The 215,862-nt window shown below is 45.1% G+C and overlaps 2 protein-coding genes, 1 long non-coding RNA gene and 1 pseudogene across 5 annotated transcripts; 2 read left to right on the top strand and 2 right to left on the bottom strand.

Moving 5' to 3' along the window:
• Positions 1-14,510: 14,510 nt before the first annotated feature.
• Positions 14,511-105,500, bottom strand: GALNT16 (polypeptide N-acetylgalactosaminyltransferase 16). Its single transcript, XM_026008469.2, has 16 exons — positions 105,121-105,500; positions 104,450-104,739; positions 46,131-46,288; positions 42,517-42,615; positions 41,351-41,418; positions 40,538-40,603; positions 38,366-38,487; positions 36,064-36,151; positions 34,377-34,461; positions 33,993-34,096; positions 28,992-29,118; positions 27,647-27,739; positions 26,085-26,168; positions 20,964-21,105; positions 20,145-20,267; positions 14,511-16,669 (listed from the first exon to the last, which is right to left on the bottom strand). Exons 2-16 carry the CDS (start codon positions 104,624-104,626, stop codon positions 16,532-16,534), a joined length of 1,674 nt encoding a protein of 557 aa, XP_025864254.2. The 5' UTR covers positions 104,627-104,739; positions 105,121-105,500; the 3' UTR covers positions 14,511-16,531.
• Positions 105,501-107,547: 2,047 nt separating this feature from the next.
• Positions 107,548-116,939, top strand: LOC112927209 (GTP cyclohydrolase 1 feedback regulatory protein pseudogene; annotated as a pseudogene).
• Positions 116,940-117,047: 108 nt separating this feature from the next.
• On the bottom strand, positions 117,048-176,979 carry EXD2 (exonuclease 3'-5' domain containing 2). 3 transcript variants are annotated; one of them, XM_072761814.1, is made up of 10 exons: positions 176,856-176,950; positions 169,322-169,409; positions 161,568-161,956; positions 147,451-147,707; positions 143,134-143,260; positions 134,170-134,501; positions 133,044-133,150; positions 132,672-132,807; positions 127,073-127,429; positions 117,048-123,602 (listed from the first exon to the last, which is right to left on the bottom strand). In XM_072761814.1, exons 3-10 carry the CDS (start codon positions 161,913-161,915, stop codon positions 123,386-123,388), a joined length of 1,881 nt encoding a protein of 626 aa, XP_072617915.1. In that variant the 5' UTR covers positions 161,916-161,956; positions 169,322-169,409; positions 176,856-176,950; the 3' UTR covers positions 117,048-123,385. The 3 variants fall into 3 exon arrangements, with proteins under 3 accessions (XP_072617915.1, XP_025864251.1, XP_025864252.1); XM_026008466.2 differs by lacking the exon at positions 169,322-169,409 and having other exon boundaries at positions 176,856-176,979; XM_026008467.2 differs by lacking the exons at positions 117,048-123,602; positions 169,322-169,409 and adding an exon at positions 126,369-126,657 and having other exon boundaries at positions 176,856-176,974.
• On the top strand, positions 176,898-187,470 carry LOC112927210 (uncharacterized). Its single transcript, XR_003236477.2, has 3 exons — positions 176,898-177,008; positions 186,915-187,009; positions 187,372-187,470. It is a non-coding gene; the product is annotated as an uncharacterized lncRNA (long non-coding RNA).
• Positions 187,471-215,862: the final 28,392 nt, after the last annotated feature.

The following is a 215,862-nucleotide window of genomic DNA, read 5'->3' as shown; positions in this document are numbered from 1 at the left end:
ACATAGGTGATGATCCTAATGTGGGCATAATCTGGTCTTGCCTTGGTCCTTCACCTTTTTTTTTATTGTTTTGGATTTGGCACACTGTTCCTGTTAGAAATCAAGGATGAAAAAGAAGAGAGTGCAGGAGCTTCCTCCTCTCACCAGTATGGATTCCATCAGCGTTGAGGAATTATTGTGAAGCTTTTTAGGTTTGGTAATGGTATTGTTATTTTGTAAGGTATCTTTTAGAGTATGTACTGAAATGTTTTCAGATAAAATGACATAATACCTGTGATTTGTTTGAAAATAATCCAGTAGAAGTATGTAGATGGAACAAGATTAGTCATAAACTGATCTTTGTTGAATCTGGCTGTTATCATTAATCCCTTTGCTTTTTTACATGCTTGAACTTTACCACAATGAAAAGTTAAAAGGAAAACAAAAACCATGGAGACGGCAGTGACAATCCTGTCTTGACTACCATGCAGCTGTCATGCTGAAGGCACTCTGGTCTTTTCTGAGGCTGGCCATGAGCACTGGTCCCTCCTCTACCGCCACGCCTCGTGCTCACTACTCTATCTAGCCTGGAACTCTGCCCAGCTCCCTCCACACAACCGGAGCCCGGCAAGAGAAATGACACATTCTTCAAGCAGAACATATCTGGGTCACAAATGAAGCCTTTGCTCTACAATTTGGCCAGTCAGGCAGGAGGAACCTGCAAGGAGACCGAGTTAGTTGTACTGTGTCAGGCTGGCAGTTCTGCAAGCCCGGAGCAGCAGGGGATGTTTGGAGCCACTGAAGCCACATTTCTGACACATGCTAATGAGCTTCCTTCAGGGATGTAAACAGAGTCAGCACTTCAAACTAAATTCTGGTGGAATTTAACAACCTTTGCTTAACCATCTCTCTAGCCTGCTTCCGACTGGACAGGGAGTGCCAATATCAAAGGGGGCATTCGCACCTCTGACAGCTGTGTATGCCAGTTTGTAAGACGTTGCCAGCTCTGCCCAGCCTCAGTGTGGGTAACTGCATTTGACACACTGTTCCTGTTAGAGAAAAGCAAATGTGTTTTCTGAATACCCAATTTCAAGCATCTCGACCCATCTCCATTATCTCCCTCAGTCTGGTGGGGAAGTGAGCTGTCATTCGGAGGTCCAAGGAAACTGTGCCAGGAGTCGGAAGGACTCATTAGGCTGACACGTGACAGCTGATTTTGTCATGCCAACTTCAATCCCTTCCTAACCCAGGACCCACCAGTCCCCAAGGAGATTGTGATCATTGCCTGTTTGCAAAATGAGGTCTTACTCTACCGAGTCAATATGCTTTGGGTGCGGGTAGTTGTGGCACTCAACTGGTCACGTGGTAAGGGTCAAGGAGGCCAACAACATGAACATTGTAGGGAGGTTAACTTTTCTGTTCCCTAAGAGCAGGCATTCCTCTTGAAAACACATGCCAGGGAGATCCCTGGGTGGCTCAGCGGTTTGGCACCTGCCTTCGGCCCAGGGCGTGATCCTGGAGTCCCGGGACCAAGTCCCAAGTCGGGCTTCTTCCATGGACCCTGCTTCTCTCTCTCTCTGCCTCTCTCTCTGTGTGTGTCTCTCATGAATAAACGAATAAAATCCTTATTAAAAAAAAAAAAGAAAAGGAAACAGGCCAGTTAAGACGGACCTCATCAGCCCTCCTCCCTGGCCCCATCCAAAACAACTCTTCTGTCTTGAATAGAGCTGCGGGCCTACCAGGGCTGAGGCAGCAATAGAGGGGATGTAGTTTATACTGGGTCATATTCCAAATTACAGGGACAGCCAGAACACAGATGAATCTCAGGATCAAATAAAACCAGAAACTTGGGTAGTCAGGAATGCCTACCATTTCCGGTCTCTCTCCCCACTTTAGGTGTCAGCTCCATGTGTCCCAAAGACCAGCTTCTTCCACTTACTAGGCAATGCCTATTTGCAATCTCATGAACGTCCCTGAACCAGAACCATCCAACTAAACCACTTCTGGACCCCTGCCCCACAGAACCTGTGAGACAATGAATCCAGTTGTTTACAGTCCCTACATCGGGAAGTAATTTGTTACACAGCAATAAATTAAGTAATACAGTCTGTAACAAAACAGAAGCTTCTGGTTCACAGCACTGGGGAAGGCACGTATTCCAGGAAAGGAAGAGTGGGCCTGCTAACAAGAGCAGGTGTACCCTACAACTCTCTCCTACTCTGTCCTCTATCCTGCTATGGAAGAGGCATGCTATTTTTATGCTATTTTTCTATAATGAAAAATCTGATCATGTCATTTTTCCAGTTTAAAATGCTGAAAGCAGGATCCCTGGGTGGCGCAGTGGTTTGGCGCCTGCCTTTGGCCCAGGGCGCGATCCTGGAGACCCAGGATCGAATCCCACATCAGGCTCCCGGTGCATGGAGCCTGCTTCTCCTTCTGCCTATGTCTCTGCCTCTCTCTCTCTCTCTCTCTCTCTCTCTCTCTGTGACTATCATAAATAAATAAAAATTAAAAAAAATAAAAAATAAAATGCTGAAAGCTCTTTGTCACTCTTAAAATCCAAATATTTAGCTTGATACCCAGGGTTTCTCATGATTAGCACCTGCCCACCTATCACACTTGGTTCCCACCAGTCCCCCATCCCTGCTCCTGCCACACTTTGTTCACTTCCAAGACTGTGTCACACAATCGCTTGCATGCTTTTGCACACTCCCTTCCTTTAATGGGCATGTCTGCTTTCTCAAGGCCCACACTCTCTAACCCCTAATCATAATGATGGAGGAATAGAGGACTAGCTGAGGACAAAGCACAAGCCTGGGGCAGCATGTTGGACAAGTCCTTGAAACATGCAGAGGAACATTCCACTACGGACTCAACTGCCTCAATGCTCATACTTTGCTAAGGGCAAAAGGCAATCTTAGCCCAACCCCCAGGATCCTGTAAGTCTACTTTAATGTATAAAAATTCCTTTAGAAGTTTTCTTTATCTCTAAACCCCCAAGATATGTGTTGGCAATCATCCTCCAAGCACATGGGCCACCGATACACATCTGAAGGGTCTCATGACTAATGTTTTATTAGTAATAAATGACCTTTTCCCAACAATAGCTAGCCCCCTCAAGCTCCTGGAAACCTTGCTTCTAAAATTCCTTAGAGTAAACTATCCTCAAATCCCTCCCAATCAGCTACCCATCACAGGCCTGGGGCAACAGCTCTTCCTGCCCACGGGTCCTGTCCCTGTGCTTTAATAAAACCACCATTATTCACCACATATGTCTCAAGAATTCTTTCTTGGCTGTCGGCTCCGGACTTCAGCTATATTCCAAAATTTCATCAGTGGGTTAAGGCTCAATTCAGGCATCACCACCTCCAGGAAGTGATCACCAAATCCTCTACTTACCTAGTTTCCAGGCTCTAGTAGCGTCCTCTGTCATGGCTGTTATCTCACTGTGTGGAATTGCTGGTGTGATTTATCCACCTCCCTCAATATTCTCTGTTCTTTGTTTTTTTGTTTTTTTTTTTAAGATTTTATTTATTGGGGGATCCCTGGGTGGCTCAGCGGTTTAGCGCCTGCCTTTGGCCCAGGGCCTGATCCTGGAGACCTGGGATCAAGTCCCACATCGGGCTCCCTGCATGGAGCCTGCTTCTCCCTCTGCCTGTGTGTCTGCCTCTGTGTGTGTGTGTGTGTGTCTCATGAATGAATAAATAAAATCTTTAAAAAAAAAGATTTTATTTATTTATTCATGAGAAACAGAGAGAGAGGCAGAGACACGGGCAGAGGGAGAAGCAAACTCCATGCAGGGAGCCTGATGTGGACTCGATCCCAGGTCTCCAGGATCACACCCTGGGGTGAAGGCAGATGCTCAATCACTGAGCCACCCGGGTGTCCCACTTTGAAGGAGAAATTAAATCTTTCATATTGGAATCCTTAGTCCTTCCAAATAATAGGTTCTCAGTATGTGTTTATTAATTGGCAAATCATTTAGCAGGCATCAAGGAGCTACTCCCACTTGCACTTGCCTGTTAACACTGCTTCCAGTATAAAGGAGTAAGGGGCATGGGGATCAACTTGTCAGGTTCATAGTGAATGAAACTGGCCCACAATACCCTCACAGTCCTTACAGGCTAAACTAGACACTGACATGGCTACCATTGTGAAGGAAATCATGAGAGTTTCACAAAACAGAATGATATTTGAGTTACTTGAGCTTGGATGGGCAGAGGCCCCTGTACGGCTTGGCATTTACACTGAGATCTGAAAGATGAGAAAGAGCCAGACAGAGTGGGGGACACGTGTTGTAGGCAGAGGATCCGTGGTGCAAAAGCTCTAAGCAGTAAAGAAGTTGGTGCTTTTACAGAATTCCAGGGACACTGGCACAGACACTGAGAGAGTGAGTAGCACACACAGGATAGACCGGTAGGCAGGGGACTATCACAAATGGAGGGACACAGCTCAGGACCCTAGCTTCCCACAGAGGGTCTCTGATGGGGATGGAGCCACTCCACCTACAGTGCCCATGCAGTCAGGCCAAGGGCCACACCTGCAAAGCCTTGCACTCCCTGCTCCCTCCGCCTGAACGCTCTTCCCCAGAGAATCCTCCAGCTGGCTCCCATCATGCAGGTCTTGCATCACATGCCAACTCTTACCCCATCTAAACTTAGCCCTTACCTTCCTAGCAACACAATCACATCGGCCCCATTTACTTTCTGCGTTACACCCATTAGTATCTTGAAATGATCTTGTTCGTCTTTTGGTTCACTTGTTTTTCCGTCTCTAGAATATGTGCTCCATGGGATGAGGGAATTTAACACATATTGCTTACTGCTATATCCCCTGTGCCTAGCATGCAACTTGGTATATAACAGTCGATGGATATTTGTTGAATTGATCCATTCAGTTAGCCAACATGTTTAATGTTTATCGTGTGCCCAACCTAAAGGCAGGTCCCACCCAGAACCCTGACTCAGGGCCAGCTTCACAGGTATACAACCTCTGCACCCGGAAGTTGTATGACACGCAGGGCTTTCAGGGACCAACGCTGCTGTCATCATTTTTGAAATTCTTAATAATTTATGAATGAGGTGAACCACATTTTCATTTTACACTGAACCCTGCAAATTATGTAGCCAGCTCTACTCCAGTGGTAACTCCAGAAAATTCCCCAGCACACTCAGAGTGGAAAATAGTTCAGGGACAAACTAATAGCCCCTGCCCACTATCACAGACTGTACAGGACCATCTTACATATTTAAAGAAATGTACAGAGTGGGTGATTTACAGGGATGGTTAGTTTAAGAACGTAATTCTAGGAGCCGGACATCCTTGGAGTCCAGGCCCTGCCATTTCCTGGCTGTGTGACCTTGAGCGACTCATAGAACATTTATTGACCTTGACTTCCTTGGAGATGGTAATAGTGTCCACCCCCCAGAGTTGGCTTGAAGATGAAACAAAATAATACTTAAAACCTGTAGGTCAAGTTCTGGGCATCCTGAAAAGCGGGTTTGATTACTCAGCCACCTGCTCCCTTCCTTTGGCTTCTTCCACTCTTCTGGACACTCCTGGGCTGGAAGATCTGGGTCAATGTGAGTGGCTAAGTGAGAAGAATGTTGAGGAGAAAAACCAAGGAATTATAGCCTTCGGGGAAGCAATAACATTTTACTTAAAAATTGCTTGAGCAAAGACTTTGTTGATGTTAGCAATTTGTATGCAAATAAACTAAAGACTCCCATATCGTGAACCAGAGACCTGGCCCTGGACCAAAACTTCAGGAAGACCACAGCTTATTGCGCAGAGAAGCCTCCGTCCTTTCTCTCTGCTGCCGGTTTAAACTAAAACCTGAGATAATCTCAAAGCTGCAGTTCTCACTGCCCTAGCCTTTGACACGTTCATTAGTATGTAAGGCACTTTTCTCACCAGGTCCCTGCATCCCCATCTGAATTTGCTGCATCATCTCTGCTGTCTCCCCTTGCTCTCACATGCATTGTTTAATCAGACACTGATTTGGCATTAACTTGCAAATGCTGGGTCTCCTGTGCCTGATGAAAAGGAATTTTCACTGGTTAGACCTCATCTGATTCCTTAAAAACCCAAATCAACAGCCAGATTAGAAGAGAAAGCTGAGAACAAACTGACATGCGTCCCAAACCTTGTGTTCCAAGACCAGAGCTTCTCAGCCCCCAGGGAGAATAGCCATTTTATTATACTCATTTCTTCATTCGATACACATTTATCGAGCACGTAGCATGTGCTAAGCACTGTACAAGGTGCTGTGGACATGTCTCTATGCAGTTTGCATCCTAGGAAAGTACAAACAACTCTGATTCAACCCTGATTCACGGTGAAAGGGGGAAGCATGGACACTCAGGGAACCTCTAGGAAGGCCCCTTGCCCAGTGGCTAGGGATGGAGGTGGAGAATCTCAGGCATTCTCGCCCATAAATTCCATCCATTTGTCTGTCTCTCAGTTCCACCCCTGCCAGGACCCCTCCATCTGTGAAGTGAACAAGCCTAACCTGTCTATCTTGAATACATGCCCCTTTTGGAGTCCTGGGAACCCCAGGTGAGGGCTTGGGCTTAGGTTGCAGTCAAGGCCTTCCCAGGGAGACTCATTTGCCTCCCATAGAGCTTCATTCATTCATTCATTCATTCATTTATTCATTCACTCATTCATTCACAAACACTTAGTGACCATATTCTCTGTGTGAGGGTCTGGTGGTCCAGCTGTGAGAAGACAAATACCCTGTCAAAGAGTTTGGGCACTCTTCTGTCCTCCATGCCCCCTTTTCTTTCTTTATTCCAACCCATCCTCAGCTGTCAGCTCATTCAAATTTCGTGATATCCCTAAGAAGCGGGTTGTATTATCCCTGTTTTACCAGTGAGAGGACTGAGGTTTAGAAAGGTAAAGTAACTTGCCACATGTTGCCCAGCTACTAAGAGAAAGAGCCAGGCTTCAGCTCTAGGTTTGGCTCCACAGCCCCTGCTCTTCCTGCCTCGCCAGGAAGGATGAACCCTGGGCTGAGGACGAGCCTCCCAACCATGGCTTTCTCTGTGTCACTGATTAGTATCTGTGAGGCCTTCTTAACCGTGTGGCCTCCCTGAGGCCTTCAGAGAGTGGCCAGGCCTCATCCTGCGTGTCCTCCACAGACAGAGCCCCCTGGGTTAGGACAGTCACCACAGTCCCCATCTCCTCTGCTCCAGGGGGCAGGCCCAGTGAGCCCTGCTCCATGGCAGGTGGGGATGCAGAAGAGAGAGAGAGAGGCAGCTCTGCTCTGGAGATCCCAGACAGAGCCACTCTTCCTGCCTCAATCTCCCTCCTGGCTCCCATCCTGGCTTACTCCACTGGTCTGAAGATTTTCAAAGCCTTCTTGTAACATCAAGTCCCCTGCTGGATCTACTTTTCTTGCTTCTCAAAGATAAAAGCAAGTGCCACTCAAAATATGCTCCTGGGCAAATCAGCAGTCTCCCGCTCAGGAACAAGGTAGACCCCTGGACTCCTCATCTCTACTTTCTGAGTCAGCTTTCCACCCCCACCCCCACCCCGGCCCCTGAGCCCCATGACTGAGCTCTGATGGCTGGAGCACATCCTTGTCCTTAGCATTTGGAAAATCCATAGCCGTGGGGTCTGGTAGCTCTGGCCTGCCCCAGGGTCAGAGAAACACTCCCTTGTGGTTCCCAGACTGCTGTACATGCTTCCCAGTTTATGAGACCTGGGCACAGACCTATTTTCTCATCTGACCTTCCCCCACGACACCCCCATTTTTCAGCTGAGGACACTAAGGCTCAGGAAGCCTAAGTGGCTTGCCAGAGTTCACCGGGCTCATAAATAAGTGGTTGGGCCAGAAGTGGAACAAATGTTGTCTTACTACAAGGCTTTGGTACAAGGCTGGAGCTCTCATCTCCACCCCTGTGGACACACAGTAAATCAGCCAAGACCTAATCAGGACGGACACATTTGGTTATAATAAATTTCATCAGCCCAGCTGCTTAATGAGCACAGGAAGACCCAGATTCCTGTGCAAACTGTGGGTGAACCCCTGGGCCACACAAAGCACCCTCAAATCCCCCACTGTAAGTGGATAGAGCCAAAGTGACAGAGATCTGCAGAAGGCAACTCTACCTGAACAAGCACAAGGCTTTTGTCCGAAGAGAAATAATGCATCTGGAAAATAAAAGCCCTGGCCATCATGCAGGGAGAAGGCAAAGCAGCCCTGAGCCTGAGGGGTCAGGTCATGCTAAGGGTCTCACCCTCCTGAGCTCCAGAGAAGACACGTGGAGCCAGACACCTAGAGTCGTCAGCAATTGCTTCTGTCCCTGTCACAAGCACCATCACACTCTCTGGTCCATCAAGTCCTGGTGCTCCCGATGCCTTGCCCTGTGACTTAGGGCTCATCGGCTGTTCAGTCTTTTCTACATCTGTAGGTGATGAGTCAGCCCTGGGCACCCTCCCAGGCTTCTACAAACCAGCTGTGGAAGGATGTGGGGTGGCAGAGGACAAGTCTTGGGCTCCAGACTGAGACTAAGAGCTTTGGACGGGACCTCAGTTTCCTGAAGTGCAAGATGGGGACAGAACAATACAGAAGTGTGAGTGTTGGTATGAGGCTATGAACTCATCTGTGAAAGGCAATAAAGGACAGCGTAGAGCACGGAGCCTGGATCAGACTTCATGGTCTCAAATCCTGGCTCTGCCCCTACTGGCTGGGTAATCTTGGGGAAGGGTGTTAACCTCTTTGCGCTTCAGTTTCCCAACTTGTAAACGGGGTGTTAATGAGAACACTTAGCTGGCAGAGCTGCTGTGAGAATTAAAGAAGTTAAAACGTGGGAGGCTCAGTGCCTGGTGAGTACGTTATGGGATTGGCCAAGAATGTCATCGGTCAGATGGTCCATGGAGAGAACTTAACCACATACATAACTCATGATAAAATGTCTGCCCATCCTTCAGGCTGGGGCCAGGGGGAGAGTGCACCACTGATTCCTTGATTAATGAATCTTCTGGGGTGGGAGCTCTACTATAACCATGTCAGCCATCTGTGGCTGCTATTGGGGCAGAAACTCATAAATCACACAAAGCAAGGTTGGCATGTGGCATGTGGCTCCTCAGCAAGCCTCAGCCCCGTCTCATATCTCCTCACCCTCTGCCCCAGAGAGACCCATCACAGCCCAGGGCTCTGTGGGAGGCAGCCCTCCTGGCAGAACAGGGCCAGCTGTGCCAGGTGGTGACCCATGCCCTCCACTCAGGGGACCAGCACCCATCCCAGTCACCAAACCAGTGACTGTCAAACTTGAATGAGCATTGCAAGCCTCCGAGGTCCACCACCAGAGCTTCTGATTCAGTAGGTTTGAGTGGGGCCCATGAGTTTGCATTGCTAGTAGGTTCCCAGATGCTCCTGACCTGTGGGACCACACGACACATACTTTTCTGGGACCAAGTTTAAACCTTGCTATTTGTTCTTGGGCAAGTTTCTTCTCCTGACTGAGCCCCGGCCCCCTCATCCATGGAGTGGGCGTACTGGAACCTACCTCACTGAGGGTGTCGGGTATACAGGAAATTGTTACTCACATTGTACAGGAAATGCTCAATCTGCATCAGCCCTCGGCCTCACCAGCATATTGCTGTCGGGGGTTTGGAGACAACTAATGAGTAGGGAGGGTGGAGGAGATATGGAGCTTGTAAGGAGGAACAACAGGGAAAATGAGCAAATATGGATTGAGGGCTTTCTCTATGCATGGTCCTAATTCCTAAATGTAAAAATGCCTCGTCACTAAAACAAAACAGAACCGAACCAAACCAAACGGCCCAGCGGGACTCTGTGAGTTGGTTCTCTGGGCAAGCCAGCGTTTACTGTGGTCCTGAGAGCCGGGCTCCGTGCGGCGGGGGAGGAGCGGGGGTGGGGGGGAGCGGGCCTCGGTCATGTTCTCCAAGGGCTGCAGCCTGGCCGCCAGGAGAGGACGGATAGGGCCTAGAGAGGACACGTCCTCGTCACAGCACAGGGAGGGAGGTGACCACTGTGGCTGGAGAGGAAACCTCAAGGCATTGAAGAAACAAGCAGGCGGGATGGCCTCAGACGAGCAGGAGACCTGGGAACGTTGCTTGGTGGCAGCAGGGTGGCCCGAGCCACGGAGACGGCCAGGCGGAGAGCGAAGGAGCAGCAAGCACCGGCAGAGAAGGCCTCAAGGAATGACCCAGGTGAGTGTGGCCGGAGGGCAGGTGAGGGACCCGGGTGGGAGCTGCGCTTGGCCGGGCTGTCTGGTGTCTGACAACCCATGGCCCTGGACTCTTTGGGCCCCACATCCTCTGGGGTAGCTGCTCAGCGCGTGGTTGTGGGCACGGTGGGGTCATGACGAATGTGCCACAGGTGTACGAGATGGCGTGATCCATGAGAGGCGCCCTGAGGGGCTCCAACCGCCGCCAGAGCCCCCTCACCCGCCCGGCACCCACTGCGATGGATGCGAGGCGATGAGGCTCCACCTGACGGCTGCGGGATGTGAGCACTGGGCTGGGGGCGCACCGGACGCCCAGGAGAAAGCCCCCGCTGCCACCCCGCTGCCCCCGCTGCTCACCGTGACCTGACTTGACCCTAACAAGTCCCCGCGGAGAACAAGGCTCTAGAGAGCAGTCACCCCGGGGCAAGGGCAGCCCTCGCGACGTGGGTGGCCGGGTCTGAGGGTGCTGTGGGGCCTCGGGGGCACGGGCACTTCAGCGAGCTGCCCTACCTCAGCCAGGGGCAGGGGGCTGCCTCTAACTCAGATGGTGGCGAGAGGCCCAGCGGAGGCCTCAGCAGCTACGTCTGGAGACGCTCCCTCCTAGCCCTGGATCCAGAAACCCAGGCTCTCCTGCCAGCCCTGGTTTCTTGTTCAAATGAGGGCTTCCTCCTAGCTGCTCTCCTCAGGAGCCAGTTCTGGCTCAGACATTGGCTCCTATATCCGCTGCTGGGAAGGAGCGCGAGGGTGGCCTTCTTTCCTCTTGGCTTCTGCTTCTTGGCGTGAGGTCACATACTGGAGCACTAGGTGCAAAGCCAGGGCTCATCCCGAGTATCCCCTGCATGGCTTCTCCTCTCGGGGCCTCCAATCCTCCCTCCTGCTTCACAGGGTTGCTGACTCGCTGTGCCTCCTGCCTCCGTTATCACCTAGGCCACTGGGCACACATGGGAATTCGGAGTCAGCAGGTCTGGGTGGGAGCCCAGGGACAAACATGCCTACAAGCACCTCAGGTGATTGCTGCAGGTTATCTGGGCTGAACCTGGAGAGATGCTTATTTGAAAGACAAATTGTTGAAAGACAGGCTCGGTTTCCAGATGGTTTGAGTGAATCAGAGATAACCTGAACCAAGGAGGAAGGAGAAAACAAGTCTTTCTGGAACACCACCTGGTCATTGGTATTCATTCTCTCCAGATAAGAATCATCAAATTCTCTAAGCCATCTATTATCCTCCCTTCCTCTGCTCTCAACAAAGAAGACTGAGCCCTGGAGGAACTGTCACTAGCTCAAGAAGCATAGAGTTGGGGTGCTTCGGTGGCTCAGTGAGTTAAGTGTCTGCTTTCAGCTCAGGCCCTGATCCCAAGGCCCTGGGATGGAGCCCTGTATTGGGCTCCCTGCTCAGCAGGGAGTCTGTTTCTCCCTCTCCGGGTCCTGCCTGTAGCTCCCCCTGCTTATACACACTCTCTCTCAAATAAATAAATAAAATCTAAAAAAGAAAAAAAAAAAGAAGCAAAGGGTTTGTCCATTTTTTAAAAGATTTTATTTATTCATGAGAGACACTCAGAGAGAGAGAGGTGCAGAGACACAGGCAGAGGGAGAAGCAGGCTCCATGCAGGGAGCCTGATGTGGGACTGGATCCGGGGTCTCCAGGATCACACCCTGGGCTGAAGACGGTGCTAAACCACTGAGCCACCCGGGCTGCCCAAGAGTTTGTCTATTTTTAAAAAAGATTCTTATTTATTTATGAGAAACAGAGACTCAGGCAGAGGGAGAAGCAGGCTCCCTGCAGGGAACCACAGGCAACACTCGATCCCCAGATTCTGGGATAATGACCTGAGTCAAAGCAGATGCTCAACCACTGAGCCACCCAGGCACCCTTTTGTCTATTTGTTGTTGTTTTTTTTTTTTTTTTTTTTTTGTCTATTTGGTTTTAAACGGCTGCCATAACTTCCTTCTAGAATCCTTCTATGATTTACAGGCTGGTCTACATCGCCACAATGCTGTGTGCATGAACCTGCTGAGCCACCAGCCTGGCTAGCATGGCTAGCTTCCACCAAGCCTCATCCAGCCTGCCCTTGGCCCAGCCTGAGGCAGGCATTGTCCTGAGGGTCCCGTCCAGCTGTCCTGGAAGCATCAGGACTCCTGGCCCCCACACCACAGTGAGAGGTGCTCCCCCTGGCTGCCCCCATAGTTCCCGCATTCCCTGTGGCTTTTATCATGGGGTATCACGGTGGCCTGCTGCTTTGTCCATGTCTCCTGCTAGAATGTTAGTCCTTAAGGGCAGAGACGGTTTCTGTTCTGTTTCTGTTTGTGTCACCACTCCTGGTGAAGTGCTTAGTATGTAGCGGGCACTCCCAAGATGTTTATTAATAGGAGCACTAATGCATGTTTACTAGGCTTTTAGAAAGATGCTCTGCACTCCTGAAATAAATCATTCCTCCCAAAACCCCTCCAGGGCTAGGAGTACCTGCCTTCTTCCAGGAGAGGAACCCAAGGCTGAGAGATGACGTAAGGGACTCAAGACCACATGGCCAGTAAGTGGCAGAGTGGGGGACAGACTGACTGACAGGGGCCCTGAGGTCCACACTCCATTTACAGGCTTCCTCACACTTCGTGGGGTCCAGGCCCACGGCAGAGGGCTGTCCTCGGATGGCTCTGGAGCCTCCATCCTCCTGGCGACCCACCCAGCCCAGCTGTGGGCCCAGGAGAGGGTGGTCCCCACCTGCCTCACCTGAGGTCTCTGCTGAGTGCCCAGCAGTGAAGACATGTTAAGGTGAGAAGCTGCCTGGGCCCCTCTCTCTGGAGGAAACAGGTTCAAACATGGCAGGGACGCCCAGCAATAGCAGGGACAGTGGGAGCACTGTCGGGAACGAAGCGGTGTGTGTCACAACTGTAGCTTCTCCTTTCCTGGTTTCTTCTCCTGTTCCCTCGGTGGGAGGGGACCACACCTTGCTCGGTGATGGAAGGTCCTCTGCAAGCCTGGGGGTGCCGGACCCCCTGGAAGACTGGTGTCACCCATGTTATTTCTCCCAACTGCAGACGGAAGACCCCTCTCCTGAAAGGCATGGGGCAGAGCCTCTGGGAAAACTGAGGCCAAGTCACAGGGGTCCAGGGATGGAGGGAACCCTCCCTGCTGGATAAATGGGAGGCTGGCCTCCTGCTGATGCCCCTCCTGCCCTCCCCACCTGCGTGCTCTTCGAGACTCTTCTGCTGTGCTCTGCAAGGCGCGTTGTTGCTAAGGGCCACCTGAGAGTTTGGGCAGACCCCTCCAGGAGCTGGCTAAAGTCTTGCTTTCCAGGAAAAAAAAAAAAAAAAGTGGCGGTGGTGGAAGAGAAACTAGGCCTCCAGGGAGGTAGGTTTGGAGGAGGGCGAGAGAGCATGAGAAGCAGCACCAGAGCCCTTGGAGGCTGGGAAGGAAAACAGATGGAACTGGAGAGCCCAGCTTGGCCCAGCTTGGCCAGGATAAGGCCCTGTGAAGGAGGTTGGCAGTGGATGTGCTCCGCCAGGGGATGGCCTCCCTCCACGAGGGAGACAGACTACTGCCAGAGGCTTCTGGGGCAAACTGCTGCCTGTGTCCAGTTAGCCCATGCCTGGCTCTGCTGCCACTCTGTGTGCTCAAAACTGTCACCAGCCAGGGGCATGGTGGCCAGAAGTTCTGGGAACCCCGAGTGAGCGACCCTGAGATGAAGTGGGGGGCTGGGGGCAGAAATGGCTGCGTGCAGGAGAGGTTCACTTGCACATGGGCCTGCCCACCACAGTTTGGATGTGCACTGAAGCAGCATTTATTTTTACCTGGGTAGGTTCAGTTTCTGATCACAGGAGTGGTGGGGGCCTTCCATTGGTTTCCATGGAAACATTAGGCAGAGCATCTGCTACCCAATCAGCAAGGCTACGCTGATAGGATTCTTTCTGGAATTATTTTGTTATTTCTACCCAAGAAGATGTCCCACTTGCATTTTACCACTGCCTTCTTGTGTGGGAGAGGTGGGGCAGGGCAGTTCAGGGGGGGTCAGGGCTGTCACTCAGGGAAGGAGAGAGGGTTGGCAAAAGGCCAGCGTTGGGAAAAGCCCTGTGGTTTCCACTTCAAAGCCCCAAGTACAGTCCCGCGATGAGGTCACAGGAGCCTGGGCTCTGGTCCCACCCTGCCCAGCAGCAGGGCCACCTGCTGGCTCCCTGGGGTACCATGGGGCATATGGGCTGAAGAGCAAGCTGTCAGGTACAAGAGGGGCTTAGACCTGAGTGTGTTCCGTTTCATTTTTATAGAATCGAGGCCCTAACTTCTCCATGAGGCAGGGAACAGTGGCTTTGGAGTCAGAAAGGAAGGCACTGGTGCACATGTACATGTGAGAAGTGGTTTTATTCCAAGTGTGTGTTTCATAAAGACAAGGCCCTCAGGGACAGCTAGTGGCACATGCTTTGCTCAAGGAGAGGAAAAGCAAGAACAGACCAGGGCTGAGTCCCACAAGGGGTGGCTGACAAGCACAGTCTGACCAGGGGGAAGCAAGGAGTTCTCAGAGGCTTCTCTGAGCAGTAGCCCCCTTACATTCAGTGAGGGAAGCTGTGCTCCCCCATCCTCAAGGGTCCACACTGCCTGTGGGAGGGGGAGAGACACATACAACAGAGATGGGGGTGGAAGAAACATGGTGACAGAGGATGCAAGGTGGTGGCCCTGGGGGCCAAGGGCCCCGTGCTGGGGCACAAGAGCACTGCTTGTGAGGGCCTAGTGAGAGCCAGGGGGTGACAAGAAGCCACTGAGACCCCCCCAGGTGGGGCTGCTGGCCTGAGGGCACGTGGAGGAGCAGGACCCTACCAGTCTAGGCACGCCAGGGAGGGAGAAGGGGCATGGCAGCTTGGCTGGATGGTTGCTCCAATCTAGAGCAGAGGTTCAGATCTTCTGGGGATTAGGGACCTCTGTAAGAAGCTGGGGGAAATCCATGGACCCTCTCTCTCCAGGAAAATGCGCATATGCACACACATGCACTATCTGGGGGACAATTTCAGGAGATTCCCAGGCCCTCTGGAATCCATGAACTCCCTAGAGGTCTCAGGCTGATTTGCTTTGGGAGGGGGATGCCCAGGGGTCCTCATATCCCTGGTCTTTTGCCAAAGATCACACTGCCTGAGCCAGTAGGGTTGGGGAAGAGAATATGAGAATAGCAGAAACGTTTCCAAGACCAGGCCCTGAGCCCAGTGGCCGTGAGAAGAAACCGGGGATTCTCCACACAGAGGAGAGACGCCAGTCAGCTCCTGCCCCCACCCTCACTGTGGGAACTGACCCTCTCAGAACTCCCTCCTGCAGTGGGGAGGGGTGAGGATGAGGCTTAGGCCACAGGACTTACTCCCTAATGTCTTCGGGAGTGTTTAGCTCCAGAAGGGAGGTCCTGTTCTTCCCAGCCGCCTCGACCCCATAATGCTGCATTTACAGAGGCAAAGGCTGTTGAGAAGGCAGGAGTCAGAAAGTCTGGATGACGATGGGGGCTGCTCAGTGGTGCACTGGTGGCTGCCTGCCCTTACATGGTCATCACCATGGGCCCAGGCAGAGGGAACAGGGCACCAGCAGGTCTTAAGGCCCAAGAGAAAGGTTTTGGCCTGACACATGGCCAAACAGAAGTGGGATCTGTTTAATAAACTGTGTCCCAAGGCTGCCCGTGCAGACCCCCTTGGCAGCCTCTTGCTGGGAATGTGGAGACCAGAGTGCAGGGCACAATGCCCAGGGTTGACATGGCATGGGACGAACTGTGGGTTGTTGGGAAGAAACTAACTCTTTTGGTGCTCTGCTGCTTTTCCATCCACATCCTTCTTCAAATTATCCATCCTTTGCTCCAGATCCATCCCTCCCACACTCAGCCCAGCACCTGCCTGGGACAGGCCATGGAGCTTCTGGCCTCCTTCCTGTTCTCCAGCTGCCTCTCCCTGCTCCCGCCCACAGCCTCCCCAGCCATGCTGCCCACATGCCGATCCCACAGGTGGGCCCTGTGACCCCATGGGGGCCCTCTGTGGGCTTCTGTCCTTCTCTCCCCAGCCAACAGGGGAGGGCCCGCAAAACACTGTCCGGGACCCCAGGAGGGTGAAAGGAGGGGACAAAGGGCCACGGGGCCTGCCCAGTTTCTCCCAGCAGCAGTCCAGCATCCTGACCTCTTCTGGGGCAAGGCAGGGACGGCAGCCAGGGCATCAGGGCCTGCTCCCCTGTGCCCTCCCCGAACAAGCTTTGGAGAAACGTGTGTCGTGGCAGGGGTGTTTGCTGATGATTCCGGCAGAAATGTGAGGAGATGGGAACGGCCTGCTTTACACTCCCCCACCCTAACCCGCTTCCAGTCCCAAAGTCTCATGCAAAAGGTACAGGAGGCCCCGGGCTACCGTCATGTGTGCGGCAACAGCTGCCACTGCTGGGCTGGGGTGTCGGCCTGGCACTTGCTGGTCACCAGCTGGGCGGGCTTGGCTTCCAGGCAGAGGCCGCTGATTGAGTGCTGGATGAAAGAGGCTTTTCTCCTCCACCTCTGGGGGGAAGAACCGGGAAGAAAACACAGTGATTAAAAATAATAATGTCCAGAGCTTCATTTGACATGTATGTAAATGGCCTGAATATCCCTAGGACACCCCCCTCTCATTTAGAGCAGACTGTGTCCCTTTCACAAGAGCTCCCGACCCCACACATGGCCTCAAACCCCTTCCCTTCCGATGCACACTGCTTCCGTAGTGCAGCATGGAGTCTAGATCAGAGGCCCGTGGGCTGAATGAATCTGACCCAGGGATGTATTTTGTTTGGCCAGTACAGTGTTTGTTTAAAATCTGGCTTAGTTGTCACATAGAAATCTGTATTTCTAGGTTCTCTTTAGACACGGGCCCAGTGTCTTTGGCAGCACGGGGGCAACAGGGACTGAGCTCCTGCTCTTGCTCTCCGTTTACCAAGGTCCTGCCCCAGACAGTGCACCCAGCCCTGCAGCACACCCCACCCCTCCCTGTTGGCTGTACCTGTGTGTCAGGTGACCGATAGCTCTAAATGGGAACTGGCCCCCATGTCTGTAGTGATGAGGGGTAAGACCAGCAGGATGGTGGGAGGCCTGGGGTCCCTGTTACAGTCCCCTCCTGGGTCTCCCCTTCTCCAGGCTTGACAAAGGGGAAAAGACGTGTTCCTGCAGAACATCTGGAGGTGCTGGGGGAAGGACACGGTGTCCTTTGGAACACTCCAGAGAAAGGGTGAGAGGCCGACCCAGGCTTCAAGGCTCAGGAAAGAATAAACAGTGAGAGAGATCTGTTTGTCCATCTTTCCTCTCCTTGTGTCTCTGCTGTTCCCCACAGGAAGTGGGGAGTGCTCAGACTGATGCATGGAGCCCCCTCGACCCCCCACTTGGAGAAGGTGGGGCCATGTGCTTGTTGGAATGCCTGCAAAGGGGCTGAGCTGCACCCAGCTGTGGGGCCAGGTCTAGGTCTGCAGGGGTTGGGCCGGCAGAGGAGGGAACTGACCTGGGAGGTGCACCCAGGAGGGATGTGGGGGGCTGCAGATTCCTCTTGGGAATGTGGGCCTGTGGGGTGCCCATGTGGCCCCAGCAGAGAGAGGCCCTTGGCCTAAAAGTTAGAGCAGTGGGTAGGAGGGCCTTGGTCCCTCTGGAACTCACAGCATCCTGTTGCTTTGTGCTCTTCTAGTCCATGACCTCCTGGGAGGGGCTGGCCATGTTCTCCCCTCCTGGGCATTGCTGGGGCATGTCCTCCGTTTTGCTTTGGGGCCAACATGAGCTGCACGCTCCCTAGCACAGGCGGGTACCCAGCCCGGTGTTATTTATGAAGGGTGAATGCGCAGATGAATGAAGGGCCCGATCCCTGGAGGTACTCTCCAAACTGTAGGATTCCCACTTACTACCCATGCCATCGGGCACTCTCCTGGCCCTCTGTCCTGGGCCTGGTCAAACAGTGTCCCTCATGGCACTCTCCCGTCTCATCAGCCTCCCTTCCTGCAGGGACCTTGCAAGGTGGGTCGGGAGGAGCCCAAGGCTCCGAGAGGTGAGGGGTGGCTGGGCTGGGGTCTGCTGACTCCATCGCACTGGCTCAAGGACACAGAGCCTCTTGGATACATGATGCCCAGTGGCCTTGGAAGCCAAAGGGGGACCAAGAAAGGAGGCCTAGCTTCGAGAAGACACTGGCAGTGGGAGACCTGCTCATCCTATCCTCTTGGAGGAGAGGCCCTAGGACCCAGGGTGCTGCTTGGGGCCTGGAGGACTTGCAGGAGCAGAGTAGGTGGAGGTAGGTCAGTATAGAGGGGGATGGATGCTCCAGCTCCAGAGAATTATTTGAGTGGTGGCTGCCCCAGGAGCTACTTCCTAGCTTGGCCTCGGCAAGCAGGGATGGGAGGGGTCTCAAAGCCTGACCCTCAGAGAGGTCTGCTGCCCCCAGTGAAAGAGAGCCTGAGGCCATCCCTACAGGCACAGCAGGCAGCCCGAGGGGGCAGGACAGACTTCCTCTGCCCATCAGAAGCCCCTCAGAAGTGTCCAGCAGGCCCAGTGAGCAGATCATGGCACACAATTCACACACACACACACACACACACACACACACACAGGCTGGAGGGAGAGGATCTGGCTGCTTTTCCAGAGGGCATAACAAATTGCCAGGCATCTCTACAGAAAGGGCTGCCCCAGGCAAACAGGAAAAGGGTGGGAGGAAACCCTGCAGGCCAAGTCTGAGAGCCAGGCGCCCTCCTGGCCCCTGCACGTCCCGCTGGCTGGCCAGGCTCAGGCACAGGGAGGGCTACCGGGGTGGGCAGTGGAAGGCTGGAGCAGACCTCTGGCCTTTGTGTCCCCATTCCTCAGGCAGAGGGGCTCTTTCCCAGCCAGGGAGGGAGCTGGGCTGACTCCCAGGGCTGCTGTGTATCCTGAGCAAGTGATGTCATTTCTTGGAACATCAGTTTATTTCTTGACAGGTGGGCCTGGCCTCTCTCCCAGGATTCATGGAGACAGGATGGCTGAGTGTTTGACAAATGGAAAAGGCAGCGCTCACGTGAGGCTGTCATGTCAGCTTGGAAATCGGTGTATTTGGGTCTCAGTTTCCCAGCAGCCACAATCAAGAAATACTTATCGAGCACCTACTGTGTTCCTGGTTAATACTCTGGGCTTAGGGGTCACACTGACCTGGGTTTGAATCTCATCTTCACCACTTCCCAACTATGTTTCATCTGACACCTGCTTCTTAAATTCAGCAAGCCTCAGTTTACTCACCTCTAAGATGGGGATGGTACTAGGGCCCAAATCCCTGGGTGGCACAAGGATAAGATGAGACAATCTATGTAAAATTCCTAGCATGGGCTCTTGGTGAAAGCCAACACAAGTTTGGCTGTGGCGGTTGTCAGGGGATAGGGATGCAGTATTGTAGGGACACAAGACTGACGGTCCTTGCCCTAGTGGAACTCACAGGCTGGCAGGATGGACGTTTAACAAATATTTACTTAAAGAAGTGTTTCTTGGGGATCCCTGAGTGGCTCAGCGGTTTAGCACCTGCCTTTGGCCCAGGGTGTGATCCTGGAATCCCGGATCAAGTCTCACATCAGGCTCCCTGCATGGAGGGAGCCTCCCTGCCTCTTGCTCTGTGTCTCTCATGAATAAATAAATAAAATCTTAAAAAAAAAAAAAAAAAAGGGAAGCCTAGGTGGCTCAGCGGTTTAGCGCCGCCTTCAGCCCAGGGCGTGATCCTAGAGACCCGGGATCGGGTCCCACGTCGGGTTCCCTGGATGGAGCCTGCTTCTCCCTCTGCCTGTGTCTTTGCCTCTCTCTCTCTCTTCTCTGTGTATTTTCATGAATAAATAAATAAAATCTTAAAAAAAAAAGAAGTGTTTCTTCATGAATACAATAGACTTGATCTGGATGCTCACTTGGAGTGACCCTCACTCTGGAGGGCTTATTTGAGTCCATCTGTTTCAATCCAGGGCTCCCTTGCCAGAAGCTGCCACCTACCCTGCACATCCCTGGGGGTGAGGAGGCTTACCTGCCTGCCTTCTCTTGGGTTGCACACCTGCAGTATGACCAGGGATCCTGGGGTGATGGAGGTGGAGGTGGTGGTCAGGCACTTCCCCTGCTGCTGGATGAGATGGTCACTGAACAGCCATGCCTATAAAACAGGGACATGAAAGGCCGAGTCAAAGTGTACAGTGATGGAAGGGCAGGTAGGTAATAGGGGATAAAACAAACACTGTGTGTTTCGGTAGAATTTTCTACAAATAATAAGAGTATATGGGTATTCGCCATATAGTCCTTTCAACTTTTCTACATGTTTGAAAGTTTTCGTGATAAAAAGTATTGGCAGGGAGCTTAGCTGGAGTTGGCCAGAAGGCAATCAGGGGTGTACCAAGGGATGCTCTGCTGGGGGGATAGGGAGAGAGACAGGCTGTGGGACCAGGGCAGCAGTTTGACATCGGCACACCAACACTTGTGTGTGGCACACGCATGTGCACACAGCAGTCCTGGCTGCCCTGCTGCCCATGGTACACGCTGACCATAGCTGCATCTCAGGAGAGAACTGGGTGCTGTGTGGGTAGCATTTCTTCCTTGGTAAGGAGGAAGTGGGTGGTGCACAGAGGGCAACTGTGTGACAAGTGGGTAAAAGGGATGGGAATGTGGCAGAAGCAGACCTAAGGAGCCATGTGAGGGGAGAGCATGCCGGGTCCCTGGGAAAGTAGGTTTGTGGACGGTGTAGGCAGAGAGAAAATGAGAATGAGCAGAGGGAAGCTCCCCACCCCACTCCTGGACAATGACTCTGGCTCCTTTCCCCTTCCTGGTCCTGACCTTGAGGCAGTAAGCAGCTTACCTGGGGTGCTGGGGGGTTCTTGGCAGACCCTCTGCAGATCCCCATTCCAAGCAGAAAGTTCCCAGCTGAGTCCTGGCCCTGGGATTCTAAGCAATTAACCCCCTGCTTAATGATGCCAGGGAGCACTTCCTTCACCGGGACTCTGAGAGAAAAGGGAGCAGTCAGGCTTGTCCTCTGTCCTCTCCAGGCTTGCTCACCCCTCAGCCAGAGGTGGTGCTCCAGCTCCCCAGGCACCATGCTCTTGGTCTCGGTCTCAGGGGAAGGGGCCTTGCCCTAGCCAGCAGGGGCAGGAGGGCAGAGGACGGGAAGGAGCAGGATGCCTCTGGGAAGACTAAGCCTTGTCCCACTGGGTCTGAGCAGCTGTGAGAGCCTCCTACCCTGGAAGCCATGACTGGGAGGACCCTGGGAAGAGAGCTCACACCAGAAACCCAGGGTTCCCTAGTCCAGAAAGAAGAAAACTTGAGGAGACACTGGGGCCCAAATACGAACTCAATATGTGATTTAAAAATGACAGGGAAGAGCTCACTTCGGAGAGGCAATTTAAAACCCACAAACGTGAAAATGTGTTAAAAAAAAAATGTGTTCAATCGCACTAATGATTAAAGAAATACATGTTAGAGCATCACCACTGTTTGTTTACCATATACATGTACATAAATATAATATGTAATAAATGTGTATTATTTCTACATATTTATTTATATAAAATCTATCATATATACACAATTATATCAACACCAATCAATACCGATTCCCAGTGTTGGCAATAGCTATGGGATCGGATCTTCTCATACCCTATGGGTAAGAGCATAAACTGGCCCAAAAGTTCTGGAGGGCATTCATTGTGTTTCAAAAGCCTTAAAAATGTGCACACATAGATAAAGGGGCTTAAGAGGTACAAACTTCCAGTTATAAAATAAGCCACAGAGATGAAAAGTCCAGCATAGGGAATATAGTCAATAATACTGTAATAATGTCATATGGTGACAGGTGGTGACTATACTCATTGTGGGGAGCATTGCAGAATGAATAGGATTGTTGAATCACTGTGTTATACACCTGAAATGAATACAACAGTGATGTCAGTTGTATTCCAATAATAAAAAACACACAAAAAATTATGTGCATACCTTTGGCCTAACAACCTCAATCCTACTTCTGGAAAGTTATTATCATGCAGCAATAATTCTGGATGTTTGCAGAGATTTAATTTAAAAGACATGCATCTCAGAGTGATTGGTTATACTGAAAACGTAGATATCAACAATAGAGGACAGGCTAAATAAATTCTGATTTATCTGTAAGATGGAAAACTGCATAGCCATTAAAAAATGACTCCAAATGAGTATCTGATAGCATGGAAAAGGTTTGTAACATACTGTCAAATAAAACAGATGTGTTTCAAAATATTATATTATTTAAAAATTTATACGTGCAGGAAAATATGCTTAAACACACATCTTTCTCTCTCTCTCTCTCTCTCTCTCTCACACACACACACACACACACAACACATTGTCTTACTCTGGATAATGAACTTAAGGAAGCTGCTGGCCCCAACTGGTCATATATGCTCTTGGATTATGGCCTCCGGAGGTGATAGGGAACCAGGAGGGCTTAGAGTCTGGCCATGTGCCTAATCTTAACCACCTCTTGTTACCTCTATCCAAAGAGAACCCAGGTGGGCTGGGGAGGTGGGCATCATGAGACTTTTGGCATTCTTTGCTGTCGACACTTGCAAGATCTCAACCAAACCAGGTCTTCCTTCCTCAGGGCTGGATGGAAGCTCCTGAAAGCCCCAAACCATGACACCCTCCCACAAAGCCTCAGGAAGATACTTTGACTTTCCTCTCGCACACTCCTGGCAGGAGTGTGCATTCTCCAGGCCCCTCTTGAGAGTTTGCATAATTCTAGACCACAGGTTGAAAAACTGGTCCCCAAGCTGAATATGGCCCCCCAAAATTTTGTCCGACCTGCAGAGTGTGGTGGTTGTTGCTTTTAATTAATTGGTAATATTAAAAATCTGATGGTTACACAAAGAAATCTGAACCCAGCTTCTCTTGAGAAAACAGAAAGATCAGGCCACACTGAGCTTGCATTCCAGCGAGGCACTTGACGTACTAACACATGGTTGGTCCATCGTGAGTAGTAGCTGCCCCTGGGGGATGGGCTTTTGCATCCCAGTTTGCCATGGTCCCCACAACTCCCTAGTGTCTCACTGCTGCCCACCGGATTGATTTGCATTGCCCATCCGATCAGGGTTTGAATTCGCAACCTCTACCAGGGCAAAGGTGCTGGGGTGCAAAGATATCCCACCCTCTGCTTCATCCAGGGACATGTTCTACTGCCCTCTCTATGGAGATGAGATGCCTGCTGAGACCACCCCCCCCCAGACCCGCTCAGAGCCCAAGCTGTTCCAGATCCTTCTGTGTTCTTCTCCTTGCCCCTGTCCTCAGGGACATGTGTAGGGGGATCAGCTTTCAGAGCTGAGGTGGGTGCTGTCCATGGAGGCCTGCCCACCAAAGCTTATGGAGGAAACCTGGGGTATGGGCAACAATCTCCAAACCCGATGTAGCTCCAGGGGTGTCCATGTGGCAGCAACCCTGGGGCCACTGTGATGGTCATCTCCACTACCCTTCCTCGGCTTCCTGGCTACATCCGCAGCTGCTTCCCTCCCTGTGGGCCTCCTCCCAGCTGGGCTGCCATGAGCCCTTATGATGCCTTTGTAGAAATAGCAAAAGCATCCCCTCCTCGAGACATTTCACTTCCATCTGTTAGAAAACTGTCAGATTATACTGGTTTTGCCGAAGACTTTTACCACCATCTGCCAGGAACTGTTATAATAAATGTGCAATATCCACTGTCCGGCTAGCGCCCTTGCAAATGTGGCATGCACAGCTTGCACTACCGTTCCCGACCATCCTAATAAAATAATAAAGGAGCAGCGGCTGAGGGCAGCCGCTGGACTCCGGTCTGATGGGGGCAGAGCTGTGGTGGGATTGTAAGCAGGCCTAGGAAAGCAGAGGCCTTTCCCTTCGCCTCCTTTGTCTCTCTACCGACCATCTGCAAGTGTGGGCCAACTGTTAGGATGCCCTGTTTGGAGGAAAGTTGGTATCAGTTTGGCATCCAGATGTCCTTCCTAACCAACAACTAGAGGCACTCCTCGCCGGGCACCCTGAGAACTGAGGCCGACCTTGAAGAGCATACCAGGGACGAGTAACCTGGACAGGAATGAGGTCTGCAGTTTCTATCTTACCGACAAAAAAAAAAAAAAAAATCATATTTTAAAACTTCCCACAGTGCCAGAACAAACAGAAGATGACTCATCCTCTTCATTTAACAGAGCTGGTTTCATCCACTCTCCTGTCTTGTGATAGATCCAAGTTTCTGAAAGTTACAAAGCACTTTTTCCTCTTGGTTCTCAGGGGAGGACATGGGACACCATGTGTGGGGACTGGGTGTGGAATGGAAAGGTAACGTTCCCAGTCCTCCCTGATGAGTCCCACAGGCTTCCCAGCTCCGGCCTGAGGTCTAGAGCCCATGGCTCCTTCCCAATGTTGTCTAAACTCTGACAGATATAAAGGAATGACTGTTTTTTTTCCTCAGAAATGACATGTCTGAATGAAACCATCCCCTTAAAAGTGGCCACTGGAGAAAGTGGTTCATTTATTATACTTTTCTAAATCAACATTCTCCCCTCCACAGCCATTGTGTGGGGAGCTGGCTTAGCCAGGCTGCCAACTCTTTTCAAGGATGCTGCTGTTGCTCACATTGTCTTGAAATTCCTTGAAACTTGCTCCCAGAATCAGTTTATTCTCGATACCTGTTCCATTCCTTGTCATACTCTAGATGGGACCCAGGATCACCTTATCTGGGGGTAATCGCCTGGTTCACTGGATTTGGTGACAACCTAACTATGGCTCTTTTCCAAAAATCAAATCTGCTTTCAAAAAACAAAGATCTGCCTTCTTCGAGGACATGCAGGCTCTGAGGGGTGAGTGTTCTGGAAAGCTGCAGCACCATCCTTGGGAGAAAGCTGGCAGTTATGAAATAATCCGTTCCCCGAGGTGACAGCTATAGAAAGGAGAATGCTAATTTCCAAGTTATTACTATTGAGGCTTATTGACTATGCAATTTATTCACTCAAAAATATTTATCAAGTGCCCGTTTTGTGACAGGCTCTGTCCCAGGGGCTGGAGATCAAGCAGCAAACAAAGCAGGTCCACACCTCTACCCTCACACGTGTACTGTCACGTGCAGGGAGGCAAGAACAAAATTACCTGGCCACATAGGCCCTGATGGTGGTAATGGTGGAATGAGCGGGTGATGCTGGGGGAGGGAGGTGCTCTGCAAACAGAGACTTCGTGGGGGAAGGCCCGCCTCAGAAGGGGACATCTGAGTCAAGACCTGAAGGAGGTGAGGAAATGAGCCATGTGGACGTAGTTAAGAGGCTGAAAAGGATTTTAAAAGGAGAAAAACGGAATCCTCACTGCCCTGCCCCAGCCTTACAACTTCACCCCCAGTCCAGGAGCTGACACACACACACACACACACACACACACTCAGATACAGCTTCTCAGCTCCAGTGCACACACCATTTGCATCCTCCTTAGAGTTTGTCAAAGCAAACGTTTCCCCATGGCTTTTCCGTCTCTATCATTGCAATCTTAATGGACAGATAATATTTGTTCGGATCCATGCGTTGGGATTCACTATGCCCACCTCCTATTATTAGTTATCTCCAGATTTATCACAGCAGCAGAGAAGCCTATGCTGAATGAACATCTTGTCGATAGTCTTTTGCTTTGCTTGCTTTCTTTCCTTAGGATAAACTCCCAGAAGGGAGAGAACAGAGTCAAAAGCAATGAATCTTTACTTTTGTGGTTTTTGCTCCATAATGCAGTGTTGTTTCCCTATGGGGACAATGCCCACTTCTGGCTCTACAACCCAGTCCATTAAAAGTTTGGTTCCTACCACCTCTCACTTTTAACTCCTTCCCATTCCCCCCAGAGCCTTCACGTGAAGATGAACAGTGACAACTAGAAAGAGCCTGACTGCCCAAGCTGGGGAGATCTCAGGGGGCGGGTCCCCCAAGACACACAAGCTGAGGGCTATACTCACGTGAGCTCTGGGTAGACATTATCCAGGTACCAGCGGAAGGATTTGCAGTTCATTTTCTTCCTCTGCTCAATCCGCGTGGCCACACTGAAAGAGAAGGAACGCTCAGGCTTTGACAAGTGGGTGCAGGGAGGAAGCCCCAGGAGGCGGGCCTTCTCTTTCTGCCCACCCCAGGTTGGGCAGAACCAGAAGCTGTCCCCAGCCTGCCCTCTAGCCATAGCCGTGGCCACCTGCCATAAATCTTTCTCTGACCTGCAAGGTCACCCTGGGTCTCCTGGCCATTCCTGATTTCTTTCCTTAAATTCCTGCTCACTTTCCTGGATCAGGGGAGCTGGCTGGGGCCCTGCTTTGCTCTGGCTTCTCACTTCTTGAGATCTCAGCACATCACTAGCTGGTCCTTACTTTCTCAGAGAGCAGAGTCTTACTGAGCTCTAAGTTTTCCTTTCCGGTATTCCAATTTTAGCAGAAAAGGTTTAACAAGAAAACCATGCTTTAAACATCTTTCAGGAATTTTGGCAAACAAGACCGCTCTGATGTAGCCATGGATGCCACAGTTTCACTTCCCCAGCATCCTCTGCTACACTGATGGAAATGGCCACTGGCTGATGACCTTTCTCCACCAGTAAATATGACCACCTATCTCAGAAGGTTTTTGGAGAATCAAATGAATTAAGAGTGCCTAAGAGCCTTGCACAGGGGAGGTCTTCAGTAAAGGTTAATTTTCCACGAAAAGAAGTAGGGTGCCTGGGTGGCTCAGTGGTTGAGCATCTGCCTTTGACTCAGATTATGATCCCAGAGTCCTGGGATCAAGTCTCACATCGAGCCCTGCACGGAGCCTGCTTCTCCCTCTGCCTGTGTCTCTGCCTCTCTCTCTGTGTCTCTCATGAATAAATTTATAAAATCTTTAAAAAAAAAGAAATATATCTTATATTGTGATCGAGTATTCCCATGTGCATATATAGCTACACATATATACATGTATAACTGAAATAAATTTCAGCAAACAATACTTAGGCTTAACTACAATCAACTGTTCCTTTATATTCTGCTTGTACCAATCTAGAGTGTTCTCTATCGTTTTTTTTTTTTTTTAATGCCGGTCACGACCCATGAAATTGATTTCATAACCAATCTACATTTTGAAAATGTTTAACTAGACTGTAGTCATGCCAGTCCAGGACAGGAAAACAGGCTAACCGATCACAAACGTATTTTGAACAGCAGGGGGTGGCAGCAAAACCCCAAGTGTTTTCTGCAGAGAGCCCAGCCCTGAGTACTCCCACCCATACCCTTTTTCCTGCAGGCAGCTTGTGAATGGGTGGCTCTTTCTCATCACCGAGCCCTCTCTGGCTATTTCTCCCCACGAGGCTACATGCGCCTCAAGGACCCAGTCTTGTCTCATGCCGCGTATCCTACCAGAACCCCCCCTCCCAAGAGCCCAGCAGGGAGGGCCTCAGTCACCAAGGAGACTGTGAGTGTTTCCCTGGCGTCCAGACCATTTTATGTTTTGCTATGGTTGTGCTAACGTGGGTGGAGGGAAGCAAACAGCTGGTGGAGGGGCGCACCTGCCAAAGGCCTTCCCGATGGCTGAGGGCCGGGCCTCGTAGTAATACTGCTTGTATTCATCCATCCACACCTCTGCAGTGCGCTTGGTATTCCTAAAAGGGGAGGAAGGAACAAAATAAAGTCACCAGTGTGATGACAGAGTTAGGATCAAGATCAGCTCTGTGCAATACAGGGTGATGAGCATCTTGGGAATGTATGCAAAATAACACTATTTGGGGTGGTATCAAGGAGTATGATTTGCTAACATCCAACAATTCATGTCCATATACTCTTCACACTCCACTGGAGGAATCTATTCCTGCCAACATGCCTGCGTGTGGGCAAAAAGGACAGGTACCAAATATTTGTTTAGTAAAACACAGGTGACAGCCTAAATGTGCATCGATAGGAAAATAATGGCCCCTACTTTTACATGACAGGGTACATGCCGTGGTCAGGATGTACTGATACGGAAGGTTGGCTATAATTTAGTGTGGGCAGAAAGCACGCTGCAGAAAGAACACAGAGCATGACCCCATTTATACAAAAATGCAAAGTTATGGTGTATGTGCTTCTCTCTACATGAACTACATATACGAAAATGAGTTAAAAGGCCTGACATGATAGACCAGAAATCTAGTAACTGTAGTTAACTTTTGAAGAGACAGGTCGGATAGGAGTCAGACTGGGTAAAAAGAACTTGTGTTTTTTCCTCTGTATACAATATAAAGAGTAAAAACACATATATGTACAGGTAGGTCCATATAATATATACTGGCACAGCTTGTAGTTAACAGCGAACATGTACTACTTTTATAATAATAAAAATTAAAAACTGGGGTGTGTATCGGGGAGAAGAAAACCAAAATAATAAGCCATTCGGTTAGCTGGACCAGGGAGCCCCTGCTGCAAACAAGGAAGCATGGGCCTGATAGAGCCAAAGAACTGTCCTCAAAGGGGGTGCTCAGGGCACTCTTCCCCTTCCATCCCCACCAGGAGAGCTGGTCTGGGGACATGGATGTGCAGATGCTGAGCAAGTCAGGCTCAGGACATGGCATTCATGACCAGAACCCAGGACCAGTGAGTGGTGAGTGGCCCCCAGTTAATGATTGGGCCAGTTTTCCAAGACACTTATGGACAAAGATGGTCAAGACAAGGGAGGCCTGGCGACAACACTCTCAATTTCATCCTTTCACCCCTTAAAGCACCTGGCATCCCAGAATTGGAGGGAACAAATGGGGAAACTGAAGCCCAGAAAGGGGGGGGGGTACCTGCCCAAAGCCACATGAGTAACTAACAGGGCTGATGGGGTCTAGGACCTAAGTGTCCTGGTTCCTAGCCTGGTGCTCTTTGCATGTGACCTACCTGATGTAGGTGAGGGCATTGCCCTCAGGGAAGTTGTAGGGGTGCCGTTTCCTGAAGACGTGGCCCACCCGGCTGCAGGGCACGATCTCCAAGCTCCCACCGCACATCCACACCCTGAAGGAGAGCTCTGCAGGAGATGGCAGCCGTCAGGAGGGATGAGTCCCCGGCAAGTCCCCGCTGAGTGAAGGTGTCCCTTGTTTCTGGTGTCTCCTTGGAGGCACATGGCGGGCTCAGGGCTCCTGGGCCCTTTTACACAGGATGTACCCATCCTTGTACATGTTCCTGACATGCATGTGCACACCCCGCTCCCATCACACACACACCCCTACATATACCCCCCACATCCCATCCCACACATACCCTGTCCCCCACACACCCCTCCATACACACCACGTACACACATACACTCTTCATATATACCCCGTCACACAGACCACACACACCCCTTCCACACATACCACATATACATATCACAAACACACATATACCACACACACCCCACCCCAGACACCACACACACATATATATACACACAGACCCTTCACACACCCCACCCCACATATGCCACACATACACCCCCTCCACACACACTCCTTCCACACACCCCACAGATACTGCACACACACTCTTCACACACATCTTATACACACATACCACACATACACCTCTTCCACACACACACCCCTTCCACTACCCCACCCCACAGACACCACAACACACACACACACACACACACACCCCTTCCACATACCCCACCCCACAGACACCACAACACACACACACACACACACACATACACGCCAACCCCCCTATACACTGCCCGCCTCTGAGCCCTGGAAGAGCAGTGGGGAAAGCTCTGAAGCAACACCAAGACCATGAGGAGAAGGAAAACTGAATCAAATATGGCATCATTTCCAGCCTCTGACTAGAAAGCCCCATCCAGACATTGTTAAGAAAGAATGCATTTGCTTGTCAGTCAGCTCTGGGCATCCACGAGGCTGGAAAACAGACCATCAGCCTGGCCACAGACTGCTCCAGCAGGTCTTTCTGGCCCCAGACCTCCCTCTTGGCGCAGGGGGTCTCCATGTACAGGCTACCACTGGTTTCCTTTTGATAGCGGTGGGGATGCTGAATGAGCTTCTGCGGGCAACTGTGGTCCCTCAGTGCTGAGAGGTGCAAGGCGCTGTTCTGCTTCCTGGAAGGGGGACACCACAAACTGCCTACTCTTTTCTTGACTCAACATTATCACTTCTGGCAAGGACTCGCCCTAGCAGCTGTCTGAACCTAATCTCTTCTGATTACTGTTTCATATTAACCCTACAGTGGGACAGACACTCTGTGACATTAAAACATCTCCTTCCTGTCCCAGAAAATACACAACCTTTGTTTTTTGTTTTGTTTTGAATTTTCTTTAAAAAAAAAGGCCATTTTCTCATGAGTTCCAGCCTTGGTCCCCTTCCCACTCCCCAGTTGGCTGTATGGACACTCATGGTCCCTGGCCAGGCCTGGGGGTTCTTACCTGGTGCAGTTCATCAGGGCCGACTCCCACCCCCGCAGTGACTAATGCCCACCTCTGGCCAGCCTATGTACAGCAGACAACTTCCAGACGTGGGCCAGGGGCCAGGGCTGGGTATGTGGCATATCAGGGTTGGCCAATCAACCAGATTGATGGGTTTCCCTAGGTTGGCCAACAGACAGAGAGCTGCATTCTGGTTCCATTTCTGCTGGACCAACTTGGTGATGCTAGGAAAGTTACTTCATCTCACCAGCGCATTATGTCCATACTGTTACGGTCATTACCCACAACACAGTAAGAAGCAGTAAACATTGCCCTTTTACTGAGCACTGAGCACTTACTATGTGCCATCCTCTATAACCCAAGTCTAATTCTCACAGCAAGCATGTGAAGCTGGTATTATCATCCCCATATGGTTTTGCTTGCTTTTATATTTATTAAATATTAAAATTTATTTATTCTTTTTTAAGTAGGCTCCCTGCCTAGTGTGGAGCTCAAACTCACAACCCTGAGATTAAGAGTCATATGCTCTACAGACTGAGCCAGCCAGGCATCCCTGTCCCTATGTTTTTAATCAGGTCTGGGAAGCCCAAACATGTTAACCTCTCCAGGATCACACAAACTCTCTGTTGCAGAATTACAATGTCAAGTTCACATTTTGTCCAACAAGCTGTACTGTTTAAACCAGACTCCTTAGTTCATTCAGCAAAATTGTATTGGGTACCCGATTTTATGTGTCATACACTGTTCTAGAATCCTTCCACACTCATGGGTGGGAGACAGGAACTCACTAAGATAAGAAACAAAAATGCAAGTAGACAAGAAAATGAGTAAAATGTGTAGTCTGTCTGACGGCATTAAGTCCGGTGGAGACAGATGAAGCAGGTAGGGGCTGAAGAACACCAGTGGAGCAGGGAGGGCTATAGTTTTAGTCAGACTGAGTGTGAAGTCCTCACTTGTAAGGAGGTGAAGAAGCAAGTCACACAGCTCTTTGGGGAGAAACATTCCAGGCAGAAGGACCAGCAGGGCAGAGGTACAGGCTGGAGTGGTGGCAAGTTCCAGGGGCCACAGGGAGGCCTGGCAGGGCTGGTGGCCGGGGGGTGGCTGGGTGGGGGGCCGAGTGAGGCCGAGTGGGAGAGGCAGGAGAATGTGGACAGAGCTGCTGGTATGCTGTGGGGGCAGGGCAGATGGTGTGAGGACTGTGGGCTTTGATGGCAGTGATGTGACAGTCCTTGCAGGGTCATGAGCAGAGGATTGCCACAATCTGACTACCTTTTAAAAGGACCTCTAGTGGGAATCCCAAGGTTCTCATGTTTGCCACCTCCATATACGGTGGCCTCTGGGGTGCCGGAGTTCCGCTCTCTGAGAGGACACGGGAATGAGTCTCAGTCTGGGCACCTCCCTTCCTTCAACAAAAGAATAAAAATGAAAGGCCTAAACCCACTAGCAGCAGGGCTCTCTTGGCTCAAAACTGCTCCCAGCAGCTAAACATCTGAGCACCATGGCTAGCCTAGAAATTTCTTTGAATTTCTTCTAAGAAACAAAACCCTTCCCAGAACCAACCACTCTGTGGTTCACCTTTCAAGTTCCCCAACCATGGAGCCCTTGCCTCAGGCAGAATTTGAAGTTAGCCATTTGATCATTTACTTGTTTCTCTGTCAATCATCAGCCTTAAAAAAAAAAAAAAAAAAGAAGACTAAAAAGCCAAAAGAAAAAGGCTCCTGGATGTAGGAGAGACTATTAGTTTCCCAGTCCTCTGAGTCTTTACGGGAAACCTGCTTTGCCAAAGCTCCTTTGAGGCCGAGACTGAGGACAAACAAGGGCCCAAGACATGTGAAAAGAGGTCAGAATGGAAGAGTCAGTGCACCCCAATTCCCAGAATTTATTTCTCCAAATGCCTGTCTGCAAATGGTTTCCAAGAGTAAGTTACAAAGGGGAGAACATTCCACGCCTGATTCCACTCCAGTTGGTTTTGAATTAGGATCAGACCAATTTTTTTTTTTAAAGATTTTATCCATCTATTTGAGAGAGAGAGAGAGAGAGCATGAGAGTAGGGTGAAGGGCAGAGGGAGAAGCAGGCTCCCCTCTGAGCAGGGAGTGCGATGTGGGGCTCGATCCTAGGACCCAGGATCATGACCTGAGCCAAAGGCAGGCGCTTAACTGACTAAGCCACCCAGGTGCCTCTGGATGACCTATTAGAAGCCTCACTGCTTCTCTGTGTCCCGATCGGGGAGAGAGAAGGAAGAGTTGCTCCTCACCTTCCAGAAACACAGAATTCGCTTTGATCACACCTCACAACACTTCAGCGGCTCTCATAGGAGCAGCACATGAACCTGTCAGATATGGACCTTCCCGATTGAAATCTGGAAGGCAGCGTTGACCTCAGTTTTCCCACCTGTCAAATGGGTGGGATACCACCAGCCCTATTTACTTCACAAGAAAACTGGTGAGGATGAAGAAGGAAACAAAAGGCTCTGCAAAGAACAGGAGAGCCCCGGATTGTTCCCCATCCTTCACCCCGCTCCTTGCCACTGTGGGCTTCCCTCCTGCCGGCTGGCAGGGTCAGTCAGAGTCGGAGGAGGGGAATATGAGGGTGGGTGTTTATCCTCCAACACCCACCGCCTGGGCTCTGTGGGCTGCCTACAGGTGCCCCAAGACCGCAGCTCCTGTCAGAGGGCACTCCCTCCCTATCCTTCAGAACTAGGAGTGGCTGCACCTCGCAGCAGTCACCAGCCCAGCCCAGGACTAAGCTGTCCCTGTGGCTCCCTATAGCTTGCCTACATTGTGGGCATAGGGTCTTCAGTAGACCCCCTTATGTTATCCATGTCCCATGTTCCTTCTGTATCGGGCCTTTAACTAACTGAACCTCGCTGGCCACCCTGGGGGCTCACTGGGCTCTTGCCTTTCCTGCTGGAGCCAGAGGGCTCCTCTAGCGCCATAGGTAATGACAACGGCCACCAGCAGTGCGCCACGCATTTTAACTCCTCTCTTATCTGGTACTCATGCCAGCCTCTTGAGGACATGAGGCTGAGGGAGGCTTTAACTTGTCCAGGGCCTAACAGCTAGTGGGCGGTAGGGCCAGGATTTGCACCGAGGCCCGTCTGCCCCCATTGCTGACATTTAGCCAAACTTTGCTGCACCCCCCACCCCATCCCTGGCTTTTTCTGGAAGAGAAGCAGCTGTGTGTTTAAGCTGCAGCCCTGGTTACAATTTATTTTTCCACATACATGTCTAGCCATGTGACCACACACTCCCCCTGGCCACCTAAATCTCTGTTTACTAGCTGTGTGGCTCTGGACTAATTACTTAACCTCTCTGTACCTCAGTTTCTTTATCAGTAAAATGGAGATATAATAGTATTTACCTCAGGACTTGTGAGGATTAAATGAATTAATTACACATATAGAACAGGGCCTTATGTACAGAAGGTGCTCAAGCAGGGTTACCCATTATTGTTGTAATTGCTATTGCTATTTCCAACTTACCAAAATTCTCACCCCCCCAGATGTCCATCTGGGCATCATACTTTCCCAAGTGGTTAAACCAGGACTTGTCAATCACGAAGATTCCTCCAGCTATGACAGGGGTCCTGGGAGCAAGGAGAGGAATGAAGCCATGCGTAAGCTGGTTAAGCTGGGAGCCCTTCCAGATGGGCCACTTGCCCCCAGAATCCCTGGCTTGCAGAGTTGCAGGGGCAGGATGTTTGGCAGCTCCCTGGCCTCTGTCTTCCCTGTCCCTGGGGCCCAGAACCAAGTCAGCACTTAGTGCAATCTCAGGAGCACCAGCAACTGAGATGGCCCCCCAGTGGCCTCCCAGGACCCCAACCCAGGGAAGGAAGGGGTGTCCACAGAGCCCGCAGCAGCACTGACCTTATGGGTTTGGTGGGATCGGTCCGGGCAATCTTCTGTTCCAGAGGAATCTGCTCCCACTTGAAATGTAGGCTCCAGTCAAATCCTAAGGGATAGAGTGGGGTGAGGACAGAGCTTGGGGGCAGAGCTACTGCCCTCGGTCTCTCTTGATCAGAGCCCAGCTCACAGAGGGCACTGGGCAATTCATGCAGTCGTTCCTTCACTCAGAATGAGACAGGTCCCTGCCCTCACAGTTTCAATCTACTGGGTAGGACAGAGACTACAAAGGTAAATCAGTAAGAGGATAATCTGCCAGTCAAAGGTGAAAAGTGCTAAAAGAAAAATAAAGAAGAGAGGTGCCCATTCTAGTAAGAGTAGTCAGGAAAGTCTCTGTAATGGGATCACATTTGACCTGAATGATGGACTGATCTATGGAGTGCGGAAAGGGAAGTCCAGGTGGGGGGAGGGGGGAGACAGCAAGTGCAAAGGCCCTGAGGTGATTCCTCACAGGAGAAATGCCTGGCTCCCTTCAGAATCCCATTCAACTCTAAGACCTAAGTAATAGCTGTTTCAATTTTTTGGAAGGCTGGGCCCCAAATAGGAAAACCACTCTGCCTACTAGCTCCTAGCAACAGATTCTCTAGTGCAGCCTGTCCAATAGAGCTTTCTGCAATGATGGAAATGTTCTCTATCTGCACTATTCAATATGGTAGGCACTAGCCACGTGGGGTTATTGAGCACTTGAAATGTGGCTAGTGCAACTTAAGGAACTGAATTTGAATTTTATTTAGTTGTAATTAATTTAAATTTAAATAGCCAGGGGCACCTGGGTGGCTCAGTAGTTGAGCAACTGCCTTCGGCTCAGGGCGTGATTCCAGGGTCCTGGGATCAAGTCCTGCATCAGGCTCCTCATAGGGAGTCTGCTTCTCCCTCTGCCTGTGTCTCTGCCTCTCTCTCTGTGTCTCTCATGAATAAATAAATAAAATCTTTAAAAAATTTAAATAGCCAAATATGGCTATTATATTGGACAACACAGTGTAAAGTCTGGACCAGAGCTGTCCAAAAGAAGTCTGATGCAAGCCAGAAATTCAAGCCATATGTGTAATTTAAATTTTTCTAGTAGCCATATCAGAAAGTAAGAACATACAACATTAATTTGAACACTATATTTTAATGCAATTTAACCAAAATGTTATCATTTCAACATGAATCAATATAAAAAACAATGAGGTATTTTACAGTCTTTCATACTAAGACTTTGAAACCTGGTGTGTAGTTGACCCTTCCAGCACATCTCAATTCAGACTGGTCACATGTTAAGAGTTCAATAGCCATATGTGGCTGCCAGCCTGGGGCCAGAACCACCTCCAGGCATACACACCAGGGGTTCATTCAAGACATTGTCGTATCATGTCCTCCTGCCAGGACTTGTGGGCATGCTCCCTGGGCTGACAGCATTTGGGAAGGATGTGTCAGGGTTTGTGCGGAGAGGAAGACAAAAGACTAGCTTGGCTCTGTCCCTGATTGTGCCAGAGGGCTTTGTCCTGAACCTGACGGCTTGACGCTATCCCTTTTCATTTTCTGGAGGTAAGGGGGTGGTGTGAGACACTCTGGCATAGCGGGGAAGAAGAGCACCCCATCAAGGCTTTAGACTGCCCACCCCGGCCCCTTTCAAGTCTACAGCCCCTCCCCCAGGAGATGGACGCACCTCCACGAAGGTCAGCAGAGGCAGCGAGGTAGGCAAAATTATCCAGACTGATGACATCAATGATGGGGCTCACCACACGGGTGTGGTCCTAGGCGAGGAACGAGAGATGGTGTGAGGCCAGGGACTCTGTGAAGAAAGGCCTAGCTGCCTGCTCTGGGAAGACGTTCTCTCCGAGGCCTGGGGCACCTGGCCCTTCTTGTAGGACACCACGGGTTCGCACGAGCTGTCCTGCAGCATCACATCCAGGCTCCTGGAAGGTTCTACCTGGGTCCCACGGGCGCAGTGCTCTCCCAGCCTCTTCCTCTCACATCATGCTGAGCCCTGCTGGGATCTCACCTCCTCAGTGAAACCCTGCCTGATTGAGGCAGGCTGAGGATTTCTTCCTCTGAAGCTGCTCTCCCAAGTACAGGCCAGACAATTCCTGGGGCACCGAATCATATGCTGCCTGAGGTGACTCTTCTGTTGCTGGCTTGAATTGTTGTTTTATTAATTGTCAACCACCTTTGTACATGTCTGAGTCGAGTCTTCCTGGCAGCTTGAGGGCCGGGACTCCTTTCCCTATACAACCTGGGTGTCACTCTCTCATGCCACATCTGCTTCTAGGTCAGATTCACTACTTCCTTCATCCTCCTAGTCACAAAGCCACCTCCAAAACATTGGTGGGTAATGTCCATTTTACTAAAGATTTAGGTTTACTAGTTTTTTTCTTTTTTGGAGGGGTGGGTAGTGATGTTGTTGGTAGCTTATGTTGTAAAAAAAAACTATCAAAACTATCAACTGCCTCGCTCTTGGCTCTCCCTCTACGGAGGGACCCAGGACAGAGCCTCTTCTCTCCCCACATTCTGTGCTGACCCTCAGAATCCTCTTGTCTGCCACTTGGAGCCTCACTCTGCCCTCAGTTCACAACTCATCTCAGGACCGCGAAAGCCTGGGAGGAGGTGGAGCAGGGGAGACCACCCATGGTTTCTCACAGAGCTCTGTGGGGGCCTCGCCTTCACCTTTTTATAGACTTTTTTATTCTGAGATATAATTCATTTTTATAGCAATTTCATTAGCCATAATTGACATATGATAAAATTCACCACTATGAATGGTAAAGTATACAAATTTGATGGCTTACAGCATATTCACAAGATTATGCACCCATCACCCCTATCTAATTCCGGAATATTTTCTTCATCCCAACAAGAAATCCAGCCCCTGACAACCACTAATCTCTTTTCTATTTCTATGGCTTTGTTTTATTCTGGACATCTCTATCAATGGAATCATATAATACGTGGCCTTTTTTGATCGGCTTCTTTCACTTACAGAAATGTTTCCATCCACATTAAATCAGTACTTTATTCCTTTTTATGGCTGAATAATAGTCTATGGTATGGCTATATCGACAGACCTTTGGGCTGTTTCCACATTTTGGCTATTCTGAATAATATTGCCCTGAACACTGCTGTACAAGTTTTTGTGTGGAGTATCTTTCCATGTCTCTTGGGTATGTACCCAGTCGTGGAAGGGTCATGTGGTAACTCCATGTTTAAACTTTTGAGGAACCGCCAGCCTGTTTTCCAAAGTGGCTGCACCATTTTACATTCTCACCAGCGATGAGTGAAAAGGCTCCTACTTCTCCATATCCTTGCCCGCACTGGATATTGTCCATCCTTTGGTTACAGCCATCCTGTAGGTATCGAATGGTATCTGACTGGGATTTTGACTTGCATTTCCCTGAAGTCTGAATCTTTTGAGCATCTTTTCATGTGCTTGTTGGCCATTTGTGTATCTGCCTTGAAGAAATGTCCATTCAAATCCTTTGCCCATTTTTAAGTTGGGTTATTTGTCTTTTTACGGTTGATCTGTAATCACCTCATCCTTCCCTCCACCTGTCCTACCCTTCCCCTTTTTAGCAAACACTAGCGCGTGGTGGGGACCCCCTGTCCTCATATCTCCTTGAGAACACCATTCCCCATCCCCTCCCTCCTTCTCAGGCTTCCCAGCCTTGACCCAAAGCTGCCCCTGCCCCAGCACAGAACCCGCCTCCCCCAGGAGGAAAACACCACCACTCTTCATGGGAGGAGCTTTTAGCTCACCCAAGCTCTCATCCACATAACCCCAAGAGACAAATATTACAATTGCCCCCATTTTCAGAGGAGAAAGCTCACAAACGTGAAGTCACTCTGGGGGAAGCAGACCACTTAGCCCCCTACTCTGCCTATCCAACTTCAAAGACCATTCACACACCCTTATGGCAAGTATATCGTGGGCCCATCCCAAGGGACAGAGCTCCCCCAGGGACACAGGGACTCACCTCCTTCACCCGCTGCAGCATGGGCTGCAGCCACTCAGTGTTCACTTCGCAGTGGCTGTCCAGAAAGGTGAGGACGGCAGCTGTGGCCACATCTGCCCCACGAACTCGGGACCGGATCAGCCCTACCGTGGGAGTGGACAGGGGTTGGTGCTGAGGCGGGGTCAATTTGCCTCCCCATCATCCCTCAAAGTCTCAGGGCTCTGCACCCGTCAGGGGCCAAGGCTTTTTCTGAGTTACCATGATTGAGTTTTACTTTGTATTTGATTATTTCCTCCCTCTCTCTCTTTTGTCTCATCCACTCATCAACTATCACTGTTCCAAGGTCATTCTCTGAATGCCCTCTGCATGCCGGTCACTGTTCTGGGCTCTGGGAACACACTGATGAACAGTCAGGGGTGAGTGGACAGTGCAATAAAGTGTGCTTTGGTACCAAAAGAAAACCAGAAACCACAACTCTTTCCCTTCTACCCCCATCCCCCTGCCCACCACAGGGACTTCCAGGCCATCCCCTTCAGCTGCATCATCATGTGTGACCTGGTGAGAATCTTCTAGACTAAGTCAGGCTGGAGTTAGTATGCCAGCGCCTTCACTTACCTTAAGCATGTTATTTAACCTCTCTGAGCCTGGATTTTCTTATCTAAACAACTCCGAGAGAAAATAATCCCCACCTGTGCGGGAGAGTGCCTGTGTCTAGGAGCCCTACACATGCTAGATTCTGGTCTGCTTCCACCCTCATCCCAAACAGTCTTGCTGATGGCTCACTTTTGGCAGCCAGTCAAAGAACGGCCTCACTTTTGGCATCTCCCCAGGCAGGGCTAGGCACTTGCCTGGTGAGGAGAGAGGAGGCCCATCTGGTGCTGACAGAGCAGCCACTGGTGCCCTAAGAGCTCAGAATACAGTTGCTTCTTGGAGAGATTTCCCTAGCCATACCTCTGCCCTGTACTCTGCCTCTATCCATCGGAGTATTCATCCATCCATCTGTCCCATCCTTGCACTCCACTGGTGGCTAGAAAGCACTTAATAAAAGTTTACACCTGTGTTGGGCAAGCCCCAGGAAACACTATATTCCTAGGCCTAAAGGCACTTACAACCCAGTGCCTAGGAGAAATTTCTCTCTGGCCTCTTCCATGCCAGTTAGAAGGTCTCCTTGGCCTGACTGGTCTTTCTTAATTATGCCCCTCACATCTCTCTCTCTCAAACCTTCAGTGGCTCCCTACTAGTTGCCTTATCAGGTCTAAATTGCCTTTCTCTGGCTTCCAAGGTGCTCTGCTCTCTGCCCTCACTGTGCCATTTCCCCTGCTGACCAGATCCAGATTTCCCAGGCAGGGAGGAGGAGAGGGAGGTTAAGGGTGGCCTCCCTCCTCCATGTTGGAATTCTGGCTCCTCTATTCACCACCCTGGGCAAATTATTGAGCCTTCTTAAGCCCCAATTTCCTTATGTTCAAAACAGGGACAATGAGCTGTTATGAGGAATGAATGTGAGGACACAGGCAAAGGGAATGGCTCCTGTGGGTGAGCACTCAGGAAGAGGGCTTGTTAGTATTACAGGTGTACCCAGGCCTGAACAGTGCTTGTGGCTGCAGAGTCCTAAAACCTGGACTGCCCTGCCTTGTTTCTTTCACCTGTTTCACAGTGCCCCATCTATGCCCCCTCCTGGGGTCTCCATTCGACCCCCATATCATCACGACCAGCATATCCCTGTGGTGGATCCTGACTCCTTAGCTCTCCGAGGGCAGGGACCATGTTTTATACTTCTTTTGTGCCTCCTAGAGTGCCATGTACAATCCTATGCCATGGCTAATGCTCCAAAACACCTCTCAATTGGATTTGAGGTTGCATCTGCTTGATAATGTCCTCTGGTTTTCTCAAAGCATTTCCACAGAGCTTATCTCATTTAACCCTTACAACAGCCATGCAAGGCAGAAAGGGTACTATTATTAACTCAAGAGACAACCCAGGCAGCCAGATGTAGAGCAACTTGCCTACCATCATGCCATGACAGGGGCTGACCTGGGATAGCAGAAGGGTCTTTCCACAGACCTTGGTCCTGGCCCCCAGGAATGCAGCAGGAGCATGCTGGCTTCGTGTGACACGGTGTCAAAAGGGAGAAAGGAGGTGCAGTGGTCTAGACCAAAATGGGTCTGTGATGGCACCCAGGGTCTAGGAACATACCTTCCCGCCGATCATTGCGCAGGCACTTGACCTTGGGGATCCTGGTCAGAAGCAGACAGTCTTCAGCTGAAGATGAAGAGAAGGAAGCAAGCTCATTCAGATATGGGCATCAGACCAAAAGGGGTTTGATCACCCTTGGAACTGACCAGGAGGTGTCTCATAGTAGGTCCAGGGAAAGAGCTGGGGCTGGGGAGGTGCACAGGAGCATGGTCATCTCCAATGGCCAAAGGATTGCCCTGTGCTCCACTCCCAGGCCAGACTGGGGACCGCCTGTACTTAGGGCATTGCCCCCCAGGGGGCGCCAGAGAGCACCAGCAGGTCCGCACAGAGCCAGGTCAACACCAGCGCAGCCACACTTAAGGGACAATCTTCAGTATACGGCCTTTTTTTAAAAAAAAAAAAATGTCATTTCGGGACGCCTGAGTGGCTTAGCAATTGAGCGTCTGCCTTTGGCTCAAGGAGTGATCCTTGAGTCCTGGGACTGAGTCCCACATCGGGCTCCCTGCATGGAGCCTGCTTCTCTCTCTGCCTCTGTCTCTGTCTCTCTCTCTCTATGTATTTCATGAATTAAATAAATAAAATATTTATTTTTAAAAAATGTCATCTCACTGGTGTCCCATGAAAACAACAGCTCTCTTTCCCTTTTTTTGGCACCTGAGAGTAGAGTCAGGGAGGGCACCTACAAAGGAATAAAGATCCCAGTGGGGGTGGAAGGCGGAGGGGCAGAGGTTGCCCATGATATCCAGGGCGGCCTCCACATTCTGGGAAAATGAGGGTTCAGAAGGGTGCAAATAATAGGAGGTGGAAACTTACGGTCTGAACTGAAGTCATCCACTAAAATGATCTCCTGGATCAGGCTGGCTGGAGTTCGGTTCAGGACACTGGAGTGACGGGGACAGAGGAGCCTGGATTTAGGGGTCACCGTCCGTTTACCTCTCCCTGCCACAGGGATCCCCCGTACCCAGCTCAGGGGCCAGCAACTCTCCAAGAGCAGCTTCTCGAAAAACTCCCTGGCCCTGATCAATGGCTGAGGAGCGGCGTGGTCCTCAGGCTCTTCCGAGGACCTGGCTGACCCCACTGCCTGGACTTGCAGGCACCTGCAGGGACCCGTGCCAGATTGTGGGATTGCCTCAGTTTGGTTGTGGGGACTGCCTCAGTTTAGAGGTCAAGACAGGACGACTTGTAGCTGCTCCTATGGCTTAGGCTTAACAAACCCTGCCCTGGTGTAGGGGTGGGGAGGGCAGCACTCAGCTGGCCCTGGAACTACCTGCCAGAAAAGGAATCTCCTTAACTTTCCTTCCCACCATCCTTCCTCTTCCTCTACTCCTTGGGAAGAAAGGAGATCTTTAATCCCTGGAATAATCCAAATCCTATTCTCATTAACGAAATGGGGTGAGGGGTGCCCGGGTGGCTCAGTGGTTGAGCATCTGCCTTTGGTTCAGATCATGATCCCGGGATCCTGGGATCAAGTCCTGCATCGGGCTCCCTACAAGGAGCCTGCTTCTCCCTCTGCCTATGTCTCTACCTCTCTCTGTGTGTCTCTCATGAATAAGTAAATAAAATCTTAAAAAACAAAAAAGAAAGAAAAAAGAAATGGTGTGAGTAGGAGTTAAACTTGACCACAGGGCCAAGTTGAGGAGGACAGAGGGACACCTCCCTCTGAATCGCTGACCGGCACCTACTGGTGGACATCCCATCAACCTGAGGCTTCATGTCCCTCCCTCATGGCTTCATGGCTCCCGACCCTTGAATATCTGCCCTTGTCCTGGGGGACCTGACCTTGTGTTTGTGTGTCCCAATGACAACTGGATTTCCTGCTGATTGATCAGCTCCAGCTTCTTGGAAGGACAAGGACTCCCCTCCCACTGGGTGAGATCTTCATGCCGTCTGGCCCAGCACCCTGTCTCAATGCGCCCACCCAGCCAGGCAGATCTTCCTGAGAACTCCTCGGGGAGCAGCACTGGTGAGATGGGGCTTACCTCTTCACCGTGCGCAGGAGGGTGGAGCGGGCCTCGTTGTGGAAGGTGATGATGACGCTGGTGGCTGGCAGGTCCGCAGAGTAGGACACAGATGGGCAACTGAGAATGGAGCACAGAGGTCAGAGGGCACGGTAAGAGTATCCACAGGGCAGGCTCGAGGCCTTTCTCTGTCCAGCTTGCTGCCCCAGGTAGGACAGGGAAGGCAAGCCTGCAGCCAGGGGTGCACCCTGCCCCTCTCCGCCCACAGTCCACCTCACTCAGCCCACCCGGCCTGGAGTCCTTGGAGAGATGCCACAGGTTGGGGCACCTTCCCAGGCCCGGTCATCTTTACCAAAGACCTACAGACCTTGGAGCCCCCATCACTGAAGTGTTTAGGGGGGCTCTGACCACCATGTGGGGGCAGGCACCCCTCTAGGCTGGGGAACCCAGCCTTGGGCCAGAAGACAGAACTCCGGGCCTGCTGGAGAGAGACAAAATGGGGGACAGGGGCGAACAGCCCCTGTTCCATGTCTGGCACCCTGTAGCTTATTTCTCTTCTCCTGGCTCACGGCACTTGTAGGATCTGGCGAGGAATCACCCCTCTCTTATCCTGCTGTGACTCCCTCCCTCTCACTGCCCAGCGTCAACAGTAGGCTGGTGACCCAGGCAGGGGAGCAGCCTCACTCCTCCTGGAGCACACAGAAGCCCCGAGAAGCCCCGAGAAGCCCGCAGAGCAGTTCCTGCCACCCTGCTCCCTCCCTCAGCAGCTCTGGGATCCTCTTCTCCATCTCACACCACATTTTTAGCCATTGGCTTCCCCCTCCTCAGGAAAAGGAATTAAAACAATCCATTCCTGCCAGCCTTCAGCCCTGTCTCTTCATGCTCCTGGGGCCGGCGGGAAGGCAGCTGGTTTTCACGGCAATCTTCTTTATTACAATTGCTCTCTGACTATTCCAGCAGTAATGGTTTTTTCATTCCAGCATTCACTCCACTGACAGCAGCTTACAGCTGAATTCCCAGGCCCATTTCCTGCTCCGCAGAGCAGACTGGGTCAGAAAGGCAGGAGTTGCACCAGCCTGGGACCCTCATGGGAGGAATCCTGGGAGGCTTTAAAATAATTCTCCATGTATAGGGAAATGCACGTCTGCCCCCTGAGAAGCCAGGCTTCCTGAAGTGGGAGTGGGCTTGGCCTACTGAGATGGGGGGTGCTGGGAGAAACAGCCACTTCCTGGGTTCCCAGCTCCCAGCATTGACCTCTAGGGACCAGGTCCTGACTGTGAACCCCAACCATCTGGTGCCCGGATAGGAGAGAATCTGGATAGTGATGTCCATCTTCCACCCGAAAGTGGCCAACCTACCTATACCCCATCTGGAGGGTGGACCTGACCTCCTCCCAGTCTGCCCCTTCCAACTCTCTCCACTCTGCATTTCTCTAGGATTTACAACTATGATGATGGGGATTTATCCCAGGAGTCAAGAGCCTCTGAAGAGGTCTGTCCTATGTCTGTGTTTCAAGTCTGGGGCTGGTGGGGTTTTATTTGTGATGCTGGTAGGTCTGTCTTGCCTGGTCTCTCTGTTCCTCTTGAGGGAACAGATTGAGATTGAGAGCTGGACTAGGAACTAGCCTGACAGTTTGGAGTCCAGCAGAAGCTGCAGTCTGGAGGGCCAAGGGGAAGAGGATGGCTCACCCCACCAAGTGAAAGCCAGCACCTTGGTTGCTCCACCTCCACACACATGCACTGGCATGCACACACACCCGGATCCACCTCGGGCTTCCAGAAGGGCTGACGGCAATACTGGGGCAGGAAGGGAGGCCAGCCTCACCACCCTTGCCTTGGATTTGAATTGGATTGAACACATTTTAAAACATGCGTTGCCCCAAGAGGAACTCCTCCTTTGATTTCTTCAGTGAACACCTGAGGGGAACTCAGTGGGAGGGAGGGCAAAGGTGATTCAGGCTAACCCTGGATCAGTTCAGAGATGTGGGTCCACAGAAGCAGGCCTTGGGGTCTAGGCTAGCCACGGTCAGGGTTGCCAGGAAAGGTCTCCAAGTAGAGCTGTGTGAACATAGCCTTGTAGGCCCCAGAGCACAGGCGAACTCTGCACCAGGACTGACTGAGAAAGAACTGAGATCTGAGCTGGCCATTGGACCCGGGTGGAGGCCTTTCCAAGTAGCAGGATTATTGTCCTATTTGGTAGCATGAGTTTCTGGAGGCTGGCAGTGCTAGGGTTCCGATACAGTGGGGACAGTCTGGGGCACCCCCAACTCCATGTTCATCTCACCTTGACAGGCTGCCAAGCCCACTGGATTTCAGGCACACCTCCATGAGCAACATGAAAGGTGCTAGAAGCATGTCCCCTCCTGCACCCTTATCTCACATATACCTTCTTTTTTTTAAAAATTTATTTATTTATGATAGTCACACACACACAGAGAGAGAGAGAGAGAGAGAGGCAGAGACATAGGCAGAGGGAGAAGCAGGCTCCATGCCCCGGGAGCCCGATGTGGGATTCGATCCCGGGTCTCCAGGATCGCGCCCTGGGCCAAAGGCAGGCACCAAACCGCTGCGCCACCCAGGGATCCCTCACATATACCTTCTGTGCTGTAGAGTAGCTGCTTCAGAAGGAAAAGCAATCTTGACCTGCATCATCCCCACCTACACTTAGACCAGGACCAGGCAGGTGATAGGTACATAGGCGGGTCCAAGAGCCCATGCTGGTGACTCAAAACTGCAGACACATGGGTGAGTCTGCTCCAATAGGCCCTCACTGCCCCATCTGCACAGAGCACAGAGGAAGCCCCCAAACCAGCCTGGGCTGGCAAGGAGCTTTCTCTGGAGGACAGGACACTGAGGGGAGTCGTGCAGGTGCAAGTGAGGGGGTGGGGTGTAGGCAGAGGAAACGTGTGTGCATAGACAAGAGAGGACAGCGGGGTATTGGACTAAGGGAGCATTGAGTGCTGGCTGAAAAGGAGCAGAGGCTCAGGGCAAGGAGGGGTGGCTTGCACTTCAAGGTAAAGACCTCAGATTGTTCCCATAGGTGAGGGCCAGAAGAGGGGACTGGAAATGGCGACTATAACCTAGATGTGACACATCGAGGGCCTGAACCAAGGATGGGGCATTGATGGCTTGCCCAAGGTTGGTCACTCACATGGAGGAGAGTCAGAGCAGGGATCATCATGGAAGGTTTCCTTGGTCCTGCTCTGGGGCCTCTCCCACCTCCCACACTGAGAGGCCCAAGAGGGAGGCTGGGAAACATTTCTGGGAACTGCTGAGGAAGTGGGGCAGCGGGGCTGGAAGGAGAGAAGAAAAGGGCTTCTGATGGGGCAGTGCACAGCACTCCACTGTTTGCACGGTGCGGGCAGGGCTGGTGGCCCCCTTCACCTCAGGCAGCACCAGCAGGCTCCCCCACCCCCTCCGACTCCCCTGCGGCCCCCCTGGCAGCCTGCTCTCAGTGGGTTCCAGTGAGTGGAGTCAGGAGAACTGAAGCTGAGGGTTTGATTGTCTCAGTAACCAGATTGAGTCTGAGGAAATCTTTCTCATTTCTTAGGCCCACGTTGACTGCAAGGATGTAAGCCAATGGGGGTCGGCCCTTCCCTCCACTTTGCTTCCTCTGCAGCTCCATGGAGGCTGTACCTGTAATGGCGGGTGTCCCGGATGGCTCGGTCCGGGCTCAGCTTGTCACTCTCCAGCTGGTTGAAGGCATGCTGCCTGTAAGGGTCCTCTCCGGCCTTCAGCTGCTTGGCTGCCAGGTACGCCTTCTCATCGAAGCCTCTGGAGGGTGTTCCTGTCACCTGAGACAAAGGTCAGCATCAGAGGGGTCACAGGCAGGAGGATAAAGTAGCCACTGTGTGTTCAGGTCTCACCATACAGGCAGGAGCCAGCTGCTGTTACCTCGCTTGTACCTTATCCCAACTCTGTGAGCAAGAGATCATTATCTCCCCCATTGTACAGATAGGGAAACCGAGGCTCAAGAAGGTTAAAAACAGTAACCCCATGTATACAGGGAGCATATAGGAACCCTCTGTACTTTCTGCTCAACTTATGTACCTAAAACTGCTCTAAAAACATGAAATCTATTTTTTTAAAGATTTATTTATTTTTTCATGATAGACCTAGAGAGAGAGAGAGGCAGAGACACAGGAGGAGGGAGAAGCAGGCTCCATGCTAGGAGCCTGATGTGGGACTCGATCCCAGGTCTCCAGGATTGCGCCCTGGGCCAAAGGCAGGCGCCAAACTGCTGAGCCACCCAGGATCCGAAGTCTATTTTTTTTTTTAAGATTTTACTTATTTATCTGACAGAGAGTCACCCCCTATTTATTTTTTTTAAAGTCCAAGGTGAGGGGCACCTGGGTGGCTCAATTGGTTAAGCATTTGCCTTCGGCTCAGGTCATGATCCCAGGGTCCTGGGAGCTCCACATCAGGCTTCCTGCTCAGTGGGGACTCTGCTTCTCCTTTTCCGTCTGCTGCTTCCCCTGCTTGTACATGCTCTCTCTGTGTGTCAAATTAATAAATAAAATCTTAAAAAAAAAAAAGCCCAAGGTCAGAGATAATAAGTCACAGGTTCTGGATTCAAACTGGTTGTTCTTTTTTTTTTTTTTTTTAATTTTTATTTATTTATGATAGTCACAGAGATAGAGAGAGGCAGAGACACATGCAGAGGGAGAGAAGCAGGCTCCATGCACCGGGAGCCCGACGTGGGATTCGATCCTGGCAAACCGCTGCGCCACCCAGGGATCCCCAAACTGGTTGTTCTGACCCTGAAGGTCATTCTCTTTACCAGTGCTCTTTGCTGGATTTGGAGAAGGTGACCCCCGAGATGAGGTGTCCTGAGGGGAACCACCAACCAAGCTGGAGGTAGCCAAGCAATCTAGAGTCTCCTAGGGATGAACTTGGGCCTGACCGTGGCCTAGGCCTGCAGGAGGTGACCCAGAGCTTGGACAAGCTGCACAGAGAGCTACCTGGGAGGACAAGGAGGCCCTTCCCGGCTTGTGCCAGAGTTGCCAGACCGCAAATGCAGACAATGATGCATCTTCTCAGGGACAGGTGCTTGCTGCTGAAATAGCCTCATGTCGGAGCCGCTGGCTCCCCGGTGCTAAGTGCTGGGGAGTGATGGATGACACACCCCACTCGGTGCTCCCAAAGTCCCCCCACGAAAGACCCTGGGAAGGGACACATCTGAGATGAATGGATAGATGGATGGATCCTGACATCTCATTATTTGAACCAAACTGCTGGCCGGATGTTCCCCAGAGTGCCTTGAAACATCATCAACACTGAGCATATCCTGACTGCAACCCTTCCACCTGCCCAGCAGCCTGTGCTGGAGCTACAGGCCCCCAGAGGCAGGGTTGGCGAGGATGGTCTGTACACAGAACCTCTGCGTGAGGACTCCATCACAGGCCTAGCCCTAGAGGGATGGTCCCTGCAAGGCAGCTGGATCTGGGGGAGAGGAGACCAAGGTGTTCGGTAATGTTGGGGAACAGCCACAGTGGCCCAGGGTGTCCATGTTCCCCTGAAAGCCTGGCCCCAGGCCTCACCATACAGGAAGGCAGAAGGCTCCAGGGATCAAGTATCTCCTTCAGGGCTGCCACTCAGTTCTGTTCCAGCCTCTATGTGCACCCCATCCTGGGAGCCAGCCCCTGAGCACCCTTACACCAGAGCCAGTGAGGGAAGTTTCCTTGTGTTCACCGGACCCAACCCCATGAAACACACAGATGCTCAGGATGGTGACCATGGCTTCGACTGCTACATTGTGATTGGTATTCAGAGTTGGTGCCATGCCAGAGATTGGACAGATGTGGGCTGGAAATCCATTTCAGGAAACACAGAAGGAAGGAAGGAGAGAGGTAGAGGGAGAATGTTTTGACTCAAACCCTGGATTGCTAGAAGGACCCAAGCTGTCCAACTCTGAGAGTGAGCATGAGAGGACCTCTGTGTCCTTCCCACCTGGGAGAAGGATGGCGCTAACTCTACTCCCCCGCCCCGCCGTCCCCACAGTTCTTCCCAGACCAGATCGGAGAAATGGAAAGCAGTCTTCAGTTGATGTCTGAGGTAAAATAAAAGAAAAACTGCAGAGGCTCCCAAAGGGAGAGTATGCCACTTAATTATCCTGCAAGTCAACTGTGGGAAATAACCGTGTTTATTTATTTAGGACTTCTGGCCACTCTGTGGGCTGAAGAAACCTCTGAGTCCTCATCCCACACTCACCCCATCACACAATAAACATTGATTGAGAGTGGCTCATCTACCAGACGTTGGGGCTCTCCTCCACAAGTTTTAAGGCCTATCTGATCATTCATTCATTCGTTTAAGAATGTTTGAATTCATTCATCCTTCATTCAGCCACCCATTCATTCAGCAGAGCTCCGCTGAGCACTCCCTTGTGCCAAGGGCAAGAAGGCTTCTAGACTATTCCCCCATCCCCAGCCTGCTGCCTTTCCCTCATGTGAAGCTTCCTCAGGGCTGTAGAGAATACTGTGGAAGAGCAGGGCTCAGGCCAAGGTTCATTAGAGTTCCTTTCAGGGCTTCAGAACTGAGCTAGTCATCCTCAAAGATGCTGTTCAGAAGTGTCTGCTGCTCCCTCCTACAGACCCACAGCCTGTGACACTCCAAGTGTCCTCCAAGGTTAAAGCCTTCACCTGTGAGCCACCTTGTTAGGAAGGGTGTCCTGCTCCCTCCCAGAGGGCTTAGCTCTGCTTTTGTGTTGACCCAGCATCTGTGGGGCCTGAGTTGAAATATCTGTTGGCCCCGAGTCGGCCAAGTGGAGGGGACACTGAGGAAGGTTAGGATGTGACCTCTGCAGGGCTTTAATTTCCTCTCTATCCAGCGCCTCCCCGGCCTCACCCCATCCCAACCCAGAGCTCTTCTACCTGGTATCTAACCAGTTCACACACCCCATCACAGCTCATACGAAGCTCACACTGCAGCTGGTTTCCTCCCAGCTCTTGAAACTCTCCTCCTTTGGCCTGGTTCTTTGCTCTTGAGACTTTCAGGCCTTTGAACTTAACACCTCAAAAAGAGTTCGTCACTGAAGACCAAAGTTGCTCTTCTCTCGCATTGCCTGTTGCAGAGGTGGGCAGTCTTGACCTCCTGGTCCTCCAAGTAACACATGCAGGGGTCATCCATGATATCCTCCTCAATGTGCCACAGCCTGACCAAGACCACTGCCCTGAGCATCCACAGCGGTGTCCTATGGGCTCCCCACTAATGCTAAATCAATAAATATTTCCTGCAAGTCTAGTATGTGCAGACACTATGTAAGAGGCTGGGAAGATGGAAATAACCTAAAGCAGTATGGACCCAGAAGAGAAATCTAGGAACCTAGATCACCCCTCTCTGCTCCGCCATCCCATGGCCATCGAAAATCATGAAGAAGTCCTCACTCTCAACCTCCGATCATGGGTAGCTGGAGAACTGGCCATGGAAGCCCATTCCACCCCAACCCTAGCTGGAACGGGAGTCCAGAGACGGTGTGTGCACCACAGACTGGTGGCCAGTGAATGCTATCCCCTTCTCCCCTCTTCTAAAGGGGAAGTGAGTAGCTATTCTCCTGTTTTCCCACCCACACTGCTTACTAAGCACGTTGGCGACGGGTAAATGCATCCTTTGGCTCTAGGCTGCAGGACCATGAGGAGCTATATCTGGTTCAGCCTGAGAGACCTGAGATCCTGGGCTTGGAGCCAGTTGGAGCCACTATATGGGACTCGTACTGCTGCCCTTTCTGGAGGGGATGAGGGTGCTTGGAGCTGCTTGTGGATTTCACGTATCACGTGGCACTGACATCTATGTTTTACTTCTCTTTCTTTTCCACTAGATTGCGAGCTCTCCACCTTTGGGCTCCCAGCACTCAGCACATAGTGGGTACTAAGTGGATGTTTGCTGAGTAAAGGAATGAATGAGTGAATGAACAAATGAATGAATACTTAAATATTGTCACAGCTCTCAGTTTCCCTATAATCAACAGGGGAGAAAACGATAGCGAACAAAAGGGATCCTCTGACACATCACATGACCTTCCATGGCTTCTGCTCTTCCTCAGGGCACAGGCCCCGGAGCTCACAGGGGCCCAGGACACTCTATGAGTGGGGGCCCAGTTACCTCCTGGGCTCAGGTTCTGTAGTTGCCCCTCTCTGCTCTGTGCTGGCCACACTAGCCTCCTTATGTTCCTTGAGCCGGCTGGTATCCTTCCCCTCAACCCTTCTGTTCCTTCTCCTTTATAGAAGGCTCTTCCAGATGTCTGGGTAGCTCCCTCTTTCACCTCTCTGCAAGGCTCTGCTCAAACCTCACTTCTGTGAGCCTTCTCTAACCCCTACCTGTAACACCATGATCCCAGCCCCACATTCCCGAACCTCTTGCCTTGTTCTGAATAGCCTTACAGCGCCTAGGGCCATCTGATGTTCTATGAACATTTTGTTTAGTTATTTTATCTTTCTGACGGCTTCTCCCCACAAGAATATAGGATTCACCAGGGCAGAGATCATCTGTTTTGTTTAATCCTGGATTCTAAAACCCGGAACCATGCCTCTTGGTAGGATTCAAAATCAGTGGCTAATGAATACATGAGCGATGAGCTGTCATGACCCCATTAGTCCCCTTTCCCTCCCACACACACGCACTTGGCTAACACACATTACTTGGAACTGAGGTGGACCAACTTGGTGGCAGGGTAGTTTCTGCTTGCCTTGGGGACCTCCTTCCCACTCATATCTCCTGACAGGACTGTTAATCACTATCCTCCTGTCCCACCAACACCTCAATCACCACCATGGGGGGAGTGGGGGCGGGCCACCGGGATAGGCTGATCTATCACCACACTCCAAGACACAGAGATTGGTGAAGCAATTATCGTTTGACTCAATCTGGGCCAATCAGAGTCCACCCTGAGACCTTTCTAGAAGATGAGCTCTTTTTGTCATCACTGCTAAGCCTGGGAGGCAAGTCCTCTTGCTTATTACATGGAGAAATTTTGTCTGGAGAATGAAGCCAAGAAAAAACAATCATAGCCAAGAGACAGAAAGAAAGAGCTATAATGATATTATTTGGGGGCCCCTGGAGCTAGTCATATCTGATACAAATTCATCTTGGGTCTTTTGGTATCCATCTGTACCTATCTGCCTATCTACCTTCCTACCTACCTACCTATCTACTACCTCTCTGTCTTTTTTAAAAAGAGATTTTATGAGAGACACAGAGAGGCAGAGACATAGGTAGAGGGAGAAGCAGGCTCCCCGCAGGGAGCCCGATGCGGGACTCGATCTCCAGACCCGGGATCATGCCCTGAGCAGAAGGCAGATTCTCAACCACTGAGTCACCTAGGACTACCCACCCCCCTTTTTTTGTTTAAACTAGTTTGAGTTGACTATCCTCTCTAATAACAAAAAATTCAGAGATGTCAGTCCCTCAGTCATTCCAAAGAATAGAAAACCACTCTCCTAAAGTAAGAAATAAAAACCAAAAGATGAGCCACTGATGACAATGACACAGTTTGGTGGCAGCTATTCTAAGATACCAGGCTGGTCCCTGGCCTCTGGCCCAGTGACTTGAGCCTTCTCCGGCAGCCATGACTGTGGTCAGGCTTTGGGGTAGGGGGGTTCCATCTGGATCACAACTTAGTCCCTTGAGTTGCCCTGGCAAGGAAGGAGGGTTGGGAGATGGTGAGTGACAGCCTGCTGGGCCTCCCAGAGCCCACCATCCTCCTCCAAGAGCTCTTGGCTGATGTTTAGACCCCCTAGTCTGTCCTTTTGGAAAGTGCCCGACCCAGTACTTCCACGTCCAACAAGGTCAGTCACACATGAAATCGTTTAAGCTGAAATAATGACTCTGCTCTATAAAATGGGGAGAATTATTTCTCATCTTGGAGAGTTTTATTTTCAGTCCGTCACTTCAATTAAACTTTGAATCTTGCCTGGCTGGCTTCAGTTTTTTTTCCACCTAGATTTGCTTACTTCTTCTTGACTGCTAAATTTAGGAAACAAACAGCAAAGGGAAAGGTTTCAAATGAGAAAGGAAAATATTTTCCACATCATTTTTATCAAAAAGGGTTCAGCCCAAATCCCTCAGCCCTGTAAACTTTCTTTTAAAACATACATGCACCTCTAAACTGGAGATTTAAACAACTCAAACTCCTTTTAAATAATTGCTGCCTAATTTCCTTTTACTGCCAGTAAAACAGGTACCTGCTGGGCTGGCCTTTCACTCAAGTTCAATGAAACTACAAATAAAAAGGCCCTGGTTCTATTTTATGGATGGCTCCTGACTTTTTTCCTGAGTCTGCTCTAAACCCCAAACACCTGGTGAACAAAATGTGATTCCCAACCACTCCTCACTCCCCTGGGAACAAAATCTCATCTGATGCTGTGTCCAAAGTTGAAAGACTGCCATTCATCAGGAGGGCTGGGAAACAGAGCACATGATTCACCAGCTCTGAGCGCAAGGTGTCAGGTTCCACCTCTCCCAAATTAAAAGGTGGGTCCCATAGGGCCTCCCCACAAGCCACTGGGTTCTGGGGAAGCAGCCAACCCCGCCTGGCCTGCCAGCACTCCTATCCAACCAGACAAGATGCTGGGGGTGGCATAGGGCTGGGGACCTTGGCTTGGGTACAGGAAACCTCACCTAGGGTATTGAGGGTCCCTCAGGGGCCTGACCCAGACATGTCCCCATTTCCCCTTTCACATGGCTTCCAAAGCAGTTATGTAAGGGTTACCAGCCTGATGGCTCTGGGATAGAACACTGGTGTTTACTGCTCTCTGGCCTTGGGAAGTCACTTACCCTTTCTGAGCATGTTTCTTCATCTGGAAAATGGAGCTTATTGAGGGGATTAAAAGAGATGATGTAGATAATGCACTTAGCACAGTGTCTGGCACATAAATTATAATTATTTTTTTTGCAACATAAATTATAATTATTAATCATTATTAGCTCGCCTGCCTTTTGACCACTCGTTTTCAGCCTTGGCGGCATGTTAGAATCCAAAGAATCGGAAGATTTTAAAAATCCCGATATCCAAGCCCTACCCAAGACCAACTCAGAATCTCTGGAGGTGGGAGGCTAGTATCCGGAGCTCTTAAAGCCCTCCTGGTGTCCCAATGCACTAACAGGCTGAGCTGCTGCTTTATATAGATGCAGGATGGTGAGCAAGCACTAGTTATGGGCTGGTGAAATCACAGGACCAAGGACTAGAAGGGACCTTGGAGGCTATCTCCCCTGACCCCCTTCCCAAGGAACCTCACCTTGAGTCTGGGTTTTGGCCTTTGTTTATACTGCTTCACCAACAGCAGAGCCAACTGGAACTCAGCTGGAGCCTTCCTTGTTACTATAGAAACTACAACCTTGCAACACAGGCCCACAGGCCCTAGAGGCTCTAGCTTGCTTACATACCAAGGAACACAGGGTAAGGGCTGCCTGGAAAGCCCACCTTGGGCTTCCAGTTAGATTTGCCACCACCACCTGATTTCTCCAGGGATGCTGATAACCTCACAGCTATATGACACCAGTGGTCTCAAGAAAGAGGGGAAGTGCATTCCCCAGATGGTCTCTGTTTAGGTTCAGGGAGATTCCAAGTCCATTCAAGCTTTCCACATCCCATTTTCCACACTCTGCTGGGCCCAGAGCTCATCTAGGGATGGAGCAAGTCTGAAGGTGGGCAAGGCTAGGGACGGGCAGTGGGATAGCCCGGTTTATCCAGTGTGAGAAGCGCATTCCCGGGTCTGTGAAGGGTACGGGAACCCTGCAGTACCCCACACCCCACCCCCGTCACCGCTGCTGTCGAGTATAAGGAGCAATGAGGCCTCTCCTGCAGTAATGAGCTGATGCCCCCTGCTCCCTGAGGGCCTACTATGAACTGGGTGCTAGGCTAGATGCCTATTTCCAGCTTAAGCAGTCCTGCCAAATGGGTGCTCCTCTGATTCTGCTTTTACAGAAGTGGAAACTGAGGGACAGGGAGATGAAATAACATGCTGGGTCACACAGCTGTTGAATGGCTGGGCCAGGCCTGGAATTGAGGCTGTCTGGCCGCAGGACCTCAGCACAAAGCTTTCTCTGTATGTCTTCAGACTACTCCTAGGCACAGATGTGCTTGGCACCCCCTTCTGATTCTGAGTCCCTCAGCTCCAAAACAAGCTGGCCTCTGGTGCCCGGAACACAAGCAAGCCCTGACAAGTGCAGGCTGGAGGCTGCCTCCCCACTGGGCTCAGGGTGCAGAGCATCAGCTCATGGCTCAGATGCAGACTTGCCCAGTGCTGTCATCTCTTGGCTTGACATGGGCATGGAAACACTTCTCTGCTCTGGCTAGAAAGGACATGGAAAAAATGAAAAGTATAAGCATTTGTATTAGTCAGACCAAAACAGCACATAACCAAATTTCCTTGGGTCAGTCCCGGCCCTCCTGGGTCTTCTCCGCCAGGCACTTCCTCAGGGTCCTGATGATCGTTTTTTTTTTTTTTTTTTTTTTAAGATTTCATTTATTTATTCATGAGAGACACAGAGAGAGGCACAGAGACACAGGCAGAGGGAGAAGCAGGCTCCATGTGGGACTCGATCCCGGAACCCCGGGATCACGCCCTGAGCCAAAGGCAGACGTTCAACCGCTGAACCACCCGGGCGTCCCAGTCCTGATGATCTGTAGCTGCAGTCACAGAAAAGGAGGACAAGGCCAATTCCTGTTCAGGTTCTCATCCGCTGGATGGTACCACCTCCCCTCCAACCCCACCCCAACATTGCTACGTTCTGCAGCCTGCAGCCAAGAGAAAGGAAAGGAGCAGAAAGAACTGCCCAAGACGGGGTCACCTCAGGGCTCCCCAGACCCCCCAAACACCTTCCAGCCAACACACGGTGCAGATCACACCGGTGTAATGTGTCAGTGTTCGTAGGTTATCGTTGCACTTCCAGTGCTTCATATTCAGTCTACTGAACTTGAACCTATCAGATATATATTTTTAAAGATTTTATTTACTTATTCAGGAGAGACACAGAGAAAGGGAGTGAGGGGGAGAGAAGAGGATTTAGCCGGAAGAATTTAAACACGAGTGAATAATCAGGAAAAATCTGAAAAAAAAATTGAAGATAGGGAATATATCTACCAGATATTAAGACATATGAAAGACTGCAGATTTATATAGCAAGATACTACTGGTATAAAGCCAAACAAATCAATAAAAGAAAACAGAGGGGTTAGAAATAGAACCAAGTACATATGGAGGATTGGCACAAGATATAGTTGCATTTCAAATGGCAGGGGAAAGGAAGAGATGTGCTATTCAGTAAATGATGTTAGGGAAAGTGACCAGACAATATGGAAACAAATAAAGCTGAATTCATTTCTTAAATCAAAATAAATTCTAGGTGGCTCAAAATTTAAATTAAAAAAAAGAACCTAGGGGTGTCTGACTGGCTCAGTTGGTGAAACATGTGACTCTTGATCTCAGGGTTGTGAGTCCCACGTTGAGTGTAGAAATTACTTAAAAATAAAAATCTAAAAAAAATAAAAATAAAAATAAAAATAAATAAATAAAAATAAAAATCTTGGGACACCTGGGTGGCTCAGTGGTTGAGCATCTATCTTTGGCTCAGGGCGTGATCCTGGGGTCCTGGGATTGAGTCTCACATCGGGCTTCCTGCGTGGAGCCTGCTTCTCCCTCTGCCTGTGTCTCTGCTTCTCTCTGTGTGTCTCTCATGAATAAATAAATAAATTTTTTAAAAAGAAGGAATAATGGGGATCCCTGGGTGGCTCAGCAGTTTGGCACCTGCCTTTGGCCCAGGGCGCGATCCTGGAGTCCCAGGATCGAGTCCCACATTGGGCTCCCGGCATGGAGCCTGCTTCTCCCTCCTCCAGTGTCTCTGCCCCTCTCTCTCTCCCTATGTCTATCATAAATAAATAAATCTTTTAAAAAAAAGAAGGAATAAGTTATGTATATACATTGTGATTCATTTTGTATAAATAGTTCATAAATACATGCATATGTAAATGCATAAATATATCTGGAAAAATATATGGCAAACTGGTAAACAGTGGTCACCTCCAGAAGGTGGCACAGGAGTGGGTGGGCTGGGAGACTGAAGAATTTTACCTTTTCCTTTATACAAGCCTTTTTTTTTTATAAATAAGTATTCTTTTATAATAAGATTCTTTTTTAAAAATTTTATTTGAGGAGAGAAAGAGCACGAGTAGTGGGGGTGGAGTGCAGATGGAGAGGGAGAAGCAGACCTCCCCTGTCCTGAGCATGGAGCCTGACTCACTAGATCCCAGGACCATGGGATCATGACCTGAGCCCAAGGCAGATGCTTAACTGAATCAGCCACCCAGGTGCCCCTACAATAAAAATCTCGAAAAAAAAAAAAAACCCACGAACCTTAATTTTTCTCTACCTAAGATAAAAGAATTGAGCTAAATTGTCATCATCAACATCATCATCTTCAGAATGAATCTCAGATATAAACAAGTAGATGAAAAGTAAGCCCTTCCTCATATGAAACACCTGGAGGCAGAAGTATCAGCCAGGTACAGTCACTCCCGATGCAGAGGAGGGGAAGGGAAGTTGCAGGGGAAGAAAAATAATTTTCCCTCTATCTTTCTGAGTTCTTAGCTGAGACTCCTGTGACAAAAGACAGATAAAGAATTCTGGGACCCAATTCCAACATGGCAGGGTTTTCCCCATGCCATTAACAAGCAATTCTCAGACAGCAACCTGGCTGTCATTACAGTTCAACCCAATTCTGACCCTGTCTACCTAGAGACGGCCTCAGATCCCACAGGTGGAGGGCTCTGTCCCACAGGACGGTCCACCACTTCACATGCCAGTCACAAGCCCAGGTTGTTACTTGTACTTCAGATGAACTGGCTGCAAACCCACCACCCCCTCCTGGGGTTCAATTACTTTGGGAGAGCCACTCAGAGCTTACTACATCATGAATTTATTACAAAGCCTACTGAAGGATACGAATCAACAACCAGATGAAGAGATACATAGGGCAAAATCTGAAACAAAAGAGCTTCTGTTCTGGTGGAGCTTGGGTGAAAGCGTTCTGGTTCCCCAGCCAGGCAGCTGTCCAGACCCCCTCCTTTTTTTGTTTTTATGAAGGCCTCGGATTACATAGGTATGATTGATTAAATCATTGGCCATTGGCAATTGATTCAACCTTCAGCCTCTTCACCCCTCCCCAGAAGTGAGGGGTAGGGCTGAAGGGTCCACTCTTCCAGTCACAGTTCAAGGTATTCGTTCCCCTGGCAACCAGCCCCCATCCCAAAGTCACCTCATTAACATGACTGAGGACAGGAGACCCGTTAAAATAAAACATGCTCCCATTGCTCTTATCTCTCAGGAAATTCCAAGGGTTTGGGAGCTGTGAGCCAGGCACCATGGACCAAGACCAAAGATACATTTCTTACAAATTACAACAGATTAACAAGAGAAAAACAAACAGAAGTCCATTAACATGTATACATGGGAGATACCCAGAGAAAAATGAATAACTCCCCGAGGCACTCAGAATTCAGGATTACACATCATCTTTTTTTTTTCAGATTTTATTTATTTATTCATGACAGAGAGAGAGAGAGAGAGAGGCAGAGACACAGGCAGAGGAAGAAGCAAGCTCCATGCAGGGAGCCCTACGTGGGACTCAATCCCGCGTCTCCAGGATCAGGCCCTGGGCTGCAGGCGGCGCCAAACCACTGGGCCATCGGGGCTGCCCAGGATTACACGTCATCTTAACAGGGAAAGGGGCAGAGGATGTAGACCTCTTAGGGGAGAGGAGATAGTTTTTAGGAAGATGAATGGGCCCTTAGAAGACTAGGTAGGAGGAATGATGATTTATGACAGTCTGTCCATGTGCGGTGTTGACTTCTAGTCTTCTCTCCAATGATAAGAGTCAATCTTCCTTGGTTGCTGAAACTCATGGGAAGGGGATTTACAACCAGTGAGTTCCTTTTGGAGGATAACTGTTTAGATAGTTTAGATAATTCAGAGAAAGCATCTCCCTGCATTTGCTTGTTTTCAAATATCTACAGCTCAAAATAATCAATATACCAGAGTAACATATTTTGGGGGGTGTTTTCTGTTACCCTTCAAAGTGGAGGCGAGAGGGAACAATATCTGGTAGCTGAGCCCTAGAGTGTGTGAGTGGGTGTTGTAGCAGGTGAATTCAACTGTTCAGGTAAAGCCTGGAGGCCCAGCTTGATTTCTCCCCAAAGCACAAGCCTAACAACTGAAGATAGGGTATGGGGGGAGGGCTAAGAAGGCAAGCCCTGGTCATAGGCCAGTAACCTCACCTATAATCTAGGCACGGACCACAGAACACTCTGAAGGGGTTGGTACTCAGGCATTTCCTTTATCTTTTGTCTATTTTTAGCTTTTTTAAAACAAAAACCAAAACAAAAAACCTTCTGTAAAGTGCCTTGTATGGAGTGCTTAGCTTAGTAACTTGGTTGAAAGGGGCAGGCAGGCCAAGGAGAGCTGAAAAGGGCTGCCAGTCAAGTCCCTCAGGCTAGTCCACAAGCCATTCTGCAGGCCTGAGGTACCCTCTGCATTTCCACAGCTGCAGAAAGGAGGTAATGATGCTTACTGCCCAGGGGTTTTGAGCACATTAAATAAAATCATTGTACCCTGTCCACATCCAAGGAAGGCCCTCTCTTGATGACTGCATAAAAGGAGGAGGTTTGAAACAGATGAGCAAAGGAGAAAAAAAGAGAGAGGCAAACTATGAAACAGACTCTTAACTATAGAGAACAGACGGATGGTGACCAGAGAGGAGGGGGGTGGGGGGATTGGTGAAGTAGAGGGCACTTTTGTCGTGATGACCATTGGTGTTGAATGGAAGTATTGGATCACTATGTTGTACACCTGAAACTAATATAACCCTGTATGTTAACTAACTGGAGTTTAAAGAAAAACTTAAAAACAGAGATTCAACAATTAAAAAACAAAAGGAGGGGGTTTGAGCAAGATGCTCTCTGACGCCTCTTCCATCTTAAACATTAAATGATCTGTAACAACACCCATTCACCCCATCGTTCTTTAATTAGTATTTATTTCAGATTCTGGAACCCCTCTGAAGAGCCAAGAGCTTCTCTGTATATGACCAATTGCTGTTCTTGACACACAGTGTGCTCAGGGGATGTTTGTCACGTCAAGAAAGTATATACATGGTGCCCCAGAGATCCCAGCTCCATAGCAGCTGCAAGAGCGATCAGCAGCTCTGAATAGGTGTCACCAGAAGAGTACCTGCTTCCTCCTTAAGCTTTGGACAAGAGGTACAAATACATAGGATCTCTAGAGTGAAAAAGCTGCAGGATGTGTGTTAGCCTGGGAGTCCCACCAGTGGCTCCTGCCAAGTGCATGAGCTGGGCAGATGCACATGCTAGCTTTGAGTCTGGGAGGGACAGAGATGTGTGTTTCATTGCAGTTGAAGAGTCTTTTGTGGAGAATGACATTGTTGTGGGTTAATGGTGGGTAGTGCTTTTCTTCCTTGAGTAATATCTTTGAATATTACATTAAATTGTTTTTAAGCCACCAGAATGGTTATTAAATTAGTACCCTTTTGGAAAACAATCTGGCAGTACATTTCTAGTGCTATATCCTTTGGCACATGGCCTTTTCTATTTTATTCTATCCATTATCTTCCCCAGCCATGGCAGGATGCCAGTTGGGCCCCAAATCTCCCATATATCCAGAAGATTTAAATTTAACCTTCAGAAGGAGGGAGTAACTTAAGTAAATGTGCCCTCTCATCTAAGATTCTTGTTTTGTTTTTTTGAAGATCTTTTATTTATTTGACACAGAGAGAGAGAGAGAGAGAGAGAGAGCATGTGTGCAGGAGAAAGCTAAGCAGGGGGAGAGACAAAGGAGAGGGAGAAGCAAGCTCCCCACTGAGCAAGGAGCCAAGTCAGGGCTCTATCACAGGACTGAGATCATGACCTGAGTGAAAGGCAGATTCTTAATGTACTGAGCCCCCCAGGGACCCCCTAGGATTCCTGTTTTATTTATTTTTATTTATTTATTTATTTATTTATTTATTTATTTATTTATTGGATTCCTGTTTTAATCACACAATGAATCATAGACAAATATTAGGCACAAAGATGTTCACAATGGTCTTATTTATAAGAATGAAAATTTGAAAACAATCTAAATGTCAACATTGGGGGAAAAATAGGTAAATTGTGTTCCATCAATTGAAAAGAATATTTAGTAGCCATTTATAATGATTGTTATAGGCTGTGGGGAAATAAGCATGCTCTCATTCTTTATCAGAGGGAGTATAAACTGGTACAGATATTCTAGAGGTAAATTTACCAGTACATATCAAGGGTCTGAAAATGATATATACATAGGATTCAATTTTAGAAATCCCTCCTAAGGAAATTATTAAAGTGGGTTCCATTTATAACAGCAAAAGATTGTGGAGGAAAAAAAAGACCCTAGATTTTCAGTAATAGGGAATTGATTCAATAAATTATGGTACAGCCTTCAATAGAATACACTGCAATTACTTAAAAAGATGTAGAGCTTTATTTTTTTTAACATGGAAAGCTGTTCACCACTCAAAGTTAAGTGAAGAAAAGCAGGCTAGAAATTAATATGGGCATTGTGACTCCATTTTTGTTTATCTGGATGTTCTAATCTGTCTTAATGAATAATTATTACCTGTGAAATCAAGAAAAAAATAGCATTAACAGTATTAGCTCTGAAAGCTCTGGAGCAGCCCAGAAAAATGCTAGTAATGGGAGGAGAGGGAAAGGATATAAATCGTAGACGCTTGGTGACTGCAGCCTTCTGAAAATGATGGAGCTTGACCAGAAAGGCGTACTGAAAAATAGAAATAGTGGTTTGTTAGAAGGGGGAGATTATGGATGATTTTCTATCCTTTTGGTTATTACTATGTTTATGTAATGTTTATTTTTAAGTGGAAAAAAACCTCCTTTGAGACTTTTTCCTCTGTGGCCTCTCCCCTCCTTGGAATGGTTGTCTTTATGGAATGCAACCCTGCTTACTAAAAATAATGCCTTCAGTGGGGCTAGTTCTGTACAGCTTACTTTTCCTTCTCCGGGGTCAAGTGTGTCACGGTAACCCCTTCTCTTTTTAGGCCAGCACATCTCTACCCTGTCTCTTTACAGCTCTAACTCCTGACCCCAAGCACCCAGATGCCGTTGGACTAACCAGCCCCTTCTAGCTATCCTAGACCAAAAGACCAAAGGATCAAACTTGCCAGCCTTGAAGCTTACTGTCTCGGGGTCTTGCTGGAGCAGAGTGAACCCATAACACTAATCACTAATAATGGATTGATGCATATTTAACTCGTCTAGAAACAGGCACTTGCATGCACAGCTCTTGACAGTACCTTTTCCTTGGTGGGAAACAAGATGGCACATGTATCAAAAGCCTCTCAAGTGTTTACCACCTTTTGGTCTAGCAATTCTGATTCTAGGGCATTATAATATAATGAGTCTACGAAGATGTGGGTACAAAGATATACCACTCAGGTTTTTTTGTACTATTAAAACATTGGAAATAACCTAAATGCCCAACAATAGGAGCTTGGTTAGATAAACTATGGCACATCATAATGTTGCCATGTAAATTACAGGATGCCCAGGTAAATGAGAATTTCAGATAAACAATGAATAATTATTTTTCATGTAAGTATGTTCCAAATATTGCATGGGATATACTTATTCTAAAAAAAAAACCCTCACTGTTGCTCTGAAATTCAAATTGGAACATGGTTATACTAAAAAACTATTCAATGTTTATCTGAAATTCTCTTTTACCTGGATGTTCTTATATTAAATTTGCTAAATCTGGCAGCACTACACACCCATATGATAGAATACTATGTAGCCATTAAAATTCATTTTTAAAGTTTTCAAATCGTTTCTTCTCTCCCTGTGCTTTAGTGAGAACTTCACATCTTTTATTTCATATTTTAGACTTCTGCATAAGATTTGGTTTGAAAATAAGGGCTCCAGGGACACCTGGATGGCTCAGCGGTTTAGCATCTGGCTTCAGCTCAAGGAGTGATCCTGGGGTTCCAGGATCGAGTCCCACATCGGGCTCCCTGCACGGAGCCTGCTTCTCCCTCTGCCTGTGACTCTGCCTCTCTCCCTCTGTGTCTCTCTTGAATAAATAAATAAAATATTAAAAAAGAAAAGTAGGGTTCCATCCCTAGGAGAAATTTGAGAAATACTGTTTTAGAAAACTAACAGGTGGGCAGCCCAGCTGGCTCAGCGGTTTAGCACTGACTTCAGCCCAGGGCCTGGTCCTGGAGACCTGGGATCGAGTCCCACGTCAGGCTCCCTGCATGGAGCCTGCTTCTCCCTCTGCCTGTGTCTCTGCATCTCTGTCTCTGTCTCTCATGAATAAATAAATAAAATCTTAAAAAAAAAACACTTAAAAAAAGAAAACTAACAGGTGACAGTGCTCATAAAATAATAAGTAGAAAAAATCATGTTGAAAACAGTATGATTCAAAGTTTTCATATACACATGCACATACATGGAGAGGGAGAGGGAGAGAAAATGAGAGACAGACAGCAGACATTCTGGAAGAATCCTTAAAAAAAAAGTGGGAGTTGGGATTATAAGTGAGTTCTAGAAGATTTCTAGAAAACTTTTTTCAGCTTTTCTACAATGATTAAGTGTATTTACATTTTGAAATAAAATTTCTATTAGCCATATCTATTCTCTCAGATGACATTAATCCTTTAATTTCGTTGAGCTTCTTTATCTGTGATTCTTAAATTTGGGTGTTATGAACCCTATGGGGAGCTACTGAAAGCTCTATATTCTATTATCAGAAGGGGTATTCACACAAAATTTTGCATACAGTTTCCCCTCCCATCCCTTCTTATTAAGACCCTATCCTAGATTTCTAGAATACCATTCCTTTACTCTGCTTGCTTATAAAGCTACTTACCCTGTCCTCATGGCAGTGGTTATTTTTTTGGGGGGGGGGGGGGGGGGATGGGGAGTGGTCACATCTGTTCTGAGACCCTGTTAAAAGCTAAGGACACTCCTCAAGAAAAAAATCACACAGATACCAACATGCTGCTGCAGGGATGTTCTTATGTTCACAGACTCCCTGAGGTCCATATCTGAACTCTGAGTTCAGAACTCCTTGGTGTAATCCCAAGCCTTTGACACTCACTGGAGCCCTGACTTGGCTAATTCCCTTTAGGGCCAAACTGGTTAAATATAGATTTTGAAAAAAGAGACAAAGCCAGGGATAGAATCTGGCTCAGCACTCCCAGGGCTCTGTCACACAGCAAATACTTCTAAAGCAGAGGGGCAGGAGGGGCTGGGGTGGGGGGTCAGTGGGTGGGCTGTGATGCAGAGGAAGAATTAGTGCTGGAAAGCATTAGAGCTGGCAGGGGTTCCACAGACAGGAAGCAGAACCAGAAAGGAAATGCAAAGTTGGTGCCTCCGACTTGGTGATCTGTGCCTTCGGGAGATGGCTGAAGGGGCAGGGAGGAGGTGGGGTCGATAAAGGAGTATTGTGTCAGCACCAGGTCTGCCGCCCACTCTCTTGAGTAGCTCTCCTAAGCAGCTCTACAGTGAGCCAACCCAGATTACACCCTGAGAACCAAGCAGGAGCCAAGGAAAAGATGGGGTGACTGCTGGGAGCCTAGGAGGGCAGCTATTGAAATGTTAAACGTGCACGCCCTCCCATCTAGCAACTCTCTCTTGGCATCTCTTAAAAATGAACAAACAAAATTTCCCTACATGCCCAAGAAGACATGTACAGGGCGTTTTTGGCAGTACGTCAAGCAGCACAAGGTTATCTCTGATCCATTATTGGTTTTAAACCAAAACATAACCATCAAACCCAATGAACATAATAGGAATTTGCGTCTCTTTTCCAAAGGAAAACACAACAATACTCTGCAGAGGGGAAGTTCCAAGCTCAGGCTAATGCTGCCTTTATCTTTTTCCCTGCACTCCTATGTGATCCAGGGATTGCAAGGCCAGCCAAGGCCGGCGACAGCCCTGTACAGGGGTGGGAGCATGGGCTTCCAAACCCATGCAAGACCCACACGGACACCCTTCCAGTGGGAGGACCAACCGTCTTCTCTTTTTTTTTTTTCGTCTTCTCTCTCTTTAGTTTCATCTTGATAAAAAGATTTGAAAGTTCCTCTGGAAGAACAAATCTCTGAAAAGAGCCTAACATCTCCATCCCACCCTCTCCACCCTAAAAAAAAGCAAAACCAATGAAGAGACTTGCCTTGCCAGTTATTAAACCTAACCTAAAGCCTCTATAATCAAAATGATATGGTGCTGGCTGAGGAAAAGACAAACAGGTCAGTGGAACAGAATATAATCTAGAAATAATATATACAAGAACTCAGTATATGACAAATTGGCATTCTAATTCAGTGAGGAAAAGATAGTCTGGCATAAATAGTGTTGGCATAACTGGCTATTCATATGGAAGAAAACAAAATTAGGCCCTCACGTCATAACAGATACTGAAACAAATTCCAGATGAATTTAAAATATACATATGATAAGAGACTCTTAAATATAGAGGGTTGATGAAGGGGAGGTGGGCGGAGGACCGTCTAGATGGGGGATGGGCATTAAGGAGGGCACTTGTGATGACAACTGGGTGTTGTATGTAAATGACGAGTCACTCGTTCTACTCCTGAGGGTACCTGGTGGCTCAGTAGTTGAGCGTCTGCCTTTGGCTCAGGTCCTGATCCCGGAGTCCTGGGATCAAGTCCTGCATTAGGTTCTTCCCACAGGGCCTGCTTCTCCCTCTGCCTATATCTCTGTCTCTCTCTCTCTCTGGGTTTCTCATAAATAAATAAATAAACAAATAAATAAATAAATCTTTAAAAAAAATCTACTCCTGAATCCAATTTTACCATATATGTTAACTAACTAGACATTAAATAAAAACTTGAAGAAAAATACAATAAAGTAAAATATACATATGAAAAAGAATATATTGTGGGCAGCCCGGTGGCTCAGCGGTTTAGTGCCGCCTTCAGCCCAGGGCGTGATCTTGGAAACCCGGGATGGAGTCCAATATTGGGCTCCCTGCATGGAGCCTGCTTCTCCCTCTGCCTGTGTCTCTGCCTCTCTCTCTGTGTCTCTCATGAATAAATAAATAAAATCTTAAAAAAAAAAAAGAAAAAGAATATATTGTAATAAAATATAGTTGAATAACCAAACAATGAGGAAGATCCTTAAGGAGGACAGGAAGCCCATAAACAATTAAGGAAAAGGTAACTAGACTGGGTAATACAAAAATCAAGAATTTTCCCACAACAGAAGTACTATTAACAAATTCAAAATAATAATATCCTATTATTTAATAAGTCAATATTTATACATTTGACAGAGAAAAGGTTAATGCCTGAAATATGTTAAGAGCTCTGCCAAACTGATAGGAAAAAGTCAAACAGGGGCGCCTGGCTGGCTCAGTCCATAAAGCATGTGGTTCTCACTCTCCGAGTCTTGAGTTTGATGTCTGTTTTGGGTCTATGAGCTTACTTAAAAAAAAAAAATTGGGACACCTAGGTGGCTCAGTGGTTAAGCATCTGCCTTCAGCTCAGGACATGATCCTGGGGTCCTGGGATCGAGTCCCACATCGGGCTCCCTACGGGGAGCCTGCTTCTCCCTCTGCCTATGTCTCTGCCTCTGTGGCTTTCATGAAAAAATAAATAAAACCTTTAAAATAAATAAATAAATAAATAAATAAATAAATAAATAAATAAATAAAGGAAAACAAGCCAAATAATAAATGGGCAAAGGACATGGACAATTCCTCAAGGAAGAAATGCAAATGAACACATGAAACAACTGAGAGAGAATCAGAATAAAAGAAGAGGCCGTCTTCATCTATCGGATGGGCAGGCATGAAAAAAGAAGAGCACGGTCCGCGGCTGGTCAGGCTTTGAACAACACAGCTAGCAGAGGTATTCCTTTCTAACACTCTGGGGAAAATAAATTGGCAAGGTGTGTTTAAATGGAAAACATACGGAGCTTAAAAAAAGCGTCTTTAATTAAAAAAATAAAACATACAGAGCTTTGAGTGGTAACCCTTGTTTGGGAACTCTGCACAACAGAAAGAAAAGCACGAGTGTGTAAAGTCCCCTGTATGAGTGTTTCCTCTAGCATCATGTATATTGGCAAAGGCTTGAAATACCCTGAATGTCCGTTAGTGGGGACCCATTATACAAACTGTGGTAAGGCTGTTTTACAGAATGAGGCAGATCCAAGCCAGCACCCTGTTTTGGAAAGATGTCCCCAGTTTTTAAGAGGAAAAGCACATTGGATAGATCATGTATAAGGGTAAGATTCCATCTTCTGTGTAAAGAGAGAGCAGGGGAGAGGAGGCTAGCTATGTATGTGTGTGTGTATTTCTGTGATCATGGGGCAAATAAAATTACATGGCAGGCTGTGACTGTTTAGCTCAGGTAGATGGTGTTGGAGCGGGGTGGCAAGAAGGGGCAGGAGGCGAGTTTTAACTTCTCCTTTAGATAACTCTGTATTATATTGCCTTTGCTAAAACAGGCATGTGTAGCTTTTGTGATTGATTGATTGATTTTTAAAGATCTTATTTATTTATTCATGAGAGACACAGAGAGAGAGGCAGAGACACAGGCAGAGGGAGAAGTAGGCTCCATGCAGGGAGCCCGACGTGGGACTCGATCCGGGGACCAGGATCACGCCCTGGGCCAAAGGCAGGCGCTAGACCGCTGAGCCACCTGGGCTGCCCTATTTTTTTAAATATTATATTTTATTTATTTATTTGAGAGAGAGCAAGGTAGCACATGAGAGAGCTCGGGGTGAGAGCAGAGGGAGGGGCAATGGGAGCCTGCTGCCGCCCGGCTTGATCCCAGGTCCCCAGGACCCCAGGATCATGACCTGAGCAGAAGGCAGACGCTTAACCGACTGAGTCACCCAGGCTGCCCACACTTTTGTGATTTTTTAAAAAATCTAATCATCTTTTTTAAAGAAAGAACATGGGCTTTCATTCTTGATTCTGCTATTCATGAGCTGTCTGACCCGATGTCCTCTCTGTGAAATGGGGACAATGCCTGCCATGTGGCTCTTGCTCCTCTGGAGGGATCTGCCAAGCTCCAGTCCTTCCTGTGCTGTCTGGCTGGGCGAAGGGTAGGGGCACAGTCTGCAGCCCTAAAACTGACCACAGGTAGCTGGCCTTCTCAGGTACTGGCCAATTGTAGTCCTTGGCCTCTGCCATGGGGCAGTCATTCCTTTCTTCCCCGGTCTGGGCAGGACCCCACCCTACAGACTCCACAGTGGACCAGTGCCCTTCCTCCACCTCCAACTCCTACCACCCCACTAAGAGCCTGGTACTCAGCCCTCCTCCTGGGGGCCCCCATCTGATGCCCCCAGCACCTCAAAAGTCAGAGGAACCCAGAACATCACATCTAAAGCCAGTCTACTCTACTCTCCCTCCAGCCTCAGGGTGGATGCTGTGAAGATTCTGCAGATGCTTCCTTGGCCATCCCCCAAATCTACATGCAAAGCCTCTTCTGCACACTTCAAACATCAGCCCAGCTCTGAGTAGGCAAAAGCAAGAATGGTTTTCTGAGAGATCAGAGACGGTCGCCCAGCCCCTGGGGAACAGCAACTCTTGGAGGTGGCCTTGGCAGCAACCACAGCACCAACAGCAATGGGGAGAATGGCTTCATTCCAGTCCTGACTCACTCAGGTCAGGGTCTCCAGTTCTGGGTCTGCGTGCTTGTATGAGTACATGGGCACACTTGCGTGTATGCACGGGCCTACTTGCGGGCAGCACAGGTGTACTTACGCATATATATAGGTACAAGCTTTTGTGTGGATACGGGCACATTTGTGAGTGTGGGGCATATATGTGTGGCACATACACATATACTTTAAAGATTTTTTTTTTTTTATTTGAGAGAGAAGGAGAGCAAGAGTGGGAGGGAAGGGCAGAGGGAGAGGGAGAAGCAGACTCCCTGCTGAGAAGGGACCCAGATGTGGGGCTCCATCCCAGGACCCCAGGATCATGACTTGAGCCGAAGGCAGACACTTAACCCACTGAGCCACCCAGGTGCCCCGTGTCCTTTAAATATAAAAGCTCTTCAGAGAGGCAGAGGGGTTCATCCCCAAAGGTTAGCATTGCTTATTTTGGCATTGAACTTTTTTTTTCATCCTATTTCTGAACCATTTGTGACATATGGCAGTAAGATATGAAATGTGCCTCCCTGAAATCTGCACGCTGTCTGCTGAAAGCAGCCACTAGGGGCCTTGGGAAAAGAGGGGTCTGGCTCTCCGGGTGCTCATCCCTTCATCTTGCCTCTGGGGCTGCTCAAATTCTTTCATCAGCAGAGAATAGCACTGTCAGATCTGAAACACAGCAGCCTTGATATATTAGGAGCAGATAGGGACAGAATCCGAGGGAGGCTCCTCTAGCAGCACCTTCCACCACCCCACCCCCAGCCTGACGGCAGCCAGCCCAGGGGGCTGTGAGTCATAAGCACCTGGAGAAAAGGCAGGAAGGGAAGGATGGGGAGGTGGCGCACAGACTCTGCTCTCCTGCCCTCATTATGAGTCCCCACATCTACTAGATAAAGGGGTCAAGAATATGAGGTAATCCATCCAGGGAAGCACAAAGACATGAGATAATCACACTGCTTCTTCCTTTTGCTCAGGTATTTTGGAGAGCGGACATTGCTTTTCTATTAAACAAGCAGCAGGTACAAACTTCTCATGCATCTTTGAATGAAACAAGAGTCTCGCACAGCTTTGTGGGGCCTGAGGCCCTGGCTCAGACCTCTGGAGAACGGCAGGAGGCGAGGGTTCTGGGAGGCAGCCAGACTGGGTCCGAGTCCCAGCAACTTGCAGTGAGCAGGCTGGATAACCTCATCCAGCCTCAACCTCTATACCTGCAGATGGAGACAATGACAAAACACCCTTCACGAGGGCTTTAGGCAAATTTAGCAAGCGAATTCTTTTTTTTTTTTTTAAGATTATTTATTTATTTATTTTTATTTGAGGGAGAGAAACAGATAGCAAGAAAGAAGAGGGAGGAGAGGGAGAAGCAGACTCACTGCTGAGCAGGGAGCCCGATGCTGGGCTTGGTCCCGGGACTCTGGGACCGTGACCTGAGCCAAAGGTAGATGCTTAACCACCTGAGCCCCCCAGGTACCCTACTAAGTGAATTCCTGCACAGCACAGTACCGGGCACTCCCCAGATCCTGGTGCTGTGGGTTAATGCCTTTGCTGCGACAGACACTATCACAGATCAACTTGTCCCTCTGTGCACCAGAGTCCCTTGCTCTCTTATAGGTATTCATCCGGAGGTGCTCCCAGTGAAGCCCGCAAGCAAGTCTCTGGCTCAGAGCCTGTTTCCTGGGAACCTGAGTGTCATGAGATCTCTCAGGGAACAAGTGGAGACTGAACAAACCCGAGGACCAAGCTCTGAGCCTGGGGCCCTCCAAAGCTAAGGGTCAGGGAGGAGGAAGCCCCAGTGCAGAGATGGGGAAGGAACAGCTGGTGAGTGTGGTTTCCCTGAAGCCAAGAGGGACAGGAGAAGAGAGGGTGACTAGCAGTGGCAAAATAAGCTGCTAGAAAAGAAAGATGTGAACCAAGAATTAAGGATGGGATCTGTCCGGAGGTCATCGATGACCTTGACAAGAGCATTTTAGAGGAAAGGTAGGGACAAAAGCCTGGCTGGAGTGGATCAGAAGGGAATGGAAGAGACGCCGTGCAGCAAGCCTGGACAACTTTTTGCAGGAGTTTTGCTCTTTTAACAGCAGCACAGACACAGAAACAGCGCACCGCTTCCCCCGGGGCCACTGTGCCTGCCCCAAAATGGGCTCCTAGGGATGGACATCTATCCTATCTGCCTCATTCTCAAACTCACACAGGCTTTTTAATGCTTTGTCCAGATTTTCCAGCGGTTCTCAGTGGGAGGGCTGCTCCAATACATGACGTGCAAGGCTTCGGCCTTGGGTGATGTTACAGCCGATTCTCAGGATCTCTGAGGACATAGTATGCACCCCTGGGCTGGTACCTCCTCAGTCACACCCCTGCATGCAGCCCAGCGCCACAGAAAACACCCAATAAAGCCTCTAGTAGATGCCCACTGGGTTCCCAAATTTATTTTTTTTTTCCAAATTTGGTTTATTAAATTGTCTTCTGCCACAAGGACCACTTACTCACAACAGCTGTTGCCACGGCAACCAAGCAGCCAGCCTGCTGTTCTACTTAACAGCCAGAAGCCTCCCGCTGGCTATTTGGCTTAGCAAACTCAGGGCAAGATACCCCCAAAGTGGCTGTGAGGCTGGAACATGGTTGGGGGGATGTGGGAAATAAGAGCAGGGAACAGAAGGGTGTCCATGAAGTACAGAGTTCAGTGCTTTTACAATTGCTCCATGAGTCTCCACCAATGGGTTGGTGACTGGTACTGGAAGAGGTCTCCACATCTTCTTGCGATGGGAGCCACTTCCCCAGCCACTCATCTCCCGACCCTCCACTCCCTTTCTGCAAGCTAAAGGAGCAGAGATGTCCACATGCAGCAGAGATGGTCCACAGAGTCCATGCGAGGCCAGGAGAAAATCCTGCAAATGTAGATGTAAGGCATTGTGCCTGAGGCAGCCCCATCTCCAGAGCAGGCCCTCTGGAGGTGGTGTTGGTGGGCCCCAGGCTGCTCTCCAGGGGCTGTAACCCCTGTGCCTTCTGACTTCCCAAGGGAAAAGCTGGTTTCTTTAAACCAAGCCTGAATGTCTTTAGTTTGAAGTACAGATTAGTCACCAGGGCTTCTGAAGTCACACAGAGTTCAAGCCATAGCTCCTTCACTTGCTACCTATTTAACATTTGGCAGTTTACTTAACTACTCTGAGCCTCAGTTTCTGTAGCTATAAAATGGAATGAGCAGGGGCACCTGGGTGGCTCAGTGGTTGAGCATCTATCTGCCTTTGGCTCAGGTCATGGTCCCAGGGTCCTAGGATGGAGTCCTGCATCTGGCTTCCCAAAGGGTGACTGCTTCTCCCTCTGCCTATGTCTCTGCCTCTCTCTTTCTGTGTCTCATGAATAAATAAAATTCTTAAAAAAAATGGGATGAACATAGTATGAATGTTACCAAATTATCTTCAGGGTTCGTTGAGACTGAGTACATAAAGTGTGCAACAGCCAGCCCCTGGCACACAGCAAACTCACTGTGAGTGAGGAGGATTAGCACTGGGATTGTCATCATGATTGTAATGATGGTGCCAAGGTGGATTAGCAGTCCTAGAGGTTGAAGACCTGAGTGACAGAATTAAGGGCCTAAGAGTGACAAAAGCAAACCTCAGCATAGTAGATACATCAGGTACCATTTTTGCTTAAAAAGAAATGTTAGCAATGGATATGTTTAGGTGATGGCACTATTATTTTTCTTGGTGGCTTTTGTTTTTTCCAAGTTTTCTGAACTGAACAGGTATTACTTCTGTAATTAGAAAAAAAAAACCACTTTTTTTTTAAAGGTTAGAGATGAGCATTAAAAATGGGCTACAGAGTAAAAACCATCGAGAGGTGTACTTTAAGTGAGTAAATTGTGTGGTATGTGAATTATACCACAACAGAGCTGTTAACAAAAATGCCTTAAAAAATGACTCAAGGGGGACGCCTGGGTGGCTCAGTGGTTGTCTGCCTTCGACTCAAGGCATGATGCTGGGGTTCTGGGATGGAGTCCCACATGGGCTCCTGCAGAGAGCCTGCTTCTCCCTCTGCCTGTGTCTCTGTCTCTCTGTGTCTCTCATGAATAAATAAATAAATAAATAAATAAATATTTTTAAAAATGACTCAAGGAGTGCCGGTAATAACCCATTCAAAACTTCTGAACATAAAAATGTATAAAGTGAAACAAGTGAAAGAAAGGAAGAAAGGAAAGAAAGAAAAGAAAGAAAAGAAAGAAAATGCGGCAAGAATTGAACTATTATGTAAAAGTTAAAATATGGGGAATCAAGTACTTGCGTATATTGCATGGGGGTAGGGGGTGTTAGTTGGTACAACTGCCAAGAAGGGCAAATCAATGAAAATCACAAATGCTACAAATGCATATACTCTGACCCGGCAATTCCTTTTAAAGAAATTTACATACAGATATTCTTTTATAAGTGAGAAACGATGTATATGCAAGTTTATGAACCATGGCATTGCCTATTGAAGACTGGAAACAGCCCAATTGTCCATCAGTAGGTGGCTGACTGAATACGTTAAGGCACCTTCACACAGTGGAATGATGTGAAGCTATAAAAATAAAAATAAAAGAATAAAGACATTATCTTCTGATTTGAAAGGTTTTCTAAACTATATTATTAAGTGAAAAAATCAAGGTGCAAAATAGTATGATAATATTTGCTACCTTTTGTGTAAAAAGTGGCTAAAGATGGTATACTCATATTTTCCTAGATATGCATTTTAGAAGAATCCACGAAAATAACGGTCTTTGAAAGGCACTGAGTGAAAACTGAGCAGATGGGGGATAGAAGTTTCCAGAGCGAAACTTTTCACTGTACATCTTTTATACTCTTCGATCTTAGAATCTTATGAATATATTCCCTATTCTAAATTAAATGAAAATTCATATGTTTGAAGGAAGAAGTTAAAGAGTGAGATGATAGGATATCTGAGGGGATCTACATGAAACCACATGGTAGGTGTTAATGTTCATGATGAAGCTTATTGATGGGTCTATGGGGATCGTTTGAAAAATTTTATTATGAAAAATAATAAATTATTTAATAATATTATTTAATAATAAATTATTAAAATTTAAAAGGTTTTCATCCTAGTTAAAAGGTACAAATAATCTAAATGACCATCAACTGGAATGAATGGAATGAATAAACAAAATGTGGTCTATCCATACAATGAAATACTATTCATCAGTAAAAAGGAACAAACTACCAATAAAAACTGCAAAAGCATCACAGGAAGCGAAAGAAACCAAACACATGACCCCCAGTGGAATGATTCCATTTATATGCAATGGACCAAAAAGGCAAATCTGTAGACACAAAGAGTAGATTAGTGGTTGCCTAGGTCTTCAGGTGGGCCTGAGAAGTGACTACAAATAGGCAGAAGGATCCTTGGGTGGCTCAGTGCCTGCCATTGGCTCAGGGCGTGATCCTGGAGCCTGGAGATGGAGCCCCACATCGGGCTCCCTGCATGGAGCCTGCTTCTCCCTCTGCCTGTGTCTCTGCCTCTCTCTCTCTCTCTCTCTCTCTCTCATGAATAAATAAATAAATAAAATCTTTAAAAAAATACAATCTTGAAAAGAAAAGCAATAGTCTGTCTGAAAAGAAAGTGCTAACTCTACAGAGTAGCCATAAAGAAATCATTTTCCTATCTGGTTTAGACATTAAAGGGTGGAGACAGTAGTGAGGAGTCAATGCAATCTCTAATGTGTACTTCAGTGCCTGTGTTTCTTTGCAAGGTGGTGGGACAGTGTGCTGAGGAATTTAGAACCAAGACTTTGGGGCAAGACAGAATGAGGTTTGGTCCTGGCTCCTCCACCAATTTTGGCCATCTGACCAATGATGATATACTTAAGTTCTGCTAAGTCCCAGCTTCCTCATCTGTAGAATGAGTAAGAAAAGAGAAGTACCAGCTTGGGGGGCGTGCGTGAGGGCTACAGTATGTGTAGAGGGAGCAGCACAGGTTCCCAGCAGGCACATAGGCCTTCCCGAATAGAGGTGATGTCTTCTATCTAAATTTCTTGTCACCTACAGATGCATTTCACATTGCAGATCATTAAAAAAAGCACTGCTCTTCATGGAGGAAGATGAGCCAAATGCTTAAACAAACATTGCTCCCAGCACTGTGATCTGACTGTCCACAATGGGTCCAGGCTGCCCAGCGGGCCAACCCGGTCTTCATACTGGAGGAACGTTGGGCACCGCAGCCACTGTTCCCCAGGAGGCATCTGCCAACTTCCCCACAGGATGCCTGCCAACTGAATGGGTGAGGGGAAGCCAGCATCACTGAGGAGCAAAGGGTGAGGGACTTGAAGATTTGTGAGTCTGGAAAAAGATATAGATGGAATAATCCTCCCCAGGGAGCAGAGAGAGTGTGGCTGGCTGGAGGCTGGGGCAGGAGGCCAGAGGTGAGGCACAAAGGACATCCTGCGGCCCAGGAGACCAGCGCAAGGTGTGGAGGGAGCCCTGTCTTGGTGTCTTCAGGGGAATACAGTCAGATATGCTCCTCTGGAGCTCTAGGATGGTGCTCCCGCTCCCTACCCTGCCTCCCTTGGCTTCTGTCACAACTCCCAGGAGGAGCAGGGCCCAGCACAGGCAATGCCATTAAAGCAGCTGATCCACCTTCCTCCTCTGCCCCAGCACAGAGGTCATAAGGGAAAACAAAGAGGTGATCTGGCATACAGGCTAAGAGCATTAACTTAAGAAGGAGACAACCTGGTGGGGAGTCCCAGCTCTGTCACTTACCAGCCATGTAGCCTTGGGCAATTTACTCAACCCCTCTGTGCCCCAGTGCCTATCCTACAGGGATGCAGGGAAACGAAAATGACATTGTGTGTGTAAATGCTTAGTGCGGGTGCTGAGCACTGAGTTAGTGCTCCACAAACAGCAGCCTCTAGTGTTGAGGCTGAGACCAGGCCATCCATAGGTCCCCTTTCCCATCCCAGGTTCCCATCTGGGAGAGGGAGCCACCAGGATGCCTCGTGGTCTGAGCCTTGGAGGGACATCCACTTGGCTCCCTAGATAGCAGTGCCTGTGGCATCACACCCATTAGAGGACTTGGGGTACCCACTACAGAAACGACTGTAGGTTCCTTACAACACTGGACAGTGTGTAAAGCAACTTCCCACGCACGATCTCATTTGATGAGCCTCTGTGTCTTACCATGATAGCCATTTTACAGATTAAAAAATGGAGATTAAAGAGGAGCTCCACAGCTATGAAAGAGGGCCTGAAACCCAACGCATCACGCTCCTGTTCCACATCATTCTGGGTCTTACTGGCAGAGACAAGGGTTTGACCTGGCCCGTCACCCTCACTCTCCTGTCTGAGCTTCTGGGCCCAGCAGTCAGCAAACACAGGCCTGGCAGGCCAAGGTCAAGTCCGGGCCTGGTGTGTGTCTGTGGAAGGCGTGGACCTTCCCACTGCCCTGGCGAGAAAGAACAGGGCAGGTGCAGCAGGCTCATAGTCCCACGAGGCTTTGTCTGCACCAACCAAGATGCTGTCGCCGCTGCCTGGTTTACCTGGAGTCAGCCAGTGAAGTGATGTCAGAAGGTCAGACAGAGTTGAGTCTCCCCAAGAGACCTGGGACAAACCTCAACCCTTTCTATGAAAAATTTAAAGATATTAAGTATCACCAAAGACTGGTCCTTCCAAAAAGAATCTCCCTGGGATCCCTGGGTGGCTCAGCGGTTTGGCGTCGCCTTCAGCCCAGGGCGTGATCCTGGAGACCGGGGATCGAGTCCCACATCGGGCTCCCTTCATGGAGCCTGCTTCTCCCTCTGCCTGTGTCTCTGTCATACTCTCTCTCTCATGAGTAAATACATAAAAAATTTTAAAACAAAAACAAAAAGAATCTCCCTTATCCCGTACCCTTAAGGTAAAAACCACTGAAGCTGAGAATTTAAACATGAAAAGAGGGTCAGGGAGCCCCATTGGGTGGAAGACCTCCAACAGCCTCTCCTGCCCTGTGGGCCAGAGTTGCCACTTCCTCCGAGAATCACAGGTGTCCAGGGAGCTCCATGTGTCCTGAAAGCCCTGGGAGCCTTCCCAGGGGACGTCCGCTTCCTCTGACACCACTGAACTATCACCAGGAGTGGAGCTGGGATGGAGGGTTTGGGCATTTAATTCTTTCCAGAGAGGGCTGAAATAACATTTTCTTCCTCCACCCTCATTTTCAAGCCCTGGTGATTTTCTGAGACCATTACCATTTGGGCTGTGATTTTGTTCCCAGCCCAGAGGTAGAGCATACAGAGAATTTTCCCCAGCAGCTCCGAGTGCCAGTTGGTGCTCTTGGGAGTCACATTCTTAATGTGAATCTTTCAATCACTTTCCACTGTAGCATCTTGGGGTCAATGAGAACCTTACTCTTTTTATAACCTTCTTGTTTGCTTCTGTCAGTTTAAAATCATCAACAGTGAAAGCAAAGGGCAAAGCCCACGCCGACGCTTTGTCTTAGCTCCTCCAGGGCACCAAAGACAGATGATGGTGGAGTCTGTCCCAGAGAGTGGTTCCCAGCACAGGCAGCCTGGGTTCCATGCTGAGGTCCTGGGACAGCTTTCTCTTCCCCCGCCTTCCTGTTTGCATGTAAGGCCATCCCAGATGTTGTTTTCCAGAGGCAAAGTGTCCTTCTCCTAGGAAGACTGAATGCAGTCCAGTAACTGCCTCCCAGGAACCTTGCAAAGATGGAGCAAGACGGTGTGGGCCAAAGTGCAAACTCAAGAGTTCCGACGCATAGGAGTTCTGACAATAAAAATGCACATAGGGGTGTGCACCAGTAATTAGCACTGTGGCGCTGTCTTCCACTTCTAAGAATCTTACATGTTAGATCACTGACACTGACCAACAAAGCATATGGTCATATTAAGTTAATTAACAAAAATAGCCCAGAACAATTTCTACACTGGCCATGGAACACAGTCTTTGTTTTGGGAAGCCAGCATCCATTTCTCCTTTGTTTTTGTTTTGTTTTGTTTTTTCATTTCTCCTTGGAAGAGCACCGTGGTTTCCTTTTTTTAAAAAAGATTTTTAAATTTATTCATTTGAGAGAGACAGAGAGAGTGAGCAAGAGCAAGAGCATCAGGGAGAGTTAGAGGGAGAGGGAGAAAGTAGACTCCCTGCTGAGCAGGGTGCCTGACACAGGGCTCGATCCCAGGACCCTGGGATCATGACCTGAGCCAAAGGCAGACACTTAATCAATTGAGCTAACTCTTGGAGAGCACCCTGGTTTCCTTTAATGGAATTCCCTCTGGTCTCTGAGGGCAACCTCACTGGGAGGGTAACTCTAAGGGTTTTCTCCCTCACCTCCTCCAACATGACCCAGGAAGCCAAAGGGGTCCTTGCAGGCTCCTTTGGAGGCATCTCGCTTCTTCCTACCAAAGGGTAACCACAGGACAGAAGCCGGGCAGCAAGAGTATTGTAGTCTAAGCCTTCCAGCAAAGTGAAGTCTTCAGAGGTTTGGATCACCTAATGTGGCTGGTTCCCAGCCTTCCAGGTATCCTAGCAATACATGGCCCATGACTTGTTTGTCATGCTAACTTACCACCAGAGACTCCAAATTGGCACTCCCATCAAAGTGATGACTTGCATACAAGCCCACCTACTTTCAGCCTCTCCAAAGCCTCCACCCCTCAGCATCCCTCAGGGGCCCCAAAGGAAAAGCAACTAACCACCTCTGTCCACTGGCCAGGAAAAAAGTCCCTGTCAAAATCAGATCCAAACATGAGCCTGGGCCAGGCATATATTCTCTCATTCTCTAGGTGCTGACTTTTCTAGACTCTGGGTTGAGTTTGTAAGTTTCTGAGGCTGTAGAGACTATTTTCCAATCCACAGATTTCTGGGTTGATGGAAACCTAATGGATGCTTTGGCCCTCCAGGATGTACCCTCTGAAAGGCCCATGAATCTCATCATGTCCGAATGATTCCTACTAAGGTCTGGAAACACAAGGCCCTGGGCCAGCGTAGGAGCTCACTCAATGCAGAAGTAACAGAGGCAGTGCCACTGGACCTGCAGGGCCTTGGGGACACTCTGGTGCTGGGGTCTCTGGCAGGGGTCCTGTGGTCCCGAGGGCCTGACATGTTGGTGCAGGTCAGGTTTGGTAGCATCTCTGCTGAATTCATTCACCACCAATTGCATCAGAGGTCTCTTCACAGCTGGCTGTCAACCGTTCCAACTGCCTTCTGGTTTGCCCTAATGCAGAACAACTGTCCTGTGGCTTTGTAAAGAGGCAGCATGGTGTAGTGGGAAGACTTGTGGCTGGAGACCGGAGGCCTGGATCTCAGCCCTGTCTACTGGAGCCAGCTGGGACCTTCCCGCCATCCCGTAAATCAGATCACTAGGTGGCCCTCCAGGTCACTTCCTCAGACCCTACTGGCCCTTCTCTGAGGCCCTGCTGGGAAGCAGGGTGCTGGGGCTTGAGAGAGGTGTGGCAGATACTTTGGCTAGTTTGCTTTCTTTGGACCTGCAAGGTCACTGAACCCAAGGAACATTTTGGTTTCTTAGCACCACAGTCTTTCAGGACTCAGGAGACCAGGGACAATTCAGAGCTCCAGGTGCCATGGAGGGCTCTCTCTGAGTCCTCAGAATTATTCACTCAGATGAGGATCAAATGGAGAATTTTCTACTGGATTTGGGCCCCACAGTGAGGATTTTTGGTTAACACATCTCACTCAGAGGCAGTTGCATCGTTTCCAGGCTGTGGCTTTGCCTCAGATCAGAGCACGAGAGGCGGTGTGGTCCAGGAGAAAGAACTCTGGAGGCTAGAGAGGCGGGATCTGGGTTGGCTCTGCTGCCCAGCCGACTGCTGTTTGCCTTTGGGCAAGTCACTAAACCTCTCTGCATCATTTTCCTCAACGGCAAAATAAAGGAACTGGACTTGACATTATTCATGTATTTATTATGCATCCCCTGTAGCTTTAGACATAAAGAGGCAAAAACTCCAGAGTCGCTAAAGGGAGGGAGTGGGTAGTCTTCCCACTGCCAGTGAGGGACCTCAGGCCACCAGAGCAGCTGTAATTGCTATATTGAATTTCTAGCCACACCAAAAGGGAAGTGCTATGTGCTGCTTTGTCCTCACTGTTTGCTAAGAGAAAGCTTACCCATCAGTCAGGAGAGAGAGGCTTCTTTCCTGCACTGAATTCTACAATTCACTCATCCCTGCATGTAGCCAGTAAACATTTACTGAGCATGTGGGAGAGGCCCTACCATGCTGGCCTACAAAAGCAATCAGACCCGAGGCCCTGGTGACAGGGGTTTTATCTTGGAGACTCTCACGCTGTGGAAATACAACAATGATGCCACTAGCGGTGGCACAAGAGATGCTCACTATAGAAGTGAGGGTGTGGTACAGAGCTGCAATTCAAGGAAGACCATCCAACAGGGAGCAAGATCCCAAATCACCACCAAATGTATGCCCCTTTCCAATGACCTGGCTTGATGTGGGCCTGGTCTGGAAAAACAGGAGTGGTGGGTGACTCACACATATCCTAGAGACTCTCTTAATTATTCATCAACTCATCTCAGCTTCTGATGGGAGTGAGATACTGGTCAAGCACTGCTGAGCCTTCTGTGGCCAGGATGGGGCACCAGTATTCTGGGAGGAGCACACTGTGTTGAGACATACAGTGCCTGTCTGCTCACCCTCCTTTTCTTTTTCTTTTTAAAAAAGATTTTATTTATTTATTCATGAGACACAGAGAGAGAGAGAGAGGCAGAGACATAGGCAGAGGGAGAAGCAGGATCCCAGTGAGGAGTCCAATGCAGGACTGGATCCCAGGATCCTGGAATTGTGCCCTGAGCCAAAGGCAGACACTGCTGAGCCACCCAGGTGGCCCTCTTTGTCTTTTTTTTTTTAAAGATTTTTTATTTATTCATTTGAGAGAGAGCGAGAGCATACAAGACATGACACAGGGAAAAGCAGACTCCCTGCTGAGCAGGGAGCCTGTCGTGGGGCTCGATCCCAGGACCCTGAGATCATGACGTGAGCCAAAGGCAGATACTTAACCATCTGAGCCACCCAAGTGCCCCTTCTTTTTCTACTAAAGCTTTCACATTTTATCATAAAAATTTTTGAATGTACCAAAAGGTTGAAAGAATTATATGGGAACCCAACATACCCCCCCCCCCCATTTGGATTTCACTATCAGCATTTTGCTCTGTTTGCTGTATCATAGATCCATCCTTCTGTCCAGCCTTTCGTCTGCCCATCAGTCCATCTTCACGGTTTGGTGTATTCAAAGGAAGTTGTGGACCTCAGTGTATTTCACCCCTAAATACTTCTGGCACACACATCATTAACTAGAGTTCAAAATCTGTTTAAGGTTGTGTGTGCAAGTGGATGTAAAATGCACACATCTTAAGAATACCTTCAAATGAATTTTGATAAATGCATACACCTGTGTAATCCACATCTCTACCAAGAAATAGAACATCCATATTACTTCGGAGAGTTTCCCCATCCACTCCTTCTTAAGGACTCCACTCTGCCCCTTCTCTCCACCCCATCCCCATGCCCCTTGCTGCTTTAGTCTCTGTGTTCTGTGTCCTGTGCCTGAACGCTTTGATGCAGTGATTTGCCCAGGGTGGGCACCTGACCCAAAGGAGCCCCTCTAGGTGTTCGCTAGAGACCTTTCACCTCTGTGGCCTGGACAAGCTGGGCCAATCAGGGTCTCTCTCAGGAGGTCGGAGAGTGGGGCTGCCCTGGTTGGGCAAAGACACTGAGCAGATCTGGGGCTAGAGTCACAATGGTCACAAGCCACATGCCAGCAGAGGTACAGAGAAGCCAGGGCCAGTGAGGAACGCGGGGTTGTGTGCCCAGGAGACACAGCACCTCTGTGTGAGGGACAACAGGGTCCCTAAGAGAGGGACAGGAGAGAGAACCTCAGTTTCCCTTAGGTGCCCGGAGTCTGAGGCAACCTGGATGCATCTCTCCATGCAACTCCCACAGCACCCCCTGAAAGAGAAATACACACAATGGTATATAGGACAGTTTGTTTTGGAAAAGAAAGATCTTTCTTACATGACAGCCATCCTATGTCTGTGTGGGATGAGCTCTAGGTATGACCAACATGTCCCTGGAAAATGAAAACCATAATAAATGGTGTCAGCATAATAAATGGTAATAAAGCCAAGTTCAATACTGCACGTTTTAATGCATAATCTCAGCTGATCCTCCCAGTAATCTTTTCCAAATAGAGGCACTTTGCTCCCATTGTCCCCGCTCTGCAGTTGAAGAAGCAGACACAGGACGGAGACATCATTTGCTCAAGCTCACTGAAAGCTGTGGAAGCAGAGCTCGCTGCATTCAGGAATCATCCATCCTCACGTGTGTCTGAACAGGTGCTCAGGGAGGCCCCAGCATCAGGTGCAGGATGGGTGGTGAGCTTTCTACCCTGGAACATTTGTCATAAGTGAGCCCACATGCAAAGAGCCTCCTTGCCCTGGCTCCTAACCATCACCTTTCTTGGAACACACCAGGCAGGTGAATTACCTAAAGTGGCATGCCCAGGAGCTGACCTGGGCCTTCCTCAGGTCTACCCATCTGTGTCACTGTGTCTCCCAGAACAACACTGCTGCTCCACCCCCATTCCCGAGACAGCCATGTTGATCTGTCCTTGCTGAGGGTGACAGGCCCCGGGGCTCTTGAGGCTGCATGGTGGCAGGACACTACACTGTCAACATCAAGGAGGCACCTCCACCCCCTGTTCCCTGTAGCTGAAGAACAGGCATCCCTTCCTGGAGGAATTGCAGCAGGTATTCGGGTGGAAGAGGAGAACGAGGTGCAGGCTCTCCATGGCCCCTGCCAGCTCTGAGAAGTTAGGATTCTAGTCCCAGAAGAGGGCCAGAGAGATCGTTCAGCAGGCAGGTGTGAATACCCAAAGCAGAAATCCATTTTCCCAAAGCAGGAGGGCATGGCTGAGCTGAACATTTTCATTTTATTTTATTATTTTATTTTTTAAAAAGATTTTATTTATTTATTCATAGAGACACACACACAGAGAGAGAGAGAGAGGCAGAGACACAGGCAGAGGAAGAAGCAGGCTCCATGCAGGGAGCCTGACATGGGACTCGATACCAGGTCTCCAGGATTACGTCCTGGGTTGAAGGCGGTGCTAAATCTCTGAGCCACCTGGGCTGCCCTGAGCTGAACATTTTTAGAGATGTCCTCCCCTAGCATTTATCCATGCCCCTGTCATCTATTCCCCCACCTGGAGGACAGGGGCCAGGATGTCTCATTCATCTTTGATTCCCTGGCACCCTGCACAGCTCGAGACACAGAGTGGATTCCTAATGAACAGATCTTAAATGCATGAAGACATGACACAGGGAAGCCGAGAAAACAGAGGGATACTGATAACAAAAGCCAGGTAGCATTACAAAGTGCCAGGCACGATTCTAAGAGACTATGTATAGGAAGGAATCAAACCCTTGTATTACCATGTGATGCAAGTACCGAGGCCCAGACAGGTGAAGTAACTTGCCCAAGACCACACAGCCAGTAAGTAGTGGAGCTAGATTTGAACCCCGGCAGAGTCCATGGTCTTAGCTCCTGTGATTCCCATCACCCTAGCTTTCCTCTCCTGGAAAAGCTTCCTGGCATATTATACCAAGCTTCTCACCTGCCCGAGCCCAAGAATCAGGACCTGTAAGAGGCCAGGTGTGAACCTGGCAAACACATCGTCTTGACAACCCAGACACGGGTGAGGCAGCCCACAAAGGGCCATGTGGTGAGCAAAGAAACAGCAGCCATACCCCAAATGGTCAGCCTCCCTCCAAATCTGTGAACATTTACTGCATGCCCATTAGGTGCCAGGCACTGTCTGGCACAGCAAGATGGACAGTCCTTGGCGGATGTGTCTACTCTGTGCTCCCCCCCAGGTGCAAGGTAGAGCTCTTTTAATGCGGCCCTCATGAGCCTTTACACCCACTGCACAGATGCAGAAACAGAGGCAAGTCATGTGTCCCGTGGTGAACCACACATGTTTACAGGTGTCTGCTCGGCAGGCCCTGCCCCAGCGGTACGGAAGGGCACAGCACACCGTCTCTCCTCTCGCCCCGCGGGCTGCCTGTGCCAGTGGAGCAGGTGAGACGGAGCACAGTAAAGAGCACCCGAGCAAGAGCATTTCCAGGAGCCATGAGTCTGTGGAAGGCAGTAAAACAAGGTGAAGAGCTTGGAGGGTTGGAGAGGGTTGGAGAAAGGAGCCAGTGTGGGGGGCTGGGGAGCCAGGGGTAGAGGAAAGGAGGCACTGGGCAGAGGGGAGGACCTGCCAGCTGGCTGGAGGCAGGACAACTTGGGGTGCCCGTGGGAAGACGGGAGGGCCGTGTGGCTGGGGTGCAGCAAACAGGGGGAACGAAAGGGCTCAGCAAAGTGGAGGTCTCGAACCAGGCCTGGCTGACCGTGTGCTCCGACACGCAGTGCAGCAGGCAGTGTGCAGGAACTACACAGAATTCGGGTCTGGACGACAGGGGCAGTCTTGGGCTCTAAGCCCCTCTGAAGGTTATAAAACCTCATCGTGCAGCTTGAGTTGTCTACAGGTAAAGAAAAAAAAAATCAGTGAGTGTGGACATAAACTTTGTCAATTCTGACATCTCCTAGAGGTCCTTTGGGGCAAATCCCAACACCTAACTTAAAAAAGTAATAGTCCAAGCACTTGGCCTCTGAAGTGCTCTGTGTATGCAAGCACTTGCCAGCAGGAAGTAATCTGAGAATGAATATTGTTTTTCTAACGACTATCATAGCGGCCTGGGGTTTAGACAGACTCGGCTCCTACCCAGCACTCCTATGTCTGGGCAGAGGGCTACGCCCGGAGTGAAAGGGGACTGTATCAGGCCTGAGAAACATCAGGTCTCAGAAATGCTGCAGGCCAATGTCCTGGGAGGAGAGAAAGTGAGGTTATCGTTCTCAAGCAGGCCTGGGCTCCCCCAGGGTCACATGAGAGCATAAGGAGCCCAGGAGGACGGAGGGCTGGTGGCATGACCACACAGCCCTGTCGCCAGCAGCAGAGGGGAGGAGGCATTTGCAACCCTGGAGCTCACAAAACACTGAAGGGCTGCGAGGGCAGACAAGCAGAGCACTGGGGTCCACTTGCTTGGGAACCGCCTGTTTCCTCCCATCCTTTTCCTCCCTCTCATCCCAGGGGTCCAAGGGATGCCTCCGTGCAGCCTCCCAAACGGGACAAGGTCTGGAGCTGAAGTGGGTTTCCCTCTCCTTAGATGAGAGTGTGCTGAGGAGCCCAGATGCCTGCTTCCTGCCCCAGCACCGGGACTGACCGGCTGCAAACATCAAGCAAGTCGCTCCCTCTCAGGGCCTCAGTTTCTCTATCTGTTCAGTGGATATGGGGATGGTCCCTTGCTCATAAAGTTAAATCCAGGAGCGTGTGGCAAGGACTTCCGGGCCTGGCATACAGTAGGCACCCGGGAGGCTCAGTCATCACAGAGTCCCTGAGCGCTCACCATGTACCCAGCCCTGCAGAGGTCACACACAAATGCCGCCTCTGGCCACTGGTGTGCACGGAACAGCTAAAGGAAAGCAATCATAGTGTGGCTGGGCTGAGACAGAGACAGGCATGACCCTGGTGCTCCTCAGGGAGTGGTGTGGGCCTGTGGTGAGTGCTCCTGGTTTCTATTTGTCAAGAGCTGCTCAAGCTGAGATTTTCTCCTGAACTTGGGGTGACTGAAATTGGACCCGTCTGCCCCTTTCTTTTCCTAAGAGTAGTCATGGTCACTGGCAACTTTTGCAACCATTGCTCTGAAGCTTGGGGGCTCCCTAAGGACTGTATCCTCAGCTTCTGCCCCAAGAGGAGGGAAGCGGGGAGTGGGGAGCGTGAGGCTTCTCCCAGGGCTGATGAGAGCCTGGAGCTCTCACACAGCAGGTGCAGCCTGGAAATAAAGAGCCTTTGGCTCCTGGGGCTGGCCCCTGGGTTCCAATGTGCTCTGTGCCCTCTCCTCACCTCCAGCTGTGGGGCCTGGGGCGAGTTACTCAACCTCCAGGAGCCTCACCCAGGCAACCAGTGTTCACTGCACACTCTAGGGGCAGGCACCGTGTTGGGTGCCTCAGCTGACTTATCTGGTAAAAATAATAAGAATAGGCAAACAGTACAGTAGTTCCTCAAAATGTTAAAAATGGAATTACCATGTGACCCAGCAATTCCATTTCAGGGACTACACAACCAAAATTGAAAGCCGGGTCTCAAACAGATATTTATACACTCATGTTGACAGCTTCATCATTCCCAACAGCCCAAAGGTAGAAACAACCCAAGTGTACCCTCCTTGAATGAACGGATAAGCAGAATGTGGTATATGCATACAATGGACTATTATTCAGCCTCTAAAGGGCAGGAAATTCTGACATGTGCTACAACACGGCTGAACCGTGAGGACATTATGCTAATGAGATAAGCCAGTCACAAGAAGACAAGTACCTATGATTCCACTTATATGAGGCACCTAAAATAGGCACATTCATAGAAAAGGAGGTAGAATGGTGGGGAAGGAGAGGTTGGGGCATTAGTGGTTCACAGGGACAGCATTTGGGTTTGGGATGATGAAAAAGTTCTGCAGATGGACAGTGGTGATGGATGTACAACCATGTGAGTGTTAATGCTACTTAATGACACCGTGTACCCTTAAACATAGTAAACATGGTACAGTGCATGCTGTGTATATCACACCACGATTAAAAAATAAAAAAATAAGAAGAAATCAATGTTGGGCATCCATGTCACCCTTTTCTGTTACACAGGAAAAGTGGCCCTCCAGACTGCGAGCAGACCGTTGGAGGCTGGCCTCCCTGTAGTCAGTGTGACTTGGGAACAGATATGGGGCTCTGGGCACAATCCCAGGAGCCCAGGGTCTCCCCACCGTCACCCAGGCTCATTCTTGGCCTGGCCCTCCTCCCATTCCAGGCTATGACTTTCCTAGCATAATGGCTTGGAACTGGGCTTCCCATGCTGCCTGTTGGCTCGGGGCGCACCTCCTGCAGGATGCACCTTTTGCTTCATGTGCAACTAGCATGCGCCCACATTATCACCCCTCAGTGTATGGGGCAAAGACTTCGCTGTACCCAACACACGCCCTGCAATGGCACCCACCACCTTCCTCACCCCGGCCGGCCCCCTTACACTCCCAAGCAGCTTGAGGGCAGGAACTGGGTCTTACTCACCCTGGCATGCCAGCTTCTAGCTTAGAGCTTGTCATATGCTGGATGACAAATGTTTTCTGAGAGGAGATAAACCTAACACTTACTGAGTGCACTTACTCTGGACGCTGTTCTGAGTAAAGCCTCACTCACCATGACAACTCCACGAGGGAAACACAATATATTGCTATCTGGGGCCAGAGCAGGGGGAGGTAGTGAGGCCCTTATGTTGAGTGCAAAATGCAAGGGGGCACCACACAAACTCCAGAACCAAGATAGATATTTTAATTTATTTTTTTTAATGATTTTATTTTGGGAGGTGCCTGGGTCGCTCTGTCAGTTAAACATCCGGCTCTTGATCTCAGGGTCATGAGTTCAAGTAACGCACTGGGCTCCATGCTGGGTACGGAGCCTACTTAAAAAAAATTGTAGACTTTTTGCGTGTGTGTGTGGGGGGAGGGGGTGCCTGGGTGGCTCAGTTGGTTAAGGGTCTGCCTCCGACTCAGGTTGGAGTCCCAGGATCAAGTCCTAAGTCTGGATCCCTGCTTAGCAGGGAGTCTGTTTCTCCCTCTGACCCACCCCTGTTCATGCTATTTCACACACACACACACACACACACACACACACACACACACACTTCTCTCTTATAAATAAATAAATAAATAAATAAATAAATAAATAAATAAATAAATAAAATCCTTTTTTAAAAAAATAAAAGACTTTTTAAAAGGAAGCTCTACACCCAAAGTGGAGCTTGAACTAACCACTAAGACTCACATGCTCTACCAACTGAGCCAGCCAGGCACCCCGAGATAGATACTCTATTAAGATTTTTATCTATTTATTTGAGAAAGAGGGAGGGAGAGAAAGTGAACAAGTGCAGGAGGTGCAGAGGGAGAAGCAGACTCCCTGCATGGCAGGGAGCCCAACCACGAGACTTGATCCCAGGACCCTGGGATCATGACCTGAGCTGAAGGCAGACGGTTAACCAACTGCGCTACCCAGGCGCCCCCAAGATAGATATTTTATTTTATTTTTTTAAAAGATTTATTTATTTATTTATGATAGACACACACACACACACACACACACACACACACACAGAGGCAGAGACACAGGCAGAGGGAGAAGCAGGCTCCATGCCAGGAGCCCGGCGCGGGACTCAATCCTGGGACTCCAGGATCGTGCCCTGGGCCAAAGGCAGGCGCCAAACCGCTGAGCCACCCAGGGATCCCCAAGATAGATATTTTAAAGTAATATTTTTAAAAATCAAAATTACTGCAAAATATCCAGAATGAACAAAAACTAACATTTGAGATATGGACAAATCTGGCCCTGACTTACACCACTCACCCCACTCACTGCTTCCTAATCCCAGCCCTATCTGATTCTGTCTTTATTAGAATTTTTGATATTTTGTTCAACAATCCATTGCCAGGATTTTATCTAAGGAATTAATTGAGCCTATGTGTATGTGTAAAGGTGCACCTACAGAGATGTTCACTGTTGTATTGTTTATAAAAATGAAAAACTGGAAAACATATTTGGTTGAACCATTTGAAACTGCCAAGAGTTGACCATGTTTTACCTAAAAACAACAATTTTGTATTATCCAAACTAACTTAATCTCCAGTGTCCATGAACTGTGATAATATAATCTATGGAATATTCATGCAATGAAAATCTAGGCAAGCCATTTAAAAATATTTGGAAGAAGACTATGACAGAGAAAGGTGTTCATGATACAGTCCTTTTTTTTAATTTTTTTTAAATTTTTTTATTTATTTATGATAGTCACAGAGAGATAGAGAGAGGCAGAGACACAGGCAGAGGGAGAAGCAGGCTCCATGCACCGGGAGCCCGACGTGGGATTCGATCCCGGGTCTCCAGGATCGCGCCCTGGGCCAAAGGCAGGCGCCAAACCGCTGCGCCACCCAGGGATCCCCATGATACAGTCTTAAATGGAAAAAGAAACTGAGTTACAAAACAGTATAAAATGTATGATTTCATTTTTTAAAACCCACCAAAAAGGATCTGAATTGATTATTCACCAAAATGTTAATAATAGTAAGCCCGATGGTAGGATTTGGGGTGATTTTCACCTCCTTTTCTATTTTCCGTCTTTTGTATATTAAACATGTATTATGTCTAAAGGGAAAGAAAAGAACAATAAAGAAAACTCTCATGACTTTGATCTATCAAAAGACTGTCATCCCCTCCACCCTTGACAGAGGTGAAGACGCATTCATTTTTACTCTTCATGTCCTTTCATAGATGGAACTCCCAGGCCCTAGCTCTCAATCTGTCTTGCCTGGGCTCCCGGTATCCCCTCCCTGACCCTTTTTTGCCTCCAGCTCCTGCACCCCCAACACTTGGGATTTTGTTGGAGAGAGTGCTGTCTCTACCACCACTACCCTCAATGCCAGCCCCTCCTGGGTCGATCTTCAGGTACAGAAGACACGCCTGGGCCCGGAGAATTGAGGATCGAGAATTGCTTTGCTGCCCTCCAGGCAAGTGAAAACAGTGTTGCGTGGGTGACAGGCCTTCTGGGGGCCTGGGGTGCAGGTATCTTGCTTTCAGTCCTCTACTACCCTCTTTCTCCATCTTCACGCAGCTGAGACCCAGCAACCTCGGGGCACTAGCTCTTTCTTTCCTTTCCTTTTAAAATGTTTTTAGGGATCCCTGGGTGGCGCAGCGGTTTGGCGCCTGCCTTTGGCCCAGGGCGCGATCCTGGAGACCCGGGATCGAATCCCATATCAGGCTCCCGGTGCATGAAGCCTGCTTCTCCCTCTGCCTGTGTCTCTGCCTCTCTCTCTCTCTCTGTGACTATCATTAAAAAAATAAATAAATAAAAAAAATGTTTTTAGATTTAAGGTCTTTTTTTTTTTTTAATTCCAAAATGTACAAAGACTAGGAATCACCTGCACAGCTACCAGAATTAACAACTTGTTAACTTTTTGTCAGATTGGCTTCAAGCCTCTCTTTTCAAAAAACAACCAAAATATGCAAATAAAGTCAAACTCCCTGTTGGTCCCCTCCTCCGTCTCTCTCCAGGAACATTCACTTCTCTGAGTGTGCTGTGCATCCTCTTTGTTACACTTTGAGCTACATATGCCCACATACACAAATTACAGTCAGGAACAATAGACACAACTGTACTATTCAAATTTGTATAAAAGTATCATAAAAAATCATCTCCAATCCCCCCTCTGACATCAGGTGGGATTTTTTTGTTTTGTTTTTTAGAGGGAGAGAGAGTCCATGCAGGGGGTGAGGGGTGGAGGGAGAGGGAGAGAGAGAATCTTAAGCAGACTCCATGCCCAGCAGGGAGCCTGACTCAGGGCTCGATCCCACAACCCCCTGGCTCACGACCTGAGCCAAAATCAAGAGTCTGACACTTAACCAACCGAGCCACCCTGGTGCCCTTAATATCATGTTTTTAAGCTCCATTTGTACAGATATATCCTGGTCTAGCTCATTGATTTTACTACTGCCAGGTGGGAGAGCCTGATCTCTCTACATGGAAATCCCTAGGGCTCAGGTAACACCAAGGCTTCCCTGACTCAGAAGTTCTGCTAATTTGGAGAGCCAAGCCAAGTGTGGGGACTCTCCCCAACGCATATCTTTTGGCCCATATAATTCTCCAAACCTTGCCCCAGCCCCTTGATCATCCCCCCCAGCTCTGGCCATTGCCAAGATCACTGGGGCCCCACTCCCCTCCCTTGTCTGACCTGTGAGTGTCTCTTGGCCTTCTCAGGTTCCTCATCCTGACTTCAAGAAATACAGGAATTAAGACCCTTGTCAAGTCTGTTTTCCCTTGTAAGCCATACCATCATGAGGTGGGCATCCTGAGAGGTTGTGCATCTCCCCTTGCTTTGGTGCCAGGCCAGCCCAGGTGAATCCTGGCTCTGTTGGCAGGTAACCTGCCCTCTCTGTGTCAGGTTCCTTATCTGTAAAATGAGGGTAGTAATACTCAGGCCACAAGCCTTCTACGATGGATAGTAGGGAAAGGGAAAGTATATGAAACCCAACTGGTAGGCTTCTGGTACATACCAGGCAGTCAGAAAGTGCTTGTGACCTTGCCCTTCCCCTGTCTTTTCTCAAACTAGCAGCCACAGACATCCCTCAAAATGTGAGTTGGATCACATCACTACTTTGCTTGTGTGACTTCCCAGGTTACGTCAAGAAGTCTTTGCAATATCCATCTTGGTCTCCTGGATTGCTTGCTTCAGGGGGAGCCAGCCAGTGCACCATGAAAACACTCAAGCAGACACATGGAGAGATCCTACAGAGAAGGACCAAGGCCTCTGGCCACCAGCCAGCACCAGTCAGCCGCCATGTGACAGAGCCACCCTCACTCCTGCTCCTTCGGATGCCTGCAGCCCCAGCTGACATCTGGCTACAACCTCACTGAGAAATCTGGAGCCAAGCCATTCCCAGAAACAATGACAGAGAATAAATGCTTAGCATTGTTTTCAGCCATTCAAGTTTTAGGGTGATTTGTTACACGGCATTAAATATGTAATACACAAGCTAACAAATGATGACAATTTACATTGTAGTTACTAACTTGTACACTAACACTAGTGTAGCACTTAACTATGTGGGAGGCATGATTCCAAACACCCTATGGGCATTAACTCATCTAATGTTCATAGCAACTGTCGGAAATGGGAAATGCTAGTATCTCTATTGCACATATAGGAAAACTGAGGCATAGCATGTTTACATAAGTTGCAGGAAGCAGCAGAGCTGGGACATGAACACTGACATGGTGTGACTCCAGGGGCTGTGCTCCTGACCACTCTCATGCTGCATCCTGAACAAAGCTATAACCAGAAATGTGGCATCAAGAAGCAGAAAATGGGGATGTCTGGGTGGCTCAATGGTTGAGCATCTGCCTTCAGCTCAGGGTGTGATCCTTGAGTCCTGGGATCGAGTCCCCTATCGGGCTCCCTGCATGGAGCCTGCTTCTCCCTCTGCCTGTGTCTCTGCCTCTCTCTCTGTGTCTCATGAATAAATAAATAAAATCTTAAAAAAAGAAGCAGAAAACATTCTAAAGTTCACAGAGCCCACTTTTAAGGGAGGGAAGATCGGGAGAAAAAGGAAAAGAATTGAGCCTCTTCTTTTCTCCCCAATCCTCCAGGTTTACAGCCTCCTCCTTGGATTTACAGCTCTGCATCCATGCTGCCAGTAGACTGGTTCCAGACCAGAGCCAACTCACCTCTCCTGAGTCAGTGAAAACGTGTTGCTAAAAGTCTGCACAGTGTTTTAAAGCTCTTGTCACATCTCCTTGGTTAGGATTCTGATCCATTGAGATGACCAACTTCCCCTCTTCACATCTCTTGACTCCGTGCAAACCTCATCCCTGCTTCTTCAAGGTGGCCAACTTCTTTTTTTTTTTTTTTTAAGATTTTATTTATTTATTCATGAGAGACACAGAGGCAGAGACACAGGCAGAGGGAGAAGCAGACTCTCTTTGGAGAACCCTATGCAGGACTTGATCCCAGGACCCCAGGATCATGAGCCAAAGGCAGACGCCCAACCACTGAGCCACCCAGGTACCTCAAATTGGCCATCTTCTTAAAACATGTCAGATCTTTAAAGTGGAGGAAAAATTCTCAAAGAAGGCGACTTCATCAGGGCAGGACCGGGATATACAAAGCACAAGTTCTACAGTCCTAGTCCATGCCCTTTACAGACATGGCTAATCAATCGCTTCTTTCCCACTCTCCTTGCAAGGCTGCAGGCTGCCACTTCCACAGGTTCTGGGCTGGCAGTGGAGCTGAGACCTATTTATCATTCTGGCTCTAACAGGATAAAGACGAAACACTAAAAGCAACAGACTGGAACTAATCCCTCTACTTTCCAAGGGAGTAAAAGGCTCCCCACCTCCACTGCTCCTACCCCTCCTACCCAAAACCCATTTTCATCACAGCGAGAGCTTAGAAGGGATTTTGAAAAGAGAAGAGGCTGCAAGAAAACATTGACCTTGGTTTTAATGAAGGTATGAGGACGAAGGCCCATGCTGGGAGGTGTCCTGTGCCCATAGACAACGGTGCATTGGGAACCAAGGACTCTGCAGCAGTTCGACCAGAAAAGACTTAGCCTGAAGTCAAGGTAAACAAGGAATGTGTCACATTCTTTACATAAAATCTTCTGCCAACAACCTCTTAGCATTTTAGAGAGGATGACTGCAGCCCCAGCTGACATCTGGCTACAACCTCACTGAGAAATCCGGAGCCAAGCCACTCCCAGAAACAATGAGAGAGAATAAATGCTTAGGGTTGTTTTCAGCTACTCAAGTTTTAGGGTGATTTGTTACACAGCATTAAATAAGTAATACACAAGTTACGTGTCATGAACATGTGTAAGGACCCGCACAGCCCAAAGAAATAGAATGCTAGCCACATAGAGAATTTACAATATCTAGTAGCCACATTAAAAGAGTAAAAAAAAAAAGGTAAAATTAATTTTAATAATATATATTATTTAGCCTAATATCTCCAAGTATTATCATTTCAAAACATAGTCTAGTCAATATTTTAAAATATTAATGAGGTTTTTTTTTTTTAAAGATTTTATTTATTTGAGATAGAGTAAACACAAGCTGGGCGGGGGGAGCAGAGAGAGAAGAAGCAGGCTCTCGGCAGAGCAGGGAGCCCTACACGGGGCTCTATACTAGGACCCTGGGATCACAACCTGAGCCAAAGGCAGCCACTCAACAATTGAGCCACCCAGCACCCCTGGTGAGATATTTTCATCTTTTCTTTTATTAAATCTTTGAAATCCAGTGTATTTTACATTGACAGCACATTTCAACTTAGACACTAAATTTTCAGCAGAAATACTTGATCCATATTGAGATTTCATAAAATTTACAGTTGAAAATGTAGATTCCACATATTTCAGTTCTTCTAAACACTCTTAAAAGTTTATCAATAATGGAAATGAGCGTCTGCTTTTCAATTTAAATCAACTAAAATTAAATAAAATTAAACCTCAGTTCCTCCTGTCACACTGGCCACACATCAAGTGCTCAGTAGCCACATGTGGCTGGTGGCCACGTATTGGTCAGTGCACATCTGGACGGTGCAAGGTTCTCACTGCCTGAGGGCAGGTGCTGTCCTCCACCAGAGCCCCTGTGACTCTGCTCAGGGTCCCTGTGGCCTGACTCTTCAGAACACTCTCATTCAGGGATCCCAGGGATCCATTCAGCGGTTTAGTGCCTGCCTTCGGCCCCGGCCATGATCCTGGAGTCCCAGGATGGAGTCCCACATTGGGCTCCCTGCATGGAGCCTGCTTCTCCCTCTGCCTGTGTGTCTGCCTCTCTCTCTCTCTCTCTCTGTTCTGTGTGTGTCTCTCATGAATAAATAAATAAAATCTTAAAAAAAAACAAAAACACTCTCATTCAGGTGTGTCACCTCATAACCACTTTCACTGTCTGACCGGGCCCAGGCCCTTTCCAACTCTCTCTGCATGGCTTGACCTCAGCGGTGCTCCATCTCAGCCTTTTGGATCTCCCAGGCTCCGTGCTCTGCAGTTCTTGGGCTGGCCCACCCCCACCTGGCTCCCAGCCCCCGCACAGGCATGGTTCAGGGACCCTGCTTACCTGGGAGGCCTGAGTAGGTGATGTGGTGTTCTCTGCTATGCAAAAAAACAGGGGTTGGCAATCTTGGGGTACACTCAGGGGCAAGCCACTTTCTTTTTTAAGATTTTATTTATTTATTCATGAGAGATACCAAGAGAGAGGCAGAGACACAGACAGAGGGAGAAGCAGGCTCCCTGCAGGGAGCCTGATGTGGGACTTGATCCCAGGACCCTGGAATCATGACCTGAGCCAAAAGCAGACATTCAACCATTGAGCCACCCAGGCGTCCCAAGCCATTTTCTTTCCATTTATTGGAGACAGCCCCTGCCATTTCATGCCCCTACAAGGTGGCACCAAGGCTGTAATAAAACATTACCATGGACAGCCTCTGATCTCTACTTGGCAAACTCCTTTTGGTTTATGCCTCCAAAAGACTCCCATCACCTTCCCTGGCCCCTGCAGTGTGTTGCTCTGTCCCTTGGCTTCCTCTCTCCCTCTGGCCTCAGGTTGGTGAACTGTTTAGGGGATGGGGCTCAATCCTACCACTTGGCTCCTTCAAGGTACCACTACCGGGGATCCCTGGATGGCTCAGCGGTTTGGCGCCTGTCTTTGGCCCAGGGCGTGATCCTGGAGCCCCGGGATCGAGTCCCGTGTCGGGCTCCCGGCATGGAGCCTGCTTCTCCCTCTGCCTGTGTCTCTGCCTCCCCCTCTCTCTGTGTCTATCATGAATAAATAAATAAAATCTTTAAAAAAAAAAAAAAAGGCACCACTACCACCGCAGACGTCACTAATGGATCACATGCCCCTTCTCCCTGAGCCTCGGGCAGGGCTCCATCCCAACCCCTGAGATAACGCCCCCAACCTGTCATGCTGCTCCCCTCAACCTTGCCCTGTCCCACTCCCTAGTGAGGAATTTCACAGGGAGGGGAAAAGATGGCTTCGAAGCAAGGAATCCGGTCACAGACTGAGGCACCAGAAGCGACCCCCCACCCCCAAATGGATGCAGACTTGGCAACGCGGCCACACGGGTCCCCTCTGGCCACGACCTCCCAGGGCCAGAGCTCCCTGAAATGAAAGCCCCGGGAACGTCAGAAATACTCCCCAACAGTTGGTTGAAAGAAGCTAAAAGCCAGCACCGCTGGGAAAAGATAAAGGGATGAAAATCTGAACCCTGAGAAGCAGCATCTGAAGGGGCATGACTGACTGTCTGGAGTGGAGCGCGTGTGACCTGGACCACGGCGAGGGAGCGCCGGCAGCTTTCCGGGGACACAGGGGAAGCCACCTGAGCGGCAGCGGACACAGTGGCAGACAGGCCGGGGCGGGGCCACGTCGCTCCTGAAGGCACTGCCTCCTGACAGCAGGCTGCGTGGGGGTCCTTGATCCTGCCAGGCCCTGGGTGCCCACCCGGTGTCGGAGGGAAGGCCCGGATGCTCCCGCCTTCGGGGTTCTGCTGCCACCGAAGGGGAATCGGTTTATACACGGAGGACAAGACTTCCAAGTTCTTGCACGGCCAGAAAACGTCCTTTCCGGAGTCCCAAATGCACAAGGAGGACACGAGGAGTGGGACGGGGCAACGGAGGGCCGGGGTCCATCAGGTACTCCGCAGAGGGTCCTCCCTCCTAGGAACTCTTCCCTCGAGACGGAGCCCTCCCCCAGCCTGCTTCACTCCAGCATTTCAACAAGGGCCCTATTATCTTTTGTCTTTTAAATCTCTTCAGACACCAGCACCCTCCATTCCCCCTCACCAGCCAGAGAGAGAGAGAGAGAGAGAGAGAGAGAGAGAACACACAAGTACCTCATTGATCTCACATTATAAGGAAATGAAGTGTTCCAGCCATAGAAGATTTTTCAAAGAACTTAGGTTTACCGCTTTAAGAATCAACACTTCCTATTATATTTGATCATATTTCTGGAAAATTTTCTGAACTGAATGACAGTCTGCTGACGTACCAAACCGGTACACTGAGTGTAATTTATCACTTCCTGATGACTCAGGGACATGTTTCTGAGCCCTCTTTACCACAGCCTACAGGCCTAATGATCTGGACTTCCACCTTGGGCCACTTTTACCCTGGCTGAGCCTACCCTCTGGCCAAGCGAAAGGAGCGCACACCCTGCAGAGATTGTGCCCTGGGCCCTGGTCATCTGGAACACTCTCCCGCTAGATGCCTGTGTGATTCTCTCTTTTCCATTCATGCCACAGCTCAAACACCATCTTACCCGAGAGGCCTTTCCTGGCCATCCTTCTCAGCTCTCTGTCCCCTTTTGTGGCTTGATTTTATTTTCGTGCTCTTCCCCCGCTCTCCTGCCCATGCAATGCATTGTATATTTATCTGTTTATGGTCTGTCTCTCCCCCAAGGATGTGAGCCCCTCAAGAGCAGGGCTTTTACCCATATTGTTATCCCAGAGCCTGGAACAGTCCTGACACATAGTGCTCAGTAAATAACGGCTAAGTGAAGGACTAAATGATGCCACCGGCACTTCTGACCAGCGTGTGCTTGTTGGGGAAGGGGGGGTGGTGCTCCAACCTCCTATGGCACGTTCTGGTTGGTCTTTTGCTGTCAACTGTCCCTTCTCAGAATAGCAGAAGCTCCTAGCAATTCTCTCATCTTGCTTCTTCTCATCTGCTGTATTCGTAATGCAGGAAAACCTAAAGGTTGCCAGGAGATGGCCAACCCTCTGATGTACTTAAGCTGATTTTTACAATGTTTGTTTCCAGGCTGTGGCCTAAGGGCAATTCCACACCTGTCTTCTGGGTTAAGTCCAAGGGTGCAGGACTATTAGTTCTCTGCTCAGGGATCTTTGTAGCTTCCTTCTAGTCTGATGTCTGGAGTCCACCCATAAACTCTTCTACATGTGTGTCTTGAGCATCTCCAGACACATCCACAGCATTTTAGGCTTCTAGTTTAGCAGAAGGGAAGCTGCATAGCTCCATTAGACAGTGTTTCAAGGGAAGAGAGTGGGGAAGGAGTAGGTCCAGTTTATTCTTTGTGAGAATTTTAAGGTTTCCCACTCTACTGAACACCAGTGGTCTGGGTCTTTGTACACTTCACCCTCTGGCCTTATTCTCCTTCATCTAAACACTTTCAGCCCTTCAGCTATGCTTGGGGCCACCTTACTTCTACAGAAGCAGGTCAACAAAATCAAAGATGGTTTGAGTTGGGAGGCACCTCGGAGATCCTAAGTTCAAGCCTCATCTAACAGATGAGGAGACTACGGCTCAGAGAAAGGAAGTGCCTCACCTAAGAAAACATAGCCCCTTGAGGGCAAGGCTGAGCCCTAGAAGTGGGTCAGTTGGTTTTCATTCCACACCATCTCTCCATCCCCCCATACCTTCATCCCCGGTGGCCAACATCTGTTCCATCTGGGGCCACTCTGTTCTGCTGGTCCTGGCCTTGCAAGTGCCAGAAGGGCAGATCTCACGCTCTGAGCATGCCAAGAGATGTCCCCCACCTCTGAGCTCTGAGACAATGTTGCTCGTGTTGTACACGCAGCCACACCTCGGTCGTGGGATGGCAGGAAGGAGGCACTGCTGCCCTTGAGCTACACTTGGAGCTCTTCCTGATGGGTCCAGAGGAGCAGAAAGGGTATACCTGGGGCAGACTTGCCTCCGTGTCTCTGAAATGTGGCCCGAGCCTTATCTTGCCTAGGGAGTATAATCAAAAAGGGTTCTTCCATTTGCCCCCACTGTTCCAAAATACTCCAGCCTGCCACTCCTACCTATTCTGATGTGTTCACAAAAGTCCTCCGGGTGGTCACTCTGTCTCTGGCCAGATACTCTTACAGGGTATAGCTGAAATTCAGGGTGTGGGGGAGATAGGCAGGACTGGGCTTCAGTCGGGCAGCAAAGCTTTGTGCGCCTCGTTCTGAAGAGCAGGAAAGACGCTAAAGATGTTTGCTATTTGCAGCTTTGCCTCTGACCAGCCTTGGCCCCGTCTGCTTCCCTGTTTGGCGGCTCCAAAGGAACAGGGAGGGGACAGCACAGCAGCAGTTATGGGTCCTTTAGTCATCCTCCTCCCTGGCCTGCGTCCGTGTGCTCAGCCAGCCCTGCTTCCCAGGGCGCCAGGTCTCTCGGGGTGCAAAAATTGGACCCTATTTCAAACCCTGTTACAGAGCTGCCTGATGTCTTAGGGGATGGGTGGGACAGCAAGCCTCTTCTCACCCCCTTGCAACTGCTGCTGGAAGGAAGCACTGACCTGTTGACGGGGGCGAGAAAAGAAACCCTGGCCAGCTTTGGACTATCCCAGTGATGGATGGTTCAGGGACAAAGTTTTCCTTCTCACTCTCTGCAACTTCTACTCACTGGCCCCAGTTCTACTCCTTCACACCCTACAGAATAAGTCCCATAAGTCTGCTGCTTCTTCTGTTGGCTCAATGCTAAGCACTGATGGGAGATTCAGAAGTGTGAGACATGGTTAAGAAGTCTACTTTCATTGAGGAATCAAGAGTGATTCTATTCAGTCACTGAATACTTTTAAAAATAATTATCCTGATGGGCTTTATCATTGTAATGTTAAGAGATGTTTATTATAAAAATGTTGAGGGGTGCCTGGATGGTGCAGTTGGTTAAAGCACCGGACTCTTGGTTTCGGGTCAGGTCTGATCTCAGGGTCATAGGTTCGAGCCCCGCATCTGGCCCTGCGCTCAGCTCAGAGTCTGCTTGAGTTTCTTTCTCCCTCTCCCTCTGCCCCCTATCATGCTTGCTCTCTCTTTCTCTAAAATAAATAAATAAATCTTTAAAAAAAAAAAAAAAGGTGAGGGGCACCTGGGTGGCTCCATCAGTTAAGCATCTGACTCTTGACCTCGGCTCAGATCTTGATCTCACAGTCATGAGTTCAAGCCCCACCCTGGGCATGGAGCCTACTTAACAAAAAAAAAAAAAAAAAAAAAAAAAAATGCTGAAAAAGCCAAAAGACAGAAGGGGAGATTACCCATAACTCTACTTTCCTACTGCTAACATTTTGGTCTATATGGTTTTTGCATTTCTTCCCCCAACAAATGTTGATGGAGTAAACCCAAAGCAAGATGCTGATCTAGGATCCAGGAAGGACACGCAGGTACGTCAGACTTGGATCTTGCCCTAACAATGCTTCAGGGGAAAGAAGACATAACATGGGCCGCAGAAACAGAAACACTGGGCAGTCCCAGTGGCTCAGCGGTTTAGGGCCGCCTTCAGTCCAGGGCGGAATCCTGGAGACCCGGGATCGAGTCCCATGTTAGGCTCCCTGCATGGAGCCTGCTTCTCCCTCTGCCTCTCTCTCTCTCTCTCTCTGTCTCTCATGAATAAATAAATAAATCTTAAAAAAAAAAGAAACAGAAACACCTCGTTTTAAAGGCACTTCCTAGTTGCCTGATCATGGATGAGTAAGCCTCAGTTTACTCATATGTTCACTGGACCTGGTAATGGCACCTACCTTGTTAGGTTGTTGGAGGGAATCAGAGAGGTTAAAGTTTGCGAGACATCTAAGTATCCAATGAATGTGGCCTCCATAAAAATACAGAGGCAACGGCTATCACAGAGGCCCCACAGGTACAGATCAAAGAGCACAAGTATCTGTTTTGCGGAGAGACACCAAGCCCCGGCAGACCGTTTCCAGAGCCAGTTGCACACCGCCTGTGAGTGTACTGCGCAAACTGTCTGATTCAGAGAACACAACTGCTGCCCAGGCCTGATCATCAGTGACTCCAGTCATTGCTCCCTGCTCCTCTCAGAAGCCCTGGGTTTCCCATCTAGTTAGCCTCCTTATGTCTTTGCCCCCAAGGCACAGGGAAGGTGTTTCAGGTCTTCTCCAGAAGCAGACAGGGGCTAAATCTTCAATCTTCTAACTGTAATGAACTGCTCCGATACAGGCTCACCTCTGACCCCCCGGGTGGTTTCCTCTGCTACAGCAAGACAGCTCCCTGGGTGGTTCTACCCGGCGTTGCCTGCCAGTGCCCTCCACATCTCTTGAAATGACATTTCCAGACCTGAGGGCTTCTTCTGCTTGCAGAGCTGATAAACTCTCCGAGCCAGAGAAGAAAGACAGGCCCAATGCCTGGAGCAGCCAGTGGCGAAACTGCTGCTACTACACAGAAATATAGGGCCCATCAGAAGAGTGAGCATCACCCTAAAACGAATCCTAGAACCTTGGGCCTCAGGCCTCTCAGGGAGGGGACTCTTGGCCTGTCAGGCCTTTACCAGTCCTGGAGCCTCTGTGCTGTCCCTATTGGCAGGTCCTATTGGCAGGCTTCAACATGACCCGGGATGGGGCCCCAGTGACAGTGACGGGAGACCAGGCCCTGCCCATCTGAGCATTTTGGCAAGGGGGAGCTGTGGGTGTTCACACATCTCTCTCCCCACCCTCTTTCTGGTGTGTGGCACCTAGACAAATGAAATATAAAATCATTTTCTGTCATTTAGGCAAAGCATATTCCCACAGTTCCGAAATGCACACATTATAAATAAAATATAAACCTATCCAGATCTGACTGAAGTCTCTGCTCTCAGAGAATAGTACCAAAAAAGCACCAAATCTGTGTCCTCTCTTGAGAGGTGAGCAGGGATCCCTGCAGGGCCGGGGGCGGTGGGGGGTGTCATTGCAGGACCTTCTCCTGACAGAGGACTGTCCCTCCGCAAGCAATAAACCTAACACCTTTCAGGAAAATTCCCTTAAAGCCATTGATTTGCGGGGTGCCTAGGTGGCTCAGTGGTTGAGCCTCTGCCTTTGGCTTGGGTCATGATCCCGGGGCCCTGAGATCGAGTTCCTCATCAGGCTCCCTTAGAGGAGCCTGCTTCTCCTTCTTCCTCTGCCTCTGTCTCTACTTCTCTCTGTGTGTCTCTCATGAATTAAAAAAAAAAAAAAAGCCACTATTTGCTTCTAGAAATGAAGTTCTCATTAGCTTGTCTAAGGATCAACAAACCTGACAAATCATTTAACCCCAATTTGACATAAAATAACCAAGGTCCAGACATACACATATTTTGTCCACGGTCATCAGCAGTATTGCAATTGTAGGTTAAGAAAACCCTAGTCTAAGAAAACTCATGCCTAAGACTTTAACGGTTCCAAACAGGAAGTGTTGCAAATGAGTACCTCTATCCGAAAACATTCATAATGGACAGTCTTTTAAAAATATGTCTGCAAAGTGAAATTCCGTGTGGCACCTTAGCATCCCACCCATGCCTCTTAGAGAACTAGCATATGGAAAACCTGAGTGCCAAACCAATCACAAATGTTCTTCCCAACTGTGAGGTCTGAAGACTGAAGGCCGGCCGTGTCTGCTCCGCCGCCCGCATTAGCTGCTGTCCAGGGCCAGCGTGCATCCATGTGGACTCAAGTGGATTTCCCCACATGCATGCCTTGCCCAGAAAATACAGCATGGAAAAATCACAAACGCTGCCACATTGTAAGCAGCCATTTAGGGATGGAGTCAGTATCTCCCTGTAGTTTTTACATGTTCCGTAACCAGTTTTTCACATCAAAATTTGTGACACACGGGCTGACAGCAGGACAGAGTATTAAAAATCAGGACCTCCCTGAGAAATCCGGGCCATACGGTTGCTATGCCGACACCCCACAATGCCAAACGGCGCCTCCAAGGTCTAGAAGCAACTTGGCTGGCTTCGAATAGCCCAGACATTGTGAAGGCAGAGCTGCCCCCCTGGCCCAGGCTGTTATGCAGACCCCCCCTTCCCAGCCCTGCTCTCTGATTCCCCAGGGGAGTGATGATGACGCTTGTCTGAATTTTCTCAACCTCTGTCAGCAGGGCTGGCCACATCATTCCCTAAGAATTTGAAAACCCACATGCAGCGTCCTGGCCCAACTAGACAGGGACGTGTTTTGGAATGGCAAGAAGACCAGGGAGAGGTTCACCACAGCGTTCCGGGAGCAAGCAAAGCTCAGCTGCACCTGCCTCTTTTAGGCTGGACACAGAGTTCAAATTCTGGAGAAGATGAACATGTATTCCCCTATAGTCAGGTTGAAGCCAGGAACAAAATAGTCGAGGGCGGGGGAGGCAGGTATGAAGCTTGGCTACTCCCAGAGATGGGCAGAAATCCGACTTCTTTCGCCTAACAAGTACTTATTAAGTCTTGCTGTGTGCATCAGTATGGAGATGTAAGAAGCTTCCAGCACAGTCGCTGTGTGACAGCGTATATGACTAAGAATCGTCAAGAAGTCAAATACCTCAGGAGGTAGGAAGACAATGCAAGGCTGTATCCAGGGAGGTGTGGGGACCGGTGCTCATGAATCAGACACCCAGGGCTCAAACTTAACAGAGAGGGAGCTGGCCATGCCCCCCGGGGGCCAGAGGACTGTCTGCGGCTCACTCCCCTCACTCCCGGGGAATCCCACTCTCCCTCTCTTCCTGCACAGGTCCTCCCTGGCTCCCTGGGATCTTCCACATAATCCTTCACACTTTAAACTTAGCTTCCAGTTCACAGCCCTGTTCCAATCTGCAGCAAGTCAAACCCCACGGGAACAAGGAGCGGGCCAGAGGATGCTCACTGGAGCGCCCCCAGGACCTCCAATTTCCACCCCTCCAAACAAGTGCCACATGCCTCCAGCAGGGCCCACCCAGCCACGCCAGGGTTCTCAGTCTGAGTGGCCTTTCCGGCAGATGTCGCAGGCTAAGGAGGAGTGAAGAGAGGCCCAAGAGCAAGGTCAGGATTCTGAAGAAGAGACACACGTGAGAAGACCCGGGCTCCGGCGCTGCTCCGAGGAGCGGTCACCCTGCGCTCGTTCCTTGGCATTCCCCTTTCATTCTCCCCTGGAAGCTCCCCTCCTCCTCCCCCTCGGGCTCAGACCCTCCTCCCAACACATCACCGACACCGTCACCGAAGGACAGACCGCCTGGCCAGCCCGCCTCTGCCAAGACCTGGCCGGCCCTGTGGGGTGTAGGAGCTGTAGGAGCCGGCAGCCGGTAGGGGCCCCGCCTGTGGAAGCTCCCTGCGGCCTGGGGCCACTACTGGTTTGGCCAGATCCCACTCCAAGCTGTCAGCCTGCCAAGATCCCAATACCCTGGGGTCTTCACACGGGAGGCTTTATCCTCATCGGCCTTTGGGGCCAAATACCCTCAAGTGCTCTGGAAACTGTTCCTGGTGACAGGGACCCTCAGCTCAAAAGGGAACACTCCATCTGATCAGGCTCATCCCCGGAGTTCAACAGGCCAGGGATCTGGGAATGGGGGGGGGGGGGGGGGCTGGGGAAAACCCATAAACCCCAAGGTCGCCGCAGGCAAAGCTAGGAAATGCGGTTCCTTTGCAGAGGCTTTTTTACTTCTTCCCGGGGGAGGAAGGGGGGTAAGAAGACACGGCATCTGGGGCAGGTTGGGAATATAAGAACGCTTCCACACCGACACCCGCCTCCACCATATTCCCGGGGCTCAGCTGCCTTTGCAGAAATATCCCAGATCCTACTCCACACGAGCCTTCGCCCTCCTGGACCTGCACCTCCCGGGGGAGCTCCACGCTCCTCCCTCCCGGGGCCCAGCTCTTTCCCATCAGAATGGCCCCCCAGCTCCACTCTCCCACCCTGGGCCCCGCACTTTGCTCCCCCTCCTCCTTCCCAGGCCGCTTCTGGCCCAGCCGCCCCAGCCTGGCAGCGTGTCCCAGGGTCGCCCGAGGCTCTCGGCCGCCACCCGCCCGGGTCGGGAGAGCGCGGCCCGCCCGCCCCTCCAGCCTCAACAGGTGCCCCTGCCCCACGGGGCTGTCACCCGGGCCCGGGCGGAGGCGGGGGCAGGGACGCCCCCTGCAGGGCGGAGGGGGCTCCGCACGCCCAGCCTGGTCCCCGGAGCGCCTAGGGCCCGGGCAGAGGCGCGGAGGCCCCCGCCGCGCTCCGCCACCTTTGTTTCCCTGCTCGCGCGTCGCGGGGCTGACCTCGAGAGAGGAAATCTCCCGGCCCGAGCGCACACGCCGCCGGCTCGCCGCCGCCGCGGACCCTCGTGTTGGGGTGAAGGGCGCGCACAGGACCCAGAGCATGCCGAATGCCGCGCGTGCGAGTGGGGGAGTCGGTCCTCCGCGCCAAAGAAGCAAGTTCAAGTTGATCCGGGCTCAGCCCCTAGCGACCCTCCCTTGCCCAGCGCCCCCACCCCACGTCCTCTGCCCCCGGAGACTAGAGAGGGGTGCGCGCGGCCACCTACGCGCTCCGCCGCGCGAGGTTCCCACTGCCGGGTCGCCGTGCGCGCGGTCCCGCCGCCTTCCTGGGGCAGGCGAGGTGCGGCCGGCCCGGCCCCGACCCCGGCCCCCGCCCCGGCCCCCGCCCCGGCCCCCGGCCCGGCCCCCGCGGCGCGGCGCAGCGCTCCGGGAGCCACGTTCCCAGTCGCGCGCGCACGCCGGGCCCACCAAACTTGCAGCACTTTCTCCCAGCCCCCACCCGCTGTCACCCTCCCTCCGTCCGTGCGCCCCGGCCCGGCCGGCCCGGCAGGGGTTGCCATAACAACGGGCAGGAATGCTCCAACAAATACAAAGCCGGCAGCGCGCGGCGGGCACGCAGCCCCCGGCCCCGGCCCTCCGCAGCCGCGCGGGGCCCCGGACGCGCGCGCCTCCCCGCCGGCCGCCCTGCGCGCGGGGCGTACTCACAATGAGCGGGATGGTGCGGTCCTCGCGGAGCTGCTCCGGCCTCCCGCCGGCCCTCTGCGCGCCCCGGCCGCCGGAGGATGCTGCGTGGGCTCGGTTGTCCTGCCATAAGTAGTAGAAAGTGCCCAGGATCCAGGCTACGGTCAGGATGGCGATGGCATTGGCGCGGATCTTCCTCATGGTGGGCGGGCGGGCGCCCCGAGTGGGGGCGCGGGCCGGCTTGCTCTGGGGGCCGGAGTGGGGGCGCTCGCAGCCCCAGCGGTTTGTTTTCGCTCGCGCCTGGCTGCTCAGTCCTGCAGAGCAGAAAAGGGAGAGAGGTGGGGGGTGGGGGGTGATAGGGAGAGACAGGAGCGCGGAGCGATCCTCACGGTCCTAATGCCCTTCAGCCTGAGCGCGCGTCCCCCGGGCGCCCATTCATTCGCGCGCAGAGCCCGCCCCGCGCTCCAGCCCCCGCCGGGCCGCGGGGCCGCCGCGCGCGGGGAGAGGAGCACGGCGGGTGCCCAGCGGCGCGGGAGCAAGGCCCCGAGAGCCGCCCGCCCGCGGTGGGATGGCGACGGGCCAAGCCGGCCTCTGCTCCCACCGCTCCGCGACCGAGCGCCCGGCGGCTGCCCCCGCGCGGCCCTGGCCGGCCCCGCCTCCCTCCACCCGCGCCGGCCCGAGCGGCCCTGAGTCACCGGCTGAGACGCGCGACCCCGGCCCGGCCCGGCCCTGCCCGCGCCGCGAAGCTGCAGCCGCGGGCTGCGCTCGCAAGTGCGTTCCGGCGCGGGGTTCAAGGTGTGTGCGGCGAGGCCTCGGGAAGGGACGGCTGGGCGGAGGAGAGTCTGGAGTTTGCACGGGGACCCTCCGCAGCCTCGGATGCCGAGCCGGCCCGGGCCCGCGCGGAGGAAGGACTGGCCGCCGGTGCACTTGACGATCGCAGAGAGCGGAAGGGATGGGGCTCTGCTTCACAGCCAGGGAAAGAAAGATGGGGGTACAGCTGCCCCACAGCTTCCTTTGGCCCGGGGCCCCCAGCTTTCCTGAGGCTTCCCTCCAGACCTTTCATTGTCCTCTGAACAACCGCGGGGTATCATCACCGCTATTTGTCTAGGGAGGAAGGAGGCCAGAGGAGGCTGGAAGACTGGCCCGAGGCCACACACTACTAATTAGTGGGCAGAGCCCAGCCGAGAAGCCACCTCTCCGTTTGCACTTTCCACAAAGTGCAAAACACGGTGGTGAGAGACGGACACAGAAATCACGGAGATTTTGCCCCAGCCCTGGAGGCATTGTTCAGAGCAGAAGGCAAGGTGGGCTGAATTAGTTCTAGGAGAGCAGCACAGTGTCGGGCACAGAGGAATAAATACCGTATGGCGAGGTAGTCTTAGAGAAGGCTTCTCACAGAAGGTGGACAAACCTTTGAATAAATTCTTAAGAGGCGGGGCAGGGGGAGGGCAGGGTAAGCATTAGATGCATGGAATAGCCAGAGCAAAGGTCTAGAGGATGGCAGTACTTGATGTGCTCCAGAAAAGAGAGCTGCCTGGCATTGCTGGGGCCCAGAATGCTGGAAAGGGCTTGGTGGGGCTTGACTTGGGCAGGCTGAGCCCTGGAATGCCAGGGGCAGAGCTGGCAGGGAGCTTACTTCTTGCTGTTGCTGTTGGACACTGGCTCTCACAGAGGGTCCTGGCCCACATAAGGTCCCTGACTCTAAATATGAAGCTGCCTCAGGTATCAGGCAAAGGTGAGGTCACCGCACATGCCTTCCCCAACCACCTCCATCTGCACCACTTGTTTTTTCCCTGTTTCTCCAGCATGAAGGACTGACCCATGCATGTAATAGACCCTCATTATGTTGCTATTGGAAAGAAATAAAATGAAGGAAGGAAAAGCCTAATGAGTTTTTGCTGCAGAAAGATCATCATTGGCACTGCAGTACCCTCCTCCTCACTCAGAACATGAACCTCCAGGACACATAGACACGTCCAAAAATAACCCCACCAAGAATACGACCCTGGAAAAGGAGTGTACAAAGAGGGTCTCACAAAGAGTAGCAGAGAATCCGAGGCCTGAGTGTGGAGATGCCACTGGCCCTGGAGCTGTGGGCCAGCCTTGCCCTCCTGGGTGTCTCTTGCCTGGGGAGTTTAATTAGACTGCAGTAGGGGCAGGATTCACTCCCATAGATGGAGAAAACCACTGTTAAGCCATAGCCTGGTTTCCACTGGAATCATGGAGCTGATCCGGTGGCCATGTCCTCCAAGAGAAGTGAGAAAAACCTTGCTGCTTAAGAGTTGGGCCCCACAGGCATTTCCAAACATCAAGAAAAGGTACGGGAACTGCCTTCTTGGAGTCCCCACTTCCACACAGGCTCTCAGGCCAGTGAAGTGGAAAGACTTGGGGAATGGCCCTCTGTTGCCACTGGCTGCTTCCCTCAGCCAGGCCTGGCCTACGCATATGTAGTTGCCTCTGGTCTTGGGAAAACCAGGTGAGAGGATGTGGGATCCAAAGACATTACATCAACTCCTAGTGAGAAGCTCCAAACTCACCCCTAGGCATTGGGGGTGGTGGGGGTGGGGGTGGAGCTGGAAACCAAAATCAGACTGATGGGTTTTCTGATGGTTCTAGAAGGAGGAGGACTGTGTAAAGAGAGGGAGGGAAGCAGAAGCTGGAATTTGGCAGGATTTCTACATGGCTCTTCTCTTCCTCCTCAGGGGTCAGTGGTGAGGATGCTATAGCGCTGTACCAACTGTCACTTCCTGGGAGCTCTGTCCCAAAGAGAAGGCTGTCCCCCAACACACACACCCATGCCACCACCACCAGAAAAACCCCATAACTTCTCTGTGATGTTAGACTTCACAGCCAGTCTTCCCTTAGGGTAGACGCAGTAAACTTTCCCCAGGGCAGGGCCAGGGTGGGGGCAGGGGTCGGGAGGCAGGTCATTACCATGCTCATTTGGCCAACAGAAATTTGACCTAGGCAGGAGTTAGGTGATGGGGTCTCCAGCCACAGGTACATCGCAAGAGCCTGGGAATACGGGCTGTCACCTTACCTACAGCCCATGGGCTTTCTTCCAGATTTGAATCCTAAATAGGTGCATGGCTGAGGCTCAGCCCTCCCCGAGATGGCATTTAGTGTTCAGATATGACAGTGAGCATTGTTTTCTCTCTGGTCCTAGGAATGGAACCGTAGAATCATAGAATCAAAGCGACACCTAAGAAACTTGGTGTTGCCCAGCATCCATTGAACAAGAGTGGTGATAGTCGCTGTAGTTCACTGGGCACCCAGCAGGTGCCAGCTGCTGAGCTGGCTCCTCACATATGTGATCTCTGAAGCGCCACAGCCTGCAGACCCGGGCTTGGGGAAACTCTTATACAGCAGGTAAGAGGTGGGCTGGATTTGAGTCCATTCCCTATGCCAGTGTCTGGGCGCCTGTGCAGGGCTTCTGAGCACCCTAGGTGGTCTACAGGGTGGTCAGAAGTTCTGTAGGCTGGGACCTCACCTCCAGGTTGGGGCCTCCATTTTGTCCTCTGGAGAAGGAGGGATGCGCGGAGATGACCTCCAAGGTCCCTCCAAGTGTGCCTTTTTGGACTGCTGGTTCCTTGGGCACTTTCTTTCAAAATGTGGCATTGTTCTCCGTCACCTCCCTTTCTCTTTTGAAGCCGTTGAAGCCAGCAGTTGGGCAAAGCCACGTGCCCTTGGCACTCCCAGAGGCCCCAGGGAACACTCTGCCCCTGTGCATTTGATGTGGGGATGGATAACAGGGGGAAAAGGGCATATAGTCTGGGTGGGATCCTAGCTCTGGAGCTAGGTAACCTGCATTCAAAAGCTGTTAGGAGAGTCACCTATTAGGAGAGTGGCTTGGGCATATTCCTATCCTGTTTCCTCAAGGGGCATTGACAGCGCTTAACTTGCTGCACTGTTGGGAGAGATAGGAAATAAAGTACGGAAAGTCCAGTGCTGGTCACCACTCCAGGCACCCACCTCACCCCGCCCCTCTCACAGGCACTGCTGCTGGCTGCTGGCACCAGGGGCTCTCGAAAGGCCTGGCCAGGGTGTACGCAGGGGACAGCTCACCAGGGCTGTGAAGGAGAAAAGACCCCAGACAGGCCCAACAAGGATGACCGTCCTGCCCCAGAAGTGTGTGGCTGCCTCCCTCTTTAGAGCCTGTGCTGAGCAGCCCCGAGGGGGCAGGGGAGACGCAGAGTACGGGCCCTGGCTGCTGCTGGGTGTCCATTCTTGTCAGCATACCCATTACCCTTGAGACTCCATCAACTCGGAAGCCTCTTGCCCTGTTTGCAGCTGCAGCAGGGACCCGGATAGTGAGGGAGGGGGATTCGTTAGACCACCGTGTCTGCCCTCAGCAGAAAAGGAGGCAGACATGGTGAATAGAATGTGTGTTACCATGCAACAGGCACTGTGCCAAAGCAAGATCTCAGAATAATCACGATGACCCGGTGACGAAGGTGGGACCCTCTCCATTTCACAGACGAAGAGACTGGTGCCTGTAAGAGGTCACCCAGCCATCATAGGATCACCACTGTCAGCTGGCCACACTTAAGGCACCATTGTACTTAAGGGAATGTTATTTCTAAGTTTCTATAAACCATCAAGGAGAGCACCTGGCTCTTTGAAAGAAACTCCAAGAATCTTCTGATCAGTCATCGTCCCCCCCCCCTTTTTTAAAGATTTTATTTATTCATGAGAGACACAGAGAGAGGGGCAGAGGGAGAAGCAGGCTCCCTGTGGTGAGCCTGATGCAGAACTTGATCCCAGGACTCCAGGATCACAATCTGAGCTGAAGGCAGAAGCTCAACCACTCAGCCACCCAGGCGTCCCAGTCATCGTTCTCCCATTTGGCTTTTCATATCGACTTCTGCCACTGGAATGTAAGCTCCATGAGGGCAGGAGTTCTTGTGTGTTTTCTTCACCACTGTCTCCCCAGCACTTAGAACAGCACTTGGCATATAGCCGCACACAGTACATGCTTGTTAAGTACTTATGGATGCAAGGAAGGGAGGGAAGAGAAGGAATGGGCGGCTGTGAGCGCCATCAGTGCAGGACTAGAGCCCAGAGAAAGGGAGTGACTCATCTGGGGGTCAGTCAGCGTGGGCCAGTGGGGGGAGTAACTCGGTTCCCCAACAGTGCCTCCCCAGGAGCACTGTTCCCCTTCCTGCAACCATGGGACCAGGGGCCAAATGTTGCTGCCCCACAATGGTGGGGCAGGGGGTATGGGGTATGGAAAGGTCCCCTGTGGTCCCATCAGAATTTGAGAGGAGTGACCCTGGTTCTGGTGGATAACTGCAGGAACTACATATTATTACTGATCATAAAATGAGCCAGCTGTTGCATTTGGGGATAATAAGATTGCAGTGGTTGAGGGTTAATTAGAAACGTGTCAAATGCTTTTTTTCTTAACAGTAAGGAATTTCTACAAAGGAGAAATGCAAAAATAAAGCCAGCTGGTCAGCAGAATTGGTCCCAGAGGCAGAGCCCTCTGCAAGGCCTCCCTGCCCTCCTCATCTCTGCGGTGCTCTCCTTCATCCCTTCCCCCTCTCCACAGCCTCTATGGAGATGAGTGGCAAAGGTCCTCAGAGCCAAACAGATGGCCCGAAATACCAGGGCAGTGCTTGTCATATGTCCGTCTCTCACCCTTGAATGAGAGTTCCTCTGAGCAGGGCCTGGCAGCCTTCTTTTGTCACCAGTTTCTAGCACAGTTTTTGAGCATCATGGCAGCACTCCTTGAGTATTTGTGCAATGAGTGGATGAGTAAATACCTAGGGTGGAGGGCTGCTGTGACTCCCCCTTCTGTCCCATGAAAATTCCACAAGCCTGCTCAGAATGCAAAGGCTGCTTACCCACAGGGTGCTGTTCCTGGTCCTTTTCTTTCCTTTCCTTCTTGAAGCCTACAGGCAATTTTACATTCCAGGGATTCAAAAATGAGCAAAACCTGATCACAGCTTCAGAGGAGCCCAGTAGCTGATCATGGGGAAGTACACATCAATTGCCACAGAGGATATAATAATAGAATTCTATTGAAGCACAAAGGGGGCTTCTTAGAGTAAGAACTCATCTGGGAACGGAATCTCTAAGGGTAGGCAGGTAGGCAAAAGGTGGAAGGGTGTTCTGGGAAGAAGAGGCAAACAGAGGACACTAGGATGTGGAAGTGCACGGGAGCCCAGGAAACGGGGTAGGGGGCAGTGACAAGGTTAGAGGTGTAGGCATCAACCGGTTAGCAGATATCTTTCATGTCTTTATAGGACATTTGGACTGACTCTGGTAAGCCATGGAGAACCATCTAAGATTTTGAAACAGGGAGTGACATGATCAGTTATAAATTTTAGTGAGGAGGCTGGAGACTAGCAGAAGATCACAATGATATAATAGTCCAAGCAAGTCGTTGTTGTGGGCCTGGGTGAGGACAGAAACAAACTCTGGAGGAGAGGGAGAGGGCAGACTCAAAGGATGTGGCGATCAGTAGGAAGTGGGGTTAGAGAAGGGAGTTAAGAATAGCATGCAGATTTCTTGTGTTAAAGACAAGTGCTTTGGTGTAAGGTCAGGAACCATTCATTGAAATGGGAAATACAGGAGGAGGAACAATTTGAGAGACATGTTCAACTGAACCTGAGGTCTCTGTGGTCTGCCCAGAAAGGTTGCTGGAAGTCCAGGTCTGGTGCTTAGGAAGAGGAGTGGAAGAAGCTGGTCAGGTGGTCAGGTAGAGAAGAGAAAACCAGAGGCACAATTGGGGCAAATGCACTCCTGGGTGGCTGCCCATTGTGCCCAGCATCTAGGCCATAGGAGAGAACCATGTGCATCAGAGATTAGGACTTCTGGATCCCTCGAGTGAAAACGAAGCCACAGAGAACTGGCAGTTTTTTCCCCACTCCATCAGATACCCTGTTTCAAGGCCCCAGACCTAAGCTCTTGGGAATACTTGTTTCTTTATCAAGGACCTCATCACCTGGCACATATTAGGATGGACCCCTAGACTTAGGGCTGGAGCAAACTTTGGCTGAGAAAGAGATTATGCAATAAGACCAGATAAAATTGAAATGCAAAGGGACACCCCCCTCCCTCTGTCCCGGCCCTGCTCCTGCATCTCCTTTGGTCTAATTGGGCCTGCCATTGATACCTCCATTTTCCCTGAGAAACTGGAAGTTGGAAAGAAAGGGAATGTTCCTGGGATTGGTACATATTTTGAAGCTCTCAGCAAGGCTGAAAATATCCATCGATATATTTTGAAGTGTAATTTCCACTCCCTTACCAGCCAAAATAATTGAACAGGAAGAAAAAGCTGTTAATGCAGGAGGCGTGTAACATCAGATCCACATTGCCTGGAAATTTACCATTTCAAAGCAATTGAGGGTTTTTACTGCCAGTGTTTACAGTCATACATGTCCCCTCTCGCTGAAGCCATCAAAAGGCCCATCAATCTAGTTTGGACACTGAAGTCATTCACAGTGTCTGGAGCAAATGTCTAAGCAGAGAGAATTTTAAAAAATTATCCTGCCGTTTTGTCAGCATATAAATTGTGGGGTGTCTCCTCCCAGGAGGTGCTGTACACAGTTGGGGCTGTCAGTGCTCATGGATCCAGTGGTGCCAGAGCTCCACAGTGGCATAGCCAGGCACACCCTCCTCACACCTTAGGCATCTCCAACCTGGGGTCCATGCACAGACTCTTACTCAAGTCTGGGTGGGCATTTCTCCCTCCTGCCCAACAAAAGACACCTGCCTCTGCCTCCAGCCTAGTGCCATGAGCCCGAGGGGTGCGGATTCCTCAGCAGAGTGACATCGTGCTGCCTCTAACAGCCTCTGCCCAGCTCAGCAGGACAGTAGACTCAGTTGACTTTCATCTTCTGTCCACTGCCAATGCTTGAGTGTGTGCGTGCGTGTGCATGTGTACACAGGTGCACATGTATGCTGTTTTTAACTAGCTGTAACTTCAGGTTTTTCCTGGAAATTACCAATTTCTTTCCCTATATTTGTATCCAGTTAAGGAAGCTTCTAAACCCATGCCCAATCATTTGTCTTTCATTTGGGGATCCGTATCTTTCCAAAGGCCACCACCTAAAAAGTGCCATTACCTCACTTGGTGACTCTGGAAAAGTCACTTTCTAGGACTCTTTCTTGTGTTTGAAATGAAGGCTTTGGTACAAGGTACTCAGAAGGTCCTATCCAGTGCTAGCATTTTAAGACTCCATTTAGTTATTTTAATATTTTAAACCATTCCTGCCCCAGCAAGAATTATTGGCAATAAACCGAGATACAGTTTTCTTTATTAATCATTTAGTCCCTCCACACACATTACATAAATACATATACATCCAAACAATTTAAAATATTCCATTGGGTCAAGAATCTAAAAACTTCTGGATTACAGCAGACCTAAAAAAGGAGAAGTAAGAAGAATGTACAAGAAATTGGTACATCCAGGATGCCTGAGGAGGGGAACTTGAGAACAGAAGTGGGAGGCTTTTCATCATTTATTCTTTTGTATCTTTTGAATTTTTTTGCCACATGCATTTATTACCTCTGAAGTTTAAACATTTTTTTAAGCAAGAGAAGAGTTTTCCTTTCTTTTTCTTCTACCAAAGCCTCTCTGCGGCTCATTTCCTGGGGGTAGAGGAGACTGTGCTAGGACTGGCATCATGCACTGGAAGCCACCCCTCAGCCCAGGCCCTGCCCAAGACCAGTCCTAGCCCTCCAGCTGGGTTGGCCAACAGCCCTGCTCCCCTGCCTGCCCCATGTGCATGGAGGGGTTCTGTGGGTGGGCACCACTGCTGGCTGCCCTTGCCACTGGCACTCCGGCTGTCAAACTGGTATAGAGACTCCATTCAAGGCATTCCAGGAAGGGGCTAGCCCTCCTGGCTCCAGCTGCCTGGTGGGCAAAGGGGCCCGAGAGTCCAGCAAATGGGGAAGTATGTACATCCAGCTTCAAATTCTCCAGATTTTGCCATTCACTTTCAAAGACAGACTGCTTTTTGTCTTGTTTTGTTTTCTGTTGCTAATATAACATGAGGGCAGGAACAGGAAAGGAAAATAACAAAAGGACCAGAGATGCACAGGGAGTAAAGGTCTTTAAAGCTCCCCTTTCTCCTGGCCCTGTCTCCATGCCACTGGCCTCTGCTGGGCAGAGCTGGGCTGCAGCATCTCTGGCAGGTCCCACTCCCCTGGTTTTCTCCCCTCATGGAGCTCCTGCTCAGCTTTCCCTGGTGACATCTAGCTGCTGCCCGGCCTTCTTTCACCTCCTTCTCTGATTATCCCCTTCGATGAGTGCTGGCTGTCACTTCTGTGTCCCCTACTTCCCTCCACCCCTCCTCTGACTTACCTATTTCACTGCCACACTGCCCAGAGACAGCCGCCATCTTTGAGGTCATTGCCCAGACTGGTGCTGTCACCTGCCCCACAACTGGGATTGCTCAAGGTAGGGCTCTTCCACCAACTGTTCAAAATCCCCGTACCGACTTCTTTCCAGGATCAGCAAAGCCCAGGTGAGGGCAGGTTGTCCCCCAGCAGGCTATACGAAGGTGCAGGCAAGAGGACATTCTGAGAAGCCATGACAGAGTCAGACAAGGAGCAGCAGATGGAGACACACACTTGATAGAGTGGACACAAGAGATGAACAGATACAGAGTTATGAGGAAAAACAGCTTCAGGGAAAGAAAAAGCAGAGAGTGAGAACCAATAAAAGTGTAATGAGTACTAAAACCAGAAAGGCCTGAAGAGAAACCATCCGGGGAGCAGCAAGAGGACAGCTGACATGAGTGGAGTCAGGTCAGAGAGAAGGAGCAGGAGGGCTAGGGCAGGCAGTGTGTGAGGGGCCGGAGGCCGGATGAGTGGCGCAACAGAAATCTCTTGGGAAGGGTCATTCACCTCCCAGGCTATTGGGCTTATTGGCTGCAGCGAGCAGAATCTTTTTCAAACACAGCAAGCATTTTACCTTGGTCTGCTTCCCTGTCTAGAAAAGGCTGGAGCCAAAGGCTGAGGGAACCATTCCAGGATTAGGACCCTTAACGGACAACAGAGCCAGGACCATGAGATCCTGGCCCCCTCTGGGAATCAGCCTGCCTTCCCCTGACACAAGCTTCCAGACCACTAAACTCACAGTGTATTGATCCAAGTCCCAAAGGCTGTTTGTGTTCTCCACTTCCACTGGGAAAGGCTCAACGACTTCCTTAATTCTGTCTTCAAGCTTGTCAGAAAGCAGATGCTGTTCAAATGTGACAGCTGCTCTAAAGGGATGCTCCCTGGGAGCTCCCTGACCAGTGGGAATATTTGCAATGATGACTGAAGAGGCCTTGGGTGACCCGGTAACAGCAAGACAAAGAAGAGAGCACCAAAGGACATCAAAAATAAAATGGCCCCAGGCAAACCATATGGGACTTGAATTGGAAAACACCAACAGCCTCGCTCCTTTCCCTAGACTGTGTATCTTTGGGGAAGACCTGACTCCTTAACCACCTGCCACGGAGGAGTACAAAATTAGGCTGGGAGGTAAAAGTGGCTGAGTGAAGCCATCCATCCATCATGCTTTGGTTTCTGTCTGACTGAGAGGGTTGGGCACGAGAGGTCTTCCTTCCCTGGCTCTTGAGCCTGTAAATTGTGTAAAATATGGTTCCAGGCTGAGTATAAGTCCTCTGCTCTGCATGACATTTATACTCTTGAAAAACTTAGTGTATCAATCAAATCAAATTTTGCCTGCCAGAGAAGCTGGCTTTTCAAAATAAATTTGAGGTCAATCCTATGTTTAAAGAGAAGAACGGCTTGTGAAGGTGAATAATCATCCCAGTTCATGTCTGTAACTTTGGAATTTTGAATGTCTGATTTGAGTGGCTATGGGGGTAGGGATGAGACTGTCCAGAGATCCACCTACAGTTTACTTGTAGGTTACAATTAAGTATTACTTTAAAACAAATAAAAAACTTAATCAGATAGGTGTGTTGCAAGAGCCCCTACTAAAGAAATATGAATTTTTAAAAATTGATCATGGAAAATTTCAAATATGTATTTTAAAATTAGCAAGCCTAATAAAAAAAAAAAAAAAAACTCCAGATATCATCAACTCCTGGCCAATCCTGTGAGAAACATGGACTTATGCGCCAGGTGACAGATATGGAGAATGAACTTGATGGGACAGGACAAATAGGATTAGTCATACAAAGCTACAGGTCCAAGTCTCTGCATAAATGCCCTAGACTAGAGCCTAGAGTGTAAAGAGAAGAGAAGAGAAACATATTCCTGGTTAATAACCAAAGAAGAAAGTTGAGACTTAAAAAAAAAAAAGAAAACAAACTCAGCCCCAGCCCCAGGCTGAACAACACCTAAGTAACAGTAAAGTCTAAAGTCATTACCTTCAAGGAAGGAAAGGACTAGGGGTGGAGGGAGGAGACTCCCTTTCCATTACACAATAAAAAAATTTTTTTTTGTATTATGTGCATACATTACCTGTTTTCAACAGTAACTTGTCAAAAAACAAATATGAAGCTTTGAAGTAACCACATCTACTAGATATGACAAAAGAGCAAACAGCCCACATTCAGACCACCAAACCTTCATCCTGTTTTGACCTGGATTCTTTGTCTTATTACAGCAATTTGCTCCAGTAGATGAATGCACAACCTTCCAATCCAAGGCTGTACATAATCAGATGTTTTATTTATTTATTTATTTACTTACTTACTTATTTATTTATTTATTTATTTATTTTTAGATGTTTCATGTAATATAAGAAACCCCAGCCCTGAGAGCTGGAGTAACTGGACTCAGGCCATGGGTTGCAGCAGTCCTGGAACCTGAGGGATTGGCATCCATGCTGAGCCCAAAGCCCTGAGTGGGAGCCTGGCCAGAACCCATGCACCATGCCCTATCTCCTCATCAGCACCCACATCCACACAGAAGTGCGCCCCACCCTGGTGGGCAAGTAAGTACTCAGATCTAGAGCAGGTTCAGTATCTGGGGGCCTCAAAGAGAAGTGTCTTGGGAAACAACTTTTGTTAGCACTTTATTAATAACCCTCCTCACATAGTCCTAGATGAGCTGAAATGCAAAGGCTTCCTTGTGCTGAGCATGACAGAGATGGGCCAGACACTGGTGTTGTGGCTGTACAAGGGTGACTCTCTCACACTGAGGAGCAGACAGGGCACCTCTTTTTTGCATGGTTCCCAATCCTCAGTGTCCATTTACTCACTGCCCAGCCTCTTTCTTCCCAAATCGTTGTTTTCCTTAGCCCAGCACCCCTGCATTTTTCTGAAACCTATTGCAGCCAGTGGGAGACAGCAGGGCCCTTGCCCTGCTGTTTCCAGTTGCCTCTCCAACTTCAGGCCTGGCCAAGGGCCCTAGAGGAGGTCATGTTCTGTGGGTAGGCTGGGAGGCCCCCAAGAACCAGGCCATCCTTGCCCAGGAACTGGGAGCTCCCAAGCAGCATGGCCCCAGGACTGGGTGGCAGGGTCTGGCATAGTTAGTCTAAGCCAGTAAAGGGCTATGATGAGTGGCTGCTCCAAAAAGAAAAAGAAAAAGAAAAAGAAGAGAAGAGAAGAGAAGAGAAGAGAAGAGAAGAGAAGAGAAGAGAAGAGAAGAGACCACCAGCCCTGAATGGTAACATGGATGCATACAATTTGTCAAAATTCACAAGCAGTGCTCTCAAGATTTGTACTTTATTGTATGTTCATTATACTGTGCTTCAATAAAGTATTATTAACAACAAAAATCCTAGCTTTTGTGAATGAAAGAGTCAAAAATCGTCATTTCAAGGTTTACTGGGTTGGTGGTTCAGAGAAAACTTGTTTTGAGAGGACAACATGATGTAGACGTTTTGTAAAAACTTGCTTTTTGGAAACCATCACTACAGCATGTGCTTTTGGTTAAGCATTCCATGGCTGAAACGCAACTCTATGCTGAAATGCCGAGAGGATGAGGCAAAATCTTGGCCAAGGTCAAGCTCTGCTGATGGTTTGAGAGGGGGACGGCAGCCAACTGCTCTGCACTTGTATAACATTTAAGAAAGAAAAACTAACCACAAGCCATCTTCTGTCCCTTTTTGGAGCCAACATTAGTCCTGTTCATTGTATCCAAGAACACAGAGGAAGCCATATGTATGTGGCTATAGCTCAGACCTACCAAACCTTCAAGGCCAAATATACATACTTTAATTTGAAAAAACTAAGCTAGCTGACTGGAGCTCTAGTTAGCTCTATGGGATATAACAAAAGATGTCAGAATTTTAGATGAAGTTAGGGTTCATCAGAGGGCAGAGAAATACACCTTAGCCTTCCTTTTGGCTATCTTTTGGAACTACAGCAACAAAATGACCCTAATTTGGTAGAAAATGGGGGCTCATGTCTATATCTGAACGATTGTTATAAAAAGAGCTTCAAGTTTAGCATATTTGGTCCAAATCTGTGCTACACAAAGAAAAGCCAATATACCAACACCCTCTTTGGGACTGAAACTAAGCACAAGGATGAACTGGGAAATGTACTCTCTGTCTAGTCATAGGGACATATATATAGAGAGAAATGTCTTTTGATAGCTTATAAGATATAAACTTTATGTTTTACAAATGTCTGTCTTGCTGGTGGCCAGATAAAGGTAAGAGGGACAAAGTCCAAGGCCAGTCAGGGTTATACAAGATGCAGGCCCCCAAAACTTCCCGGTCTCCCTGTGAGTTGATCATGTCTTAGGACTTACGGGTGGATAACAATGTGTTAACACTGTGGATCCCTCAATTTTCTTAGGCAGTCATGACAACATAAAGAGAATATTTTTAGCTTATTGATTTAATGTTTTCTTTTTGAAGTACCTAATTCTATTCAGTCCTCTATAGTATAGTCTTAATTTCTCCTATCCTTAAAATGAGAAACACTTACTCCTTCTTTCTCAATATCTTCCCATCTATAATACTTGGCAAACTTGCCTCATTTCCATTCTGTGCTTATCTCTTATTAAACCTTACAGCACTAGCAATGCAGTTGAAGATAAATATTTCTCTTCTTTTTTTATTGTTAAATAGTGAACTAAGTAGAAATGTGAGTTCCCTAAGGCCATGCACAGCATATCTCTGGTGAGAAGTATATTCCGACCCCAGGTGGAACACCAGATGGAGGAAGCAGGCTTCTCTCTAGTCAATGAGGCCAGGAGGACATGGTGTGGCATCCTGCTTTCCTCATTCCCCCTCTTTCCATGCACAGTCTCCATTCCCAGAGCTGGAGGCGGGATGAGGGTGTGCAACGAAGCAGAAGGTACACAGCTCCAAAGGGAAAGTGCCACATAAGAAACAGTGGGATGTATTACAGAACACTATAGCTAGGAGGGTCCTTACAGCACATCTAATTTCAACTTCTAACTTTATTGGTAAAGGAGCCCAGAGAAGTTAAGTGATTAGTCCAAAGATACACAGTTAATGGCCAGAACCAAAACCTAAATCACCAGCCCATTCCTCTGATCCAACACACAACAGAACTGAGTATAGAAAAAAGCAAAATAGAAAGTTAAATCCATGGGCTACACCCCCATCAATCCACTAACTAAATAAACACACTTCTTTTAAAACTACCCAGGTCTCAGTCTCCCATTTCTTTTCAGCTGTTAGCTTACTAAGCTCAAATGCTTGGTTCTTATCCAAGACTTAATGGATACCCTGGTGACCTGAATAGTCAGAATCCAAACTCTGCCCCAGCATGTTGAAGTCTGGAAAGAGAGATTTTTGGGAAGCAGGAGTAGAATATAAGCCTCCCCAACTCAAGAATATTTTGGACCACACATCATGCTTATAATAATGCTGACTACAAACTCAGCAGCTTTTAGAGCTTATGAAGGCAGAAAGGCAACAGACTACTCACTTAGCAAGAGGAAAATGCAAGAATTGATAACAAGGAAGCTAGAAGGAGGGAAAATGCTCTGAGTTCAGTCTGGAGGGTAGGAAATTAACTACCTCCATTCAGAGTAGAAAATGACCTTTCCTACATTAGAAGAGGATACAACCTAGGATGTCTGAACTAGTTGATATTCCCCATTCTTATGCAAAGAAAGTTCCAGATTATCCCCCAAATGATTACCCATTTGGTCCAGTTACCCACAGTGTCTAGGGATCTCCAACAAGACTGAACGATAGACAGACCTGGTTAGATGGAAATAATAGTCTAATGGACTTCCCATCTTCCCGAATAACATGCTGGCATTAGCAAGCAAGCGTTGGAGCCTTGAGCAAAGGGGAGTGACTAATGCATCTCCTAGCAGGTTGGTGGGATGGGTAATTTGAACCAGCAGGCTCCCTGGCTGCATGTAAGCCCTGTGGCATCACCTGAAGTGAAACTGCTCCAGGACTGGGGACAGGCAGAAGGTATAAGGCTGCAGCATGAGGAGGTAACTTGGTGAATACCTAAATAGACTGCTGAGTTCCAAAGCAAAAGTATTCTGAGGACTATGTATTATATTTTTGTTATTCAGATCAAGAGTTCATCAAGATCATTCTTACACCCTCATTCAGCTTATCTCATCCATGAAAAACTGATACCCACTGTGTTCCTAAAGGATGAGGCATTCCAAAAATGGCCACTAAGCAACAGAAAAGATGAAAGATTAGAAAGAAGGACCCTTTTAACATATGTAATAATTAATAGACTAGCAAGCCAGGAAACTATCTTCTTTAAAAGTAAAAACTGATACCTTCTATGACAATGAGACATAATGAAGGAAAAAGAAAAGGAGGAAAGGATAAACGAATGAAAAACTCAGAGAAATACGGTAAACTCAGAATTTAGATTATAGTCAAATGTTAGGGCCCCCTGGTAATAGGTAGAAAAGGAAGCTGCACAAGAGCTCTTTCTGCCTACTGAGTTCCTAAGAGTCTAAAGTGAGGGATTAACATGGCTTTATTTCAACAGAACACATTTTGTCATCTGACCTCCATCCGTGACATGGATAAGAATAAGTAACTTATGGCTGCACTCTTAAAAAGCAACAAATCCCTGAATATTGTGCCTTGTTCACTTTAGAATAACAAATCACTGATTGCTTGTGTATTGTACACACAAAAATATTTATCTGTAACTTTTATTTTACGTTTTTAAAAGTGTTTCCAAAAAACATTGGCTACAAGAGGAAATAAGCCAATAAAGGGTAAGAGACAAGGGGAAGCAGAGAAAAGACTCTGAACCTCAAAACACAACAATCAGGGCACAGAAAGGCCCTTGCCATGACACTGACCTCTCACTACTGTTCACATGGAGGCTCAGCAAATGCACTGGGACATGAGCTAGAGGGTCAGAGAGAAGCATTTCCCTGATATATACTCCTAAAAGGTGATATCAATTGGTACTCCTCATGCCAATGTGAAAGTTCCCCTCTGCCTCATCTAATTTCTAGGATCCTATCCTAAGTTATCAAAGATATAGTCAGTCAAAGATTTATACAAAAGATAGTTCATCACAGCATTACTGATATTAACAAAAGATTTGAAACAACCAAAATTTTCAACAGTATGGGAATGAACTTTAAAGTATTATAGAGCCACTAGAAATATACTTTTAAAGATTAGGGGCACAGGAAATTACTTGTGGTACCATGTTAAGTGAAGGGGGAGGAAATAAGATGCCAAGCTGTATATATGTAGGACTCTGAATTTTGTTTGTATTATATGCATTTTTAAATACTGAAAAAGAGATTCATGGACATACCAGCAAAGGTTAGCTCTTTTCTAGATAGAGGGAAGATAGATGGTTTTTATTCCTTTTTTAGACTAATCCTCTTTAATGAACATATACTACGTTTCTATCAGCAAAAAACAATAAGCATTTCTTTTAAAATATGCCTGTCCTAAAATATCTCATTTGAGATCACAATTGTCAGTCTTCCGGAAAGGGTGCTAAAGGCTGACTCAGAGAACAAAGAGTCAAATCTACACAGGAACTTCTGGGAAGGGTGAGAAATCTCATGTGCCAGTCTAGCTTCTTTCTCTACAGTAGCTGCTGGCTCTGTAACTGGGCTCTGCAGGAAGCTCTGTTGGAAACTCCATTTCTTCTTCCCACAGCAACCATTACACCTAAATGACCTTGTGTTTCTTCCCTCTTAGCATGAGGATCACAGGGAAAGAGAATGCAGGCACTCTACTCCCTGTTTCAGAGGAAGAAGTTTTTCTTTTAAGCCTATCCAAATGATCCCAAATCAGCTACACAAATTTGGAAATATAAGTCATCAGTTATGTTCAGGAACCATGTATAAAAGCCCTATTTCTCAAGAATGAATATAAAACAAAATCTGTGAGTGCCACCTTGTGGCAAGCCTGCCTACTTTAAGGACCACCCATCAATCTCCATTGTTTCTGGACTCTCAAGCCTGGGGTTGTCACTGAGGCACATGCCCCACAGTTACCTACCACACTGAACATACTGTCCCCAAGGTGGCTGGTACTATTCATTTTCAAGGATTTCTAGTTCAGATCCCAGAAATACCTGGTTGAGGACAAGAGGAAATGAAGGAGCAGAGGAATAAAGTGCAAGATGTGCACATCCATCTGCTGACCATGTGTTGATGGGCTATAGTCACAATGCACATGGTATGTCTGTGCGCACGTTGTGTGTGGCACATCTGTGCATGGTATGTCTATGTGCATGCTCTGTGCAGTACACCTGTGTGCATACCATACCACTGCCACATGGCACAGACCTGAAGGATAAATATTTCCTCCTCCAAGAAGATTTACCGATTTTATAAAGCTGTGAAGAAAAAAAGTTTTTACATTTACAGTGAGCTTTGTGCTTAGAAGAAGTTTTATTTATCAGTGTTAGAATAACTATCACCAACCTGGGCACAATTTCAAAACTGTTAGATTCTGGTCATAAAATTATTTTTTAAAGTTTGCTACGATCTTGTAAAGTAAAAAAGTTCTCATAGTTTAGAAAAAATACTAATCGCTAATAACTTGATATCATGCTCAAAGTGGTGGCTTTACTATAAAGAGATGAAACACCACCATTCTGAACATGTAAATATATGAGTTAATCTAGGAGTCCCAGGCATGAGAGCAGGTGAAGAAACCAAAGGACTCCAAGAGAGAATTAAGTGTTTAAAAAAGGTCAGTATTACAAATCTGATGGAACATAGACACAGAAAGGACCTGACATTGATTCTGAAAGAAGATAATCTTTGTCTCAGAAAGGGATTAAGCTAAAAACCTTGTACTTCTGGACAGGAGGATTGCAACAGACAGACAAAAAACAGCATGAAAGGGAAAGCTGAGCAAATATCAAAGTTCTCTTGAGAGACGGTGCTTATACTTCTCTCTGCCCCACCCAGTTAGAAGGCCTATTTCCAGAAAAGGATTTCCTCCAGTGTTAGGGTGGAAGCATATGGCAGGAAGTTGCTGCTTTGGTCCTGGACGTGGAAAGGGGAGCATTCTCAAGTATGGAAATAAACTGAAGTGACCTAGATGGGATGGATCTCAACCAGGTGAACTGTGGGAGAGCCAAAGAGTTTGTAATTATGAGCTGGAACTGGGAAAATGAATCCGACTCCTTGTTCACCTCTCCAACCTCTAGAAGCATGTTTTCTCCCATCCTAACCCAATGGGATTAAAATACTTGACTTCCCCCTATTCGAGAAAAACCAACATACTAGACAGGGAAGAAATGTATTAAAAACCTGAGCGTCTTAACAAGTCACTTCAGGGAGACTCCTTCATTTGCTGTCTGCACAGGGAAAGCAAAAGAAGGAAAGTAAAATGGAGGCCAAGGCCCTTTTGTCCATAAAAATAAAATAAGGAGGCAAAAAAGAATTCTTACCCTGCCCAACTAAAATCCAAAACCATAAGCTCCCCTTGAAGCAACAGCCTCGCTCCACCAGAAGCATCCTGGGATCAGCGTGGGTTAGCATTCCAAGTTGTGACACTAGGCTCTGACAATTAATGATACCGGAAGAGGTGACTTTCCCACCTTGGCTCAGCTTCCCAGCTGTCCTAACCTGGGAGGAAAGCCGCTATCACGACAGCTTGATGGGAAGGTCTTCCCCATATTTCCGGAGCAGCTTCTGATGGTTGTGGTCCACCGACCACTGCTGGGGCAGGTACCTGGGCTGCATGGAGTCCAGGAAGTGCTGGCGCCAGCGGCTCTCCAGCTGCATGAGGGAGCGCAGCCCGCCCTGGCTATGGCATTGCACCACCTTCAGCCCATGAGGAACGTAGTTTTCATTGGAAATCCTGGCAAGACACAAAGGAAAAGGGTCTGAGGGAAGACTAGCACAGGATGGTCCCACAGATGGCTCTGGGTGCTGCAGGCCAATACATATACAAGGATATATGAGGAAGTTGCGAGACTTCTAAAGGGTTGGTTGCTTTAATGTTTGTTTGTTTGTTTGTTTTTTAAGATTTTATTTATTTATTCATGAGAGACTCAGAGAGAGAGCAGCAGAGATACAGGCAGAGGGAGAAGCAGGCTTCCTGCAAGGAGCCCAATGTGGGACTTGATCTCGGATCCTGGGATCATGCCTTGAGCCAAAGGCAGATGCCCAACTGCTGAGCCACCCAGGTGTTCCTTTAATGGGTTTTTAAAAAAGATTTTATTTATCTATTTGAAAGAAAGAGAGCATGAGTGGGAGGAGGGGCAGAGGGAGAAGGAGAAGCAGACTCCCCACTGAGCAGGGAGCACAATCCCAGGACTCCAGGATCATGACCTGAGCTGAGGGCAGACACTTAACTGACTGAACCACCCATGTGCCCCTACTTTGTTTTTAAATTTTTTTTTAATTTTTATTTATGATAGTCACACAGAGAGAGAGAGAGAGAGAGGCAGAGACATAGGCAGAGGGAGAAGCAGACTCCATGTACCGGGAGCCCGATGTGGGACTCGATCCCGGGTCTCCAGGATCGCAGCCTGGGCCAAAGGCAGGCGCCAAACCGCTGTGCCACCCAGGGATCCCCCCCTACTTTTTTTTTTTCCTACTTTGTTTTTAAAGCCTCTTTCCTACACCTGCCTTTTAAAAGAAGTAGTTTGGACATATTGCACACAATGCAACAGAAAGTATTTGGGGATTCTGAGCTATATTTGTGGGAAGGCCACTGCACAATGCTCAGCCCCCACTATAGGGGCTGTACTGTCTGGCTGACAATGAGTGAAGAATGTTGGTCTTTTATTTATTCCAGGGTTACTTAGGTACCAGCTCGCCCTTATTTTAAGTTATTCAATCTGAACCATACTCAGTATTTATATGGGGCTGTTAAATCACCCTACATGTTCCAATGTTTCAAACACTGAAATACCTACATTTGAAATGCAAGGTGGTACATTTCTTTAGTGCCTTCTTTCTCACAGAAAGAATGCCAAACCGTATGGCTTAGGCTGTACAGTTAATGGTATTGTGATAGCACTCTGTGGTGACAGATGGGAGCTACACTGGTGCTAAGCATAGCACAACACATAAACTTACTGAATTCCTGTTGTACACCTGAAACAAATGTAACATTGTGTGACTACATGTCAACTACACTACAATTAAAAAAATAATAAAAAAATATGGGGCACCTGGCTGGTTCAGTCAGTAGAATATGTGATTCTTGATCACAGGGTCATGAGTTTGAGCCCCACGTTGGACCTAGAGATTACTTAATAAATAAAAAAATTTAAAAAAAATTTAAAAAAAAATATCTCAGGGCACCTGGCTTGCTTAGTTAGCAGAGCATACAGCTCTTGATTTTGGGGTTGTAAGCTCAAGCCTCATGTTGGCTGTAGAAATTACTTTTTTTAAAATAAATTTATTTTTTATTGGTGTTCAATCTGCCAACATTTGGAATAACACCCAGTGCTCATCCCGTCAAGTGCCCACCTCAGTGCCCGTCACCTAGTAGAAATTACTTTTAAAAAAAGAATACAACCACATCCACGAAAGTCATGTTTTGGTCCTGTGAAATACTCCATTGTGCAGCTAGGGCTGTTTAATGTGAAGATGAATCCCTGCCTTCTTCCTAACCAAGCAGAGAGGCCTTAAAAACTGCTCTGATGCCAGCCAAACAATGCTTTCACCTCCTGTGAGTAACAGTTTCTCTTTTCTAGGAAGTCCTTCCCCATTGATCAGTTCTCCTCCTTCCATCCACACCCACACTCAGCCCTCCCTCCCAAGAACCCCTCCCCCATTCTAGCAGGGCTAGTGCCCTCTGGGTATCCACAGCCACTCTCCTGCTTAGCTCACTAACTTGCCTATCTTCCCCCAAACAGTTGTTCTCCTCGGCCCCAGACATCCAAGTCCAGCATCCTTCTGTACCAGTCAGCAAGGTGATTTGTTAGAAAAGTCTGTGGCTGAAAGGGCAAGTTCAGTGGTTTTAGCAAAAACATAGAGAAACTAATTAAAGGAACCAGTCTCATTAATTTCTCATGGGACCTTGGCAAGTCACTTAACTTTAGCCTTGGCGTAGCTAACATAAAACTTAGAAAATAACATCTATTCTACAACCTCATAAAATAGTTATAAAACTCACTAGTAATATTTTTTTAACTTTGAAAGATTTAAAAAATGCAAGATATAATGCTAGCAGTTACCAGTAAAAAATCAAAATCCCATTTCATAGGGTTGTTATAAGAACCAATTAAGGCAATTGATAGAAAGTTGATTCGTTTGGTTAAATAGATAAGAATATCAATAAATATTTGATAAATGTTTGCTGCTATCTTTAAGATTTTTTTGGTGACAAAACTATATAGGCAACCAGCATCGCTCTCACAGTTTTATGAGCTTATCAGTGCAATTATTTCAGTCCTGTATTGGAAAAGTGACAATGGGAAGTAAAACTGTAGCAGGTGGCCCAGAGTCCCTTTCACCTCCGTCATTTCTCAGGACCATAGGCTTCTCATTTAGAAACACTGAACTGAGTCATGAGTTCAACTCTGTACTGATGGGGAAGGAGAAAAAGCAAGAATGAGGGAAAAAGGAGAAAAGTTATTTGAATGGTAAGAGCAATTCTAGCCAGTATTCCTTTTTTTTCCTAAGATTTTATTTATTTATGAGACAGAGAGAGAGAACAAGAGAGAGAGAGAGAGAGAGAGAGGCAGAGACACAGGCAGAGGGAGAAGCAGGCTCCATGCAGGGAGCCCGACGTGGGACTCAATCCTGGGCATCTGGGATCACGCCCTAAGCCAAAGGCAGATGCTCAACTGCTGAGCCACCCAGGTGTCCCCTGTAGCCCGTATTCCATTCAGTGGGCCAGGACCCTGAGTACAGGTTAGACAGTGAACATGAGTCCACTGGTCTCGGGTCCCACATACCTGGAAAAGGTAAGAGACACAAAACCACATACATCATACTACTGGGCAACTTCAGAGATTTGAGGGTATTTTTTGAGTATTATTTTTATTTCCCGTGTTGTCTTTAGGATTTACTTCTGTATAAAATCTGTAAGGCACGACTACACTGCATTTGAACTCACCTGCTAACCATGAAAATGACTAGGCATATATGACCCTAAAGGTCTAGGATAGAAGGCAAGTCTCCTATGGAAAGGCAATTCCCAAACAGATTCTTCTATCCCAGCCCCATGGTACTGTAAGCCTTTAGACTCTCCATGGGATAGCAGGAGGCTAGGCACCACACCTGCCCGGCAAGCACTTTCACTAAGTAGTCAGGGTTAACATCACCAGGTTATTCCTCAATCCCTTCTCAGACCAGAACTGAACACTGTACCTTGTCTCCAGGCTGGCAGCCTCTTGAAGCATCTCATCTGTGACTGTATCTGTGTTGTAAAATTCTCTGAGTGCTTGTAGCAGCTCCTCCTTCCGATTAGCAGGCAGGCTCTCTGCGTTGAGCAGGGCCCTGGCCCCAGACCGTACCTGCCGGCGCTCAGGATCTTCCAGCAGGCGCAGACCCTCCTCAGAGCCGATGGGGGCCTGGAACTCCCTGGCCAGCTGCTGCTTCAGGTGGTTGTCATAGTAGTTAGAGATGGCGTGGCAGGAGGTACAGAGCAGCAGCACATCATGGGAGTTGTGGTCCTTCATCTCAATGGGGAAGTGCTTCCGGTACTCATGTGGAATCACATTCTTCCTGCCAAGCCCAACCAGAAGGCAGTGCTCATTAGCATGTGACACAGAACACAGGTGGAACTAGCAGGCAGGCTACTGGGATTCTCGTCTCGGCCTAGACAGGATTGAGAAGTCTTGGACACCACAACCCAACAAAGATTCCATAAAGGCAATACTGCCTCTTCTGCTCTCAGCTTACCTACCTAGCTGTGCCTTAGTTTCCTCTCTCCTAGGAGCAAGTTCATATGACCTGCTAGCAAGAGTCAGCAGAAGGCCAAGGGCAGGGGGAGGCTATCAACCTTTGCAAACACTATACTCCCAGAAGGAAAAGTATCAGAGAAATGAAAAAAAAAATTCTAAGAACTTTTAATGTCTGGAAAATAACTCTCTCAAAGCATGTAGCAGGTAACCTCTACTCCTGAAATTTTGGAAGCCTGGTGAGTTAAAAAAAGCCGACTTCCTTCATCTGAGGAACCCCTTACTCAGACTATTTCTGTGGCTCACCAAGACCCATCGTTATTTATTTATTTATTTTTTAAGATTTATTTACTCATGAGAGACACAGAAAGAGAGGCAGAGACACAGGCAAAGGGAGAAGCAGGCTCCTCACAGACAGCCTGATGCAGAACTCGATCCCGGATCCTGGGATCACACCCTGAGCCTAAGGCAGATGCTCAACCGCTGAGCCAGCCAGGCATCCCATCATCAAGACCCATCATTATTTTCTAAGGAGAACCGAGCTCTCAGGGAAAATCTCTTGGCAGCAACGATTATTTGTCTAGCTTTGTAAGAGGAGAGTAGGAAAGTGAGTTACTCCACTGAAGCCGGGGAGTACAGTGCCTTCAGGTCATCCAAATACAGGCATACCTCATTTTACTGTATTTTGTAGATATTGCATTTTTTACAAATTGAAAGTTTGTGGCAACCCTGCAGCAAGCATGGCTAGTGGCCCCATTTTTTTTCCAACAGCATTTGTTCACTTTGCATCTTGGTGTCACACTTTGGTACTTCTCACAACATTCCAAACTTTTATTATTATATTTGTTATGCTGATTTGTGATCACTATCATAGGTGTCACTATAGTAATTGTTTTGGGAGGCCATAAACCACATCCACTAAGAAAGTGAACTCAGTAGAGAAATGTGTGTTTTCTGACTGCCTTATCATTCCCCTCTCCTGGGGCCTGCCTCCCTATTCCTAGAGATGCAACGATATTGACATCAGGCCAGTTAATAACCATATAGTGACCTCTATTTGTTCAAGTGAAAGGAAGAGTGGCATGTCTCCCCCTTTAAATCAAAAGCTAAAAATGATTACTCTTAGTGAGGAAGGCATGTGGAATGCCACGACAGGCCAAAAGCTAGGCCTTCTGCTCCATTAGCCAAGTTGTAAATGCACAGAAGTTCTTGAAAGAAATTAAAAGTGCTGCTCCAGTGAACACATAAATGCTATGTAAATAAAACAGCCTCACTGCTGATCTGGAGAAAGATTAGTGGTATGGACAGAAGATCAAAACAGCCATAGGGTTATAAGCCAAAGCCTAACCCAGAGCAAGGTCCTAACTCTCTTCAATTCTGTAAGGCTGAGACAGGTGAGGAAGGTGCAGAAAAGTCTGAAGGTAGCAAGGGGTTGATTCATGAGGTTTAAGGAAAGAAGCTGTCGGGCAGCCCTGGTGGCGCAGCGGTTTAGCGCCGCCTGCAGCCTGGGGTGTGATCCTGGAGACCCGGGATCAAGTTCCGCATTGGGCTCCCTGCGTGGAGCCTGCTTCTCCCTCTCCCTGTGTCTCTGCCTTTCTCCCTCTGTGTCTATGAATAAATAAATAAAATCTTAAAAAAAAAAAAAGGAAAGAAGCTATCTACATAACATAACATCAAAGTGCAAGATGAAGCCCCAAGTGCTGAATTAGAAGTTGCAGTGAGTTATCCTGAAGATCTAGCTAAGATCATTAATGAAGGTGGCTACACTTAACAGATTTTCACTGTGAATGAAACAGCCTTCTATCTGAAAAAGATGCCATCTAGGATTTTCATAGCTAAAGAGGAGAAGTCAATGCTTGGCTTCAAACTTTAAAATCCAAGCTGACTCTCTTTGTTTGGGACTAACGCAGTTGCTGACTTTAAGCTGAAGCCAAAGCTCATGGACCATTCCAAAAATCCCACAGCCCTTCAGAATTAGGCTACATCTACTCTGCCTGGGCTCTATAAATGAAAATGACAAAGCCTGGATGACAGCATATCTGTTTACAACAGGATTTACTAAATATTGTAAGCCCACTGTTGAAACTACTGCTCAGGAAAAAAATGAATCCTTTTAAAATATTACTGCTCAGGGCACCTGGGAGGCTTGGTTGGTTAACTGTCTGCCTTCAGCTCAGTTCATGAACTCGGGGTCCTGGGATTGAGCCCCACATCGGGCTCCTTACTCAGTGGGGAGTCTGCTTCCCCCTCTTCCTCTGCCTGTCCCCTCACTTCATGCTCCGTGCTCTCTCTCTCTAATATATAAATAAAATCTTTTAAAAATAAAATAAAGGGGCACCTGGGTGGCTCAGTGGTTGAGTATCTGCCTTCAGTTCAGGTCGTGATTCCAGGGTTCTGGGATCGAGTCCTGTATCGGGCTCCCTGCAGGGAGCCTGCTTCTCCCTCTGCCTATGTCTCTGCCTCTCTCTGTGCCTCTCATGAATAAATAAATAAAATCTTTAAATAAACAAACAAATAAAAAAATATTACTGCTCATTGATAGTGTATCTGGTCACCCAAGGCCTCTGACCAAGATACACAAAGAGATTTTGTTGCTTTCAGGGCAGCTAACATGACATCCATTCTGCAGCCCGTGGGTCAAGGAGTAATTTTGAATTTTAAGTCATATTATTCAAGCTATATTTCATAAGGCTCTAGCTACCATAGACAGAGATTCCTCTAAACAGATCTGGGCAAAGTTAATTGGAAACCTTCTGGAGGGCAGCCCGGGTGGGTCAGTGGTTTAGCACTGCCTTCAGTCCAGGGTGTGATCCTGGAGACCCGGGATTGAGTCCCACATCAGGCTCTCTGTATGGAGCCTGCTTCTCCCTCTGCCTGTGTCTGTGCCTCTCTCTGTGTGTCTCATCAATAAATAAATAAATCTTTAAAAAAAAAAAAAAAGAAAAGAAAACCTTCTAGAAAGGATTCACCATTCTACATGCCATTAAGAACATTCATGATTCATGGGAAGAGGTCAAAATACCAACATTAATTAACAAGAGTCTGGAAAAAGGTGATTCCACCCTCATGGATGACTTTGAGGGGTTTGAGACTTCAGTGGAGGATGTAACTGCAGATGTGGTGGAAACGGCAAAAGAACTGGAATTAGAAGTGGAGCATGAAGATGGGACTGAGTTACTGCAATTGTCTGATCTCATGATAAAACTTAGAAGGATGAGGAGTTGCTTCTTGTGAATGAGCAAAGAGGTTTCTTGAGATGGGATCTACTCCTGGGTGAGGATGCTGGGAAGATTGCTGAAATGACAACAAAGGATTTAAAATATTACATAAAAAACTTAGTTGACGAGGCAGTGGTAAAATCTGAGAGGACTAATTCCATTTTGGAAGAATTTCTGCTGTGGGTAAAATGCTATCAATCAGCATCATGTGCTATAGAGAAATTCTTCATGAAGGAAGAGTTAATTGATGCAGCAAACTTCGTTGTTTGTTCTATTTTAAGAAACTGCCACAGCCACCACCCTGATCAGTCAGCAGCCATCAACATCATGGAAATACCCTCCCCAGCAAAAGATTATGACTCACTGAAAGCTCGGATGATGGTTAGTATTTTTTAGCAATAGAGTATTTTTATTTATTTATTCATTTATTTTTAAAGTAATCTCTACACCCAGCATGGAGCTCGAACTCAGGACCCCAAGATCAAGAGTCACATGGGATCCCTGGGTGGTGCAGCGGTTTGGCACCTGCCTTTGGCCCGGGGTGCGATCCTGGAGACCCGGGATCGAGTCCCACATTGGGCTCCCAGTACATGGAGCCTGCTTCTCCCTCTGCCTGTGTCTCTGCCTCTCTTTCTCTCTCTGTGTGACTATCATAAAAAAAAAAAAAAAAAAAAGAGTCACATGTTCTACTGACTGAGCCAGCCAAGTGCCTTAGCAATAAAGGTTTGTTTTTGTTTTTGCTTTTTGTTTTTAAGAGAGAGTGAGCAGGGGGTAAGGGGCAGAGGGAGAGGGAGAGAGAGAGAAGCTCAAGCTGGATCTCACAACCCTGAGATCATGACCTGAACCAAAATCAAGAGTCAGTCACTTAACTGAGCCACCCAGGTACCCCAGTAATATTTTTAAATTAAAGTATATACATTGTTTTTTAGACATAACATTATAGCATAACAGTGTACAGTATAGCATAAGCATTATTATATTCACTGGGAAACACAAATAATTCATTTGAATCACCTTTTTAAAAAGATTTTATGTATTTATTTATTTACAAAGAAAGAGATAGAGCGTGTGTGGGGGTGGGTAGAGGGAGAAGGAAAAAGAGAATCTTAAAAAGGCTCCATGCTAAAAAAAAAAAAAAAAAAAAAAAAAAAAAAAAAAAAGGCTCCATGCCTAGCATGAAGCCCAATCCAGCTTAATCTCACAATGCCTAGATCATGTCCTGAGCTGAAATCAAGAGTCGGCCATTGAACAAACTGAGCCACCCAGGCATCCCTAAAGATTTTATACTTAAGCAATCTCTACATCTAACAAGGGCTTCGAGCTTACAACTCCAAGATCAAGAGTCCCATGCTCCACTAAGTCAGCCAGGTGCCCCGACACACTCACTTTATTGCGGTATTTGCTTTATTATGGTAGTCTGGAATCAGACCTGCAGTCTCTTTGAGGTATGCCTAGGTATGCATGTACTCCACAAACAGTATCAAGGCTCAGAAAGCTGTGAGCCACTCCGGGGAGGATTATAAGGATGTACAGAGAAAGGCAGCTTCTGAAGGGAATAGGTCACCAGTCATTCATGAGCAAAGGGGAACCGCTCTCCTTATAGCAAACTGTTACTGAGAAGGGTGTTGCCTTCTTGAAACCAAGAATGGGGCTCAGGATAGGTGGGGGACACTATAGCAGGACCACACAGAGGGCAGAAGTTCTCAGGAAAACTGGGATGACCCGTGGGGACAAGTCTCTCAGCCAAAGTGGGCAAATTCAACCAAGGCCCCTGAGGGCTCCACATGTGGCTACTAAGGCAGTTTCCATCAGAGGCAGAGAATCTGTGTGGCCCAACCCCACACTCACCGAATGTATGAGTCCTTTTTGCCACAGACTACACACAGGTTCTCCTTAACCATCAAGTAATAGTCTCCTGGAGATTCGGGTCTTCCTGCAGGTTCAAACTGTAGCTTGACCACAAAAGGCTCCTCACTCACCAGCTCTTAGAGAAAAGATTAAAGATCAGTGTTTACCCACCGCTCCCTCAGGAAAGAAGCCCCACCTGAAATGTTCCCTGGGTGTCCTGGCAGAGATCCAGATTTCTGGGTTTTGAATATCCATGTCCCACTAGTCTCAGGGTCTATCTGCCTTCTATCCCTCTCTACCCCTTGGCTCTCTCCCCTGCCTGTGCCCACATGCAGCTAAATGTAGATAGAACAGGACAGGGGAGTCTCACACCTCCAATGCCTTTGTCCAGGTACCACTGAGCTTTCCTTCGGTCACAAGTGCAGAGGGGCTGTCCATCAGGAGCATGGAGGAAGCAGTTGTCATAGAGGGGTGATTTTCTGCAGGGAAAGGAGAGATTAATCTAAAACTAGAAGCTAACTATGGGTCAAGGTATCAGTTGCTTTCCCACGTTGTCTGAGTGACTCCAGCTATTCCCAACCCTCGGCTCAAACATTACATTGATGGAAAAAGAAAAAAAAAAACAAATAAAGCAAAAAAAAGATGTTTGTTCCTCCATCTGTATGAGGCTAGGAACTAAAAATGAATTCATTTGGGTAGTTTATAAATATGTAACAAGGAGTGAGTTGGGTAGTATATACACAGCTCTGTTGTGAAAGTAAATAGAAGCACAGCACCAAGAAAACTGCTCTAGAGTAATCATCGGGTTAAACAAAGTAAATTAAAATTAAAGAACTTCAAGCTAAAGTAATGAGGGCCACATGGGTTTATTTCTGGCTCATACGCAATACTTGCTTCAATTTAATCATCTAATTCCTAAAGGCACCCTGCTACAGGGACCAAACTTCCACTCCAAACTACTTATTAGTCATCTTTCTGCAACAGAGGCATAAGTTGTGTGGAAAAACTCTCACTGGTTAGAGAATGATACTGGCTTAGAGCTGGATGCCTTTATAAATAATCAAATACCAAATGAACAGGAAATCAGATGATGCATTTCTCCTAAAATGTATGAGGCAATTCATGTTATTAATTTTCACAGCTATCCTGAGCAAACAAGGGGTAATAATTGTACCCTCATTTATAACTGGAGAAGTTACAGGGCCCGGGTCGTATCAGGATCAGTGACAAAACTAGGTTAAGCTCTCCTTATTTCCACTCAATTCTAAAGATTAAAAAGTAAAAGAAGGAGGAAAGGAGGAAAATACACAAATAGATCAAAGGATAGCACTAAATGTTCTTGAAGGAAAGGAAAAATAAAATTAACCCCTGGAAAAAAATATTAACTCCTGGAGCACCTCTGCTACCCTATCACACAACTTTCTCCCCAGATTCAAGATGAGCACCCTTTTGCTGGAGGCTGGGCCCTGAGTCTCTCTCTGCCAGAGAACTCAGTTACCTGGCTGAATAGCCCACCCCCAGGGGCTTTCTTTTATGCCTTCTGGGGTCTCTCCCTTGGTGGTTGCCTAGCATCGTTCCATCCATCTTAGACTTCTTATTTCTTGGTTTCTGCTGAGCTTCTGCAGCTTCCCCATTAAACTCTTCCCCCAGTCGGCTGATTCCTTTGCTTCGGAATGGGATGTCTACCATATCTTGGCATTTCTCCAAGACTTTTCTCCAGCCAATATGGTCATCGTATCCATCTAGAGTTGAATTCCTAGAGAAAGGGTATCCAAGAAGATGGAGAAAGAGAGCCACTGAAATCTGGGCATCCCTGGCAGCATAAATCACCTGAAGAGAAAAGTCAGAGATCAGTGGAATCTGGAAGGCAAACCAGAGAGAGCAATTTCCAAGTCAATCACAAAGATGCAGACAACCATTAGGATTCTAATTCAAGATGTACAGTACCCTAAGCACCATGTACTTCTCAAAAAACCTTTTATGATGAGATAGTTCACATTATACGAAAGTAAACTGAATATTATAATGAATCTTCATGTTTCTTCTCTATTTTTTTTAAATTTTATTTTTATTTATTTATTCATGAGAGACACAGAGAGAGAGAGAGAGAGAGAGGCAGAGACACAGGCAGAGGGAGAAGAAGTCTCCATGCAGGGAGCCTGGGTCTCCAGGATCACGCCCTGGGCTGAAAGTGGCGCTAAACCACTGACCCACCTGGGCTGCCCCATTTCTTTTCTATTTTTAATGAAAGTAGCTAAAATAATGACTTATTCTGAATGCTAAAAAATCCTAAACTTTAGAAATAAGTGAATTTGGGACGCCTGGGTGGCTCAGCAGTTTAGTGCTGCCTTCAGCCCAGGGCCTGATCCTGGAGACCTGGGATCAAGTCCTACGTCAGACTCCCTGCATGGAGCTTGCTTCTCCCTCTGCCTGTGTCTCTGCCTCTCTCTCTCCATGTCTCTCATGAATAAATAAATAAGATCTTTAAAAAAAAATCAGTATATTTTCTTCTATCTGTTACCAAACCTGACGGACAGATTTTTCTCAAATTTGGGTGAGTCACAAGTCTGACACCTAGTACATGAACTTCAACTAGGTCATCATTTAGAACACCTGAAAGCAAGATTTATTGAGAAGACTGCATGACTGTCAATCAGAAACAACCTGTCATACTTATTAATAAGATATGGAAAACAAATAGGTTTCAAAAAACAAAACAAAACAAATAGGTTTCAAGCATGGGCCTCAAATCAAAAGTCACAAGAGCTCATCTCTGGAATTTATTTATTTAATAATGATAAGTCATTCTCCCAAACAACTGGTGACAGGAAAGCTGGTCATAAATAAAAGTAGCCAAAACTATCATTAATAGATTTTCCCAATAAAGTGAGTAAAGACTTTAAAATTCTCTTAATTCACGTTTAATAACCCAGCCTGGTAAATAAACTATTAGGAAGGATTTTTTATGCTTTTAGAATAAAACAGGTTTGGATAAAATTTTCCACCTAAACTCAACAATCTACACATCTATCAGCAGGTTGTCTCCCACAGGAAGAATGTGCTTGAATATGAAGAGTTTAAAGTATTTTTTAACAAACTATTTACAAATGATAAGGAAACCAAGGCACTTTCAACAAATGGTGTTGAGACAACTGGATGACCACATGTAAAGAATAAAGTTGGATCCCTACCTTGCATCATATACAAAAATTAACTCAGAATGGATCATAAACCTAAATTTAAGAGCTAAAACCTAAGACCTGTAGAAGAAAACAGGAGTAAATGTTCATTACCTTGGGTAGGCAATGATTTCTTGAATACAACACCAAAATGATAAGTGACAAGACAAAAAAAGATAATTGGATCTCTTCAATATAAAACCTTTTTTGTTTCAAATGATGGCCTCCTCCAGTAAGTGAAAAGACTACCCCAAGAATGGGAAGAACTATTTATATATACAGTATATATCTTTTTTTTTTTTACACATTATATATCTAATAAGATACTAGTCTCCAAAATATATAAAGAACTCTTAAAATTGAATATAAAGACAAACAGTTTAAATATGAGCAAAGGATTTGTTTTTTTTTTATTTTAATTTTATTTTTTTTATTTTTTTTATTTATGATAATCACACAGAGAGAGGCAGAGACACAGGAGGAGGGAGAAGCAGGCTCCATGCACCAGGAGCCTGACTTGGGAGTCAATCCTGGATCTCCAGGATTGCGTCCTGGGCCAAAGGCAGGCGCTAAACCGCTGCGCCACCCAGGGATCCCGAGCAAAGGATTTGAATAGATATTTCTCCAAAAAAAAAAATATACAAGTAGGAAACAAGCACTTGACAAGATGTTCAGCATCATAATGAAATACAACTTCATACCTACTAGGATGGCTCTAATCAAGAAGACAGACAATAAACAAGCACTGGTGAGGATGTAGAAAATTGGAACCTTCATACATTGTTGGTGAGCATATAAAATGGTGCAGCTACTTAGCAAAAAACAATGTGGCAGTTCTTCAAATAGTTAAACATAAAGTTTATGACCCAGTCCTAGGTATATATCCAAGCTAAATAAAAACATATGACATATGTCCACACAATATTTTATAAACAAATATTCACAGTGGCATTTTTCATAACAATGAAAAAATGAAGACCATCCAAATCGCCACCAATTGATAAAGGCAGTATATCCATACAATGGAGTATTGCATTGCAATACAAAGAAATGAAGTACCAATAAATGTTGCCACATGAATGAACCATAAAAATATGTGAAGCAACCAATCACAAAAGATCATATATTGTATGATTCCATTTATATGAAATGTCCAAAATAGACAAATCTATAAAGACAAAAGGTAGATTAGTGGTTGCCTACTGTTAGGGTGCTGTGGGCAGGAGCTGGATGGGAAGTGACTGCTAATCAGTATGGAGTTTCTTTTTGGGGTGATAAAAATGTTCTAATATTAGTTGTGGTTATGGTTGCACAACTCTATAAAAATACTAAAATCCATGGATTTGTACATTTTTTAATTTTATTTTTTAAAGATTTTATTTATTTATTTATTCATGAGAGACAAAGAGAGAGAGGCAGAGAGGTAGACAGAGGGAGAAGCAGACTCCTCGTAGGGAGCCTGATGCAGGACTCAATCCCTGGACCAGGATCATGCCCTGAATTGAAGGCAGACACTCACCTGCTGAGCCACCCAGGTGTCCCTATTTATTATTTTTTAAGTAGGCTCCATGCCCAACATGGGGCTTGAACTCATGACCCTGAGATCAAGAGATTCTTATGCTCTACCTACTAGACCACTGAGGCACCCCAATTTGTATACTTCAAATATCTGAAATTTATTGTATGTGAGTAATATCTCAATAAAACTGTTTTAAAAAAGAAAAAGAAAAAAGAAAGGAACCAAGGCACAAAGAAGTGACTTACTCAGAGTCACAGAAAGTCAGAAATAGCTGCAGAAAACAAATTCAGATAATCTGACTCCCAAAACTCTCTCATAGGATAATGTTAACCTGAAGATAGCAGCTAAATCTTTCCGATAACAACATTTTGGAAGGATGAACAAGTGATAGCCAACTCAGCAAACAAGAGAAGGCTAAAATCTAGGCCTATGGGGGTGGTAAATCAAAAATCCAAGAACCAAGTTACTTTGAGCCACAGAGAATAGCAAAGCATAAGGAAAGTTAGAGTACAAGTAGGCGTGAAAACAAGAAAATAAGGTGAAAGCCTCCCTAAGGAATACTTAGAGCTCTAGATCTCCTCCTTTATACCACAGGGCGGGCAATAACTCCTCCAACCCCCCAAAGAGTAAAGTTTAAGTGATATAATGGATAACCGAGGATATGGGTCTAGTAATACCAAGCCTGGTGGAGGGTGGGGGCAAAGTGTCATCTGAGAAAGGGATTATGGGAAAGTCTACATAATGGATTGGTGAAACTACCAATACCTTTCCCTACTCAACAACTGGAATATAAGCAGAGGGGCTTATACCTCTTGGGCAGAAGACTAGATGATTCATCTCTGAGAAACTGAGTAGCCTGAGAAAAAAGAGTTTCAGTTACTGACATGTGACTATAATCTATAGGAACTGATAATAAAGCTCACTGGTCCAAAAGCCCTGGCTATTTCTCCTAAGATCAGGAACACGACAAGGATGTCCACTCTCACCACTGTTATTCAACATAATACTAGAAGTCCTATCCTCAGCAATCAGGCAACAAAAAGAAATAAAAGGCATTCTAATTGGCAAAGAAGAAGTCAAACTCTCCCTCTTTGCAGATGACATGACACTGTACATAGAAAACCCAAAAGACTCCACCCCAAGATTGCCAGAACTCATACAGCAATTCGGCAGGGTGGCAGGATACAAAATCAATGCCCAGAAATCAGTGGCATTTTTATACACTAACAATGAAACTGAAGAAAGAGAAATTAAGGAGTTAATCCCATTTACAATTGCGCCCAAAAGCATAAGATACCTAGGAATAAACCTAACCAAAGAGGTAAAGGATCTATACCCTAAAAACTACAGAGCACTTCTGAAAGAAATTGAGGAAGACACAAAGAGATGGAAAAATATTCCATGCTCATGGATTGGAAGAATTAATATTGTGAAGATGTCAATGTTACCCAGGGCAATTTACACATTTAATGCAATCCCTATCAAAATGCCATGGACTTTCTTCAGAGAGTTGGAACAAATCATCTTAAGATTTGTGTGGAATCAGAAAAGACCCTGAATAGCCAGGGGAATATTGAAAAAGAAAACCAGAGCCGGGGGCATCACAATGCCGGATTTCAAGTTGTACTACAAAGCTGTGGTCATCAAGACAGTATGGTACTGGCACTAAAACAGACACATAGATCAATGGAACAGAATAGAGAACCCAGAAATGGGCCCTCAACTCTATGGTCAACTAATATTTGACAAAGCAGGAAAGACTATCCACTGGAAAAAGGACAGTCTCTTCAATAAGTGGTATGGGGAAAATTGGACAGCCACGTGCAGAAGAATGAAACTAGACCATTCTCTTACACCATACACAAAGATAAATGGATGGAAGATCTAAATGTAAGACAAGAATCCATTAAAATCCTAGAGGAGAACACAGGCCTTTTTGAACTTGGCCACAGCAACTTCTTGCAAGACACATTCATGAAGGCAAGGGAAACAAAAGCAAAAATGAATTGTTGGGACTTAATCAAGATAAAAAGCTTCTGCACAGCAAAAGAAACAGTCAACAAAACTAAAAGACAACATACAGAATGGGAGAAGATATTTGCAAATGATGTATCAGATAAAGGGCTAGTAATCAAGATCTATAAAGAACTTCATAAACTCAACAGCAAAGAAACAAACAATCCAATCCTGAAATTGGCAAAAGACACAAACAGAAATTTCACAGGGGAAGACATAGACATGGCCCATAAGCATACAACCCTTGATCTAGGGGTCATGAGTTTGACCCCCATGTTGGCTATAAAAGTTATGAAAGAAAATAAATAATCTCTTAAAACAATTTTTAGGGCAGCCCTGGTGGCAGAGCGGTTTAGTGCCGCCTGCAGCTCAGGGCATGATCCTGGAGACCCTGGATCAAGTCCCACGTCAGACTCTCTGCATGGAGCCTGCTCCTCCCTCTGCCTGTGTCTCTGCCTCTCATTCTCTCTCTGTGTCTCTATGAATAAATAAATTAAAAATCTTTAAAAAAAAATTTTTTTAAAAGAATGAACAAAATGATTACAAGTTTGGTTTCAAATTTGGTAGCAATTAATTTCTCCTCCCCAACTTTTTATTTTAAAAGTTTTCAAACCCACAGAAAAGTTAAAAGAATAATAATGCCAACTCACATCCATAATTGTTAATATTTGCTTTATCTCTTTATAATATGGATACCACATACTTTTTCTTTCTGCCTGAACATATTTCAAAATTAAGTTCTAGCTATTATGATACTTCATCTCTAAATGCGTCAGCATGTGCTTCTAAAGAACAAGGACATTCTTCTACATGACCTCACCATTACCACAGCCAAGAACTTTAATGGTGACAAAATACAGTAATATACGGTTCTATTTTTTAAGGCTCCAATCATTCCAAACATGTCTTTTACAGATAGTGCAAGATTCAGGATTTTTAGTAAACTTATAGAATTATGCAATCCATCAGCACAATGTTAAAACACTTCTATCACCTCAAAAAGAAACCTTATAGCTTTAACAGTCATCTTACACTTCTCCTGCCCCTAAGAAACCATTAATTTATGTTGTCTCTATATATTGGTATATTCTGAACATTTCACAAAAATAGAATCTGATGTGTTCTTTTGCAACTGGCTTCTTTCACTAAGCATAATGTTTTCCAGACTCATCCATGTTGTATCATGTGTCCTTTTTTATTGCTGAATAATATTCCATTGTAAGGCTATGCCATATTTTTTCATTCATCAGTTGATAGACCTAATCAACTTTTTTTTTCCTAATCAACTTTTTAATGTGTCTTTAAATATGAACGGACAGCCAAGGATCTAAACCTTGAAGAAAAATCTTTAATGTGAAAGACAAAGACCAAATCAAACATTTCAAATAAGGAACTCAGAAAAATGAGACAATATAGGGAGAAGAAAACCTCAGAAATCTTTAATACACTAAGACAACAGAAGATATTGTATCTGTTACACAAGAACAAAGTTATTTTAAAAGTGAATAGTCAGTGGAGACAAAGAATCTCTTGTCACTTAAAATTATGATAGGAATAATTAGGAATTCAATAGCAATGTTAGAAGATAAACTTGAGGAAATTTCCCAGAAGATAAAACAAAAAATACAGAAGGATGCCTGGGTTGCTATTTGGTGGCTCCCTGCAATAAGCCTTCTTCTCTCCCTCTGCCTATGTCTCTGCCCCTCTCTGTCTCTCATGAATAAATAAAACCTTTAAAAAACAAAAACAAAAAATACAGAGACAGAGAAATCAGAAATAAAACACTTTTCCTAGGAAATCAGAGGATCAATCCAAGGGTGTCCAATATCTAAATAACATGAGTTCTAAAAACAAAAGGGAAATTTTCAAGTAAATATTATGAGAAGTTTCTAAACTGAAAGGCATGAGCTTCTAGATTGAAAGAGTACACTGGCTTCTAATACTACAATGAAAAATAGCCCACACTAATGTATATCATCATGAATTTTTTTAAAGATTTTATTTATTTATTCATGAGAGACAGAGAGAGAGAGAGCATGAGAGGTAGAGACACAGGCAGAGGGAGAAGCAGGCTCCATGCAGGGAGCCCGACATGGCACTCGATCCGGGGTCTCCAGGATCACACCCCGTGCTGAAGGCGGCACTAAACCACTGAGCCACCTGGGCTGCCCTATCATCATGAATTTTAAGAACTAAGAATAAAGTGAAGATTCTTCAGAAAGAAAAACAAGTGACATGCTCAGTATCAATACTGGAAGCTCTAAGATAGGGAAAATTACCACCTTCAAAGTTCTGAAGGAAAATGATCTTCACCCTAAAATGCTATACTCAGCCAAAATATCAGTTCATAGAAAGGGAAGCCAGTATCTTTTCAGACATGCAGGGTATCATAAATTAACTTCCTATGCTCCCTTTCTTAATGTACTCTAAGACAAGAAAGGGAAAAGACATGGAATTTGAAAGACAGAGGATCTACTCCAGAAGAAAGGTGAAGGGACTCGCTAGGCTTATGATAAATCCAAATTCCAGGGTCAGAGCTGAGCAGCAGGGCTCCTGAAAGGAACAAGATGACAAAGGGCTCTGTCTAGAAGGGACAGCTCCAAGGGAAAACAAAAGGAATATGTCACCTCATGTGACATGAACCAGCATGAAAAGATATAGGGTTCCATTAAAGAGTCTAGGGTTGAAACAGTTAATAGGTAGACAGAAAACAAAGCAACAAAAGTACAAATTATTACTCCTAGGAAAACAAAAAGTTATATAAGAAAAAAACCTAATTGCAGCTTACTATGTGGCTCAGCTATAAATAATATCAATATAAGTAGATATTAATCTGATAAAAATGAGGATTTACCTATATTGAGGAGATAGGGAAGGGAATAAGTATTTGGGGACAGAGGAACTGCAAAAGTACTAAATCATGTCTTCCACTGTAAGAAGTCAAAAGATAATATGAAAAATAACAAAGAGTAATATATGCATGTAATTTAAAAATATAATGGTAATTACCAGGAAGAAATGAAATTGGTTGCCACTGAGTGGGAGGAAGACAGGGAACTATTAACTGTTTCTTATTTTTTTTTAAGATTTTATTTATTTATTCATGATAGTCACAGAGAGAGAAACAGAGAGGCAGAGACACAGACAGAGGGAGAAGCAGGCTCCATGCAGAGAGCCCGACGTGGGATTCGATCCCAGGTCTCCAGGATCGCGCCCCGGGCCAAAGGCAGGTGCCAAACCGCTGCGCCACCCAGGGATCCCTTAACTGTTTCTTATAATAAGTTTTGTAACACTTTGGTTTTCCAATTATCCATTTATATTTGTAATAAGAAAATTCTGTTTTCTGAAAAGTCTCGCATATAGTAAATGCTCAAAAAAATAAAACACAATAGGAACTCTTACTCTGTTATTTAAATACTATTTACAGGGGCACCCGGGTGGCTCAGTGGTTGAGTGTCTGCCTTTGCCTTAGGTTGTGATCCTAGGGTCCTGGGATTGAATCCTCCCGCGTCAGGCTCCCTGCAGGGAGCCTGCTTCTTCCTCTGCCTCTGTCTCTGCCTCTTTGTGTCTCTCATGAATAAATAAATAAAAATTTAAAAAAATACTATTTACAAAATATAGACCAGTTAACTTCAGTGAGTCTATTTTAAGGTATTTCCACCCAGTAATTTTATTTGAAGATTACAATTACAACTATATTTCATGAGCAATGCCTCTTCCATTCTTCAGCTACACTGGTAAGAAGTACCTGGTCCTCAGTAAGATTCTCAGCATCCCAGTTGCTGCAGCGAAGCAGAAGGGACTTGTCAAGTGGAAAGTTCAAAACTGTCTCGGCAAGGGATTTCAGGCTGAGCCCATTACAGAGCAAATTGTTTCTGTAAGAAATAAGTAAGCCATGTATCAAAAATGGGCAAAAAAAGAACAGGCAAATCAAAAAAGACATAAATGGCCAATACACAGATGGCAGACACTCAAACCCACTAGACATGAAACAAAATAAAAATTATAAATAATTTATCAGATTGCAAAGATTAAAAAAATATCTATATCTACTACTGGTGGAGCATACAGAATCAGACCTCTAACCTAAAATTTGTGAACTGTTGGGCACCTGGGTAGCTCTCTGGCTGAGTGTCTGCCTTTGGCTCAGGTCATGACCTCAGGATCCTGGGACTGAGTCCTATATCAGGCTCCTCATAGGGAGCCTGCCTCTCTCTGTGTGTCTCTCATGAATAAATAAATAAAATCTTAAAAAAATAAAATAAAATAAAATTTATGACCTGTCTATTTTTACAAGCTTTACAGAAACTAGTTTTAACAATAAAGTGCTATCAAAACTTTGAATATGAAAATTCTCTGACTCAAGAATTCCACTTCTAGGAATTTATCCTAAGGACAAATGTACATAAAATGGTCTTCACTGCAGCACCATTTACAGTAGTAAAGAATTGGAAACAACCTAAATGCCCATCAACAAAAGGCTGGTTAAGCATCTATGCAATTAAATTCCACACAGCTATTCAAAATGAGGATATGAAAAAAAAAAAAAATGAGGATATGGATGGGGAGCCTGTGTGGCTCAGCTGGTTAAGCATCTGACTCTTGGTTTTGGCTCAGATCATGATCTCAGGGTCCTGGGATTGAGCCTCACATCATTGCCCTGCTGGGCTCCATGTTCAGTGAGGAGTCCACTTGACAATTCTCTCCCTCTGCCCCCCACTCGCATGGGTGCTCTTTCTCTTTCTAAAATATATAAATATTTAAAGAAAACAAGGATGTGGATCTATATTGATATGAAAAGATGTCCATGACATATTAGTTAAGTAAAAAGAGATTGTGAGAGAAAACATTTATGTTAATATATATACCACATTCCAGAGGTATGTGTGTGATTCTAGGTATGAGAGAGACAAAACACAGAGATAACTAGAAAGATATCAAACATATGTTAATGATACTATTTCTGGTTATGGGGTTTGTGGTGATTATCTATCTTTATATATTTCTATATTTGCATTGGCCAGTATTCATGTAATTACTTTTCAAATTTGTAAAAATGATAATGGTATTTTCATTGAGCAAGTGAAGGTACAAAAAACCCCAAACAACCTTTTTGTCCTTTAAACGCTTTCTGATGAAAAGAGCTGCAGAGTGGTGGAAAAAATTAATTTTGTCCAAGGTTTGGAGATTCCAAACAAGAAATAAATGTGAAAATTAGGAACACATTGGTGTACACAAGTGGAGCTAACTTCCTGGCTACCAAGTGAGAGACTGGAAGTTTTAAAGCAGGAAGCTGGAAGGTGAGGGTTCACATCAGGGTTACTGCATGCAGGACTCCCTCAGGTACTGTAGGAAATGAAATCACTATAATGATGAAGAAAAGGAAGTCTTTCCCTACAAAACCCAGCAGTAATTGATGGATTTCATTACCCCCAAAAGCACTGACTAAAAAGTAAAAACAGGTCCAGACATACTTAGGGAAAAATGCATAATGTCTTGGTTCAATTAGTGAAAGTTAAAGCTTTGGGAGACATGAAACTCTCTTTTGTTTTGTTGGAAATTATAAAAGTAATGAATGATTATTAAAAATTTAAACAACAGGAAAGTATCACAGGTGAAAAGTAACAGCCTATCGCCCTGTACTTCCACTCCTCAGGAATGACTCCTAACAATACGCTGTGATCCCTCCAGACCTTTTCTATGCACTAACAGACAAAGAGATGGCTGAGTGGAGAAGGAGATATCAATTTTGGGTACTTGTTTTGTATCTTGCTCTGCAACTTGCTTTATTACTTAATATAGCAGAGACTTCCATCCATGATAATAAGTATAAATGTACTTCTTTCATTCTTTTTAATAGCTGTGTAATTTTTCAAGCATGGATAGTCCATAATTCTTGAAATCATTACCCTTGTTGAAGGACAGTACTTAATTTTTAAGCTATTTAATTCCATTTAGGTCGTTAGTCTTTTCTTAAATGTCATATTTGGAAAGGTTGCACATTTCTTGAGGATTAATTAAAAATAAGATGCCATCTTTGCCATTTCAAAATTTCACTAGGAAAGATTCCAAAGTCATGTACAACAATCTCTATAATAAATCATCTTTGGTTAACATATAACACAAAATATAAAGAGTAAGAGGAAAAGAAGAGAGCATTACCCCAAAAAATGTGCTCTTCCCAACGTCAATTGAAAGTAACTTACGGCAAACGTCAGGAGCAACCTATAGCTAATAGTACAAAGTATAATCCTTGTACTCTAATGTCAAATTTCTTAAACTATGTCAAAAATGTTAAATTTTACTACTTAAGTGTTCAACAATAAAATAATTAAAGAAAAAATTTAAATCTCGTTAAAAACTGAAAGGCCTGATAAATACTTCTTATTTCTAAAGAAGTTCATGGTAATATTCAGCTTTGGCCAAATCCTTATTTTGATGCATGGCCATTCTGCACTTAGTGAAACAGAATCTGCGCACCTCTAATTTCTATCTATTAATGGAGAGGACTGTAATTGCACAAAGAGATCTGGAAGGACACACTGATCAGATGATGGCTCTGAAGGAGGCAGTGACAATGAGGACAATGATGATGACAGTATTAGCTGAACACAGCAGTAACCACAATGTCTCTGTGTGAAATACTATTTCTAACTTTTTCACACAGTTTAACTCTTGCAATTCTCACTAATTCTGGGAGGCAGGAACCTAATTATTGCTGCAGATGAGGAAAGTAAGGAATAGGGAGGCTCAGTAACCTGACAGAGGTCACACAGCTGGTAAGTGGCAGCACTGAGCCACCACACAGCCCACTCCAGGGTCAACTCTTACCAGCAGAGAGTAATAGCAGACACCTCTGGGGAGGTAGTGCCCAGGGAGGGAAGCCTGGTGAAAGGTGGCTGTTGCTGTGACACTCCAAATACTTTAACAGATTTAAAGTTTTTACAGTAAATATGCCAATGTATTTCTTGATAACACTGGATACAAGGGTTTTATTTACATAAGCCAAACTACTAAGCTAAAATAAAATTTCATTTCATACTGAGAAATGAGGGTGCTGGGTGGCTCAGTTGGTTGAGTGTCTATCTTTGGCTCAGGTCATGATCCCAGGGTCCTGGGACTGAGTACCACACTTGGCTCCCTGCTCAGCAATGAGCCTGTTTTTCCCTTTCCCTCTGCCTTTCCCCCTGCTTGTGCTCTGTCTCTCCGTCAAATAAATACATAAAATCTTTTTTTTAATGATAATAAATTTTAATCAGGCTTTCTCTTATTAGTTTATCAAATCCTCTGAACTTTCAATGTCACTGTCATTTGAGGCAGGGGAGAGGTTACTTCACTCCATATTATTAAAAGGAGTGTGTGTACACACACACACACACACACACAAACACACACAAAGGTCATTGCCACTCCCTGAAAAACAAGTTAGAATAGAATTTCCATAAGAATAGAATTCTGAGGAAAAGGGAAATCTCTCTTTCTTCTAGTAACACATTAGTCTACCACTATTTTTGGCCTAAAGCAGGATTTGTAAACTCAAATGTTTATAAGGATGAGTTGGGGTTACAATGGGAGAGGCAGGGATTATGGCAAATTAAACACAGCATATGCATCTAAGGAGGCCAACCTCTCTCCAGCAATTGTTACCATCTGCATACCACTGACCTTGCTTAGTCAAATCGTCTGATTTTTCAAAAGCCCCAAATACAGATTTTTACATTAAATCTTCTGGATTTAAACTAAAAATTCCCCAAAATATTATACAGGAGAAAAAAAATGAAAGCAAGACCAAAACATAAAGCCCTAATTTAGCCAATGGTGCCATCAGTTTGCAACCTGTAGCTTATGGAGACACCTCAGCAATGTTTCATCTTAAGAGACCAATCCTAGGTAACTAAGGTTTTCTCAGAAGTTGAAATATTTTCTCACATATTCATATGCATCTCAGAACCTCTAGGCTTCTAAAAAATTTTAGATGCTTTATCACTGTCCTTGGTAATCGACAAATCTTGCTAAAATGTTTGGCCTGCAGCTACAGGAATCCCAGCATTCAGGCAAATCATACCTCTGCCTCACAGCTAGGTACCGGAGGTCCAGGCAGCCCTTAACCACAAGACCATAGTCCTGCAGAAGCTTGCTGGCATCTTCTGAACATCCTACTCCAACTTTCAAAATAGTGCCATCTGCCAAAATGTCCAATAACGTTTTTGGTAGTGTTTTTCCTCCACAGATCAGCTTTGGCAAGCGAACCAAGACACAGAAGCCACTTGGGGAGGCCATTTGAAGGAGTGACAGAGGACTGGCTCTGCCTTCCGAATTCACCTGCAACAGAGGAAAACAGGATCACGGTTCAGGCACCAACTACAACATGAAACTGGCAAAAAAAAAAAAAAAAAAAAAAAAAAAAAGTCTAAGAGGTACATCTTTAATTTCCCAAAGGAAGCATCTGACCAAATTTTGGTTCAAATTGAAGGATGAGCCTATGGCAAACAAATGCAATGGGGCCTAAACAAAGGGCCCAAATATGGGCCTGAAATGTGAATAGCCGTAAATAGTGACACAGAGGAGAGCTAGCTGAGTCACATGAGACGCGTTGGTTTTAAAAGCCTAAGTGAAAAAAGGCTAAGGAATAGAGTGCCAAATGATAAACACATACTTTTCATTATCCAGACTCTCCAACACACACACACTAGGAATGTGACTCATTTACCTTATCATTACTGTCTCAAGATCCAATTTTTGAAAAAAGGTAGAAAATACAGTACTATAAGTAAGTGGTATCTGCCAATATAATATATTCTGGTAGCACAAAGTGCTTTCTCAGCATTTTATGATCACAAATGGTGTTCACTGAGGAAAAAAAAACGTATATTGAACATAAGCTAAGATCCTTGTATCTTAAGAGATGAAATTAACCTTATATATTAATTGACCTGGTTTTAATCTTTTTAAGGTAACATATACATTGGAGAAAAAATGCTGAAAGCTAAAAAATTATTCTCAGAAAAATTTACATGTAAAATTCACATTAATGAAAGGTCCCCTAAAGCTATCCACAGAACCCAGGTTAAACATCCAATAAATCCCAATCTACTCATTTTTTGGGAGAAGAAATTTAGGACCTACAGGTGAAGCTGTTTGCCTACACATGGAGGGATAATGACAAAGTTAGGACTAGAACCCAAATTCCCTGATCTAGAACGGCAGTTCTCAACCAAGATTCATTTGCACTCCTTCCTCCACCCCAGGGGCATCTGGCAATGTCTGGAGAAATTTTTGGTTGTCACAAGTTGGGGGATGGGGTACTCAAGTATCTAACAGGCAGAGGCCAGACTGCTGCTAAACATTCTACAATGCACAGGAGAGCTGCTCACAACAACGAATCATCTGCCTGAAATATTCACAGTGGGGAACCCTGCTCTGGGCAATGCGGTTCTCTCACTACCATTCTATCATTGTTCCAGCCATTGCACCGCGTGCCACTGTGGATATAAAGTTATGCAAGAGATGGAACGTGGTTTAGGGATTATAGCCTTATTGGTAGAGTACAATACACACAAGCTCACATCCTCAGAAATGACATGGTAAATACCAAAGGATTGGCTGAAACAAAGAGTTACAAGTAATCAGAGGTAGGCTATTTCATCGTTGAGGTGACCAAAACCACAGAGGAAATAGTCAAGATCACAGAGCTGCTGTTAGAAACAAAACTGATTAAAAAAAATTTTTGAAAAAAAAAAGAAAGAAAGAAACAAAACTGAGAGGGCTCTCATCTTTGACTTCTGTATCACTAAGTAAAACCACAGTTTGACTCATGAGAGGCTTAGGATTTCCCTTCTCAGGTAATGTTTTATCAATGAGGGCTATTTCCAGATTCTCAAATAAAAGCATGCCAGTTTCATTTCTAATATGTCTTGTTTCTTAGCACTCAACCAAGGTCAAAAAAGACCTACAAGAGGGGCAGCCCTGGTGGCGCAGCGGTTTGGCGCCGCCTGCAGCTGGGGGTGTGATCCTGGAGACATGGAATTGAGTCCGTCGGGCTCCCTGCATGGAGCCTGCTTCTCCCTCTGCCTGTGTTTCTGCCTCTCTCTCTCTGTCTATGAATAAATAAATAAAATCTTAAAAAAAAAAGAGAGAGAGATTCTCAGTTTGAAAAAAAAAAAGACCTACAAGAAACTTGACTTACTGGTTCCTGTTCTTTTTTTTTTTAAAGATGTATTTAAAAAAATAAATAAAGATGTACTTTTTTATTTGAGGGAGGGGCAGGAGACAAGGGGCAAAGGGAAAGGGAGAAAGAGAAGCAGATTCCTTCCCTGCATGGAGCCCAACAGGAGGCTGGATTTCACCACCCTGAGATCATGACCTGAGCCACAATCAAGAGTTGAACACTTAATCAACTGAGCTACCCAGGTGCCCCATGATTTTTTTTTTTTTAAATCAAATTATTTTTTTTTCCAAATTATTTTTAAAAAATAATTAGTCAACTCATAAAAATGTTTGGAAAACACGTGACATATATAAATATGTATCTATACATTATAAACATGTGGTATTATACTAACATGTTAGAGACATTATTTTTTTTAAGATTTTATTTATTTAACCATGAAAGACAGAGAGAGAGAGGCAGAGGCACAGGCAGAGGGAGAAGCAGGCTCGATGCAGGGAGCCCGACGTGGGACTCGATCCTGGGTCTCCAGGATCACGCCCTGGGCTGAAGGCGGCGCTAAACCACTGAGCCACCGGGGCTGCCCTGCTAGAGACGTTATTAAATATACATAAAACTAAAAACTTTTAATGAATGTGCCAGCAAGAATTACAGACAAAGCCCTGCGTCAGGCTCCCTGCTCCCTCCTCTCCCTCTGCCTGCCGCTCCCCTTGCTTGTACTCTCTCTCTGTGTGTCAAGTAAATAAATAAAAATATTTTTTAAAAAAAGAATTATACACAAAATTTCCAACACTTTTTCTATATTCAGTAATTCACTTAGAGAGCAGTGGTTTAGGGAGTCTCCTTTCTGAGGGCCACTGGATAATCCATTTTGGCTTCATGATTTTTAGAAAAGTCTAGAGCTGATAAAACTTTCTGGAAAAGCCCACAATTCTTTAAATGACCCCATGATGGCAGCAGAGAGTAAAGAATGATTTGGGACAATCTTCTGGGCTTAAACAGATTAACTAATGAGCGTCCTTAGTCTGTAGAGTTTATGTATCAGTTAAATTTAGACTATGGCTTTGAGACAAGAATGAGCTTGTCCTTTTCAAGTGACAGAATAAAGGCTTAATGAGGCTGGCAAGTAATAATAAGAGGATGAAAAAAAATAAGATGGGAAGAGAACAGGAGACAAATCAGAGATGCTGAGAAGCCAGAGCATGTAAATCCTTAAGTACAGATAAGTAATTAAGCCATCTCCGTTTTATTCAAAGCAGAAGACTGAAATGATCTGACTTTCACTTTTAAAAGTTCACTTTGGTTACTATTGAGGGAGGGACTGTAGGTGCACAGGAATCCAAGCAGGGAGGCTAGTCAGGAGGATACTACAAAGGTCCAGATGAGAGTCACTTGAGGCTTGGGTAGGGGAAGCAGAGATGTAGAGAAGTAGATGGATACAGCATTAGGTAGTATTACTAGAAAAGGGTTAATAATAAGGAAAAGGGAGTAGACCTCCAGTAGGCCTGAGGTCTGGGCCTGCAGAACAATGGTCTTCCAGAAAATGACCTTCACTTTATTCAGTCTTTGTTGCACCAATTATTTGCCCCTGTTAAGCAAGGACATCTGTAGCCAGAGACTCTAGAAAAAAATCAGGCAGGAGGCAAGGGCCAGAAAGAAATTTAACATCTTCATCTCCACATTCCCAAGAGAAAGGCATATTTTAGCTTCTAAAACATGGCAGAAACCTTATTTTGTACAAGTGATTTATGCATAATTGTACATTAACATGAGTAATTCAGGGGGGTTTGGAAACCCATACCTCTGTCTCTATCTGGTAGCATGCTGTGTTATTTCCTGTTTCTGTAACCACTACCCTGAATTTCTATATATTTTGCCATTATGGTAAACTCCGCATACCATAACTGCTTGTTTGTATCTGACTTTCAATCTCATCATTTCTTTTGGTCAGCCCTTAGGGGAGAGGATGTCTCCCTGATTTTCATCTTAAAGGTAGAGAAGACTAAGGATAATACAGATTTAAAGAGAAAAACTCAAGAGTTCTGTTAGGAACATGTTAGGTTTGAGATGACTATTAGACATTGAACGGAAGAGGTCAAGTAGGTGGATATAAAAGCCTGGAGTTCTGTATTTTGAGAGTCATCAGCATATGAAAGCTATAAAATAGATGAGATCACTTAAGAGAAGAATGTAGATTAGAGGACATAAATTGGTGTTCCATGGACGCATCTGCTGATCCACAGACATGTTTAATATTATTATTATTATTATTATTTTGGTCTCCACATATTTAAAAACTTGCACCAAAATTTAAAAATTAGTAAAGCTCATATTTTTAAAATAAATCTATACTCAAAGTTTCTCTTTAAAGAATTGGACAATCCAGGACCACTTGGCTTAATCTGTATAGCAGCTTCCTCATTTACATAAGGCATGAATTCTTTAATTTACCATAATGTCTTCTCAACACTGAAGCCAACTATCATTTTCCATTTACCAGTGTTTATATACTTTTTTTAAAAAATATTTTATTTATTTACTTAGAGAGCATGCACACTTGAGAGAGAGCACACACTTGGCAGAAAGTGCACCCATGGGGGCTTGATCCCAGGACCCTCCTCTCCACCCTGCCTGCCAGAGATCATGACCTGAGCCAAAGTCAGATGCTTAAATGACTGAGTCATCCAGGCACCCCCATCACTATTCTTCTAATAGAAATATTTCTCAGGATCCATATCTCTATTAAAACTAGGAAAATAAAAGATCATAGAGACCTTGTGTTTAAGGAAAAAGCCTATTTCTTTATGAAATTTAAGAATCTCTCTTCTGTTCAAAAAGGCAAACTATTACTCCATATCACTCATTTACATTTCCTGTCTGGAGCTTTCAGGCACATGAGTTTGCAGTCCCTGGGGCAGATACAGAAGAGACCATGCTTGAGTCACTTCAGTATTTAGATGTACGGTAAAAGGGAAATCAGAAGAGGAAAAAGAGGAAAGAACAGTATGCTAGGAGACAAGAGAGTATGAAGTCATGAACACCAATAAGAATATCTTATGTAGGAACCATGCAGATGCTTTTGAGAGCTAGAATAACACAAGTCCAAACAAGCGTCTTCTGGATTAGAAAACAAGAAAGCTATCAACTTGATCAGTTTCAGTGACATGGTATAGTAGGAAGTCAGATTAAAGTAGTTTGAAGAATAAGTGGAGAACAGAAACTTATACCCAAGTGAGCAGAAAAAGAGAGAGAGAGAGAGAGAGAGAGAGAGAGCAGAAATCAATGAATAGAACACAAACATAATAAGGAAGATCAACAAAGTGTGAAGTTCGTTCTTTGAAAAGACTAATAAAATTGATAGGTGCATAGAAGGAGTGATCAAGAAAAAAAAGAGAAGCACAAATAAGTGATGTCAAGAATGAAAAGGGAGCCATCCCTACATACCCTCCAGAATGGGGGAAAACCTGTCTGAAGATATTATAAACAAGTTTATGCCCAGAATTTATTTTTTTAAAGATTTTATTTATTTATTCATGAGAATACACAGAGAGGAGAGAGAGAGGCAGAGACACAGGCAGAGGGAGAAGCAGGCTCCATGCAGGGAGCCTGACGTGGGACTCGATCCCAGGTCTCCAGGTCTCCCTGGTCTCCCTGGGCTGAAGTGGCGCTAAACCGCTGAGCCACCTGGGCTGCCTTTGCCCATAATTTAAAAATCTGAAAGCAGCTTTAGATAAAAAATATAATTAATCAAAATAGACATGAAGATGGGGCACCTGGCTGGCTCAGCTGGAAGAGCATGCCACTCTTAATCTCGGGGTCAGGAATTTTTTTAAGATTTTATTTCTTAATTTATGAGAGACACAGAGAGAGAGAGAGAGAGGCAGAGACACAGGCAGAGAGAGAGAAGCAGGATCCATGCAGGGAGCCCAATGTGAGACTCGATCCTGGGACTCCAGGATCATGCCTTGGGCATGAAGGCAGGCACTAAACCGCTGAGCCACCCAGGGATCCCCATTGGGGTCAGGAATTTGAGCTCCACACTGGGTATAGAGATTATCTACTTATAACTAAACAATTTTTTAAAAGGCCGAAGAAATATTAAATTTGAATAGCTCCAAAACTATTAAAGAAATTATATCCATAATTCAAACACTACCTTAAAAAAAAAAAAAAATACTCCAGATGACTTTACCAGTAGATTCTAATGAAGTATTTAAGAAAAGAAGAATGGCAATCTTATACAAACTCTTCCAGAGAATGCCTTAACCTGTTGTATGAGACCAGCATGACTTTTTATCAAAATTGGACAGGGTCATTTCTAGAAAAGAAAATTATAAACCAGTATCACTCATGAACATAGTTTTTAAAAAATTCTGTAAAAAGCATTAGCAAAATGAATTCAGCGACGTATAAAAAGAATAAGACATCATGACCAAGTTGAATTTACTCCAGAAATTAAAAAATCAATGTATTTCACTACCACCACAGAATAAAGAAGAAAAACTACAGGGACACCTGGGTGGCTCAGCGGTTGAGCATCTGCCTTTGGCTCAGGGCATGATCCCGCAGTCCCAGGATCAAGTCCTGTATTGGGCTCCCCTTAGAGAGCTTCTTATGTCTCTGCCTCTCTCTCTGCGTCTCTCATGAATAAATAAAATCTTTAAAAAAAAAGAAAAAAAGAAAAAAAAACCACATAGTCATCTCAAGAAATACAGAAAAAGGGCGCTAGGGTGGCTCAGTTGGTTAAGTGTCAGACTCTTGATTTCAGCTCAGGTCATGATCTCATGGTAGTTAAGAGTGAGCCTCGCATCAGGCTCTGCACTGAGCCAGGTGCCTGTTTGAGGATGCTTTCTCTCTCTCTCCCTCTGCCCCTCTCCCACCTCAAAAAAAATGTTTTAAAAATAATTTTAAAAAGAAACGCAGAGAAAAAAGAAAGAAAGAAAACACAGAAAAAGCCTTGGTAAAATTCAACAACTATTCATAAACAAACAAACAAACAAAAAACCCTCTTAACAAATCAAGAATAGAATTTAATGTACTTAATCTGGTAAAGGGATCTGCAAACAAACCTATGGCAGATATCGTACTCAATATGAAAATGTTGAAAGCTATCATTTTGAGATAGGGAATGAGTCAAGGATGCCTACTATTATCACTTCTACTAAGCACTACACTGTGATCCTAGTCACTACGGTAAGATAGGAAAAGAAACAAAAAGTGTAAGGACTGTAAATAAATAAAATTGTCATTTCTCAAATGATGTAACAGTGTACATGTACACAGAAACCCAAAAAACCTACAAGTATTTGAATTAATGAGGTTAGTAAAGTTCCTTAATATAAGAGAAACATATAAAAATCAACTGCATTTCTTTATACCAGAAACACAAAATATTTTAAGATTTCATGTACAACAATTTTTTAAATCGTAGAAAATTATAAATAGATTTTTAGGAGAAATTAAAGATCTATATAAATATTCTTAGACTAGAAAACTCAATATTATAAGAAGTTAATTCCCCACAAATTGATGTATTGATGCAATACAATTTCAATCAAAATATCAAAAGTTGGGGACGCCTGAGTGGCTCAGCTGTTGGGCACCTGCCTTCAGCCCTCAGTGTGATCCTGGAGTCCCAGGATCAAGTCCCACATCAAGCTCCCAGCATGGAGCCTGCTTCTCTCTCTGCCTGTGTCTCTGCTTCTCTCTCTCTGTCTCTCATGAATAAATAAACATAAACTTAAAAAAATATATCAAAATTTTTTTTGTAGAACCTGAAAAGCAAAAATAAATAAGAAAATGTCAAGGACCCAGTGTGGTACTGGCACAAAAACAGACACATAGATCAATGGAACAGAATAGAGAACCCAGAAATGGACCCTGAAATGTATGGTCATCTAATATTCGATAAAGGAGGAAAGACTATCCATTGGAAGAAAGACAGTCTCTTCAATAAATGGTGCTGGGAAAATTGGACATCCACATGCAGAAGAATGAAACTGGACCACTCTCTTTCACCATACACAAAGATAAACTCAAAATGGATGAGAGATCTAAATGTGAGACAAGAGTCCATCAAAATCCTAGAGGAGAACACAGGCAACACCCTTTTTGAACTTGGCCACAGTAACTTCTTGCAAGATACATCCACAAAGGCAAAAGAAACAAAAGCAAAAATGAACTATTGGGACTTCATCAAGATAAGAAGCTTTTGCACAGCAAAGGATACAGTCAACAAAACTAAAAGACAACCTACAGAATGGGAGAAGATATTTGCAAATGACGTATCAGATAAAGGGCTAGTTTCCAAAATCTATAAAGAACTTATTAAACTCAACACCAAAGAAACAAACAATCCAATCATGAAATGGGCAAAAGACATGAAGAGAAATCTCACAGAGGAAGACATGGACATGGCCAACAAGCACATGAGAAAATGCTCTGCATCACTTGCCATCAGGGAAATACAAATCAAAACCACAATGAGATACCACCTCACACCAGTGAGAATGGGGAAAATTAACAAGGCAGGAAACAACAAATGTTGGAGAGGATGCGGAGAAAAGGGAACCCTCTTACACTGTTGGTGGGAATGTGAACTGGTGCAGCCACTCTGGAAAACTGTGTGGAGGTTCCTCAAAGAGTTAAAAATAGACCTGCCCTACGACCCAGCAATTGCACTGTTGGGGATTTACCCCAAAGATTCAGATGCAATGAAACGTCGGGACACCTGCACCCCGATGTTTCTATCAGCAATGGCCACAATAGCCAAACTGTGGAAGGAGCCTCGGTGTCCATCGAAAGATGAATGGATAAAGAAGATGTGGTTTATGTATACAATGGAATATTACTCAGCAATTAGAAACGACAAATACCCACCATTTGCTTCAACGTGGATGGAACTGGAGTGTATTATGCTGAGTGAAATAAGTCAGTCGGAGAAGGACAAACAGTGTATGTTCTCATTCATTTGGGGAATATGAATAATAGTGAAAGGGAATATAAAGGAAGGGAGAAGAAATGTTGGGAAATAACAGGAAGGGAGACAGAACATAAAGACTCCTAACTCGGGGAAACGAACTAGGGGTGGTGGAGGGGGAGGAGGGCGGGTGTTGGAGGGGAATGGGTGACGGGCACTGAGGTGGACACTTGACGGGATGAGCACTGGGTGTTTTTCTGTATGTTGGTAAATTGAACACCAATAAAAATTAATTAAAAAAAAAAAAAAAAAAGAAAATGTCAAGGACCAAGACTAAGATATTCTGGAAAAAGAATAAGATGGTAAGTCTTGCTGTCCCAGATATCGGGAGTCAAGATAAAACAACACTAAGATATTTTGTGATGATAGGTGCAGCAATAGAAAAATAGATCAATAGAGAGCCCAGAAACAGATCTATTCCTATACAGACACTTGTTTTTGTGGTGAAGTGACATGGCTGAGCAGTGAGGAAATGTTTACCTTTTCAAGGTAAACCTAGTTGTACTAGGTTGTCCTAGTTGTACTAACATTTAACTCACAAAGGATTCATACCCAGAATATATAAAGAACTCCTATAAATCGGTAAGAAAAAGACAATTCAAAGAAAAAGGGACAAGACACTTGAACAGATACTCCATAAAAGAAGATATCTAAATGATCCATAAAATGTAAAAAAGATGCTCAATCAAAAAAATAAATAAATAAAACCTTTTTAGCACAGTGAAGAAAACAATCAACAAAACTAAAAGACAACCTACTGAGTGGCAGAAGATATTTGATAAAGGGTTAGTAACCTAAATATATAAAGAACCCTTAACTCTTAACTGTAGAAAGCCAGATGGTTACGAGGGGAGAGGGGGGTTGAATGAGTTAAACAGGTGATAGGGATTAACAAGCACATTTGTGATGAGCACCGGGTGTTAAATGGAAGTGTTAAATCACTGTATTACACTCCTGAAACTAATATTATACTGTATGTTAACTAACTGGAATCTAAATTAAAACTTCCAAAAAAAATTTTTTTTAATGCAAAATGGTAGGGATGCCTGGGTGGCTCAGCAGTTGAGCATCTGCCTTCTGCTCAGGGCGTGATCCCGGACTCCCAGGATCAGGTCCCATATTGGGCTCCTTGTGTGGAGCCTGCTTCTCCCTCTGCCTGTGTCTCTGCCTCTCTCTCTCTCTGTCTGTCATAAATAAATAAACAAAATCTTTTTAAAAATGCAAGATGGTATAACTAAATATATTGGATTAAAAAATTTTTTTGAAAAGATGCTTAATCTCATTAGTAATCAGGATATGAAAACTAAACCACAATAAGGGACATCTAGGTGGCTTAGCATTTGCCTAAGCATCTGCCTCCGGCTCAGGGTGTGATCCTGGGGTCCTGGGATCAAGTCCTGTATCAGACTCCCCACAGGGAGCTGGCTTCTCCCTATGTCTCTGCCTCTCTCTCTCTTTGTGTGTCTTTCATGAATAAATAAATAGAATCTTTAAAAAAATAAAATCACAATGAAATATTACTACATACTCATGGGAATGGTTGATATTTAAAAACTGACATTACAAAAAATACATAAAAATAAAAAATAAATAAAAATCTGACAGTATCAAATATTGACAAGGTATATGACAAAGACAATTTTCATATAGTCTTGGTGAGAGGTTAAATCAGTAGAACCACTTCTGAAAACAACTGGAACAATGGTTATACTCATACAATACTAATTGGAGGGTACACTAGCTTGGCATTATCCATATACACACAATTCTATGATCCAGGACTCCACTCATAGATGCATATGCCAAATAATAATGAGTGCATATGTTCACTGCAACATTCTTTGTAAGTGCCCCAAACCACAAACAACCCAAATATCCATCAATATTAGAATGGATGAATAAATCATGATATTTTTATACAATGGATTACTATATGCAAAAAATCACAGTCACACACACCATAGGCAAATCTCACAAACATAATGTTGAGCAAAAGAAGACAGAGACAAAATAACTCGACCGTTTCACATATATTAAATTTTAAAAGCCAGCAAATCCGGGATCCCTGGGTGGTGCAGCGGTTTGGCGCCTGCCTTAGGCCCAGGGCGCAATCCTGGAGACCCGGGATCGAATCCCACATCGGGCTCCCGGTGCATGGAGCCTGCTTCTCCCTCTGCCTATGTCTCTGCCTCTCTCTCTCCCTGTGACTATCATAAAATAAATTAAAAAAAAAAAAAAAAAAAAGGCCAGCAAATCCAAATTACAGTACTTAGGGATACATGCTTAAGTAATAAAAGTATAAATAAAAACAAGAATGTGAATACTATGAAATCAGTTTAATGATAACCCTTTGGGGGACAATGATTATAAGGGCTTATAAGGGGAGCTCCTGGGGTACTAGCAATCTTCCATTTCCTGACCTAGTTTCTAGTTACACAGCTGTTCTCTTCAGATAAATCATTTAGCTATTTTTGTTTCATGCACTTTTCTTGATGTGTCTTATTTCACCAAAAAAAGGTTAAAAAAAAAAAGACTTAAGGGGCAAGTTAAACAGATTAGATAAAACTAAAAGAAAAAGGGGACTGTAAAAGAGACCTAAAGAAACTGTGGAGAATGAATGCAGGGACACACCAATATGTTAAATATAAAAGAGAGGGGTGCCTAGGTGGGGCAGTTGGTTAGGTGTCCGAATCTTGATTTTTGGCTCAGATCATGATCTCAGGGCTATGAGATGGAGTCCCGCATCAGCTCCCTGCTCAGTGGGGAGTCTATTTCTCCCTCTCCCTCTGCCCCTCCCATCTCTAAAAGAAAAAAAGAAAAGAAATGGAAGAATGGAGAGAAAAAGGAATGGATGATTTTTTTCCTAAAGCTTTTCTGTGGCTGCAATCAGGGAAAAGGAATCATGCCTGAAGGAGATGTGGCCTCCAGCAAGAGTTCAATATTTACCCAAAGCCAAAATGAAGTAGGTTTTGGGATTATTTGTCACTTTAACTTATCCATGCCTTTGCTACAGTAATTAAACAATGCTATCACTAACTAGTCACTTCAGACTACCCTGTTGCTGCACTTATACTTTATTTAGTTAGAAAATGGCAAAAGTGAACTCTCTTCATCTACTAAAGCTCACTGTTTAGCAATGGTTCCTTCTATTATTGTTGGTGTAAATCTTTCTAAAATGATTTAATTTCTTATACAGAATATAGCAGAAGTCTAATCCTTTCCTGATTGCCCATGGTCATTGGTAGAAACAACTACTATTACTGCGGATACAATGTACCCTCCAGTAGCCAACGTATGAGGTCTTGTGTGACTACTAAACCTTGCCCATGCTGTCACATGTTCTTTGGTCATCACCACACTGGCACAGGCTAGGCCTCCTACCATGCTGTGATCTGATTTTCCAGCAGTATTCTGCTTAGAGTCTCTTCTGATTCCATGTCTTGGCTCTAGGCCAAATCCTAGATATCCAGAAGACATACATCAGAGAATCCTGGCAAGGCATTCTACTGAATCAGTAAGAAATGATAACTATAATTTATTTATTTTATACTATCTTCTGTTTCAAGGAGATTAAAGTTCACTCTGTGAATCAGAATGACAGAGGAAGAATAGATGCAGCATAGGCTCCTCCTAACTACTATGTAACAACTCTCTCAAAGGAGAAGTTATTAGAAAAATTGACCAGATGTGGGGTGCCTAGGAGGCTCAGTCAGCTAAGTGCTGGACCCTTGATTTTGGCTTAGATCATGATCTCAGGTTTGCGAGACTAAATCCCATGTTGAGCTTCATGTACTTGTCACAGAGTCTGCATGGAATCTCCTACTCCCTCTCCCTCTGCCCCTCCCCCCTGTTCACAGCTAAATAAATAAATAAGTAAGTAAGTAAGTAAATAAGTAAGTAAGTAAATAAATAAATAAATATCTTAAGATGCCTGAGTGGCTCAGCAGTTGAGTGTTTGCCTTCAGCTCAGGGCGTGATCCTGGAGTACCAGGGATCAAGGCCCCAAATAATATCTTTAATAATCTTTAAATAATATCTTTAAAAATAAACAAAATAAACAAAAAAAATAAATAAACATCTTAAGAAAGAACAAAGGAGGGCAGCCAGGTGGCTCAGTGGTTTAGCTCCTGCCTTCAGCCCAGAGTGTGATCCTGGAGACCTGGGATCGAGTCCCATGTCAGGCTTCCGGCATGGAGCCTGCTTCTCCCTCTGCCTGTGTCTCTGCCTCTATCTGTCTCTCTCTGTGTGTCTCATGAATAAATAAATAAAATCTTAAAAAAAAAAAAGAACAAAGGATAGATTAACCACATGGTTAAGAAAGACCTGGGCTCAAGTGGTTACCTTTTTAGGTAAAGTGTAAAGCAAAGATAATAATAGTTCTTCCTAAAAAATAAAAATAAAAAAATAATAGTTCTTCCTACATTGGATTACTGTAGAAATTAAACAAGATGATACAAGTAAACAGTATTTCAAATTTTAACTGTTATCTCTTAAAACGTTACTTTGTGTAATAATTCCCATTTAAGGAGACTTCCTTAACTACCTTCTATTTCTATCTCAACTAACTACTACTTCATGGTATCCTTATGAAAATACTATTAAAAATATTAATAGTAAAAAAATATTAATGGTAGTTAATATTTAATGAGCACTTACTATATGTGAAAATCATCATGAACCCTTTATAGGGCTTGTCCATTTGAATCCTTTGAAAAGCCCTGGGAGGGAGAGACCATTACATCCCTATTGGACACAAATTCACTGAGACTGAGAGGGTAAGTAGGTTGTCCAAGTTCAAAGAATGATAAGTGGTCAAAATGGAACTTGTACAGATCTGTGCCACTCTAGAACTCATGATCATAAGCTCTCCCCTGTCCTGAGAAGAGAAGCAGCTTCTCCTTCTGCCAAATTCTATTAGTGAGCTAGTTGAGAACAAGCTAATTCTCCTTTAATCTTATTCTCTACTTGACTATTCAAGGTCCCGAGTTAGAAAAGCAGAAAAGATTTACACATTTTATTTTTGCTTTTAACTTACCCACTCACAGTCGATTCCAAGTACTGGAAAATCTTCTAACTCACTCCTAAGCAAGGGCTCGATTTGATCCCACTCGGCCTCCTGAGACACAGTCACCACCTTTGCTCCAAGGATCCTCTCCTCCCATGAGGCTCTGGGGGCACTGGGGCGCAGCTGGTCCTCCTCTGGAGGGGGCAGCTGTCTCCCACCGGGTGCTTGCTGCTGCCAACGCCACTGCTGCCCAGCGTCAAGGCTCGCTTTACTCCTCCGCCGCCGCTGGATGCCTTTCCATAGGACAAACCCTCCCACGGCCACACCGACGAGGGTGGTCATTGTCAAAGCCATTAAGTATCTAGACATCTTCAACATTTTTTGTGCTGTTTAGGAAAGCATATCACTAATCCCACAATCTGCAAAACAAGTGGCAACAATATATTTACATATAGAATTCAAACCCAGATGGAAACATGTTTTCCTCTAAAAAGTGCTCCACTCATAATCTACCAGTCCACAAACTAAGACAAAATGCTACAGATTTCCAGAGAGGGATATTTATTTTCCTCACTTTTGTACATTCTGTACTCCATCTCTATCTTCATTCTCACCCGAGAAAACCCCTCTACCCTCTACTAGCTGCCCAGCGCTCACTTAATCATGGGATAGCAGAGTGTCTGAACATATACACACTCGCACAGAATTTGAAAAATCAAAATGAATTATAATCCTCTTACCCTTAGGTGACCACTGTGTGATCAGTTTGATGTTCATTTAGTTTATACAATTAAAAAAAATAAGAATGGTAGAATGCTTTAGTCAGGGAAACCCCACAAAATAGTCTTTCTTCCATTTTTCTTATCACATGTGATTTTCTCCACCATCTATCTTTTGTTTTCCTATTTTTGACAGAGAAATGGTTATATAGTATTATTTCTGTACTACTTAACTAACAACAGAAAAGTGTATAACAATAAATGGGAAGCAGCCCTTGGCCTCAGTCATAGAGAGCAATCATGGGACAAACACCATTTAACACAAGGTGATTGATATTGTTTGGGAAGCAGTCAGATAACTCCATTATTCAACAAAAGTCAGATATCTAAATTTTATGTGAAATGTCACTATTTTTAAGTGTCAGCAACAAATCTACAGTTTTTAAAACACTGTGCCAGCCAAACAAAAACACTCTGGGCTCTGTGCCACCTGTCTGTGGGCACTGGCCTAAAATCTATAATGCCCAAAGAAACAGTGATCTGCTAGACTGTGCCTACACTTCTCTAGGGCTGAGAGTTTCCTATTGAATGTGTACTATTTTTATCATTTTTCAAAATTTCAAAGTAACAATTATTTTTAGATCATTTAATATTTACAACAACCCTGGCCTATAATCATGCCTACAGAGATATTGGCACTGGGGATGAAAAATAAAATCACAACAATTATTACACTGCTAATGAAAACAATAAAATGGCTGTGTTGTTTTAAAAAATATTTAAGTAACTGCAGAAACTGTGCTAAGTACTCATGTGTACTTTCTCCAGTACTTTTACTGAAGGCTTAATGAGATTAAAGAATCTGGGGACGCCTGGGTGGCTCAGCAGTTGAGCGTCTGCCTTTGGCTCAGGGCGTGATCCCAGAGTTCTGATCGAGTCCTACATCGGGTTCCCTGGGAGGAGCCTGCTTTTCCCTTTGCCTACGTATCTCTGCCTTCTCTCTGTGTCTCTCATGAATAAGTAAATAAATTTTTTAAAAAAGAATCTGCACACATTTCTTTTTTTTTAAAAAAAAGATTTTATTTATTTATTCGTAGAGATGCAGAGAGAGAGAGAAAGAGAGAGGCAGAGACACTGGCAGAGAGCCTGACATGGGACTCTATCCAGGGTCTCCAGGATCATGCCCTGGGCTGCAGGCGGCGCTAAACTGCTGCGCCACCGGGGCTACCCTCTGCACAAATTTCTAATTAAAATAATGAGAAGGTGCTTAAAAAAAAAAAAGACCAGGTCACCTGGGTAGCTCAGCCAGCTAAGCATATGCCTTCATCTTGGGTCATGATCCCAGGGCCCTGGAATCAAGCCCTGCATCAGGCTCCCTGCTCAGTGGGGAGTCTGCTTCTCCCTCTCTCTCTGCCCCCCCTTGCTTGTGCTTATGTGCTCTCAAAACAAACAAACAAACACAAAACCCTCCCTTTCCCATTGGAAACAATACAAAGCGGTGGGGGGGGGGGGGGGGCGGGAGACACAAAAAAGACAAAAGTATAACATAGAGTTAAACTCAAAAAAGAAAAGGTAATCATTAGGTGCCAGAAATGGAAGCAGAGAACCCACAGTGTGTGGGAGATATAGCTGGGCAGAGACCAGAACTCATACTAGCCCCAGTGCTGGAGTATATTGCCAGCCCATGACCAGAAGTCTAGGCCACAAGCCCAGGGCACAGCTGGGACCCAGGAGAGTGCTACCCTGTCTAGGAACAGGAACCTGAAAGTGTTCACCCACTACTGTCCAGGCAAGCCACCTGCCCAAGGCTGAAAGTATGAGCGGAGCTCCTCATGGGAAGGCAGACTCTCAAGCCTGCATTGTGAAGAAGTACAGGGCCCAAGTTCACATTATCCTCACAAAAGAAAACCCTAAGCCAAGAAACTAAAATGGTTAGACTTGGTGAATTCTGTTGGACTGTGTCTGTCTGTCCGTTTCAAACATGCAGGACTTCCACAGAAGATCAGTCCCTAGAGGAGCACTCATAAATGAATAAACACAAAACCAAAATCCAAAAATCCAATAAAAACAGTTCACAGAAGAACCAACCAACCAACCAAACAAAAAACCATATCTGAGATCTGAAAGGAACTTTAAAATAATAACACTCAGGGAAATTAAGGAAAATAAAATCTGAAACAGGAAGAGGAACAAACAAAAAGTAGCAATTCTAGAAATGAAAAATATTTGTTAAAATTTTTAAAAGTTTGATACTTAATAGAAAGGTTAAATCCTGGATCAGAGAGAGAAGAGAGAGAGTTAGGGAATTGAAGATAAATCTGAAGAATTCACACAGAATGTAGCACAGAGAGAAAGATGTAGAAAACATAACAGAGACATGGAAGATAGTTGAGAAACTCAACATCCATGTAATGAAGAGTTGGAAGATGGAGAACATGGATTTAGTATAGTTCTCTGAGTCCCAAGCTGGATAAATTAAATCTATCTACAAAAAAGACTTGTATAAGAATGTTTGTAATAGCCAAACCCCAGAAACAGTCCAGTTGTTATCCATACAATGAGATACTACTTAGCAAAAATAAAAAGAATTACTGATATATGTATGAATCTTAAATAATATTAGGCTGAATGAAAGAAGCCAAATACAAAAGAGATACTGTATGTTGTATTTATATGAAGTTCCAGAACAACTAAAATCAGTCTATGGTAGAAAAAGATCTGAACAGGGACTCCTGGGTGGCTCAGTGGTTGAGCGTCTGCCTTCAGCTCAGGGCATGATCCTGGGGTTCAGGACCAAGTCCCACATTGTGCTCCTTGTGGGGAGCCTGCTTCTTCCTCTGCCTGCTTATGTCTCTACCTCTCTCTCTCTCTCTCTGGTGCCTCTTGTGAATAAATACATAAAATTTTATTTAAAAAAATAGAAGAAGATCTGAACAATAGTTGCCTCTGGTGAGTGATGGTAGGTGACAGGGAAGAGAGATTTAAGCTGAGCACTGAGTATCAAAGAGCCAGTCATGAAAAATTATAGGGAAGAGCATTTCAGCCAAGAGGGAGGTTTCTAGAATTGTGTAACATTCCATGTCTGTTTTTTTTTCACATTCCATGTCTTGATGGACGCTTGGATTACACAGGTGTACACATTTGTCAAAATTCAGCTATATTAAAAAAAATCCAGTGATATTTCCGAATTTTTCCCATTGGTCTGACTGATGAATAACTGTTGGTGCACTCATCGTCTGTCTTTCACAATAGATTGTAAACTCCATGAAAACAGGGACCTTACCTGGCTTCAACCATATATATATATATATATATATATATATATATATATACACACACACACACATATATACAGTATATACATATATACAGTTTATATGTATATATATATACACACATATATAGTATATATATACATATATATATATATCCCCAGTAACTAGCACAGAGCTGATAACAATATTGAATATTTGATAATAATAAATATTCATTGAATGAATAAAACTCAATTCAAGGTGTTCTATTTTATGATAAATGTCTCTACTTCAATCTGTTTATTTCAATGAAAAAAATATTTTTCCCCTTAACTGAGCCTTGATGCTATAAAGAAGCAGTATGGTTCAATACTGGGCCAGAAGTGAGAAAAATAAAATTTTGTGTTACAAACTTAAAGTTTGTGTCCCTCTAAAGTTCATATGTTGAAATTCTATCTCCCAATGTGATGGTATTAGGAGGTGGAGCCTCTGAAAGGTGATTAAGTGAAGTCATGAGGGTGGAACCCCTGTGGACGGGATTAGTACCCTTATAAAAGCTTGCCTGCCTCTCATCCCTGCCATGTGAAGATACAATGAGAAGTCAGCAGTCTGCCTTGTGGAAGAGGGCTCTCATCAGGACCTAACCATGCTGGCACCCTGATCCTGGACTTCAAGCCTCAAGAACTGTGAGAAATAAATGGCTCTTTTTTTGTGATCCACCCAAGCTGTGATATTCTACTTTAGCAGCCCAAACAGACTAAGACATCTCTCTCAAGGTTTGCTATGGAATCTAAAGCCTTTGGTGCCTCACCATCTCCCATGTCTGAAACAATCTATTTTAATTTACTTTTTAAAACTGTACACAGGGGCAGCCCAGGTGGCTCAGTGGTTTAGGGCCACCTTCAGCCCAAGGTGTGATCCTGGAGACCCAGGATCGAGTCCCATGTCAGTCTCCCTGCATGGAGCCTGCTTCTCCCTCTGCCTATGTCTGTGCCTCTCTGTCTCTCATGAATAAATAAATAAAATCTTTAAAAAAATAAAAAAATAAAACTGTACACAGTAATTGAACATTAAACCAATAGCAGTAGTTACCTAATGGTAGTAGGATTATAGTTTTGATTTATCAAATTTCATGCAAGTATGTGTATCTCTTGATAATTAGAAAAGTACTCGTTTTTTTTTAATTGATGCTTTTTAGAGATAGACAATATAAATATCCCACTTAACATTTAAGATGTGATTATATTCCTGAAATAAATCACATTTCGATGAATTAAACAAATATGTTAAGGTGTTCAAGGAGCAGCATAAGGTAGAGGATAAAGACGAGGCCCCTAGGGATCCCTGGGTGGCGCAGCGGTTTAGCGCCTGCCTTTGGCCCAGGGCGCGATCCTGGAGACCCAGGATCGAATCCCACGTTGGGCTCCCGGTGCATGGAGCCTGCTTCTCCCTCTGCCTGTGTCTCTGCCTCTCGCTCTGTCTGTGTGTGACTATCATAAATAAATAAAAATTAAAAAAAAAAAAGGACGAGGCCCCTAGAGTCAAATACCTTAGTTCAAATCCAGCCCCTAAATCCAGTTAGCTATATAAGTTGGGCAATTCACTGATCTTTTCTAAGTCTCCACTTCCTCATTGGTAAAATGAGAAAGACAGTACCTACAACATAGGACTCCTGTGAGGCTTAAGTCAGGTGTATCAATCACCCTACTTAAGGTGATTAAGTATCACCTTACCTTAAGTAGGTGATTGATACACCTGACTTAAGCATAACTGGCTAACATATTAGAGTTCAATAAATGCTAGCTCTTACACTATTGGGCTCTATAAACCACAGAATTCCTATTAAAGGAAAACAAAGAATCATAGAGTGAAAATTCAGGAGACAAATTCAGCTCCTGCACAAGTTAAGAATCCTTACCATGGTAATCCTAACATCACGACCTGGTCTCTACCTGAATACTTCTAGAACAGACTTCATTACCTTATGTTGAAAAGTCCTTGTATTCTACAGAAGTTCCCTACTTAGAAATTGCTCACTTTTTAGTTTAGGGTTTTTGTTTGTTTGTTTTTTAGGGGAGGAGGAGCAAACAGATGGAGAGAGAGAATCTCAAGCAGGCTCCAAACCCAGTGTGGAGCTGGACGTGAGGCTCAGTCTCACAACCCTGAGATCATGATGTGAGCTGAAATCAGGAGTAGGGCACTTAATCGACTGAGGCACCCAGACACCCCAGAAATTCCTCTCTTTGATGTTCAGTCTGGCCCCTGAAATGACAACAGTGTGTGCTCCCTCCTGAAAGCCTGTGAAATATGTTCAGACAGCTTTTATGGCTCCCCTCAGAACATTGTTCATAATCCAAGCAGCCTTCCTGAGAGCTGGAAGGGTCACCATTGAGGCCAGGTCCTTCTGAACATCTCCAAATTTGTCAACTTAGCTCTTAAAATGTGGCACCCAGGTAGGTATTCAATACTTGAGACAGGATCCACTTAGTGTGGGCACCAGTACTACTACTTCCTAGTGTCTAGACCCTAGATTTTATTAATGCTGTGTGAAATGACTTGTTTTTAATTAGAAGAAACCCAACAAAAAAAAAAAAAAAAGAAGAAGAAACCCAACAGTGGGTCTTATAAAGCTTGTGGTAAATTAAAATTCACTGATACCAAATTAAGTCCCCATTTTATATATTTATAATTTATATTTTCACTTAAATCCAAAGCTTTACATTTCTTTGAAATTTTGTCTTGTTTGTTTCAAATGTTTCATCCTTTGAGCCCAATTTGCATCTTGATTGTGTATTCCCTCTCAGCTTAAACATCATTTTGCATAGATAAGTGAATTTTTGTTTTCAAAGAAAATAACATCTTCTCACATGTGTTTTTATTCATTTTTTTACATTTATTTTTGCATTTCACACTCATTTTTTTAAGGTTTTTATTTTATTTTATTTTTTTTTTATTCATTCATGAGACCTAGAGAGAGAGAGGTAGAGACATAGACAGAGGAAGAAGCAGGCTCCCTATGAGGACCCTGAGGCAGGACTTGATCCCAGGACCCCAGGATCAAGACCTGAGCCAAAGGCAGACGCTCAGCCGCTGAGCCACCCAGGTGCCCCTCTCCATATTTCATAACATTAAAGTGATATTGAAGTAGAAAAAGTTTTAAAAATGAAGTATTATTGATTTGCTTCCACTGAAAAGGGCTCTCTCAGATCCAGACTTCCCAAGCATATGGTATGGTTCCTAAGTTATTCTTTGTCCTGTGTGGCCCACGTAGAAGAAGGGCCTCACAGGGAAACCAAAAGAGCAAGCAGGGTACCTCCACATGAGGAGAATAAAAGGCATTAATTCATTTTTACATGGAGATGTTATTGTGTGGGTGTTTTTCCAGCCAAAGGGTTCATTCAGCAAACATGTATGCAGCACTCTCAATAAGCCAGACGTTGCATTGGATTCTAGGCAAAAAGGATTGAAAGGCACAATCTGCTTTCAAAATTTCAGGATTTAGAAAAGGAGAAATACCTGGAGAACAGGTTGCAGTGAAGGGAGAGAACACCACACAGCACAGGGACAGCAGAGAGGAAGGAGCCCAGGGAGCTAACACAAACACTTGAGGAGGGTATGGGAGACTGGCGCTGGGGCTAAGAAGTGAGCCTGAGTCCCCCTGGTGCACAGGCAGTGGGCAGATGGCACTCCTGGCACAGGGAACAACATGGACAACGACACAAAAGCCATGAAGAACCACGGTACAGGTGAAAAAGTTCAAGCGAATTTAAAGTGTACTATAAGTATTAGATACAGAATTTTGAAGACTTACCATAAAAAAATGTAGAAGTATCTCTCTCTTTTTTTTTAATGTAGAAGTATCTCATTGAAAATTTCCGTATCAGCTTTTTGAGGTGGACCTTTTTTATTTTAGTAAAATACATACAACACAAATTTTACCATTTTAACCTTTTTTAGTGTATGATTCAGTGGCATTAACTACATTCACAATATTGCACACCACTATTCATTTCCAGAACTTCTTCATGATCCCAAACACAAAGTCTATAGACATCAAACAATAACTTCCCATTCCATCCCCCACAACTCTTAGTAACCTCTATTACACTTTCTATTTATATGAATTCCACATTGCCTTCTTATATCTATGTTGAAATAATATTTGAATATACTGGGTTAAATAAAACATGTTATTAAAATTAAGTTCACCTGGGGCACCTGGGTGGCTCAGTCGGTTGAGTATCTGCCTTTGGCTGAGGTCATGATCCTGGAGTCCCGGAATCAAGTCCCGCATCAGGCTCCCTGCTCAGGGGAGAGCCTGCTTCTCTCTCTGCCCCTCACCCTGCTCATGCTCTCTCTTTCAAATAAATAAATCTTTAAAAAAAATTAAGTTCAACTTAATTCTTTATATATATATATATTTTTTTTTTTAAGATTTATTTATTTATTTTGGAGAGTGGGGAGGAGCAGAGGAAGAGAGCCAACTCCCCACTGAGTGCAGAGCCCAACACGGGGCTTGGTCGATCTCTTGCCCTGAGATCATTGACCTGAGTGGAAACCAAGAGTCAGACACTTAACCAGCTGAGCCACTCAGGTGCCCCAATTTTTATTTTTATTTATTTTTTAATTTTTTTGCCCCTCTTTTTAGATTTTTAATGTGGCTATTAGAAAACTATTGATAGGGCTCACATTATATTTCTATTGGACAGTGATGTGCTAAAGCGAAATGTGAATACAAGAAAACAAAGACAGATGGTGCTGGAATGAGCAGATCTAGGGTGAGTCATGAGAGGCCTTAGAGTACCTTACAGGATAAAACCTTATAGGTAATGGCGAGCCAGTAATAGACTTACAAGTGAAGTGCTAGGATCAGACTCAAATTTCAAAGACTACCATGGCAGCTATGTGGGTGCTAGACTAGAGGAGAGTAAGGCAAGAGACAGGAAGATCTGTTGGAAGACTCACAATACTAGAGCCTGGAAAGGAAGATCCAAATCAGGGTGGAAGAAGGCAGAATGAAAAAGAACCAGGTGTGTGTGCGGGGCGGGGGGAGGGGGGGGGGGCGGTGAGGCACCTGGCTGGCTTAGTAACCAGAGCACAAGACTCTCAGGATCATGAGATGAAGCCCAGCATTGGGTGTAGCTCTTACATTAAAAAAAGAAAAAACAAAAAAACCACGGTTCCTAACAGAATGGCTACAATGAACTCACCTGGATAAGTAAACAAAGCATAACTTTTACAATTTATTTTGAAAGTTTGATGAATATAAAATCAATAGCCTTCCAAAACCATTATAAAAATATGATGAAAATCCCAAAATAGCAATATATACTTTTTAAAAAACACACGCAAAACAATAACCATATAGACACACACATAAGCCTAGGTATAAACCTAAAAAGAAATGTGCAAGATTGATATGAAGAAAAATAGAAAAATTTACTGAAGATATAGAAGACTGGAAGAGGGATCCCTGGGTGGCGCAGCGGTTTGGCGCCTGCCTTTGGCCCAGGGCGCAATCCTGGAGACCCGGGATCGAATCCCACATCGGGCTCCCGGTGCATGGAGCCTGCTTCTCCCTCTGCCTGTGTCTCTGCCTCTCTCTCTCTCTCTCTGTGACTATCATAAATAAAAATTTAAAAAAAGAAGACTGGAAGAGCAGAGATATATTATCACAGCTATCATATACAGAGCACGTAGCATGTGCCAGGTACCTTACATTATATCCAATCATGTACACATTACAATCCTTTCAACAACCTTCTGAAAGAGGTACTATAATTACTCTATTTTTTTTAATGAAGAGAAGATTGTTTTACAGAAATGCTCAAAATAACATATAAATGCAATGAAAACTTAATTTTAAAAAACTTTTTAAAAAATGAATTGACCACCAAGAGAATAAAAAGACAACCCCAGAATGGGAGAAAATATTTGCAAAGCATATATCTGGTAAGAGCCATGTATCTAAAATATATAAAGAACTCTTACAATTTAATAATAAAAAAGACAAACCAGTTAAAAACAGGTAAGGATCTAAATAGACATTTCTTCAAAGAATATATACATATGACCAATAAGCACATGAAAAGCTATTTGGGAAATACAGATCAAAACAACAAGGAGATACCACTTCACACCTACTAGGATGGCTCTAAACAAAAAGACAGATAATAAGTGTAGCAATAATATGGAGAAATCAGAACTCTCACACATTGCTGGTGGGAATGTAAAATGCTGCAGCTGCTTTGAAAAAACAGTCTGGCAGCTCTTCAATGATTAAACATAGGGTTACCTTATGACCCAGCAATTCCACTGCTAGGTATATATCCAAAAGGAACGAAAACAAATGTCCAAACAAAAGTTCATAGTGCCATTATTCATAATAGCCACAAAGTGGAAACAATGTACATGCCCTTCAGCTGACAATTGGATAAATAAAATGTACCATATCCAGAAGGTTATGGGTTGAACTGTGTCCTCGAAAAAGATATATTGAAGTTCTAACCCATGGTACCTGTGAAAGGGACCTTATTAAAAATTGAGTCTTACTGAAAATTGATTACACACATATACATAATCAAGTTAAAATGAGTTCAGGGGTCCCTGGGTGGCGCAGCAGTTTGGCACCTGCCTTTGGCCCAGGGCGCAATCCTGGAGATCTGGGATCAAATCCCAGGTCAGTCTTCCGGTGCATGGAGCCTGCTTCTCCCTCTGCCTGTGTCTCTGCCTCTCTCTCTCTCTCTCTCTCTCTCTGTGACTATCATAAATAAATAAAAATTAAAAAAAAAATAAAATGAGTTCATACTGAAGTAATGTGAGCCTTTAGTCTAATAGAAATGGTGTCCTTCCATGAAGGGGAGAAGAGACACAGAAACAGGCTCCCATGGAGAAAATCACCATGTAAATACAGATCCTCAGGGAAGAAAGCCATATGAAGACCGAGGCAGAGGTTGGAGTTATGCACCTGCAAGCCAAGGAATCCCACGGACTGCCAGTAACGACCAGAAGCTAAGAAGAGGACCAGAAGCTAAGAAGAGGCACGAAAGGGCCCTCCCCTAGAGCCATCAAGACAGCAAAGCCCTGCTGACACCTTGATTTTGGACTTTAATGCCTCCAGCACTGCGAGAAGAATACATTTCTGTTATTTTAAGTCACCCGGTTTGTGTCATTTTGTTACTGTAGCCCTAGGAAACAAATACACCATAGGATAGAATGCCATTCAGCAGTAACAGAAGAGTACTGATACATTCTACAACACGGATGAAACTCAAAAACATTATGTTGAGTGAAAGAAACCTGTCATGAGATAACACAAATTGTATGATTCCATTTATACAAAATATTCAGGTCTATAACTGGCAGAAAGATTAGTGGTTGCCTAGGAATCGCATTCTGGGGAATGACTGCTAATTGGCAGGGGTTTCTTTTTGGGGCGATGAGAATGTTCTAAAATTAAATTGTGGTGATGTCTGCACAACTGTGAATGCGCTAAAAACCACTGAATTGTACATGTTAAACAATGAGTTATGTAAATTACATCTTGATAAAGTCACTTAAAAAATTATTTGACAAGCTAATTCTAAAAATCTGGAAAAGATTCTAGGATTAGTTCCCAAAATAGTTTTTTAAATGAGTATGTGAGCTGATAAAGTATACAATTTTCAATAAAATAATGACAGTAATAATCATAAGGGAATATTTATCCTACTACTTATCAAAATAGAACATATATTCAACGTTAAGATATTGTGGTATTGGTCCAACAAAACAGAAAATTAGGCCGCAGAATAGAAGACAGTCCAGAAATTGACTGTGTATGTGTGAGAAAGTAGTAAATGATAAATGTGGCATTTCAGATTAATGGGTCAAGAATGCATTTAATATTCAGAGTGACACTGTTGGGAAAACAGTAATTATGCTCACACCATTCACTTATTCACACACATCCAGGGAAATTAAAGAAAAACTCAAACACATCAGAATATATAGGAGAAAAAAAAAAGAATATATAGGAGAAAAGACAGTCATAAGAGAAAACCCTGGGGCACCTGGGTGGCTCAGGTGATAATCTCAGGACCCTGGGATAGAGCCCAGTATCAGGCTCCCTGCTCAGTGGGGAGTCTGCTTCTCCCTCTCCCTCTGCCCCTTCTCCTGCTCAATCTGTTCCCCTCATCTCTCTCAAATAAATAAAAAATCTTAAAAAGAAAAAAAAGAAAGGAAGGAATAAAAGAAAGAAAGACAGAAAATCCTGTTGTGTCTTAGGGTAGAACAGGGTTCTTCAACCTCAGCATTACTAACATTTTAGTCCAGAAAAATTCTTTGTTGTGGAGGGCTTTCCTTTGCACTGTAGGATGTTTAGCAGCATCCCTGGTTTCCATCCAGCAGATGCCCTCATACCACAACCCCAGTTAGACAACCGAAAAATGTCTGCTCACATTACCAAACTAGCCCCTACCAGGCAAAATATCTCCCACTGGAGAACAGCTCTGGTAGGGAATGACAGCAACAAGATACAAAATACACAGAGTAAAAGACTGATACATTTATTGTGAAATTTAAAACTATGATTTGACAAAGATGTCATGTAGTTAAAAAACAAGCATCAATTTTAAAAAGCACTAAGTTGGGGGCAGCCCGGGCGGCTCAGCGGTTTAGCGCCGCCTTCAGCCCAGGGCCTGATCTTGGAGTCCTGGGATCCAGTCCCACACTGGGCTCCCTGCATGGAGCCTGCTTCTCCCTCTGCCTGCATCTCTGCCTCTCTCTCATTCTGTATCTCTCGTGAATAAATAAATAAAATCTTTAAAAATAAAAAAATAAAAAGCACTAAGTTGGGAATAAAGATAACAAATATAAATGACAAAAGATTATATCCAAAATACATTAAAAACTATATATAAAAAACCAACCCAATTGAAATGAGATATTTCTTGAAAGAGTAAATACAAACAGCCAACAATCATGAAAATATATCCAATCTCTCTAGTAACTAAGGAAATACAAAGTAAAACACAAATTAGAATCATTTTTCACCCATTAGATTGGCAAAAATGAAAAAGATTAATAGCATCAAATGTTTAAAAGAGGGTTGCCTGGGTGGCTCAGTCAGTTGAACATCTGCCTTCAGCTCAGGTCATGATCCCAGGGTCCTGGGATCCAACCTCGCATCAGGCTCTCTGCTGCAGGGAACCTGCTTCTCCCTCTGCCTCTCCATCTGCCACTCCCCTGCTTATGCTCTCCCTCTCTCACTCTTGTTCTCTCTCTCAAAAAAATATAAAATATATTTTTTAATGTTTAAAAGAGCTAGGGAAATAGACATTATTATGCACTGTTGGTGGGCAGTTTGGCATTAAATGTCCACACCATCCCACCCAGCAATTCAATTTCAGGTTTGAAATATTCACCTAGGCACAGAGACACATGTGGAAGGAGGTTCTCTGACACACTGTGTTTGTAGCAATCTATGGAATCTCACATACTACAAAATCTTACAGCACAGAATTTATGGACCAAGTAGAAATAATAAGGTAGATCTCTACGTACATAGGGACAAAGAAAAAGTTTTAAGACCCATTTTTAAGAATAAAAGTCAAGTTTCTGGGACACCTGGGTGGCTCAGGTCCATCAGGTCATGATTTGAAAGTCCCCAGGGATCAAGTCCTGCATCCAGCCACCTGCCCGGAGCCTGCTTCTCCCTCTGCCTGTGTCTCTGTCCTTCTGTCTCTCATGAATAAATAAATACAATATTTATAAAAAAAATTAAAAGTCAAGTTTCTGAATAGGTGCAATATGCCATATTTGTAAAATATGTATTAGTAAAAGTTTAACATGAAATCTTACATATACGTAACTAATATGAATATTTGTCAAAAAACGTAAAGAAAAAGAAACAACAACAACAACAACAACAAAAAACACATCCCAAGCCGTTAACAGTTCTTACTTTAGAGGTAAGAGATTAAAGAAGATAGAGATGGAAAGAGATCAAAAAGGAACCATTTTGTTTAAATTTCTCACATGAATTTTATTTTTAAAAAAATTTTTAGATTTATTTATTTAATCATGAGACACGACACACACACACACACACACAGAAGGCAGAGACACAGGCAGGGGGAGAAGCAGGCCCCACGCAGGGAGCCCGACGTGGGACCCGATCCCAGGTCTCCAGGACCAGGCCCTGGGCTGAAGGCGGCGCTAAACCGCTGAGCCACCCGGGCTGCCCTGAATTTTTTTTAAAGGCTGTATGCGTGGACTACAACTAAAATAAATATTTAAAAAAAAAAAAAAAAACATTTTTAAAACGAGCTCGGAAAAAAAAAAAAAAAAAGCTCAACTTGACCAAGACGATTCAGTACTTCCCGCATTAGATTGCTTTCCTCCCGCACTTCCTAATTCTGATAATTAACAAAATCTTCCGTGCAGTTCCTTCTATACATGTAATACAATTAAAAAAGAAGAAAAGAAAAGAAAAGAAAGAAAGAAAGAAAGAAAGAAAGAAAGAAAGAAAGAAAGAAAGAAAGAAAGAAAGAAAGAAAGAAAGAAAGAAAAAGAAAAAAATATATATATGGTATGGGGGGGGGGGTGCCTGGCTGGCTCAGCCGGTGGAGCAGGCCGCACTCGTGATCTTGGGGCTGTGAGAGGGAGCCCCACGCTGGGGGTAGAGATCATTTAAAAAAAATGTTTTTTTATTTTTAAAAATATAGTATAAATAATGCAGCGTTTTCTAAGGGAGTTTGCGTCCAATCAGTATCTCAAGAGCTTAGAAAGGGTTGGGTCTGCTTCCGATTCACTGAGCAAGCATCAATCCTGCAGCCACCTCCCGGCTCCCAGGTTGGAGCGGCGGCTCCCAGCAGGGCCCGCAGCAGCGGGTGCGTCTGGGAGGAAAGGGGTGGCAACCGGGGGCGGGGGCAGGTCCCCACGACCGCAGCGGCGGGAGCGCGCGGCGCCGGAGGAGTTGCCAGGTGCCGGGGGCGGTGTCTGCCAGGCTGACGGGGTCCAGAAGCCTCGTAAGAAGGCTTGGCGGGTGCTCCCAGAGAGAGGCGGAGGGGCCCCGAGGGGGCGGCCGGGGAGCGCGCGGTGGGCCGCGGCCCGCGCCCAGAGCCGTTGCTGCACACCTGGGCGCTGAACCGCCGCGGGGGGCGGGGGCGGGGGGCTGCGCCGGGGGAGGGGAAGAAGGGATGGGCCAAGTCGCTGGGGGACCGCGGGGTCCCCGCAATAAGTCGCCCCCGCACCCAGTGACATCTCCAGCTCCACAACGCCTCTCCTCGATCCGCACTGGAAGCCCCCTCCTTCCCTCGCACAGGGCGGGTGAAAGGCCCCACGGGTCCCTTAGTCTCACTTACCTGCGACCCAGGACCCAACCTGAACACCTGCGGCACCTCACGCTGAGGACCTGGAACCCTCCTCGGCCACCTGCGCGCACCCACCCGGATCCACTAGGGCCGAAACCACTTCCGGTCCTGCGGCGGGCTGGAGGACGTAAACCTAGCAGGGAGGTACGCATGGGCGGCGCCATGTCGTACGGAAGCTGCTGGGCCAGCTGTTCCCTCCCCAGTTTCTCCACTGCTGAACAAAGGGTCTGTTAGAATTGGAAAGGCTTAAACTCTCTTGAGAAAAGGGGTGTTTTTGTTTCTGTATTGGTTTTGGTTTTATTTACTTATTTTTAAATATTTTATTTATTTATTCATGAGAGACACAGAGAGAGAGAGAGGCAGAGACTCAGGCAGAGGGAGAAGCAGGCTCCATGCAGGGAGCCCGACGTGGGACTCGATCCCAGGTCTCCGGGGTCACGCCCTGGGCCGAAGGCAGGCGCTAAACCGCTGAGGTTTTAGTTTTAACAGGAGAAGCCTATGGAACCCTCACAAATGCAACATGGAACGTCTAATTGTTATTACTAATTAGCTCAAGTAATGTTACTCTATCACACTAATTTTCTTGACTGTATTTAACGATAAAGGTAAATAAGACAGACGCTTGTTTACATAATGCATTCTTGATTAGCAGTGTATTTAATCCTATTGCCATAATAATAATTATGCTATCTTTTATAACAATAACCACAATACCTTATATTTATATTTAAAATCATCAGTCAACTAGTCTTTGTTAGCAACCATTATATGTGAAGAGGCTAATGGGTGCTATGTATTGTTACTCTGTCATAAGAAGTGTATAAGGAGAAACGAGATGCACATAAAGAATATAAGGTGTAATAATAGCTGCCATTTGTTGACTATGTACATGCAGTGTGCTAGGAACTTTGCAAATTGCTTTATGTGTTTTGTCTCATTTAATCCTTAAAACAACCTCCTGAAGCAGTATTATTATTATTAGTGGCATTTTGCATAAAATGGAGAAAGGTTAAATAAATTTCTCAAGCTTGGAGCTGAGAATCAAACCTCAGTATATCTTCTTGCAAAGCTTGTTGCCCTCATTCTCTATATTATATTACCTCCCATATAGGAAGAGGTTCTAAATTCCGTGAGGTAAGTACCCATAAGGGAGAAATTTATGGCAAATATGGAGGATTAATCCCCTGCATTTTAATTTCTCCATCCTGAAACACCTTAAAAAAAACAAAAAACAAAAGTAAAGAGAAAATGCAAATAAAAGCCACAATGAGATACCATTACATACCAACCAGAAAGTTTAAAATGAAGACAGAAAATACCAAGTATTGACAAGGTTGTGGAGCAACCAAAACTCTCATATGCTGCTGAGGGAATATAAATTGGTACAGTCATTTTGTTTAACTGTTTGGCAATATCAACTAAAGTTGAGTATATGTATAGCCTGGGTCCCCACACTTTCACTCTGAGGTATACACCCAACAGAAGTGTATACATATGTTCACTGAAAGGAAAAATACAAAAAGGAAAAAAAAAAAAAGCCCATACCTGTCATTGGCAATAGCCCTAAACTGGAAACTACCCAAATCCCTATGCTGTTAGAAGTCAGTATGGAGTAATGACTTGAAGAGAACATCGGCAGGCTCACAAAGCACTGATAATGTTCTATTTCTCACTCTGAGTACTGATTTACATGTATGTTCAGGTTGCATATTTGTGGACACTTTCCTGAATTCATATATACTCCAATAAAAAGTTGTTGTTTTTTTTTTAATAAAAGTAAAGGAGTGAAAAGTTTATAAACCCAAAGAAGAAAAAGAATACGAGTGGAGGTATCAGCAGACAAACAAATCTCGGTGTAATTTTATAAGACGAATTTGATTAGAATGACAGAATATTGATATTTGAGGGATCCCATTGAGGAGCAGAATACATGACACCAACATATGCCACTTTGGCATGTGGATTATTTTGAGTTAAAGACAGTTAAGAGCCAGCAGGTTTGGGCAGCCCAGGTGGCTCAGAGGTTTAGCGCCACCTTCAACCCAGGTCGTGATCCTGGAGACCTGGGATGGAGTCCCACATCCGGCTCCCTGCATGAAGCCTGCTTCTCGCTCTGCCTGTGTCTCTGCTTCTCTCTCTCTCTGTGTGTGTCTCTCATGAATAAATAAATAAAATCTTAAAAAAAAAAAAAAGACCCAGCAGATTCAAGAAAAGTTTTTACCTCTCCCTTAACTACCTGAAAGAATTTAGAATGGGGGTCTGGCCCAGAAAAAGAGCTATTACTGGAGATAATTTTTAATAACTTTTTAATATGTGGCAGGCCAAATATCTAGTTACCATATATCTGCTCTTCTTATTGTCCTGTGAATTACCCTCCTCCCATTTGAAGCCCCGGGCCCCTATCCTAATCTTTAGCTTAAGATGGCATATAAGCTTCAATTGCCTGGTTTATCCTTGGGTCTCATTCTTATGGGGCTCTCATAGGTACATAATTAAATTTGTTCTCTCCTGTCTTATGTATGTAATCTGTCTTATGTCAATTTAATTAATAGGTCAGCCAGAACTATCTAGAAGGGTAGAGGAAAAATATTTTCACCCCTACACTATAATAAACTGTCTGGGTCCATAAGCAATCACCCTAAGTTGAGGTCCAATGCAACAAGCCCCATTTGTACATAAAGGATTCCCCATCAGCTTTTCAGTACCTCACTCTTTGTCTTGGTCTTTTTTGGCCTATTGTAACAAGATACCATCAAGCAGGTGGCTTATAAAGAGCAAGAATTGATTTCTCATAGTTTTGTAGGCTGGGAAGTCAATGATCAAGATGCTGACAGGTTTATTTTGGTGAGTGCCTGCTATCTACTTCACAGACTGCTATCTTTTCATTGTGCTTTCACTTGGCCAAGGGATAAGGAACTCTCTTGGGCCTCTTTTATAAGGCACTAATCTCATTCATGAGGGTTCACTCTCATGACCTAATCACCTCCCAAAGCCCTCACCTCCTGATACCAGGAGGGGGTTAGTTTTCTTTTCTTTTTTTTTTAAGAGTTTATTTATTTATTCATGAGAGACACAGAGAGAGAGAGAGAGAGGAGGGAGGCAGGGACACAGGCAGAGGGAGAAACAGGCTCCATGCAGGGAGCCCGACATGGAACTTGATCCTGGGTCTCCAGGATCACGCCCTGGGCTGAAGGTGGCACTAAATGGCTGAGCCACCCGGGCTGCCTGGGGGTTAGTTTTCAACATGTGAATTTTGAGAAGAGACAAAACATTCGATCAATAGCACCTACATATGTAATGATATCCAAGAATCACCAGCCATTGCAGGAATATCTCCAACACCATAATTAACATTTTCATTTTTTTTTTTTTTAAGAGGGAGAGAGAGCATGTACAGGAGTGGGGGAGGGACTGAGGGAGAGAGAGAATCTTTTTTTTTTTTTTTTTTTTCTGAAAGAGAGAATCTTAAGCAGACTCCACATTCAGCATAGAGCCCAATACAGGGCTCAGTCTCACAACCCTGAGATCATGACCTAAGTCAAAATCAAGAGTCAGGTGCTTAACCAACTGAGCCACCCAGATACCCCATTAATTAATATTTTCTAAAGAACAGGTATAGAACTCTGCACCCAACATTTTGAGAACACAAATACTTTTAAAACTTACAAGGAAGATTTAAGAAAATTAATTTTTTTAGCCCATTGAGCAACTCTCTATAAATAGCAAAAAAATGCTATCATACAGATCTCATTCTTTGATCATATTACAATTAAATTAGAAGTCAATAATAAAATCATTTTTGTGACCCCTGGGTGGCTCAGTTGTTGAGCTTCCACCTTCAGCTCAGGGCATGATCCCGGAGTGCCAGGATCAAGTCCCACATTGGGCTCCCTGCATGGAGCCTCCTTTCCTTCTGTCTTTGTCTCTACCTCTCTCTGTGTCTCTCATGAATAAATAAAATCTTTAAAATTATAATTATAAAATTATTTTTACTGTCCATATTTGGAGATTTAAAAAACATCTTTTTTAAAAAAATATTTTATTTATTTATTTATTTATTTATTTATTTATTTATTTATTTGAGAGACAGAGACAGCACAAGCTGTGGGAGAGGGACAAGCAGACTCCCCATTGAGTGGGGAGCCCCACCCAGGCCTTAATCCTCAGACCCTGAGATCATGACCTGAGCCGAAGTCAGACCCTTAACCTGCACCTCCCTCTGCCTGTGTCTCTGCCTCTCTCTCTCTCTCTCTCTCTCTCTCTCTGTGTCTCACACAGAGAGGCAGAGACCTAGGCAGAGGGATCAGCAGGCTCCCTGTGGGAAATCCGATGCTGGACTTGATCCCAGAACCCTGGGATCACGGCCTGAGCTGAAGGCAGATGCCCAACCACTGAGCCACCAGAGGCCCCAATCCTATTTACTAACATCTCAATTATATTCATTCTTCCTCCCCACTTATCCCTTCTATAAACTTTTGTAATATTATTAGGTATCATACAGATTATAAAAGTTATGTTGCTATGCACTCAAGAAGCTTATAAACTAGCTGGAAAGACAAAAAGATAATTTGTTAGCAAATGAGAAGAGGTATCCTTTTTTTGTGGTTTAGAGAGATCCATATCTCTATCTACTTTCTCTCCCCTAAAGAGCTGGAACTAGACTATCGCTTGGAAAAGAACTTCATGAGGCCCCGGCTAATGAGGGTGAGACTCTCCCTGCCATGGGACAAATTCACCCAACAATAGGGGTTGAAAGCCTGGTGAATCAGCATTTTTGTTTTGTAGTAAGTGGCATGCATGGGTGTTGAAGTGAATTGCTTTGTGGAGTAAAAGGGTGAGGCATTAGAAGATTCAGGGGACCAGTCAGAGATAAAGGGGGACCAGTCAGAGATAAAGGTAAGAGTCAGCAAGGCTCCCTCCCAACTTCCTGGGAGAAATAGAAAGATATTTCAGAGGAGAGACTGGGGGAGAACGAAATGTTTAAGGTATTTGGGGAGTTGAGTTGAAGTTCTATGTACTTGTAATGTAACCTCATCTTATATCTCTTATAGACAAGGTTCAGTAAAGTCTGTATCATTCTCCAATGTTTTTGTTCCAGTATATTCTTTGGGGGAATCTGAATAGGTGTTGAATTTTGTGTCCGGTTTTGCAAGTGAAAAAGCAAAGGTTATTTCCTGGCCTTCTGGAGCTGAAGGGTAAAGGGTAGATTGCTGTCATCTAAGTCACAGAGCAAGAAGCATGAGAGAACTCCAATTAAAGATGATGGATTGAACCACATGTAATTCCACATCCTAGTGAAATCTCTCTTTAAAGATGGGAAAAATAGGGGCACCTGGGTGGCTCAGTGGTTGAGTGCCCACCTTTGGCTCAGGGCCTGATTCTGGGGTTCCAGGATCAAGTCCTACATCAGGCTCCCCACAGGGAACCTGCTTCTCCCTCTGCCTATGTCTCTGCCTTTCTTTGTCTCTTATGAATAAATAAATAAAATATTTTTTAAAAAATTGGAAAAAACACAAAATCTCAAGGCAAAAAAGTCATAGAAAAAGAAAACCACTAAAATGAGAGCAAACATAGCAGGGAATTAGCCACCATCACTCGTGTTTGGCAAAGACTCAATGGCAGAAAGACAAGTGGGAAAGTTTTATAGTGAAAACAGGGATGACTTCAGATATGCTCTGATTGGTGGTCATTGTTATGGGAAAGCTGGAGATGGGTTAACTAGAAGCCAGGCTTCTTTTTTAAAATTTTAAAGATTTATTTATTTATTTATTTATTTATTTATTTGAGAGAGAGAACATAAGCAGGGGGAGGGGCAGAGGGAAAAGGAGAAACAGGACACACACCCCCACCCCACGCCCATGCTGAGCAGAGACCTTGGTGCAGGGAGTCAATCCCAGGACCCAGCATCTTGACCTGAGCTGAGGGTAGAGGTAGCTTGGACTGACCCACCCAGGTGCCCCTGAAGCCAGGATTCTTAGGTGATTGGTTTGGCTTTCTCTGGTTGGTGCTGTGTTGGAAGTGGGGACAAAATATAAGGAAACTGACTCATCGACAAGTTCTAACCATTCTAGGCTGTTTGCCTTGGAGGCTGCGGTTTGGCTTCCCAGGCTGGTAGCTGTAGAAGTTATGGGTCAGAGTGCTATTGTCATATATGGTCTGGCTATTGTCTGTTTGTATAGTCAGTCTCTTGGAGAACAGGAGATAAAATCATTAACATTTGGAAGCTGGAAAACAGGATAGTGGGAGCTTACTTAGCAGACTCCACATCTTTCAAAAGACAGGCCAGGAGCAAGCCTGGTTTGCCCCAGGGAACCCCTAAAAGGCTCAGGGACTGGCAACACCAGGTACCTCAAGAAGCAGCAATAATGTTGGGACTAAAAGAAGAATAATTGGTTAAAAGTCTATTTCAGATGCAGTTAGACCACCAGATTTCCTCTCTAGCTGCCGAGTGAGGAATAAGTGGATAAAGCATAGAGGACAAAGTGGAAGATACCTTGTCTAGTTAAGAATAGGGGTGTCATACCAAAACCAGGATTCAGTGAAAATTATTTATTTTCAAGACCTCTGCCTTAGTTTCCCACATTAGCAACCAATGTTAGAAGCCAAGTGTTTAAGAAAAATGTTGAGGGGTGCCTGGATGGCTCAGTGAATTAAGCATCGGGCTCTTGATCTAGGCTCAGGTTATGATCTCTGCTCTCAGCAGGTAGTCTGCTTGAGAGTGTCTCTCTCCCTCCCTCTCCCCCATGCTCTCTCAAACAAACAAACAAATAAATATTTAAAAGACTTTACTCATTTATCTGACAGGGAGAGAGAACACAGGCAGGTAGAGCAGCAGGCAGGGGTGGGGGGATGGAGGCAGGGGGGGTGGAGAAGCAGGCTGTCTGCTGAGCAGAGAGCTCAACGCAAGGCTGGATTCCAGGATTCTGGGATCATGACCTGAGCCAAAGGCAGACACCTGACCATCTGAGCCACCCAAGCACCCAGTAAACTTTCTAGAAAAAAGAAAAAAGAAAAGAAAAAAGAGAAAATTTCAGATAATTTTGTTATGAGCATATATCAAAATTTCTTTACTATCTTGTAACAAGGGAGAAGACTTATAGTAGGATATTTCTAAGTGGACCAAAATATAATCAGGAAATGGAAAAGTGCATTGTCCTAGGCATATCCTTTCCACTTATCAGATTCTATAGAGTTCTTGCCTTTTATACTCTTTGAGCTCTTATGCAATGCTGAAGAGATATAGATTAATTTGTAGAAAACTGATAGTAATGCAAATAATTATCATCTTTAGATAAATATAAATAAATGCTGTTAGGTGAAGCTTCTATTGACAACCCTGCACCCACACATCCCTCAATAAGCCAGCTTTGTGTCTACTGAGAAAATTTATTTCAGCATTTTTTAAAAAGATTTAGTTTAGAGAGGATGAGGAAGGGCAGAGGGAGAGGGAGAGTCTCAAGCACACTCTGCACTGAGCAGGGAGCCCAACGTGGGGCTCAATCCCAGGACCTGGAGATCACGACCTGAGCTGAAACCAAGAGTCCAAGGCTAAACCAAGTGTACCCCCTGGGCGTCCCATATTCCAACATTTTTGATGAACTTAGGTATTTGGTCTTTGGGTTTTCCTTTAAACTGATTGTAACACCTTTTCCAGTTCCCTCATTAATTAATGAGTTAAGTTAAATCTTTGACATGTATTTATTTCGTATCTGCATCTGAGTCATAATTTCCCTTTTTCTTCTTTTAACTATTATCCTTTAAAAAGTCCATTTCAAAAATTTACTTTTGGTAGGGATATTTGGGAAGAAAAAAGATTGGTTAGAAATTCATTTTAGGGGCTTGGCTCAGCCGGTTAAGTTCCAGCCCCATGCTGGATGTAGAGATTCCTTGAAAAGAAAATAGTTAGGGACACCTGGGTGGATCAGCAGTTGAGCATCTGCTTCGGCTCAGGGTGTGATCCTGGGGTTCTAGAATCCAGTCCCACATCGGGCTCCTTGCAAGAGAACCTGCTTCTCCCTCTGCCTATGTCTCTGCATATCTCTCTCTCTCTCTCTCTCTCTCTGTGTCTCTCATGAATAAATAAATAAAATCTTTAAAAAAATAAAAATAAAATCTTTAAAAAATGAAAGAAAAATCATTTTAAATTAGATATAAAAAAGGAAAGAGTAGTTGGTGAAATTCACCACAGTCTGAACTGACAGGTGAGTGGGTGGGTAAGTGGCTTCTCGGAAGTTTTAATCTCTTTAGTTTTATTAGAATTTTGTGTAGGCATTTTATCAGAAGTTCTAATTTCTTCCTAGAAGGTGGCTGTAAATTACATCATGCAAAAAACCCTGCATTCTGGTGCTAGTTTGAATTATTTTCTTTTATGGGGTAATGATTCCTGAATCTCCATCTAAAGCTAAATACCTACTCCTAGTGCTATTCAAAGTGCTGGACTGCAGTGAGAAAAGGACTTTGCTCTAAAACATAAAGCATATGGCATCCTTCACTGAAGAAATTGTCCTACAAAAATGTGCTTGCTGACGTAGATACTTTACATTCTGGCACAAACTTTTACCTTATTGAGAATTGATTAAAAAAAAAAAAACAACATTGTGGGGCACCTGGCTGCTTCAGTCTGTAAAGCATGTTACTCTTGATCTTGGGGTCATATGTTCCAGCCCCACACTGAGAGGAGAATTTACTTTTAAAAATAATACTAATAATCAAAATGCATTGGGCCACCTGGGTGGCTCAGTTGGTTAAGTGTCCAACTCTTGCTCAGGTCAGGTTTTGATCTCAGGGTCCTGAGTTTAAGCCCCTCATTGCAGGGATCCCTGGGTGGCGCAGCAGTTTAGCACCTGCCTTTGGCCCAGGGCGCGATCCTGGAGACCCGGGATCGAATCCCACGTCGGGCTCCCTGCATGGGGCCTGCTTCTCCCTCTGCCTGTGTCTCTGCCTCTCTTTCTCTCTCTCTCTCTGTGTGACTATCATGAATCAATAAATAAAATCTTTAAAAAAAAAAAAAAAAAGCCCCTCATTGCACTCCATGCTGGGCATGAGCCTACTTTTAATCAATCGATTAATTAATTAACTAATTAAAAAAACAAACTGCACAAAATGAAATGTTATTCAGCTTTTAAAAGGAATAAAATTATAATACAGGCTACAATAGGAATGAACCTTGAAGGTATTTATCTGATTGAAATAAGCCAGACACAAAGGGACAAGTAATGCATGATTCCACTTTTATGAGGTTTCTAGAAGAGTCAAACTCATAGAGACTGGAGTGAAATAGAGATGACCAGGGGCTGGATTGAAGGAGGAATGGGAAGTTATTACTTATTGGGCACAGAGGGGTTTTTTTGTTCTGTTTTTGTTTTGTTTTTTTAAAAGATTGTATTTATTTATTTGAGAAAGAGAGAGGACAAGAGAGTCACAAGCTAGGGGAGCAGCAGAGGGAGAGGGAGAAGCAGGCTCTCCACTGAGCAAGGAACTGGATGCAGGGCTTGATACCACGACCCTAGGAACATGACTTGAGCGGAAGGCAGACACTTAGCCAACTGAGCTACCTAGGCACCCCTGAGCACAGAGCATTAGTTTGGGATGATGGAAAAAAATCTGGAGATAGATGATGGTGATAGTTGCAAAACAATGTAAATATACTTAATGCTACAGAACTATACATTTAAAAATGGTTAAGATGGCAAATTTTAAGTTATATATGTATTTTTTCACAATTATAAAAATGATTAAAATGATAGATTTTAGGTCGCCCGGGTGGCTCAGTGGTTGAGCATCTACCTTTGGCTTGGGTCATGGTCTCGGGATCCTGGGATTGAGTCCTGCATCAGGCTCCCCACAGGGAGCCTGCTTCTCCCTCTGCTTATGTCTCTGCCTCTCTCTGTCTCTCATGAATAGATAAATAAAATCTTTTTTAAAATGATAGATTTTATATATATAATATATATTAATATATTTAATATTATATTACTTTATAATATATATTAGTATATATTATATATATTTATATATGTTACTGCAATTTTCTTTTCTTTTTCTTTGCAGGCCAACTAATCCAAAGACTACATTTTGAATTGTACTACATTAGAGTCCAGACTTCTCAAACTAAATTCATCAACCCCAGAAGATCTTTTCACATGGTACAAACTAGCTCCTTTCTGACTCCCTTCTCCACATTCATTCTATCTCTTTCTCCACTAGTCATTTAGTTACTCCTGCTAGAAATCTGTGAAATGCCCTAGACTCCTGCTTCCCCCTCATCCTTTTGTGTGTAATTTGAGCAATGATTACCTAACTGTGTTGGTCATGAAGAAACTGTTCCTCAGCTTCAAAGTCACGCATCTATGCTCTGTTTTGTGGTGCTGGGGCTGGGTCTCTGCTTCTCATGTTTTTCTGTGGCCAGCCTGGCTCTCTATTAGGTTCTGCCAATAGTGGGAGATCAGAGGCAGGAAGAAGGGAGAAGGGACTGCTCCTTCTTGTTCGCTTCCTGTTTCTATTCAAGTCACCCAGGCAACAGCTCTTCGTGCCAGCAGCAGCAGTTGGTTCCAGCTCTGGACTCCTTTCCATATTCCCAGAACTAGCCTCATCATGCTCCTTAGAGATACCAGTACCAGCTAGGCAGCAATCCTCCTCGGAGATCTGAGTCCCGACACTGCAGAGGCCGACCACTGAGCTACTGAGCTACGGTGGTTCCAGCCCTCTAGGGCTCCTCCTTCAGGTGTTTAATCCTAATAATCCCATCCCTGACCTTTTATTTCCCCCATCTACTTCTTGCAATTACTACTTCTTTGTTCTACTTCTCTTTTCAATTCTTCAACGCCCATAGTATCTCCAATAAATCTTTTTTTTTTTTTTTTAAAGATCTGGGCTTTGTCCTGTTTGTTTGTTTGTTTATTTTTGAGAGAAAGGAGAGAATGTATGGGCATGGCAGGGGTGGGGGGAGGACAGAGGGAACAGGAGAGGAGAATCCCAAGCAGGCTCCACAACCAGTGCAGAGCTCGATGTGGAGCCCTATCTCAACCTTGAGATCATGACCTGAGCCAAAATCAAGAGTCAGATGCTTAACTAACTGAGCCACCCAGGTGCCCCTCCAATAACTCTTATTCTTTTAAAGATTTTATTTATTTATTTGAGAGAGAAAAAAAGATGAGTATGCAGGGAGAGGCAGAGGGAAAGGGAGAAGCAGATTCCCCACTGAGCAGGGAGCCCGATGCAGGGCTCTATCCCAGGACCCTGGGATCCTGGGATCATGACCTGAGCCGAAGACAGATGCTTAACCAACTGAGCCACACAGGCACCCCTTCGATAGCTCTTTATATAAACTTTCTTAGTTAAGATAATTAGTATAGTTGGTTTCTTTCCTGAGTACTGACTAATATGGTAAATGACCCCAAGAGTGGTTCTAGGTAACAGACATTGAGATATATATATAGGATTTGGGGTTGATTTTTTTGTACCCTTAAACTCAAATTGAATGTTGAGCAAGCTGTCAATGGAAATGGGATGTTGTGGCATCATAAATGATCAACTTATCACCTTTAGTCATTTGTGGTGAAGCGCCCACTAAAGCAAATGATTTGGAGCCACATATGACTAGCTGATGGTAATGGTGACTATAACAACTCTAGGTTGGGAGTGGTTTCATTTGCAGCCACCAAAAAATCTACATAAAAAATGGAAAGTTCAAGTCATTAAACATTCAGTCCAATGACAGAGAAAGTTTCTTATGGCAGCCCCAAATAACGCATTATCTTTTATTTATTTATTTTTAAAGATTTTATTTATTTATTGATGAGCCACACACATGGGGGGAGAGAGAGAGAGAGAGAGAGAGGCAGAGACACAGGCAGAGGGAGAAGCAGGCTCCATGCAGGGAGCCTGATGTGGGACTCGATTCTGGGTCTCCAGGATTACGCCCTGGGCCAAAGGCAGGCGCCAAACAGCTGAGCCACCCAAGGATCCCCTACCCCTTATCTTTTATACCTGAAAACTAATCTTGCTGAAAATTGAACATAAAGTTTAATTGTGCAGATATCAAAATTACAACATAAGTTGATTTTATAGCCTTGCCAAAAATCTCTGGTGAAAGATACAGCATTGGTAGAGAAGGGTGAGACCCTGAAACTGAAATGGTGACATTTGGGTTGTCTCAAAGTTAAGATTCTTGAGTGCCCAAATCTCTCTAAGCCTCCAAAATCAGTGGAGACAGCCTTCCATCCCTTGCTTAAAATCCCTGTAACAACATTATCTGAGTGATGTCTATTTTCCTCAAATTCCACTCCAAAAACTCCTTGTTACCTGTAGATCAGAGTTTCTCAACATGTTGGGCTATGGATAACTGTTGTGAGGGGATGTCCTGTGCATTGTAATATCTAGCAACATCCCTGACCTCTTACCTACTAGCTCCAGCGTCACTTCCCAAGCCCAAGTTGTGACAACAATCAGATGTACCCTGGGAGAAAAAAAAATCATCCCCAGTAGAGGACCAATGCTCTAGATCCATAACTAGGGTCAGATCTCAACATGTTCCAACTCTGACTACGAAGAAATGACTTGTGCTTATTTATTGCAATATTTTGTTCATTTATATTTGCAGATTTGGAGAACATGTGAAAGAATGGATTCTTTTTTTCCAGGAAGAAAATAAACAAGGAAGACAATCTAACACCAGATTCAGTTGAATTATTAACCAATTCAATTCAATTGATGAGCACTTTTACCACAATTCTAGAGTTAATGTGCTAGCTTGTGTGGCTGGAAATGGCTCTAATGGTTGATTCACTGAAACTTTAAGTAGTGGCCTACATTCAATGAAGTTGAGATGCAAGAACTTGCTGGTATGACTTAAAAGAAGGAATTCAAGATCTTAAGGAGATAGAAATGTTGGAGTAGATCTATCATGTATGTATTGCCACTCCCTCACTATTTCAGAGGATACTCTCTCCACTAAGGCATTGAGAAATAAATTGGTGGTTGGGCACCAGTATCCCTGTAACTTTTAACCTGTGTGGTGGCTGTTTCCTGTAGACATATTTGATGAAAGAAGTTATAGTTGAGATGGGTCCCCTGATTTCAATGGCAATAGGGATCCTGGAGTAACAGAGGTCAAAGACTACATGTGTCAAGAGATAATATGTGGACTTCCTTCCAAAGAGTACAGTATGGGGGTGCCTGGCTGGCTCAGGTGGTGGAGCATGGGACTCGGTCTCGGGGTTGTTAGTTTAAGCTCCATGCTGGGTGTATTTAAAAATAAAATATTTAAAACAACAACAAAGAGTATAGTATGAAAAGAGGCAGGGGGAAAGAGTGACTTTACATTGTAGAAACCTGACAAAACTACCTCAGCCAGCTTATCAAGGTTATAAGTCACATTGAAAGTATATGCCTTCCTATATAAATCAGGACTGCTATAACAAAAGGAAATGGATGGCTTCAAGAACAGAAATCTATTTCTCATAGTTCTGGAGGCTGAGGAGTCCAAGACCAAGATGCAGACCAATTCTGTTTCTGTTGAGAGCTCTTTTCCTGGTTTGTAGATGGCCACTTTCTCACTGTATTCTCATGTGATGAAGAAAGAGAAATCTCTGGTGTCTCTTCTTATAAGGACACTAATCCTATTGGATTAGGGTCCCACCCTTACTGCTTCATTTAATCTTAATTACCTTCTAAAGACCTTATCTCCAAATATAGTAAAATTGGAGTGTAAGGCTCAGCATTAGAATTTGTGGGGCTGAGGGAAGACACAATTCAGTCCATAACAATACCCCCTTGATAAAATTTGATGAAAATGGCACTTTACCTGTGTCCTTCCTCCCAAAAACACATAACCCCAGTCTAATTGTGAGATAAACATCAGAAAAATCCCAGTTGAGTAACACTCTACAAAATATTTGATTAGTACTCTTTAGAACTGTTAAGGTCATCAAAAACAAGGTAAAGTCCCAGCCAAGAGGAACCTTAGGAGACGTGTGAACTAAATGTAAAGTGGTATCCCTGATGAAAACCTGGCACACACAAAGGATATTGAGTAAAAGTTAAGGTAATCTAAATAAAGTATGGACTTCGGTTAACAATATAATGATATAAGTTCATTATTTATGACAGATGTACCATACTGAGATAAAAAGTTAATAACAGAGGAAATTGGGTATGAGATATAGGGGAACCCTTTATTCTATCTTCACCAGTTGTCTGTAAATCTAAATCTATTCTAAAACAAAAAAGCTTATTGGAGTGACTGGGTGGCACAGTCGGTTAAGCATCTGACTCTTGGTTCTTGGTTTCTGTTTAGGTCATGATCTCAGGGTCATGAGACAGAGCCTGGTGTCGGGTTCCATGCTCAGCATAGCATCTGCTTAAAGACTCTTTCCCTCTCCCTCTGCCCACCCCCCATTCTACATTCTCTTTCTCTCTCTCTCTCTTTCTTTCTCAAATAAATAAATAAATATTTACATAAAATAAAAAGCTTATTTAAAAAGTAAAAATAAAAAGCCAATTTGGGCACAATTATAATGAGTAGCAGAAATGAAGTGGTATTCAGAAAGTTTTGATACAAAGAATCTTTGGCAGTGGGTAATTGATCCTGGTATCCTAAGTTTAAAATGGATAGCTTAGGGATCCCTGGGTGGCGCAGCGGTTTGGCCCCTGCCTTTGGCCCAGGGTGCGATCCTGGAGACCTGGGATCAAATCCCATGTCGGGCTCCAGGTGCATGGAGCCTGCTTCTCCCTCTGCCTGTGTCTCTGCCTCTCTCTCTCTCTCTCTCTCTGTGTGACTATCATAAATAAATAAATAAATAAATAAATAAAATTTAAAAAATAAATAAAGAGCTGTTTAAAAAAATAAAATAAAATGAATAGCTTAATAAAATGTTATTGGAGTTATTGACTTGTGATATGTCCTAGTGCTGGACAAGGCACAAACTCTGGACAAAATACACCAAAAACAACTTCCTGAAGGCATTGGAGAGTGAACAAAAGCACATAGATTCTGACAGGGAGTCAACACTTACAAGAAAAAGCACAGGGTGAATTTTTTTTTTTTAATAGTCTTTAACCTGAGGGCAAGCTTCAGCTAGAGCTCCCTGGAAGGCAAAAATAATAAGAGGAAATCCACAGTCTTTGTGGCCTGAACAACCAAAGAGAGTTGGAGGGATCTGCAGCTGCCAGACAGTGAGAGGGGAATCCAACAAAGGATAGAACCAGAGAGGGGGAGCCAGATAATTTGTGTGTGTGTGTTTTTTTAAGATTTTATTTATTTTTTTGAGAGAGAGTAAGCACAAGCAGGGTGAGTGGCAGGCCAAATGGAGAGGGAGAAGCATGTTTCCTGCTGATCAGGGAGCCCAATGTGGGTCTTAATCCCAGGACCCCAGGAACATAACCTGAGCTTAACCAACTGAGCCACTCAGGTGCCCCCATAATTTGTGTTTAAACACTGTTCAGCTTCTAGTGAACCCCTGAACCACATGCTCAGGGCAGTCTACAAGTAGCCCAACCAAAGGAAAAACAACTGAATGGAGATTTGTGCTGCAGCCCGGAAATAGAAATTAGAGTTTAAGTCCATCCAAATTAATGGCATGCTGAAACAAACAAACAACAACAACAATAAAATAGCACTCTTTAAGGAAAATAACAGAATCTACTCTCCACAAACTTGACATATGAAGAAACAAGACTATATATCACATCTTCTCAAGAGAAACAACAATCAACATACATGGACAGCAGTATGACACGGTTGCTCAATTAGCAAAGATTTCAAAGCTGATATTTTTAAAAGAGATTATATTTATTTCAGACAGAGAGAGTGAGCACAAGTAGGGGGTGGGTGGGAAAGGGAAAAGCAGACTCCCCACTGAACAGGAATCCTGACATGGGGCTTGATCCCAGTATCTGGGATCATAATCTGAGCCAAAGTCAGACACTTAACAGACTGAGCACCCAGGCACCCCTAAAACTAATATAAAACTATATTTGATGATATAAAGGAAAAATGTTCATAGTGTATAAACAGGAAATCTCTGTAAACAGACAAATTGAAATGATATAAAAGTGAAGCAAATGGAATTCCAGATCTAATATATATATATATATGGTGTATATGTATCTGAAACAAACAAACAAAAAAATCCCTGGAGGGATGCCTGGGTGACTCGGTGGTTGAGCATCTGCCTTTGGCTCAAGGCGTGATCCTGAAATCCGGGATAGAGTCCCACATCTGGCTCCTTACAGGAAGCCTGCTTCTCCCTCTGTCTGTGTCTCTGCCTCTCTCTCTCTCTCTCTCTCTGTGTCTCTCATGAATAAATAAATAAAATCTTTAAAAAATATATATTCACTGGATAAGATTACAGCAGAATAGAAATAACAAAAGAGTCAGCTTAGCTTTAAGATAGATTCATAGAAATGATCCAATATGAAAAACAGAAATGAAAAATTATTGGAAAGGAAATGAACAAAATCTCAGAGATCCCAGCCAAGAGCAAAAGATCTAATGTATATCAAATTGAGTCCCAAAAGGAAAGGAGAAAGAGAAAAAGAGACAGAAAAAATGTTTGAAGACACAACGATCAAGTGATAAAAAAGTTCCCAAATTTATTGATAGACGTACATTTATAGGCTCAAAGATCTCAGCAGATCCCATGTTGTATAGATTTAAAGAAAACCACGTGTAGGCATAGTATATTCAAACTGCTGAAAACCAGACAAAGAGCATTCTTGAAAGCAAGAGAAAAATGACTCATTATATAAAGGAGAATGAAAAAAAAAAAAACCCTACTAACTTTTATTAGAAAAAATGGAGGACAGAAGGCAATGAATTACCATTTTTAAAGATTTTATTTTTAAATAATCTCTACACCCAACTTGGGGCTTGAACTACAATCCCCAGATCAATTAATTGTTGCATGTGCTACCAACTGGGCCAGCCAGGTGCCCCATGATGACCATTTTTAAAATGCTTAAAGATGCTGACAACCCAGAATTCTATACCAATAAGAACATCCTTAAAAATGAAGGCAAACAAACAAAACTTTTAGATTAAGAAAGAGAAAGAAGAACCAAAAGGGGGCACCTGTGGCTCAGTCAGTAGACCATGCAACTCCTGCTTGTGAGTTCAAGCCCAAAGATGGGCATAGAGCTTACTTAAGAAGAAGAAAAAGAAGGAAGAAGGAAAAAGAAGAAGAAGAAGAAGAAGAAGAAGAAGAAGAAGAAGAAGAAGAAGAAGAAGAAGAAGAAGAAAAAGAAGAATCATCTATAAGGATTCATCACCAGCAAAAGTGTACTACAAGAAAGACCAAAGGAAGTTATTTGAGCTAAGAAGAAATGATACCTGGTAGAAAATCAGACCTTCAGGAAGGAGTGAGGAACATCAGAAATGCAAATATCTGGCTAAATACACAAGAGGGTTTTTTTCCTCTCATAATTAAAAAACAACAACACGTGTGACTGTTTAAAGTTAAAATTACCGGGTGCCTGGGTAGCTCAGCAGTTGAGCATCTACCTTTGGCTCAGGGTGTGATCCCAGAGTCCTAGGATCAAATCCCACGTCGGGGTCCCTGCATGGAGCCTGCTTGTGCCTCTGCCTCTCTCTCTCTCTCGTATAAATAAATAAAATATTTTTTAAAAAGTGAAAAATTGCCTTGTGAAGTTTACAACATTTGTAGTTGCAATATATAAGACAGTTATAGTATAAAGAAATGAGGGGGTAGAAAATTGATCTGCAGGGGCAACTGGGTGGCTCGGTTAGTTAAGTATCTGCCTTTGGCTCAGGTCATGATCCTAGAGCCTGGCTTCTCCCTTTCCCTCAGCCATTCACCATACCCTACCCTACACCACAGGTGCTCTCACTTTTTTCCTCTCTCTCTCTAATAAATAAAATCTTTTAAAAAAATAAGAAAGAAAAAAAAAGAAGAAAGTTGATTTGTAGACTTGTAAAATTTCTACATTCTGTGTAAAATGATTAAATATTAATTCTGAGTAGATTGTGAAAAGTAAGGATGTACATTGAAATACCTAGATCAACTGCTAAGAATGTAATATAAGAGATATAGTTAAAAAGATAATAGATAAAATTAAAATTTAAAAATATTTAAATAATTAAAAGGACAAGAAAGGAAAAACAAAACAAAACAAAAAGATAAGAAGGGATAAACAGAAAACAAATAATAAAATAGAAGACCTAAGTCTAACCATATTAATAATTACATTAAATGTTGATGGATTAAACACTTCAACTGATAGGCAGAGATAGGCAGAAACACTTCATAAAAACACAAATGCCACTATTTACTACCTATAAAATACACACTATAAATAAAGTATGATACAAAGACACAGATAATTTGAAAGTAAATAGAAAAAAAAGACATGCAGGCAGTAAGCATAAGAAAGTGGAGTAGCTGTATTAATATCAGATAAAACAGATTTCAAGGGGCACCTGATGGCTCAGTGGTTGAGCATCTGCCTTTGGCTCAGGTCATGATCCTGGGGTCTCAGGATCAAGCCCCGCATCAGGCTCCCTTTGGGGGGCCTGCTTCTCCCTCTGCTTATGTCTCTGCCTCTGTCTGTGTGTCTCTCATACAGAGTATGAGAGTAAATAAATAAAATCTTTGAAAAATAAATAAAACAGATTTCAAGATGAAAAGTATCAGAGGACACAAAAAGGGGCATTTTACAATAGTAAAAGTGTCAGTATATCAGAAGACATACAATCATAAATATGTTTATCCCTAATAACAGAGCTTCCAAATATATGAAGCAAAAATGACAGAATTTTTAAAAAATATTTTACTTATTTATTCATGAGATACAGAGAGAGAGAGGGAGAGACACAGGCAGAGGGAGAAGCAGGCTCCATGCAGGGAGCCCGATGTGGGACTTGATCCCGGTTCTCCAGGATCACGCCCCGGGCAGAAGGCAGGCAATCAACCGCTGAGCCACACAGGGATCCCCACCCAAAATGACAGAAATAAGAGAGAAAAAGACAATTCCACAATTGTAGTTGGAGATTTTAACATCTCTCTCTAATCAATTGGCAGTCCAACCAGGTAGAAAATCATCAAAGACATATAAGAACTGAACAACACAATGAACTACGTTGTCCTAATTGACATTAATAGCACTGGAGTCCCAACAACTACAAAACACCATTCTTTTCAAGTGAAAGTGGTATATTCACCAGGATAGGCCATATGTTAAACCATAGAACAAGCACTGATACATTTTTAACGTTTCGAAAATTTTTAAGATTTCCCTTAGATTTCTCTGACGCTGGAACTAAATTATAAATAACAAGATTTTAAAAACAGATTTTATGTATGTATGTATATATGTATGTATTTACTTGAAAGAGAGAGAATGAGTGTGAGTGGGGGTAAAAGCAAAGGATGAGAGACAAGCACATTCCAGGCTGAGCAGGGAGGTCTGATGTGGGGCTCAATCCCACAACCTGGAGACCATGACCTGAACTGAAACCAAGAGCCAACACTCAACCAACAGAGCCACCCAGGCTCCCCAATAACAAGATTCTAAGAAAACTAAAAATATTTGGAAATCAGTATACATATTTCTAAATAATCCACAAGTCAAAAAAAATCAAGAGAAATTAGGAGATGTTTTTAAATGGATGATAATGAAAATATTTCTTCATTTGTAGGATACAGGTAAAGCACTGCTTATAGGGAAAGTTACAGCTTTAAACATTTATCTTAGAAAAGAAGATTTAAAAGCAGTAATTTACATTTTCACTTTAAAGAATTAAAAAAACAAGATCAAATTAAGGCTAGGGGAAATAGAAGGAAAAAATCAAGATAAAAGGAGAAATCAACAAAATAGAAAATGAATAAAAATGGCAATAATCGAAAACAAAAGCTGTTTTTTTTTAATTAATAAAATCCATAAGCCTCCCATCAGAATGATCAAGAAGAAAAGAGAAAAGGCAAAAATTATTTGAGGAATTGAAAGCTGTTTTAGCATCTGAGATTTGACAAACATAAGTTACCTGTATCATGCCTAATTTACGGTTAATTTTGCATCCAACAGGAGACACTGCTGTAGTATTACAACCTTCAACAGAAGCATTCTTGAAAGATAATAGTGAAGCAAATCCTCTAAATGGGTAGATCTCCAAGAAATACATTTGTTTTTTTGTTGTTGTTGTTTTTTTAATTTATGATAGTCACACAGAGAGCGAGAGAGAGGCAGAGACACAGGCAGAGGGAGAAGCAGGCTCCATGCACTGGGAGCCTGACGTGGGATTTGATCCTGAGTCTCCAGGATCGCGCCCTGGGCCAAAGGCAGGCGCCAAACCGCTGCGCCACCCAGGGATCCCCAAGAAATACATTTGGTTGTCCACCTTATCTAGACTGTGAACTGGCCAGAACACATCGACATTGATTAAAGGGTACTTGCTAATGATTTTGCTATATGTTTAGAGACTTCGAAAGACCAGCGGCATTTGAAGATAAGTAAAAGAAGGTGTGGGGAAAGAGGTATATGGATGGACCTCTCAAACGGGCAGATTGTAATGATATTTGAATCCTATAAAAAATGCTCACAAAAAATGCTCATCCATTGCAGAGAAGGCAATCAGATGGACAAGATGACATGTAGTATAAATGTCATTCTACCTTTCTCTAGACACAACAGTGCTTCAAGGACTTCCGCGTGGCCATGTTACAGGGATAAAGACTGCATGGATTCAACAACATCAACTTCTCCTCAATAAGTCTGACCTGGCTAAGCCTCCCATAAGACTAACTTTTTTTTTTTTAAGATTTTATTTATTTATGCATGAGAGACACACAGAGGGAGAGAGAGAGAGAGGCAGAGACACAGGCAGAGGGAGAAGCAGGCTCCATGCAGGGAGCCGGATGTGGGACTCGATGCCGGGACTCCAGGATCACGCCCTGAGCCAAAGGCAGGCGCTAAACCACTGAGCCACCCAGGGATCCCCTGCCATAAGTCTAACTTACCTGAAGTGAAGGACTCAGGGCTGGATCCTCAGTATGACATTCCCTGGGTCAGCAGTCAGTCAATTAGTAGCAAATTGATTACACTGGACTCCTTAAATCACAGAAGTAACAGCAATCTGTCGTTACTGAAATAGACACACATTATGGATATGGATTTATCTTCCTTGCTAACATTGTGCTTTATACAGTGTTTTATACTGGGCTCAAGTCTATGGAATTCATTGATCTTTCCATATACCTCATTATCCAGAAGCAGCTGGCCTGTGGGATGCTGGAATAGCCTACTGATTGCTTGGTTTCAATGCCAATGCTAGTGGGGAGATAGCATCTTGAAAAATTGGGATTGTCTTGCAAAATTAATATCTCCTACAATGTATAGTGCTGTTTCTTCTACAGCCAGAATGAATGGGATCCACAAAACAAAGGATGGAAATTAAAGTAGCTTTTTTCATTCTTTTTTTTTAAATTTATTTTTATTTTTATTTATTTATGATAGTCACAGAGAGAGAGAGAGAGGCAGAGACACAGGCAGAGGGAGAAGCAGGCTCCATGCACCAGGAGCCTGACGTGGGATTCGATCCCGGGTCTCCAGGATCGCGCCCTGGGCCAAAGGCAGGCGCTAAACCGCTGCGCCACCCAGGGATCCGCTTTTTTCATTCTTATGCCTAATAATCTACTTCCAAAATTTTTATTTCCTGTTTCTGCAATGTTGAATTCTGTTGGTTTGGAGGCCTTAGTTCCCAACAGAAAAAAGCTTCTACTATGAAACACAATAATAGTTCCATTGATTGGGAGGTTGAGATGTCACTTAGCCATTTTGGGCTCTTCTTGCCATGGAACCAACAGCCAAAAAGAGGGATTACTCCCTGGGTGAGGTGATGACACTAATTACCAACGGGGAATTTCATCTCTGTTACGTAATCGAGACAGTTTCCTGAGAGTTTCTCTGGAATCCAGGAGATTCTCTGGTAAGCCTCTGAGCACTTCCATATCTAATAGGAAAGATTAATGGGAAATTAAAGTAAGCAGAAAAAAGTAGGACCCTGAAGGAAATTCAGGAATGAAAGCTTGGTTCACCTCACCAGGTGAAAAGCCCAAAGGTTCTAGTAGAGAGCAAAGGAAATAATGAATGGATAGTGAAAGACAACAGTTATAAATGTCAACTAGGACCTTGTGACCACTTACAGAAATGAGCGCAATAACAGCTATGCATATTTTCTTATAACTTTTTGTGTGTGTACATAAAAAGAATTTCTCTCCTGATTCCCCTTATTTTATATAAGGGATCCTGGTAGCTGTTAACTTTACAATTTAGTCTTTTGGTTTTAGTATATTCAGATAGGACTGTTACTGAATGTGAGTAGTAATTAACATCACTCATACATGGATACTGTAACTATAACTGAATAGCAAGCATTCTCCTGCCTCGGGCATTTGTAGTTGTTTCCTCTTCTTGGAATGTTCTTCCCTTAGATATCCATAAGGGCTTCTCCTTCACCTCCTTTTAATCTTTATTCTAATGTCACTTTTCTCAGAGATGCTTTCTCTGACCATTCTATTTAAAACTCAAAGTGCTTATTACCATCAAACATATATATTTTACTTGTTTACCTTATTGACTTTCTGATTCCTGCTTCAGCTTAAATGCTATATCCTCAGGCATCTGGGTGGCTCAGACATTTAAACATCTAACTTTTGATTTAAGCTTGGCTCATGATCTCAGAGCTGTGAGATCGAGCCCCACCCCAGGCCTGGGCATGGGGCCTGCTTAAAACTCTCTCTCCTCCCTCTCCTTCTGCCCCTCCCCTTCTTTTGATCTCTCTCTTAAAAAAAAAAAAAAAAAAAAAAGCTAGATCACCCTTGCAAAGAATGATGTAGACGCTCAAGAAATATTTGTTCACTGGAAAAAGGCAGTCTCTTCAATAAATGGTGCTGGGAAAATTGGACAGCCACATGCAGAAGAATGAAACTAGACCATTCTCTTATACCATACACAAAGATAAACTCAAATGGTTGAAAGATCTAAATGTGAGACAAGAATCCATCAAAATCCTAGAGAAAGACACAAGCCACACCCTTTTTGAACTTGGCCACAGCAACTTCTTGCAAGATACATCCATGAAGGCAAGGGAAACAAAAGCAAAAATGAGTTATTGGGACTTAATCAAGATAAAACGCTTATGCACAGCCAAAGAAACAGTCAACAAAACTAAAAGAGAACCTACAGAATGGGAGAAGATATTTACAAATGACATAGCAGATAAAGGGCTAGTATCCAAGATCTATAAAGAACTTCTTAAACTCAACAGCAAAGAAACAATCCAATTATGAAATGGGCAAAAGACATGAACAGAAATGTCACCAAAGAAGACACAGACATGGCCAACAAGCACATGAGAAAATGCTCCGCATCACTGGCCATTAGGGAAATACAAATCAAAACCACAATGAGATACCACCTCATACCAGTGAGAATGGGGAAAATTAACAAGACAGGAAACAACAAATGTTGGAGAGGATGTGGAGAAAGGGGAACCCTCTTGCACTGTTGCTGGGGATGTGAACTGGTGCAGGTGCTCTGGAAAACTGTGTGGAGGTTCCTCAAAGAGTTAAAAATAGATCTGCCCTATGACCCAGCAATTGCACTGCTGGGAATTTACCCCAAAGATAGAGATGCAGTGAAACGCCGGGACACCTGCACCCCAATGTTCATAGCAGCAATGTTCACAATAGCCAAACTGTGGAAGGAGCCTCGGTGTCCATCGAAAGATGAATGGATAAAGAAGATGTGGTCTATGTATACAATGGAATATTACTCAGCCATTAGAAACGATAAATACCCACCATTTGCTTCGACATGGATGGAACTGGAGGGTATTATGCTGAGGGAAATAAGTCAATTGGAGAAGGACAAACATTATATGTTCTCCTTCATTTGGGGAATATAAAAAATAGTGAAAGGGAATAAAGGGGAAAGGAGAGAAAGTGAGTAAAAATATCAGTGAGGGTGACAGAACATGAGAGATACCTAACTCTGGGAAACGAACAAGGGGTAGTAGAAAGGGAGGTGGGTGGGGGTTGGGGTGACTGGGTGACAGGCACTGAGGGGGTGCTTGGCAGGATGAGCACTGTGTGCTATGCTATATGCTGGCAAATTGAACTCCAATAAAAAAAAAAAGAAATATTTGTTGACTAAGGAACGTTGTCATACAGCTTAAAATAATGAGATAGGGGTGCCTGGGTGGCTTAGTCAGTTAAGCATCCAAAGCCTCTTGAGTTGAGGGCTATGATATTGAGCTCTCTGTCCACCTCTCTGTCCACACCCCTGCCTCAGTGCTGCTGTGGAAACTGCTTAAGATTCTTAAGATTCTTTCTCTCCCTCTGCCTCTCCATCACCCCCACTATCACGTGTGCAAGCTTTCTCTAAATAAATAAATAAATAAATAAATAAATAAATAAATAAATAAATAAATAAAAATAAGGGACACCTGGGTGGCTCAGGTTGCAATCCTGGGGTCCCCACAGGGAGACTGCTTCTCCCTATGCCTGTCTCTGCCTCTCTGTGTGTCTCTCATGAATGGATGAATGAATGAATGATTAAATAAATAAATAAATCCTTTTAAAAAATAAAATGAGGTAGATCTATAAATACTAAATAAGTTATTTCTAGTTTCCTTCCAGAAATAGGTGAAGAGCATAAATATGGAACTTAACCTATTACCTAAGTTAAAAAAAATTTTTTTCCGTTTTTCAGTGTCAGGAGACACTTGAACATAACTTGCCAACTTAGAGGGAAAGGCCAGTAGCCCTTGGAATGGATTAATATATAGGAAAAAGGGGATCATTGGTGGAATATGTCCATAAAGAGATAACAGGAGATGGTTGCAGAGCACAGGTAAAGTGCTATGCTCGGATAAGAGGAGTTTTGCCATGGGGAGCCCTAAAATTGAAGGGATTCTCAACTGATGGCCTCCATGATCCTCGTGAATGAGTGGAGGAGTGAAGGCTAAGAGCAAGGGTTTGGGGAATGTGCTGAATTTGTGATGGTTTAAGAAAACTTATGGTTATAACAAAATTATTTTATTTAATCCTCTCATCAGTCTACAAGGCATTATCTCCATTTTACAATATTATTCCATTTTATAAATGTAGAAACAGAAGGACTGAGATTATGTAATGTGCAAGACAAGACTACATAGCTGATGAATGACAGAGCCATTTGAGTGAGTTCTAACCCAGGCCTCTCTGACTTCAATTTACTGCAACCTATCAAGACCTCACGTTCTTCATCGATGATGTAGAAATGGACCTACGCTACTCCATTCTCTAAAGGAATGATCCACAAAGTGGAATAAGATGGGCACATGCAGGATGTACACGATGGTCCATTGGGATGTTGAAAGAAAATGTTAGATTCCTATTTACATTTTAAATCTAAAAAGAATTAAAGAAATTCAGCTTTGCTACTATTTAATATACAGATGGACACTGGCATCCTTATTTGGTCTGGATGCCAGCTGGTTGTGAGTCATTTTGGTATCTTGAGGGAGACATAGGAGTTCCATGGTGCAGATGGACTGGTAGTGGTGCTCGCCCATGTTATTTTTGGTTCTTATGGGATGACATCAATGTGTTTATTTTTGTAGAAACAAGACTCATGTAGCCAAATCTTTAAAACAGTGGCCTATGATGGAATGGGGACGGATGACAAAGATATCTGGCTTCACTCAGATTTGCTAGGTGTTTCTGGCCCAAGTATTAAAATAGTTGTCAGAACTGATAAATTAACTTGGACTTTTCTTTTAGAAAAAGACAAACATTCAAACTTTGCTGACTTTTTCGATGATAAGGCAGCTGTCAGTAGTACGCTACTTTATAAATACTACAAAAACATGTTTTACAGCTGTTCCTTCAAGCTAAAGTTGATAGTGTAATAAATGAGAAAACAACTGGTTTTTGAAAGCTACTACAAACAAATATTTTGAAAAGCAATGTTAATTTTGGTGTGTATGTGTTTTTTAAAAGATTTTATTTATTTATTCACGAGAGACACAGGCAGAGGGAGGAGCAGGCTCCATGCAGGGAGCCTGGTGTGGGACTCGATCCCGGGACTTCAGGATCACGCCCGGGCCGAAGGCAGGCGCTAAACCCGCTGAGCCACTCAGGGATCCCTTTGGTGGTGTTTTTGGCCAAAAAATATAGATGTAATATGTGTATATATGAAAAAAAATGTATATATTTTACAAGGCACCTTGTTAGAAGTATGCCACTTACAAAAAAAGCTCATATTTGCACAGATAAAACCTTGGAGATACTTTTCTTCTGTGTTAATAATCTTCCAAATAAAAGGGATTCAGGAGATTTTAAATCTGTTAAAAATATAACATCTTCTGGGGCATCTGGGTGGCTCAGTCAGTTGGGGGTCCAACTCTTGGTTTTGGCTGTGTAGTGATTCTGGAGTTGTGGGCTTGAGCCCTAAGTAGGGCTCCATGCTAGTGTGGAGTTGGCTTGTCCCTCTCCCTCTGTTCCTCCTCTGCTCATTCTCTCTCTCTCTCTCTCGAATAAAATATATATAAATATAAATATGTATATATAAGCATCTTCTTACTAATTTGCAAATGCAACTGATTGATGTCATGGAAGACAAAAATTGATCAGCTGAACTTTAATAAAATTGAAAGGGACCTAAAAATTAGTTTCATGTTTGAGTAAACTCAGCCAAGTATTTTTCCACTTGAATTATTTATATTTTTGTGAGTTTCATTTCTGTTAAAACCAAGTAATAGATCATAGATACAAACATTGGAAATCATAGTATCATACTATGTTAAGCCACCATTTCAGAAATGAATCAAAATCAGATTGCTCTTACTTTATAAAAAAAAGTTCAGGGTGCCTGGCTGGCTCATTTGGTAGAGCATGTGACTCTTGATCTCAGGGTTGTGTGTTTAAGTTCCATATTTGCTGTAGAGCCTTCTTAAAAAAACAACAAAAAAGTTCTTGGGAGCATATATAATAAGCAAAGTTTTGTATTTTAAAATGTTGTTTCTTTTTTCTTCATTTTATCCTTTAATTTTTAAATTTTAAAACATTTTTGTGATTTAAACATGTACACAATATATCAGGACATTATTACATGTATACAATGTATCAATAATATGAGCTCGTGTTAAAAAGTGTTTAAAGGAGGTGTGCTGGGACACCTGGGTGGCTCAGCCATTGAGCATCTGCCTTTGGCTCAGGGCATGATCCTAGAGTTCCAGGATCGAGTCCCACATCAGGCTCCTTGCAGGGAGCCTGCTTCTCCCTTTTCCTGTCTCTGCATCTCTCTCTCTCTCTCTCTCTCTCTCTCTCTCTCTCTCTCTCTCTGTGTGTGTGTGTCTCACAAGTAAAGTCTTAAAAAAAAAAAAAAGCAGATTGATCTTTTAAAAAATAAATAAATAAAGGAGGTGTGCCTGGGTGGTTCAGTCTGTTAAGCATCTGCCTTTCGCTTAGGTCATGATCCCCCAGAGTCCTAGGATCAAGCTGTTACAGGCAGTCTGCTTTTCCCTCTCCCTCTGCACCTCCCTGTCCAACCTTGTTCACTCTCTCTCAAATTAATAGATAAAATCTTTTAAAAATATATTTGAAAGAGAGTTTGTGACAACAAAAAATTTGATCATGGTTCAAATACCACGTTTTTCAACCTGAGTATTACTGACATTTTGGGCTGGAAAATTCTTTTTGTGAGGACTATCCTATATTGTAAGTTATTTAGCAGTATCCCTGGCTTCAACCTACTGAATGCCAATAGCATGGCCCCCACACAAGCAGTTGTGCTAATCTAAAACTTCTCCAGTGACAAAGGTCCCCTTAGGGTAGGGTTGTCAGATTTAGCAAATCAACAAAAAAGCAAAAACAAAAACAAAGGGGCGTACTTATTTTTAATCTTATTCTTTCTTTGTCTGAAATTCAAATTTAACAGGTTCCTGTGTTTTATCTGCCAGCCCTAAGGAAGAAGGGCAACCCTGCTCTCCCATCGGGAATCACAGTTGGATTCTCTACATCCTTGCCTCTCTCTCAGCTTCATCCTACCTTCCAAATTTTCCTTCCACTGTGCTTTCCGGACCTCATCATCCATAACCTGCAAAAGTCTGTTTTGTCAAGCTTTCTCTTCAATTTATCTTTGTCAAAATCTTACTGACTCTCCCTTAAAGACATGATTTCCCTGTTGCCCCACCCAAAAGGTGCTATTTATACTTTCAGGTTCCACATACCTCAGAGATGAGACATGTGTGGAAATTTGGAATAAGCAAAAACTATAACCAGTATTTCCTTTTTTTTTAAATTTTTATTTATTTATGATAGTCACACACAGAGAGAGAGAGAGAGAGAGAGAGAGAGAGAGAAAAGCAGAGACACAGGCAGAGGGAGAAGCAGGCTCCATGCACCAGGAGCCCGACGTGGGATTCAATCCCGGGTCTCCAGGATCACGCCCTGGGCCAAAGGCAGACGCTAAACCCCTGCGCCACCCAGGGATCCCCTATAACCAGTATTTCCAATGGAAAACAATGCATTCTTAAAAAACAAAAAACTATGCATTCTTCAGAACAGACCTTTCCAGGTTATCTAGCCTTTTATTGCTTTTGAGGTATTTTACAACTTCTGTTAACTGTAGACAACTGATATTAAGACAAAATAATTCTCATCTATAGACATGCAATAAATTCTGTCCAGTGGAAATTCAATTGACTTGCCCCCTCAATATGGGTAGAAGCCAATTTTGCTTACATTTTCAAGTTGATTTCAATTTTCCTGACCTATACATGTGGATTTACATCTTACCAGTTTTCTTATTAATAGTAGTTAACTAAACTCTTTAACACATTTCATTTTATATCTGTATGTCACAACTTTTTTTATAGTTTTAAAAAATTTTCCTCTAACAAAGCTGGGGTTGTGGGTTTTGTTGTTTTTGGTTTTGGTTTGTTGTTTTTGTTTTGGCTTCTCATTGCTACTTCTTGGCTATTATTCTTACACTTGTGCTTAAAAAGAAAAAGAACAGTCAGCTTCTCTGAAGTCCATGTCACTCACCCACCCATCTCTTTTCTTTTTCTCCTTGCTTTTCTCCGTTGTAATTCCCCTTTCATTTAAGCAAAGACTTTGGCCTATTAGCCCTCTTTATCATAAGCCCTGCCATTATCCTGGGTGACTTCAACAATCAAAAAGGTGATCCATCCACTTGGGTCCTGGTCGCTCATTTTTTTGATCTCAACATCCTTGACTTCACTGGAGCCACCCACTCCTTCCATCATCCTCTGGACCTAGTCATCATCTGTAACTGTTTCAGAATCTCTAATTTAAGCATCTTCTCTAACTAAAATCTCCTCTTTTCAAATTGCCTCTACTCCTACAGCTTTTTTCAAACTCATTTGGACCCTCATTTGTTGACTCTCATCAGCTTTCTTTCAATTCCTTTTTTAATTCTCCCTCTTGACCCAGGTTAGATTCCAGATCTATAATTTCGCTGTTTTGTCAAACTTAAGAACCCTAAACTCTATGGTTTTCTTTCTTTCCTTTTTTCACTTTATCTACCTGGAAAATCCCCAAACCTGAACAAACTTAATTATCAGCTTTCTCTATGGCTCTGGTTATGGGTGATTTATACACTGTTTTAGAAAGTTATACAATAGGGCAGATTGGTTCCAGAGAATCTCCAAATGAGCCCTAAACATCATTCAAATTGGGTCATCACACTCTCCAGTTTTCTGTTAATTCAATCATTCCCTCTCTCATTGAAATTTGGTCCCCCCCCCTTCTTGCCCTATACTCTAAATAGATGACCTTGTCTTCCTTGCCAGAAAAAAAGTAGAAACCATCACATGGACACTCTTCTTCCTAGCAAATATATAATATGACCTTCACCTGTGCTCAACCTGTCTTCCTTCTCTCCTATTTTAATGAAGGAGCTGTCCTCCTAACTAGGCCAAATGATTTTCTTGTGCTTTGTATCTCTTCCACCCTGCTTTGTCAGAACTCCTCCCTATAGATTGCCCAGTCTGGCTTCATCTGTGTATTTTTTTCAACTTTTCTCTCTGAATATGGTCCTTCCTTCTCAATGGTTTTTAAACATTTTGATTTTTTTTTCCTGTTAAAAACAAAAAAACAAATCCTTCCTGGATCCTAAGTTCCCTTCTAGCTACTCACTTTCTTCCATTCACTGAACAGCCCATCCTCCCCTGAAGAAGCTCTGATGGAGATCGTAGGTGTCTTTCTAGTGAAATATTGGTGTCAACAAATCCAACATTTTTTTTTTTAAATTTTTTTATTTATTTATTTATGATAGGCACACAGTGAGAGAGAGAGAGAGAGAGGCAGAGACACAGGCAGAGGGAGAAGCAGGCTCCATGCACCGGGAGCCTGATGTGGGATTCGATCCCGGGTCTCCAGGATCGCGCCCTGGGCCAAAGGCAGGCGCTAAACCGCTGCGCCACCCAGGGATCCCCCAAATCCAACATTTTTCAATCATCTTGTTGCTTTCAGCTGGTTTCAGCAACATTTGACACAATTGATCACTCTCTCCTTGAAATGCTCTCTTGTTCCAGCTTCCATAACAATACAACTCCACTTTTCTTATACTTTTGGCTATTCCAACTCCTTGTAAGTATATCCTCCCCTACCCAAGCGTTAAACCCAAACATCTTAGTGTTAGACCTTTGTATCTCTTCCCACTTGATAACTTCTGAATATTCTTGTCCATACCTAAGACCTCACCATCACCTCTATTTTAATGACTCCAGCCTTGATCATATATCTGAGCTCAGGCTACTGTCAATTCTTCTTGGAAGTCTCAGAGGCATCTCAAATTCAATATGCATATAACTGAACTCTTGGTTTCCCCTCAAAATTTAACCTTTTCCAGGGCTTCTATTTCAATGTATATATATAAGTAAAAAGTTTAGGCATTTCCTGATGTCTTGTCCCCTCATTCCCTATCTCTCAAATCCATCAGCAGATTCTTTTTATAGTAAATCCATCTACATCTCTCCAACTCCACTTTCAATAGCCTTGTTTAAGCTACCCTCTTCTCTCCTTTGTATCATGGTAAAACTTCCTAAGCATCTTATTTTAATTCACTCCTAGCCACTTCCAATTCTTTCTTCTTAATAGCAGCTGCAATAATCTTATAAAATGCATGTTTGTTTATTTTTTTAAGTAGGCTCCACACCCAAAGTGTCTTGAACTCACAATCCCAAAATCAAGAATTGTATGCTCTACAGACTGAGCCAGGCAGGCACTCCTCAAATGCATGTTTGATCACATAACTGTCCTCCATAACTGTTTAAAAACCCTCCAGTGACTCTTAGGTAAAGATTGAAATCCTAAATGGGGCCAGATCCCTGCAGAATCTAGCAGTGATCTAACTGCACTCTCACCTGATACAGTGTTTCCATCCTACCTTTAGTCACATGGCCCTTCCAGCTTTCTCACCACAGAGCCTTTGCCTGTGCTGCTATCTTTGCTTGAACCACCACCTCCAATCATCCACTTGGCCTCATTCCAACCTACCTGTCCTTCAGATCACAATTCTCTTTAATGTCTCTGATAGGATTCCCTCTTTTAATCTCTCACTGCCATCATCACTGTAGCCAATACAAGTCAGACACTGATCTAAGGGCTCTACCAATAAGAATTTATCTTAACAACTCCATTGAATGCATGTGCAAACGGAGGCATTGAATATGTTTACGTACCACAACTATTATTTTCCTTATGTGCAAAATGGAATAGTACTGTCTTCAGAAGGTGGTTGAGAACATTAAATGAGTTTATATCTGTAAAAGACTTGGAACAGTGCCAGCCACATAATAAATGTCCAATAAATGTTAGCAATTGTATTGTTGGTTGTAATCTTACATTTACTGCATGATTATTTGATTAAAGTCTGTGTCTGTCCTGTAAGTACTTGAACATTGGTCAAGGTCTTTTTTTTGTTCACTATTATATCCTTTATGCCTACGTACAGCAGTGGCACACAGTGGGTGCTCAATAAACATTTCTTGAATGAATGAATGAATAACGAATTCATGTCCAATTGTATAGGATTGTTATAAGGCTAAAAGAAATGTATGTAAGTTACTTATAAAAACTACATAGGGGGCAGCCTGGGTGGCTCAGTGGTTTGGCACCACTTTGGGCCTGGGGCATGATCCTGGAGACCTGGGATCAAGTCTCACCTTTGGCTCCCTGCATGGAGCCTGCTTCTCCCTTTGCCTGTCTCTCTCTCTCTCTCTCTCTCTCTCTCTCTCTCTCTCTCTGTTTCTCATGAATAAATAAATAAAATATCTAAAAATAAATAAATAAAAATAAAAACTACATAGGGATATAGAGATGTTAAACATTTAAATGGTAAACCATGATGCTAACTCTAAGCATAACAAGAATCTAAGGGGGAAAAAACTAATGTGGGTTAGATTTGTCAGAGAAGGAGTTCATGGTTGTATTGGATTTATATGAATAAAGTGGACCTCAAAGTATGTAGAGATTTGTGGATAGTGCATAGAGGTATATAGGGAAGAAATGGCTACAAGCCTTCCTGGTGGATATATGATGATGAGTAACAGAAAATCTAATTATAGATATGGCGGAGACAAATCACCAATGGACTTGACAGGCAGATAAAAGAGTCAGAATCTGACATGAAAGAGAAAAAGGAGAGTCCTAAGCAGAGACATTTCAGGAAGATTCCTTTACCCAACAAGTGATCAGGGAACTCTTCCTCATGATGTAGATTCAATGGTTACCAAAACAAACCATGAATGCTGAAGGGATTTGACCAGGTGATTTCTGAGGTCCCGTAAGCTTTATCATTTTGGATTTCAATAATAATCTTCCTGCAACCTCATAGATAACCAGGTACATCCCTTGCTCCAACTTAAATGGGATCTGTAGTCAAGAATGTTAATTATATTTATATTATGAGCTCATATAGTTTATTCAGAAGGAAGGGGGAACAAGTTTATTAACATATGCTGTGGTCAGTTCATTTTCCAGCAGCTAGTCCTTGAGTACCATCAAACCCATAAAGACAATATAAATTTGACTTCTGTACCAGAGAATCTTCTTGCTTCTCATTGGGCATATTTTACTTTGGGGAATGGTAATTGCCCAATTTTATTTTCTAAATGATATTTGGCATACTAAAGATGCTCAATAAACATTATAAATCTATGGGAACATCTCTGGAAAAGAAACCTTGGCTATATGGCTACATACCTGGTGCAATAAATAATAACTGTTAGCAGTTTTTCGTGCCACTCACCATTATGTGGAAGCCTAAAATTAAAAAAAGTAAAAGCAGCTGGCTCATGATGATTTTGTCAAGAAAACTTTGAATATACAAAACCCAGATGGTTGGTAGAGAATAGCAAAGAAAATGTCACTGGGTAAATACCAAATGAATAATCCGGCCATTGAGAATTTCTGTCCACTTTCACTCCATAAAGGTTATTTCAACTAGATTTCATTCATCATGAAGAATTATGCACAGCAAACTTGAACCAAATGTCTGGAAAGTAAGTTGGAATAGGATTCGAAAATTCTAGTAACAAATAATATTCTGACTTTACTGAATTCAATTACTACACAGCCTAAGAACTCACTTCAAGACCTGTGAAAAATGCCCCCCCTTCAAAAAAGAATTAGAAATCAATGAATAGAAGGAAATTTGCAAATGTGTGGAAACTAAACTATACACTCTTAAATAACCAATGACTCATGGAAGAAATTACAAGGGAAATTAGAAAACACTTTGGGATGAATGAAAACTTACAACATAACAAAAATTTATAGGATGCAGTTAAAACAGTGCTTAAATTGAAACGAACAGCTGTAAACATCTACATTAAAAAGAAAGATCTCAAATCAGTAACAACTCTTCCAACTTAAAAAAATTAGAAAAAGAAGTTTAAACACAAAGCAAGCAGAAGGTAGAAAATAATAGACTACAGAAGAAAAAAAATGAAATAGAGAAACAACAAAAACAATAGAATAAACAAAACCAAAAGTTGGTTCTTTGAAAATATCAACAAAATTGACAAATCTTTAGCCTGACCAAAAAAAAAAAAAAAGATGGCAGACTCAAATTACTAAAATCAAAAAGGTGATATTACTACCAGCCCTGCAGAAAGAAAAGGAATTGTAAAGGAATACTATCAAATGCCAACAAATTAAGTAACCTAGATGAATTCCTTGAAGCACACAAACTACCAAAACTGAATCAAGACGCAGAAAATTGAATAGAACTATAACAAGTAAAGAGATTTAATCAGTAATCGAAACCTTACCACAAAGAAAAGCCCGGGCCAGGTGATGTCTCTAGTGAATTCTACCAAATATTTTTTTTTTTTTAGATTTTATTTATTTATTCATGAGAGACAGAGAGAGAGAGAGAGAGAGAGAGAGAGAGAGAGAGGCAGAGGGAGAAGCAGGCTCCATGCAGGGAGCCCGATGCAGGACTCCATCCTGGGTCTCCAGGATCAGGCCCTGGGCTGAAGGCGGCACTAAACTGCTGAGCCACCCGGGCTGCCCCCAAATGTTTATTTAAACAAAATTCTTTTTAAAAAACAACTTTATTTGGGGTGCCTGGGTGGCTCAGTCAGTTAAGCGTCTGCCTTTGGCTCAGTCATGGTCCTGGGTCCTGGGATTGAGCCCCACATCCGGCTTCCTGCTCAATGGAGATCCTGATCTCAAAACCAGACAAAAATATCATAAGAAAACTAAAGACAACCCTATGTCACAAAAAACCTCAACAAAATACTAGCAAAGTGAATCTAGCCACATATAAAAAGCATTAAATATTATGACCAAATAGGATCTATCTAGGAATGAAAGACTGGTTTAACAAAATCAATCAACATAATATAGAAAAGAGAAAACCATATGATCATCTCAACAGACGAAGAAAAAGCATTTGATGAAAATCTAACACCCTTTCATGATAAAAGCCTTCTACTACTACTGGAATTAAAAGGAACTCCTGCAACCTGGGAAGGGAATCATATAAAACCCACAGCTAACATAATATTTAGTGGTGACTAAAATACTAAAAGCTTCCCCCTAATATCAGAAACAAGACAAAATGTCTACTCTTATACTTCTACTCAACATTGTACCAGAGGTTCTAGCCAAGGCAATTGGGTTAAGAAAAAGAAATAAAAGACAACTGGATTGAAAAGGGAGAAATAAAACTATTTCTATGAGCCTGTGACATGATCTTGTATAAAGAAAATTTAAGAAACACACAAAAAACTATTAGAGCTAATAAACTGGTTAGGAGAGTTTGCAGGATACAAGGTCCATATACAAAAATCTATTACATTTCTATTTACTAGCAATTCAATGGGGGAAAGAAGTCTTTAGAAAAATGGTGCTTAGATAACTGGATGTCCACATGCAAAAAATAGTTAGATCCCTATCTCACACTATATACAAAAGTTAACTTGGTGTACTTGGGTGGCTCAGTTGGTTAAACAGCTGACTTCGGCTCAGGTCATGATCTTAGGCTCCCTGCTTAGCGTGGAATCTGCTTGAGGATTCTCTCTTGACCTCTGCTCCTGCCCCAGCTCACTCTTTCACACACACTCTTTCTCTCTAAAATAAATAAATCTTACAAAAAAAAAGGTAACTTAAAATAGATCATAGACCTAAATGTAAGAGCTAAAACTAAAAATTATATCTTCTGATTCTATAGATCTTGTTGGAGGAATTTGTATTTAATAGATCTTTTTTCAAAATTAAAATTGACTGCTATCTATTTGAAATGGACAATAACATCCTTTAAAATTTACATGATAAATTATATGTATATTTAGGATGTTGATCTTTTCTGAATAAATATCTCATATATGAGTAGCAGTTTTGTTTTAGAGTTGAAAAAAAGTTTTTAAAGATATAATTTATTCATGAGAGACACACAGAGAGACAGAGACATAGGCAGAGGGAGAAGCAAGCCCGATGTGGGACACAATCCCAGGACCCCAGGATCATGCCCTGAGCCAAAGGCAGACAGACACTCAACTGCTTTGCCACCCAAGCGTCCCAAAAATGTTTTTAAGTGAAACGTTTTTGAGGATGTTAGTGTCCATGTGTAGCTCTTATAATAAGCTAAAATTTAGTAAATATGTGAGAAGGGGCATTGTATTTTCTTAGCTGTTTTTTTTTAAACAAATTATTTCTAATGTTTGAGCATATCCTTAGTATGGAGTCTGTTTTTAAAGATATTTTACTTTTCTTTCAGTGGTGTTAGGGCCAAACAAAATAGAAGCCAAAAAACAAATGAATTTCTGGGAACTATATGCTTGATCAGTATTCAACCCATGGTGGAGCAAGGAGTAAGGGTTTCCATGTAAAGTAATTTCCATATCTTGGTTTTCCGGAATGAATTTTCAAAATAATGTTTTTCCAGAACGAAATTCAAAATGGTGTCAATCAATATGTAGTTTCTGGGCCTAGGTGAGAAAAAATAAATAAATTTTTCACTCTTTTTCCTCCTTATATTCTATGCAGTGGATAGATTATTTGAGTCCAGTTTCTTTTTTTTTTTTTTTTTTAAGATTTATTTATTTATTCATGAGAAACAGAGAGAGACAGGCAGAGAGACATAGGCAGAGGGAGAAGCAGGCTCCTTGCAGAGAGCCCGATGTGGGACTCGATCCCGGATCCTGGGATCACTCCCTGAGCTGAAGGCAGATGATAAACCACCAAGCCACCCAGGCATCCCCCAAGTCCAATTTCATTTGCTATTTTTAAGCTAAGTACACTGGAGTTTGCTCTGTAAGTGCCTATATCGGAAAGGCCAAGCTCATATGATCATTGAAGTTGATTAAATGTTATATAGTTATGCATGATAGTATTAGTTTGCAATAAATGACACGAGACTATGTTAAATTCTTAATAAAAGCAAATAAATATCATGGGGCTTGATCTTTTGAAGTTGGATTCTATTATAGGTAGGGTTGCCAGATTTAGCAAAGATACAGGTTGCTCTAATTCGATTTGAATTTCAGAAAAACAATGAGTGGTTACTTTAATACAAGTATATCCTGAATATTGTGCAGAAAATACATATACTAAAAATTACTGTTTATCTGGAATTCATATTGAACTGGGCATCATGCATTTTATCTGGCAACCCCAATTATGGGACAAGCAAGGGAGAGAGAAATTTTTTGCAGTTGCCTTACAAAAAGCTGTACTGACTAGCAGTAGGAGATAAATGGACTGAGTGATTTTTATTTTTGTTCTGGTTGGTTACTGAACAGTTAAGGAAGTTTCTAGCAAAGTCCTAGAATTGGGCTGGCTTGTGATCAGATCCTGATTTATTTTTAGGCTGCGGTAAATGGGACAGTTATTCCAGGGATTGGGGAAAAGCAAGTCATATTTAAAGCTGTGGAGAAGAGGTAGATGTTTAAAAAGGGGAGAGCTCAAGAGTGTGTCATATATTGCCACAGTAAAGGCCACATCATTACTGGGTCCATCTCTCCCATCCCAAGCAAATAAGGTAGGTATAAATGATGTCTCGCTAATTGAAGGGGCCAGATGACTCCCGTTTTTGAATATGTGGATCGAGTACGTCAAGCAAAGGAACAGTGAGATGGGAAACTGGCCTTGAAATCAACTCCACTGGAATGAAGCACAGATATCTCAGTCAATCCTTCCATAAATGAAGTCATTACCTTCCCTTCCAAATTTCTCCCCATGCTCTAAGCTCATTCAAATCTTCAACCAATATTCAAGTGGCCATTGAGGGCCAGCATGTACTGGCTCTGGATATATTCCTGGAAGCAGAAAGACATGGTCCCTGCTTCCAGCTTCTAGCAGAGTCGGGGATACTCTGATAAAATCACAAAAATACATGTTTAATTACACACTATGATATTGCTACGAACAAAGATGTTGGGGGTGCCTGGGTAGCACAGCTGGTTAAACGAGGGACTCTTGGCTTCAGCTCAAGTCACAATTCCAGGGTGCTGGGATTCAGCCCTCTGGTGGGCTCCACCATCAGCATGGAGTCTACTTGAGATGCTCTCTTCCTCTGCCCTCCCACTCTTGTCTCCCTCTCTCAAGAATAAATAAATGAAATCTTAAAAAAAAAAAAAAAAAGACACCGGGTGCTAAAAAAATTATTTATCAAGCTGAAACACTCTACTGATCTTTATGGGGCTATTACAATGAATACACACTTAACAAAGCATCCTGAAAACAAAACTTTTTCTAAAAGACAGCACTTCAGGGGTAGCCTCCCGCCCCCCACGCCCCCCCCCCCCCCCCCCCCCCGTGGCTCAGCCAGCGGAGGGTGGGGGGGTGGGCAGCCTGGGTGGCTCAGCCGCTTAGCTTAGCACCGCCTTCAGCTCAGGGCGTGATCCTGGAGACCCAGGATCGAGTCCCACGTCGGGCTCCCTGCATGGAGCCTGCTTCTCCCTCTGCCTGTGTCTCTGCCTCTCTCTCTCTCTCTCTCTCTCTCTCTCGCTCTCGCTCTCGCTGTCTCTCATGAATAAATAAAATCTTAAAAAGAAAAATAAAAGACAGCACTACAAATTGTCCTGTTTAGGAAAATAACATTCTATCAAAACCATAACTTCTGAAATTTGAATACCTAAGTTCAGCAGCATTTGTCCTGGTGTTGACTTTTAAACACTTACTTGCATATGTTATTGGTATAAATAACCTTATTGTGAAAAGTAGAAGTGGGTGATTTTGCTTGATGACCGCCCTCTGCCACGTTCAGCCCGCCTTTCACGCGTGTATATATACTCAATCGCCCCCGTGTGCTACCTTTGATACAAACAGGATGGAATTCCCGCTAAATTGAAAAGGCGAAACTGACACCTGCCTATTTTAACTTATAAGCCACGGTTTATTTCAACGACAGAGGGTAGTTTCTTGGGAGGAAAAAAAAAAATCCAACACACTGACGGGGGTGGGGGCGGGGGGGGGGGGGGACTTTTACTGTATCTGGTAGAGTTCCAAAGCACTTAACACCCAGT

This window comes from Vulpes vulpes, chromosome 6 (genome assembly GCF_048418805.1).
Source record: "Vulpes vulpes isolate BD-2025 chromosome 6, VulVul3, whole genome shotgun sequence".
Taxonomy (NCBI): Eukaryota; Metazoa; Chordata; class Mammalia; order Carnivora; family Canidae; genus Vulpes; species Vulpes vulpes.
Note: the sequence above shows the minus strand (reverse complement) of the source record. Positions and strands in the feature narration are given on the sequence as shown.

Excerpts from the sequence above, each read along its gene's own strand:
- EXD2 (XM_026008466.2), bottom strand. The coding sequence starts at position 161,915 with ATGTTGAAGATGTCTAGATACTTAATGGCTTTGACAATGACCACCCTC. Across the intron at positions 134,502-143,133 it reads AGAATCTTACTGAGGACCAG|GTGATTTATGCTGCCAGGGA; the intron begins GTACTTCTTACC and ends TTTTCTCTTCAG. Across the intron at positions 123,603-127,072 it reads GCTGCCAGCCTGGAGACAAG|GATTTCCAATGAAAACTACG; the intron begins GTACAGTGTTCA and ends GTGTCTTGCCAG.
- GALNT16 (XM_026008469.2), bottom strand. The coding sequence starts at position 104,626 with ATGAGGAAGATCCGCGCCAATGCCATCGCCATCCTGACCGTAGCCTGG. Across the intron at positions 46,289-104,449 it reads ACCGCACCATCCCGCTCATT|GTGACAGGAACACCCTCCAG; the intron begins GTGAGTACGCCC and ends CCTTTGTCTCAG. Across the intron at positions 20,268-20,963 it reads AGAACCCCCCAGCACCCCAG|GCATGGCTGTTCAGTGACCA; the intron begins GTAAGCTGCTTA and ends CCTGTTTTATAG.